Source organism: Cetorhinus maximus, chromosome 17 (genome assembly GCF_964194155.1).
Source record: "Cetorhinus maximus chromosome 17, sCetMax3.hap1.1, whole genome shotgun sequence".
Lineage (NCBI taxonomy): Eukaryota > Metazoa > Chordata > Chondrichthyes > Lamniformes > Cetorhinidae > Cetorhinus > Cetorhinus maximus.
This window is the reverse complement of record NC_135895.1, coordinates 89,013,677-89,302,034: the sequence shown is the minus strand read 5'-3', so window position 1 is coordinate 89,302,034 and position 288,358 is coordinate 89,013,677. Positions and strand designations below refer to the sequence as shown.

At 45.1% G+C, this 288,358-nt stretch overlaps 1 protein-coding gene and 2 long non-coding RNA genes across 4 annotated transcripts; 2 read left to right on the top strand and 1 right to left on the bottom strand.

Annotated features, from left to right (window-relative positions):
* Window positions 1-57,136: 57,136 nt before the first annotated feature.
* Window positions 57,137-175,253, bottom strand: qsox1 (quiescin Q6 sulfhydryl oxidase 1). Its single transcript, XM_078561558.1, has 12 exons — window positions 174,913-175,253; window positions 144,257-144,357; window positions 139,974-140,028; window positions 134,527-134,632; window positions 115,871-115,961; window positions 106,080-106,225; window positions 97,578-97,709; window positions 95,973-96,102; window positions 87,180-87,302; window positions 83,146-83,302; window positions 70,722-70,910; window positions 57,137-59,076 (listed from the first exon to the last, which is right to left on the bottom strand). Exons 1-12 carry the CDS (start codon window positions 175,157-175,159, stop codon window positions 58,262-58,264), a joined length of 2,292 nt encoding a protein of 763 aa, XP_078417684.1. The 5' UTR covers window positions 175,160-175,253; the 3' UTR covers window positions 57,137-58,261.
* On the top strand, window positions 153,741-236,076 carry LOC144692562 (uncharacterized). Of its 2 annotated transcripts, none has more exons than XR_013579348.1 (2): window positions 153,741-153,881; window positions 235,821-236,076. It is a non-coding gene; the product is annotated as an uncharacterized LOC144692562 (long non-coding RNA). The 2 variants fall into 2 exon arrangements; XR_013579347.1 differs by lacking the exon at window positions 153,741-153,881 and adding an exon at window positions 221,363-221,439.
* On the top strand, window positions 173,365-188,780 carry LOC144692561 (uncharacterized). The gene is made up of 3 exons (XR_013579346.1): window positions 173,365-174,831; window positions 182,156-182,252; window positions 188,572-188,780. It is a non-coding gene; the product is annotated as an uncharacterized LOC144692561 (long non-coding RNA).
* Window positions 236,077-288,358: the final 52,282 nt, after the last annotated feature.

The window sequence follows — 288,358 nt, the reverse complement described above, 5'->3', positions numbered from 1 at the left end:
AAATCGCCTTCCGGCCTCAATCACAGGCGGTGGTTGGCTTCCCGACCACCCCCGCCCACCTCCGTCCGACAAGGGTGATATTTTGCCCTGTGAGGTGAATAGCAGACATAGAATAATAATCATGGGAGATTTTAGCTGCAACCTCCATCCTCAAGTAAATTGGAAGGAAGAGATAGTGAGAGGAGAAAAGGGAATTGAGTTTTGACAGCATATTCAAGACTCCTTTCTCACTCAATGCATAAGACATCCAAAAGAAAATAATATCAGCTGGATCTTGAATTGGGCAATGAAACCAAGCAGCTGGGTGAAGTAAAAGCAGGAGAGCATTTCAGTAGTAGTGATCACAACATAGTAAGGTTCAAGATTAGAATCAAGAGTGCAATAAATGGGGCGAAGATTAAAATAATAGATTGGAAAAGAGAAAATTATGTGGAAATGAGGGTATAATGAAAGAAGGTAAACTGGGAGAACATCTTTAAAAATAGACAGTGAAACAGTAGGCTGTCTTTTACAAGGGTAATTAATGACGTTCAAGAGAAATGGATTCCACTAAAAACAAAAATAAGCAAGTTAATGGGGTACTGTGGATGAATAAAGAGCTAAAGAGCAAATTGAATCTAAAGAAAAATACTGAGATACTAAGCACAAAATCTTATGCTCTTTAAGAAAAATCCCAGAGTGGAACCAATTCCAGGACCCACTGGTGCAGTCTTCTGGCGGTGGTCTTCTAATTGCCAACCTCCTCAACTGCCATCCAATTCGGGTTCCTGAGGCTCCAGGCCCCATCAGATGACCTGCTGTCTTTGAAGGATACTCCACCAGCAGAGATGTTGCTGCTGCTGCAGGATGTGGAGGAGTAATAGCTGTGGTCGCTGATCTCCACGCCTCCAGTTGGTGGGGTGGGGGTGTGAGGGCATTGATTGAGGCCTGACCAGCTGCCCAGCCATCTGTTGGCAAGTTGCCTCCAGGCACTTGCCGTTCTTTGGCCTTAGCAGGGGCAGGTTCCTTTTCAGCAGCGCCCCAATCTGCCCACAATTGGGCACTTAATTATTCAAATCAGCCACGCAGTGCCGCTGGAGGTAGCCACTGCCTTTAATGACCTGCCTATGGCAAGACCACCTGAAGACAGGAACGTGTCGGACCACTGACCCAATGCCCTTATATCTAAATTTCTTCCTAGCCCTGTCTTCAACCCCGTTTCCATGGGACTGGGACGATTCCGCCATCTAGGAGACAAGGACAAACATTATGAAGAATTTGGCTGGGGGCTGGTGAGAGGGGAAGGTTAAATCAGACCACCAGGAAGGCAAAGAGAAATTGTGAAATCAAAATTACCGAGGAATATTCAAAAAAATAATAGTGTCTGATAGGCACAGAAATAACAAAAGGAAAATTAAAGTAGGGAATTCGCCAATAAAGGATGAGTAAGTTAAATTCAAAGGTAATGACAGGAAAGTTGCAGAAGCATTGAACAAGAACTTTGCCCTAGTTTTTACTGAACAAGATAGTCAAATTGACACTTTGCTAAAGGATGAGCTTGAAATGAATATTAATGTGATTGTGATAGAATAGGTGAAAATAATTAACAAACTAATAAGGGGGGATTAACCCTAGGTCCAGGTGGTATGCACTCAATTTTACTGAAGGAAACTAGGGAAGCGATAGTAGAGGCACTAGTTTATAAATGCAAAAGTTCCACTGAAGAGGGGATAGTGTCAGAGGACTAGTGGACAACTAATGGTGTTTCTATATACAAAAAGGTGGATAGAATAAATCCAGGGAACTACAGAGCAGTCATCTTAAAATTAGTGATAGAAAAGACACCTGGAATCTATACTAAACAAAATGCTAACAAAGCATTGGGATTTCTGTAAAGGGTTAAAGAATTCAAAAGTAGTGGTTATATTAAGCTTGTATAGGACCTTGGTCAGGTCACACTTAAAGTATTGTACATAGTTCTGGTCTCCATGCTATATAAAGGACACAGAAGCACTGGGGCAAGTACAAAGACTTACTAGGGTGGTATCAGAGCTGAGATATTATGGCTAACGGGTAACTTTGAACAGGTTGGAGATTTTTTTCTTCAAGAAAGAGAAGACTTGCAGAAGACCCGAAGGAGGTCTTTAAAATTATGGATGGGTTGAACAGGGTAGATGCAAAGAGAATGTTTCCACTTGCAGATGAATTCAAAACAAGGCCCAAAAATACAAGATGTTTACTAATGAATCCAGCATTGAAATAAGGAGAAATTTCTTTCCTCAAAGAGTGGTCAGAATGTGTGAATCTTCCTATTATAGGAAGTGACTGAGGCAAATAGTTCAGATGCTTTCAAAAGGAAACTAGACAGTACACGAGGGGAAAAGGAATAGGTATATAATAATAACACACACCAACTTCATTTTTACACGGCGTGAAAGATTAAATACAAATGTAGATCCATGAAACTGTGACAAACAAAATGACTTCCCTAAACTTATAGGATCAAAGAATGGTTACAATTGTTTACCACTGCTCTCCACTTCCTGTTACTCTGCCAATTTTGTATTGATGCCAATACTGTCCCTTTCAGTCCATGGGCCTTAGCTTTCCTGACAGGCTTCTTATGCTTTATCAAACTCCTTTTGAAAGTGCATATACAGTTCATCAACCACATCCCCCTTATCAATCCTTTCTTTTACCTCATCAATAATCTCAGCCAAGTTAGTTAAACACAATTTGCTTTTAATAAATCCATGATTTTGGATTTTGCCTGATCCCGATAGGATTACATGATAGATAATTAGGCAGAGTGACTTTGACAGAGTGACCTCTAACCAGTATGTGTGATCAGAAGCCCATATAGTGTGACCTGTACAGAGAGACATGGAACCAGCTCCCTGTACTGAGAGAATGACTGTTGCTTATAATTGTCACTGCAATCTTCTGAAGTTCTAACATGGTTGGTGAAAAATAACTCTGTCTCTTTGATTGACATCTATCATTCAGGATCCAGGAACATGCACACCTCAGTTATACAATGGACATTAAGTGCCCAAATTGTGATTTGCAGAGTGAGTGGGTGCTGACATTCTGCACCTTTCAGAACAAATACACTCTAGTTGATGGGACCTGCTTAATGGGTATGTCTGTTTCAAGGAAACATTGACACCTCGTTCTCCTATTGTGCTTACTCAATGGGAATGACAGTGTGGTGCAGACTTTCACCTTTTCTATCCTAGCGACCCCTGGTGAGTTGCAGAGAGACATGTGTGGAGTGCTCTTCATCCTTCCAAAGCAAGATGCTGACACAGCCTTGCACTAATGCAAAAGTACAATGTAACTGGCTCATTGGGTTAACTGCATCTCTCAAGGTGACCTGACTCCAGGTAACAGCATTGCTTTTATGTCTATACAGTAAAATCTTTATTATCTGGACTGGGTGGTGCCAGTTAATCAAAAATGCCGGTTAATGGAGAGTTCCATTTACCAATGAATGCAGCACAATACTTGTACCATGAATATGCAAGTACTCAGGGACAATAACAATATTCTTTTTACTTCTAATCTTCAACAGTATATTAAACCGTAAATTAAAGTATAAAATATTACAGTATAAAGGTACGGCTTCTAGAAAACTTTGTAATTGCTTCTGGTTGGTAAATTTATGATTCGTATTGGGGAACATCAGAAATTCTGGTTAGTAGAGAATTCCAGTAGGCAGAGTGCTGGATAACACAAAGTTTACTGGGCTATAATCTACCCATTCAGACAGCTACCTGTTTCCTTAGCAGCTTCTTCCAACAGAAATAGGAGGTGATGTTGGGAGGGGGTGGGGGGGGTGGGGTGGGGGGGAAGGGTGCTGAGATAGGATTTTGCAGGTAAATAAAGAAGCTAGCCATCTTATTGATACCCTGGGTGGTGACTGTCCATCTGAACCTTCCCCTGCTGCACCTTGCACACTTGACGTACACGACCCCACAGCCCTTCCCTCTTCCACATCCACACCTTGTTGAAATTGTCGCATTGACTTCTCACACCCATTCTTTCCCAAGACTTCAAAACAGAGGAGTTCCCCCGCTTCACTGGTCTTAGCTTGGCAGGATTTTAAAACCCAAACATGGCATCGCTGAAACCAGTATGCCTTAACTTACTTCACCTTCTCTCCTATTTCAATCAAACTTAGTGCTGTCCTACATATTCCTCTCGATTTCTCAGTGAGACAAAAAGAACATAGGAAAGGTATCTCTACGAGCTAGATGAAGAGTGAGGTTTGACACAACCTTTAGTATATGTAAAGAAGACAGGTAGCCTACACAAAGTAAAGGATATCCCTTCCAGATAAGCACCTGAACTTTCATGGACAAGGGTAGAGGTAAGAGAAATGCTGTATTTTCAATTCTATTGCTAATTAACGTGCCCATTACCAAGATTATATTGCGGCCCAAAGGGGTGGTGTTTGCTGTCCCACTTGGTAAGGCCAAAGGGTGGAATTTTATGGCTCCGTCACACTGGGGGCGGGGCTGTAAAATGTGGCGAGCCATCCAAAAGTCCATTGACTCTGACGGGAGCTTAAAATCCCGCCGGCATAAAATTCCATCCATAGTGTAGTATTGTGTCCTCTTTCCCATCCAAAGCTCTTGGAAGCTCCACCAAGCTATTGCCCATTCCCATAAATGAAACTTTGCTCCCTGTGAACTGGAGTAATCTTCTAGAAATGCCTAGATATCAGGCATCAATGGGCCCCAGGGGTTAAACAGAAAGCCTGTAAATCATGCAAGTAACTGGGTATAGACATTCTCTTATATGATCCCCTTGTCTTTGGTATAGATATTCTCTCAGACTGTTTTCAACAATAAATTAACAAACAGATATATTGACGAATAGTAGCAAAAAGAGACAGCAGATTTACATGATGTATAGAATTTATGTAATCCACCTCATCATATAGAATATAATGTCTCCTGCACTAAGGCTCAGCATAAAACCAAACCATGATCCTTATTAAAAGCTTAATTGGGGGGGCGGGGGGTGTCTACTATACATCTTCCTCCCTATTGCTCTCAGTCCTGACTTCTCTTCCAATGAGAATTGTCATGAACAAAATATATAATATAAAATCGGAATTGCATATACTAAACTAATAACTGAAACTAGTTCATCCAACTTAAATTGCTTGATTAGCATCCTTTTCATCACCTTAAACATTCACTTCCTCCACCACTGACGCACAGTGGCAGCAGTGTGTACCATCCGCAAGATGCACTGTAGCAACTTGCTAAGACATCTTCAACAGCACCTTCCAAGCTCGTGACCTCTGACACCCAGAAGTATAAGAGCAGCAGTTGCACGGCAACACCGCTACCTTTAAATTCCCCTTCAAACCACACACCGTCCTGACTTGGAACTATATCGCCATTCCTTCAACATCACTGAATCAAAATTCTGGAACTTTCCCTAACAGCACATGAATGCTACACCACACAGACTGCACAAAGAGCAGCCACCCAATGTCTCAGTGCTGTAGTTGCAGCTCGGCATGAAGTCACACAAGGCTAGCTTGCTGCCATCCAAGTTCAGACCTGCTGTCATCATGGCTATAGGTTACACCATGCAAAAGGGCTTACATAGTGTCACAGTAGTCCAGCAACTTGTCCTACAGCAGAGCACTAGGACTGTTGAGGTCCCAACCCACGGGTCTGACTACTAATGGATACATGGAGCATTAACTGACTGTCCTCTTTCAGTGTGACAGCATTTATCCTCCTGCTACTGCCTCTCTGCCAATGCCCTTGCTGTTGTCTGTCAGCCAGCCAGGCAGCCCACACTGCTGCCTCCCACATCAAGATAGTACGGTCTGTAGCCGGGCCTTCTCGGCCAAGAGCTGCTCGAGGTCATCCTCCTAGACCATCTGCAATATCTTCCAGTCACAGTAGTAATGTGTGTGCAGTCAGTGATGACAGTAGAAAGCTTGCAAACCCAGCAAAGCTGTGTGCTCAACCAAGTTGCTTATCTCTAGTAAGAGAGAATTGAAATGTATTTAACTTAATAGTGTGTCAGTGGCCACCCTTACGCAAACAGTGGATGGAAAAACTGCAAATATCTCCAGCTTCAACCTGGAAGGAGCAGGATCCATAAATGATCACCATAGTCACCTTGACAATGCCAGAGTGCTGTCATTGTCCTGCTTTGAGGTTGCAGTTGTGATTGCATGGTTTTGTTTTTGTTAAAGGGGTATTGAGGACATCCTTAATGAAGCAGAAATGTCTGACATATTGTTCCTTGCTGAAGTTCAGGTAGGAGAATTACTTCCTGAGCACACTGAGCCGATATGGAATCCTGCTGAGAGCCCTTCTCCTCCTCTTTCTCCTCCCTCTTTAGCAGCTTTTACTGCTCTGCATACCTTCTGCTCATTCTCCAAGTCCTTCAGTGTCTGTCAAACCACTCCTTGTAGACTTCTGCATCTTGAAACAACTATTGAAAGCACCAGAACTTGTAGGGTCATCGCAACAGCCTAAAGATATCAACTAGCAACTAACCTTTAAGTTGTTGATGATCTCTTTAAATAGCACTGATCATAGTGTGGGGGCCCTACTTGTTGCTGAATGTGAGTTCATGCATGATTATGGGATGATGTTAGTTGGAGCATTGAGCTCCAAAATGGTGGTGCTGATGCCTACTCTGCATACTTCTGACAGGCGTTCACTGTGCATGTGCTAATGCCTTCACCAACATGGGGTCAGGAACAACTCAGTCCAGAAGTGTGTGTGTTCACCTTGGATGCCATTTTTGATCTCAAGTGGCACCCATATCACCCATACAACAGGCATTACCTGTCCAAATTTCATGCTTCTAATGTCTTAGAAATGTACAGATATGCAAACTTGCAGCCTCACATCAGTTTTCTCAATATATCTCAGTTTCTTTGGAAATCAGTGTCAAGTGCAACTGACTCAACAAAGAATCCAGAATCTGCCTTTCACAGCTTATGCATTGAACGGTAGAAATGATTTATAAGACTAATAACCTGACATCAAATATTAATTTGTTTGATTTCAAAAAAGAATCTGCAGTCCAACATCCCTGAGAACTTAATAGAAGTGGTAGGATTTTCCCAGGAACCTGTTTCTGGTCATTCCACTGTAGGGATGGATCATTTGTACATAATACACATTTTATCAGACACTCAGTTCAAACTTTATTGGACTGCTAATGATTCACCACTTAATTTTTAACTGTTTTGAAACGTTTTATGCAGTAAAAGTCAAGTATTTCATTTGCAGCTTCTTATTTGTTTCTGCTTTTTTGTAATTAACCTGATTGTAAATAAATTTTAGGATTATTTTAGCCTGAATGCAATGGTTTGACTATGTGGTAATTTGTAGCTTTCGAAGTAGACAGGAGAACATGTAATCCCCAGTAGTTCAAACTATGACAAAGAAGTGACAACGTGACTCACATTTCCATTCACAATGCACAGAGGTTTGCCAGCTTCAGGTCATATGAGATATAGGAAACCGGCCAATAGGAACTTTAGCTGTGAGCATGGAAGAAGAGTGTTAGGACGAAGCCTGAACAGTAATTTGCAATTTTTCCATTGTAATTTCCTACAAATTTAATCTTGTTATCCATTCCAGCACATTAGGACTGCTGTTGTATCACCTTGATAGAAAGAAGGTTCCATTGACCATCAGTACAAAATGTAACTTGGGAATTATACAATAAATTCTCAGTAAGGCCAAAACTTGTGAAATTTCCGCTTGTGGGTTACCTTATGTCTCTTTAATGTACACTAGGAGCATTATAATTCCTGTCGGGTGTGAATCTACATTATAAGAGCGCTCTTGTGGTCCATTGTACAAGATGAGAACTTCAGAGTCTTGCCTTTGGCTGCTTTCAATGCAGTCAGAGTGGTCACACCTGCTTGTTTTCTATGATTATAAAAGTGAGCTATCCAGAAAGTCTTGTCACTGATTTCAGTGTGAGCTGACTTGGTAATATTGGGCAGATTTTATGACACGCGGGTGGGTGTGCGCCTGACCCAATTGGGCCTAAAATTGCGCGAGAAGATGTCGGGCGAGCGTCCTGACATCATTGCGCTCTCGCGCAATACTTGGCTTGGCTGGCGTGCGCAAGATTCGGAAGCACGCCTGCTGACAATTAAGAGGGCAATTAAGCCCATTAACAGCACAATTGTCTGTAATTCTTCATTGACCGTCCAAACTTACGGTTGGAGGACGGGCGAATTGGCCGGGTGGCCTTTACATTTTTCATCATACCTCATCCAAGGGCGGGGTGAGATTTCCGTTATGAAATAAGATAAAAATAAATACCTGTGGGCAGCATTTTTATCAGCTATGTTTTCAGGTGATTGATATTGGTGCATGAGCATGTTTTTTTCAGCTTTTTAAACCTTTAGTTTAGCCTTTTCAGGCCTGCAGCTCCCTGAGGCAGCTTTCTGCCTTTAGGAAGCTTTCTCGCAGCGCTCACCCCCACCCACGGAAACGCCAACGCCCGCCCTCTTCCCAGCCCCCCCACACCCCGGCAGCGCTGAGCTTTACAGCGCCCGTTTCATGCTGGCTGGCCGTTAATTGGCCAGCCAGTGAGAAATCACGGTCGGGGACCAATCGCACGTGCCCGCCACAGGTAAAATTCAGGCCATTATGTGGGACTGCAGTTAGAACACTATTAGTTTAAACCTTATGAGATACAGTGCTCCTGATGGGGCTTCTCACAGGGATGGCAGAGATTGGATAAGGGTGGGTGTCTTGCTCATGACTTGAAGTTCATGAAACTTCAGTTCAATTCTAGAAAGCATTGACTGAGACAAATGGTATAGGTGCTGCCCTGATGGAGTTTTACAGTTCAGAACCTGAACCTGACAGAGTTGTACAGTATAGAGCCTTACCCTGACAGCGATGTACAGCACAGAGACTCACGCTGACAGAGCTTTACAGTTCAGGCACACCCAGACAGAGCTGTACAGTATAGTCACACCCTGACAGAACTGCACATACAGAGCCTCACCCTGACAGAGCTGTACAGTACAAAGCCTCACCCTGACAGAGCTGTACAGTACAAAGCCTCAGGCTGAGAGAGTTGTACAGTGCAGGGCAATCACCCTGACAGAACCGTATAGTACAGAGTCTCACTCTTGACAGTGCTGTACCGTGTAGGGAATAGATCCTCAGAGTTGCACAGTGCAGGTTCTCACCCTGACAGTCCTGACTGTACCCTGGAACTTATATGTGTGTTTTTTCCCAAATAAAAAGACTGGTGTGCAGGAGAAGTTAATCAGCTTGTGAAACAAACACAGGAGGGTTTTTTTTTTTGCATCTGATTAATGCAGTGGTGCCTGGAAAGTGGATGGTTTGACATCTAATCTAAATGGTCCTTGTGGGATGGATAATGTTTTCCACAGTACAGTACGATAATGTGATTACATTAAACCCTGTAGAAAAGATTATTTAATATGGTCAGATTAAAATGTGATGCAAAAGAGGATTTATATGATAATACAACATTGCTTCTGATTTTATAACTGAGAAGAGTCACATCGTGTTACAGAAGTGTAACACTTCACTGTCTCTTGCCAGTGCTTCACAATATAACAAGGATTGGCAGAAGAGCTACAGACTCTGAACCCCAGGGGTTGTTAATAACTTACTGATGCTTTTAACAAATACCACATCTATAAACAGTATTCCTTAAATAAACATTAGGAGCTTTTTTCTATCTAAAATACTTTATTTAATATTACCTTATCATTTACACAGCACCTTGTCACATTGAAGTGCCTTGTTTATTTCCCACCATGATTTTGTTTTTGTTAAAGGGGTATTGGATTTTCGAGGTGAAAAAAGACCAACATCCATCTAGCTCATGATACAATGACAATGAAGCTGCTGACTAATCATAGCAAACAATCTCCAATAATTGGTATGCAACAGTTATCTAGGCAAATGTGGCAGAAACCCTATAGTCATCGTCATCTACATGTGGATTATCAGGTGTTGCTGGTTGAGAAAGGAATTAAGAGCAGGGCACTAGGGGTTCTGCAAGAAGAGATATTTAATGTCTAAAATACTGATGTTTTGAAGAAGAGTCATACGGACTCGAAACGTTAACTCTGTCTTCCTCTCCAAAGATGCTGTCAGACCTGCTGAGTTTTTCCAGCAGTTTTTGTTTTTGTTTCAGGTTTCCAGTATCCGCAGTATTTTGCTTTTATATTTAATGTCTACCTGGACAGGCAGAATAAGTGGACATGATTTCAGTTTCTTGAGGGGCAACATTGCCAACGGAGCAACACTTGCTCAATACTGCACTGGAGTGTCAGACCAGACTATGAACTCTAACCTCAATGTGGAACTTGAACTGAAGCCCTGACCCAGGGAGAGACTGTCACCCACTGAGCCAAGCTGGCACAAAAAAGGAATAGACCAAGGATGCTGCCATGGATGATTGCTAACTTGTAAAGATGCCAAAAAAATGGAGCATTTCATAATGCTAGACAAGTGCATGAGTTAATTTCAGGGAGAAGGGGACAAATTGCATTTGTGACATTGTTTTCAAAAGGCGGCGTGGCAACGGGTATTTGGTATAGAGCTCTGGAGTAATATCCCAAACAAAAGGTTTGTTAGGTCACTAGAGTATTATTTAGTTTTACCTTCCCTTTTATGAATTTTGTGTGCAGTGGTATGAGGGATGTCACTGCTGAGGGATGGAACATTTTCCATTTTGTATAACCAGCGTCAACATCAAGTATTGTCGCATGAGATGCTGCTCTCTTTACTAATGCCACATCAATGTGTCTCGACCTCAGCCTGGCATAAAACTCAATACAATCTTTCCATTATTCATTCAAGCTGCCTATGGACTTTCTAAGCAAGGTTACCAAATGAATGCTGAATTAGAGGCAGTTGTGCTAACTTGGTGCTGTGTTAAAAACGACTTAACTCATTTCATGTATATTCTTGCAGCCAGTAGATAGACTTTAATCCTAACAGCCTGGACTGAATTTGAACTCTATCCTGGGGGTGATACGCTCTTACAGGACCACTATAAGAAAAGTCAAGTGGGCTGGATCAGACCATTAATTACCAGAGCAAAGCCCAATCTGCGTGTCAGTATAGCCCTGGAATTAGATTATTTTCTTTGTAATTGCCCTATGCTGTTTTTAAATGTGGTATTTATGCGCAGTGTTAAAGAACACTGTGTCTCCTGCCAACACAAGATGACCACAAAGATGGCCACTGATTCACAATTGCCATTCCTTGTGTGTAACAAAAGTATCCACTGTCACATGGGTTTGATGAGATGGACATTGGCATTTTCATGTTTCTTTGAAGACTCAGCAGTCTGCTTCCCTTTGTGAACATCCCAGCAATTCCACACTTGGAGTTTGAGGTTTCTGGAAGTAACATAACTTGGGTTTTTATTACTTCCACATTTAAGAGGAGGGACTTAACCTGATCCTTTACTTGCTTACGAGGCAAGCATTCACTCAAAGACGATGAACTTTTTAGATAATTTTAGAGCTGCCATTCTATCTATTGCATTTCTGCAAAGATGTCAAGACTGAAGTCCTTTTTGAAAGAAATAAATCCTCCTTTCTGTTCGCAAGCATGACCCCGAGTTTCCAATAGCTTGTCATTTTAATTGTCCACCCTGCTTGGCCCCGGAAGACTGACTTTTCTGTCACTCAATCTCTCCTGTCTTCCACCCTATCACAGAGCTTCCTTTTGTCCCTTGCTCAAATCCAATTACATCGCTAACTTTTCCTAATTTTGATGAAAAGTCACAGACCTGAAAGGTTAAGTCTGTTTCTCTCACTACACAGATGTTGCCTAACCTGCTGAGCTTCTCCCCAGTACTTTTTTTAATTTTAGATGTCCAGCATCTGCCGTATTTTGCTTTTCAATTAGTCCTTTTTGATTGGTTTGGTTGAAGGGTATGAAATGATTTCACTGCAATGTTTTATGTTGATTTCTGTAGACATATTATTACTTACGGAAGGTGCATTCACCAATCTTCACTTTACAGCTTTAAATGTGGAATTGAAGACTATCCAGGTTTCTACAATATCAACCAACAGCTCCTTGGAGAGAATGACAACTTGCTCTTCACAATTGCAGAAGAATTTGCCACCATAAATCACACCAAGCAGTTGTCTCATCAAGGGGTTGGATTGTATTTATGAGTATTGGGAGGGCCTTTGTAATATTGTCACTCCTTACCTCACTCCTGTAGTATTTCCGAGGAGCATTTTATTCACCTTAGGATTCACTTATATCCCGCCTCCTCCAGAAGACATTGAACTGACATCCACACCACAAGAGTAATGGATGTGACACAATCGCTGGACAATTATGAAGTGACAATTAACAGTTCAGTGACAAGGAGTAAGCAGTAAAAATGCCAATTCTGGTTAAAAACAGAAAAGCACCCTTCCATTTACAGGTCCCCATAAAGAAGCAACATTTTACATTAAGATTACAACTAAAACAGCCATAAGCAGTTAATTGATACCAAACGACCACTTCAAGGCTTTGGAGGCGCTTTTGAATTTGTCAATTGATGAGCTGTGGCAGATTCTTTGATAAAATTGTTTGTATAAAATCCCTTCTTTACTGAGATTGATCTACAACAGTGACTGAGTGAATAAAGGGGTCAAGGTTCTGCAGCGTTTAATTTGCTAACCCTAAGTGTTGCTCTCATAGCAGTAATTACAATGTGGATCCTTACTTTTCATTTCATTTTATGACTGTCAGTGATGGTCTATCTATTAAAGCCGCTGTAACCTGTCTCCATTTGGGAAACACCTACCTCATTTATAATGAAAAAGCCCCTTTGCTCAGTGTATGCTGTTTAATATAATATAAATGCACAGTTGAAATTAGATCACACTCGGTTAAAGCTTTAGCTGCTTAATAACTCTTCTGTAATTATTGCTGTGACATTTCTAACTGTAGGATTCTACCCTCTTGCACAGGCTGATTGCTCGCCGGCAACATGGAATTCTCTGTTTATTTCTGGGTTGAACCTCATTGACACAAATCGACTTGAAGAGAACAAGGTCACATTTGAGAAAGTCATCATTAAGTATAGAAGCCATGAGACCATGGAATAAATCCTGTAGACAGGATCCAGTGCATGCTCTGAATTATATCTGAGTATATCTATGGGTATACTATGTGCGCTCATGTGTGGCTGTGTATGTGTGTGCTGCCTGTTGTGTGTGCACATGTATATGTGCTGCTTTATAAGTGCCTGTGTTCTCATCTGGGGGTGTGTGTCTGTGTACATTTTTGAGTACATGTGCATGTGTGCTTCTGAGTATGTGTACCTCTAGGAGTATGTATCTGTATGCAAGCAAGTGTATATCCGTGTACATAAGAGGGTGTGCCTGTGTACATGTACAACATTTACGAATGATCTCTTGTATCTGCCTCCTTCAAATATATTTTTTGTTGCAATGAACAATATGGCCCTGATCACACTTGCGTTGAAATTTATGTCGCTCTTTTGCTTATGGCGGAATGCAAAAACTTATGTAAGGAAAAGCGCAAATTCCACTGATGGGGATAATGACAAGTGGGCTGCTGTATTCTTCCATGATGCCTCATTCTGAGTCTCATGCTTCTTGTTTTGCAGAGCAGGGGTATATGACCATGGGGAAGGCCCGTGAGAGCTCCTTAGTCTTCCTGAGTGCGTGAGCTGGGGAGAGGCAGTGAAAGAAATGTGGAAAAAAATAGACACACTAAGGTTGACACTCCTTTTGTTAAGTATAACGCATGTCTTGTAAGGAACATTAAAAAAAATGTAAAGAAAATTGCTATCGAATATGTAAATGACTGACCTAGCACCGGAGTGGTGAAAACAACTGAGGAAATTTGCACGTAGTGATGTCGCTGGCTAAAAATACTGGAAGTGCATGCATTTCCTCAGAAAAATGGAGCAACACCACCCTAATGCCAAAGTTACACCAAAACTTTCCAGGAAATTCCAGTCCACATGTTCAAGTAGTTTGAAGGCTTTGTGTGTTACATATTTATGAGAAGCCCTACATGATGTAATATATTTATGAGCGATTGTATAATAGTTTGTTATACATTTATTAGAAGTTGGATATATCTGGTTATGTAAAAGAAACTATATAGTTTGTTATATAGCGTTGACAGGGTTATAGTACATCTCCTGTCATATTTACTAAAGAGCAATCTATACTTGGTATGTTAGAAATTGAGCTATCTGTATATGGTATCTGTCATGTATGAAAGATCAGTGTACACAGTTGTATAATTATGAGAGATCTGTATACACTGTTATATATTGGATGGACTCAATACAACTGTGTGCTAAATATCTGACGGGTGTTTAGCAGTGTGTTCTGTATTCATAGGAGGTTGTATATTATGTGCTATTTATAGGTCATATAGTGTATATTAAATATTTATGTGGTATCTATATTCATATTGTGTATTATACATTTATGAGAGGCAGTTCTACATTCTAGATCAGAAACTTATAGTATGTTGTATTATCTATTGTAGAAATCTATATATTCAGTGTTGTGTGTTAATATTACAATTAGGAAGTGTGTGCTATGAATTACAAAAATGTACAGTTCTGTGTTATATTAGAGATCTATGTAGTGTGTCAGATATAACATTGCATATCCATTATGTTTATTTTAGAGAAATACATAAGCAGAGGATTATAAGTGTATTTTATGAGTTGTATTTGAATGATCTGGACTGTCTATTTTATATATATTTGAGAGATCTGTATACATCATACATCATTATGTATGAATAGTTTTGAGATGTATAGACTGTCTTGCATGTTATATAATATAGATCTGTATGGTAATATGTTACATACTAAAATTCTACACAAAAATTGATTATATATATATAAAAAACAAATATTGTGGTAATAATATTTGATATACCTAATGAAATTTTCAGCATGCTTCATTTAAAACTTGGACTATAAATATTATTCACTGTTTGCTGCTTTTTTGTAGATTACAGAAACTAGAGGCTACAGTCCAATATGTGAAATCTCAGGTGCCCCATTGAATGTTCTGACCCCACCATCCCTGTATGGACATCTGAAGAGAACAATGTTGTCCTGAAGTATTGGGAATAATGTCTTAGCATCTATTGATAAGGGGAACTCTTACAGCATGTGTTTAGCAAGTGTTCTGTATTATGTATTTATGAGGATTTCATACAGTATTTGTTATACACAGAAAAATCTATATACACTGCTTTGTGATGTATAATTGAGATATCAGCATACATTGTGCTTTTTAAAATACTTTCATGGGATGTGGGTTTCGCTGGTTAGGCCAGCACTTGTTACGAATTCCTAATTGCCATTGAGAAGGTGGTGGTGAGCTGTCTTCTTGAACCACTGTAGTCCATGTGGTGTAAGTACACCGACAGTTCTGTTATGAAGGGTGTTGCAGGAATTTGATCCACTGATTGTGAAGGAATGGCAGTATAGTTCCAAGTCAGAATGGTGTGTGGCTTGGAGGGGAACTTGCAAGTGGTGTTAATATTACAATTAGGAAGTGTGTGCTATGAATTACAAAAATGGACAGTTCTGTGTTATATTAGAGATCTATGTATTGTGTCAGATATAACATTGCATGTTCATTATGTTTATTTTAGAGAAATACATATGCAGAGGGTTATAAGTGTATTTTATGAGTTGTATTTGAATGATCTGGATTGTCTATTTTATATATATTTGAGAGATCTGTATACATCATACATCGTTTTGTATGAATAGTTTTGAGATGTATAGACTGTCTTGCATGTTACATAATATAGATCTATATGGTAATATGTTACATACTAAAATTCAACACAAAAATTGATATATATATATATAAAACAAATATTGTGGTAATAATACTTGATATACCTAATGAAATTTTCAGCATATATATATCAAGCATCTGCAGCCCTTGTCCTTCTGGATGGCAGAGGTTTGTAAGGTGCTGTTGCAGGTGGCTTGTGAGTTGCTGCAGTGAATCTTGGATATGGTCCATACTACTGCCACTGTGCATCGTTGGAGGGAGTGAGTGTTTAAGGTAGTGGATGGGGTATAATCACGTGGTGGCTTTGTCCTAGATGGTGTTGAGCTTACTGAGCGGTGTTGGAGCCACACTCATCCAGGCAAGTGGAGAGTATTCCATCACACCTGACTTGTGATTTGTAGATGGTGGACAGTTTTTGGGAGTCAGGAGGTGAATTACTCACCTCAGAATTCCCAGCCTCTGACCTACTCTTGTAGCCACTGTAATACAGGTCCAGTTCAGTTTCTGGTCAATGGTAACCCACAGGATGTTAATAGTGGATGATTCAGCAATGCTGCCATTGAATGTCAAGGGGAGATGGTTAGATTCTCTTTTGTTGGAGATGGTCATTGCCTGGCACTTGTGTGGTGTGAATGTTATTTGCCGCTCATCAGCCCAAGCCTGAATGTTGTCTAGGTCTTGCTGCATGCAGACATGGACTGCTTCTGTACCTGTGGAGTTGTGAATGGTACTGAATATTATGCAATCAACAGTGAATAGCCCTCCTTCTAACTATGTTATGTTATTGAGAGATCTGCATGCAATATGATTATATTTTTGTGAAATCTGTACACAATGTGTGTTATATTTATTAGAGATCTGTATACAATGTGTGTTATATTTGAGTATACAGCACATGTTATATTTATGAAAGATCTGTATGCAGTGTGCAATGTATTTATGAGAGATCTGTACAAAATGAGTGTTACATTTATGAGAGAGTTGTTTACAATGTGCGTTATATTTGAGAGATCTGTGTATAATGCATGTTTATATGAGAGCTCTGTATATTCTGCATGTTATATTCATCAGAGATCTATACATAATGTGTTATATTTGAGAGATCATTATGTTATATTTATGAGAGATCTGTATACAATGTGTGTTATATTTATGAGATCTGAATACAATGTGTGTTATATTTCTGAGACATCTGTATGTAATGTGTTTTATATTTATGTGAGATCTGTATACATTGCGTGTTATATTTATGAGATGTCTATGTAATGTTATATTTATGAGAGATCTATTTATAACGTGTTACATTTGAGAGATCTGTATATAATGCGTGTTATATTTATGAGGTGTCTGTATACAATGCGTGTTATATTTATGAGAGATCTGTACATAATGTGTGTTTTGTTGATGAGAAATCTGTATACAATGTGTGTTTACTAATAACTGCTCTATGTGTGAAGTTGCTGGCAGTGGTTTCCGTGTTTCTCGATTAAATTAACATTACCTTTTTACTGTTGTCAGTAGTTTCTAGCGCTGCTAAGTCACATATTTCAAACTGGTCCAGCTATGAATGAACCCAAGAAAACAAATCCTGACAAGTAATTTTATTCCCGGTCTACAATATTCACTGGGGTTGTTTTCAAACATTATATCCTTAAACATTGATGCCGAGAAGAAGGGGCGAGATTCCTAACTAACGCCTCAAAGCAAAGAAATAAGATTGCCATCTGTATATACAGATATGAACACAGCAATAAACAGTAAAATGTATAACGATTTTCTTTAACACGCGGTGCAGGGAAGTCAAAGTGAACGAGCTTCATTTAAGAAGGGGGAACACCTTCGGACTGGCGGAAATTGTCGGTATTCTCCGACAGCTCTAATTTCGCTGAAGCTTTCTCCTGCGCCATGTCTCGAAATATATATCTTAACACAAAAATTGATGCAGTTCCATTCAACGCGTTTATTAGTATCAACATCGTGTCTGCAGCTACAAGTTGTAACTATTATATTTATTCTTAGACATCCATTCAGTATTATAGCCTACAGGGCTGGTGCAGCGACTGCTTTGATTACACGACCTATCTAAAATGTAATTCATGGTCTGCCCATCCAAGCCCTCCGTCCATCCAAGTGTAAAACCCGCTGCCTTTCAAAAACACAAAAGCCTCAGCGCCCGTGGATTCGTTTCAAAGGATTTTGTACTACGCTTAAACTCCCACATTCTTCTGAAAAAAAAATCTTCAAAAAAATAGTTCATCCAAAGAAGTGGAGGGAGAATCGGTGCTGTCCTGAACATGTGGCTTCTCTTGGTCTCTGCGAAAGCTGGTGTGCAGTACAGTGATGGTACTGAGGGCTGGATTGAGCCCTCTGAACAGCTGGGACAATGTAAGTAGATTATGAAGGGGAGGGAGAGAACAGGGCGAGGGAGGACACTCACGTCAGTCTGGGCCACACTGTGGATACATGTACATAGTGAGAGACAGGGAGAAAAAGACAGAGAAAATATAGAAAAACAGGGATAGAGAGGCAAAAATCTGTGCAATCTCCTCCAGCCCTGCACAAGCCTCCGAGACCTCTACACTCCTCCGATGCCTGGTCTGTGCATATCCCCGGTTTAATAGCTGCTCCACCGTCGAGCCATCAGCTCCTGCAACCCTAACCTCTGGAATTCCCTCCCTTAATCTTTCAGTCTCTCCACCTCTCTCGCTCCCTTTAAGTCGCTCCTTAAAACCTACCTCTTTGGCCAAGCTTTTGGTCTAAGATCCTCTTATGTGGCTAAGTGTCAACTTGTGTTTTGATAAGGCTACCTCACAGCAACTTGTGACGTTTTATTTGTTTCAGGGCGTTATGCAAGTGGAAACGGTTGAACAAGAGGGACAGCATAGAGATCTATTCTCAACAGTGGACACGCTTAGAAACAGGGGAATTCAGGGGAGGCCTTCAGTGACCCTCTTTGGCTCATCCCAATAAAGATGAATCCTAAAACCAGTCTAACTATTCAGAAGAGCATGCATGGGCGATCACTTTCTCTGTCCGTTATTTAGCATCTGCTTGGTAAATATAAGTAAGGCTTCCTCTGTTCGCCATTTCCAGCCACATCATAAATGTCTGACCCTATAAAGTTAGTTTCTGAGCTTAGAAAACACATCACATATCATACCTAAAACATACCAGAAACAAAAGTGTGATATGTTGCAGAAACCACTGTAATATCACAGGCAAGGGTGATTATCCAAATGGTCAACATAACGTGATTTATCACAGGAAGCAATTCAACTATCTGTAGGAGCCGCAAAGTAACATCCATAAAATATATATTTGCTGAAATTCGTAGAAGCCCCTCCCACCCAATGCACACACGAAATACATTTGCAAAGGTTGCTGAATCCCGAGTTAGGGTGAGAGTGGACCTGGGGCTGACCCAGTGCAAAATGCGTCACGACAAACTATTAGCGCCCGTTAATAGAAAAGCCCCCTCCTCTCTGACCTCCTGCAGCAGTATGCGGGAGGCTGCGGGCCTTGGTGCTGAGGATTTAGTCTTGTGGGGTTTGAACCTCTCACTGAGGTCAGAGCGGGGCAGTAATCAGATACTAAGCAGAATAAAGGCGAGCCCAGTGACTGAGCTGCGACACCGTCAGTTCTCTGTTATCTGCAGGTTACTGACAAAGAGCAGCTCCCACCCTTATTTAGAGTAAATACCAAACAGCTCAGAGCAACTGCTCAGACCGCGAAATATAATAAATGTCACTCGCCGGATCTGTATTCAGTGGAGTGAGTTTACACCTAGGGTCAAGAGCGTTTTCGGTGCAGTCGCGTGTTACTGACAGTTCTGTTTGAACGATTTAAAGGAGACATTTTCATTTATTCTATTATTAGGGTCTGACCTAACAACATGTCTACCGCTGGTACAATTGACCAAATAACTCTACTCTGCCCGTTTAAACTTAAACTTGTACATTGAAAGCATTTCGTCGACACTGTTTTCCTTCTCTGGCTGTTCCTGCGAATAAATTCTGCAGTTTAAAAACCATGGGCTATATTTCCTCCTGATCTACCGGTGGGCCTGTTATCAAATACTCTGCGGTTACGAAGTAGATCGAGTCCTCTGCGCTAACGCACACAAACATATACTAAAATGCTTATCTCAGAACATTCCCCTCAAACGTGTCCTTATTGCCAGTGACCGAGGGGGGCAAACGCTTCAGAACCTACCAGGGTAACTGGATCTCAAAGTCCGAGCCAGACCGGTTGTCCTTTTAGCCAAGAGTCGAGGTCCCGGGCGAACTTTAGGAAGTTACATAAATTCGCGATAATGATGGTAAAAATTCGACTCAGGGAGAAAAAAAAAATAAGATGCCTGTTTTCTGGTGGAACACAACACAAAACCGAACACAGAAAAAGGCAGCTCTCCCCCACCACCCCCCCCACCCCCCCTCCCCGCCAAGCCGGTCCTCAGATGGGAAAGAAAGCTATTGATAAGAGAGAGAAAATTAAATTGCACTTTAGCACAAATGCTATTAGGGAATAGCTGTCTCCTGACAAGTCTGCCTCTGGAATAATTGACTGCATAACTGTGCCCTGCTTGTTTAAACTTGCATATCCACCAAGCAATACAAACGCAGCATGTTGGAATTTATTCGAGGGGAAACAGCCCTTTCGTTTATTTTAAGTGCTGTATAAATTGGATCCGATCAGATCGTGTCTTGGCAATGTGCACAGAGCACACCTAGAAATCAGTGTAACCCACTCACTCACTTCAGGATTCAGCTCACAGCCCAGACAGGGGTTTAAACCCGACGGGGAGTTATTAAGGGTCAAATTAACGAGGACTAGATTCGCTTGATGAAGCCTTGTTTGCATTCTTCGTTTTTATTTTAGGTCGTGAGGAGGGTATTTCTGTATCTTTCCTCCGAGGAAGCCCTATAAATTTACTGAACATTGTCTATATTGAAAACAAACTGGAACTGCAAGTCAGAGAATAATGTGAGCGCTCAGGATCTTGAAAAGGAACATTCATGACAGAACCTCAGTGTAGCGCTGCCTTTTTTACAGTCTCTCTCTCTCTCTCTCTCACCGTTTGGAAGTTGTTGGTTTTGAGCCAGTAGTGTCAGCAGCAGTAGATCTTTGTTCAGGTTCTCTGTCTCCTGTTCCCGTTGATTCTGCTCCCTCCTGTTGTCCATGACTGAGGTCTCTCTGGACACTCGGCGTGGACCTGTCAGGTTCTGTCACTTCAAAGAAAAAAAAAATCACCGCCCCCACCCTTCCCACCACCCCCACACCCCGACCATAAAAAAAAATAACTTATTTTCTCTTTTAAATCTCCTCTTCTGTTATCTTCTTCTGCCCAACAAGTAGCCCCCTGATTCCAGGCCTAACCCCACCGTGAATCCTGCCAATGTGACTCCTGTCGGAACGGGAGGTAACGTGTGCACAGGCCATTCACCGGGCTGTCTGAGCCTCTGAGCGTTCGGCTCTGGGACAGGCATTCACCTGCCCTTGTCTATATATATCTAATATATTCACTTATGTCAGCAGCAGCCCTACGCTGCCAGTTAAACAATTTCACACACACACACACGCAAATATTCTACAGAATGCAGAAAACAAAATACAATCGGCTCAGAAAGCCGGGCAGCATCTGTGGCGGGGGAAACAGGATTGTTTCAGTTCTGCCTGTGACCTTTTGTTGGTCTATTGACCTTGTTCCTCTCTCTCTCGCAGCAGACGCTGCGGGAGTATCTCCAGCATTTTCTGCTCTTACTTTTAACTTTCAGTGCATGAAGTGTTTTGCTTTACCCAGCCATCTATTCAAATCAATCCCTACTTTATGGCCTCATAATAGTGGTAAACTCGATCAAACGGAATGCGAAAGTGGGATTTCGTTCAGCATTTCGATGCCGATACAGGGCTGAGGATAGAGAGCCATCCGTCCTGCCCATGAGCAATAAGCGGTAAATAGACTGCCTGCAAATTATTGACACCTCTGGCAACTGTTTGCTGCTCATAGCGAAATGGCAAACGCTCTCTCAGACATAGGTGATTTGGATTTCGCTGTGAAAAATGGACAGACAGGACCCTTCCTACAAATGGTTAATGGGATTTAAAAACACGTTATTTAAAATAAAGAATATATTCAGTCGTATGATATGCACAGATTGTAACAATGTTAATTTATCTGATCACACTGGAAATCAAACTTGATATAACCTGATCACTGTACAATTTATACAGTCTGAACTCTTCTCAGGTGATGGGCTGGGAAGCAGTCTGTTGGCTGACCAGGATGAATGGCCTGCTGCTTTATAATTTCTTTTATAATCGCTGGGACCTTTGAAATAAAGGTGTTAAGGACAGAGGGGGAAACGCTACAGGGCTCGGCGGCCCCTCGGGCTGGATAACATACGGCGGCGAAGGGAGAAGGACATATTTCATGTATGAAATTCATCATAGTCTCTCTCATTGAGTAATTATCGAACGGAAAGTGGAATCGAGAGGTGTTTTATGAAGGGGTGCGGGACTGAGGCGAACTGTTCATATTAATCTATCTTCTAGTCAACAGGCAGGTTTCACAGGAGGGACAATGCAGAGGGGGATGATTAGAGATTCTACCAGCCAGTCTGCGTTTCAGAGCCGGGGTGGGTGGTGAAGAGGGAGGAATTCCTGTTGCACACACTGAATGTGAGTGAGCTGGCAAGGGTTTTCAGATTTGTACTTTATTGACAGGATGCCTTTAACCTAAATGGTATCTTGGGAAATTAAGCCTAGTGCTAGCTATGCAGCTACTGATGAATTTAAAATCAATGGACAATTTGGCAGAAAAGTGTCCAGCAGGTAGCAGGGTATCTGAGGGGGGGGGGGGGGAAATGTTGACTCCAACTCCACGCCCCACCCCCACCCCCCCATCAGATCCCAATGTTTAGGCTGCCTGAGGAAAGCAATCTTTCATAAAGCAATGTAAATCTATTTGACAATTTTCTAGGTAATACTTATGTAATTTCTCAAACATTAGTCTTGTCCGATTATATTTAATTAAGCTTAATTTGTTTTTGCAATCTTTGCTTTGGGTAAAGTGCAACATTTTGTTATTAATGTGAATGTCTTTATTAAACCTTGTAAAATATAAAACATACAGCATGTTAGCATAAATATATTTAACAAAAGTTACATAATATAAAACAGAAGTACCTCTATAAACATCTCCAGGATACAGATCAGGTTAATTGCTTACATTGATATATTTATTCACCCAGCCTCTCATAGTGTTCATTTTGTATTGTTTTTAATTATGTTCTATAAACACTGATTATTTTTGTAATTCATGCTGATGTTGATATAAATCAATGTGTTTGCCACCAACTGTATTCCTTCTTTTGCTTTAAGATTTTACTGAGGCTACTGTGCTAATCTGGAAAGGTTGGAATATACTCATTGTGTTAACACATCCTTATTCCAATATGCCTGGTCTCAAACTAGATTTCTTATGACATCAGAACTGATGAAGTGTGTTACAAGTTTTTGGAAGATTTTCCAAGTTTTGCTACAGGGCATGCAGTTTTATTTATAAAATATATTATATATATGGATATTTGATGATTATAATCTACATCTGTGACATCTTTCAAGTTTGAAGAATGTGGATGGACTGAAATGTTATTTTTCCATGCAGATTCAATTGTCATGTTCTCCAAGCCTGCCAGGCATGGGTAATAGTGACTGTTCCCTCACAATCCAGCTGATGCCTGAGGCAAGAGGTGAGCAATGGAAGTGGCGAAGAGGCTGGAGGCATTGCACTCCTTCCTGTGTGACCAAGCACCTTATCTTGGTCAGGTCACTGTGTTGAATGGAGGGCAGCAGCTGTCCTGTAAAGATGGACAAGCCAAGGGAAGAGCCTTTCCAGGGATGTTCTATTAGCTGCTCCCAGGGGCTGGTTGAAAGCACTGTTAGTGTAAAACTGGGAGCACTACAAAAGATGCTCATGTGCCCTTTTGGTTGATGCTGAGCCAAGTGAGAGCAAAGGAGATAAATGGAGGGAAAATGGAGGATGTTGAGCTTAAAGCAGCAGCTGTTTAGACAGGGACAGTGGGTGAGAAAATAGCACAGCAAATGTTTGCATCAACGAACTGAGATCATGCATCCATCTCTCGTTTTCTCACCATGAGATAAAAATGAAAATGTTCCTTCCCCAAACTATAAAAAAAAGAGACTCTGTCCTCCAAATGTAGAACGATTCCCATTAAATGATATTTTGAGCAATATTATTTTCAACCTGTGGTGTTTTGTTTCATAGTGAAATTCAGACATCAGGTTTCTGGATAGCTTATTAGGGATATGCAACACCAGAGATGACATTGATCCATACAGACCAACTTTGATTCTCAGCCCATATGCTATTAGCTGGAGTGTCAGTAGTGAAGGGAAGGCAGGGACACAACAATTCCCCTCTGCATTTCTCGGTTAGAATGGAATGGAAAAACATCAGAGTGCTTGTAATTTGTGAGTCCTGCTGTGACATGAATGTATCTAAGTATGCAAGTGTATTTGTTTAGATAGGGTTGAGTTTAGGAATGATACCTGGCATAAATATCCTGCGGCACTCTGTGATTAGGTTCATTCTCGAGGGATGGCCAGTTGGATAATGTGTGAAATAAATGTGCGCTTCTGAAAACCATAGCTCAGCGTGAGTCCGCATCTGGAATTCACAAAGAAAAATGAAACAGGTCCCAGAATTATAACAGTAGCAAACAGTGACTGGCAGTTTATGTCTTTTAAGTGGAAAATCTTCAACAATGGATGAGCACCATCCTTACCCTTGCACATTAACTGGAGGAGTTTGTCCCATCAGCCATAGGGATAGGCTGTGTAGGGTTTTCAAACAGAACTGGACTACAGATAATGCAAAAACACTGGTTAGGCACCTTCGCACAGCCTGGCCAACCTTACATCAGTGTTGTTCACCAAAGTTTTGTTAGAGAACAGTGCCTTTCTCGAAGGCCACTCTCATGGTACAATGGTATTCTACATGGAGTGGTGCAACATTGATCTCTGTACATTGCTTTTAATTTTATCATGGAAAGTTACTGCATGAGGGTCAGATTGCAGTATAAGAGGGGATGACAGAAGTATTAACAGAGTAAACAAGGAGAAATTGTTTCCACTGGTAGGTAGTTTGTTAACCAGAGGACAGAAATATAAGGTTATTGACAAAAGAACTGGAAGGAAGATGAGGATTTAATTTATGCACTGAGTTTTTATGATCCTAAAAAGATAATGGTAACATATTCAATAGTAACTTTCAAATGGGAATTGAGTAAATACTACAAAAGGAAAAGGGTTACAGGAAAGGAGTGGGGAGTGAGACTAATCAGACAACTCTTTCAAAGAGCGGGTATAAGCTCAATGGACCAAATCAACTTCTTCCCAGCTTTTGGATTCTATTGAATAGTTTGTTCCAATGGGGTTCTATTATTTGTTCTGTGGACACAGGTCTAGCCCTTCATTCCTAATGCTTTGCCTAATTGGAAAACAATAAATGAGAGCCACTATGAACCCCAGATCAGGAGCAGGCTCCGAATACCCAACGACACAGAATGCAGTGAGTTGAAACTCTTTATTTACAGTAGTTTTATTCATTTTTTCCCCCCATTTGGCTTTTTCTCCTTTTCCTGAGTGAGAGGGCACAAGCCTATGTTGTGCTGTTGCTCAGTTGGTATCACTCTTGCTTCTGAATCAGAAAGTTGTGGGTTCAAGTTCCATTCCAGTCTTGAGCAGAAAAATCTAGGCTGATAAACCAGTGATTTAGTGAGGGAGTGTTGTGCTGTTGGAGGTGCCGCCTTTTTGATGAGATGTTAATGCAAGGTCCATTCTGCCCTCACAGGTGGACATAAAAATCCCATGGCACTACTGCAAAGAAGAGGAGAGAAGTTATTGCTAGTATCCTGACCAATATTCATCTCTCAAATACATTACAAAAACAGAATATCTGGTCGTTATTACATTGCTGTTTGAGAGAGCTTGCTGTGCGCAAATTGGCTGCTGTGTTTCCAACATTACAGTAGTGACTGCACTTCAAAAGTAACTCATTGACTGTAAAGCACTTTGGAATGTCCTGAACTTGTGAAAGGTGCTATTTAATGAAAGTCTTCCTTTATTATTCCCAGATCAATGCCAATAACACATTCCAGCTGGATGACAGGGGGCAACCAAAGGATGCTTTGTCAGGTTTCCCCCCTTGTCAGAATGAGAACAGCAACAGAGCATCACATAGGCCTGCATTCGGACAACACAGTGTCATGAAAAACTGATTACAGCCACAAATCATTTACGGGCATAATTAACTTTTCAAGGAAGACATGTGTGTTTTTTAAAGAAATATAAGCAAGGACGCTGAGCAAAGGATAGCTGATAATAAAAAGGGTCCACTATCTGGAAAATTCCTCTGTGTATTATATTGGCAGGCCTGCCCTGAGAGAGCATGGAATGACTCATCTGAAAAGCTGCAATGGCCATCTTCAAGCAGAGACACTTGAAAGGGGGATAGGAAAGATGCAAAAGACTGAACTTTAATCTCCTGTGGTTGTAGAGCCAATGGCCAAGATTTTCCCCTCGGTGATTTGGGGGCAGGGCCCACTTGCCGAGGCGAAAATGACGCGGAATGACGTCGGGAGGAACCTCTGACGTCATCCCAGTCCATTTAAATCTTCAGGAAGGCGGGTGGACAGCGGAATCAGCTGCCCGCCTGCCGACCTGTCAATGGCCAATTAAGGCCATTGACAGGCTAATTAACCTTGTTAAAGACCCTGACCGTCCAAGCTTAAGGGTGGCGGGCAGGCCAGGAGCCCCAGCGAGCTCCAGATTATTCATGAAACTTCACCACTGGTGGGATGAAGTTTCATGTCTGTTTTTTAAAAATTTAATAAACTTTATGTGTTCTTTATTAACATGTCCCATCTCATGTGACATTGTCACATGAGGGGCACATGTTAATAATTTTAATATTTTTCTATTTTTTGACTTTTCTTACCTGTCAGTAAACACCCTGAGACAGCACTTTGCCTCAGAGAGCAGTGTGCTCTTTCGTGCGCATGCGCAAAAGAGCGCACTTTGACAGTTTGGGATTCCCTCCCCCCCCACACAGGAAGTGCATAGCACTTCCTGTCAGGCAGGCTGCTGGGCGGGCCTTAATTGGCCTGCCTACTCAAAATGGCAGCAGGCCCTGTTTCGGCGGCGGGGGTCGGCTGCCCGCCCGCCGCCGAGCCGGTGGGGCCCGCTCGCCCACCAAGGGCAAAATTCTGCCCAAAGACTGATTACCATGTCTCAGCAGTCATCTAAAATCAATCTTCTGTTGATTTATATCTCAGAATATGTAAAATGGTCAGAGATTAAAGAAAACAGACCCTGGGTGCAAGACATGTTTCCCCCCCCACCCTTACAGGAATACACAGGTAAAAATGGGTTAAAAATCTACCTGCAGAGCAGTGCAGTGTGTGCTAGTGTGCTGTGGGAGTGACAGCACAAGAAGACCAGGCGAAGTCTCTGTCTCTCTGTGTTGCTGGAGGCAAGGCTCAGCAAAGCCACAATCAAAAAAGAAACAGGATAGCTCCTTCAGTTATCCTGCAGAACCAAGTGTCTCCAAACCAACTGTGAAACTACCCAAAATCAGCTCTACCAGAATCACCCAATTTAACAGCCGCAACATATCGTCATCTACACCTCACGGACAAGCCAAAGACTGATTCGTATATCCTTTTTTTAGCTTTTATTTGGAATCTCCAACTTCTCATTTCTGATCTGTGTGTATGTGTGTTGTGTTTTTATTATTTTTCTCGGGTTTTTAGTAATTAATAAACTTACTCTTTCTTTGACTCAAGAAAGCCTGGTTAAATTGGCTCCTTCTAAAAAAAATAAATACATTTGGACTGGGAAAAGATATGCACAGGGGAAGGGCTCCCTTTTAAATTAACCTTGCTGCGACCAACAGAGGGTAGCAGCTCACTCCTCCTCACTCAGGAGCATAACAAAATCAGGGTCTCGTTCGGGAAGTTAAATTGGGGGAACCTCGCCTGGGGACCTGCTGTAACAACCATGTTTAGATATTTGATGAATCTGGAAAGGCAGATCAGAATTGGTGCTCTACCATTCTATCGCACAATATAAAGCAGCAGCAATACAGTACAACAGCTTCTCAATCAATATTAAATAAGGATGGTTCTCACATTGGCATGTATGACAGTAGTTATGCAACATTTATTATTGTTGTTAATATTTAATTAACCTTTTGTGACTGATCTGATCATCTGTTATGCTAAATGTTTAAATACTGTATTGTGTGAACAACTGGCTTTCACAATTGAAAAGAAAAGGATCACTTAAATGGACAACGTCATTGGATACTAAGTTTGTGTTTTCCCATATTTCAAAGCTGTGATCATTGATTTCCTCTGTCCCCTTTATGTGTGGGTCAGGGTTTCAAGATAAGTCTTGGCTTCAACATAGAATCATTTCTACACTGTATTCCCCTTTCTTCTTTCCTTCTAAGTTTTAATACTTTGCCCCATACCCTCTACATCTCTGAGTCATAAAAAAAGACTTATTACATTGTTTTTAAAAAATTCATTCAGGGGATGTGGGCTTCGCTGGCTGGGCCAACATTAATTGCCCATCCCTAGTTGCCCTTGAGAAGGTGGTGGTGAGCTGCCTTCCTGAGCCACTGCAGTCCATGTGGTGTGGGTACACCCACAGTGCTGTTAGGGAGGGAGTTCCAGGCTAAATCTTTCCCAGAAATTCAAGACTGTGGTACTCATAATCAGTGTCACCTAACCGCTATTTCTTGACTTTATTTAACCTCTCTCCTACTGTTCAGAACCTTGATGCTGTGGCCTTTAATCACACTCTAAGGGCACAATTTTACACAATTGTTGTCAAGCTGGTGACAGACACTCTGTTCAGATGGTTACTGACATTTATTCATTTCCGTATGAACGAGGCCAGCCAGGCTGAGCGAGCCAGAGGCTTTGCAGCGATTGCTGGGTTCCCCCACGTCCAGGGTACCATCGGCTGCACACATGGGGCCATCAAGGCACCAGCAGGTGAGCCGGGTGCCTGCATCAACAGGAATGGATTCCACTCCATGAATGTCCAGACGGTTTGTGTCCACAGGATCCAGATTCTACAATCTGTGCAAGGCACCCTGGCAGCTCCCATGATGTTTATATCCTGAGACACTCCCAGGTGCCGAGGCTCTTCAGTGCTCTGGCTCGACTGGTTGGATGGCTGCTGGGTGACAAGAGCTATCCGTTGAAAAGGTGACTTATGATGCCTCTCTGCCACCCAAGAAGAGACTCAGAGCAGCAATATAATAGGAGTCATGCCTCCACAAGGGCGGTGATAGAGAAGGCCATAGGTCGTCTGAAGATGTGCTTCTGATGCCTGGACTGTTCAGGGGCAGCACTACAATATATCCCAGAGCGGGTGCCACTGATAGTGGTTGCATGCTGCGCTCTCCACAACCTGGCACCGGTAAGGGCTACCCATTGGAGGAAGAGGGTGTTGATGCAGCTCCACAGGCCACAGAGGAAGAATCCAGTAGTGTGTCCCCAGTGACGATAATGCTGAGGGCGTGGAGACAGACCTCTGTATCCTTCAGGGAGGCAGGGACACCAGGGATGCCTTGATCCAATGATCCTTCAGCTAGGCTGCCAAGGATCTGCTTCCACTTCATGTCAAGGCTGCCACCTCCATCCCGGATGTCTGAAATGATCCTTTCCTTTGAACCCAAAGTCCACTCAGTGCCTGTGCAATAAAGTTTAGAGCCACTCGTGTCCAGTATTAGATACTGGCATGCCCTGCACCTACAAAACAAGTGAAGTGTACTCAGGTCATTAAGACAAAAGCAAAAGTTATATCATGTTGACACTCACTAAATGAACAGAACTTTATATGGTGTTAATGGCCACACCATTAACAAAACAAGGCAGAACAGAAGGTAACCCATGGACAGTTCCTCTTGTGCTCATGGTGCCTTGAACTTATGTTTACATGTGCTGTGTCTTGGTGCCCCCCCACCTCCTCCCCCCTCCCCCGTTTACGGGCAGTGGTATTGGAAACAGCCCAACAGGCCTCCACCCCTACCGGCCCTTCCTGACCATTCAGAAGATGCGTCTCACACTGGGTGGACCTTAATTGGCCATCCAGTGTGAAATTGCATTTGCAACATGACCACAGATGGGAGCATATTCCATGTCCGCTTCCACTCCCGCTGACTTGGTGTGTACATCAAGCATGAAATTTAGGCCTAAATTTCTCAATTAGAAAGAAAATCACAACTTGACATATTGCATGCGTTTGAACCAACCAACTTTGCAGTCTGTCACTTATAGAATAGAAATATAGAATAGATAATAGCATGGAAGGAGGCCATTCAGCCCATCAAACTTGTGTCAGCTCACTGCCAGAGCAATTCAGGTAGTCTAACTCCCCCACCCTTTCCCTGTAGCTCTGCATTTCTTTTCCCTGCATGTCCTTTTCCAATTTCATTTTGAAAGCTACAATTGAATCTGCCTCCATCAAAACTTTCAGATAATTCATTCCGGATTGTAACCACTCACTGTGTTAAAAAGTTTTGCTTCACGTAGGATTGCGTCTTTTGCCATCACATTAAATCTGCGTCCTTTGGATCTTGACCCTTTCCCCAATGGGAAAAATTTCTATCTAATCTGTCTAGACCCCTCATGATTTTGAACACCTCCATCAAATCCCCTCTCAACCTTCTTTTCTGTAAGGAGAACAACCCTAACTTCTTCAATCTATCTACATAACCAAAGTTCCTCATCCCTGGAAGCATTCTAATAAATCTCTCTGCACCTTCTATAAGGCTTTCACATCATTGATATCTGATGTCTTGTTCTTGTTCTCCTTTGTGGATTATGGGCTCTTTGTTATGTGTTTTATTAATGCAGAATAATTGAATCAAGAGTGATAGAAACCAAAATACACCTCGGTCCTTTGAGGGCTCAGTTGGGGTAGAAATAAGTGTGTGAATTATGTCATTGAACAAATGCTAATTGCTTTCATATCAAATTTCTCTCTCCACCATTTGAACTTAAGCATGAATCATTGAAAATTAAATAATTGGGAGAGGAATTTGCTGTGAGCATTTTAAGTGATTGTATGATGGCATGGACAACTGCAATTTCTACCACGATGTCTGGCATATGTGGAGAGAAAAACAGAGCTGATGATTCAAGTCCATATACTCTTCCTCAGAGCTACAGAGAAGTAGAAATGTGATGATATTTATACTGCTTAAGGGGATTGGAGCAGGTGAAGCTGGATAGAAGGCCAGTGATAGGTGGGGGTAAAGGAGAGATTGACAAAGATGTCAAGAACAAAAGGACAAAGGGAGTGTTAAGGGCTGAAAAAGGAGCTGTTAGTGGCATAAAGGTAAGAAAGCAGAATGGTAAGGAGTTTGTTGTCAATATTCATCCATTTTCTTCAAATGAGTTATTTTAATTGTCCCCATTGCTTAAGTTTCTAAGTTTTTCTCTTTCCAACTGATTATTTGCGATTTTTGTTTTTCACCAATCATTTTTCCCTAAGCATTTAACCAAAATACAATTCTATTCAGTCACATTCTGAAACAACTATTCTTGGAGATGCCGCTATGACATGCCCTCTCACACCACTTCAAATAAAATGTGCTGTTGGCATTAATCTAATCCACATGTTGGCCACCTAACTGGCCCCAAACAGGTCCACCAGTTATCTTAAATTGCAGATGGGATCAGAAAACTACACAATTTCCTGAAAGCTTTCATTCATAGTCTATATCGCTCAAGGTCCTTTGTTTATCTTATGGCCATACTACACACTCAAAGGTGGTTATTATCCTGGTTATTTTACACTTGTAACAAGCTATGTATAAACCTAGTAACATACTGCACTGATGCCTCAATGCACTGACTGGTGGAATGAAGAAGAAGCTTTAAGTACTTGTAGTAATTATAGTTTTGGGAAATGTAGGACTGTAGCTGAAAGAGTAATCCTGTGTTGCAAGATCACATGATCTGTATAAACCAATGTGTTCACAACACAGGGAACCTCTACAGGAGGGTTCTTCTTTAGTTATGAAGTTTGATGCACACATGTAGTTGCTGCTTCTGTCTTGTAAATAAAGTTAAATGTTTTCACCAAGAAAAGTTGTCTGAAGATCAACTCTATAACAAACTGGCAATAAGGATGGGATCAGATTCGATGCTGTACCTTGCTCAGTGATTGTGAGTATCTAAGTTCGCTAAAAATAAAGGAAGATATACTCATCCAAAATGCCACAGTTTGGCAGAATTGATCTCTTTGAGCCAGCCACAGATGATTTGTCTCAATATATAGAACGTCTTGCATTCTTCTTTCAAGCAAATGAAATCATGGGAGGAGGAAATGAAGAGAGTGATTCTCCAGAATATTTGTGGGAGCAAGGCCTACAGTTTAATTTGAAGCTTGATGGCCCCCTGTGCCCCAGATTTGAAGACTTTCACTGAATTAGTAGACCTCGTTAAGGGACAATTTCAACCTAAGCTGTCAGTCACAATGCAAAGGTTCAATTCACGGAATAGAGCCCCAGGGGAGACAATTGCTACCTACATGGTGAAGTTAAAACAGCTAATGGTATACTGTGATTTCGGTGAAACCCTGAATGACATGCTCTGAGATCATTTAGTATGTGGCGTGCAGGAAGACACTATACAGCGAAGATTGCTGACTGAAGTGAATCTTGATTTTAAGAAAGTGTTAGAAATAGCGCTGGCCATGGGAAGCACTGTAAGGAACTCACAAGCGATTCAAGGGGCACAAAATGGTGCTGTTCTCCTAGTCGGGAGGGAACAATCAGCTGAAAGTGCCACGAAAAGCTGGGACTCCGCGGGAAACAGTTTAGCAACTAAATCAAAAAATAACTTTCATCACCATGGAAACAATCAGTCTTCCAGCAATTGGCAATTTAAAAAATTAGAATGTTATTTTTGTCACAGAAGTGGACACATAATGAGACAGTGCAAAGTGAGATTAAAACAGGCTTTCAAACAGCAAACGAAGTCCAATGAAGTCTATAGTGTAGAAGAGCCAGAAACAACCAATTCTGACATTTAGTCATTATTCAACATGAAAGCTGGGAAGACAGAGCCAATAGTTGTTTTAGTGTAAGTGAATGGTAAACACTTAAAAATGGAAGTAGACACGGGTGCTTCTACCACTGTAATAGGAGAACACACTTTCAGATATTTAAATAAAGGTGATCAACAATTAAATTTGGAACAAACATCTGCCAAGTTGGAAACGTACATGGGTGAATAAATCACCAGAGCAACTGTTCATAATGCACTGGTAGTGATGTATCATGCCAATTGGTTCAGCTACCAGTAATGGTATTAGAAGGTAGAGAATCAAGCCTTCAAGCCTTCATTGGTTGAGGGAAATTAACCTTGATTGGTCAGTGAGATTTCAAAAGGAAGCTGGAAGATTTCCGGCCTTGAGAAAGGATCAAGGCAATGCACTTCAAAAAGAGCCTGGAGAGTCCAAGGACCGCAACAGGATGATAAAGGAGTGTGTAAACATTCAGTAACTTGAAGACATGAAGACTGTCTTAAACAACGTCATGGAAGAACAGCAGAAGAAACCCAAAGAGACTCTGCTGAATGATAGAGTTCAAGATGAAGTGAGCTAGCATCCCAAAAAAAAAGGAAAGCTTGTTGAAAGACCTTCACACACTACAAGGATCCCTCCGGTCAAAGTTTGTGCCTCTAAAAAGTTATGAAGAGAAACAGGAAGAATTTAACACCTCTCTGAACAAGAACCAGTCAGCAGAGAAGACACAGCAATGTTTAAGTTTCCAGGAGGAAGCCAACAGGAGAAAGAAGAGCTCAACCTGTAACCATTACTGAACCTGTGGTTCCTGTTCAAGTTGCTCAACCAAGGGCAGACATGCCCGATGTCCCTGTCGGAGTGGAAGACACTGAACTGCATGTGCCTAATGAGGTACCTGATGTTAATGTGGTTCCAGGGAACGTGTTTCCTACAAAAGAATCTTAAGTTGTGGAGATGTGACATTCCACATGGATCAGGAAACCACCTGAAAGACTGAATTGGTAATTTCATGACCTGTGTAAATATTGTAATGTCATGAGATAAATATCCTTGTAAATACAAAATGTCCAGAAAAGTTAAAGGGGGAGGAATTATAGTTTTGGAAAATGTAGGACTGTAGCTTTAAGAATAATCCTGTGTTGTAAGATCACATGATCTGTGTAAACCAATGTGTTCACAGCACGGGGAACCTCTATAGGAGAGTTCTCCTTTAGTTATGGAGTTTGATGCACATGTGTAGTTGCTGTTGTCTTGTAAGTAAAATTAAATGTTTCCACTAAGAAAAGTTGTCTGAAGATCAGCTCTATAACTGTTCTAGAAATCTAAAATAAACCCAGGGAAAGCCCCTGCAGACCTCTCAACATCTGTAGCGAGTAAAGACAGGTTAATGTTTTTTGCTATAGCCGCTTTGTCAAAACTGAAAGGTAGAGGAGCTCTTCACCTTTTCCCTCGCACAATTCCCAGGGTCGTGATCTTGTTCACTGAGCTTGGCCATGCTACAGGAGAGGGGATGGGAAGGAGGGGATGGTGGTGGTGGGTGGGAGATGAACTCGGACAATGAAAGGAAAGCTGAGAAAGGAGATTGTTACTCCCTCATTGGATAGGAGGGAAGGAGTTGCTATCCTAGTGGACTAATTCAAAAGTAGAGTTGATGCAGGACAAGAAACTTCTGGAGAGAGCTTAATAGAATGATGAGATGGGAGTGGGCTGGATCTTTGACTTAAAACCTAACAGGCTGTGTGCCATCAGCAGCACCAGCTTATGTTCAGCCAACATTCAGCTACCCCTTAGTTGAGCTTCACACATGCTACGTAGTGGCACAAAGGGAGCATTAATGTTTTAAAGTGTTTAATTATTTAGAATGTTTCTCACCTTCCTGCACCAAATGAACAGGTGCACCCTGTTCAAGGCAGGCTTATGTTTCCCAGTAGAATGTGAGGACACTTTCACCTTCTGCAACAGGACACATTTCAACTGCTGACAAGAGCAATTGCTGTTTAAATGTAAACTTTCGGCTCTGTAGCACTTTGATCACATAAACAAATAATAATTTTTCTTTTTCACTGCATTCCACATATGGACTTAAAGAGGCACCCCTACTCAATCTAGGAAACTTAGAGGGAAGACAAATTGGGACAAAACAAGGAGTATGAGAAATGAGAGGGAGGGAAATGGCAGGAATGGAGAGAGGAAAGAGAGACAGAAATAGGGAGAAAATGGAGATAGAAAAAGGAAAGGGAAAAAAAAACAGGGAAAAGGGGGAGTCGGGGTAAGAAAGATGTGAAGAAAAGCAAAGTGCTGGAAAAACTCAACAGGCCAGGTGCATCTGAGGAGGGAGAAACAGAGTTAACGTTTCCAGTCCAATCGGAGTTCAGTGATGGGACCACCTCTAATGTATTCAGGTTTACTGATGGTACAAAGTTAGGTGGGAAAGTATGCGGTGAAGAAGATGGAAAGAGGCTGCAAAATGAGGTAGACAGGTTAAGTGAGTAGGCAAGTGAGGGACAGATATAATATAATGTGAAGTTATCCACGATGGTAGGAAAATAGCAAAGCAGAATATTTTTTAAGTGGTGAGAGACTGGGAAATGTTTGCATTCAGAGGGACCTCATTATCCTTGCGCATGAATCACAGAAAGTTAATATGTAGGTGCAGCAAGCAATTAGCAAAGAAAACAGCATGTTGGCCTTTATTCCAAAGAGGTTAAGTACAAGAGCAAAGAAAGCTTACTGCAATTATATTGGTGAGACCACACCTGGAGTACTCATGATGCCGCCATTTACAGGAATTAGACCTTATAGCTTTATGGGGACAGTCTGGTTAACCAGATTTGTCTTTGCAGCAGAACGTTATGCTCTGCATCACATGCTAAGCAGCCTATCTTTAGAAATCAGCCAAACCCCCACATTACCATGAACATCGCCACAAATCTGCTTTCTCTTAACCAAGTGAATTTTAAACTGTTAAAAGAAATGAATGCACCTATAGCTTTTGGAAATTCAAAGCTTCCTGCTTGTTTCTCGATGAGTAATTCTTATTAAACTATGTAGCTAATACCTAGACAACCTAATTTCAGTTGACTTCGTCTCCTCCGCTGCTTCCTTTGCACTTGAGAAGCAAAGGACATATTGATGAGGTTTGGTCTTGGGTCTTTATCAATGCGTCTGCTATGCTGGACCACTTCCCCATTAATGACTGTAGCCTGACTAGAAAATGCAGTCGTTATTTGACTTCGTATTTAGAGAGCATTTGCAGGCTTTCTTTTTTCTGCCTGAGCATTAGATGTATTAAAAACAGTTGGACACTAATTCAAAATATGTTATTGCTATATTTGGCATGCACAGGGAAATAATTCGAGAAGTTGGGGTCTGTCAGTTTGGCTGGAGCCTTTTGCAAAGCTCATTAAACTAGGGTAATGGGTCTTCCCTTGTTGTATAAGCTGATTCTGTCATGACCTTTTTGCTCAGTTAATTATATAGGAAACACCTGTGATATGGGAGTCTAAAATTTAACCCTTTCAGGACTGCACTACCATTCTTTTAAAAAAATGTTTGCAGTTATATTTCAGCCTTTGTTTCTGTTCTCATAACAGATAAGGTGAAGTTGAAAGAGATTCAGGCTATTAATAGACTCACTGCTTTACATGTCCAACCATGGTGTAGCAGTAACAGAGTAGGTAGACTGCTGACCTATATGGATAAAACAGTAGGAAGCAAGTCAGAAGAAGTCTTGATGATTAATAATATATAATGCTGTGCCCAGTTCTGGTTACTGAGCTGTGGCTCAGTTCATAGCACCCTCGCCTTTGAATCAGAGGGTTGTGGGTTCATGTCCCACTCCTGGAAAACCAAGAACTGTGATTGTACTCGAAAGAAGTTGCAATCTGTGACTGTTGGTAACTCGAAAGAGTTTACTGAGGCACAAGGCAGACATCAGAGTTTTGTGACAAGACTGATTCATAAAGTCAGAGAACTGAAGTACAAGGAAAGACAGGAGAACTGGAAGTTTTGAGTATTAAAAGTAGATGACTGGGGAGTAACCTAACAATGGTATAAAAGATATATAAAGTATAAATAGTAAATGATGTGGCAAAGGTAGATTCACTGGAAAACTGGAAGATTCTGAGCATTACTTCAAACTCACTGTAGAGCAAGGGGACTGTTCATATTAATAAAATATTAATTTAGGATTGGTGACAGGTGGTTATTTTCACAAAGAGTGATACACACATGGCATGAAGTGTCAGGAAGAGTGGGGGAAACTGTAGGATCTTCCTGGATGCAAAGATTAGTCCAACAGTCTTCTCCATCCAAATGTACCTTATGAATTCACTCACCTTCCAACTCTCATACCCGACACCATCTTCTTTTTCCATAAACTACTAAGCTCCATTGCATATTGTACCACCATATGCTTGTATATTATATTCATTACATAATGTATGTTTAAAACTGATGCTTCTTTAAAGTTTACTTCCAATTTTGATTGAAATTTATTTTCTCTAATGTGAAGCAATAGAAGCTTGTTGCATGGTGAAGCATGCCTGAAGGGCCAAATGGCCTACTCCATCTCTTATTTCTTATGTTCTTATGGTAGCAATTGAAATAAAAACCCTGATTCGGGGTGGGGAGGTCACAGGATGAATGCCTCCTTCTGCAAATAAATCACAGTAATATCCTGCTTTCTGTTGAACAGCAACTTTCATCTTTAATTCAAAGAACATCGACAGTGTTAGGTGTCAAGTTGCTTCACAAATGAGCATGAAGAAAATGGACACCAAGACCAGGAGTGAAGTATTAGGATGGGAGACAAAAAGCTTTGTTGAGGAGATGGGTGGCCCACTTTCCCCTAAAAACTGGAAGCAAAAGTGTCTCCTACTTTTATTTTTTGCTTTCATCCCTCTGCTGCAATCTGAGGGAGCGACCCACAAAGAGGATTGTGTCCTAATAAACTTTATTATCGTGTAGTCTTAAATCCTTTTAAATCCCTTTCAGTTCAAAGGGAAGTCTGGATTATCGGGCCACTATAATTCCAATGAATTTGTCAGGATTTAGCTGGCTGAGAGTGACCAGATGGCTGGGTACAGCCTGTCTAAATCTTTGTTAATTACTGACCACGAGCGCAAAGCAGGAGTGGGGGCGGTGGGGGGGGAGGAATTAGATGGGATATCTGATGCAGCATTTAGGTTCGAGGCTTCTAAATCTTTAAGTCCAGTATCATTCATGTTACCACAAGGTTTGTTTGGATTGGATTTGGTTGGTTTGGTTTGTTTGTGTTATTGATCCTGAATTGTTGCTTTCTTTGCAGCTACACTATGGAACTGGGAATGTCTTGGCATCCCAAAGCACATCCCTGTCAATAATGCAATATGCAGGTGCTCTCTGAAACTTTCTTTGAGGGTCATCTTGCTGAAACCTGTCTCTCTCTCTCTCTGTCTCTCTCTATCCCAGATCCTGCAACATTTCAGAGTTGGCAGCCTAAGAGTGGAGGCATGGGGCTACAAGGAGCAGCAGCTTCGTTCAGGATATGGAGATATTTAAGAGTATCAATGGACAAAATGATGATGTCATGAACAGAAAAGGATAACAATGTTGTCATTGATATGTATCTTCCATCCTATGACCATTGTGGAATGGGTGGGGTGAAGGAAGAATCAACAAGAGATGATATTTAATGGCCTGTCCCTCCCTACCTCTGTAATCCACTATTGCTGGTTATGCCTTCAATTGCCAAGGACCTAAACTTTGGATTTCCCTTCCTAAACCTCTCAGCCTCTCTTTCCTCCTTTCCAATACTCCGTAAAACCTACATCTTTGACCGAGCTTTTGATCATAAACCCTAATATCTCCAATATGGCTTAGTGTCAAATTTTGTCTGAATATCCTCCTGTGAAGCACTTGAGACACTTTACTACATTAATGGTGCTTATATAAATACAACCAGTTATTCTTGTTGGTGTTATGACTAAGTGAGGAGGCGTCGAATGACTTCCTTCTTTCCCGCTCCTCGTTTGACCGCAAATATTTTTTTCTTTTTAAACAAAGTTGCACTTGCCAATTCAGCGAGTGCTTAATTGTTTACACACTGTGATCATAGAAGAACCAATTGGACAGGTTTTCTTGAGTTTAACTAGGAAGGAGGTTAGTTTTATTATATTTAAACTGATCTGGGTAAAATAATAAAGTACACTCCAACTTCCGCAAACACACACTCCAAGTCCCCACACACAAATACAGATTACAGAATTGGGGGGTGGGGGTGGGGGGCTATAAATTGGCCAAAGTAGGGTCCATAAAAAAGATAAAATGGTATTCAGTTTGTAGTTTGATGACTTGGCTAGTTTCAGGCTGAATTCGATTTCTTGATGCTTCCAATTTAAAAATGGAGATGACTGAGTTGATTGTTCCTTTGGAAATTTGGCTGTGGAGTTGAGTTCTTTCCATAAAATCTCTGTCAGCTGCACATGGAGAAAGATTCAACAATAACAGGCAGGGTTCAAAGCTTGCAAGTTAGGGTGAGAGAGAGGCCGGAGGGACCCCCTTAGCTTCTCAGCTGCTGGTCCAGTTGTGCTCAGAAACCCATGTACTTAAACTACACAAATGACATAGGCTAGTAGTGTGATCTCTCTCCAGCTGCCAGTAATTCAAACATAATTGTGTATTCCAATTATAACTCGAGTAGCTCATCTGGAGTGCTATCTTAAAAATCGGGGTCTTTTTGTCCAAGCAATTAACATTAGAGTGTTTTGTCTTCAGGTGTTGAATACTGTAGATAGCTTCCATAGATCTTGTTGATAGGGTATGGAGGAAGGTCATTCTCAAACCCTAGCGGGGTGCTATTGCCTGTGATAGTTTTCGTAGACTTGCTGTGTCCTCCCTATGGTGTTGGAATGTGGAATATATAGTAATGTAAATTAATGTCGGCCATATTGCTGTGAGTTAAAGTCTCTGTTTCAACAAAATCTGTCTTTTAAGAGTCAATTTCATGTTTCCAGCCGATGGATCACAATCAATATTTGATTTAAGCACATCTTCATGATATTGGAAACTGATGATATGATGGATGGGAAAACCACAGTATGAAATTAACAATCATACCGTCCATTAGGATTTTGATTGAGGAATAAATGGGGCATTAGCCATTAGATCACTTATATTCTTACTGGCTCCACTTCTATTTACAAAAGATTTAATATTCATTTACCACATTGCAAAGCGGCTCACCAACCTGCAACCAATCCCATTTGAACATGGGCACTTCCTAGATAACTATTTTTTCAGCAACAGTGTGACTAAAGACAATTTAGCCTGAGGCCAAGAGTTCTTTGCCTGTGCATCATTCTTGTGGCACAGCAAGTCAAACTCGCATGGGCAGGTGAAAAGAAGAACTTTCATTTATAATAGTGAATTTCATGTCCTCAGGCGGTCCCACATAGGCAATGAAGTAATTTTGATATGCAGCCAGTGTTATAGTGTAGGAAAATGCAACAGCCAATTCACGCTCATCAAGATCTCACAAACAGCAAGGGGAAGAATAACCTCAAAATCTATTTTTGCTGGTGTTTGTTGATTGTATCATAATGTTTTTGTTATCTATATTCTCTTGTCAACACAATAAAATACAATATATATTGCTCCTGCATGTACATATTCTCTAAACATTCTGTCACATCCATGTTGTATATGAACCCATTTTTGTAATATAAATATTGTGTATGGTTATTCATTCAGCCCTAGCATTCCTCCTTCTCCTATTTCTAATTTTGTTTTGTTCTCATTCCTGATTGAGAGTATTTGTTTTTGGGGAGAAACTGAATTATTTAAAAGTGAGCACAGCAACCATGTGTTAGGAGTGCTTAAGAGTTTCAGGGCTGCTGGTAACTGATGATATTTTAATAATGAACTCAAGTGGCTCTTTGTTCTATCCTATTTGGACCTCACCGCTTCTTTAACAATGCTAAATGTTTTCTGCTCATTCTCTTCATACCTTAACGCCACTACATCCACACAAGTTCAACATTGTCTGTGCTGCAGTATTCTCCATTCTACAATATTGGGACATAAGACCAAGAGTAGGCTTTTCAGCCCTTCAAGCCTGTTCAATTAGAGCATAGCCGAGTATGCTCATTGATATTTTCCAGAGAGCACAATTTATTGTTTACAACAATATTTCTCCACGTAATTCAAGTGCAATTCTAATCAATCTCTCCTACACTCAGAGGTCTTGATATCCTTTCAAAAATGTGGGCCAAGATTTTCCGGTCCCACCACCAGCGGGCATCGTCATGGGTGAGATGGGAAAATTTGGAAAGCCATTGACTTTTAACGGCTCTCCAAATTTTTCCATCCCGTTCAGATGATGCCCGCCAGAGTCGGAGCCAAAAAATCCTGCGGTGTCTAGAATTGAAAACTATACTCCAGCTGGGGCCTAACTATTGCTTTATAAAGAATAATGACTGTCCTTTTGTATCCTTTGCTCCTATTAATAAAACTCAAGGATCCTACACGCCTTTTTTATAACAGCCTTCTCAACTTGTTCTACAACCTTTGCGGATTTTTGTACCTCCAAGTTGCTCTGTTCCTGCACCACCTTTTAAATTGTGCCACTTAGTTTGCATTGCCTCTTCTAATTCTTCCGACCAAAATGTATCATTTCACACTCCCCTGCATTACATTTTTCCATCCATTGTCAGACTATTTCATTAGTCTATGCGTTTCTTAAGTCTGTTACTATCGGCCTCATTGTTTGCTACATTTGAGTTTCGTGTCATTTGCAAACTTTGAGATTATGCTCTGTCTACCCAAGTCCAAGTCAATAACATATATCAAAAGGATTAGTTGCCTTAGATCTAGCCCCTGGAGATTGCCACTAAATGCTTCATTCCAGTTTGAAAAACAAGCGTTCATCGCTAGTCTCTGCTTTCTGATCCTTAGACAATTCATACCCAAGCTGCCACTGTCCCTTTAATCCCATGGGCTTCAATTTTGCTAACAAGCCCATTCTGCAGTACTTTGTCAAACACATTTTGAAGGTCCATACACACATCAACTGTACAAGCCTCATCAACACTCTCCATGGCTTCATTAAAGAACTATATCATTTGTCAAACATGGTTTGCCTTCAACAAAGTTATGCCGAATTTCATAGTTAGCCTATGCTTCCCTGAGCGCCAATTAATTTTGTCTCAGATTATTACCTCTAAAAGTTTCCTCACCACTGATGTTAGGTTGACTGGCATATAGTTACCAGGCTTATCGCTCTCACATCTTTAAAGCAGGGATATGATATTTGCAATTCTCCAGTCCCCTGGTACCACCCTTTATCTAAGGAGAATTGGAGAATTGTGGCCAGAGCCTCCTCCCTTACTTCCCTCAATAACCTATCTGGACCAGGTAACTTTTCTATTTCCAGTACATATTCTATTTTAATCCCTTCTAATATCACTTCTACCTCTTCCTTTATTACTATATTAGTAGAATCCTCTTCTCTAGTGTAGACAGAAGCAAAATATTCATTTAATATCTCGACCATTCCCTCTTCTCCACAAGATAATCTCCTTTTTGGTTTCTAAGAGACCCCACCCTTCCTTCAACTACCATTTTACTCTTCATGCATTTTTGTCAAAGAGTTTTGTGTTCTTTTTATCTGAGTTTCTTATGCTGGCAGCTCTCCAAGTCAGGACTTCCTCCTGAGTGAAGGGTAGAAGTCCCGCCTACTGCCAATCAATGCTCATTTGAGTGAAACATGGCTTTGGGGCAGCAGGAGTCAGCAGGGATGCAATCAGCCACCACCATCCTAAAAATCAGGGCATGGTTTTTCTTTGCTGCTCTTAGCCTTTTTTTCAGATCTTCTCTGTGTTTTCTGTATTCAGCTTGGCTCTACTGTAGCTCCTTTCTACTGAGATTTACATTTATCTGCTTCCTAATTCATTTTAATCTCTATGTCCTTTGTCATTCAGGGAGGTTTGGATGTCCACCTTTTCCCCTCATGGGAATGTGTCTATTTTGTACCTGAACCAGCAACATGTGTCTCCCATTTTGTTCGATGACTGTTTAATTGCCTCCTCAGTTTCAGTTCCACCTTGGCCAGACCTCTTTTTAACTTACTCTTTTCCATTTAAATATTTTTAAATATTAAGAAGCTTGATTGCTTCTCATCCATTTCCATGACTAACTAAACTTGATGTCATGCTTGCTGTTGTCCAAATGCTTCCTCACTGAAATGTGCTCCAATTGTCTGAATCTATTATTCGGAAGTAGATCCAGCACACACAATTTAAGATTGTCAATTGGGCTCGCAATGTGGCACATTTGCATGTGCTGGAAGCTACATATATTAATACGCAGCGCCCTGTTCTTTGCAGAAAGGAAATGTACACACATTGCGCCTATTTCAGCTAAATAAAATGTGACAGCCATTTGCAGACTCATTCCTCAGGGCAATGCCATCACCAATCAGGGTCAAGTTGCCTGGTTTAAATTTCAAACAATGCTTGGCAATTAACTGTCAGTCACCAGCAATGGTGCATTCTCCATGGCAATGCCACTTGCCAATCAAACAGCACTCTCTTCACATACAGTATAAATTGTTGTTTTCCCCATATGTTGGTATTCTTGTGAGGGTCCTGATGAGTGCAAGACAAAAAGCTTAGTCTCTTTTTTTCAGCAACACTCATAATATTCGTTAGTTTTAACGAAATAGATTCTGGCTGGATTTCACAGCTGCAAATTGGGCAGGCCACATGCAAACGTAAAATATAGCATGATGATGTCAGGTTGGCAATGCAACATCATCATGTCAGTCTCTGAAAGTATGGAAGGTGAGTGGGTGCAGAAATCGGAAGCCCGCCCACCATTTTGAAATGATCAATTTACAAGCTATTGAGCTTGTTAAATATTCAATTGTTTGCAACTGGTTTGTTGCCCGTTTCACTTTTCAGGCATTGGATAGGGAAAAGTTTGGGAGTGGTTTACAGCAGCTAAGACCAGGTGGCACAAGGGTGAAGAAAAGGCCTGCCACTGGGACTATGGCTCAATGCACCAACACACTCTGCTGGGGAAAATGGCAGTGTCTGTATGATTTTTGATTTCATTTATTCACCTTTTTGAGTCTTCCATCAGAAATAAAGACAGATTCTGGGGGCAGGGATCCTTTAAATTTGTATCCATGACACGACTTCCTGTTCATGGCATGACCCCACTCTGCTGTATGATGTCTCAGCCTAGACTCCAGATTGAGCATGGAACCCACCCCCCCTTGCACAACTAATTGTCCGCTTTCCCACTGGGTGGCTGCTACTTGGTCATCTGTCACTTAATTGGCCGAGCTGAGACTGTGGGGGGCGGGAGGGAATGGGCCACACACTTTCTGTTCTGCCTCCCTCACCCCGCCGAAAAACATAAAATCCAGCACTTTCTTTGACTCCTTAACTATATCACCACTTTCCAGTGCTGCAATAACGTCTTTGATCAATGCTGCCCATTCTGTCCTTTTATTCCTTCCCTTTCTCTCATGAATACCTGTAGCCAGGAATATTAGGTTTCTGATTCTCCCCTCCTCTGACCCAGGTCTCTGTTATTGCTATTATATCAAAGTCCCCTGTGGCAACTTGTGCCTACAGTTCACCAACTTTACTTACTACTCTACACGCATTTATACACATGCACTTAGAATCCCTCACTTTTGCCTTGTTTGATCACTCCGATATCTGGCATTTATAATGGAAAAAAAGCTAGCTTAAAAGTGTGGTAACTGTGTGAAAACAGGGAACTGTTTTAGAAACAGGAAATCCATGCAGATGTAAGATTTTTTAATCTATAGTAATTTCAATAAATCATCCATTTTACATGTGTACACAGATCCTGTAGACACATATACACAATTACTTGACAACACACATTCAAGGACACTGGATACAAATAGGGAACAATATGTTTTGTACCAAAAATAACTCACTGAAGCCACTTAAATTGGACCCATTAAAGCAATTTTATTTTTTGGATGTGCAAGTGCCAGTACTGAATGACAGCAAGGCTCAGGTAAACACGCAGAAACAATATATAGGCTCCATTCTCAGGAATAATTTGGAGGACATTTCCAAGCTGGTCCCACTGAATTCCACCTGCCACGACTGGTAATCATATGTCTGGATTGGAAATTCTTGAGTACAAACCCATGTTTATCGATTTTAATGGCCTGGTGTTTTGAGGATTGTACAGAGTAACAGAACTCTTCATGAAGGGACATCACCTTTATGAGAAAATGGTTGGGGAGGAACTGGAAGAAATACAATACATTTGACCTCTATCATAAAGGCGCGCTTCCAAGTGATGAAATGGATGTCCCTACTTCAAAGGTCTTCAAAGGGGTTTGCCATACATTTTTATATGAAGGTGGAGTTACTTTAAACTGGCTCATTTATGAAAATCATAGCAATTACTTTGAAGCAGGTGTGCTATATGGGCCTCCATGATTCAGTATGATGGCACATTATGGCTGGGCAGGAGAGCTACAGAACAACACTTGCAACAATATCAGCTTCTCAGGCAGTTTACAAACATTGGACTGCTAAAACTGAATGTTAGCATTAAGCTCCCTGCCAACTACTTATTCTGTATAATATGTTTCACAGGATTTTAAAAGCCTATTTTCTTCTTGCGCCATCCAGAAGATAGGAAGGAAAAATATATATATTTACGTCAGCCTGGCTATGCTATAAAATTATTTTTTTAGATGGACAAAGGCTTTACCCTGACACGACTGACTCATACCAGAGGAATTTCTAGCCTTCAGTCAACAGCAGAGACTCGTTATCTCAAATAAGGCACTAATGCCACCCCCACACCCTGCACCCACCCCCCCCACCCCCGCCAGAACTGCACAAAGACTCTTTACATTTCCCAAGCAGAATTCTGACCACTGGAGATGGGGTGTCTGCAAGGACAAATGGACTCTGAACACCTCTATTAAACATCTCAAGATTCCAGACCTGAAAAATACATTCTTTGTCCAAATCCCAGGGGAAGAACTGGGAGGTGTGACACATGGCCTCCCCCAGCTGCTAGAACCTGTAATATTGTACTGAACCCAGGCAGTCTGCCATCTCCCATCGACAGAGCAGCAACAGAACCAGGGCTCTGTCCAGGTTTTAAATTACCTGGCCCTTGTCTACACTGGTACTACTGGAAAATCTGAACTTCTGTATCTGTGCCTACAAAACTAATTTATCTCTATGTGCCTTTTCCCATTGTGGAAGTCACCGCTTCTGGAAAAGCAGATCACCCTGCAACAGTTTCAGCCTGATAACCACTGGAGGAGTACACCATTGGACTTTTTGATTTGGGACTCATGTGAAATCGTAATTCTTATTTTGTTTGTGGTCTTTGCCCTGAACCCCTTTCTTTCTCTTATCTCTCTTTTATTATATGAATGTGAAACAGGGGCAGACGTTGTGAACCCCCTTCCTGCATTTTGAGTGCGTGTGAAATAAATTAACCCTCTGATTTTTACCATATCTTGAGTTTGCTGTGGTGTTACTGGTAGAGAGTTGGATCACTCCAAAACTGAGAGGTTGGGGAAAATACACCACCACTTACAAAAGGGGAAAGAGTGGAGAAATCAGGGCTGTTTAAATTAAACTCCCTCCTGTCCGTAACATTCTTTTTATGCAGCTGATGTGCTGAATACTGTATATCATATATAGGTATGTGATATGGGCAAGAGAGAGGGAGATGGAATAGATTTTGATGAAACGCATACAACATGTTCTGTCCCTTAACAGAAACAAAGCCAATGCAACAATTGCAGTTCACACCAAGAGATATAATGCCATTTGATTTCACTGAATCCCAGGAACCTGGACTTCAGCTTTCAATCACTTGTCAGGAACAAGAGTGAAGCACTGGCCCAAAATAAACACTAGGTGCTCATGATATGCAGTGGGTTCTCGTTAGTTTATGTGTCTCTGGGTTCACGTGATGTTTAGAAGTTGCTTGAGCTACGCTCTTGATAGTACAATATCTGAAATTGTGTTGATGTGTTTTTGCCTTGTGGGAATCTTTATAGTTAAACTCGCCTTGTTCCTGTAGCTGAGTGGAACAAGGCAATTTCGAAAAATAGCAGAGGGCAAGGAATAAAAATAATTTACTTGTAGTGCCTGCTGCATGACTATTATTCCCAGCATACACCCATATTTAGGATAACAGAATGGGGCCACTGTGCTGCTGCCTGGTGTGGTAGGCTCAGGGGCTGTGTCTCCAATTGCCACATGCTGAATTCCCAGCCCTGTGAAGGTGCTGAGTCAAAGTCAGCCACCTTCTTGAAGTCAGGAGCAATCAGATGGGCAATCCTCCCAAGATCGTTCTAGAACTGGTTTCTGAGTGGTATTTGTGAAAGGCTGGAAACTGGACACCGGCTGTCGAGTTCAAAGCAAATGGATGGAGAGAAAGTAAGTGTTTCAATTGTACAATTAATTAACACACCAAAATGTAATTATCCTCCACAGGTCTGCTCTGCAGACAAGCCAATTAGTAATTCATGGGTGACAGGAACATCTGAAGACAGGTTTATGGGGCAAATGGCCTTGAGCCTTGTTTATTCACCACCCTGATCTCTGAAAGAATTGAAATTCCTGTGATATCTGCTTGCAGGTCAGAGAAGTCCTTTGGTTGTTTGTGGCCATTTTACACCTTCACTGTGTACAGCAAAAGCAAAAACAATCTCTTCACTAACCTGATTGCTGATAGGATTGCAGGAAAAGTAAAACCTCCACTTCAATGCAACTCCCATTACTTCAAATGTCACTGGATACTTGAACTAAAACTGTTTAAAAATAAGGGGTCACTCATTTAAGACAGATTTGAGGGGAGTTTTTTTCTCTCACAGTAGTTCCGAGTCTTTGAACTCTCTTCCTCAAAAAGCAGTGGAAGCAGAGTCTTTGGATATTTTTAAGGTGGCGCTAGATAAATTCTTGAATAACAAGGGGGTGAAAGGTTATTGGGGATAGGCAGGAATGTGAGGTTGAGGTTACAATCAGATCAACCATGATCTTTATTGGATGGTGGAGAGGGCTCGAGGGGCCGAGTGGCCTACTCCTGCTCCTAATTCGTATGTTTAAAACTCTGGAACCTTACAAAGAAAATCAGATCCTCTGAGGAAGAGGATGTGACTTGCTTGATAGTCTGTTACAATCAATACATTCATAATCACAATGTTACACAAAACCTCTGATTGAACCACTCCTTTATCTGGAACTGCAATTAACTTCACCCACTCAGTGAACCCTTGCCACCTAGTTTCTCCATTATATTTTCTTCCTTAATGCCATGTATCTTTCCATCACTGTCCCCCATTATGAGTTGGCGGCAGGGAGTCATTTAATCAGGCGGGAGGAGGGGTGAGGCCCACTTTGGGGCCTCATCCCGTCACTGCTGGTATTAACTCAGTGGTGGGGGGGTGCTCATCATGTGGGGAGCATGACAAGCAAACCCATGTAGGTTGCTTGTGACTCCTGGGGTGGGGTGGGTCTTGTTCAAAGGCACTCAGTGCCTGATTGAGGAAAGTGGCAGGAGGCGGGTGGGGAGGTCCTTGCTGCCGAACCCTGTCTGCCATTACTCACTTGTTGGCCTTGGACCCAGTAATGATACTGGGCTTGGGTGGGTGCCTCCCCGGTGGTGCTGCCATTCAATGGAGCTGCTAGCCTCTGATTGGCCAGTGGCTCTTGGCAGGTGGCATGTCCATTTATGGGGTCCTTGGTCTCGGGGAAGGTCCTGGCTGCTGTTCAGTTAAATGCCTGAGTGGCACTTAACATGGTGGGCCTTCCCTAAAAGAGGCAACATGGGGCTCTCACTCACTCTCCAGCCAGAGGGCGGGTCCCCTATCCCCTCTATTGAATACTGCCCCGTGCATGGAACCTTGTTATTCAAAACCTCTCTAAATGATTGAGCAGGAGAGGTGCAAATCCAAACAGTAATATTGTCAGCTAGAGCTGGGATCTGCTTGTTGGGAGTTGAACACTCTTAAAGTTAGAGTGGAGAAACCCCATCACTGAATCAAATTATGGTGACAGCTTACTGGTGCCTTCCTCTTTAAGCAATGATTTAAAAATCACAGGCAGACTGGGAATCCCCCACCACCAGTTTGCAAAGCTTAGGTGCATGTTTTCATTGCCATCCAGCAATTTTCTCAATTTTTTTTTCTGGAATAATCCTCCCATGATTGGTTAAGTTCACACAGGTTTTGTGAATGGAGTTGCCAACCTTCCAGGATTGTATTGGATTCTCCAGGAATGAAAGACTAATCTCCAGGACACTACCATAATGGATCGAGGAGAAACATCAAAGGGCCCTCAAACAATTGTATTTTTTATTCCATTTTCTTTGAGACACTTGTTTAATAAAAATATTTGAGATGAATTAAAGGCTGTCAGACTGACAGTCAAGAACCATCCAATCAGCTAATGAAGAATCTATTCTTTCCAAGTAATGTGAGAGGGTAATGGACTGAGAAGGTGTATGTGTCAGGAGACCAATGGTGGGATCATGGGAGTGGGACAGTTGCAGGCTGGAATCATCTTATGGAATCTCCAGGAACACGCTGAATCAGAGTTGGCAACTCTATATGACATGCGCTGAAAACAGGTTATGCCAGGAAATGTGAAATGCCCCCATTTGGGGGCAGGCGGTGGGATTTAGTGAAGTGAGCTCCTGACCTTGGGGCTGGGCTTTCTGAGATTAGCAGTATTAGTGAGTATCACAATGCCACCCAGATACTAGAATTGGGATGGCAAGCGGGATAAAATGAATACACTTTGAAAAATCTCAATGACATTTTTGTCCGTCACTCATCACCTACACTGGGTTAAACTGGTCATCACACAACATTGAGATGTGTACACACTCTAACCTCACCCTGGGTTTGAGGTCACAATTATAAATTGAATGTATTTGACTTGGAGGGAATTTTGTTTCTCTAGTCAGAGCCTCACATGTGGCTCCATTTCCCAGAGGCTTGCAGGTTAACAGCCATGTTAAAATAGTTCAGAAAGGGAATTCTACTGCACTGTGTTGAACTGTGAGCTACCAGAGGAAATGAACCTTCTCAGAGCTTCAGGACAATGACCTGAAACAACAGCTTGTAATGTTGCCAGCCACGCACAACATAACTTACTGGCTATAGCAAGCGGCAAACATCAAGCGCAGGAGTTTCACCAATGTATTATATTCTTACATTCTCATTATACTCAAGGCTGAGTTAGACAGATTTTTGATTGACAAGGAAATCGAGGGTTTTGGGGAAGAGGCAGGAAAGTGGAGTTAAGGCCACATTGATCGACCATGATCTTATTGAATGGCGGAGCAGGCTCAAGGGGCCAAATGGCTGATTCCTGTTCCTACTTCTTACGATGTATTGTTAGCCGATCTGCTATCATTCACTTTACTCCTTCGCTGTGAACTGCGTATTGAAATATTAACTCTTTTATTGGGAAATTGTTGGAGGGATAAAGCAAAATATATAGTTTGAAAAATTGGAACATTATTCACTCTCCAAAATGTATATTTTATTAAGCACTTAGTGAAGTTGTTAGGGTTGTCACGCTAGATACTGTGATAATTGAGAGGGGCAGCCTCATTTACGATACCAGGAAGCCACATGAGGAGAATAGAGCATACATTATCCCTCTTTACCTTGGCCACACCAGGGCTACAAGCACTGAGACACCTACCATGCTACATACCCTGTGAGCTTTAAGGCAAGGCATTGTATTAACTGTTGTGTTCTTTAAAGTGATCCCTTAATGAATTCTAGTAGTGGCATCAGGCAGTTCTTGAAGAAGAGCTGAGAGTGTCCTGTTGTATGGCTGTCAAGAGCCCTTAATTAAATTAGTTTGGAGCAGTGTCACTGCAGCTCCCAGAGGAGCAGGCTCCACAGCTAATCATTACCCTTACTGCACAGCACACAGATGACTCCAGCTGTCTTGTTAAAGGAATCCTGCTGTCATGTCTCAGCGTCCTGCAGGACACTTTTGCCATGTTCACCAACTTGCTGCTCAGTAATGAATTGCCAAAATTTCGATGCAGCAGCTAAGACTTGAGGTGTCGATTTTAACTTGGTGAAGAGCTGACGCTAAACAGATCAATCACCCATTACACACCCTGCCTGGTTTCTCATTCCACTAAAATCAATGGAAAGCAACATTGTGGTTGGGGGCGGGGGCAGGGGAGCGGTATGATGGGCAGCTATCATCCACCTTACTCACTTGCTATTATGATCTAACACCGTTATGGTTGTGGAAAATTTGGGATTAAAAAAAACTTACAGTATGAGGTACTGCAGCAATTCACATCTGCTTGGATGAACTCAACTGGATGTGAAAGGTGATTTAAGGTTAGAACAACCAACCACAAATGGAATATCTAGTGTAAATATCCAGGGGTTCCCCGGCTTCCAATCCTATGGGGAATATAGCAACACTTCTCTTCTTCCATCCTTGCATCCTGCACACAGTGTAGGAACGTAGCCTTGATTGTCAGGCTTTAGGGAAACTGCATTCAGAGCACGCAGAAGCAAGTACTGTCAGGACATTGCTAGGCTACGCTCCAAGCGAGTGAGTGGGATGTGGAATGAGGAATAGCACTTTTGTGCCCTGCAAATCATTTTTCATGACAGAATTTGAGCTAATCTTCCACTTACTTTGCTTTCAAAAACTAAATTAAATGGCTACGGCTCAAGTCTCCCTTCCAGGAAGAGCTCAGCAATCTCACATACTTTACACTAGAAAAACACGGTTTGCCTGAACAAGCAATCACTTGTAGGTGGCAGCAGGAGATTTACTGTATACCCTCCTTGTAGTTCCACCTCTTGTTCTGTCATCGGTGGGCAGGAGTCTCTAGGGCTTTTGCCATGTCCAAGTAATCCCAGGGATGATGCTCACAACATGTTCTACCTCCACCACTGCAGGCACCAAAACTCATCTGCACGAAAGATTTCACTGCCTTGCTTCTGGAGGCAAAGAGTTTGCAGTAGGGCTGCCAACCCTCCAGGATTGGCCTGGAGTCTCCAGGAATTAAGATCGATCTTCGGGGCACAGCTGCGCGCAATCTTGGATAAACATCATTGGGACATTGAAAAAGATAGGGTTTTTTTTGTCATTTTCTTTGGACATTTCTCTTTACCAAAATATTGAAAATGGGGGTTAAAAAAGGCTGTTTTGGCAGACAGTCAAAGATCATCCAATTGGGTATTGAGTCTTTTTGCTTTTCAATTGGTGTTGGAAGGCAGTACCTCACAATGATGGATGTGTCGGCCAATTAATGGCTGGGACCTGGGGGCAAGTCATGTGATGAAACCTCCAGGAATACATTGAATCAAAGTTGGCAAACCTAGTTAGCAGCGGCAAAAGACATGATCTAAAATGCACTGCTAAGATTTGGATTGTACTGGCTGAAAGAGTGGCGGGAACAGATCCAATGGTAGCCTTCAAAAGAGAATGAGATTGAAGAGCTTGAAAAGGAAAGAGCAGGGAAATGGGATTAATTGGACAGTCACTTCCACAGAGAACCTTTCAGTCTTCAACCAAATAGTCACTGTAAAGTCTCTAGATGAGCGAATTAAAACTATGAGGCATGGTCTAGGCTTGCCTACTCTGACTGAATGCATTCTTTGTGGTTTTGTCACATGACCTCCCATTACCCTACCTGGTCGAATAGCCTTTTCTACTTTAAAAACAAAAATTGAAATTACGAAAATGGGCGAAGAAAATTTAAGAACTCACTTTCTTTTTAAATGTCGCCTATGATTATGCTTTTGGATTGCTCATGCTCAGCAGATGAAACGTTTAATTCCTGGAGACCCCTGGGGGAGAGGATTTTCCCTTTTGTCGGGCAGGCACAGCGGGTGGGCCTGGGAGCGGCCGCGAAACAGATTGCCACCCACGATCAGGCCCCGACCGCTTAAAGGCTCAGTGCTGCCTGGGTGGGTGGATGGGTGGGTGGGTGGGGGAGGGGGGGAGTGAGTGCGGAAGTCAGCGCATGCATGCGGGTGCATTCACAGAAAGCTCCCTGAAGGCTCAGAGCTGCCTCAGGGAGCTGAAGATATTTTAACCTCACACATAAAAGGTTTTAAAATTAAGGAAAACATGTCCCCTCATGTGACTCTGTCGCGTGAGCAGGGACATGTTCAAAGTGAGTTTTGAAAGTTTTCATTGCTTTTTTAATCAATGGTCGAAGCCTCATTCTGCCCGTGGATGAAGTTTTGCAAAAAATGCAAAGGCCGCTTGTTCTTTTCGCCCGCCCGCCAGCCGTATGGTTGGATGGGCAGCGAAAAATTCAATCCAACGAATTGATTAAGGGCTTTAATAGGCCCCTCAATTGTCGGCGGGTGCGCTGCTGACTCCGGCATGCTGACACCGGGACACCTGCCCGACGGCATCACGCGCCATTTTACTCTCGCTCGGGTTGGGCGCGTGCCCTGTCCCAACGAGGGGAAAATTCTGCCCCTGAAGAATCCAGGAGGGTTGGCATCCTGAGTGGGAATAAGCACACAGGGGGAAGGCTGGCATGTGCAGCTGGCAAGTTTAAAAGAGGGAGGTCCTGTTAGCGTTCTGCCGGAGCTTGGAAGAAGGGTCACGCCTGAAAGATTAACTGACCCACTCCCTTGGTTTGCAGGTCACTTTCGGCATCAAGTGTTTTCCTATTTGAATCTAAATGAATCTGATAAATAGACTGAACAGCTGGACTTTTGATACTTCGGCTAAGAAGTAATGACTCACTCGCAGGCAATGAAATAAAATCACCAAATAGGTGAATGGCACGTATCTGCTGTAGAAATGCAGCATTATCGCTACAGAACACTTATCACTCACCTGGCCTGCAGTCCATGCAGATCAAAAATAAGAGCCATTTATATCATGACCTCAGGGTGTCCCAAAGTGCTTCACAGTCAATTAAGTAACTTTTTGAAGCACAGTCTCTGCTGTAATGTAAGAAACATTAAGTGGGTATGAGGCTACATCATGGTGTTGCATGCATCTTTTGAACCAGTGGGCAGCTTTTTCCACTCTGGAGACTAAGGACGGGATTTTCCGGCCCCACCCTTTGCCAGAATTGTCTGGTTCCCCACCCCCCACCCTCCGAAAGTCAATGGGCTTTTGGCTGGGCTGGCGAATCTCCCACGGTGGTCCCATCACGATGGGGTTGGAAAATCCTGGCCACGTCTGGTGGCGGACGGGAAATTTGGCGTGGGTGGCTGGGGAAGTGAACACATGTGACTTTCTGCTTTTCAGCTCATTAATTATGCATCTGCAAGGAGCTCGGTGAATCTCGTGGCAGGGCGGGCAGGGAGTGGCCCACCCCACCTGGTCCTGGCCTGACAGTTAAGGGACACCTGGAAACACGTTCACTTGCTGCAGGCCAGGAGTTCCACACTACTCCTCCAGAGTCCGTATGGCCACAGCTTGCACTGGAGAAGCCAACAGATGTGAGCAACCACATCTCGGGGCAAACAAGTGCACCTCCGGCATTACCTTTCGTTCATTGCTCGATAAGGGCACCACCGGCGATACACCCATCAGGCCAATGTTTGCCGTTGCAGTGTTCCATGTGTGCCAGCCTCTTGACTTTATGGAGGCCTCATTGGCTGTTGCTGCTCAGGCCCATACTCCTCCTGGCCTTGTGCCAAATGGCAATGGGCCCCTCCTCCTCATCTGGATGAGAGCCATTGCCAAGGCAGGGTTGCCTGCATCCGCAATGCCTCAGTGGATGTGTGAATGAATTGAAGTGATACATTGAGTAAGCATGTCCTTTACAGGTTTCCCTCCATCTCAAAGCCAGCTGGCCAGTGCTAAGCCCTTCATCTTGCCTCTGTCTAGACATGGCTTCCCCACCCCACCACTTCCAGGTAAAGGACATCCCGGAGGACCAGAGATGGGTGTTCCTCCCGTTTGTTCATGAATGAATATGGAGACATTGCTCTTTGACCAGCAGATGAGAGCCATGTGCAAGAAGCCTCACGCGGACACTTTTCCACTTGTTTCCACTATCTTCAAGCCTGCTACAGTGATACCATTGACTTCATTGCATAGAACGACTAACTGCATGAACTCTTAGCAGCCATGACTATTCACCTGGGAGGATGGAGGCTTGGAGTTGCGAGTTGGCTGCCCTCCACCAGCCGTGTCCCTTGGAGGCATCCACCTCCCTCCCTCCCTTCATCCCTGCCTCTGACTGCAGCAGACGGCAAATTACACAGAATGAACAGCAGCTCCACACCTTGCTGGGATCTTGGTGTTATGAGACCCATGAGTCAGGGAGCAAACCTGCTGCAATGCGGCTTCACCACAGAGAGGAGAACACACTGAGCATCTTTAACATCCAGTTGCCTCATGATTATTAGGGTGTCCCTTTAGCCAGCCACCTGTGCTGACCTTAAATTCCACCCACCTGAAAAGAGCCTCCTCCCATCGCGAGGGATCTCACTGTGTGGTCAAGGTCAGTTTGGAAAAATGGTGCGCATCACTTTTCAAACTCACTCCATCACCCTCTACCTTCCCCCTGTCACCCACCAACTTCTCCCTATCAACACAGACCCACCCAATATCACCATTCCTCTCCCCTGCATCACCCTCGACTCTCCTCCCATTATCCGGCGCTCTATCACGATCCACCTCCACATGCCTTCCCTCCCTTCAGAGCCAACGCCCGTTACTATCCCCATGCCTACCCATCAAAATTAAGAGAACAAAATTCCAAGCTAATTTCCTCCTGGTGGGAAACTGACTTTTTCCATCACGCCAAATTCAGTGTCCCCGCCTGCCATGATTCCCGCCACTGGCAGGAGTGAAAAATTCCATCCAGTGTCTTTGTTCAGCAGGGGGGGGGTTAACATCTGGCTGTGAAGCTACTTCTCCAACCACCCCGACAACTTCATGATTGGGGGGGGGTGGTGGAGGTAAAAATAGCAGAAGGAGTCCACAGGGGAAAGACTCAACCATTTTTAATTTTAAATATTAATCCATTAACTTAACCCCCGCCCCCCCACCCCCCCCTGCAACCCACCCATAACTTGTGTTTAATACATAACAGAAACAAAACTTAAAACTGTACATCTCTCAGGCAGGCCAGTGAGAGTGCTCGACATGCTTCCTTGACAGATCAGTGACACCAGGAAATGATAGTGGGGGGCAAAGGTAGATGTGAGGACTGTTTTCAAATTCATTGAACATCATGAAAGAAGTAGTGGTGCAATCAACAAACGATCGCTCGAAGGTCAGCAGGAGCTTCTGGTTGGTGAAACTCTCCCTCCTCATTTTACAGATGCACTGGCAGTTTTGTTCATTCTCAATATCTGCTGAAGCAGCTCCAGTGTTCAAACAGGGATATGCTGAACTCCATTACACAAAGTTAGCTCTTTCACTTGAAGCTGTGATGGGAGGGAAAGAATCTTCGAGCTGTGTCGCCTCAGTCAACTTGTAGGTGGCTCTCAGAACATGTTGTGGGAGGGTGGCGGGGGCAGCAGGCAGGCTATGGGGGGAATCCACAGCTTGGTCTTGTGCCCTGAACTGGACACACTCTGCCCCAAAAAGCATTTGGCAAACTCCTTTTGGGAGCTGGAGACACACTAAGTCCAGTAGTGGTATTTTTGACTGCGCCATTACTTCTGTCAGAACGAAGGACTTACAGTTTTTAGAATACCTTTCACAATCTCAGGGTGTCCCAAAGCGTTTATGGCCAATGAAGTTCTTTTTAAAGTAATGTCTTTGTTTTAATGTAGGAAAGCAGACAGCCAATTTCTGCACTGCAAGATCCCACAAACAGCAATAAGAAAATGACTGAATGAAAATGAGAAGATAATCTGCTTTAGTGATGTCGGTTGAGGAGAACTCCACTGCACTTCCTTGAATATTGCAATGGGATCTGTTGCGTTCACCCGTGAGGGCAAGGTGGGCTGCAATTCGACCTCTCAATTAAAAGACCTCCAACAGCGCAGCACTCCCCGAGTACTGCACTGAAATTTCAGCTTGGATTTAGTGCTCAAGTCTCTGGAATATGAGCACTCAAACTTACAACCTTTTAACTCAAGAGGTGAGAGTGCTACCCACTACCCCATGGCTGACCTCAGTCACACGGACATGAAAAAAGAATGACCTGTTCTCCCTCACCCTCCTATTATACTATTGTCACTGGTGTCAGGGCAGTGTATCTGGTTGGCAAGTTTTTTTATTCATATGAATGAGCTGACAATCTCAGCCAGATTAATACCAAACAATAACACGAGAAAAAATCCTTTTGTACACAGTACCTTATTAAAGGCCCAAAATATTTTCCGTCCTTAGCTTGTTGCCAGTTTCTACTTAATGCTTTTCAGCTCAAACTAGCATTCCCTCCAAAAAGAGAGAAAATTCTCCCACTTCCCCTATAGCCCTGGAAGTCTTGACGTCTACCAGGTATCACAGAGTGCAGGTTGAGTAGTCTGCAGCCGGTGAGTTTGTGTTGGGCTCTTAATTGAGATTCTCTTGTGAAAGTGCTTCCTAAGGCAAGCACGCAGTGATATGAAATCAGGGGCATCAAACATGCTAATGCATGTGGGGATATCTATCCAGTTCACCATGCTGTTGAACAAAGCTATTTCCAAGAAGGGGTCTTGGTTGTATCTTTGGAAATGTTTCAAAAGTAGTCACTTGTAAAGTACAGCTTGCTAGAGTTTTGGAGGTGATGTTCCCTAGTTATCCTGCCACCAATGAGGGGGCCTGACTACCAAAGAGCATATTTACCTGTTTCTGGGAAGAAATTCGGCCAGTTTCCTTCCTTAGCCAGCTTTCCCATCAACCTCCACCTGGGTGATTCAACATGCCCGAGCACAGGAACAGCAAAATCTGGCCTTTTTAAGACAGGTGCAAGAGGTTTATCTAATTTTGATTTTGGTGTATTTATCAAGGTTAAGCATTACATTAGACTTAGTGTACTAAAATGCTTTCTCAAACAGGAATGCCTTCAAACAGCAATGGAACATTATTGGAGAGACGGACCATGTCTTTTTTTAGTTAGGAAAGAGAAGTCAAGCTGCAATGTGCTAAAGCTGGTACATCTTAATTTGAAACCAAACATGACCAGAATTGTATATTTGCAAGTGACCCATAAGAAATAGTGTTTATCTCAACTACAGGTAACTGATGTTCCTAAGTGTTTTTAAGTCGAGGCCTTCTTCATCTATAAAGGGTTAATAAAGGGGCGGGGTGGGTGTGGGGAAATCATTGCACTCCCTGTGGCCTACATAGTCAATGTATTCATTCCATCGTTTCTTTCTATGTTACGCTCCACTCCAAATCAAGCAGATGCAAATCTATTTTTCCATTTCCACCAACGAAACCTCATTTTGAAATAGAGATACATGGAGAGCAGACACAGAAAGGTCAGGAAGTACAGCAGAATGCACAAGCTGATATCTGTGCGTGAGAGGCTCATCCCCAGCAGGCCCAGCCAATTCTGCTTCTTGACCTCAGATATGGCTTCAAGGTACCCTTGCCCAATCTCTCGCTTCTGCAGCCTCGACTGAAGCACAGCATATTCAAGTGACTCGGAGTCATCGATGGACTGCAGGTGCAGTTGTGGCCTGTGGAACCCCTCGTTCATTAGGCTGGCTCTCTTGTATTCAGCCCTGTCCTTCAAAGCTTGGCTTTTGTATTGCTCATTCACAAAAGTGTCTAAGTCCACAATGTCATCTTGCCCTCTGCGCATACGCTTCCCCGTAATGAAAGTCCTCTTTTGACTCCCATCCCTTCTTATACCTGTTATGGCTTTGGAGATCTCCTGTTGCTTATCATTTCTTACTAGTGTTTCCTCACTTCTTCCTTCTTCCTCATCCTCTTCATTTCCTTCATCTGTTTCCTCCTCTTGTTTTGGGCCATCCTTCTCTCGGTCCTGCTGAGCTCCTTCCCTCGCTTTCTGTTTCTTCAGTAGCTCCTGCTCCCCCTCCAGGTAATTGTAGTCAATGTTCGACGGAGAATAATACACTTTGAGAAATTTCAGCACCTCGTCTGTAATCCACTGGTGCTCTCCTTCATCCTCACTGTGACATTCTGCACACATGTCTGGAGGTGGCCATTGAAGCTTTGGGAATATTGGATCCTCACTTAGTGCACCTTAAGGGACAGAATGAGAAAGAAAAGTCAATTGAATATACAATGTAAAAGTCAGAGGCTACACTGTTGCAGGGAAGTACTGTTAAATATATCTGGCACCTTGGTTAGACAACACTGAGTGTTGCTTGCCGTTCTGCTCTCCGTACTGTAAAAAAAAAAAGGATATTTAACGATGTTACCAGGATTGAACGTGTCAGGAAACACTGAACAGCCTGAGACTCTTCCCTCTGAAGTGAGAAGGCTAAGAAAATACCTAGTAGAGGTTTACAAAACTATGATCAGGTTTAATAGAGTGTGTTTTTTTTTAAGACAGAGAGTGGTGAGAACGTGGAGTGGTTAAAGCCAATAGCATGGATGGAATAAGGGGACACTTGTTCCACACACTAAGGAAAACAAACCACAGGGATATAGGGGCAGGCTAGGTCAAAGATAATTAGAGTGGTAACAGGCTGGTGTGTAATACAAACACAGGTATGGTCCAGTTGGGCCAAATGGCCTGCTTCTACGCTGTAGATTTGAGCAATTCTGTCCAAGAGGCTTCCTGATTCCCCGAAGGCTGGCCTCAAATTTAGCCCCAAGGTTGACGGAATGAACAGTTTCCCTCCAATGGCTAACAAGTGCTCTGAGTAAAATGACTTTGATCAATCCCAGTTCGGTGCCAAGTGAGCTTCAGCCTCTCACCACAAGACTGCTGAAATCTGGGTCCAACATGTGCTGCAGTCTCACCCGTCCAAACTGTGGGAAGCTGGGGCAGAGTTTTACGCCAGCGCAATTTTACGGTCCCGCCAAAGTCAATAGTCTTTTGAATGGCTCGTCGCATTTTACGGCCTGGCCCCCGCTGCAATGGGGCTGTAAAATTCCACCCCTGAGGGTTGCTGTCCCACTAGTGGCCTGGTTTTGGGTATTAAAAAAAAACGGTAGTAGAAAATCAACGGGGGGAAATCACCAACTTATAGCTGGAGGTCCCACTGTAATAATTGTTGGGCCGGTGTTGATTTAAGTCACCACAATCCTTGCAGAAACAGCCAGTGGTGAGGACACTAATTAATATCGGTAAATAGGGTTCAAATGACACACTTAAGATCCCGGTACAACTTTTATATTAATTCGCACTTCCAATGATGGCTCTTCACACCACGCTGGTACAGGGCATGAAGTGGCCCCTTAAAAAGATCGTTAGTTGCGGTGAGGGAGAGTAGGAAAAAGATCTGTGACTCATTTTCCCATCTTTTTCAGGGGTTTTGAGCCATAAGGTTTCCTTAACTTCAACTCCTTGTTACTGGGTGCGCTCTTTAAATATCTAAGAAAGTAAATAAGCTGATCTGTTGAATCATCCTCGCCTTCTCCAATCTATCCATCCTTCCCTTTTAATATCCTGCTCAAGGTCCATGATCAACGCCTGTCCTGCCAAATTTCCCACTCTCTGAAAGAGTGACTTGCCCGCAACCAGAGCGATTAGTGTTGGCAGCTGGCTGAATGAAAGGAGAGAGAGTGAACTTGAGTTTATACAGTGCCTTTCACAACCCCAAAACATTCCACAATGTTTTATTGCCAATGAAATACTTCTGAAGTGTAATCACTGTTGTAATGTAGGAAATATAGCAGCTTTTTTGTGCACAGCAAGCTCCCACAAACAGCAGTGTGTTAACGACCAGATAATCTCTTGTTGGCTGAAGGATTAAGAATGGAGGAGCTCCCCTGCTCTTCAAAATATCCAGCCGAGTGGCTGGACGGGGCCCCAGTTTAGGGTCTCATCTGAAATACCTTTAACAGAGCAGCATCTCCTCCGTACTGCACCATAATGTCAGCCGGGTTTTTTGTGCTCATAACTCTGGAGTGGGATTTGAACTCACAACCTTCAGACTCAGGGTAACTGTGCTACCAATTGAGCCAGGCTGACATTTGAATGTGGTTTGACCATGAAAATTGATGGGCTTTCCCATATTGACATCACAGGATGAGGAAAGAAAGAGGGGTGGGTGTGATCTGGGGCTGGTATACCTGCAATTGAGCTGGGAGAACCATTCCTGCCACTTCTGGTCCCAAATTCAGGCAAGTATTTTTTTTTATATACAGTATCACAGGTAGACTTGGCTCTCCTGATTGTTGCCAGCACAGCACAAATTGCGCGAAAATACCTCTCTATAAAAACATGGTGAAATATCAGTCTTATCCCTAAAGTTAACAACCCAGTAATAAAAGTGCAGAAAAAGATGGTTTGAAAGGTATAGTTTCTAAGAAGGTAATGTTATTAGCATGCCCTCAAAGCAGACAAAAATAAGCAATTTTATTAAAAGTGGAATTTCGCACACTTTGCATCAATACAAAGGGTTTCACCAAGGCATGGACATAAAGTATAACTGGAACTGATGTGAAGCAGGATTTAAAGGAGCTAGTGTCACAGCCTGTAGTATAGGTGGAAATAGTGTGAAATGGAATTTAAAAGTTCTCCTGAGTGAACTGTGAACTTTTTTCATTTCCTATTTAAGATCAGAGAGCCAAATATGCCAAGAACTCTTTGCCAACATTGGAATGACCTGGTATTTGGAGGCCGTTGAGTGAAGTTCTGAAACATCTGGGCATTGAGCTCAGATTTGCCCAATGAAATGATGACAAGGGGCTGGTGGTCGATCTCGTGGTGTGCCCACTCTAAGTGGGTACCAGGCTCAAAGCAGTGTGCCCAATATCACGTTGTCTTCCGGGGTTTATGGATTCCTCATTGGAACAGGATATACCACCGTGTCACAATATTGTCTCCCTTACTGCAAAACCTTTTGTAGGAAGCAGGGTTAAGGGCCCTAGTGAATCCTGCCGCCATTCCAAAGTTAAAAATTCTAGGAATTTACCGACCCCCTTTGTCAGTCAATGTATTCTGATTACCATCATATCCGATGATGCAGGCAGAGAGACAAGTAGACAATACAGTGACAGCTGACCCTCACTATAATGTGGCACTTGGGACACCACCAGATAACAAGCTGTAGTGATGGACTCGGGGATAGTGAGTCTGCTGAGATTTTGAAGCTCAACTGCTTTGAGCTCCTTGATGGATGGCTGAACAGTTAAAAGCTCTACTGCTAACAAGGCAGATTGACTGGACACTTCATTAATGGGTTACCAGCCTGGGCAGCAAGACACGAGTTTCCAATCAAACAGGCCTCTTGATTGCTTGTTCGTCTAAAGCCATCTGCTGCTTAAAACTCCACAATACTTTGGGCTTTCAATAAAAGGACTGTGCGACTTCCAACTATTGCATAAAATCTGCCGCAGCTCCCAGCATTTAAAGGAACAATATTTTAGTCAGTAAGACTTCTCAGTGAAAGCTTCTATTGTTTGTGTAGCAAATGCACATCGAGAGAAATAAATAGATGTTATAACAGAGACAGGCTACTCGTTCCAACCACTCTGTGTCGGCATTTACTGTCCAAGTGTGCAAATATTCCTAATCACATTTACTCACACTGTTCCCGTATCTCTATATCATTTTCCACTCTTATTCAATCTAATCTTGAAAATTGGCACGGTTTCTGCCTCAACCCCAAACCTGGCAGTAAATTCCCCTGTCATTTCCCTGGACACCTAGTGCAGTGAGTGTCGGTCGGCTTGGCAGCACCCATGCAGGGAGGGTATCCCTTAGCTGGCACTATTTGAGATTGGGCGCTTGCTTGGATGTCCGTTGTGGCTCGATGGATAACACTCTCACCTGTTAACTGGAAGGCTGTGGGCATAAGTCACACTCCAGAGACTGAAGGACAAAATCCAGGCTGACACTGTAGTGTACGAGTAAGGACTGCCTAAAGTACAGTCTTTTGGACGAGATGTTAAAAATTGCACTATTTCAAAGGAGGTAGGGGAGCCCTCCCTGATGTCTTGGTCAAATGTATATCCCACCACCAACATTACTAAAATAAATCAACTAGTCACTATCACATTGCTGCTATTGGAAGCTTGCTGTGTGAAAATTGGCTGCAGTATTTTCCAAAATTACCACAGGGGCCACACTTTAAAAGTACTTCATTGGCTCTAGAGCACAATGGGGCATGCTGAAGTCAATGGTATATGAATGTAACTTTTCACAACAATTTCTTTGTAAACTTTATTGCATCAATCCACCTCGAGGCCGGTTGGAACTACCTGCAGCAGTTCATCCCCAGTCCCATCAGACAAAAATTAATTCTATCATGTGACGAATTACAGATTGGGGCCCTGAAATTCTGCACGGGTTTCTGTAGGTCTCCTGCCATAACTTCCCCTTTCATGGCCTGTGTCTTAAACATGTAAAAAAAAAGAAAGCTTGTACTGACTACTGAGTTTTATGTGTGTGTATGTGTGCGCATATGTGTATTTTTTGTGTGTGTGTGCGTGCGCACGTGTATGTAAGTGTGTGTGGGTGTTATACAACATGCAACAGGAATAAAGACAAATGGAAAATTTATTGTGGCCCTCTAGAGGTGTAAAGATCCCTCTTAAAACAACGCAATTCCCATGTTATTCAGTCATAACTTCCTCATGAATTTTCCTAATGCTCATGAATAAATCCATTACCCCGTGGGACCCACATTTCCTCTCTCTCTCTCTCTCTCTCTCTCTATAAACAGTCCTATTCCATTTACTAACACACATGATGTCCTATATCCATTCCCTCTCACCCCAGAGTGTTTAATCCAGCCCCCTTTCTCTTACAAAGGGACGAGGGTACAGCTGTTCCCTTCTCTCCAGAGTCTAATACGCCCTTCATGACATTGGAAGTCTTGTATCACTCCCTTGGTCCCTGGCCAAACTAACCCTTTCACGAGCTCGAGTCTTTTGCATTTAGCAGGAATGAATAATAGACACAGCCAACCTGCCCCAACTGGAATTGCTGGAGCAAGGTGCTGTTGCAGCTGGAGTCTGAAAGCCAGGAGACTGCAAGTCCCAGTGATGCATTTGGATAATCAATGCAAATGCGATGGCTTGTGGTTTTTCCCTGACTTACAAGCCACTGCATTTAGCCCATCAGCTGCATTGACAGGTCACCTTCAAAGTAAAGTTCATGATCTCTTTTGGCAATTGCTTCCTTCTCAAGGGCATGACCTCTCTATTCCCCGCAGGACCTTGTAACTAAGTCTCCTTGGGCCTCGTGTCTGCTAGACAGGGCTTGAAGACAAGGGTTGGGACGGGGGGAGTCATTTTAACCTAACCCGCTCATTGGGAAACTGTTAGGAGTACTGATTTTACTCCGTGTTGAGGCACCAGGATTACCAGTTGAAGGTCACTGAAGTTTAGGCTCTAGGTCTCTGTTCAAGTGATCTATGAAACCCCAGATCTGTACAGCATAGGCTACAAATTATTGGAACCCTCTCTTCAGCCTTAATTCACAAAAACCTACAAAAAAACAGCTGGCTTTTGTGCAAGAAAAGCTAGAAACATTTTTTTTCCAGGTTTCTCTTTGATGTCAGGATCAGGTCCACACAGTCCTGAAAATAACATCAGAGATTGTGCAAAGCTCCTTCTAGATTCTTGGAAAGACTGACTTGTGTCTGAAGCTGAGACATCTCTTGCTGTATGCTTTTAGTGCCTGTGGTGCTCAGCTTTTTTTGAAGTCCAGGCCAGGTCCACACAGTTATTCCTGTTGGAAGGTGTGTGTTTGTGTGCGCGTGCGCGTGCATGTGTGTGTGTGAGCGCGCATGTGCGTGTGCATGTATGTGTATGCACTTGCGCGTGTATGTATGTCTGCCCGCACGGGTGACTGTGTATGTGTGTGCATGCACGCGTGCGTGTGTCTGCGTTTGTGTCTGTGACTTTCTGTGTGTGTGTGGGCGGAATTTTACAGCCCTGTATCGCGGGGGCGGGGCTGTAACATGCGGTGAGCCGTTAAAACTCCACTGGCTTCGGCGGCACCGTAACATCCCGCCGGTGTCAAACTCTGCACGTGTGTGTTTTGGGATTTCGTCAGCGCTGAGCTTTGCTGTGAGCATCAAATAGCCAATACCCAAAGCGTAGTCTGACATTATATAGGATTACATTTGGCCATTCAGCCCAACTAGTCTATACTGATAGTTATGCTCCACTAAAGCTTCCTGCCATCTTTTCTTATCTAAATCTACCATTGTAACTGCCTATTCCCTTCTCCCTCATATGCTTGTCTAGATTCCCCTTAAATACATTTGTGGTAGTGAGTTCCACATTCTCACCACTCTGAGAATTCCCTGTTGGATTTCTTGGTGACTATCTTACATGGATATGTTAAGGATGGTCACCTGGTTGAAGTACAGTAGGAAGGGTGAAGGTGATGTTGGATTCTTTGCCTTCAGAAGAGGGGGCGTGTGTGGAAAATTCTCCCATAGGCACAAATAAATAAATAAAATTTGACATGATTTCCTCCTCTGTGAGCAGCTTTGCTCCCTTCAGGCCTTCCTGATGTCCCATCTTCCAGTCATAAGAGAGAGAATGAAATTCATGTCCAGGCCTCTGCCATCACCATCCTGGTGGCCATTGCATGGTGGGGGTGAGAGTGGGGGTCAATAGCAGCTCGATCAGGCTTTTCCTCCCAAGGAATAAAAGCCCCTCCCTGCCACTTCCTCCACCCATAGGAACACAGGAACACTGACCATTCAGCCCCTTGAGTCGGTTCTGTTCTCCAATTATATAACATCTGATCTGTATTGTAACTCCAAGCACCCGCCTTGGTTCTGTATCTTATAATATTCTTGCCTAATAAACAACTATCGACCTTAATTAGGGAATTTTCAATTGACTGCACACTCCCGCACCGCCCCCCCCACAACTCGCCAAGCCTCAACAACCAGATTTGGGGGAAGAGGGTTCCAGATTTTCACCAGCCTTTGCGTGAAGAAGTGCTTCAAGTCATCACCCCTGAATGGCCTAGCTCTCATTTGAAGATGAAGCTCCCCTTGTCCTGGACTCATTTGCTACAGAGGAAATAGTTTTGGCTGAAATCACAGTAGAGAGGGTAGCAAATGTGTGGCACCACCCACCAGTCGATAAAAGCCCAGCACCGGCAACAGCCTCTCATCAAGAGCCTTTATTTTGTTAACATGTTGCAAATGAGATTGGACAAGTTAGTGTCCTCGGTAAATAAGAGTACACCAGGAATATTTAATTAAGCTCTGCTGTACTTGACCTATTCTGTACTTTGACCCTAATTGAACACATCAGTGAAAGCTGTCAGTCACTTTCGATCCCATCTCATGCTGCCTGATGGAGCTGGATAGGAACAAGAACAACATTTTCCATGGATCTTTGACTTATTTAATTTACCAGCTGACGTCTCTGAAGAAGTAAAATGTCTGACAAAGATTTAGCACGATAACATTAGCTTTAGAGATCAGTACGGAAGTGTGGACTCATTACAATGGCAGGCATTAGGAGTCATAGGCCTAGCTGGTGCCTCCCATCCCCTCAACAACACGCCTTTTGACATTTGATGTGTAGCCTCAGGTAAGGATGGCTCATCAGGCAGCAGAAGGAAAGGATGGGCAATGCTATAGCACATGGCCATGGAATAATATTGAGGGGGTTTCAGTTGGTCATTCAGGGCATTGAGTAAGGTATGAAGGGGCAAGGGTATTCATGCTGGCTGGTCTGATTGGAATCAGCTGCCGTTTCTCCTTAGCACTGCAAGTTCATTTGGTCTTTAAATGCACCCCTTCTTACATCTTGTCGCCATTTTTTTCTTATTCTCCTTAACCTCAGGTGTCACGGGGGAGGGGGGTGGAGTGGGGGAGGGGCGCGTGGTGGACAGGTGGCCATAGACTGTATTCGGCCCTGATCTAGAGTTGCAGACTGGAGCGAAAGACCATTGCTGGGGGATGCCTCGTGGAGGGCACACAACATAAATGTGACCAACTTCGTTGAATATCAGAGTGGGGAGCACAGAAGCACGCTAGGTTACACAGCCCCTTGTATTGTCCTTGTATCATTCTCCATTCAATGAGATCAGGGCTGATCTGTGACCCAACTCCACATTTGTGCCTTTGCCCTGTATCCCTTAACACATAGGGTTAACAAAAAACTTTCAATCTCAGGTTTAAAATTTACAATTGATCTTGCATCAATTGTTGTTTGCGGAAGAGAGTTCCAAACACTTACCGCTCTCCCTTGTTGAATTGTTCCCTAATTTCACACATGAAAGGTCTGGTTCCAATTTTTAGACTATGCCCCCTAACCCTCACTTCCCCAAGCAGCAGAAACAGTTTCTCTCTGTCTACTCTATCTTGATACCTTAAAAACTTTAGTCACATAATCCCTTAATCTTCTGAATTCCCAGGAATACGATCGCAGTTTGTGCAATCTCCCCTAGTGATTTAACCCTCGGAGTTCAGTTATCATTCTGGGCTGACTGTCTGTGCCTAGCTGATACAGGAAGAAATAGATGTTCCTTTTCTGGAATGGCGTATGAATGACAAGAGGGAATGCTTTTTCAGATGCACAGGTTCTTTTGGCAAAAGATTTGAATTACAGCTCAGTCAGTCAAGTGGAAGAGTTTTACGCAAACTCTATGTAAATTGTTTCATTCGCCGTGTAATCTGCTGTCTATTTAGTTCCTGAAATGAAAGGATTGAGAACAGCTCCCTCAGGACCTTCTACGGGCCAATAAAACCCTCAAAGATCCCAACTGTCATTAGTGACTCTGAAAAGAGGGGGACAAATTAATTGTACTGACACTTTACAAATGGTAGGATTTCATGCTTCATTGACCCTGAAGGATTGGAGTTAAATGGCACGCTTCAAACACACTCCCCCGGGGAGAGGCTAGCTCCACGTGCCACATTCAGCAGCCACCTCTCCCCTCCTCCGAACACAAGGCTGAAGAAGGCAGCGGGAGATACGCAGCAGCCTGTGCCCCCAGAGCAGCCACGGGCAGCCTCAACAACATTTCAGTAATCCGAGGAAGCTCAAGCCATTCACTTCCAATACTGCTCTTCACAAAGGCAGACAGTCGCATTACACTGTATAGCAGGCTGTAACAGCAAACATTTTATCACATTACTGAGTAAATACTGCATTCGATACAGGGGCAGTAACAGTCCTGGCACCGATTAACCTGACAACACTGTGTACAGGGGCAGTAACTGTCCCGGCACTGCCCTAACCCGACAACACTGTGTACGGGGCAGTAACTGTCCCAGCACTGCCCTAACCCGACAACACTGTGTACAGGGGCAGTGACTGTCCCAGCACTGCCCTAACCCGACAACACTGTGTACGGGGCAGTAACTGTCCCAGCACTGCCCTAACCCGACAACACTGTGTACAGGGGCAGTAACTGTCCCAGCACTGCCCTAACCCGACAACACTGTGTACGGGGCAGTAACTGTCCCAGCACTGCCCTAACCCGACAACACTGTGTACAGGGGCAGTGACTGTCCCAGCACTGCCCTAACCGGACAACACTGTGTACAGGGGCAGTGACTGTCCCAGCACTGCTCTAACCGGACAACACTGTGTACAGGGGCAGTGACTGTCCCGGCACTGCCCCAACCCAACAACACGGTGTACAGGGGCAGTAACAGTCCTGGCACTGACTAACCCAACAACACTGTGTACAGGGGCAGTAACTGTCCCGGCACTGCCCTAACCCGACAACACTGTGTACACGGGCAGTGACTGTCCCAGCACTGCCCTAACCTGACAACACTGTGTACAGGGGCAGTAACTGTCCCAGCACTGCCCTAACCCGACAACACTGTGTACAGGGGCAGTGACTGTCCCAGCACTGCCCTAACCCGACAACACTGTGTACAGGGGCAGTGACTGTCCCAGCACTGCCCTAACCCGACAACACTGTGTACAGGGGCGGTAACTGTCCTGGCACTGCCCTAATCTGACAACACTGTGTACCGGGGCAGTAACTATCCTGGCACTGTCCTAACCCGACAACACTGTGTACAGGGGCAGTAACAGTCCCAGTACTGTCCTAGTCTGACAACACTGTGTACAGGGGCAGTACTGTCCCAGCATTGCCCTAACCCGACAACGCTGTGTACAGGGGCAGTAACAGTCCCGGCACTGCCCTAACCCGACAACACTGTCAACTGGGTCAATAACAGTCTCTGACCACTGCTCTAACCCAACAAAACTGTGAACAGGGGCAGTATTACTGCCAGCGCTGCCCTAACCTGACAACAATATGTACAGGGGCATGAACAGTCCCAGCACTGCCCCAAGCCAACAAAACTGTGAACAGGGATAGTAAGAGTCTCTGAGCACTGCTCTAACCTGACAACACTGTGTAGAGTGGCAGTAACAGTCCCAGCGCTGTCCTAACCTGACGACACTGTGTACAGGGGCATTTACAGTCCAGTACTGCTCCAACCCGACAACACTGTGAACAGTGGCAGTAAAAGTCTCTGAGCATTACCCTAAACCGACAATGTAGCGTGCAGCAGCGGTAACATTCCTGAACATCACCTGAACCGAGCAGCAATGAGCAAATATTTCTGATTAAAATGCTCATGTTTGAAAAGTGAGCGAAGATGCAATTTGCATGGGCTTTGTCCATTTGTAATCTCATTCCCAAATGGTCAGTTTAAGGGTTTGAGAACACTGTGCTTGTTGCTGCTGCCTTTGCCGGGATCTGTGCATGCATGTGGTTTGTGCATGTGCAGATTGGCACATGACATACTCAAGGTGGTGCCTGCCTGATTTTGCCAGGAACTGTTGTGCTCATGCTGGAAGTGCTGTTGAGAAACACCAGGCCATGTTGGTACTGTGACTGACACCAGCCTTTGTCCCATCACCATTATGATTGCTGGTACTTGTTTCCACAGGAGCCTACGTTCCAACACCCAAACAAACTCAACAAAAACTGCCCTTGCCTTAATCTTCTTGAATATACAGACAGAATCCAGCTCCACAGAGACTGTGACCACATTATCATTCTTATCATGGAGTAGACTTGGCTGGAAATTCCCCCCTTCAGTCAACATCTTCCAGCCTATCACTCCTCACAAATGAGTGGAATCAACAACTCCAGGGCATGTTTAATGACAACAATTATTAATATGGCAATTGGATTCAATCTAAAAATAAACAACTGCTTCCTGTCCAAGTACTGTTTCTTCTGCTGTAGCTCAGTTGGTAGCATTCACTCTCTGAACCAGAAGGTTGTGAATTCAAGTCCAGAGGCTTGAGCACAAAATCTAGTCTGGCATCGTATGCAGTGCTCAGATAGTGCTGCACAGTCAGAAGCACCGTTTTTCAGATGCGATGCTAAATGGAGGCCCTATCTGCCCTCTCAGATGAATGTAATAGATCCTATAGCATTATCTTCGAGAAGAGCAGGTGAGTTCCCCACAGTGTCTTGGCCAATATTTATCCCTAAACCAAGGTCACCTAAAAACAAATTGCTGTTGGAGGGACCTTGCTGTGTGGCAATTGGCTGGCATGTTTCTTAAATTATAGCAGTGACTACACTACAAAAGTATTTAATAGTTTTCATGCATTTTAGGACAATCTGAGGTCGAGAAAGTTCCTATATGAAGGCTCTATATAAATGCAGGCCTTTCTTTTGTAATGTTAGCAAACAAACACAAGCACACCCACAGACAGGGAATGTGAGGGTTCAGATAGGTCACGTCTTTAAGGTATAGCAGCAATTTCCTCTATAAGCGTCTGGCCTCCATCCAGCAGTTTGCTCTCACCTGCCAGCCTGTTGTTGACCCGATTGTGCCGAGACCACAGCCACAAGATGGCCCCATCGAAGCTGTTGACATGATCCATGGATTCCTTCGCCATGGCTTCGAAATGGGTGGCGCACTCCCGACAGCCAAAGAAATGTTTGACATATTGCCTCAAGGCGTACAGAACCTCCCGGGGGTCAGTCTGAGCAGCTGAGGGAAAACGGAGGAAGAGAAGAATAGTTTAGAGTAAAGGGCTAGCAATGGTTCCTCTTATCACCCACTGTACTGTGCCAGGCACCGGCATCACCGAGAGGCCAGCGGTCAACGCCCTCCTTTGCTGGGGTTCACCACCCATTTGTTACACAAGAGATTAGACAGGCAGTGCTAGGAGGCTAATCCTGGCTCAAAACCAAACGCACCCTTGCCCTCCCAACATCCACATACACTTCCAGTAGGTGACTGGGTGGCCATTAGGAGACAACCACAGGCCTGAATTTGGATGGCTGGGATTTCCCTTCCCGAAATCTGAAGACTGTTCCCCGCCAGCTCTGAGTGCCCTGCAGCCATTTCGTGCTCCAATGAGCGTCAATTGGTTGCAGGCGAGACTTGTGCCCCTCACTTGGGGGAAAGCTCTGCAGTCCCTTCAGTGACAACAGCTGCAGTGGACTGAAGAGGAACTTCAGGAGGATGCCTAAATCTAAGTCCCAGGATAGGAGGACAAGGTAAGTTTAAGGGTCGCAGGGCGGGAAAGGTGGGGAGAGCCTGGGGGAGGGGGTGCAAATGGGGCGATCGGGGTGTTGGGGGAGAGGCTGGGTTGGGGGAGGAGGTGCAGCAAGGCGATGTGGCAGTGCGGGGAGGCACCTGAAGTCAGAAGGGGGTTTCTGATGGAGGCATTTCCCCCGACCCCTTCCTGCCCGAGGCCTAAGCCCATTCATTTTCTGGCTTCTCCCACACCCGCCAGGTAAAAAAATGAGGCTGGGCGGGAAATATCTTAAGTGGGGTAAGGGCGGGCATCCCGTCTGAGGCCTTGTCCACCCCTGCATAAAGTCGTATGGTCGGCGCAGGCAGGAACCCAGGGGGAATCCCATTCCTTCAATTTCACGCTGCACCCACCCCCAGCCCCCCCTCGCCTGAACACCCACTGGTGGGGGAGCGTGAAATTCAGGACGTGGTAAACTTCCCAACCCTACTAGGGGTGTTGTAACCAACTCTACTGCCCTACTGCTGCCCTGACTGAGAATACCTAGCTTGGTACATCCTGGAGATTGAGTGTGGAAGCCTAATGCTGTTTAATCTTCAGTGTCGACTGGGAAGCAATTTTACTGACTAATGCACTGGGGGAGCTTCAAGGACATACATCCTGTGAAGGACCCCTTCCCTGCCAATTCTACCACTGAGAAGGAATAGTCATGGGTACGTCATCACCTTCAAGTTCCCATGCAAGTTACACACTATTCCGACTGGACACATATCACCGCTCCTTCATTGATACTGGGTCAATTTCCTGAAATTCCTGCCATTGTTACAGCATGATCCATAAGGAATGCAATGGTTCAGTCAGTGGAGCCACTATTGCTTTCTTGGAGCAATGAGGGGTGGTCAATAAACATGATCTTGCCATAACCACCTCTCAAAGCTGCTTTTTTTGGAAATGAAGAACTCATCTGGTGTTGGGTAACTCTACAACTGACAGGTTCACAAAAGCCTCACAAAGGTTACAGAGAGCTGCTGATCTGTCTCAGCTCCTGCAAGCCGGGCGTAACCAGTAGGTGAACTAGGTGGTCGCCTAGGGCAGCAAGATTTAGGGAGGTGACACACCACCACTGGCACCACAGCAAAAGAATGGAGCTATCTGAAACTTTAAAATGATAGGAGCAACTTTTCCCAGGTGCCCAGGGGTGGGGCACTACCTGGTTTCAGTCCAGTCCTTCTGGAATTTTCTGAAGCAGGTAATTCGGCAGTGATCAGCTCTTTCTTGGCTCCGCCCATTCCTCCCCCCCCACCCCCAAGCATGTTCATTAATGACAGCTTCCTGGCTGTTGCGCTGTGTGTGCACGTGCTCACAAGAATAGACCATCCAATTGCTTTCCCTTTCCTTGCGCCCTGCCAGCACGTGCTCACTGATCCTCCAATTGTTTCCCCCATTTCCCGCAATCCCATGACTCGTTCTCTTCTCTGCTATCACCGCTCATGCTGTCGTTGGCGTTTTCGTTGACGGTTTAAGTCAGCTGCTCACGGCTGACCTTCAGCCCATTTTCCACCGCCTTCTTCACTCAGTGATCACCAGCAGCATTCTTTGACCCATTCACAGGCAGCTCAAAGTCAAGTAGAAGCCTCGGGAGAGCTGAGGATTAATACAATGTGGAGCAGGCAGGAAAATGGAAAAGCACAGGGGTTTTCTGACATGCTGGGATAAGGATTGGTAGTGAGGGTATAGAGTGAATTTCCTCAATCTGACCAAATCCAGGGAGCTTTTAAGGTCACGTGGCATCATGGCAGATAGAGATAGAGAAACATTACCTGGGGCGCAATATCATAAACGGAAGGCTGGAAAGGAAGAAAAACAAGCAAAGCAAGAAGGTCCCTTTTCTGGAGTATTTTTGTCCACATCAAGAAAGTGAAGGTAACTGTAGCTCAACAGACCAACCTGAGGCCAAAGCTGGGATGACAGTTTTGCCTAAAGTCTCACAAGTTGGAGCAGAGTTTGAGGAACATCTGAACGTAGAAGACGACGAACCAAATGAAGCCCATCAGGATCAAGGTTTGAAAGGACGTGAGCCTGCCACCAATTTGAACTATGACAACCCTGCTACTTGGCCCAAATATGATGATCATGTGCAACAAATCTTGGTGGAACATGGGCCAGAACAAGTTCAGCAGTTCAATTTTCCAAGTGATCATAATCAAAGAAAATAATGAATAAATCATTACGAAAGGATTCTTGCCATTGGTGAAGAAATGCACCGTCATTATCTACAGTATTCCATGTCAAAGGCCTTTCTGTTTTGCTTCTGTCGCTAGCTGTTTACCAGTAACATGATTGGTGCATCATCTCTTTTTACTTATTTATTGATTTATTCATGGGATGTGGGCTTCGCTGGCTAGGCCAGTATTTATTGCCCAGCCCTAGTTGCCCTTGAGACGGTGGTGGTGAGCTGCCTTTTTGAACAGCTGCAGTCCCTGTGGTGTAGGTACACCCACAGTGCTGTTAGGAAGGGAGTTCCAGGATTTTGACCCAGCGGCAGTGAAGGAACAGCAATATAGTTTATAGTTCCAAGTCAGGATGATGAGTGGCTTGGAGGGGAACTTGCAGGTGGTGGTGTTCCCATGTGTCTGCTGCCCTTGTCCTTCTAGATGGTAGAGGTCATGGGTTTGGAAGGTGCTGTCAAAGGAGCTCTTGAAGTGCATCTTGTAGATGGTACACACTGTTGCCATTGTGCATCAGTGGTGGAGGGAATGAGTGTTTGTGGATGGGGTGCCAATCAAGTGGGCTGCTTTGTTCTGGATGGTGATGAGTTTCTTGAGTGTTGTTGAAGCTGCACTCACCCAGACAAGTGGAGAGTATTCCATCATACTCCTGGTTTGTGCCTTGTAGATGGTGGACAGGCTTTGGGGAGTCAGGAAGTGAGTTACTCGCCATAGGATTCCTAGCCTCTGACCTGCTCTTGTAGCCACAGTATTTATATGGCTAGTCCAGTTCAGTTTCTGGTCAATGGTTACCCCCAGGAGGTTGATAGTGGACGATTCAGCGATTTTACTGCCATTGAATATCAAGAGGAGATGGTTAGAATCTCTCTTGTTGGAGATGATCATTGCCTGGCACTTGTGTGGTGCGAATGTTATTTGCCAATTATCAGCCCAAGCCTGAATGTTGTCCAGGTCATGTTGCACATGGACTGCTTCAATATGTGAGGAGTTACGAATGGTGCTAAACATTGTGGAACCTTTTCTGATAAAGGTTCAAAAGATTGAAAAAACATGTCTACAAATCTAGCAGCACACAAAAGAAGCAGTGGACATTTAGAAAATTTTCAAAAGCAGAAAAACTTGAACTGTGATTGAGAATCAAGAAAACCATTGATGAAGATAATCTGTGCCTCATTAAACAAGAAAAAAGTATTGGCAGCAAATCTTAGAATGACTGAATGCTTCAGTGAGAGTTCTTGGTATGCAAAAATCTGGCCTTTCGGGGAACAAACAAAAAACTGCAAACTTCTGGTAATGGGAACTTAATATTCGTAAAAGATCTAGTTTTGTGTGACCCAATTTTGGATGAGCATCTTCCTAATATAAAAAGTAATGAGAACATGTACATTCCCTTGGGAAAGATACACAGGGTGATTCAGCTTTTACCCAATACCAAAGAAAAAATCCTAACATGTTCTCATGCTGCCAAATACTTGTCAATCATTCTAGATTGCACACCAGACACAGGCCATGTTGAACAACTGATCATTCGTTTTTTGGGCATAGCTTCAGACACTGATAATTGTGATCCTGTATGCATCAAGGAACATTTCTTGGGATTTGGGCCACTAAAGGAGACAAGTGGTGCTGGTATGATAGACACTATCTTTCACCGGTTAGAAGAGATTTCATTGCCTGTTGAAAACTTATGTGGGCAAGTCTATGATAATGGAAGCTTTATGGAGGGGAAAGAACTTTGTGTGCAATGATGAATTCTGGATGTTAATCCAGGCGCCTGGTTTGTTCCTTGCAGTGCATGTTCTTTGAATTTGATTACTAATGATGCTGCCAAGTGTCACTTGGAGGCAACGGCTTTCTTTCACATAGTACAACATATTTGTGTATTTCTCAGCTTCAACATGTTGTTGGGAAGTTCAAATGCATCGTCTGCCTAATCTTGCAGTGAAACCATTGAGTGGAACAAGGTGGGAAAGTCAAATTAATGCCTTGAAACCTCTTCACTATCAGTTAGCTATGAAGCACTAATTGAATTCTCTGATGGCATGACCCTAACAGGATCACCTTGTGATACCTCATGTGTAGATGCACAAGCTCTTTCGAAAGGCATTTCTAGTTTCAAGTCTGGGGTTTCTTTGGCTGTGTGGTCTGACATCCTCTTTGAGATTAATATGACTAGAAAACAACTTCAGGCAAAGGAAGTTAACATAAATGATGCCATTAAGCAACTGAGAGAAACCAAAGTTTCTTGTAGGCTGCAGGAGTGATGAAGGGTTTAAGGAAACACTGGTAGATGCATGTGAACCTGCTGAGGATTTGGAGATACTGGCACACTTTGAACCAGTTCCGGTCTGTATTAGGAGAAAGAGGAAGCAGTTCACATATGAAGCTGATGATTAGCCTCTTCGGAGCCGCATGGAAAAATTCAAAGTGAACCTTTATTTTGCAGTCCTTGAGACAGCAATACAGAAGATTGAAGAAAGACTCACACAGATGCATCAAATCAGTTCTGTGTTTGGATTCCTCTACGATATGACCTTGAAATATATCGCTGTTCCTTCACTGTCGCTGGGTTAAAATCCTGGAACTCCCTCCCTAACAGCACTGTGGTGTACCTACATCTCAGGGGCCGCAGCAGTTCAAGAAGGCAGCTCACCACCACCTTCTCAAGGGCAATTAGGGATGGGCAATAAACACTGACCTAGCCAGTGATGCCCACATCCCGTAAATGAATAAAAAAATAGCACGTCAAAACAGATTATGGAACATTGCTTGAAGCGGCATCAAGCTTTACAACATGGGGACACCAAAGATACTGATGCTTCAGATTTGTGCAGTGAATTGTAAGCCATGTGCATCACCACAAGGTGTACTGAACTTTGCAAAAATCAGTTGTGTGATAGTGTCCCCAATGCATTTCTTGCTCTCCACATCCTCTTGACTCTCCCTGTTTCTGTGGGCGAGCCTTTTCCAAACTAAAGTTTACCAAAATATACATTCGTTCCTCAGTGATGCAAGAAAGGCTTGTTGGATTATCCACCTAGTCAATAGAACATGAAATTGCACAAAAAATTGACCTGACGGAACTTATTTCTACATTTGCTAAACTGAAAGCCACAGAAAGTTAAATATTAAATCTTGATCAACATTATTGCAGGGAAACACATAGAACAGTATCTTGTCATGTGAGCCATATTACACAGCAATGCACATTATACATATAGCATCCTGCGAAAAGTGTAGAATAAAGAGAATGTACAATCAGTATCATTATATTCCCCTTTGTTTTCTTGTAAAATAAATCTTATTTATTCATAAATGTAGAACATTAATTCATACTAATGCAGAACACAGTTAATTTCTATTATCCAGCATGCACGGGGAATGGGTGGTGCTATCGGTTTAAAATGCCGCTTACCTAAGAGTTGTCAAGTCCAATCATATAGCAAGCTCTTGTGTGACCTTGTGATGCAGGTTGAGGTCTTACAAGAGGTGTGTGGTAATCTGAGGTGTAATACACCTTTAAGAAACTGTGAGCAGATTGACCATGTGACTAAGACGCAATAGCTGTGTAGTGCAGGCTACCAGGTTAATGCTAGTTTACAGTAGGGTCTGGCTGGGGAAGCATACATCATATTAATGCTCTGTTGTTTGTGTAAATAAGCAGTATGTGCTTCATTTCATATTGGTCTCTGCATCCGCTGTATATTGTAAGCGATATATTTTCAAGTCACGCACCATCCTGACTTGGAAATATATCGCCGTTTCTTCGCTGTTGCTGGGTCAAAATTCTGGAACTCCCTCCCTAACAGCACTGTGGGTGTACCTACAGCACAGGGGCTGCAGCGATTCAAGAAGGCAGCTCACCACCAACTTCTCAAGGGCAACTAGGGATGGGCAATAAACGCTGGCCCAGCCAGCAAAGCCCACATCCCATAAATGAATTAAAAAAAAAACTCGCCTTGCAACAGGTAAGCGATTAGCAACCAGTTCGCGAGCAAAGTAACCCATAGTTAAAATATAACAACTGGCGACAAGGCAAAATACCGCCAGTCGACAACACCAAGGAAAGCCATGAAAACTCGACTGTACTGAACCGTGCCTGCAGGCCGATTGTAAGTACATTACAGTGTAAAATCTCACCGTAGTAATCACCCTCCAAGAGGCCACAATTTGGCCTCATCGAACTGTTTGATCAGGTCACCGATGACTGGTCACATTATATTGAACGCCTCACGTTTTTCTTTTTGGCCAAAGGCATATAGGGGGAGAAGAGGCGGGTGATCCTCTTGTCAACACGTGGCAGTAAAACGTTTTGCTTAATTCGTAGTCTATCGGCACGCAGCGCCCCAGATTCCAAGAGCTTTGATGTGTTGGTGAATCCAGTGAAAGGCCATTTCCAGCCGAAACCCTCAGTAACAAAGCAGAGTTTTAAATTCAATTCAAGGTGTCGCGCCCCAGGAGAGACAGTCACTTGCTATGTAGCAGCCTTAAAACAATTGACAGAGCACTGTGAGTTCGGCACGTCGATTAATGACATGTTAAGAGACCGAACAGCGTGTGGGATTAATGAAGATGCCATTCAGAAAAGGTTGCCGTCTGAGACAAATTTGGATTTCAGCAAAGCCCTGGAGTTGGCGCTCACAATGGAAAGTGACTCAGAAGAAATCAAGGGAGCGCCAAATGGCGCCGTTCTTCACGGCAGGAGGGAGGCACCGGCTAGAAATGGTGGGGAAGCGCAGGGCTCCATGGAAAGGCGGGAAACAGCCGCCATTTACAGACCAGGAAAAAGCAATGGCTCAACGGATAAAAACCACATCCATAACAGCAGAATTGGCAAGTAACAGACAGCCTACAAACAAACGACAATTTACAAGAACCGAGTGCTTCTACAGCCATCGCGATGGATACATTATGCGATATTGTAATGAAAGATTGAGGCCAAAGTTCAAACAAAAAGGCAGAAGTCATGAAATTTATATAACGGGGGAGCCAGAAGAAACAGAGTCAGATATTTACTTGCTACACAATTTAAAAATGGGTAGAACAGAGCCAATCTATGTGATAGTAGAAGTCAACAGAAAACCCCTTTGAATGGAGGTGGATACAGGCATATCCATGATAGTCATAGCGGAACATACGTTTAAGTATCTGAATGGAGGAGGCCACTCACTAAAGCTGGAAAATTCCGATGCCACACTAAAGACATATACTGGTGAAAACATATGAAGGAAAGGTATATGCAAGGTCCAGTACAATATGGAGGCCAGTCTACTAACCTAGTGTTAGCAGGGGAGGGTCCAACTCTACTTGGTTGGAACTGGCTTAAGGAAATAAAATTGGAGTGGACTGAGATTTTCCAACTCAGAATGAAAGATCTACAATAATTATGCCCCTTATTCAGGGAAGAGCTTGGGAAGATTCAGGGACTGCAAACTAAAATCCACGTGGATCCCGGAGCAATCCCCAGATATTTGAAGGCGGTGCCAGTCCCCTATGCATTATGAGAAAAAGTGGATATTGAATTGGACAGGCTGGAAAGGTTGGGAGTCTTACAACCTGTATAATTTTCCGAATGGGCAGAGCCCATCGCTCCAGCACTAAAGCTTGACCAGAGTGTGCGAATATGCGGAGATTAACAAAGTGGCCAGACTTGACAGGCATCCTATACCGAAAATTGATGAATTGTACTCCAAGCTGGCAGGGGAAACCGCATATATGAAAATTGAAATGAGCCAGGCTTACCAGCAAGTCGAGCTAGAAAAGGCCTCTTGGGATTTTGTGACTATCAACACACATAAGGGTTTATACCAGTATACCCTTTGGAGTCTCATCAGCTAGCGCCATTTTCCAACGGACTATGGAAATTGTGCTCCAAGGTCTACCCCATGTGGTGGTTTATCTTGATGATGTCCTACAAACTGGACTAACTAATGAAGAACATCTGGCTAACTTGGAAGAGGTATTGAAGCGTTTCTCACAAGTATGTTTGAAAAGCGAAAAATGTATCTTCCAAGCAAAAGAAGTGATTGCCTGGGTCATAGGCTTGACTTGCAGGACCCTCACCCAGTGGAAGACAAGGTGAGAGCTATTCGTGAGGCACCAGCCGCGAAAAATGCTACAGAACTCAAGTCCTTCTTGGGAATGGTTAACCACTATGGTCGTTTTCTCCCAAATGTGTCGACAGTACTGGCTCCATTATACAGGTTACTCAAGAAAAACCACAAGTGGACTTCGCAAGCCCCATAACAACAGGCTTTTACGGCAGTAAAGCAGTTACTGCATTCATCAGCCCTGTTGGTACATTTTGACCCCCCGAAAAATTGAGTTTAACATGTGATGCATCCCCTTACAGAGTAGGAGCAGTACTCTCCCATCGGATGACAGATGGCTCTGAGCGGCCCATTGGCCACCTCTCAAGAACACTCAGTGTGGCAAAATGAAGATACTCACAAAAAGAGAAAGAAGGCTTATCCATTGTACTTGGCGTTCCACCAATAAATCCATGGTCACCGCTTCACCATCATATCCGACCACAAGCCACTAGTAGGCTTGTTTGGGGAAGATAAGGCAATAGCCCCATCGCCTCGGCACGCATCCAAAGGTGGGCACTGATTCTAGCTACTTATGAATATACTTTTATCCACCGGCAGGAAGCCAGATTGCCAATGCCGACGCACTGAGCCGATTACCCCTGAAGGACAGCAATGTGAACGTCCCCATTCCTCAAGAACTTGTCTTGTTATTAAACTTTCTGGATACATCACCAAACAGATCAGAGAATGGACCAGCCACGATCCAGTTTTGTCTCACTTCAGGGAACAAGCCTTTCAGGGATGGTCTAACAAGCCAAAGTCAGATGAAATGAAGCCCTATTTTAACAGGAGGTACAAGCCCACCTGCCAAGATGACATCTTACTGTGTGGAGCGAGAGTCATTGTGCCTCCCAGAGGAAGACAACCATTATTGATAGAATTGCATAGTGCTCACTCCGGCATTTCCCGAATGAAAATGTTGGCGCGCAGCTACTTGTGGTGGCCAGGGATGGACACTGAAATCGAAAACATGGTCAAGAGCTGCATACAGTGCCAACAGGTGCAGAAATTGCCTCCTTTTGCTCCACTGCGTTCGTGGGAATGGCCAGAAGGCCATGGGTCTGCCTCCACGTTTACTATGTGGGGTGTTTTTTGGGCACAATGTTCCTCTTACTTATCGATTCCCACTCCAAATGGATGATGTATATGAGGTGCAATCGCCTACATCTGCCGCCACCATAGACAGATTGCGTCAGAGTTTTGCGATACATGGGTTACCAGAGATAGTAATGTCTGATAATAGAACGGCATTCACCAGTGGGGAATTCCAAAGATTTACAACTCTCATTGGCACAATACATGTCAAGACCTCGTCATACCACCCTGAATCCAATGGATTGGCCGATCGAGCCTTCAAGGCCGGAGTGAAAAAACTAGAGGGGGACCCTATAGCAACAAAATTATCTTCCTGCTTCTTGCTCAGCTATAGAACCATGCCACATACAACCACCGGTATTGCCCCATCAGAGTTATTAATGAAGCGATGTCTCAGGACACGGTTAAGCCTCATGAGGCCAAATTTAGGAGGGAGAGTAGAGAGAAGTCAGGAGGCTCAGAAAAATGAATGCGATTACCACAGTTGTGAAAGAAGCTTCACTGTACAGGAAGATGTTTTCGCGAAGAACTTTGGAGATGGGCCCAAATGGCTACCAGGTGAAGTCAGTGCACTGACCGGACCCCTGTCCTACCACATATCAGTTGAAGATCAGATAATCATGAGACATATAGATCACCTCAGGAAACGGGAAACAGATCCACAAGAAAAGTGCGCCAAGCATTCTCGTTGGAGTCTACACCACAGTTAGAAGGAACTCCTCTTGCTTTGGAAGTATCTGTAGAACCCATTGAGCCTGAGAGAGTCGAAGAGGCAAACTTGCAGGTTCCTACTGGGGAGCCTAGTGGACAGATAACTCTTGAGAGGGAGGCCTCAGATAAACCATCGGAAGTCGTACAACTACGATGGTTGACGCATTTGAAAAAGCCTCCTGAGAGACTGAATTTGTGAACAGTTCATTTTTGTAAATAGTTAATATATTGTAAAATGCACTTTCAAGTAAAGGGGGAGAGGGGTGTGGTAATCTGAGGTGTATTACCCTTTAAGAGACTGTGAGCAGATTGACCACGTGACGGTAAGACCCAATAGCTGTGTAGCGCGGGCTACCAGGTTAATGTTAGTCTAGAGTAGGGACTGGCTGGAGAAGCACACATTATGTTAATGCACTGTTGTTTGTGTAAATAAATAGTATGTGCTTCATTTCATATCGGTCTCTGCGTCTGCTGTATATTGTAATCGACTCACCTGCCAACAGATAAGCGTACAACTGGTTCGCAAGCAAAGTGACCCAAAGTTAAAACGTTACAGTGTGGGAGCAGACCCTGCAAATCTGGTGAGTGGCGCTGGGGGAACATGGTTCAGCAGCAGAAGACTGAGACCTCCATTGTTTGTGCCACCTTCATACACAACCAGTCGGGAGCAGAGGAAACAATCTGACATGCTACCTGTGGAAGGGGAGGTGGCTCTTTAAAGCAGTCATATCCCATTGGGTGGAATAGCTGTCAATCATCAAGTCAGGTAAGTGGGTTAAAATGACAGTGGGTGCAGGGGTTAGGGTGAATACGGGTGGATGGGTTTGGGTGACTGACTGTGGGTAGCGGGGTTTAGGTGACTCATGAGGGAGGATAAGGGCAAGTGTGGGTGGAGGAGTTTGGGTGAGTGAGGGCGGAGGGTATGGGTGATTGAAGGTGGAGGGTTTGGTGAGTGATGGCAGAGGATTTGGGTGAGTGAGGGTGGAGGATTTGTGTGATTGAGGGCGGAGGATTTGGGTGAGTGATGTCAGAGGGTTTGGGTGAGTATGGGTGGAGGAGTTTGGGTGAGTGAGGGTGGAGGATTTGTGAGAGTGAGGGCAGAAGGAGTGAGGGTGGAGGGTTTGGTGAGTGAGGGCAGAGGATTTGAGTGAGCATGCGTGGAGGGTTTGGGTGACTAACAACACTGTGCAGGAAGTGGGGATCCCGCTACAGTCTAACCAATGTAAACACTGTGCTCTGGTGGTGAATCTCGCATGTCACACTTTTAAATCTCACAATTGGCATTCCTCAGAATTTTTAAACCGTGAAACCTCTATTACAGCTCCAAACTCCTGGAGCTTTGGTTTCTTCCCCAAAGGATTAGTATTAATATTAATACCTAGTATTAATAGAATGTGTATCCTCAATTCACAAGTTTTACAGGAGTTTTACAGGACTCCTTAGACAAGGCCTATGAATAAAGCCTTTTCCTAAACTAGAACCAAAAATGTATTTTCTTTTATCCAATCTTGAGGATTCCTATGGGTGACCACCTATATCTCAGCCATCCATACAGCCATCCTTCTTCTTTAGGGTAATAGACAAATGACATATAAAAATATTGAAAGATGAAGCCTTACTTTTTCCTTTGTGTGCCATTGATTCATTGTATTTTGCTGCCTGCACGGTCAAGAGATGGAACAGGGTCCAGACAGAGCATGGGTAACCTCGGAAGTGAGGCCTGCTGCCCTGGCAACCCACCCAATTCATTCCTTCGGGTAACAATGCCCCGGTTGTCTAGGGAACAAAGAAGAAAATTAATAATGATGTTACTTTGACAGTTTTAGAACATGTGTGGTGCATTTTCTACATAGAAATATGTTCAGAAGCTGACATTCAGGTATCAATGGGAACATGCATAGGCCTTTCAGCCCCTCAAGCCTACTCCACCGTGCAATTAGCTCATGCCTGATTTGCACCTCAGCTCCATTTACCCACCTTTACTCCACATCACTTAGGGAAAATTTTTCACTCTTACCTATATTACAGATTTGCTAGAATGAACTTAAATATATTACACCAGACAGGAGTAAGTTATTCCTTTTACCAGTTGTGCTCTGTAATAAATTTGACATTAAGATGCACACGTGCAATTGAGCATCAAATAATAGTTGCAGTCTGAAAGTTGGCGTATGCTTTCCTTGCACTGTACTGTCTCACAGGCACAGTACCAGTGGAGGGAATAATTCCCTCCTACTCATTGTACTAGATAAAAACTCAGATTGCAACCTAGCCATACTATACTGCACAGGAGTGTGTTCCATTCACTCAGTCTACAGAATGGAGACACTGAGACACACAAGAGCTGTACAGCACCAGAAGGGAATGAGTTGTTCTCTTTTACCCAGTCTATGCTGTGAATATACAGCCACAAAGTCACATGGAAACTGTAAGTAAATCCCTAGCAATTGATCTTTACAGGGCCGGCCAAACCTTGGCCCGCGGGCCACATCTGGCTTCTGACAGCTTTTCATCCTGCCCTCGAGCTACAATTGCGTCCATAGAGACTTGCCAGATCACACAAGGGGGTCCAGGAGATGTTCTGAGAAGCAGGAATTGGAGGCTTTGAGAGGGGAAGGAACAGATTACCTCCTTTCATCTGTATAGAATGATCTTTAATGAATGACAACAGAAAATGGTCCCAGGTAAAGCCAAGGAATGGTGGCAGGAGGCAGGCATTTTGTGAGGTGAGAACAGTGTGCAGCTGTCATGTAAGGATAGAAGTGCAAATGGAGAAGCACTGAGAGCAGCACAAAGATGTATAATGTAAATAGCCCTCTGATTATCTCCTGGTTTCTGCTAACTTGGTGTTGAACACTGGTTCAGATTTAACTGAAGTGGTTTAAAGTGACAGTGCACATTGTATAGGCAGGTTATAAAAGTTACCAGTACATATCAAGTATTTTCATTGATCAAGCAAACCTTTTTGATGATCTGATTTCAATGATTTATTGATCAATAATTATTTCATCCCCATCCATAATACCAAAACAGCTTTGGGGGAAATCTGTATATCTGTTATCTGTAAGGATATACCAGTTTTCTTAAAATGATTTTTGTTAGTACAGAACATGAGAATTGCTGAAAAAAAGAGACATATTGAAGCGTTTTGTCTTACACTCATATTGATATTCTTGTGTAATTTCCTGATAAGGGCAAGTGCCAACCAAGCAGCAGTCTCTTCTCATACAGTATAAATTGTTGTTTTTCCCTTATATTGGTGTTCTTGTGAAGTGTCCTGATGAGTGCAAGATGAAAAGCTTTGACATGTCTCTTTTTTCAGCAAAATGTTTTTTCTTAAAAGCATTAGTAAAATGCTACATGTTTAAATGCAGCACTTTCATATTACGAGTATTGTATACTAGGGGTACAGTGTCCCACAGCTGCACGACTGTGGACTTGTACTGCCAATATTATGACCTCTTTTTATGTGCCATCCAGATGTTGACAATGAGAGTCAACCACATGGTGTTATTTACAGGGAAGCACGGCAGGTTCCCTTCTCTGAAGGGGATTACTAAGCAAGTTGAAGTTTACAACAATCTAGCAGCTTTGATGGCCATTTTTCTCTGGTAATAGCCCACATATATTATCAGGTGAATTCAAGTAAATTCCACAACTTGGAATTTGAGCTCATGACCCCTGGGCTTGCTAGTCCAATAATGTTCTATGACACTATTTTCATATTGTATCAGATAACAGAGCAGAATGGTCATTCATAAAGAGTTTCCAGACCCCATCATAACATTCAATTGTTTCTTAAATGGTTCCAACGGCTTTGGCTCCACTATGCTCTCCAAGAATCCATTCCAGGTTCACTAATCACTGTTTTAATGAGAAAATCCTGCTGGTATTAGTAATATTTTTTTCTTTTACTAGTCTCCTTGTCCTACATTCACAGTTTAGTTTGATGTAATGATGTAGTGTAAATCTTCTTATTCCATCGCCTTTACTATCTGATGAGCCAGGAGTGTCAATGTGGTTCCGTTGGTAGTGTCTTGTTTTTTGTTTCAATGCTGCACACAGGCTATCGACATTGTAGCTGAACTAACTTTATTGATAACACATTTTCCTAACTTAAACATCTATCTGCAGTAACTGAATTCTATCAAGCCAGGCTCCAACATGTGCTATCTGACCTTCAACTCCCAGGTCAGGTGACCCCCTATCTGGTACAGCGTCCGTATAGTATCTAATACTGGAGTCCACTACTGCAATCAACTATTATCATGACAGGTAGTGCTCTTGCCTCTAATTCAAAAGGTGTGGGTTTAAGCCCTAGTCCAAGATTTGAGTATTTAATCTAGGGTGACACTCCAATTCAGTAGTGAAGGAGGTGTTGGCTTTCAAATGAAACAATGAACCGAGGGTCCATCTGCTTGTTCGTGTGGGTGTAAAAGTCATACTATTTGAAAAACAGCAGGGAGTTTTTTTCCAGTGTCCTGGCCAATATTTCTCCCATAACCATCAATAGATACCTGACCACTCATTCATGTTATCTTTGTGGAACAATGATGAGTAAAAGTTAGCTGTTAGTTGCCTTCATAACAACAATGACTACTATGATTCAGAAATTGTATGGGACTTTCTGAAGGGATGATCAGGTACTTTATTAATTCACGCTTTTTCTTTATAAGGGCACACCTCAGGTGCCTCATTTTGAGGCTGAAAAGACAAGTTTTTGAGATTGTTTTCATAACTCAGTGTCTGTTTCTCAGGCCAAGTCTTGTGCCTTTTCTCTGAATTGGCTCCATTGTTTGAAAAACTGTCTTGTGTCTCAGTGATCACTGTTTTGTTTTTGGCTTTCTAGTTCCGTTTGCATGCGTGCTGGCTGTAGAGTATAGAAAGAGTAAATGTGTAATGTCTGCATGGTTCTTTCTTAACCAACTCTTGAGTTTTGCCATCTCAGTTTCCCACTTGTCCAGAAGGTGTTGACCCATGGTGTATCGATTCTGCCAGTGATGGACATCCTAGAGAGCAAAAAGGGTTTGTAACTTTGGCTGCTTTTAGCACAGTGCTGTGCTGGGGGCGGGGGTGGTGTTTTAACCAATTCTACTACTCCTAGCTGTTTCCCCGGCTAATGCAACAGCTACTCTCCAGGTCTGCACAACTCAGTTCTGCACTCAGGGGTGCATCCAGTAGCTGGGTCACCGGATAGAACCATGACAAAACCAACAGGTTTGAAAACACAAGCAAATTGGTGGTGGCAGGGATTGCTGAGCAGAGAGAAAGGAGCTATATTCTGTACTGTCTGGGATGTGCCTCATGAGAAAGAACTTACAGCATAATAATAGGCCATTTGGTCCAACTGGTCTATTCCAATGTTCATGCTTCATACAAGCCTCCTCCTACCCCTTGGAAACAAACCCTATTTACATGTCCTTCTATTCCTTTCTCTCTCACGTACTTATCTGGTTTCCCCTTAAATGCATCTTATCTATTCACCTGTGGTAATGAGTTCCACATTCTAACCACTCCCTGGGTAAAGAAGTTTCTCCTGTATTCCTTGTTGAATTTATTGGTAACTACCTTATATTTAAGGGTCCAGAAAGAAAGAGCTGCACTATAAAATGGAACATGATCCATGCACTCAATGCATCAGTAGGCAGCTTACCCCCTTCTTGTTGCTTAGCACATCCATATAAGCATTGTTGGAGATTGGTGCCATGGTAGCATCTGCCAGCCAGGAGTTAGTGATCTGAAGCAAATTCACGACAAAGGGTCGCCCAGGAAAGAACTAGAGGAAGAAAGAAAGATACTTTAACAACTATTCAGAGGAAAAAAAAAGCTTACTTGTTTGGTCACATATACAAAGGGCGGGATTTTCTAGCCCTGCCTGTCACCAGGATCGATTGGTCCTGCTGAAAAAGCCAATGGACATGTGGCATTTGGCTGGGCTGCCGAGTCTCCCAGAGTGGGTCCTGTCACGATGGGGCTGGAAAATCCCGATCTAAGTCTACTCACAATTTTGATGCATTTCACAAGGTAAATACTGATGACTAAGCCCAGTTAGCCCATCTGTCTAAAAGGAGAAGCCAACAATGCCCTCATCATGGTATCCAACCTACTTGTGAATGACATAAAGACATCCAGTGTAGGAATCAAGCAGTCCCATATCAGACTCAATGTATAACCTTCTCCGAACCCAGTGTCCCTTCACCACAGGACATGAACGTGGCATTTCCAATTCCCATACCAGTCTTCCTAAGGCCCTCTGAACTCAACTGAATTCACTGCCAATTGTGAACTGAATGATGGGTCAGTTCTGTTGTGGACTCATGCCCACTAGAAAATTGGGTTAATTCCATATTGAAACCTTTACACTGTCAGGAAATAGCTGAAAACTGATTGTGAACAATGGAAGCTGACAGTCTGTTAGAATGTGTAGTTTGTTAAATCATTCACACAAATACACCTCAGCTCATCAGGGCAAATTACATTTTTGAAGTTTATCCAAAAGAGTCCACATGATATGAATGTAAAGTATGGATGCTACATAACGCATCAAGAAACCACACACGGGGCAGTGTGTCAAACCAGGCCCATGGTAGGTATTAAAAGATAGAGAAAAGTGTCTTTCACCAACTCTGTGTCACAGGGCACTAGCTCAACAGTAGATGGCTCGAGATTCACTCTCAGGCATGCCCAACATGGTGTACAGTGAATGCAGATGGACTGGTGCCTGGGATTCCCCATTTGGGGAATGCCTGTTTTCAAATGTTTGATTTAGAGATTACCAAATGGAGATTGGGAATGTCCCTGCAGTGGGGAGATAAGTAAAAAAAAATGATAGACTGATAGTCCCATTTAAACTACAGGTCCAATAATTTAAACAGAATTCCCTTGATTGGCTGTATGGCTATGAGGATAGTTAAACCTCCTATTGACATTCCTTTGCTTTCTCTCACTGGGTGTTTTCTTGCCTTGTCAGCCAGCTTTTGGGCACACAGACGCCCAGGCCAATTACAAGAGTTTCCAAATTGTGTTAAAGGACCAATTAAGATAAAGTTTCCATTCGACAGTCATCGATTGTACACTCCCTGCCCCCAGTTGGGCCACACCCCAATTACCCAAGTCCAGAGAGCCTCATGTGTGCGCAAGATACTTTGCTACTGATACCCACTTTAGAGATGAGTAAGACGGCAGCACAGAGTTACACTACCGCCTCTGCACCGCCTTGGGCTAAGAGGAACTCTGTTCACATCCGAGGGCAGAGTTTCTGTTCCGTTGCACCGGTACTTCCAGAGTAACTTGCGAAATTTATTGGGCCAGGCTGGTGTAAAAGATTGTAGAATTTCGAGTGTAAGTTATGGCCAGTGTAAATCGTGTTTCCGTGATCTTTTACACTGTTTGAAAAGACAGTGCAGTGGAAGCCAGCCTGCCTAAAGCTCCCAGGTTAAATTAATCGCATGGTGAGTTCTGCTAACTGTGCCCATTTCAGACCTTCAGAACTGTTTTTATATTAGCTGCAAGAGCAGTAATAGGCACATTTAAAAAACTATTCAATTTACTAAGAACCTGGCTATTGTCCAGCAGCAAACTAGTAAATGGTTCTTTTTTTAAAACTTTTTTTAAAGTCATTTTCAGCTATTTTGAATCGGGCTACTCACAGGCGGTGGACTAGGCAAGCTTACTAAAAACGCTCTTTCTTCTGTATTAATAAAACTGCACCAAGTTATCACTCTTAAATATACCAAGGAATATTTTTTATTTGCAAAATAAAAAGTTGCATTCTGAAAACTCTGCCCAGTTGCACCAGTTCATGGCACATTTTAGATCTTTGGGAATGACTGAAGCAGAAACTAGAACCATAAAGCCGATTCAGAAAACAAGTGCTAGTTTGAGCGCAATTTGTATCCGGATTGGCAAAAGGGACCCAAAATGCAAACTTTACCCCCTGATTCTTAATCCTTGGCGCTGACTACATGGATTGGCTGAGTTCACACAACTAATGACAAGGCCATTGATCCTGGCAACAACAGCACATGTCGTGAGAAAATGTTACACAGAGTGGAAACCCAGATGATTTGGCAGAGGAAGGGGCCATTCAGCCTCGGGTGGCTACTTCACACGGATGACAACATGACACTGTCCGCTTGAAACCACACAAGATGACAAAAATAAAAGGCATCTCACGTAAGGCCCAGCAGTACATGAGGGAGCCTCAGCATCCCTCCCACCAGCAGCTTGCAAAGTATGGACAGGGGAAGGCCTCGTCTTTCTTCACTGACAGTACGCCAGCTTTTGACACTTCAGTGTGCTGCACCTTTTATCAAGAGAAGCGAGAGAGAACCACTTGGGGCAAAGGGAGATGCAAATTTTCTTTTAAATGTTTAACTGCCTACATTTTTTAAAATAAGGAACATTTTGTTTTTTATTTAACGGCTCCTGGATCTCTCCCCCCACCCCAAGGAAGTTCTCGTTATTCCCTATTTGTATTCTGCTGGTGACCACGCTAAACACTCAGCTCTGGGCTGAGATAAAATCACGTCTGCTTCAATCCAACAACCACGGCCTCCAAGGACCCAGAAAATCTACTTCTGTTCAATAACTGCAACTAAAATTCAATTAGTATCAGCACAGAGACAAACACCACGGGATCTGAGAACACTCACCACAAGAGGGTAAAAACAAGATTACCACGGCTTACTGAGCATCCTCTCTCCCCTCCAGCGGCCTACACCTAAGCCTGTGACAGAACCAGTGGTCTCAGTCTGAGCTGCTTGAGTAATAGGATTTGCAAACCTCTCACAGGGCAACTTGTACTCCATCTGTTTTCTTGCTGGTAAACCCTGCATATGCATACACATAGGCACACACTTGCGCACGTTCTCTCTCCCTCTCTCTCACACACACACATACACACACACCTGATATTTATATAGCATCTTTAGTGTAATAAAATGACAGGGGCAAAGTATAAAATTAAGTATTACACTGAGCCACATATATTAGGTCAGATAACCAAAAGTTTAGTCAAAGAGGGAGATTTCGAGAAGTGCCTTAAAGAAGGAAAGGGAAGACAGAGAGGTGTCTACGGTAAGGGTGGAGTTGGGCCCAGGTGACTGAAGGTTTGGCCACCAACTGTGCGGTGACTAAAATTGTGAGTGTACAAGAGGCCAGAATTAGAGGAATCCAGATATCTGGGAGAGCTGTTGAGCTGGAGGAGATTACAGAGATAGGGACGGCAAGGTCATGGAGGGATTTGAAAACAATTATGAGAATTTTAAAATCAAGACGTTTCTTGAGCGGGAGCCAATGTAGGTCAGTGAGTACAGGCGTGATAGGGCAATGGGACTTGTTGCAGGCAGCAGAGTTTTGGATGGCCTCAAAGTTATGGAGGGTAGAATGTGGGAGACCAGCCAAGAGCACATTTCAATGATAAAATGAATGTGTGTGAAATTATGAGAATGTGCCAATGTTTCTTGAAGGAAAGTCAAAATGCCACCATTTTGTCTCTGCTTCCTTCCAGGTTTTCCTCAGAGATGTCAGCAAGCAGGATCAGCTGCCTTGTCCTGGAACTCTTCTGCTCTGTCCAAAGCTGATCAAAACCTCAGCCAGTTCTACAAGCTGAATCCAAGCTACTCAGTCCCATTTGGTTTCCTCTTCCTGGGCTTTCTGCCTCCTGCAGTCACTTTCCCAACTTACCTCAGCCAGCACCCTGAAAACAATACACTTTCCTCATTAACATAATTTTGTTTGCTGTTCCTCACTGATGTCTGAAAATTCACTCTCACTAACCACCCCTCCCTACTTTCCCTTCCTTTCATTTCTTCTCCCATCTGCCTCCCCTCCCTCCCTTGAAGGCATTGCCTTTTAATAGTTTGCAGTGCCAGAGAGGCCAAATGCACCTCCTCAAGTGAATCTTCATGTCGACTGGCTATTTTTTTTTTCTTAAAGCGGAGTGGAGGGGGTGGGGGCACCACAGGAAGCCCAAAGTTGTCTACAGCCTTCACCTACAGACGCACCTCCCATGGGAGGCTACCAAATAATGCAATGTGGATCAGCATCTCTGGCCATTTTACCCCCAACCCTTAGCAAAAGGGTGTGGAGGCCAACGCCACTACTGTTGTCCTGGCCAAGATCATAACATTAAAACAGTGACTTCAACATCTGTGCAGTTCAATATCCACAGTGGGCAGTGTGTGCCAATGAGGACTATGTTTTCAAAAGTGGCAGATTAGGAAGTCCCTAATGTGTATTCCAGTATCAGCTATTAGCTGTGCGACTCTGTAATAGCACCAGTTGCTTGTACCGTTGGACCAACAACTGCCATTTATACAGTTCCTTTAATGAAAATAAGCATCCCAAGGTGCTTCATAAAGGAGAAGCCAACAGTAGGAGATTTAGAAGATAGAAAAGGAAGCATTTGAGGCGCCAAGTCAAGAGGTGATGAAAGCACGGATGAAGGGTTGGGCAGCAGTGATGTTTGGGCACAGCCAAACAAGGAAATTGGTCTTGAAGCTCAGGTCAAGATCAAACAAGAATCTGCTGGGGACAGCAGAAAGACACTTCAAACAGCTACTGAACTACTGAAGTATCCTGAGTTTGCACAGTCACGACTGAGTAAATGCCATCTACCTAATCCCTTCGGCGTGAACACGATTGTTGAACTGGCTTGTTGAGGCAATATCTACGGCTATATCACTTCACTGCCCCCTTCAACTTCACTGGCTGGACACACACTAAGGCCAGTCAGTGAAACTGAAGAGGCTTGGATGGGGTGGTGGGAGTGGGGCAATAAACTTGGAAGGAAGTAAAGAGGTAGTTCTTGTGAATGCAATGGCAAATTTTGAGAGGAGGCAGGGCTTGCGTTTGCTCCATTTCACCATATGCTGCAAACGAATCAGCTTTCTGTACGTCTTCACCCTCCATTGGTGGCTGTGCCCTCAGCTGTCTTGGCGCTAAGCCCTGGAATTCCCTCCCTAAACCTCTCTCTCTCTCCTCCTTTAAAACACTACTTGAAATCCTGCCTCTGACTAAACTTTAGATCAATAGTGCTAATATCTCCCTATGTCTTTCAGTATCAAATTTGGTTTGACCACACTTCGGTGAAGCACATTTTACTATGTTAAAGATGCTATACAAATGCAAGTTGTTGTTGTTGATGAAATAGAGGAAACCTAGCCAGCACACAGGGACAAAGTGCAAGAGGCTAGAATTAAGAGAGGTGGTGCCTGCAAGGTATTCACATTTGAGTGACATGTTGGCTTTTAAATGGGATGTTAGCAATCTTGCCCTTTGTAGTTTCTGTATATTTTTCCTCTTATACAAACACATTTTTTTCTGACAAGACAAACCAAAATATTAGCTTTGAAAGTGTGAAATGAAAACTGCGTCACATCCTTTTCTATTTGTTGACATATCAAAAAGCTTTCCCCTCTAGACTTGAAGGGCTTGTTACCGAGATCAGACTGACCTCCCTGAAGAGCTGGATTCCTCTTCTCTTTTCCTTCTGAATCTTTTTCCTTGTTCACTTTTCCAGCAGACAAAACCCATTGCTATCGGCTAATGTCCTTTGTATGTGACTAACGACCCTGCAGACAGCGGCTGAAAAGGTCAAGGCGTCAATTCTGTGACCACTTACCGGTCGTCAAGTCTTGATAAATGGCTTGACTCGACAGGTCAGCTGGAGGAGTTGGTGGAGGATGGGCACCTTGGGGGTCATTAGCAGCGCTGCTGGTGTCCCAATAGCCTCCTGCCAGGACACAGAGCTGCCTGGCTGCAAAGGTCATGTGTGAGTGGATAAGTGACAAAAGCTGATCACTGTCACACAGAGGTGGAAGAACCAGTTACCCCGGGTATTCCTGCCACTGAACTTCATCCACAAAACGAGGATAGGACGGGCCAGTGTCAGCAACTGGAAGCTCTGGTATCCCTTACCCTAACTCAAAGGCTGGGGTTCCAGACACCATGATGGAACTGCATTTGCTCCTGGACAAACATCATCGACTCAGAACCCAGCCTGTCCCTTTGACTCCGGAGTTATACTACCGAACCGAGCAATATTGAGGCAATTCCATAACCACTTGGCAGTGAGACTGACTGCGCACGTTGTGGCTGGACTACTGAAGCCTGTGTGAAATTGGGCAAAAGATCATTTGCATTAACTCTCGATTCCAAGTCATGATAGGCTGAATGGCCTTCTTCTGCATTGCAATATACTATGGCAGGAGAAGATAGGTTGGGCTGGAATGGTTATGTGGTAGAAAACTAAATTAGTGGCACAGATGCTGTTTTGCTGGTCATCAACTTCCTTCTCAGTCCCCAAGACTCATTACTGTCACTTGGATACTTTCTTGTATGTTATGGGGCGCCTTGTATTCATTACTGAAGCTTTATCACTAATGCTGCTGGTACAGAATAGTTGCGGCATAGTAAGTTATCTTGAATGTTGGCCTGCAGCAGAGTTCACCACCCTTGTGGCAAAGAAAGTGAATACAAAAAGTGGGGTTGCAGGTTAGCCTCTGAAAAGATCAGCTATCTCGCGGTCTCGCACTCCCGGGGAGAGAGGTGGTGGTGGAGCCCTCTGAGATCCAGCTGTGCCACACCTGGCAGTGTGATCACGTGATGTACCAAAATCATTAGCTTCTTCAGATCATGGAATATAACATACAATAGTTCAAAGGCAGTTGGAATCATTTCACAGCCCAGCGATGATCTTAACAAGAAAATCCTGTCTTAATCACTGCAACACAGCCTCCAGTGGCACTGCCCATTAGAAAGGGGAAGCTATTCAGGTAAATAAGAAAGTGGATTGTGTGTTGAGTGAAAATATTCGATAGAATTCTGGAAAATGATTGATTGCCGCTTTTAACCACTGCAGGTTTGCCTCGATAACAACAATGAGTTCACCTCAAAGCAGTGCACTGGCTGCAAAGTGCTTTGGACTATCCTGAGAATGCAAAAGCTGCTTTCTAAATGCAAATTCCATCTTCCATGCAGGTTTATAAAGAACAATAATTGTTTCCCAGTTCTCATTAAAAAAAAATATACAGGTCCTTCCTCTGGAACGACCCCTGACTGCTTCAACAAACATAAAACCAGATGAACAAAAATTCCCTCACAAAAATGGAAAAGTTTACTCCGTTTTCATACTTCTGTACAAAAAATAGTCTTCAAACCTAAAAATGGTTTCTCATCTTTATTCCGTCAGAAATTTTCAATGATTTGGGGCTGCAACAAAAAGAAAGGCAAGCTCTCGATGGTCAGTTTTATTTTCATTAAAAATGTTTCTCAAATCTTCCTCAACCGATATCCAAAAATGCGTGTTTTAGATTTCTTTGAATCTATGGCTCAAATCTCGTTTTCAAATCATTTGAAGTAAAACAAGGGCGGAGAGGCCATTTCCTGGCCGCAGCAAAGACAAATTTAAACTTGCACTGGCCAAAGTGTGAAGGCTATCAGAGATACAAAGGATCATATTCAAGGCACTTTAATTAGGCTACCATGAGAGTTGGAACTTTGTTGATGTTTTCATTCTGTTTGAAACCTTATTTGGAGTTGGTCGTCAGCAGACGGCAAGGAAAGGCGTGGAAATTATGAACAGTTTTTTTTCTGTCTGTTCAAAGGTGTTTTGAGCAGTTTCATTTTTGCTTCATTTCTAGATTTGGGTTACTCCTCGTGTTTGATTTGTTGCCGATTTGCTTACATTTGACTTGCACATCTGCTAGCTTCTAATTATTGCTTTTATTGGTGCTTTGGGAAAATGAAACTTAAATGAAGTGCATGCGACACAAGAAGGTATGATGTGAAAAACAAGAAGTAATGGTATTTTATCAATTTGTCATATAGATTCAACATAAATAGTATGAAAAGTGTCATGGTTATTTGGACAAAAAAAAATTGGGGAAAGATTCATTCGCATTCAACTCTACTATTGAACTGAAAGTCTCAGGGTAGGGCTCTGTCAGTCTTACACTGCAATATTTGCTCTCCCTTTCTGTGAAAATCATTACTGTTACACAGTCAGTAGTCCAAACAGAATTAATGTAAACTCTACACTTATACAGTAACCCTTACCCTGCTGAACAATTGGGAACCTCATACAGGAACGCAGTGAGCAACAAACAGAAACACCACACATTCCCTGCTGAAAGCAATTCCTTTGCAAAGTGCTCCGGCACTATGAAATCCTATTGTGATGAAAACAGCAGTCAAATTCATCTGTGAGTAACTTCTCATTCCAAGAATTAAAAGAATATAATGGATCCACCATAATAGTACTCTCAAAAGTGGCAACCAGAGAGAAGGAAGCAATGTGAAGTATTTTCAAGTGATTAGATTAACATCTCCCATCCCAGCCCACAGTTTGTGTGACCTTTTTACTGCTTTATTCAGAAGCACTGTTGAATTTGACATAATTCATATCCCGGTGACTCATGCCCAAACTCACTGTCTAACTAACCTTTGTGAGCAGACCAATGAAATGATTCAGAGCAGTGAGGGCCTTTCCCGACAGCTCCTGATGTGATCCCACCTCCACTTTGAGAGCGTAGTAAAGTGCCGATTCCAGGTCAGCCATGTATATTTTGGAACTGCAAACAGAAACACAGGCAAAAGATTAATGGTAGTTACAACACCTTGACACAGAGAGGTAGATGCAGTCACACCTTGACACAGCTAGAGGGAGGCAGTTACACCTCCATACAGCGAGATGGATGCAGTTATACCTCACCACAGAGAGAGAGGTACAGTTACACCACCACACAGTGAAAGGGATGCAGTTACACCTCAAAAGTTGAAGATTGAGCTCTTTGCTGTAAAGTGTCATTGATCACAGTCAAGTAAAAAGCTTAGCATTTATATTTAATTAAGAGATCGTTTTTCCAGTAATTCATGCCAGTTTTAGGCCCAATCTCAAAAAATAAAAATAGCTTGTGGGTGTTATACTCTTTTCCTGAAGCAACCACAGAGAGGTTTGCCGATGCTGTAGCAGCTGTGTCGCACTACGCAGTCCAGAAGGATCAGAGTTATACCGCTTTCATGTTCTAACACTGGGGGTTCTATGGAAAAGATGGGCAGGCTGGCTGCAGGCTTCTGGGATCACTTGTAATTCAGGAATAAGCCTGGCATGGGAGCCCATGTCCTCAGCTTTGGCATCATTGGAACCCAACCTGTGCATCCATCCACGAAGACAGATTATGCAGAGTATCTGGGCAAGGCTAATATATGGACAATGAATCTAGCTTTGCCAAGCTGAATGATGCAAGGGTTCTGTACACTAGTACAACCCCCTCTAGGACCAGAGTTTCAATCAAGCCTAAGTTGAGACTGTTTCCCCATCCAACTCTGTTTTGGATCTGTTGGGTCTTCTGGACATTTGAAAAAGGAAATGCTAATCAAAAGCCTGATTTGTAAAACAGAAGTGCACATTTAATTTCTTTTGCTGTTGTATGAGCTGAAGCTATCGCTCATTGGCGAGGTTCTTGATGCATTTTAACTAGCAGTAAAGTAAGCATTAGATCAGCCCACTGTCCAGTTCTGGGTTTGGCAAATAGGTGTCAGCCCCACCAGAAACTGATGGCCTGACAGCTTTCCCTCTCTGTGAGCTGACCACATTGAGACATCGCTCGGGGTCCCTTCACCATGGGGGCTAGATTTTACTGGGCTTTCCATTAGCCAAGTGCTGACTCTGCACAGCAGCCAGTGGGAGAACCTGGCCACAACTACTTGATTGGTGTGTGTGTGTGTGTGTGTGTGTGTGTGTGGGGTGGGGGTGCTGGTCAGCTCCCTGTAATGCCAGCAAGGGGTAGTGCAGCATAGCCATTGCAACTCAGTTTCCACCAGCAAGCTCAAATTTTCACCCTGCTGTAACCCTGCCCCCCCCGCCCCCCCCGCCCCCCCCCACCCCCCCGCCCCCCAACCACCTCCCTCACCCTTTAAAAGACATCAGCAACTCAACTTCAAGTGGGAATTCAACAGGACGCTGGTTAGAGGGGAGGCAGGGGAAGGGCTGAGAGGTCTATTGCTGCGCCACGTCACATCCCTCCAATCATACAAAACATCGTACCTGTCAAAGTCTCTCCATGGTGGAACTGTGGTCATATGTGTCGAGTTCAGTTCAGCCAGCTTGTAAGCGCCACGCGTCACCCCTGGTAACCGGCGCAAGTGATACGTGTAGAAAGTACGTGTTGGCATTTTCCTGTGGATGGGAAAGCAACCAGTTTCAGCACAGAGCACGCTCATTGTTTCACCTCAACCCTCACCCTTTAGCAATAGAAACATTTCACTTCAGGTTCCGCAGGATCACTCATGCTCGGCAAACACCATTCCCCGGGTTGCCACTCAGCGCCCATCACTGGCAAAGTCAGCCTGCTAATGGACGGCAACACATGTTAAGAGACAAAGGGAGGGCCCTTCACCAGATCTGAGCTGAAAGTCTGGAAGAAGGGACGGTCTGGGGTTTGAAAAAGAAATTTTCTGCTCAGCCTGACTTTCTTCCAGAGAGGGAAAAAAAAGAGTTCCAGGACCCGTGTTAGATGCTCCCTCCCATCCTACACATTGCAGTTGGACACTGGGAGACTGACAGTAATGCATTAGTAAACTCACTGCATATGACCCATGAGGGAATGTAAGGCAAGATCTGGGAGAGAGAGAAGGGATGTAAGGCAAGATCTGGGAGAGAGAGAAAACTGGAGAGATGGATAGGTTTAGGAAGGAAATTTCAGAGTTGAGGGGTCTTGGCAGCTGAAGACAAGGCCACCAATGGTGAAGCAATAACAATCAATGATTTTGTCCACTCTATCTCTCTAAGCACCTCTAGCTCGACAATACCCCACCACAGGCACCCTCCCAGTCCTGTTTTCAAAGTCTCTATTCCTCAGTGACCAGCCTCTAGTATCCCTCCTGTTTGTCCCACTACTGGTGACCAAGCCTTCAGCTGCCCAGCTCAGAATCTACAGAATTCGCTTCCTAAACACGTCAGACTCTCCATCTCCCTCTGTAAAACCTATCTATCTGACAAAGCTTTTGATCGCCATTGCAAATGTCTTTGGTTCTATGTCAGTTCATTTCTGATCATCTCTCTGTGATGTACCTTCGATGATATAGGCACTATATAAATCCAAGTTGCTGTTGCTTGCCCCATTCCATTTGCTCCACTTAATTACCAGCCACCACCAATACCTGTGTGTCACACTGCCTTTCCTGATAGTTACAGTAATGTATTGATTGTGCTACTAGAATAATATTCTAGATAAATACAAACTCAAATCCCACCATGGCAGTTTGAGAATTTAAATTCAGTTTTCAAAAAAATCTGAAGATAAAATAAAGTTGCCAACAGTAAAATTGACCTTGTAGCTTTCAGAGTGCCATTAAAAACCCAACTAATTCATTTGTATCCTTTAGAGAAGGAAACTTGCCGCCCTTACCTGGTCTGGTCTATATGTTACTCTAGACCTGCAGCAACATAGTTGACTCTAAACTACACTCTAAGGTGGTCTAGAAAGTCGTGCAATTATAGTGTCAGCCATGGCTCAGCTGGTAGCACTTTCACCTCTAAGTCAGAAGGCTGTAGGTTCAAGTCCCACACCAGAACCTGTGCACAGAAATCAAGGCTGACACTCCAGTGCAGTACTGAGGGAGTGTTGCGCTACTGGAGCTGCCACCTTTTGGCTGAGATGTTGCACTGATGCCTCTTCTGCCCTCTCACATCCCATGGCACCACTTTGAAGAAGGGCAGGGGAATTAGCGTCAGTGGCCAATATTTATCCCTCAATCAACATCATGAAAACAGATCACGGAACTGTCTTTGGGAGCTTGCTGTGCGCAAATTGGCTGCCATATTTCCTACGTTTATAGCGTTTCAAAAGTGCTTCAGTGGTGTAACACACTTTGGAATGTCCTGTGGCCATGAAAGGAACTGTATAAATGCAAGCCTGTTTTTCAAACTCACTACAAAGTATATACTCTGCTGTAGGTTTAAAAGGCAACCTAAGCCCACCTTTTCTGGGCAATAAGGGATGGTCAATAAATGCTGGCCTTACCAGTAAAGCCCACGCCTGGAAAATGTTATCGAAAGTTTTACACCAATGTGTTTGATGCTTAACTGCCCTCTGAAGTGGTTCAACAAGTCACTCAGTGTATCAAGCCTTTCCAGGACAAATATGTATGGGCATTAAATCCTACCTTGCCAGTAATGCCCACATGCACCCCAAAAGACCCTGAAGGACACATAGGGTAATAACACTGTTGATGGGTGGCAGTGTAAAATGGGACAGCCACCTGAGATACATCTTTTCCAATGTTTAATGGAAACATGAAGAGGGACAGATGCACAAAGTGTGGCTGATGCGATTATTGTCTGCTTTTACACTATTGGTCAAAGTTAAAATTACCTCCACAGGTGTTGGGGAAAGAGAAGGAGACAAACATGCTCAAATAAATATCTGTTTGAAAAGAGTTACTGGCCGTTGGAAAGTCCAACACTGGTGACAGTAAACAGAAGGAACGAGAAACAGAAGGAAAGGAGGCAGAAAGAGGAAAAGTGAGGTGAAGCAAGGAAAGAAAGGAAAAGCCGAGACAGGCAGACTAGAGAGAGAGAAAGCGATGTAAAAATGAGAAAAGAAAGGTACAGAGAAAAACAGAACAGTACGAAAGAGAAAAAGATGCAGAAAAAAAAACGAAAAAAGGGAGGGCAAAGAGGCAAGAAGCAATGGGAGGTAGAGTAAAGTAACTGGGTGGTCTTCGAAGTTTGAAAGGGGCAGTGCCCAACTTGCCCCTGCCATTAATTCTCCATGACCTTGCTGCCTGATATTTACTGTTCTGTTTAGCCCCTCTTAAAGACACACGCAGGGCTGTAGATCTGTTTAACCATGAGCAGATGGAGGCCTCATACTTGATCACAAATAATTTTCCCCTCCACTAGCTCTGAAGAAAGCCTGGCACTTTGATAATGTCATCAGCACCATCCAATTATCCCCGGCGTCTGTCACAGGAGACAGTGGAAAGGGATGCTGTGGCCAGGGACAGGCTTACACTTGACTTTAGCTTCTTCCCACATCTGTCCCTCAGGCTCTGATGAAATTCTCCCTGGCAAGTCCCATTTACCAAAACGTGGCGTGCTGCCCCATTGCTCCTCGCACTGTGCCACCACTCAGCTCCACAGCATTAATCATCCATTCACAGAGAGAACGTCCCATCTGCTTGTCACTTAACTCGCCGATCGCTCCAGTTGCCTCTGTTCAGTCACCCGGAAAAACCCTATTGTTTTCATGCAACAGTTTGGAACATCTTCCTATTGTGCAAAAGTCGTACAGTCTCCTGTGCATATTCCATGCAGTGAGATATTAACTGTTTCGGACTCAGAAACCAAAACCACCAGGAAACAAGCTGGATAGGGAAAGCCAGATTCTCACTTTAGCTGTGGCCCTTCATCACGCAGCTGTGGAAAGAATTCTTTGTTTAAAAAGAGTGAGAAATGCCTGTGTTTGTACAATTCTCACTCATTGCCCCATCCCCTCAGCCCAAAAAGTTTGACATGTTCTAGTTGCTGGTTTACCTTTTTAAAAAAAAATAAATTCAGCCACCTGATTAAAGGTTTATAGGAACATAGGAACAGGAGTAGGCCATTCAGCCTCTTGATCCTGGTCCTGCCATTCAGTGAGGTCATGACAGAGCTGCTCTCTAATTCCACACACCTGCCTTTCTCCCATATTCCTTACACACCTTTGGTTAACGAAAATCTATCAATATCAGATTTATAAATAAACAATTGATCTCATGGAGAAATGTTTCTGAATCTCAATGCTGAAAGGCCTGGCTCTAATTTTTAGACTATGCCTCCTAGTCCTAGACTCCCCTACCAGTGAAAACATATTCTCCCAATCTACCCTAGCTGCTCCCTTACATATCTTGAAAGCTTCGATTAAATCGCCCTCTTACCTTCTAAATTCAACCAGAGTCTGTGTAATCTCTACTTGGAATATAATCCTTGCAGTCTAGGGCTCATTCTGGCAAATCTACACTTAATCCCCTTTAAGGCCAATATATCCTTCACGCCCCAAACTGCTCACGGTACTCTAGGTGAGGTACCTCTCCCCAACCCCAAAACCCCCTCTTAAATATTCTTTTTAAGCCATGGTTTAGTGGGCAGCCCTCTCGGCCCTGAGTCACAACCAACATACATTAAAGGTTATCTAGTCCCTTCCATGTTGCTGTTTGTGGGAGCTTCCCCGTGTGCAATCTTGGCTGCCTCAGTTCCTACATTACAGCACTGATTATTTTGAAGGGGAGCAGGGGAGATCTCCCGCCTCAACCCACATTACTAAAGATAATCGGGCCATTATCACACCGCCATTTGTGAGAGAGCTTGCTCTACACAAAGTGTCCCCCATGTTTCCGACACTACAACAGTGACTCTTCGGAAGTATTTAATTGGCTGCTAAGCCTGTTGGGACATCCTGAGACTGTGAAAGGCACTATATAAATGCCAAGTTCTTTCCTCATTATTTCAGCAAGGTCTTATTTGACAGGCATTTTGCTGTAAACATGGTGACTACACGCTCCACCTCTCACAGATCAATTCCAACACAAGGTTGACAATGCAGTGACCCTTGTCCTCTCCCCTCATCTTTCTCTTCCTCAATGTAATGTGGAGTAAATCAAAATGAAATGGCTGCTTTTCTTTACTGCAATTGGCTATAAAGCAGAGGGGTATGGAGGAGAGCCGGGGCGGAGGGGGTAGGGTGTGGCAGACGAAGTGGGTGGTGAATATCAGTTAAGTTTCCTGCTCCTGATCAGCACCCCCACCCCACCCCCTCTGAAATGTGTCCACATTGAGGGTTTCAGGTTGCTCAGGCTGTGCTGCCCTACATGGTAACACTCAGTACCAAGGTGTCCTGATGCTTCTGTGAGGGCCCATGGGTTTGCTTATGTGGCATCTTTCACTGTCTCGGGATGTCCCAAAGTGCTCTCCAGCCAATAATTAATTTTCCAAGTGTGGTTAACTGTCATAATGCAGGAAACATGGCAGCCAGTTTATGCACAGCAAGCTCCCACAAGTAGTAATTTGATAATGACCAGGTAATCTGTTTGAAGGATGATGATGATTGAGGGATAGGCATTGGGTCAGGGCACACAGGGGATGACTCCTGTGCTCTTCTTTGAGTAGTGCCATGGGGTCTTTTACATCTGCCAGTGAGAGAGCAGAGAGGGCCTCAGTTCGATCTCTCAACCAAAAGATGGCACCTGCAGAGCAAATGTCCACCTAAACTTTGTTGTCAAGTCTCTGGAGTGGATCTTGGACTCATGGCCTCAAAGGTGAAGTGTTGTTACCCACTGAGTCATCGCTGACACCAGGGGGAAAACATTAATTAGCACGCCAAGTGCCGATCTCAGTCACCTAATGGGGAGAATAGATAAAGTGACTAATTTATTACTACTGGGTCTAATTCAGAGGCTACTTTTTCCTGCCTGTCTTACTCACACTGGTTGACAGATGGCGCTGAAGGCCCTGGTAGCTGGCTGAATACCAGCAACCCTGCTTTGCATCACCATCAATTCACAGAATAGTTTAATCATTGAAGTTTATTTTACAAAACGTCAGGGTGGCAGCTACACAGCAACAATTTGTTACATTATGGAGCAATAATCTTGCCCATGATCCTTTCAAGAGGAGGTATGCTCACCCTGTTGTCAAGAGTTTCCTGGCATCTAGCTTCACAGCAGCATTAGAAAGGGATCAGGTGTAGTTTTTGTGGCTCTCTCTGTCTGTTTCAATGGTGCATTGCTGAAAACAATTGGGAAAAGAGAAGAGAAAAACACATATACGCATGTTCACATGCATGCATACACAAAGATCCAGGTTTTCGTCCCCGGGTCAGGTGGTCATGAGTCGGAAGACTTCCCAGTGTGGGCTGAAATAGAAGTCGGGGCGAGGAGCCCCAGACGAATGTCGAAGCTGCCAGGAGCAGGGGTGTACAGATCTGGTACAAGGCCTGTCTCTGCGATCTGACACTGCGTGTTTAAATAAATAAAAAGAGAACAAAAAAAAAAGCACGTCTCCAGCCCTCACACCCACACACTCCATATACCTCCATCCATCTGAACCTATGCCAACACATGTCCCTGTACCCACCCCCTCCATGGTCCCTCATACTTCCAATGCCAACTTAGTGCCAACTCATGGCAAACCATACCCACCCCCACCCCAGACATCACCCTTTGCCTTTAGCCCCTCCATGCACACCCACCTCGTATTCATGGACCTTCCTAGGTAGCTTTGAGAGCTTGACAATTCCTTAGCAGCTGTACATCTCCTTGACAATTCCTCGATAGATTGACAGTTCCTCAACAGCTGGACAGTTCCAATGAGTTTTTGCATAAAATGCGCATAAGCATATTTAATTCTAACAATCCAAAGGGTGCCTTACCTCTCCCAAAAGTGACCCCGAACCTTATCCAAAGGGGTACATTATCTCTCCAAAGGGGCACCCTGGCTATCCAAAGAATTCACTGTGATGAAGCCAAAAATACTTACCTAAATCAGCAGTCACATTCTGGGAACTACGGACCCCAGTGGGCCTCGGGCCTTTCACACATGTGCTGGCCAGGGGTGCTGCACACGCGCAGTTGGTGCTTTTTCTTTCTTCAGGCCAGGAACCAGCCGTGTGTGCTGACTCAGAAGAGAAGGAGGAAAAAAGTGAAATGGCGTGAAAAGCAGGTCAGGTGACCTGAACTGGAGTGCCATTTGAGAGGTGTCCTTGGGAGCAGGACACAGAGAGGGGGACAGAGAGAAGGTCCCAAACCAAGAAGGTGGTACCAAACTAGGGAGTGGGACATAAAGCGGCCCCAGAATCTCCCAGGGAAGGGACAGGTTCACAAACTAATCAGGATAAGTAAAGTTAAAAGAAAGAGGCAGAGAAATAGGCTCTGAATTAAAGACGGAGCTGCAAGGAGCACAATGGGCTCGAGAGAAGCCCTTTAGATCCAAGGAGGCAGCCGTAGGCTGGTGACTCCTTATTGAGGACCTCTTAGAGCAGTGATGTTCTGCTTGGCATGACCGAAGATCTGAAATTGCGCTTGGAAGATGAGGCTTGAATGTACTTGGCGATCCAGGGGAAAGGAAGCTCGGAAGGGGAGATTGAAACCCTGGAGATGGGCCCTTGTTGAAGCCATCCGAGCGGGAGCAACATTAGGAGAACATTCCCAGGCAAGTCTTTCAAACGTGGAGATTGGAAACCCTCGTGAGAAAGACAGAGTTTCAGTGAGACCTGTTGGCACACGGTGTGACAAGCATCTAGGTGGGTTGTTGAGAAATCATAGAATCTGCTTTGGTCGCATCCGTCATTTACTTTGGAGTGTGGTGTGTCTGACCACAGTTTGCCAGTTGGTTCACGTGTTCCACATACTTACCCTGAATATTAGAGTATAAGATAGCTCTGGTAAATTGCTTTATCTTTCCAAATTTGTATGTGTCTGTAAAAATATAGCTGGGGTGAAGAAATCGTGAATATTTGAATCATTTTCTTGTGTTTATATTGAGATTTTTCCCAACCTTTCTGTCTAGAGTAACATGGTTCATTTTTCCTGTTGAATAAATGTTTTATTCTTTGTGCTAAAAGTTCATCAGCAGACTCCTGTGAATTTGTTCAGTAACCTGCCTCCACGGGTTTCAAAAATAGAGTTAGGATCTATCAAGAAAGGTACCCCTCTGGGATCTGACTTGTCCAATAGTAAGATCAGCTCAGATCACAACACCACCAAGTTCAAACATCCTGGGCAGAATTTTGCCCTTGATGGGCCCCACTGGCTCGGCGGCGGGCGGGCAGCTGAACTCCGCCGCTGAAACGGGCCCCGCTGCCATTTTGAGTGGGCGGGCCAATTAAGGCCTGCCCTATCTGTCCCGCTTAATAACTTGAAAACTTCAATCAAGTCATCCCTTAATCTTCTAGATTCCAAGCAATACAACCCCCATTTGCATCATCACTCCTGTTAAATTAATCCTGGGGATGGACAGCGGGTTTCCCCAACTCATTCATTGGGCTTTCTGAAAGAAAATTTCACTGTTGTTTGCTTCTCTGTAACTAAAGTTGCTAATGTTCAAAATAAAGGTTTGAAAAACATATTTTTTCTTAGCAAATACACACTTTACAGTAACATGATCATAACATTGCACATCAGCTGTGGCCAAGTTGGTAGCTCTCGCGTCTCTGAATCAGAAGGTGTGTGGCATACGGCAGAAAAGTGTTATGTAAGTAAAAAGCCGGCATCTTCAAGATGCAACTGTTGCAGCATGATTCAAGCCACCTGAACTGGTTACCTGGTTGGGACAGAAGGTTATGAAAATGTTGCCCGAACTGAACATAATGTGCGATATTGAGAGACATGAAGTTTCAGAAAAAGTTCAGAGCAATTAAACAGCCATCAATGTTCAGTTCAACGCGAATGATGTTTACAACATGTCCCGTATTAATAGCTATAACGGTCTCGTACTTGTGGCAATAGCTGACAACAAGACCTGTGGCACACAAAGCATGCAACGCACTTGTAACTGGAGAAATGTACATACACTGTGACCTTCCTGTGGGTGCTGTTAGAGAAGTATAGGTAACAAGATGGGATCTCCTGAACACCAAGTTTCACTGTGAGATTCTCTTCACTGCTCAGAACTCTGCGTACAGCGATGTTCTCGTACTGCAGCATATCCAGGATCACCTGTGAGTACAACAGGCACCAATCAGAAGCTTCCTTCAAACCAACCAAAAGACCGTGCGAAACAACACCACATGAAAAACAAACTGCATGGGTGATGTGCGTTCTGGTGATCATTTTAGTCCCACTTTTGGGATTCCCATTTCATATTCACAACATTTTGTTCTCCCCCCCCTATAATGAACAACAGGATGAGTTTGCCTGCTTTGAATCTTACCATAGGAGGGTCTAACCAAGTAACTTACTGGAAAAGTGAGACAGTTGGTTCTAACAGTGACAGGAATGGTTCCTGAAGAGCAATAATAGAGGGTGCACCTATACGTGACATTGATGTAACATGCTGATTAGAAGCTTTATACTTGAGTACTCCAGTGCAACCTGCAAATTCTGAGCTCCCCATTGGAATACCAATAGACAGCCACTCCTGTTTATACTGCAGGAAACTAAGAGCATTCAAATGAAGGAAAAAACATTTCAAGGTAGATTGTTCTGCTGTCTTTTGGATGAGATGTTAATCTGAGGCCCTATCCTATCTGTTCGGGAGGATGTAAAAGATCTCATGACACCGTTTTGAAGAAGAGCAGGGAAGTTATCCCTGGTGTCCTGGCCAATATTTATCCCTCAAATCAACATCACAAGAACAGATTATCTAGACATTATCACATTGCTGGTTGTGGGATCTTCTTGTGCGCAAGCAAGTGGCCATGCTTCCCATATTACAACAGTGACTACAGAAGTACTCCATTGGTTGTAAAGTGCTTTGAGACATCTGGTGGTGGTGAAAAGTGCTATATAAATGCAAGTCTTTCTTTCTAATTCATTTTTTTTTGGGTTTTGCTATATAGCGTCATATGTCTAGCTTGAAGACACTGCCTCGACCAATGTTGCAGTGATACCCATTGCTAAGAGGAATGTCACTAAAAGTGAGCAAAATGGTAATGACTTATGTCTTCAGGTAGAAAGATCCATCTCCTGATGCCTAGAAATTCTGGTAAACTGAAAGTCATAAATACAAAAGCAGTTTGTCTGGCCCCTTAGCTTGAAGGCCTCTCATCTGAGACAGATGGAGCTGCTTGTGTAGCAGAGAATAGTTATGAACATACAATCACAGGAATCAGGAGCAGGAGCAGGCCACTTGGCCCCTTGAGGTTGCTTCGTCGTTCAATAAGATCATGGCTGATCTAATTTTAACCTCAGCTTCACATTCCTTTCTACCCCTGATAACCTTCCACCCCCTTGCTTATCAAGAATCTATTTACCTTTGCCTTAAAGATACTCAAGGATTCTGCCTCAATTACCTTTTGAGGGAGAGAATTCCAAAGTCTCACAGCCCTCCGAAAGACATTTTTTTCCCTCATCTCCGCTTATTTTGAAACAGTGACCCTGAGTTCTAGATTCTCCCACAAGAGGGAACATCTTCTCCACATCCACCCTGTCAAGGTCCCCCAAGGGTCTTAAAGGTTTCAATCAAGTCACCTCTTACTCTTCTAAACTCCAGCATATGCAAGCCTAGCCTGTTCAACCTTTCCTCATAAAACAACCTGCCCATTCCAGGTATTAATCTAGTAAACCTTCTTTGAACTGCTTCTAAAGCATTTACATCTTTCCTTAAATAAGGAGATCAATACTGTATACAGCACTCCAGATGTGGTCTCACCAATGCCCTGTAGAAATGAAGCATAACCTCCCTACCCTTTTATTCATTTCCCCTCATAATAAATTATAACATTTTATTAGCTTTGCTAATTATTTCCTGCATACTAACCTTTTGTGATTCATGCACTAGGACACCCAGATCCCTCTGCATCTCAGAGCTCTGCAATCCATTACCGTTTAGATAATATGTCTCTTTTTTATTCATCCTGCCAACATGGACAACCTCACATTTTCCCACATTATAGTCCATTTGCCAGATCTTTGCCCACTCACCTAACCTATCAATATCCTTTTGTAGCCTCCTTATTCCTCTTCACAAATTACTTTCCTACCTATCTTTGTGTCATCAGCAAAGTTAGCAACCATACCATCTGTACCTTCATCCAAATCATTTATATAAATTGCAAAAAGTTAAGGCCCCAGTACTGATCCCTGTGGCACACCACTCAACACACCCTGCTAACCAGAAAATGAGTCATTTATGCCTACTCTCTGTTTCCTGTTAGCTAGCCAATCTTCTATCTAGGCCAATATGTTACCCCTACACCATGAGCTTTCACTTTCCGCAATAGCTTTTGATGTGGCACCTTATCAAATGCCTTCTGAAAATCTAAGTACAGTACATCCACCAGTTCCTATTTATCCATAACACTTGTTACTTCTTCAATAATTTGGTTAAATATGATTTACCTTTCACAAAACCATGTTGACTCTACCTGATTACCTTGAATTTATTTCAGTGCCCTGTTATAACGTCCTTAATAATAGCTTGTAACATTTTCCCTATGACAGATGTTAAGCTAATTGGCCTATAGTTTCCTGCTTTTTGTCTCCCCCACTATTTGAATAAAAGAGTTACATTAGCTGTTTTCCAATCTAATGGAATCTTCCCGAATCTAATGAATTTTGGAAAATTAGAACCAACGCATCAACTATCTCATTAAAACCCTAGGATGAAATTCATCCTGACCCAGGGACTTGGCAACTCACAATTCCAACAATTTGCTAAGTACCACTCCCTGGTGATTGTAATTTTATTGAGTTCCTCCCTCCCTTCCAATTCCTGATATTCAGCTATTTCTGCGATGTTACTTTTATTCATTCTTTGCTGTTTTTTATATTCTATCCAATCTTCAGACCTACCACCCATCTTTGTGCAATTATATGCTTTTTCTTTAAGTTTTATACTATCTTCAACTTTCTTAGTTAATCATGGATAGTGGGTCCTCCTGTTGGAATTTTTCTTTCTCGTTGGAGAGTGTCTATTCTGTGTATTCGGAAATATCCCCTTAAATATCTGTCACTGAGTCTCTATTGACCCATCCCTCAATTGCCAGTTCACTTTCTCTAGCTCTGTTTTCATGCCCTCATAACTGCCCTTATTTAAGTTTAAAATACTAGTCTTAGACCAACTCTTCTCTCCCTCAAACTGAATGTAAAATTCAATCATAGTATGATCACTGCTATCTAGGAGTACCTTCACTATGAGGTCATTAACTAATCCTATTTTATTGCACAATGCCAGGTCTAGTAAAGCTGACTCCCTGCTTGGCCCCAGAATGCATTGATATAACAAATTAAACCAAAAGCTTCTATGAATTCATCATCTATGCTATCTTTGCCCATCTAGTCTATATGTAGATTAAAGTCCCCCATGATAATCGCCATGCTTTTCTGGCAAGCTCCAGCTATTTCTTCTTTGATACCCCATTCTTTTTTTTATTCATTCACGGGATGAGGACTTCGCTGGCTGGGCCAGCATTTATTGCCCATCCCTAGTTGCCCTTGAGAAAGTGGTGGTGAGCTGCCTTCTTGAACTGCTGCAGTCCCTGTGGTGTAGGTACACCCACAGTGCTGTTAGGGAGGGAGTTCCAGGGTTTTGAGCCAGCGACAGTGAAGGAACGGTGATATATTTCCAAGTCAGGATGGGAGTGATTTCGAGGGGAACTTCCAGGTGGTAGTGTTCCCATCTATCTGCTGCCCTTGTCCTTCTAGATGGTAGTGGTTATGGGTTTGGAAGGTGCTGTTCGAAGGAGCCTTGGTGAATTCATGCAATTACTGGCAGGGGGCCTGTACACCACTCCCACAAGTGACTTCTTGCCTTTATCATTCCTCATCTCTATCCAAACTGCTTCTATATCCTGGTTTCCTGAACTTAGGTCATCCCTCTCTATTGTGCTAATGTCGTTTTTAATTAACAGAGCCACCCCTCCACCTTTCCCTGACTTCCTATCCTTCCTAAAAGTCACATACCCTTCAATATTCAGGTCCCAATCTATGCCATCCTGCAGCCATGTCTCTGTAATGGCTAATGGGTTGTATTTATTTATCTCTATTTGCACTATCAGTTCATCTTTTGTTTTGAATGCTATGTACATTCAGGTACAGAGCCTTAAATTTTCTCCTTTTATTATTTTTGTAACCTCTAGCCTTATCAGTTGGTTTACTTTTAAACTTGTACTCGCTGTTCCTTCCTGTCAAGGTCTGTTTATTATTTTCCATATGAATACCTTCCTCTCTTACGTTGTCTCTACTCTTTGATTAGACCACATCTTCCCACATTTGTTCCCTGCAGTTTCTGCAGTTTAAAAAATCGTAAGTGAAGAGGGCTGAAAGTGGCCAGAAAATAAGGTTGCTAACTGACTATCCAAGCACTGCCGTGACTGACCATGCAGGCTCTGGCCTTGGTTAGGCAACTAGGTGGGAAATTCAACTGAGATCAGTAGGACCTCAGTTCATCACAAAATGCCTAATGTTGTCCCCTACTTTATGATGGGATGGTATTCTTGGATTCTTTAGAGAATGGCCTCCTACTTTCCCAGAACATAAATTGTTCCTTCAAGCCCTGAAAACTCAGTTTGACTCTCCACTGCACAGAATGTTACAGCACAGAAACAGGCCATTTGGTTGAACATGTTGATGCTGGTATTTATGCTTCATACAAGCATCCTCTCACCTTACTTATCTTACTCCTTCAATATATCCTTTTGTTCCTTTCTCCCCCATATGCCTATCTAGCATCGCCTTAAATGCATTCACACACTAATGCCTGTTGACAAATTGCATCCTCCAAGAGGAAGGCAGTTTTTTACCCATTTTAGATCTATGGGTTTTGATCAACTTCATTCTGAAGGAGAATTACAGGAAATCAATGCCACAAGACAGTACCCAGAGGCTGACTTGATAGGTACAATGTCAGAGTCAAGTGCAGCCAGATTTCAAAGCCTGGAAAATATCAGTATACAATGAATCAAAGAGTTCTCCTCAGATCTGCATCTAGTATGGCTGTTTCTAGCACACACTGTGAGATAATGCATATTATGGGTTCACCAGAGCTCTCTGTAGACAATGCCAGCAGGTCCGGAATTTACTGAGGAAATTATGCTAACTCATTAACAAAATCAAGTCCCATTTCCAGTTGTGCAAGAGCAATCTTTCATAGGGAGCTAATTTAAGACAACTCTGACAGGCCTTCAGTACCACAAAACTGATATTGGTTCAAATTGCACTCAAATCTCCAATTCCCAATCAAGAGGCAGAGCCATCGCTCAGTGTTACATCTGGATCTGAGGTAGTTTGTGAGGTTTGGGTACCAGATGTAAAAAAAATCTTTATGACACTGTTGCAATTAAACCTTTGGTAGCATCCAACATCAAATACCTGGGTCCAGAGCCAGCACCCCTAAGATGTCATGTGCTTTAGCTGTATGACAGGTTAGAAAAACACTTAACCAATACCTCTGTCATTTATGTGGATGTCTTAGTGAAAACCAGGTTCTACTTTTGTAGAACTAAAACTCATCATTGCAAAACACAAATCCAGTCCTCAGCAAAGAAGATACAAACTAAACCAGTGTTTCCATTGAGTTAAATCACCTTGGATATCATCGAGCAAATGTCGTCTTTGTTAATGCCTCAAATTACCCGCCACAAACCACCACCAGTAACCGGGGAGTAACCACCAGTACATCAGCCCAGCTCAATTGCCTTCTTCAGACAGGCTCCAAGTTTGGATTGGCAAAATCCCCAAGGTGAAGTCTTTGATGGGTAAGGTTCATGCACAAATGCTTATTGTACTCATACTGCATTCCCGAGAGCTCTACTTTTACACAGACATTAATCCATTGACGCTGGCCTTTGGATCAGAAACTGTACCCAACATAACCTAATTTTTTCTGCTGAGCATTTTCCACAGCTCAGACGGAGTGGTACAAAAATCCACACCCTACCGTTACATCAAAATTGTTTGCTTCCCTACATTGCAGCAATGGCTATACTTCAGAAAGTAGCTAATTGGCTATAAAAAGCTTTGTGACGTCCTAAGGTCATGAAAGGTGCTACATAAATGTAATTGAGATTACAGTGAGAACACTGCTTGCATTATTATACCAAATAAGCTGCTTGGCCAACCTTCTGACATTGGAAATCTACAGGATGTTTTGGAGTAAGGCATTTGGCCAGCTTGTTAAATCCTCTAATCATTGTTTCCCAGCAGAAGTGTCTGTTTTGCAGCGTTGTGCAATTGCCTCTCTTGTGTGTTCCAAGAAAGATTGCTTGGAAATGGGCCCCTGCTGTGTGGTGTCATCATTCAACTACAAGGACATAATTCCGACAAAAAGGAATGAATGTCGCATTTAGTAACGCATTAATTCCCCAAAGCCGACAGATTTTATTTGAAGAGGCGCATTAATCTCCCCTCCACTTCACTGAATTCCTGATCATATCCAAACCCAATGGAAGATTGACTCTTGATATCTTCACACGTAAATGGTGTCAGTCCCTTCTCACCCTTTCGAATGTTAACACTCAATCACGACAGATATTTGAAAGAATGGGAAGGAACTAATAGTGATATATCAGGGGAGCTAGGAAAGCAGTGGGGAAGACTTAGCATTTCAAAACCTTCCAAGTCAGGGCAGTGAGGATTCAGAGCAAAGTTTTCTAGACTATATTTCATATCCTCAGCCCTACAGACGGACAACCTCAATTACACTTCACCAGCCAGCCTGTGAGTGCAAATGGGAATTTAGTCCCGAGCTATGGAGAGCTTTAAGTTATGGAACTGGGTTGGAAGCATCTAAATGCATCCATTTAGAACTTAAATACCCAGCAGGCTGTCAATGTCTTATCAATTACATTGTTAAGGTTAAGAGAAACAGACGATGGGTATTAATTGTTTTTGAGCACATATAAATAGGGGAGGCCTGGCCAAAGTGGCCATTAACAGGTCCAGGCAGTGGGCAGTCGAGAGGGTCGTCTGACCTGACTCTCTGCCCTTCTACCGCGGCTGAGTGGCCCTGAAGAGGGAGCACGCGGTGTCCACCGATACGCTAGAGGCCTTCCGCAATTGGTGGACACTGCGGGGACTGGGGTGCATCATCAAAACCGGAATTGGCATTTTGATTTTGTTTTGTAAGTTTCCTGTCATGCTTCTGTTTTAGTTTACAGTGCCCCATCGGGGGCCGTCACCCCCTTATTAATTTTTAGTTTAAGTTATTGATTTTGTTTATAAAAAGAGTCTAGACATAGGGGGTAGCTGGGACACAAGGTTGTGTGGGAGGAGAGCTGTGAGACTGGGCTAGTCAATCAACTCTCTGAACAAAGAAAAGCTCTGTGTCTAGGTTACGTCTTCACCAGCCGGCTTGGCTCCTGTTGACACAAGCTAAGATGATATTCCTCCCAACGATCTCTGCAGGAATTGAGAAAGAATCACCAATAAATCCAATAAGGAATTCAGAAGAAACATTTTTACTCAGGGAGTGGTTATAGGTGAAATAGAGTGGTAGGAAACTCAAATGGAGTCCAAACACTAGCACAGATTAGTTGGGCCAAATATTTCTGTGCTCTACCTTCCATGCCTAATCCTGTCAGCCTTTTTACAGCAAGTTAATTTGGTGCCAAATGCGCACACGTGTGTTTGGACTGATTACTGAATTTGATGACAATCCACAATCGAGAAAGAAGCTGCCACCCCTGCAATTCTATTGAGTTTCTTGCTGACTGGGGTCACCAGGATGGCTCCCCACACAGAGAATGAAACATTAACATTCCAGCCCAGCAAAGTAGTGAGGGCTATGCTACACGGAAAGGTCTCCCTAACCCCACCCTCACTCAGCTGGGTCAAAATCCTGGAACTCCCTCCCCGACAGCACTGTGGGTATACCTACGCCACATGGACAGCAGCGGTTCAAGAAAGCAGCTCACCACCACCTTCTCAAGGGCACCTAGAGATAGGCAATAAATGTTGGCCCAGCCAGTGAAACCTACATCCCGTGAATGAACTAAAAACAGGAACACATATCCCCTTGTCTAGAGTAAGCCAGTTAAAAATCCGATTCTCTAGCTGTGCCCCTCAGTATCGGTCCTCCCTCCCTGAACATAAGGAAAAGAGGCTGGAATAGGCCAACTGGCCCTTTGAACCTGCTCTGGAATTCAGCAAGATCATGGCTGATCTTTTACCTCAACTCTACCTTCCCACATTATTGCCACATTCCTTAATTCCCATAATCCCCAAAAATCTATCTAGGGGCAGCCACCCCTAGTTGGATACAGTCCCACGAGGCCCAGGCTGGGCCAGCCTCTCTGTTAAGTGACCATTGTTCACCTGTGAGCCCAGTCAATGGGCATTGGCAGGCCCTTCCAATGTGGGGCTTTACAGTCAAGTCAGACTGTCCTTGGCCACATGCCCATGCTTCTCAACAGCAGTGTCAAGATGGTTTACTTTCCGATCCTCAAATGACAAATCTTGCTGCCTGAAAAATAAAATTGGCATAGCAACCATCTCCTCAGGAGCAGAAAACTCAGCTGATGGATTTTCTTTTCTTCTCCTCAGTATCCCAGGGCACTGAGGCCAGCTGGAGCATTCCTACAATGGCCTGCCCTTTCATCTGCAAACTAAGCATTTCCTGGTCTGTATGGCTCAGCTTCAGATCTGTGCTGTTACTCAGTCAGCCTCAATCCCAGCCTGTTTTTGGGAACAGGAGTGGACCATTGTGCCCATTAAGCTTATTCCACCATTTTGTTAGCCATGGTAATTGATGCAATCCCAATTTGCTGCTCCCCTCTCCAGATTCCTTACCCCGACTGTAGGTACCACTTTCCAGATTCCATCCCCTGAGTAAATACCCCTTTTCAGATTCCATACCCTTTCCAAATTCCATAACCCCAAGTAAGTATCTAACTGTGCTGTAAACAGCCCAACTATTCTTTATCTATGACCTTCTAAAACAGCACAGTCCATATTCCGGCCATCCTTTGTGTGAGAAATCACTTTTAGTCAGATTAGTTAAAATTATAATCATGTCCCCTTTTTGTAGGGAGAAGTGTTGTCCCCTATCTCCCCTCCCAGTAACTGTTGAAACTTTAAAGGTGAGCTCAGTTCACACAGTCTCTTATCAGGAGTTGGTCTCACCAACACGGCTATTAACCTGTCAAATAGCGTGCAAGGCTAGAATCGCTTTACTGAATTACTGAAATTGGGTATGCAGACACCCCACATGTACCCATACACACACATCCAAGCAAGTTGGTGTGGCTTGGAGGGGATCTTTTAGCTGTTGGTGTTCCCATGACATTGCTGTCCTTATCCTTATTGAAAGGGAGATGTGGTTAAAATAACCTTGTTCAATAGCTGCATTGTATCCTGTTGATTGCATATAGTTTCTTTTTGAAAAAAGGAAAATGATTCAATTTTTCTCAGTCTGATATCCTCACTTTGATGAGAAGTCAAAGTCACTAGTCACCACCATCCATGATCTGGGAAATGGGTACTGAAGAGTGTGTTTTTAGTTGTGGTGTTGCACAACACTTGGAGGCTTGTTATTGAGCTGCATTATAAGAGGCCTTTGGGCTTCTAGCTACCCTTTTCAATCGGTGATGGGCAGACACCCAAGGGAAGATTAACAGGCATCCCCACCAAACTGGATTAGATTAGTGCTACATCTGACGAAATGAAACATCGGGAACAATTGAAGTCTAAGAACACAGAGCTTACCTCTCGGCCGAGGTAGGAGTTCCCTTCTTCGACAATCAGTGCCAAGTACTGAACATTGTTGTCAACAAAGAAGTTCTGTACCTCTGCCATGCTATAATTAAAGAAAGGAAAATTATATATACAATTTTCACACGTATATCCAATTCCTTGGATACCTGTATATTTACAGGAGTCTCCCAGCCTTCCCATATTAACAGAATTTTAAGTCTGAAAACTGCTGGTCAGGGGTAGATCCATTGTTGTGGCAAACAAATGGAGACAATGAGGTTTGTGCACCAATCCTCATTCAGATCACTCAATAGCAGACTCTATACCAGTTGACCAGTTGCTGAGATATGGCTGGTCAAAGCATGGAACATAGCAACAATCCTGAGATGCATTGGTAAAGTACAGGTGGCACCTGTATCATGTCAATTTGGCAAGATTTAACTAGCTCTCTTAATGGTAACAAAGATCATGGATTTCCACCTCCGTGACATTGCCCATTTCTGCTCTTGCTCTTCACATCTGCTGCTGAAACTCTCATCCATGCATTTATTACTTCAAGACCCAACTATTCCAATGCTCACCTGGCCAGCCTCCTACCTTGCACCCTCCGTAAACCTGAGCTCATTTAAAACTGTGCTGCCCGTTTCCTATCTCATACCATTCACCCATCATTCCTGTGCTTGCTGACCTACATTGACCCCCAGTCAGGCAAACTCTCAATTTTAAAATTCTTGTCCTTTTTTTCAAATCTCTCTGTGCCCTTGTCCCTCCCTATCTCTGTAACCTTCTCTAGCCCCATAACTCTCTGAGATATCTGTGCTCACCTAATTCTGGCATCGAGAACATCCCTGATTTTAACCACTCCACCGTTGCTGGCCAAGCCTTTGGTTGCCTAGGCTCTAGATTTCCCTCCCCAATCCTCTTTGCTTCTCTACCTCTCTCCTCTTCCTTCTAAGATGCTCCTTTGACCAAGCTTTTGGTTGCCTTTCCTAAGAGGTAACCTTATGTGGCTTGGTGTCAAATCTTGTTAGATGAAGCTCCTGTGAAGCACTTTGGGACATTTTATTATGTTAAAGATGCTAATACAAATACACATTGCTGTTGTTCAATTCTACAGTTGCTGAGAATTGGAGCACTTTCCTAATTCTGGTGTCCAGTGTCAACACTCTCGGACCAGGCACAGGATAGGTTAAATGTAGTGTACTATGCTTTAATCCAAACATAGATCACCCTCATACTTCACAAATATGGCATTACTATTCCCGTTTCCCACACCAACCATCTTTGTGACTTCTCCGAGTGGGAACTCTAAACTTATGGAGGCAGGTTACTGCTCCGGCTCCACACCTGCTCAGAATAGGGTGAAACTCTGCCCAAACTCATTCAGTGTAGGATCTTCAGAGCTAGCCGACAGTCAACTGTCTGGCCTGGATTCAAACTCAGCTCGCTGAAGTAAAAGGCCCATGCGTATTCCCAGTTGTTCAAACATGATAATCGCAGTCCCCTTCACAGCCACCAACTTGCTTGTGAATTCTCTCTTTGGCAAAGGGATGAAGGACAGATGGTGAAACAGCAACCTCTGCGCCACCGAATTTCCACACGTATTCTACACAACTGTCAAACTTTGCCTAAGCAAGAAGACACATTCCCCGTCTGACACTTCCATGGCCTTTGGCCCTCGTGGGGCGACCCCCATTTATTAAAACATCAACCTCTGCTTCCGCCTCCAGCAATCCCATTTAACACCTTGAAAGCCCAGGCAAATGTAAGCCCTTTCAGAATTTCACAGCTGACCTTTGCCCTTTAAGCCAATACATCAGCAGGACAATTACAGATTGAAATCATTTCTCCCGTGACTTTTATAAATTCTTACTTTTTTAAAACAATTTTGTGCAGAAGATCCATCCCCACTCCCAGCTACTCATATTTTCCCAGTTGAGAGGGCAGGGGGTAAGTCTCTGAATAACTATTTGTTCTGTAGAAGCAGATACTGAAGGACACTGCTGTTTAATCTTAACCCCTCCAAAGGTTCAGATGGTCTGTGCTGATTTGTTTAAACACTATTACATTTACATCTTTGATGGCAATGTCCTTAATAGACCCTTAATTGCTTCCCTTTCTGGTCACTTTCTTCGGTCTGCACCATCCCCGCCCTCCCCTTCACTTCATCAAGTGGGAGAGAGTCAGGCATTTGAGTGTATCTGGCACATTGCTGGCCAAACCATCAGTTACCAGACTTGCCCCACACTCTTCAAGGCCTCACTTTCCTCCACCAAAAACCGGCCGGCACACCAGGATCATCCTGAAATGCAAAGATAAAGCCCTGGCTTCTGCTCGACATGATCAACCATCTCCTTAAACCTCTCTCCTCTCCACAATCACCAATAACAGTATGTGTGAGGAGTCATGGAATTCTGTCATCAAGATAGAGACTGCTCCACCGCTCCAGTCCCCTTTCTCATCAAGCTCAGCACACCCCCAGCCTCCCCCACGCCCCATACCTATCCGATCATACCCAAGCCACCCCCACACCCCACCGATCATACCCAGCGGCTCCCCCACACCCCACCGATCATACCCAGCGCCTCCCCCACATCCAACCGATCATACCCAGCGCCTCCCCCACATCCAACCGATCATACCCAGCGCCTCCCCCACACCCCACCGATCATACCCAGCGCCTCCCCCACACCCCACCGATCATACCCAGCGCCTCCCCCACATCCAACCGATCATACCCAGCGCCTCCCCCACACCCCACCGATCATACCCAGCGCCTCCCCCACATCCAACCGATCATACCCAGCGCCTCCCCCACACCCCACCGATCATACCCAGCGCCTCCCCCACATCCCACCGATCATACCTGGCGCCTCCGCCATGCCCCACCGCTCATACCCAGGACCTCCCCCACACCCGATACCTCTCCGATCATACCCAGCGTCTCCCCCACACCCCATACCTATCCGACCATACCCAGCGCCTCCCCCACACTCCATACCTCTCCGACCATACCCAGCGCCTCCCCCACACCCCATACTTCTCCGATCATACCAAGCACCTCCCCCACACCCAACGATCATACCCAGCGCCTCCTCCACGCCCCATAACTCTCCGACCATACCCTAGCCTCCCCCACACCCCATATCTCTCAGATCCTAACCTGCACCTCCCCCACACCCCATACCTCTCCGACCATACCCAGTGCCTCCCCCACACTCCGTACCTCTCCGACCATACCCCAGCCTCCCCCACACCCCATACCTCTCCGACCATACCCAGTGCCTCCCCCACACCCCATACCTCTCCGATCATACACAGCGCCTCCCCCACACTCCATACCTCTCCGACCATACCCAGTGCCTCCCCCACACCCCATACCTCTCCGATCATCCCCAGCGCCTCCCCCACACCCCTTACCTCTCCGATCATACCCAGCGCCTCCCCCACACCCGACCGATCATAACCAGCGCCTCCACCACACCCCACTGATCATACCCAGAGCCTCCCCCACACCCCATACCTCTCCGATCATACCCAGCGCCTCCCCCACACCCCATACCTCTCTGATCATACCCAGCACCTACCCCACACCCCATACCTCTCCGACCATACCCAGCGCCTCCCCCACACCTCATACCTCTCCGATCATACCCAGCGCCTCCCCCACACCCCAGCGATCATACCCAGCGCCTCACCCGCACCCCATACCTCTCCGACCATACCCAGCGCCTCCCCCACACCCCATACCTCTCCGATCATACCCAACGCCTCCCCCACACCCCATACCTATCCGATCATACCCAGCGCCTTCCCCACACTCCATACCTCTCCGATCATACCGAGGGCCTTCCCCACATTCCATATCTCTCCGATCATACACAGCGCCTCCACCACACCCCAAACCTCTCCGACCATACCCAGCGCCTCCCCCACACCCCAGCGATCATACCCAGCGCCTCACCCACACCCCATACCTCTCCGACCATACCCAGCGCCTCACCCACACCCCATACCTCTCCGATCATACCCAGCGCCTCCCCCACACCCCAGCGATCATACCCAGCGCCTCACCCACACCCCATACCTCTCCGACCATACCCAGCGCCTCCCCCACACCCCATACCTCTCCGATCATACCCAGCGCCTCCCCCACATCCCAGCGATCATACCCAGCGCCTCCCCCACACCTTATACCTCTCCGACCATACCCAGCACCTCCCCCACACCCCTTACCTCTCCGATCATACCCAGCACGTCCCCCACACCCCATACCTCTCCGACCATACCCAGTGCCTCCCCCACACCCCATACCTATCCGATCATACCCAGCACCTCCCCCACACCCCATACCTCTCCGATCATACCCAGCTCCTCCCCCACACCCCATACCTCTCCCATCATACCCAGCGCCTCCCCCACACTCCATACCTATCCGACCATACCCAGCGCCTCCCCCACACTCCATACCTCTCCGACCATACCCAGCGCCTCCCCCACACCCCATACTTCTCCGATCATACCAAGCACCTCCCCCACACCCAACGATCATACCCAGCGCCTCCTCCACGCCCCATAACTCTCCGACCATACCCTAGCCTCCCCCACACTCCATATCTCTCAGATCCTAACCTGCACCTCCCCCACACCCCATACCTCTCCGACCATACCCAGTGACTCCCCCACACTCCGTACCTCTCCGACCATACCGCAGCCTCCCCCACACCCCATACCTCTCCGACCATACCCAGTGCCTCCCCCACACCCCATACCTCTCCGATCATACACAGCGCCTCCCCCACACTCCATACCTCTCCGACCATACCCAGTGCCTCCCCCACACCCCATACCTCTCCGATCATACCCAGCGCCTCCCCCACACCCCTTACCTCTCCGATCATACCCAGCGCCTCCCCCACACCCGACCGATCATAACCAGCGCCTCCACCACACCCCACTGATCATACCCAGAGCCTCCCCCACACCCCATACCTCTCCGATCATACCCAGCGCCTCCCCCACACCCCATACCTCTCTGATCATACCCAGCACCTACCCCACACCCCATACCTCTCCGACCATACCCAGCGCCTCCCCCACACCTCATACCTCTCCGATCATACCCAGCGCCTCCCCCACACCCCAGCGATCATACCCAGCGCCTCACCCGCACCCCATACCTCTCCGACCATACCCAGCGCCTCCCCCACACCCCATACCTCTCCGATCATACCCAACGCCTCCCCCACACCCCATACCTATCCGATCATACCCAGCGCCTTCCCCACACTCCATACCTCTCCGATCATACCGAGGGCCTTCCCCACATTCCATATCTCTCCGATCATACACAGCGCCTCCACCACACCCCATACCTCTCCGACCATACCCAGCGCCTCCCCCACACCCCAGCGATCATACCCAGCGCCTCACCCACACCCCATACCTCTCCGACCATACCCAGCGCCTCCCCCACACCCCATACCTCTCCGATCATACCCAGCGCCTCCCCCACACCCCAGCGATCATACCCAGCGCCTCACCCACACCCCATACCTCTCCGACCATACCCAGCGCCTCCCCCACACCCCATACCTCTCCGATCATACCCAGCGCCTCCCCCACATCCCAGCGATCATACCCAGCGCCTCCCCCACACCTTATACCTCTCCGACCATACCCAGCACCTCCCCCACACCCCTTACCTCTCCGATCATACCCAGCACGTCCCCCACACCCCATACCTCTCCGACCATACCCAGTGCCTCCCCCACACCCCATACCTATCCGATCATACCCAGCGCCTCCCCCACACCCCATACCTCTCCGATCATACCCAGCTCCTCCCCCACACCCCATACCTCTCCCATCATACCCAGCGCCTCCCCCACACTCCATACCTATCCGACCATACCCAGCGCCTCCCCCACACTCCATACCTCTCCGACCATACCCAGCGCCTCCCCCACACCCCATACTTCTCCGATCATACCAAGCACCTCCCCCACACCCAACGATCATACCCAGCGCCTCCTCCACGCCCCATAACTCTCCGACCATACCCTAGCCTCCCCCACACTCCATATCTCTCAGATCCTAACCTGCACCTCCCCCACACCCCATACCTCTCCGACCATACCCAGTGACTCCCCCACACTCCGTACCTCTCCGACCATACCGCAGCCTCCCCCACACCCCATACCTCTCCGACCATACCCAGTGCCTCCCCCACACCCCATACCTCTCCGATCATACACAGCGCCTCCCCCACACTCCATACCTCTCCGACCATACCCAGTGCCTCCCCCACACCCCATACCTCTCCGATCATACCCAGCGCCTCCCCGACACCCCTTACCTCTCCGATCATACCCAGCGCCTCCCCCACACCCGACCGATCATAACCAGCGCCTCCACCACACCCCACTGATCATACCCAGAGCCTCCCCCACACCCCATACCTCTCCGATCATACCCAGCGCCTCCCCCACATCCCATACCTCTCTGATCATACCCAGCACCTACCCCACACCCCATACCTCTCCGACCATACCCAGCGCCTCCCCCACACCTCATACCTCTCCGATCATACCCAGCGCCTCCCCCATACCCCAGCGATCATACCAGCGCCTCACCCGCACCCCATACCTCTCCGACCATACCCAGCGCCTCCCCCACACCCCATACCTCTCCGATCATACCCAACGCCTCCCTCACACCCCATACCTATCCGATCATACCCAGCGCCTTCCCCACACTCCATACCTCTCCGATCATACCGAGGGCCTTCCCCACATTCCATATCTCTCCGATCATACACAGCGCCTCCACCACACCCCATACCTCTCCGACCATACCCAGCGCCTCCCCCACACCTCATACCTCTCCGATTATACCCAGCACCTCCCCCACACCCCATACCTCTCTGATCATACCCAGCACCTCCCCCACACCCCATACCTCTCCGATCATACCCAGCACCTCCCCCACACCCCACACCTCTCCGATTATACCCAGCACCTCCCCCACACCCCATACCTCTCCGATCATACCCAGCGCCTCCCCCACACTCCATACCTCTCTGATCATACCCAGCACCTCCCCCACACCCCATACCTCTCCGATCATACCCAGCACCTCCCCCACACCCCATACCTATCCGATCATACCCAGCACCTCCCCCACACCCCATAACTCTCCGATTATACCCAGCACCTCCCCCACACCCCATACCTCTCCGATCATACCCAGCGCCTCCCGCACACCCCACTGATCATACCCAGCGCCTCCCCCACACCCATACCTATCTGACCATACCCAGCGCCTCCCCCACACCCATACCTATCTGACCATACCCAGCGCCTCCCCCACACCCCATACCTCTCCGATCATACACAGCGCCTCCCGCACACCCCATACCTCTCCGATCATACCCAGCGCCTCCCCCACACCCCATACCTCTCCGATTATACCCAGCACCTCCCCCACACCCCATACCTCTCCGATCATACCCAGCTGCTCCCCCACACCCCATACCTCTCCGATCATACCCAGCGCCTCCCCCACACCCCATACCTATCCGACCATACCCAGCGCCTCCCCCACACCCCATACCTATCCGATCATACCCAGCGCCTCCTCCACACCTCATACCTCTCCGACCATACCCAGCGCCTCCCCCACACCCCATACCTATCCGACCATACCCAGCGCCTCCCCCACACCCCATACCTATCCGATCATACCCAGCGCCTCCTCCACACCTCATACCTCTCCGATCATACCCAGCTCCTCCCCCACACCCCATACCTCTCCGATCATACCCAGCGCCTCCCGCACACCCCACCACACCCAGCGCCTCCCCCACACCCCATACCTATCCGACCATACCCAGCGCCTCCCCCACACCCCATACCTCTCCGATCATACCCAGCGCCTCCCGCACACCCCACCGACCATACCCAGCGCCTCCCCCACACCCCATACCTATCCGACCATACACAGCGCCTCCCCTACACCCCACCGATCATACCCAGCGCCTCACCCACACTCCATACCTATCCGATCATACCCAGCGCCTCCCCCACACCCCACCGATTATACCCAGCGCCTTCCCCACACTCCATACCTCTCCGATCATACCGAGCGCCTCCCCCACACTCCATACCTCTCCGATCATCCCCAGCGCCTCCCCGACACCCCATACCTCTCCGATCATACCCAGCGTCTCCCCCACACCCCATACCTCTCCGATCATACCCAGCGTCTCCCCCACAGCCCACCGATCATACCCAGCGCCTCACCCACACCCCATACCTCTCCGATCATACCCAGCGCCTCCCCCACTCCCCATACCTCTCCGATCATACCCAGCACCTCCCCCACACCCCATACATATCCGATCATACCCAGCGCCTCCCCCACTCCCCATACCTATCCGATCATACCCAGCGCCTTCCCCACACCCCATACCTATCCGATCATACCCAGCGCCTCCCCCACACCCCATACCTATCCGACCATACCCAGCACCTCCCCCACACCCCATACCTCTCCGATTATACCCAGCACTTCCCCCACATCCCATACTTCTCCGATCATACCCAGCACCTCCCCCATACCTCTCCGATCATACCCAGCGCCTCCCTAACACCCCATACCTCTCCGACCATACCCAGCGCCTCCCCCACACCCCATACCTATCCGATCATACCCAGCGCCTCCTCCACACCTCATACCTCTCCGATCATACCCAGCTCCTCCCCCACACCCCATACCTCTCCGATCATACCCAGCGCCTCCCGCACACCCCACCACACCCAGCGCCTCCCCCACACCCCATACCTATCCGACCATACCCAGCGCCTCCCCCACACCCCATACCTCTCCGATCATACCCAGCGCCTCCCGCACACCCCACCGACCATACCCAGCGCCTCCCCCACACCCCATACCTATCCGACCATACACAGCGCCTCCCCTACACCCCACCGATCATACCCAGCGCCTCACCCACACTCCATACCTATCCGATCATACCCAGCGCCTCCCCCACACCCCACCGATTATACCCAGCGCCTTCCCCACACTCCATACCTCTCCGATCATACCGAGCGCCTCCCCCACACTCCATACCTCTCCGATCATCCCCAGCGCCTCCCCGACACCCCATACCTCTCCGATCATACCCAGCGTCTCCCCCACACCCCATACCTCTCCGATCATACCCAGCGTCTCCCCCACAGCCCACCGATCATACCCAGCGCCTCACCCACACCCCATACCTCTCCGATCATACCCAGCGCCTCCCCCACTCCCCATACCTCTCCGATCATACCCAGCACCTCCCCCACACCCCATACATATCCGATCATACCCAGCGCCTCCCCCACTCCCCATACCTATCCGATCATACCCAGCGCCTTCCCCACACCCCATACCTCTCCGATCATACCCAGCGCCTCCCGCACACCCCACCACACCCAGCGCCTCCCCCACACCCCATACCTATCCGACCATACCCAGCGCCTCCCCCACACCCCATACCTCTCCGATCATACCCAGCGCCTCCCGCACACCCCACCGACCATACCCAGCGCCTCCCCCACACCCCATACCTATCCGACCATACACAGCGCCTCCCCTACACCCCACCGATCATACCCAGCGCCTCACCCACACTCCATACCTATCCGATCATACCCAGCGCCTCCCCCACACCCCACCGATTATACCCAGCGCCTTCCCCACACTCCATACCTCTCCGATCATACCGAGCGCCTCCCCCACACTCCATACCTCTCCGATCATCCCCAGCGCCTCCCCGACACCCCATACCTCTCCGATCATACCCAGCGTCTCCCCCACACCCCATACCTCTCCGATCATACCCAGCGTCTCCCCCACAGCCCACCGATCATACCCAGCGCCTCACCCACACCCCATACCTCTCCGATCATACCCAGCGCCTCCCCCACTCCCCATACCTCTCCGATCATACCCAGCACCTCCCCCACACCCCATACATATCCGATCATACCCAGCGCCTCCCCCACTCCCCATACCTATCCGATCATACCCAGCGCCTTCCCCACACCCCATACCTATCCGATCATACCCAGCGCCTCCCCCACACCCCATACCTATCCGACCATACCCAGCACCTCCCCCACACCCCATACCTCTCCGATTATACCCAGCACTTCCCCCACATCCCATACTTCTCCGATCATACCCAGCACCTCCCCCATACCTCTCCGATCATACCCAGCGCCTCCCTAACACCCCATACCTCTCCGACCATACCCAGCGCCTCCCCCACTCCCCATACATCTCCGATCATACCCAGCGCCTCCCGCACACCCCACCGATCATACCCAGCGCCTCCCCCACACCCCAGCGATCATACCCAGCGCCTCACCCACACCCCATACCTCTCCGACCATACCCAGCGCCTCCCCCACACCCCATACCTCTCCGATCATACCCAGCACCTCCCCCACACCCCATACCTCTCCGATCATACCCAGCGCCTCCCCCACACCCCATACCTCTCCGACCATACCCAGCACCTCCCCCACACCCCATACTTCTCCGATCATACCCAGCGCCTCCCCCACACCCCATACCTATCCGACCATACCCAGCGCCTCCCCCACACCCCATACCTCTCCGACCATACCCAGCGCCTCCCCCACAACCCATACCTCTCCGATCATACCCAGCACCTCCCCCACACCGCATACCTCTCCGATCAGACCCAGCGCCTCCCCCACACTCCATACCTATCCGATCATACCCAGATCCTCCCCCACACCCCATACATCTCCGATCATACCCAGCGCCTCCCCCACACCCCATACCTATCCGATCATACCCAGCTCCTCCCCCACACCCCATACCTCTCCGATCATACCCAGAACCTCCCCCACACCCCATACCTCTCCGATCATACCCAGCGCCTCCCGCACACTCCACCGATCATACCCAGCGCCTCCCCCACACCCCATACCTCTCCGATCATACCCAGAACCTCCCCCACACCCCATACCTCTCCGATCATACCCAGAACCTCCCCCACTCCCCATACCTCTCCGATCATACCCAGCGCCTCACCCACACCCCATACCTCTCCGATCATACCCAGCACCTCCCCCACACCCCACCGATCATACCCAGCGCCTCCCCCACACCCCATACCAATCCGACCATACCCAGCGCCTCCGCCACACCCCATACCTCTCCGATCATACCCAGCGCCTCCCCCACACCCCATACCTCTCCGATTATACCCAGCTCCTCCCCCACACCCCATACCTCTCCGATCATACCCAGCGCCTCCCGCACACCCCACCGATCATACCCAGCGCCTCCCCCATACCCCATACTTCTCCGATCATACCCAGCGCCTCCCTAACACCCCATACCTCTCCGATCATACCCAGCTCCTCCCCCACACCCCATACCTCTCCGATCATACCCAGCGCCTCCCGCACACCCCACCGATCATACCCAGCGCCTCCCCCACACCCCATACCTATCCGACCATACCCAGCGCCTCCCCCACACCCCATACCTATCCGATCATACCCAGCGCCTCCCCCACACCTCATACCTCTCCGACCATACCCAGCGCCTCCCCCACTCCCCATACCTCTCCGATTATACCCAGCACCTCCCCCACACCCCATACCTCTCCAATCATACCCAGCGCCTCCCCCACACTCCATACCTCTCCGACCATACCCAGCGCCTCCCCCACTCCCCATACCTCTCCGATCATACCCAGCTCCTCCCCCACACCCCATACCTATCCGACCATACCCAGCGCCTCCCCCACACCCCATACGTATCCGATCATATCCAGTGCCTCCCCCACACTCCATACCTATCCGATCATACCCAGCGCCTCCCCCACACCCTATACCTATCCGATCATACCCAGCGCCTCCCCCACACCCCATACCTATCTGATCATAGCCTGAATATTCCAAGTAATGGCTCTTCTTTCAGCCCTAGTATGATCATCTTCAGAACATGGTGAAAGCCTGCCCAAACTCATTCAATGTAGGGTCTTCATGGCAAAAATCTTTTTGTGGCCTTCTTTCTTTGTCTCGCTACCCTTCAAGAGATTAACTGCAGACAAAGGCTCAGATTCCACATGTAAGCTTAACCTTTCTTGACCTCTCAACTGCCGTTGTGCTGTCAAACTGTTTGACTAACATCCAGTCTTGAATAAGTCGTGGTTTCCTCCAGTTAAACACTGAAGTCATTGTCTTTGGCCCCCACCCCAAACTCCGTATCCTTGCCAACAACTCCATCTCCCTCTCCAGCCACCATCTCAAAATAACCCAGACTGTGCATCCTTAAGTGTCAAATTTGACCCCAAGCTGAGTTTCTGACCCCATATCCTTGCCATGATAAAGCTCCACAATAACATTGTCCGAATCTATCCCTGCCTCAGTACATCCGCCAAACATGGCATGCGTTGCCCAAAGGGGCAGTGGAAACAGATCCAATAGGAACTTTCAATAGGAAATTGTATCTCCATTTAAAAAGATAAAACGTGCATGATTCTGTAGAAAGAGCAGAGACTTGGGATTATGGTAATTGGCACAATTTTAGAGATCCAGCATTGACATGACGGGCCTCCTTGCATGCTGTATGATTCTGTGATTCTACAAAGACTTCTTGCTACCCACAGCTGTCCCCTATCCGAAGGGTGGAGTGCAGATGACATCGCTAAAGAATCCACCACAGTTTCCAGCTTCAAGTGCTCTGTTCTGACCTTCTGTTGGAAGTACATTTACAGGTAGACAGTACAAAGTATGACTGCAGCACTCTGGACTCACAACCCAGACTTACACCATGAGTTATGGACATGTAGGCAAGGGAGTGAAGGACTTAGGAGAGGAGAAAATTACATAACCTCAGATCTGAATATATCAACATGGGGGTTTCTGAATTTACTACCAGGGTCAACTTACGAGGGTGTGAAGGGACTTGTTCTTTTTTCATGTTGAGCATGAGAAACTCACCCAATGCTGGCTACCAGAAGGAATTAACCATACAGTTGTTCAGAACAGAACAGAAAGAGGCCATTTTCACCATGCCTGTTTGAAAGAACTATCAAATTTATCCCTCAAAACGCGCTCTTCTGCATCCTCTCTGTGGTATGTCTGAGATGGTAGGAAGTGGTGTGGTGGGGGCAGGAGGGCACCTGCGGGTGTAACCCCATAATCTCATCATTTGACAATGCTTTACCAATGTCCCAACAGCCTGCCTCCCTGTGATACCTGCACTGCTGAACTCATTTGGGAAAAAGAAAAGATATGTTAGGGAGAAGACAATGAAAAATGCTTGCTCTTAACAAATTGCAGGTCATAAGCCTACTCTGATCTACAGGACCTTTACTTAAAGCCTTCACTTACTCCCATTGTGGTGACAGATGACTTAACCCTTGCAGCACTGAAGCATAACAGAACTACTATCATATCAAAGGTGATAGAAATAACCTAAAACGACAGTACAAGATAATATGAACTGGGTTATCACCAAACGATAAGAACAACTACTTTGCAATGTGAGAATGGAGTATCTTACAAAACAAGTACTTTACCATTTTTCTAAATACCTGACAGACCTTACATAAGAAATAGCCCTGAATGAGAAGTTTCTACTCTGCATACCCACATCCCAATGCTTACCCCTTTAATGCTTGCTTTATCCTCCAGTCATAAACCTGCCTCACAGCCCAAGAATGATTAAGTTCAACTGATGTTATTTGCACTGTGTTTGCTCCTGATCTTGTATGTATTGTGGTGTCGATGTGACACATGCGCAAGAGCAAAGTTTAAGGAAACAGAAAGCAAAAAATGCTGAGGAAGTTGAAATAAAAACAAAACAAAAAAAAATTCAGTATATACTCAGGTCCATAACTTTAATCAAACCAGTTTATAGATGCTGCCTGATGGCTGAGTGTTTCCAGCATATTCTATTTTCATTGGAAAGTTTGGGGACTCTGAATTATCTGTCACTGTCCACCAGGGGTCGCCCTGCACTATGGAGATTGTTGGAGGTGGTATTATACTTAAAACAGTTGTATCAAGTCTTTCAATTTGTATTTATATAGCACCTTTAACATGGTATAATGTCCCAAGGAGCCTCATAGGAGGGTTATCAAATAAAGGATGACACCGAGCCACATAAGCAGATAGTAGGGAAGATTTCCAAAAGCTTGGTTAAAGAGGCAAGTTTTAAGGAGCATTTTAAAGGATAAAAGAGAGGGCGAGAGTTGGAGAGGTGTGGGTGGGGAGACTAAAATCAAGGTTGCTCAAGAGTCCAGAACTGGAAGAGTGCAGATATCTTGGAGGGGTGTGGGGTTGCAGGAGATTACAGAGACAGGGAGGGGCAAGGCCATAGAGGGATTTACAAACAAGTTTCAGGATTTTAAAACCAAAATTAACTGGGAGCCAGGGTAGGTCAGCAAGCACAGGAACGATGACTGAATGGGATTTGGTGCACGTTAGGACATGGACAGCAGAGGTTTGATGACATCAACCTGACAGAGGATAGAAGACACGAGGCCAAGTCTAGAGATTGTAAAGAGATGAATGAAGCAGCAGATGAGCTGAGGCAGGGGCGATGTTGGACAATGTTACAGGGGCTAGAACATGGAAATAGGCAGAGTTAGTGATGGAGTGGGTATATGGGCAGAAGATCATCCCTGAGGCAAATGTAACACTAGAGTTGTGAACTGTCTGGTTCAGCCTTAGACAGTTGCCAGGTAGAGGGATAGAGTCGGTAGCTGGGGAACAGAGTTTGCTGCAGGGATCACAAACAATCATTTTGGTCTTCCTAATATTTAACTGGGGGAAATTTCTACTCATTCTGTATTGGATGTCAGACAAGCAAAGTGACAATTTAGAGACAGTGGTGAGGTCAAGAGAGGTGGTGGTGAGGTAGAACTGTGTATTGTCAATGCAAATGTGAAAACTGACATGGATAACATCACTGAGGGGTAACACGTAGGTCAGAAATAGGAGGGTACCAAGGATAGATCCTTAGGAGACACCAGAGGTAACAATGTGGGAGAGGGAAGAGAAGCCATTGCAGGTGATTCAACAACAACTTGCATTTATATAGTGCCTTTAATATAGTAAAGCATCCCAAGGAGTGCTTCATCAGAGTGCAATCTAACGAAAATGGACATTGAACCAAAGGAGGAAATATTAATGCACGTAATCAAAGCATTGGTTAAAAGAGGCTGGAGGATCGTAAATAAGAGAAAGATGGAAGGGCAGAGAGGTTTATGGAAGGAATTCCAGAGTACAGGGCTTGAACGGCTGAAAGCATGTTCACAAATGGTGTGGGTTAGTGAAGCAGGGGCGGAGTTGAAGAAACAGAGTTCTTGGAGAATTGTAAGGCTGGAGGTGTTTGTAGAGATTGGGAGGGGGTGAGGCCATGTACATCAGATTTCTGTTCTAGCTGACAGAACCTAGGCATGTGTGTGTCTTTCCGTTCCATTAATATAACTTAGCTTTCCCTAATGTTCAAATCCAGCCACCATTCCTACAGGAGCTTACTCTCTCTACTATAATAAAAAACCCGGTGTACAGTGTAGAAGCAGATCCTTGGAGACAGTTAAAGACTAGGGCTGGATTTTCAACTTGCTGCTTGGCTATAAATTTGGCATTCTGGATCGACCTGTTCTAAGATATTTCCTGATTTTCATTCCCATTGATTTCAAGTTGATAATCTACATTTGGGAAAATCTCTCTTCTAATTCGGATGTAAATTGCTATGCAGGATGCTGAGAGAGAGGACCTACACAGAACTGGCAAACCTGTGGTGTGATGTTGAGGTTAATGAGATGAACTTTAGGAGTATGGATAATTAGACAAGTGCACTTCGATCAGGAACTCTGTGCAATTGGGACTGTCTGGGATGAAGACCTGGTACAATGGAAATAGCTGCTTGGATCAGAGGGCACCATGTGGAATGACATACAAGTCCGTTTGCCGGTCTCTCACGAGCTGAGATTTCCAGCTTCCTTCCATCTTCTCTGCGATACCTCATTGGGATGCAGGTGCCACAGCTGAGGTCATCCCTTCAACACCTGGCTACACTGCATCCAAGTTTCCTGCTAAGCATCAGTTGCTGAAACCAAAGCTTTATTCCAAAGCCAGGCACCCTCCAGAGATAGCTCAACCTTGATAATCACAACACACTAATGGAATGTTTCAAAATGAAGACCTGCTCAATATTATTCCATCTCAACTATTCAAACGAATTTTAAAAAAAAATTTGTACGAGGGACATGGGTGATGGTGGCAGAGCCGCATTTATTTACCATCCCTACTTGCCTTGAGAAGGTGCTCGGGGGGCAGTCATGAACTGCTCTTGTGGTGAAGCTCCCACCATGGTGTTAAGTATCAAATTCCAGGATTTTGATCCAGCAGCGATTAAAGGAATATTGGTGCATATCCAAGTCAGGATGGTGTGTGATGGAGCAACATTTGCAGGTGATAGTGTTTCCACGTGTTGTTATTCTCATCTCTCTTGCTGGTAGAGATCACAGAGCTAAGAAAGCCTGCCAAAGTAATCTTGGTAAATCATAGCAGGACACCCTGTAGACAACATATACTACAGGTATAGTGTGCCTGTCCTAGAGAAGGTGGATACTCAGTCCTATGGCAGAGGCACTGATCAAGTGAACTGCTCTGTCCTGATGGTAGTTAAGCACCTGGAGTGTCATTGCAACCACACTCATTTGTGTTAGCATTCCATCACACTCCTGACTTGAGCCTTGCAGATGTTAATGAGGCATTGAGGGAGTCAGGAGGTGAGCCACTTATCGAAGAGTGCCCAGCTTCTTGTAGCTGCAGTATTGCTATGGCTGGTCTAGTTAAGCCTATCATCAATGCCGATTCCCAAGATGTAAGGTAGGGTACTCAGTGATGGTGGTGTTTTTTGAGGTAAGTATGGTGAAGTCTAGAAAAATGTCCATGGCATTATAACAAAAAGAACTATCAGTAATATGAAAGGTGAGTTGGTTAGGGAGAGTGTAGAGGACTAGTATATTGTCCTTCCTGAATACAGACCATGAATCATGATGGGATGAAAGGTGTCTCCATCTCTCCCAGCCATTAGGTTCCAACATATAACAAACTGAGGGTCGGTTTCAGGTCTTTTTGTGATGGATAGGTCTCCACAGTTCAAAGCTATCCATAATTGAGCACCAACAGCCAGTCTCACTCATTGGAGTTGGTGGGCTAGCACACAAGGATAGCTGGCTTGAGAATTGGCGTGCTGGTGTTCTACTGATGCAGAGATTAGGGTGGGTAGTTAGGACAAATTGGAGGGAGTTTTATCCTGCAGCGGACTGAATGTTCAATCCCACATTGTAAGTGGGTCGTGTTCCCATTACCTTCATCCAGCTCATTTTTTTAATGTACAGGTGATGTTCAGTCATTCTACTGTATGAATTGTCTTGCAAGAAAATACACAAGCACAATATGAGAATTTTGCTGTGGAAATGGCTGTATTCTGAAGAAATGCAAGTGAGATTGTAGTTTCATAAAAAGAGATTTTCGTTACAAAAAAAGCAAAATACTGTAGATGCTGTACATCTGGGATAAAAACAGACAATGCTGGATGTACTGAGCAGATATGTGGAGAGAGAAACAGCATTAATTGACTGGAGACGAGACTTCCATTGGGAGGAAGTCCCAGCTAACTCAGAGAGCTGCCGGCCAATCTGACTGGCCACTAGCTCTGTAGTCCCAGCAGTGGCAGAGGGGCTGCAGTGGACAGGACTGGAAGTGCAAGCAGTTCCAAGTCCTGGAAGTCCAGAACCAGGTAAGTGTGGGAGTCTCAAGGTGTAGAGGGGAGGTGAGACGCTGGGCAGGGGGGGTCGGGGTGTTGGTGAAGAAGCAAGTTGGGGAGGGGGGGGCGGCGCTGGTGTGAACAGCTGCAAGCACCAGACCTTTTGGGGGAACACTCAATGTTAAAAGGAGGCCACTGGTGGAGGCACCCCACCCACCCCCTACCCCCACCCACCCCTAAACCCCCCCTGTGTAGGGTTACTTTTCGCGCTTCCCTTCTGCCAGCCTGAATATTGAGGATGGGCAGGAAACGGCCCTTACGTGGTGAATAGTTGGTCAGTTACAGGGCTTAACTGAGGTGAGGGTGGGCAGGCTGGCCTAGGCCCTCACCTGTAAAATTGTGGAGAGGTCGGGGCGGGCGGGAGCCTGGTGGCAAGGCCATCAGGGAAATGTAAAATTCCACCCGACCTTTCAGGTCAATGACCTTTCAGTTCAGATTTTTGTTAGGCAAAGGCATTGAGCACTATGGAACCAAGGCGGGTAGATGGAACTAAGCTGAAGACCAACCATGCTTGAAATCAATGGCAGAAAATGCTCGAGGGACTGAATGACCCGCTGCTGTTCCTATGTTCTATCATTAGGACAGAGTGAGGAAAGGCCACTTCACCCAACAAGTTCCCTCTATGTTATTCTGAATACTCCATAATCAAATTGCTTCATCTACACAACCTCTTTGGAAGGTTTTATCCCTTGAAGATAAAATCCCAAGTCAGAAATTATCTTACCTAAAAAAGACACAGAAGAGCAATTATACAGCTTATGCAGGAATGTATGTGGGCTTACCTGGCTGGTTCCAATGGGGGACAGGCTGGGGGCCACACATCCTCTCCATGTTGCTCCAGGTGATCAATGATAGCATGGCGTAGAGATGACACGGTGGACTTAGAATCTGTACCAAGTTAAACACAGGCTGGATTCAGCTAAGTGCTGGCAATGTGGGCTGGACACTAACATCAGCAATTGAAGAGAAACTTGGATTTCGGGGGTTATATAGGTAGCAGGAATCCCAGTGGGGTAGATGTAAAGGCATAAACCAATAGGGTCCTCTCACAGTGCATATACTTTACACCAGTACCACAGAGACATGCTTGGCTTTGTTTTCCAGTCCACTGGCGCTGATATGAGGCTGTGCATGCACTACAAGGGGACACCCAGCCTGTGTCAGGCAGTGAGTCCACAACACAAACTTGGCTGAAGGAATTTTCTGGATTTGTATTGTGCTCAGTTATTCTATGGATTTTTGCCCCTTTGACAGTCCCAGATAACATGGAATAATATTGAGGACCTAGAGTAATAAATTAGTCTGCAAAAATACAGACCCAGAGTATTAAATTACGGACCCTGGATATAAATTACAGACTCCTGGTGCACAATTACAGACTGCAGGTAATTGGTGACAGGCCCCGGATATATAATTACAGACCCTGAGTATACAAATACAGGCCATGTAAATGTAGTGACAGACCCTGGGTTTACAATTACAGGTCACGTAAATGCAGTGACTGACCCTAGGCTTACAATTACGGACCCTAGGAATGTAGCAACAGACACCCACACCCCCACCCTAAGTTTAGTGATTTTTTTTGGCTCCTTTGTTAAAGGTCCTTTGCCACTACTGCAACTGCTTAAAGGTTCCAAATACCATTTGAACTCCAGTGGGTCTAGTTTGTGACTGTTCTCTGAAATCTCCATTCCCCATGCTCAGGCACTTCCCAGCAGAGCACATTTTCCTCCCTTCCTAGCCTAGGGAGACCAATTAACCCACCTGAGATCAAATAAGTGAACACAGGTCAGATATTGAATTGAGGACCGCTCAGGTGTGTATGGCTCAGTTAGGAACATTTACCCCATTGCCACTAGGGCATATTTCCATCAATATTCAATGCTTTCCTCAATTCATCCTTGAATTGGGCAGTTCAGCACAGTAGGCAATGAGAGCCTCCGATAAAGGCCAAAAGCTGTAAAGTGTACTGGTACAAGCACACCCATGGGCTCCAACTCAGGCTCCTGATTCTTCTTTCAGGCCAGATGGTGAGTTCCAGGTCCAAACCAAGTCGTCTCCTCCTTGATTTCCATGACAATTCCTTCAAGATTCATAGCAGACCTTTCCAAATGCAGAGAGCAGCCCTTGTTATTTATGTCACCAGGTGACGGTTGCTAACCCTCCAGCATTGTCTTCAGCAATTGAAGATTAATCTCCAGGTCACTGATGCTAGCATATCCAAGGAAAAGATCACAGGGGCCTTAAAAAGACTTTTATTTTCTTCATCCTTTGAATATACTTAAAAGTTATAAAAAGATGGGCCGCAGGGGCAGAGAAAAAATGTTATTGCACCAACATTCAAGGTTAACCCAGTGGGTCAAAGAGTCTGTTCCCTCTATAATTGGCGTGTGCAGGCAACAACTGGATGTTGGACCAATGGCAGGAATATAAGAGCATGGAGGGGCTTGCAACTTATTGGTTAAAATTGACAAAATGGCAAAGCCCTGTGCAAATATGGGTTCCCTGCAGAACAGCTTTTAACAGTGTAAACTCTCCCTCCTTCAAATTCTCCCAAAGAGGGATATGAAATGTTCTATAAACTGGAATATGTAGTGTTCCTGTGTGCACTGTGCTCTCTGACAACCTCTAGTGGCTGCCCTCAGACAGTGGAAAGTATCTGCTTTCAGACCGATCTCTCTTTCACAGACAATGTAATGATGAAAAAGATTTTAAGAAAATGATGCCAGCAATTGTCACAAGAGAAGCTCCCTCTGTGTTAAAGCAGAGCTCATCTGCACACTCCCGTTAGTATTTAAACAGGAGCTTCCTTTATTCTTTGCCCCTAAGTTGGATGTGGTTGATCAAGGCAAAACGCGATGACGAGTGAGAGTTCTTCACTAAAGCTGCAGCTGTAACAGGATGGAGTGGTACCAGCACGGCTGTGTGTGCGTGTGTGGCTGTGTGTGTGCAATTCTAGGGCATAAAACCTTCTGGCAGATCCCTAGCTGCTTTGTGCGTCAATCTACAGAGCCCTGGTGGAGTGAGGCCTCCACTTTGTCTGGCACAGCAGGATTAGTTCTGGCTTCACATTGAACTTAAGCCAGTATTCTGTTGATGCAAATGACTTGCGTCTCTACAATAAACCCCACAGGTTTTTAAAAAATGAATCTGATCCTTTGTCTGTGCGTATATACTTCTTGAAACTTGCAAATCACTCACTCTACATTAGATTCAAGGGACAAAGAATTCAGAATTTGGACTAATTATTTACACATGATCAGATAAAAGGATTCTGACTTCTAACACAATGCAAACTGTCAACTTTAAACCTCTTACTCACAAAACAGGCAAATTCCTGAGCACACTTTTGAGTGTCATACTGTGTGAAACTTGCTTTCAACTCAGGTCCTCCAGTATCCCTGGGTTAGAAAGGAGTGAGGAAAGGAAGAAATTAATTCCTGATCTAGTGACCTCTGCTATAAAGGATCAGTGGGTGTGAGCAAGAGAAGTTCAAGATCCTCCCCAGGTCAAGTGCCCTGGCAACCTTATCGCACATGGAGATCTGGCACTTCACAAGCTCTCCTGGAAATGGGCGGGGCACCTGGGCTCATGAAAGAGGATAACTGTCTTCACCCTCTCTTTTATGCATTTCCTGAATCCCCTCCTCGGGAGGCTGCTGGTATACAGTTCAGTAGGTACAAACTCTAACCCTCTTCCTGGACCTCACCCCATGTGGCAGGCTCTTTGACCGTGCGAAGCATCATAATTGTCCTCAGTCCTACCTTCTTCACTCAACATCCAAACACATGCATCCACCTCCAGTAGAGATCACTGCATAGAAAGCAGGAGCAAGAAGCTTGGCCACACCAATCAGTAAAGGTTCATAGTACTACACTGTCAGCTAACTTAGCAAAGAGCCAGATGCTCTGTACAGCTGAGCTGCTCACTGGGTAAACTATTGGCAATTTGGATCACCGGCATTATAAAATATTTTACTATTTTCCCCAAATTAAGAACTCTTCCAATGGTTGCACCAATGATAGCATGAGTCAATACCCCATCCTACAGATAACACATCTTTCTAAATCTAATCTAACCAAAAGCTCCACCTCCTTTTAATGGTTCCACCCTTGATCCCTCTTCCTTAGTACTTGTAGCAGCACTTGACTGTTTGGTAGATGCAGGGTCAGTGAAAACTTTAACACTACCCCAATTATCTGGCGAAGCTTCCAGCCATTCTATCACTCTTGACAGATCGCGGGACAAAACTGGTCAAATGGTGGTTGATCCCTATCTCATCTCTATCCCCCAAACATGCCGTCACAGCCCCTTTAGCTTTCTCTATTAAATTGTCAGGATGTTGGTTATTATGGTTTTGAAGTTTCCTCTCAAGCTCCTACTAAGCTCCTCACATGCTGCATTCGTCATTCTTCTCCTTCCCCATCCTACTTATTCTAAGACTCGTCACAGATTCCCCCTTTAACTTCTTCCTCAAATTTCAACACTATGGAGTTTCCTTTCATTTTCCCTTTTCTACAATCTTAAGACTTTCAGAAGCTAAGCTTGCCATCATTAGTCACTCCTCCTAGAAAGAACAAATCAATTTGCATTCATACAACACTTCTCATAACCTTGGGACACCTCAAAGTATTTAACAGCTAATGAAGTACTTTTCTGAAATGTAGTCATTGTTGTAATGTAGGGAATGTGGCAACTAATTAGAACAAAGCAAGATGCCAGGTTAGTGGTTCGCTTATCTGGTTCAGGTTGATATTGTTTGAGGGCTGGATGTTGGCCAGGATACCTGGAGAATGCCCTTGCTCTTCTTGAAATTGTGCCCTGGAATTTTTGATGTTTACTGAGAGCACAGCTCCCCCTCAGTACTTCACTAAAGTGTCAGCCTAGATTTTGTGCTCAAATCTCTACAGTGGAATTTGAACACACGACCTTCCAACTCAAGGAGGAGAGAATGCTGTAAAACCTCCTTCCTACAATTTTCACGCTTTCAAAGGCTAAACTTGCAATCACCACTTCCTGATTTACCTCATCTCTTTTACACCTTTCAACCCAAGAGCAACTCAGGGATGGGCAATAAATGTTGGTCTAGTCAGCGACTCTCACATCTAGTGAACACATTTTTTAAAAAGTCATGATATCTCAAATCTGTCCAGGTTTTTGCCATTTCAACCGTTGATCTGCCAATGATGCAGTGGCTGGTTGGGAAAATCTACTCCCTCCTTCTGCCCACACCACAGAAATGCCATCTCATAATCCATAGAGCTTCATTTTCCTGATTTTTGATTGGCTGTGGTTAAAAACTCTCCAAAACATCTAGGTTAGGGGTGGGGGGGGTGGTCAAAAGGCATCTAGCTTCCCCTTTTCCTTCTCCCCTTACACTTGGTGAGATTGGATAACTTGAGTGAGGGGTGTGTAGGTGGGATGATGGTCACTCAGGCTGCATCATGTCTGGATGGAGCCAACTGAATGAACCAGATAGGTTTTTGCAGTCCTTATTTTGTCTGTTCTAGTGTCTGTTGCTCTCTTGTCCTTTCCCAGTCCTTGTTGTTCTGCTTGCTGTTTAACTAGATCTCCAAATGGAGTCAATTTATTAGTTTCACCTAACACGTGCTCTACTTCCTCTCTCTTTTCGGGCTCAAAATGTAATGGCCCCATTCCCCCAGCATGACTGCAGTGGACTAAAACTCTGAGGTACCTGCATCGAAGGATGTTGGCACCATCACAAATGGTGGGGATGGGATCATTCGCATGTGAGTTTCCCATGCCTGTCATGGTGGCTCAGAATTTCCACCCTGATTCATCTGTTGGCAACTAACCAATCCTCCAGGTTGCCCCCGAGGCCCTAACCTGGCCTTATAGAAAGCTTCAGGAAAGGACTTTCAGCTCCAACTCTGGCGTTATGAGGTAATGGATGAGCTCTGTGAATGACTCGTATTTCTGGGACCCTATTAGGATGCAAGCTCTCACATGTCAAGAGTTTCACTGAAGCCTTTAAGAGCTGTAGAGTGCATGATTTCCCCAACAGCCTTGAAACTCCTCCTGATTCCCCTCCACTGCCTCAAGGCGGTGTAAGGAGTGTGGTGCAAAAGCTCAATTGTAAAGTGGCTAGAATAAGGGAAATGCCACTGTACAGCCCAATTCCCAAGCGCAAATGGCAAAGCATGAATGGCTGATGAGCAAAATGGTGGTGCTGAAGGATGGAGAAAAGCTATGTCAGAAATGTACTAACCCTTATCATCAAAAGGCTCTCCCTTGAAGAATGGTTTTGAAAACGCTTTGAAGAACTGAGGGAAAGACAAAAATAAAATTGTTATTAAGGCAGCCAGTGGTATATTCCAAAAGTCACAGTGACATCTTCTATTCTAAAGTTGCACCGCAGGATCATGAGGAATGTTTCCCAGAGCCTTACCATAAACACAAGAGAATGTTTGGAAATTCAAGCCAATTTCAAAGCTATTATGACATTCCAAATGAAACATTGGCTCCACTTGCCTTTCATTGCTGGAAGTTGAGTTATATTGCCTGGAATTAGGAGATTTAAGAGTGACTTGATTGTACTTTTAAAAATATTAAGGGCAACGGTTAGTTCCTCTCTAACTACCTTATTTCCGCTGGCTGCGGAATCTCAATCTAAGAGGCCTAGTCGAAAAGCTTGAGACAGACCTTACAGGAGGGAAATTAGGAAACACTTCTACACATAAAGGGGCTCTGTAATCTTCCAAAATTTCCTCGATTCTGGAAAGTGCAGATTGGCAGACCACAAACGTAATGCCCCATTCAAGAAAGGAGGAGGACAGAAAGCAGGAAATTACAGGCAAGGTCACCTAATATCTGTCATTGGGAAAATGCTGGAAACTATTATTAAGGGAGTGGTAGGAGGACATTTAGAAAATCATAATACAATCAAGCAGAGTCAGCATGGTCTTAGGAAAGGGAAGTTGTGTTTGCTAAATTTATCTGCTAAACATTTCTTTGAGGATGTAACAAGCAAGGTGGATGAAGGAGCTTGAGTAGATGTAGTGTACTCTAATTTGATTTTCTAAAATTTGATAAGGTGGCACAAGAGCTCATTTTGGTGGGAGGTGGGGTGGAGGTTTTGGGTAATATGTAAGCATGGATTGAGGATGGGCTAACCAGCAGAAAATACCGTCAGAACAAATGGGTTCTTTTTAGATTACCAAACTGTAATAGTCAGGTGCCTCAGGATCAGTAATATCACCTCAACTGTTTACAATCTACAATAATGACCTGGATGAAAAGACCAAGTCTATTGTAGTCAAATTTTACAAAAATATGTGGGAAAGCAAGTTCTGAGCAGGATACAAAGTCTCAAGGGGATACAGTTAGGTTAAGTGAGTGAGCAAAAATTTGGCAGATGGCCTTTAAGGTGGGAAATTCGAGGTTATCCACTGGCAGGAAGAATAGAATAGCAAACTATCATTTAAATGAAAAGAGGCTACAGAATGCTGTGGTACAGAGGGATCTAGGTGTCCTCATACGTAAAACACAGGAAGTTAGCCAGCAAGTCTTGACACAACTGTAAAGAGCATTGGTGACACCACACCTAATGTATTGTGTACAGTTTTGGCCTCCTTATTTAAGAAGGGATATATCTGCTTTGGAGGCGGTTCAGAGAAGGTTCACAGGCTGATTCTTGGGATGAAGGGAGTGTCTTATGAAGAATGAGTAGGTTAGGCATGTACTCATTGGAGTTTAGATCAGTGAAAGGTGATCTTATTGAAAGTTAACATTTTGAGTGGGCTTGCCAGGGTAGATGCTTGAGAGGGTGTTTCCCCTTGTGGAGGAATCTAGAACTAGGGGCACAGTTTCAGAATAAGGGGTCACCCTCTTAGGATAGAGATGAGGAGGAATTTCTTCTCTCTTAGGGTTGTGAATCTTTGGAATTCAGAGGGCTGCAGAGGCTGAATCATTGAATATATTCAAGCCCGAGATAAACCGATTCTTGAGCTATCAGGGAGTCAAATGTTATGGGGGCAGGCAGGAAAGTGGAGTTGAGGCCATGATCAGATCAGCCATGATCTTATTGACTGGTGGAGCATGGCCTACTCCTGCTCCTGCTCCTACTTTTTACACTGTTATGTTCAAATGTGGTAGAAATGTGAAATTCTCTTCTTCCAAATGAGCCTCGATCAATCTTTAATTTTAAATCTGACTTTGGTTATTGTTAATCTCAGACAGCGTGTAGCACCCGTTGTCTATGCCAATTGAGTTAGGCTTCTCACTCATAACTGCTGTCTCCCATGTTGTGTTATTGCTCTGCAGTGAAACTGGAGCATCCTCTCCAGGGCACAAGCCTGGGCAAATTTCACAGAATCACATATTACAGAAGAGGCCCTTCGGCCCATCAAGTCTGCACCGACACGTGCGAGACACCTGACCTACCTACCTAATCCCATTTACCAGCAGTTGGCCCATAGCCTTGAATGTTATGACGTGCCAAGTGCTCATCCAGGTACTTTTTAAAGGATGTGAGGCAACCTGCCTCCACCACCCTCCCAGGCAGTGCATTCCAGACCGTCACCACCCTCTGGGTAAAAATGTTTTTCCTCACATCCCCCCTAATTTATGGAGACCCTGAGCTGGCCAAACATCAGGGCTGTCCTGCGATCTCACCAGTTGAGTCCAAAGGAATGCAAAGCACTATGTTTGACACTGGCTCGGTTGCAGGAGTTGCCAAATCTTTGATGATGTATTTACTCCAAATTTCTTGCCAGGGTTTACCCCCTTAGCTTTCAACTCTCCCAAGGTATCCACAAGGCTGTGGAGCTATTTGTCCATGGCTGGGAGTTTGGTTCATGAGTGCCAGGGCATGTCCACAGGCTGCTGGGCCTACACTCTGATGCCTGGAGGCTAAACCTCCTCCTAGTTCCTGTGAAGCTTTAGTCTGGGACTGTAAGGGACCCAGTTTCCGTGTGTTGCCATGAGGAGTCACAGCTGAGGAGTTGCTGATGAAGAGGCTGTGTACTGACAGGGAGAGACTTATGCCATTTGGCTCCTTTTTCACACTGTTGCTAGTCAGCAATGTAGGCTGAAAATGAGAAACAAACTAGCACACAAAAAGTAGAAAGCACACTAACTTTCTTCACCACACACTAGATGCATTAACCTGTTGAATACACAGCCAGTTACATAGCAGCCAATGGGGGATTGACAAACTAAGCTAATCAATTGATGAGGCGTGAAATAACGAGATGATACATTAGAATCAGAATGGGAGCATGTGAATGGTGTGTATTTTTATTAAATTATCGTATAAAACCCAGCCAGTAGGTATTTTAAATGGTAAACATCAGCTTATGCCTAACTGCACAGTTGAGAGATTCTCAAGGGCAACTACAAGTGGGCAACAAATGGTGACCCAGCCAGCGAAGTCCACATCCCGTGATTGAATTTTAAAAAAATTAAATGAGAGTTTGCACCAGCAATCTGAGGTGCACCTGTTTTCACTCCTGCTCTTTCACTGCTAAGTTAATACTGGGTTAAATATTGGCAGTGCTCTTGTTTTTCCCAACACTAACCTGTACTGCCAATTTCCAAATCTGCAATTACGCATTTCGCCAACAGTATAGGAGCTGAGAGGCTCAGTGAGACTCCTGAGCTGCAGCCAACTTCTCATTCCAGCTCAACGGGGCATTTTGCAGAAGCTGTCAGAGCAGTTGTTCATTGCTCAGCTGGATTTAAGTAACATTGCAAAGCAGTCAGTATCCTGATTAGTCTGAACCCAAAGCCAAGATACCAATGGGGGAAGCACAGAAGAGCAACCAAGCACCCTTTAACAGAGTTAATCTCGGGCTTTATTTTCACATCCACAATCCAGCTTGTGCTGAGCAATGATGGTCTGGCACAGTTCTAACAGCCTCTGTAAAATGTCACTTATTGGACTGGTATGAAGTGTTTGTCCACAGTTGATGAGCTACATTGAGCCTCTGGCATGCTACCTGAACCATATGTTTGGATGTTTTGAAAACTCTTTCACTGTCACTTCAGGAGAGAGGGTTGGGTATGTGAATTCACCCCAAGTACAGTCTTGATTCTCAAAGCAGTTGCAAATCTGCTTTTGTTTGGATGACACTCTCCTCCATGTACATTACCTTCCCATTTGAATGAATGCTGATGTCGAGGAGCAAGTGCATAACCCTCATACATACTGGCTGCATCCATCATAAGCAGCATTTCAGTGCCAACAGCCAAACAAGTTCAGGCCATTATTTATGCCTTGCAGCCTTCACGAAACAGAAAGCACTGGGCCACTGCACAGAGATGAGGAGAGCCTCACAGTATCAATCCAAACTGTGACTGAACTTGTGGTTCAACCAACACTAGACAGGCTGAGGGAGCATCAATTTAGTTCTTGCTTAATACAAGGGTTACAGGTGAATTTGATAAATTTCATTTCAAATCCAAGCTGAGCACTTTCATTTCTGGAACTGGACTAAGCATATCCCTTATTCACTTTCAGTGTTCTCAGGAACCAATGCACCAACACTGTACCTTCATTGTTGGATAGGCGTTCACTTCAAAACTTCGACACATTTTTGCATTCTTCAAGTTTGCACAGTTGATGACAGCCAGGCTCACTGCAGGCTTCCACTCTGGAAAAGGTGATGTGAATTAGTTAATTTCCACTGCAAAACACAAGTTGTGATTCCTTCTAGTTATGGCATTACTGAAGAGTTAAACTCTTGACCATTATTCCACTGTCAGCTCCGGCCCAATGGAAAATGCAACTTTATGGCAGCCAGTTTACTTCCGTGGGCCAGTGAATACAAGAGTCTCTCTCTCTCTCACTCACAGGGTGAAGGCACATATGACACATCAAGGGTCTAACCCTCACACGTACTGGTTGAACCAATTGTATGCAGCATTTCAGTGCCAACATGACTCCAGAAAATCTTTTTCTCTTTTCTTATACCATCTGGACCATCAGGGACCGATAAGTATAAAATTCATTCAGATAAAAGTCACACTATCCAATGGCTACAAGTAGCTGTAAGGGCCATCATAAATTATTACTAAAAGTTCTGGTCCACCACTGGACCAAGGGCTGCTTTGCACTTGTGGAGCTCAGCACAAGTAGGCACGAGTCCAGCTGCACCTGTCTTGCGTACCCTACCACTCACTGTTATAGCCCAGTGAAAAATATTTCTATAGTGGGAAGAACCACAAGATGGTGCTCTTCTCCTTTACTGCTGTCTTCAATATTTACTTTCCTAGAGTGAGGAGCAGAGAGTACAGTTAGTTGTCTGTGGGCAATTCATTCAGCCCAAATCCACAGTATCGATGTGCTGTAGGTTCCAGAAAATAAGACTACCACTGTAGTCAAATAGCCTACCATCATTCAATGCCTTGTGCTAATGGAAGCATATGCCAGCATGGAGTCAAGGCATTCAGGAGGGGCGGAGTGAAAAACAATGCAGAAAATTGAAAGGAAAAGACTGTATTCATTTTTCTTTTCGGTCAGTGTATAGGAATGGTTGTTAATTAAAATTTTACATAACCAATAACAGAAAGTCTGAACAGGACCTGAGATGGAGACTTAGAGGCCACCAGTTTGAAATGAGAAATGCCGAGAGGGGGAAGGTGCAACAGAATCATTCTGTTACTTGTCAGGACAAGAACCATAACACAGTGGTGGGGAGGTTGGTGTAAGGGGAGAGGGGTGTGGTGAGGGGGTCAGGTAGGTGGGCAGATCAAATCATGTTACCCCACAGCACATCTCTTTGGTAAAAAGGTCAGCATCTAAGTACGTGTGTAAGTCTGTAATTCAACTTCCAGTTGCTACGGCAGCAGCAGACATTTTGGTAGTGTGGATATGGGGTGTGAGGGAAGAAGTTTCTTGAACTCCATAGACAGCAGCCCTTCCAAGATACCAGACACCTTCCTAAAACTGACTCGGTCTCTGCTGGTAAAACCTTGCATGCATGCTTGTAAGCATGTCAACACTTGTGGCACTGGGTTTGTCACCATAAGGGTCGGCGAGAAAGCTTTTATATTGTCAGGTAAAATAAAGAAGAGCCCATTAACTCCCAAAGTGTCACTGATTCTCTCACTCGCTCTGTTTTCCCACTTTTTTCTTTACTAAAAGTGTCAATTTATCTTTCAGTTCTACTGTAAAGAGCACACATCCAAGATACATCATCGTCCTGCTCTGACTTTCTAGGGTGTCCTGTTTATCCTCTGTTTTTTTCTGTCCTATCATGGGATAAAATGCTAGGCCAGCATTTGTCACCCATCCCTATTTGCCCTTGAGAGGGTGGTGATGAGCTGCCTTCTTGAACTGCTGGAGTCCCTTTGGCGTAGGTACACCCACAGTGCTGTTAGGGAGGGAATTTCAGGATTTTGACTCAGCGACAGTGAAGGAATGAAGATATAATTCCAAGTCAGGATGGTGTGTGGTTTGGAGGGAAACTTACAAGTGGTGTTCCTTATGCGTCTACTGCCCTCATCCTTCTAGCTGGTAGAAGTTGCATATTTGGAAGGTGCTTTCAAAGGAGGCTTGACGAATTACAGCAGTGCATCTTGTAGATGGTACACACTGTTGCCACTATGTGTCAGTGGTGGAGGGAGTAAATATTTGTGGATGTGGTGCCAATCAAGTGGGCTGCTTTGTCCTGGATGGTGTTAAGCTTCTCGAGTGTTGTTGTAGCTGCACTCATCCAGGCAAGCGGAGAGTATTCCACCATACTCCTGACTTATGCCTTGTAGATGGTGGACAGGCTTTGGGAAGGCAGGAGGTGAGTTGCTCGCTGCAGAATTCCCAGCCTCTTGTAGCCACAGTGTTTATATGGCTGGTCCAGTTAAGTCTCTGGTCAATGGTAATGCCTAGGATTTTGATGGCGAGGGATTAAGCTACAATAATGCCATTGAATGTCAAGGGGAGATGGTTGGATTCTCTCTTGTTGGAGATGGTCATTGCCTGGCACTTGTGTTGGGTAAATGTTACTTGCCAGTTGTCAACCCAAGCCTGGATATTGTCCAAGGGGGGAATTTTATGGACTCTCCCAGTGGTGGAATCTTCTAGTCCCACCAAAGTCAATGGACTTTTGAATGGCCGCATTTTCCGGCCCTGCCCCCGTCAAGATGAGGCTGTAAAATTCCACCCCAAGTCTTGCTGCATGTGGGATGCTATGTGATATTTGATTTTGCAGAACTCACCCATTGTTGCCCTTGTTACACGGAAGCACCACATTGGTTGCTTGCTACAAGGAGCTAAATCCAAATATTTAAATGAGTGGGCTCTTGAACGAAAAGTGCTAAGGTTGGAAGAAAGGAAATGTTCTTCTTTGACCTTGATAGATCACAGCAGAATGATAAAGGGAGAACACAAACTTGTATAGAAACATATGGATGCACAATTAAGCATTGGGAGTTCACTCACTGTGTCTCCTCAGCAGTTGTCACCTTTTGCTCTCTGTTAAATGTTTTACATAGGATTCTATAGAATTTACAGCACAGAAAAAGGCCCCTTTAGCTCAATTCACCAGTACCTGTGTTTATGTTCCATGAGCCTCCTCTTATGGTACTTTACCTAACCCAATCAACATATCCTTTTATTCCTTTCTCCCTCTTGTACTTACCTAGCTTCCCTGAAATGTGTACATGCTACTCCCCTCAATTCTGCAAATTCCACAAATTCCACATTCTCATAACTCTCTGGCTAAATAAGTTTCTCCTGAATTCTTTATTGAATGTATTAGTGACTATCTCACATTGGTGACTCCTTAATTTTAAACTGCCCCAAAAGTGGGAACACACTTTCTATGTCTTCCCTATCAAACCCCTTCATACTTTTAAAGACCCCTTATCATTTCTAGAGAAAGGAGCCCAGCCCGTTCAGTCATTTTTGTGAGCTATAACCTCCCAGCCCTGGTATCGTCATTGTAAATCTATTATAACACTTCACCAGTGCCTTGATATACGTTTTGCAAAATGGGTTATCAGGTATCAGTTGTCATTAATATTAATAATTATTACATAATAAGTTATCAGTCTCCTTTTGTTCTCTAAGGGTTACACATGCATTCCTAAAGGGTTCTGCGTCATTTTTAGGTCATTTGAAAATTGCACCAAATACAGAAGATTTTTTTCAAACTCTGCGCAAAAAACTAAAATGAAATAATAACGATATGCTAGCAATCTACAATCTATAACAGTACATTACAAAAATGTGATATTTAACGGTATAGCTTAATTTTGCATTGTTTTAATTTAAGCAAAAAAGTTAATGAATTCTAATACATGCCAAAGTCATATATATGTACGTGCCACTTGGCCACATTGCCTCTGATCTCAGACACGCAGTTATGACCTATTGCGTCAGCTTATTTAGTCTTACAACTAAACTCATGACCTTCAGTTCATTGCAAGCCTGTCAATAAAGAAACAGCTTTTTGTGGGCAGTGTAAAGTGATTTTAATATTATAACAAATTTATTTTGTGAAATTGATTTAAAAATATGGATAAATTTCTTAAGGAAGGCCGATTGGACAATTCTACTGAGGAAGGGACAAGTAGTGGCAATAATATTACAAGTTTTGGAAGTTAACCAGATGAAGCAAACAAAGTGCAAGCATCTCAGCAGTATGACACTCATCCAAGCAAGTGGTCACACTCCTCCTGACTTGTGTCTTGTAGACAGTGGACAGGAGTTGAATTATTCGCTGCAGAATTGCCAGCCTCGGAGCTACTTTTATAGCCACAGTATTTATATGGGTGGCCTAGTTAATTTTCTGGTCAATGCTAACTCCCTGGATGACGATGGTGGGGGAGATTCAGTGATGGTAATGCCATTCATTCAAATTTGCTTACATCAAGGTTCCATAAACACACATGAAATAAATGTTAGTTGAGGGATAAAATTTGGCGAGGACACAGATTTAGCTCCTCTCCTCTTCAAATAGTGCCATGGCGCTCCTTATGTCCAGCTGAGACAGCAGATAGAGACTCTGCTAATATGTCATCTAAAAGGCAGGACCTCTGACAGTGCTCCCTCAATGCTGCCATGGAACGGGAGCTGAGATTTTGTGCTTATGTTTCTGAAATGGGACTTGCCTCCACAACCTACTGACCCATGAGCCACAGCTAACACTTTACAACCAAACAGACCCCAAAAAACATTAACACTTTGCCTTTGTTAGAGGTAGCTCCAACATAGCCAATCACAACTTACATTTATGGCATTCCTGCAGATCCCATCATTCATCCTTCAAGCAGGGAAACTGGCAGAGGAAGGAGACTAACTTTGTACTTTTGGACTGTTTTATCTAATATACAAGATGTAAAAGGAGATTTACAAGGATGTCTGAGAGATTAGAACTATCAGGAAAGACTGAATAGGTTGGGGCTCTTTTCTCACAAGAAGAGGAAGATTAAGGGGTGGCCTGAGAAAGTTCTTTAAATTTTAGAAGGGGATTGATAGGGTAGATGTGGAGATGTTTCAACTTTTTCTGGAGTCCAAAGCTAGGGGCCACATATATAAGCTAGCCACCAATAAATCCAATTAGGAATTCACAAGAAACTTCTATAACCAGAGGTAGTGAGAATGTACAATTTGCAACTGCATGGAGTAGTTGAGGCGAATTAAGGGTAAGCTGGATAAGCACAAGGGAGATAAGGATTGAAGGTTTTGCTGATAAAGTAGGTGGGTGGAAGCTGACATCGAGCATAGTCATTGGTATAGACCCAGTCGATTAAATGGCCCGTTTTTTTCTTGTGTACTCAGTTTAATCGCTGTGTCAACAAATTTCATAGACTCGCTGTTGCCAGATGTTTAGTAACTCAGGCTCTGGTGAAAGTTCACGTTTACTGTCCATTTGTATCTCAACTCTAATTTAGACTCCAGCTATCCGATTAAATGCAAGTGGTGTTTCCTGAAGACCAATCTGGTAACAGCTATGACCTGCTCAGGTATCAGTTTGGCACAAACCGTTCTTGAAGCAGTCCTTGTGTTTTGAAATTATGTCCAACTGTGGTTTAAAACAGAAAGTGCTGGCAAAAGTGCTCTCAGTTCCAAAGAAAAGTCATACGGGCTCGAACATTATCTCTGCTTCTCTCTCCACAGATGTAGCCAGACCTGCTGAGCTTTTCCAGCATTTTTTTGTTTTTGTGTCAGGTCTCCAGATCCGCAGTATTTCGCTTTTATCCAGCTACGGTTTGACCTGCCGCTTATTGGCACCAATACAAGAAACAGACCAAGTGACTCAACTGGACCTTACTTCCTCCTGGACATCCATGGGACTTAAGCCAATTCCAAGTTGTCTTCATTAAACAAAGGAGCAATAGTAAAGTTGTTCAAACTGTGTTCAATCATAATTCAAATATTACTGATAAAACTATGAATGCCAATCCAAGCTCGATCTCAAAGTCCAGAACAAAGCTTCAATCCTCCCTTTCTACTCACAACCATCCTTAATCAAGGATACTTAGTGCGGTGAATAATAATTCAGATCTGGATGTTCTGTGGAGCAGCAATCATTGTTGGATTACCACTCCGCTCAAACTTTTCCCTGCCTCAAGGCTGCTCCACATTTGTTGCCAGGTCTTTTGAGCCTGGCTTTCCCAGAAAAGCAGAACGCAGTATCCATTGGGATAGTCTGGCACAGCACTGCAGAGTCAGGTTGTGGGGGGAGAGATGTGACACGCCCTTTTTTATGGCACTAGCTGCCGTATGGTAGGTTTATATGTCCAGTGTGAATGTTAGTGGATGAGTGGATGAATGAGTGAATGGGTAAGGTGGTAGGGCGGGTAGGTAGGTAGGTGAGGTGGCAGGCGGGTTGTGGGGTTAGTCAAATCAGGGGTTTAGTCAGGGGGTCATCGGGGGTGGTAGTTTGGTCATCGAGGGGGGCTGCTGGGAGTAGTCAGGGGTCAGTTGTGTAGTTACCCAAGGAGTTAGAGTAGGTATTTTCTATTTAACATTTCCCGGGTAAGCATCCAGGTTATTACATCGGCACCGTCTGAAGTCTCACTTTTGCAGAGGGTCCCGGGGTGCAGGGGAATTGCCCATCGGAAGTTCAAACTTCCCGGGAAATTTCCATGGAAGCAGTGCGTCAGAACGTCTGAGGAGTCCCAACGCATATCTTGGGTCATATGTTCGGCTCTGGTGATCCAACGACCAAAGGATTGGGGTCTAGATAATTATATGTGAAACCGGATGGCAGTTAACAATGACCGGTGTCCTATATACTCAAAATATCAAGGTAAGCTTTGTGATGTGGCGCACTCATTAGGAACTGATGATCTAACAGAAAGATTCAAACAGGATGACATGTTTGCAAATGTGAAAGGTCAGTCAGTACCAGGGAGGTGACCGTGACCAAGAATCTATCCCAAGTTCACTGAGTTGTCCACATCAAGTGTAGCACTTTGACCCCAGTCCCAACTGCAACAACCAGTGGCTGCACCAGTGCATCAGGAAATCCCAAACCTTCCATGAAATAAGAAATCTTGAGGTGGAATTTCATTTTTACATTGCAGGGCATATTCCATCAGGTAACAGCTCACGTCGTGACAATTAGGTCGAGTATCATTCAAACCAAAGGGCAGTTATATAATCCACACCCAGTTAAACGTCATTTTTCTCCTACTACACCAAGGCTGCTCTTCTGCCAAGAAATCATGCAAAAAGAAAAGGACATTCAGCCCTTCAGATCACACCTCCAATGGCCCCTATACACCTCTTATTTGGCTATCTCTTGACTTTTCTTCAAGCATTCTGTTTCTGAATATATAGATTGCTCCATCATTTTAATGGAAGTGTTTTCAGCAAAGAGACCAGCTCTTCACTAACTGGATTGGTGTCGTCTCATATGCGGTGTTAATTCAAATCTTGATTTGTAGATCTGATTGCATATATTACAAATGAAGACATTGTTAAAGGGGTAGGGAAGGCACTGGCTTTACAGTTTGCTTGCTTGTCCTGCAGAGAGTTGACTCTGTTCTTCTCAAATGTTGAGATTTCTCCATTTGGAGTTGTTGAAGGTTGGTTTTGCCAATAGTAGTCCAATTTATAGGCTCTATGATTGGCTTTCAGAATGTCCTTGTATCTGAGTTTGGGATGTACTATGGTGTGGGTTCCTGTGCTCAGATGGCTGTAGAATACTGTCTTTGGTTTGCATGAATGCTCCATGCAAACCACATGGCTGACCTTACAAAGCTGAATTCTGATAACTATGCCCTCAATGACAGGTATGCGATCCTTTACAAGAACTTTGCTGTTAGGGATTTTGTTCTGCCACTTAATGTTGCAGATGGATGTTGTAGATAGCAGCCAAGGTGGAATGCATCCAGTTACTTTATGTGATGCCGTCAAACTTCACAGCTATAAAGAAGTGATGTGGGAGCCCCTGCCTCTTGGACTTTGATCTTTGGAGACAAACTCCAACCTCTTTCCAAAGCCCGTGGGTGAGCCTCTCAAATGCTGAGCTTGCTTTTGCAAGGCAATGGGTGATGTCGTCATCCAACATGGTGTTGTTGGAGAGGATACTCCCAAGATAGCAGAACTTCTAAACTGAGTTGAGGGCTGTATAATTGATTTGACGATGGGGTCTTGGAGTTTGTGGCCAGGGACAAGCTGGTACAAAATCACTGTCTTTTTCAGACTTATTGTAAGGCCGAAGTATTCTGAGCCTTGAAAAAAGTGAACAAGTAACTGGATGTCCTCCAGAGCCTGCACTGAGAGCATAGTTGTTGGGAAGTAGGAGTTCACTTAGTAGTTATTCTGTGATCTTTATGCGAGACTTGAAGCTTTACAGATTGAAGAGGTTTCCATCTGTCCCGAACTGAATGTGTGCTCCTATGTCGAGCTCTTTGAGTGCATACGAGAGCAAGACTGAAAAGTAGATGGTAAACAAAACCGCACCTATTAAGCAGCCTTACTTTGTGCCATTGGTGACAGGAAAGGCATCTGATGAGGCACCTTTCTGTATTAAACTAGCCATCATGCCATCATGAAATAAGCAGATGACTCTGATCATCTTTTCAGATCAGCCATATTTGTACAGCACTTTCATTGTTCACTGTGTCAAAGGCCTTTGTCAGGTCAATAAACACCCTGTAGAAGTCTTTGTGCAGTTAGCAGGAATTTTCTTGAATTTAATGAATATACATACATACATGGATACATACGAACAAGGAGCAGGAGTAGGCTATTCCGCCCCTCGAGACTTCTCCACCATTTAATAAGATCATGGCTGATCTGATAGTAACCTCCAATCTGCATCCCACCTACTCCTGATAACCTATCACTCCCTTGCTTACCACAACTATCTACACCTGCCTTAAAGATATTTAAAGACTCTGCCTTTTCATGGAGAGAGTTCCAAAGACTCTCAAACTTCTGGAGTGATAAGATTTCACCTCATCTGTTTAAATGGGTGACCCCTTATTTTTAAACAGTGACCCCTAGTTCTAGGTTTTTCATTTGTTGACTGTTCCTCATCCAGCACAAAGGTCACAAAGTGATCCTGAGTACACCGAGTTTATAAGATGAGTGACAACTGTTGAGAATAACCCTTTCAAGAATTTTTCATGCTGTGGAGAGAAATGAAATATCACGATGATCATCACGGATGGACTTGCTTCTGTTCCGTTTGTACAGGTGAAGAACAGAAGTATCCTTGTAACCTTGGGGCGCACAATGCCCAGGTACCAGATTAAGATGATGAGGTTTGTGAGTTTCCTAACAATGTGAGTTCCTCCATACTTGAATACTTCAAGTGGAATGTCATCGGCACCCAGAGACTTACCTACAGACAGTTGCTTTACGGCCTTGGTGATTTCAGCTTGAGATAGATCAAGGACAAGCTGGTCAAGAACACACAGCTGTGGAAGTGATTCAATAGCGTCATACATACTGTGGATTCTTGGTTCAGGAGATTGTTAAAGTGCTCTGCCCAACTAGAAAATGTCTCATGCCTGTTTGTTCTCCGAATGAAATTCTAGGTGGAATTAGCCATGGCAGTGCAAACAATTGGGGGATTTAAAACACGTGAGTTACATCTAAAACCATTTGCGATTGGGGCTTATGCATCTTTTATGTTTGTTCAAAGTTCAACTCGTCACAAGACTGGCCATGTCCTCAGATTGAAATTGCAAGATTCTGCCAATTGCTCTGGTTCAGGTAGGCTTTTCAAATTGTCTTCATTCTCTTAGGCACACAGGCCTCAGTAGGCACATTTTAAAAGCTTTATTTCTTATCAAAAATATTTAATCAACTAAGAAACTAGCAAGTGTACACCAACTAAACTATTAAATACTTTAGTCAGTGATGTTAAACCAGGTTACTCACATGTAGAGGCCTTGAACCTTTAACCTAACCAGCACAATTTCAAACACATTTTGTCTGCAATTTCCTGATTGCACTCAAAGTGGAAATTCTACCCCACTACTTTTACCTTTAGTTGGTAACTGAATGTCGGTCTCTGGTGCTTCAATAAAGAGTTCAGTGTATCTGTTGTTGGGTGAACTCAGAGGGAAGTGTTCCCATCAACTCAAACTTCAGGGGGAAATAAAACAAGAAAAAGCATGAAGGAGGTTGAATAACTGGGAAAGAAAATAAACATATGGATTACCGGTACCTGCCTGAAAATGAAAACACTGCCCGTGTATACGGACAATATCTTACAACCTAGAGATTTTGTGACGTCTATCCAGATGCCTGGTACATTTATCTTCTCTCTTCTCCTACCCTTTTTGACTTGCATGGTGCCCTAGGCTGTTGGCTTTGGCTCTTCCATAAGTTTTCTTAATAAACAGGATGTGACGGAAGTGTTGCTGATAACATCCAGGCCTCTCATAACCTTCATGTTATCACTGCATATAACACTATCACATAAATAGCAGGAGAAAGTAATAAAATGTCATCTGACAGTTTTAAAAATAGAACTGTCAAAAATTCAAGCCCAGATTACATAAATAGAAGGGCAATAGCCTCTCTTAATGAATTACATTGCAAGTTGTTTTATCCATGGACATTCTGTACCATAGCACGGGACACAAGACAAGAGCCTTCATCCATTCACAATGCAAAAAGTTGTCTGAATGTGCGGCATTTATGAGAGTAACCATCACCAGCTCCTAATATTAAATGTGCTCAGTTCCTCCAACATTAAGAGGTTAAAACCTCAATCCCTAAAACGCAGTACAAACAATGCTTTCAGGAAATAAACTATAAAACTTGAAGGGCTGAATGGCCTACTCCCGCTCCTAATTCTTGTGTCCTTGTGTATCAGTCAATAAGGTCCATTTGTCCAGATTGAGAGATGATCATTGACTTTGTTGACCAGCATTCCATTCTGACAGGAAATGTCATCTCTTGCTGGTGAAAGAACAGTAAAATTCTTTCACCAAAAACAGAAAGTAGACCAGGCCTTCTTCATAATGCAGGGTCATCTCCAACATCAGCACAGAGAGAATGTGATTTTTAAGGCCGAATGAAAGGCCCATTTAGCCGATTAAACACATCCTTCTAGCACAAAGGTTCTCCCGTTATATCATCCAACCTACCTAGAACATCCCTGATATTGTGTCTTTCCTATCCTTCCTGGCAGATGATTCCCAATATTTATCCTTCTAAGTTAAGATGTTCTTCAATGTTTATTAGACATTACGTTCCTGGAACAGCCTCTCAGTCCAAACTATATTGGCCTGTATCCACCTACCATCATTGTAATGGCATTAATGTGGTGGGGACTGTATGGACTTTCACCCTTCCCTCACACCTATAATGGAGGTTGTGTAAATAGGCAGTTTCCTCTGCCATGGCTTCTATCAGATGGAAATGAAAGGAGGCCAAGTGAAGTTCCTTTGAGAGTCTTGCCCACAAACCTTTCCACAACATTAATTGTAGGGCAATTTCACTGATGCAAGAAGGGTGACTTGCTAAGTCAGTGCGAGTAGAGGTGCTCTTTGATAACAGGTGTTAGTTTGGCATTGTGAGTTGACTATCTGACCTGCATTCAGCCCATGCAATAGCTGACTTGCTACCTATGGATACAGAACAGAATTCAAGTCTTACTGTGAGGGAGAAGCAGAGCTACTGTGCAAAATCAACTATTAAATTGTTTGCCATATTTGTGCCTCTGAAGTCCTCAAGAAGAGCACCAGTTAAACCACTCTACTCTCCTTGAGGACTTCAAGCCTTTCCACACAGTCTCACTGAGAGCATCGGTTAAACCACACTACTGAAGTGGGTGGACTTGGTGATCCAGCAAAATGCTGGATCTCCACACAGTCCTCATTGACAGCACTGGGTAAACCACCCCTCTGATGAACTCTGCAATTGTGCTTACATAGCGGATAGATGGGAGGAATGGGAAGGAGGCTGCTTCATTTATAATTTTGCCCAAATCCCTCAAATGTGTAGTCTTTAAGAATAAAGAACTGTTTTACACAGGGTATGATTATATAAATGTGCACAGAAACAGTCTCTATGCAATGCACACCGTACCATACTCAGGCATATTGCAGCCTTAAGAAGGAATTTGCACCATGTCATATTTTATCATGTCTTCAGGACATCCCAAAGAGCTTGGCACCCAATGAATTATATTTGAACTGCAGTGGACAAATGTTTGCGCACAGAAAGATTACACGACTGAGAAATGAGATGGCTGTCTGTTGATGAGTTTTTGCTCCAGTCGAGATTGAGGCAGTGACAGAAACCAAGAAGCCAGGAAAACTCGGCAAGGAAATCCGACACAAACTGGAACCTAGAGGTACCTTGGTTGCGATCACATGGTCCATAAGACCATAAGACCATAAGACATAGGAGCAGAAGTTAGGCCATTCAGCCCATCGAGTCTGCTCCGCCATTCAATCATGGCTGATAAGTTTCTCAACCCCATTCTCCCGCCTTCTCCCCATAACCTTTGATCCCCTTACCAATCAAGAACCTATCTATCTCGGTCTTAAATACACTCAATGACCTGGCCTCCACAGCCTTCTGTGGCAATGAATTCCATAGATTCACCACTCTCTGGCTAAAGAAGTTTCTCCTTATCTCTGTTCTAAAAGGTCTTCCCTTTATTCTGAGGCTGTGCCCTCGGGTCCTAGTCTCTCCTATTAATGGAAACATCTTCCCCACGTCCACTCTATCTAGGCCTTTCAGTATTCTGTAAGTTTCAATCAGATCCCCCCTCATCCTTCTAAACTCCATCAAGTATAGACCCAGAGTCCTCAAACGTTCCTCATATGTTAAGCCTTTCATTCCTGGGATCGTACTCATGAACCTCCTCTGGACCCTCTCCAGGGCCAGCACATCTTTCCTTAGATACGGGGCCCAAAATTGCTCACAATATTCTAAATGTGGTCTGACCAGAGCCTTAGAAAGCCTCGGCAGCACATCCCTGCTTTTAAATTCTAGTCCTCTCAAAATAAATGCCAACATTGCATTTGCCTTCCTAACTACCGACTCAACCTGCAAGTTAACCTTAAGGGAATCCTGGACTAGGACTCCCAAGTCTCTTTGCACTCCAGATTTCTGAATTCTCTCCCCATTTAGAAAATAGTCTATGCCTCTATTCTTCCTACCAAAGTGCATGACCTCACACTGCCCCACGTTGTATTCCATCTGCCACTTCTTTGCCCATTCTCTTAACCTGTCCGAATTCTTATGCAGCCTCCCCGCCTTCTCAATACTACCTGTCCCTCCACCTATCTTTGTATCATCTGCAAACTTAGCCAGAATGCCCTCAGTTCCTCCATCTAGATCGTTAATGTATAAAGTGAAAAGTCCAACCGCACCTCAGTCTCGATCACACAACTCAGTCGCAGCCATCAGTCACTATGCATCACATCCACCAACAACAAAGAGAGAAAGCTGCATAGAGAGAGACCACAAGTCTTGGCTTTTATACAGAGTCTCCACTCACTGCTCTTGCTGGAGAAATAATCCTGTTTCTATTGGAAGACTTTGATCTGTGAGTTTTGATTATTGCCGTTCGTAGAGGTAGACTCTTTGACACATGTGGAGCCCAGAAACAGCAGCAGCCTTGTATGGAACAATACTTGGGCTACACTTTTAGAATGTGACACAGATCAAGCTTGAGAGGACCATTACTGGGGTGAAAATACTGGTAACTAGGGCATGCTAAATGTACCCTAATCCATACAGATAATCAGCGGTACAGATCTGAATGCCCCTCAGTAATCCTTCCCCTTTCTGTTACTTGATCCTTTAATCATCCGGTAATCTTGTTTTCTCATCTCTTCTTGTCACATGATACAGATCCCGTAACAAATGAATGTTAGGTTTGTCTTGTAAGAATAAAGAACAGTTATTGTACCCTATTAATTCACAGGTTATGATTATATAAATGTACACAGAAAGAGTCTCTCTCTGTATTACATACCACACCTTACACAGGGGTATTGCAGCCTTAAGAGAGAGTTTGCACCATGTCGTATTTTATCATGTTTTCAGGATATCCCAAAGCATCTGACAACCGATGAATTATTTTGGAACTGCAGTGGGAAAATGTGCCACGTATGGGGGAGCAGGATGTGTGCAACGACGTGGAATCGATCGTGGTAGGCAGCAGCCTGCCGCCCACCCTCCGGCTCATGCCAATGCTAATATTGGAAGAAGGCTTTTGGTCCAAAATCCAGGACCTCTTGAGTTCAGGCCTCTCATTCACCCTCGGGTACAAGCAATCCAACTCAGCCCACGATTCAGAATCATTAAGAGAAAACTGTACAGCACCACTGATGTCTTCACTGAAGAATGTTGAGATGGACACTGACATAGCTTTAAGCAGGTAGTTAAAATACGAACACATCTTTAACTCTCCATCCTGATGACCCACCACACAGTCCTTGTGGAGACGAAGTCCCGTCTTCACATCGAGGAGATCGTCCATCGTGTTGTGTGGCACTGCCACCGTGCTGATTGGGATAGTTTTCGAACAGATTTAACAACTCAAGGTTGGGCAACCATGAGGCGCTGTGGCCATCAGCAGAATTGTACTCAACCACAATCTGTAGCCTCATGGCCCAGCATATCCCGCACCCTACCATCACCACCAAGCCAGGGATCAACACTGGTTCAACGAAGAGAGCAGGAGGGCATGCCAGGAGCAGCACCAGGCATACCTAAAAATGAGGTGCCAACCTGGTGAAGCTACAACACAGGACTACTTGCGTGCCAAACAGCAAAAGCAGCAAGTGATAGACAGAACTAAATGATTCCAAAACCAACAGATCAGATATAAGCTCTGCAGTCCTGCCACATCCAGTCGTGAATGGTGGAGGACAATTAAACAACTCACTGGAGGAAGAGGAGGCTCCACAAATATCCTCATTTTCAATGATGGGGGAGCCCAGCACATCAATGCAAATGATAAGGCTAAAGCATTTGATGCAATCTTCAGCCAGAAGTGCCAAATGGATGTTCCATTTTGGCTCTTCCCCAAAGGTTCCCAGCATCACAGATGCCAGTCTTCAGTCAATTCGATTCACTCCATGAGATATCAAGAAACGGCTGTAGGCACTGGATACTGCAAAGCCTATAGGCCCGGTCAACATTCTGGCAATAGTACTGAAGACTTGTGCTCCAGAACTTGCTGTGCCCCTAGCCAAGCTGTTCCAGTATAGCTACAACACTGGCATCTACCTGGCTATCTGGAAAGTTGCCTAGGTATGTCCTGTCCACAAAAAACAGGACAAATCCAAGCCGGCCAATTACCACCACATCAGTCTACTCTCCATCATTAGTAACATGATGGAAGGGGTCATCAACAGTGGTATCAAGCGGCACTTGCTTAACAATAACCAGCTCACAGACGCTCAGTTTTGGGTTCTGCCAGGGTCACTCAGCTCCTGACCTCATTACAACCTTGGTTCAAATATGGATAAAACACTTCAGAGATGAAGTGAGAGTGGCTGTCCTTGAGATCAAGGCAGCATTTGACTAAGTGTGGCATCAAGGAGCCCTAGCAAGCCTGGAGTCAATGGGAATCAGGGGGAAAACTCTCTGCTGGTTGGAGTCATACCTAGCACAAAGAAAGATGGTTGTAGTACTTGGAGGTCAATCACCACAGTTCCAGGGCGACTCAGGAGCTTGCAGCTGGTAGTGCTCCCAAGGGCCTGCTGCCCTTGTCCTTCCAGATATTAGAGGCTGCCAGGGTTTGGAAAGTGCTTTTGAAGGAACCTTATCGAGTTACTGCAGTGAATCTTGTAGATGGCGCACACTGCTGTCACTGAACACTGACAGTGGAGAGAGTTAATATTTAAGGTAGTGGATGGGGTGTCAATCAAGCAGGTTGCTTTGTCCAGGAAAGTGTTGAGTTTCTTGTGCATTGTTAGTGCTGCACTCATTCAGGCAAGTGGAGAGTATCCCATCACACCGTGTCTTATGTCTTGTAGATGGTGGACAGACTTTGGGGAATCAGAAGGTGAGTTACTTACCATGGAATTCCCAGCCTCTGACCTGGTATTGTAGCCACAGTGTTTATATAGCTAGTCCAGTTACATTTCTGGTTAATGGTGATCCTCAAGATTTTGATGTTGGGGTTTTCTGCAATTATGTCATTGAATGTCACTGAATGATTAAATTCTCTCTTGTTGGAGATGGTCATTACCTGACACTTGTGTGGCGCAAATGTTACTTGCCACTTATTAGCCCAAGTGTGAATGTTCTCCAGGTCTTGCTGTATACTGGTACAGGCTGCTTCAGTATCTGAGGAGTTCCAAATGGCACTGAAAATGGTGCAATCATCAATGAACAATTCTGACCTTATGATGGAGGGAAGGTCATTGATGAAGCAGCTGAAGATGGTTGGGCCTAGGACACTACCCTGAGGAACGCCTGCAGTGATGTCCTGGAGCTGAAATGATTGGCCTCCAACATCCATTTCATTTATGCTAGGTATGGTTCTTCCTCATTCCTATTGACTTCAGTTTTGACTTCATCTTGAAAAAAAGCAGGTCTTTTAATCTTTGGATTACTTCCAGTGCCATGCATTGGTGGTAATGGAAATTGGAGGATATGGCAGGTATGGCTAGAGATTCAGTGCATGATAGAGGCCTTCAGGTGCCTGGGATATTGGAGACCAGGTCTTCGGCAGAATAAACTTGTTCAAAATGGAGGGGTTGCACCTGAACAGAACTGGGACCAATAACCTTGGGGGGAGGTTATTGACTGCTGTGGCGAAGGGTTTAAACTAGTTTGGCGGCCATGAAGATATAGTATCAAAAAGTAGAAACAAGGTGCACAGAGGACTGGGAGAGACAGAGTTAGAATTAGTCGGATCATAGAAGATATTTTTTTAAAAGTCCATGATAGGTTTGGAATGTATTTGTGTAAGTACACAAAGGCCAGGATTTTTAGGATGGCAGGGGTTCCCTTCCCGCCATCCAGAGAGTCGGCTGAGAAGACATCCCTGCTGATACTGCCTGCCCTGCAATGATTTCACGCTCCAACAACCGTTAATTGACTGGAAACGGGACTTCCGCCCCTCACTCGGGGAGGAAGTCCTGCCTCAGAGACCTGCCAGCCAATCTGATTGGCTGATGGCTCTCTAGTCCCTGCAGTGAGCAGGACTGGGACTGCATGCAATCCTCAGAGAACTAAGTCCCAGGAGTCCAGGACCAGGGAAGCGTGGGGTTCTCAGGGCAGGGGAGGGAGCTGAGGCCCAGGGGAGCAGGCAGAGAGGGCAGAGGGTGTTGGTAGAGAGGCCGTGGGTGGGGGTAGAGAGGCCTTTTGAGGGGGCGCCCATGGTTAAAAAGGGGCTGCTGATGGAGGCAAACACCTCCCTCCACCTCCCCCCACCATTAACCCCCCCCCACATGGTTCATTTTCGGGCTTCCCCGCCCCACCCCACCCCCACCGCCACCGAACACCTTCCTGAAAATTGAGGCTGGGCGGGAAACAGCTCTTAAGCGGCCAATAATTGTCCACTTAATTGATGTAGGGGCGGGCGGATCTAGGGCTTGCTCATCCAAGCTTGCCAGAGAGTTGCATTGGGGTTGCAGAGAGATCGAGGTGGGTGGGAACCCGGTGGGAAGGCCATCCAAGAAATTTTATGGTCACCACTGCCCCCCACCTGCCTCAACCCTGTAACCCACAAACCTGCCAGCTGTTTTGGGGGGACGGGGGTGGTATGTGAAATTCTGCCCAAGGTGCGGTTAATAACTTTGGGAACATAGAAATATGATGCAATGTGAGACCTGGGTCAAATAAAGTCAAGGGTTAGATGCTTCATATTCCTGGCCACAAGGTATTCAGGAAAGATAGGGAAGAAAGAAAAAAGGATAGACATTTTGATTAAGTAAAATATTACAGAGCTGGAAAGAACGAACGCCCTTGAGGGATCAGAGACATAATCCATTTGGAAACAACAAAGGACCTACATGGTGTATTTTAGAGGCCCCAGATAATGGGAAGCAGATAGCTTCGTAGACTTGCAGGGAAATTATTGAGGAGTACATGACCTATAGAGTAATCGTAATGGAAGACTTTAACAACCCCAATGTTCAACAGGGCATTGATTATGTGAAGGATAGGAGAACTTTCATGATTCTATGTTTTTTGCCCAATGAGGAAGGAGGCATTGATGGACCCAGTCCTAGGAAACAAAATGGGTCAAGTGTAGAATGTCACAATGGTGGAGCATCTCGGAAAAGAGTGATCATCATATCATAAAGTTTAGATTAGTTATGGAGAAGGACAAGGAGCAATATGGAATTAAAATTCTTAACTGCAGGAAGGTAGTTTCAGCAAATTGATGAAGGATCTGGCCTGGGTAAACTGAAGTCAAAAGCTGACAGGTAGAAATACAATCAAACAATGGGTGGCTTTAAAGTGGAGATGGTTCAGGTGCAATCTAAGTTCATTTACATAAGAAAGGAAGGGAGGGTAATCAAAGTCAGAACTCCCTAGACGACGAAAGAGTTAGATAAAGCAGAAAAAGGGACATATGACTGATGTCTGCTTGATAATACATAAGTAGAACAGAGAAATAAGGAAGGGAATATGAGGAACAAAGATACAGTGCCTGAATTAAAGGGAAACAAAAGGTCATCTGTAAGCATTTTGACAGTAAGAGGGTTGTCAGAGGAGCAGTGGGATCAATTAGGAACCTACATGGAGATCTATTGTCAGGCAGAAGGTGTGGTTGAAGAACTTAATGAGCACTTTACATTGGCATGTACCAAGGAAGAGGAATTTTTTTTTATTCATTCATGGGATATGGGCATCGCTGGCTAGGCCAGCATTTATTGCCCATCCCTAATTGCTCTTGAGAAGGTGGTGGTGAGCTGCCTTCTTGAACCGCTGCAGTCCATGTGGTGGAGATACACCCACAGTGCTGTTAGGAAGGGAGTTCCAGGATTTTGACCCAATGACATTGAAGGAACGGTGATATATCTCCAGGTCAGGATGGTGTGTTGATATATTGTCCCTTGTGTGTTGATATGTTGGCACTGCCCATGTCTAGGACTGTGTGAGGAACTGCTGTTTATATTTTCAAGCCATCACACAGAGCATCAAAGTTTACCCTGTGTAAATATAGTTATACTGTGGCTTTCAGCATTAGCCAACCTTACCATCTGAAGTTGTCACTGTCAAATCCTTTTCTGAATTTTAAAAGGGTTATCCTGTCAGCCTTACAAATTCCCTCTGCTGAAAAAGCTGGCTTCTGTTAGTTGCTGGCTTCAGGCCCTCGGCTTCTCACACATCTTTTCCCACACAAGAGCCGAGGCCACAATTGCTGGCTGGGAGTTGGCCACGAGAGCAAAGCCACACGTGGTTCCCATCCTCACCCAACATCTCCAAAAGCAACTTCCAGCAGGGGTCACTGGATGCTCATCAGCAGGGGGAAGCCGGGCTCATTTTGCACCACTTTAGCCATCAGGCACTCAGTCCCAGTCTATTTCTCAATCCACTTTGTCTGAGGCACAGAACAGACTGACAAAACACTGAGGCTTTCCTGGACTTTATGAGTCAGCACGAAAAAGCTCGAGGCAACTGGGACAATGGTGAAGGTGATACTTTGGAGGCAATTTCAACCTAACTCTTCGGGCGAGAAATTTACAGCATTAGTTAGAACATGCTGTCAGATATGACTCTCCATTAGCTTCAGATGGGTGAAAAGCCAGCATCGCTTCTGATCTTGTCACTTTCCTGATGAGTGGGTTAAATTAAAATGTCTGTCTCCCTGCCCTTGACAGTTCCTAGGCCGAATGGGTAAGCACAAGATCTGAGTCGTAGTATAACTTGGTCTCAGCTGACAACCTCAGCACAAAAGTGTCAGTGCTCTCTCCTCCTATGTACTTTGGCTGTTTGATGTCTTGCAGCTAGTTTCTGAGTCTGCTTCACAGACTAGCTGAGCTGATGGTCTCTGCGGGATCTGATCTGCAAACTGATCTTAGCTGATTTTTTAAAACAGACAAAGCAAACATGACTGTCTCACCATGTGACTTTTTACAAGCTCAAGGCCTTTTCCAAATAAGGTATGGTGTTCCTGCTGATTCCACATCCTGTGTTATTCGTTATCACTTCTGAAGCCCGCCAAATCTAGTTTGGAAGGGGGAGGTCATCATGATACAATGGGAGGTTGATAATGGCTATTCACTTCCATCTGCCACAAATTGAGTTTTGATCTTTCCTTTTGTTCATGGAGACAGGCAGTCTGGAAACTCCACTATATTGGTCCATTCTTAAACAGAGGTATGTGAATTCCACAGATAAAGGTACCTCACAGTCATCCATGTTCATATTTAACTAGGTATTCACCAAATACTTGATACTGCCTGTAGCCCACAGGCTAAAGGCCACATGAATTGTGGCAGCCATTTCAACAGCTTGTTTGTATCTGATTTTTCAAAGTATTGCCTGAAAGTTCATAATGTGACATTCTGGTACTGGGAATGACAGTACCACAGTACCCCAGTAACCAATCTAATCTGTGCTGATTTGGGGGAGCACCAAGCAGAAAGAAAGAACTTGTATTTATAAAGTGCATTTCATAACTGCAGGACACTCCAAAACACCTTACAGTCAATTAAGTATTTCACAGTTATTGTTGTAATTTTGGAAACATGGCAGCCAATTTGAGCACTGTGAGGTCCCATAAAAAAACAATGTGATATAGACCAGATAATCTGCCTATAGTGATATTGGTTTGAGGAAAAAATATTGGCCAGGACACCAGGGAGAACTCCCCTGCTCGTCTTCAGAATAGTGCTATGGGATCTTTTACATCGACATGAGAGGGCAGGTGAGGCCTCAGTTTAACGTCTCATCTGACAGTACAGTTCTCTCAGCACTGCACTGCACAAACTAGATGACGTGCTCACATCTCTGCAGTAGGACCATGAGTGCCTCTTGCTTTCAAGTGTTTGCCAGCAGCTGCACAAGATTCACAGAGCGTGGGAACAAGCCATTTGTCCTCTCTGCTGAGGGTGGTTGGAGAGTGTCCTCAACTTACTATCCCAACTCTTTAAAATGCACTTGAATCCCCCAAAACTTATTCCCTATAATCAAAACCAGTGAAAAAAGAAATTTAGAGTCTTTAGTTGAAGCATCTGGAGACAGATACCGGGGGGAGTGCATCTTTATATATAGGATTAAACACTGTAGTTTGAGCATACAGTTCCATAAACTTCACCTCCTCTGAGAGTTAACTGGACGTCCAGGCCTGGTGTCCATATTGCTCCTTTGAGCTGCCAGTCTGTGGCAGTGAGCTAGTGGCAAATGGTTGCTCCACAGTTACTCAACTTTCATGTTGTAACCCCCAGATGTGACGTTAATCCCAGTGCCTGCCTCTTATCTATTTACTTGATGGATGACTTCTGGTTACCAACTCTCCAGAACTGACCTGGAGTCTTCAGGAATTAGCGAACAATCACCAGAACACTGCAGAAAGCAACCTTGAAGAAAAATCTAAAGTTACCTGTGTATTTTTTCATTTTCTTTGAAGACTTTCATTTATCAAGCATAGAGATTTTGGACATGGAAAAATAATGGTTCAGTTGGAGGCAAGAAATATTGTGATGAAACCTGCAAATTAGCCCTCAGGGTTAGCAAACTTACTTCCGCCTTTTCTGTTTGAGCTAACAAATCACAGCATTCACTGCAGGGAGCTGTTGTCAAGGGCTTGCCAGGAATGTTTAATCAGGATAAATTGCTCACTAGTGGCACCTGTAATTATGCACTTGCTGCACAGTGAGTGGTCAAATTGCTCCTTAACTTTTTTCAATGCAATGTTCCACCTCTTTTTTTCCCATGGATCTGTTTTCACTTCATTGCTTTAATTGCATGTTTGCTTATTAATAGACTAAGTGTATTGCTGAAGTGGGTTAAGTGGTGCTTGTTTGGGATGGGTGTTACACCAGAGGCTCATTAGATTACATTAGAGTTGGCTCTTCATATTTCCCTTTCCTATTTTGTACTTCAGTCTGGTGTGTTGATTAGTACAAAAATTGCAGAGCCAAATCGTGAGAGGTTCTATCCAGTAGTGGCTTGGACTTCAGACTTGGATCAAACATAACAAGGCAATGATCCTGCATAAGGTTTAACACATGCAACTCTCATCATTAGGAACATGCCATCAGCAGAGAGGGATGAAAGAAGATAAAATGAAGCCTTTAGTACAAGTCATTAGAACTGGAGTAGATGTTGTGCTCTTGTTTGTATCAATGAAACCGAACGGACCACCCGGCATTGACCTAGGCACCGGAAACGACAACAGCAATCTCAGCTCTGTCAACCCTGCAAAGTCCTTCTTACTAACACCTGGGGGCTAGTGCCAAAATTGGGAGAGCTGTCACACAGACTAGTCAAACAACAGCCTGACAAAGTCATCCTCGCGGAATCATATCTTACAGATAATGTCCCAGACACCACCATCATCATCCCTGGGTATGGGTCAGGACAAACCCAGCAGAGGTGGCGGCACAGTGGTATACAGTCAGGAGGGAGTTGTCCTGGGAGTCCTCAACATCGACTCCAGAACCCATGAAGTCTCATGGCATCAGGTCAAATGTGGGTAAGGAAACTTCCTGATTATTACATACCACCCTCCCTCAGCTGATGAATCAGTGGTCCTCCATGTTGAACATCACATGGAGGAAGCACTGAGGGTAGCAAGGGCGCAGGATGTACTCTGGGTGGGGGACTTCAAGGTCCATCACCAAAAGTGGCTGGGTAGCACCACTACTGATTGAGTTGGCTGACTCCTAAATAACATAGCTGCTAGACTGGGTCTGCGGCAGGTGGTGAGGGACCTAACAAGAAGGAAAAACATACTTGACCTCATCCACACCAACCTGCCTGCCGCAGATGCATCTGTCCATGAAGGTATTGGTAGGAGTGACCACTGTACAGTCACTGCGGAGACAAAGTCCTGCCGTCACATTGAGGATACCCTCCATCGTGTTGTGTGGCACTACCACCATGCTAAATGGGATAGCTTTCGAACAGATCTAGCAACTTAAGACTGGGCATCCTTGAGGTGCTGTGGCACATCAGCAGCAGCAGACTTGTACATGAACACAATCTGTAACCTTATGGCCTGGCATATCCCCCACTCTACCATTACCATCAAGCCAGGGGATCAACCCTGGTTCAATGAAGAGTGCAGGAGGGTGTGCCAGGAGCAGCTCCAGGCATACCTAAAAATGAGGTGTCAACCTGGTGAAGCTATAACACAGGACTACTTGCGTGCCAAACAGCATAAGCAGCAAATGATAGACAGAGCTAAGCGATCCCACAACCAACAGATCAGATCTAAGCTCTGCAGTCCTGCCACATCCAGTCGTGAATGGTGGTGAACAATTAAACAACTCACTGGAGGAGGAGGTTCCATCCTCAATGATGGAGGGGCCCAGCACAGCAGTGCATAGGATAAGTCTGAAGCATTCGCAACAATCTTCAGCCAGAATTGCTGAGTGGCTGATCCACCTCAGCCTCCTCCAAAGTCCCCAGCATCACAGATGCCGGTCTTCAGCCAATTCAATTCACTACATGTAATATCAAGAAACCGAAAGCACTGGATACTGCAAAGGCTATGGGCCCTGACAATATTCTGACAATAGTACTGAAGACTTGTGCTCCAGATCTTGCCGCGCCCCTGGCCAAGCTGTTCCAGTACAGCTACAAAACTGGGATCTATCCGGCTATGTGAAAAATTGCCCAGGTATGTCCCGTGCACAAAAAGGAGGACCGATCCAACCTGGCCAATTACCGCTCCATCAGTCTACTCTCGACCATCAGTGAAATAATGGAGGGGGTTATCGACAGTACTATCAAGCGACACTTGCCTAGCAATAACTTGCTCACTGATGCCCAGTTTGGGTTCTGCCAGCGCCACTCAGCTCCTGACCTCATTACAGCCTTGTTCAAACACGGACAAAAGAGCTGAACTCCCGAGGTGAGGTGAGAGTGACTGCCCTTGATATTAAGGCAGCATTTGACTGAGTATGGCATCAAGGGCCCTAGCAAAACTGGAGTCAATGGGAATCAGGGGGAAAACTCTTCGCTGATTGGAGTCATACCTAGCACAAAAGAAGATGGTTGTGGCTGTTGGAGGTCAGTCATCTCAGCTCCAGGACATCACTGCAGGAGTTCCTCAGGGTAGTGTCTTAGGCCCAATCATCTTCAGCTGCTTCATTAATGACCTTCCTTCTATCATAAGGTCGGAAGTGGGGATGTTTGCTGATGATTGCACAATGTTTAGCACCATTCATGACTCCTCAGATACTGAAGCAGTCCTTGTCCAAATGCAGCAAGACCTGGACAATATCCAGGCTTGGGCTGACAAGTGGCAAATTACATTGATGCCACGTAAGTGCCAGGCAATCTCCAACAAGAGAGAATCCAACAATCACCCCTTGATGTTCAATGGCATTACCATCACTGAATCCATCACTGTCAACATCCTGGGGGTTACCATTGACCAGAAACAGAACTGGATTAGCCATATAAATACTGTGGCTACAAGAGCAGGTCAGAGGCTAGGAATCCTGCAACAGGTAACTCACCTCCTGACTCCCCAAAGCCTGTCCACCATCTACAAGGCACAAGTCAGGAATGTGATGGAATACTCCCCACTTGCCTGGATGAGTGCAGCTCACACAACACTCAAGAAGCTTGACACCATCCAGGACAAAGTAGCCCACTTGATTGGCACCACATCCACAAACATTCACTCCCTCCACCACTGACGCACAGTAGCAGCAGTGTGTACCATCTACAAGATGCACTGCAGGAATTCACCAAGGCTTCTTAGACAGCACCTTCCAAACCCACGGCCATTACCACCTAGAAGGACAAGGGCAGCAGATAGATGGGAACACTACCACCTGAAGGATCCCCTCCAAGTAACTCAACAACCTGACTTGGAAATATATCGCTGTTCCTTCACTGTCGCTGGGTCAAAATCCTGGAACTCCCTCCCTAACAGCACTGTGGGTGTACCTACACCACATGGACTGTAGCGGTTCAAGAAGGCAGCTCACCACCACCTTCTCAAGGGCAAGTAGGGATGGGCAATAAAAATGCTGGCCCAGCCAGTGAAGCCCACATCCCGTGAATGAAAAAAAAACATGTCCACATCCCCTAATCTCATTATTAACAGGTCTCCTCCCTGCACTAATTTAAATCGCAACCAACCTGAATCAAGCATGTACACATTCCAATGTTCAAGTGGTCCTGCCAACAGTCAAATCAACAAAATGGTGAATCATAATTCGATGCCAAGCAATAACTGAACCTGACAGGGTAGAAGGAACCAAAATTGCAAGGATAAAACCAAACCTAATTGCTATTTCTAACATTGCAATACAGAACCCAAGAAAGCTAGAGCATTCAAATACAGTCCGTACAGAACAGCCATTTCAAAAAGACCTTTGCTCCAGGAGAGTATTGAGGTGCCCATTGAATCTCACCCCAAAAAAAAAGCATGTGAAGCAGAATCTTATGGTTGAGTCATAAACTAAACTAATTGGAGTCCGCCTGCAGGTCTCATACAGACTCAGAAAAGTATTAGCCTTTGTAGGTCGCACAAACTAGGCAATAGCGTGGACTGGAAGAGGTTAAGAAGGCTGCTGACCAGGCGTGCAAATGAGCTGTTGAAAAGAGGTCCAATCTAGTTAGCTGACACAAAGCCAAGACTGTTAATGCTGCATCCAGCCTCCTAAACTGGAGTCTGAATCAGTGACAGATCAGGCACTGCAGATTATTAAACTGTCAGAGATTCAGCAAGCTGAGATCACTCAGTGGGTTCCATTAACAAATGACTCAAATAGGTATCTTTGTTTCCAATGTCACGTGATCAAGGCGGTTATGACCCCAAAATCCACAGGTAGGTATAAGGGCTTCTGACAGCGGGTATCCCACTGGTCAAAATCTCTGATGAATTGTTACTCCAAACCTTCAGCCAAGGGTTTGACATTATATTTGAACAATTTACTTACAAATTTAGTCCTTGCTTATGATACCTCAGAATTCAGAACACTAGTAATTCAGATTAATGTGGTAAACTCAATTAAATCTCAATTGCAGGAAATTATATGCTGCTGTTTATTGCTATTACCTAAGGTTTGGTGTTTTTGATGGCAACATTTTATTTTGCCTTCCAACAGTCCTTTTGTGAACCCTTCAAGGATTTAAACCAATGAGTGTCAATTGGACCAGTGAGCACAGACTGATGGCCTGATTTGTGGGTGGGGATGGGGGTGGTGGAGATGGGGATGGGGGTGGTGGGGATGGGGATGGGGGTGGTGGGGGTGGGGGTGGTGGATCCCATCCCATTGTCCCACCTGGAGAAATATCCCTTAATTATGTACGTCAAAATAATTCCTTATTTTGTACTTGTCACCTGAATGCCAAGGGAGCAATGCTGGATCTCTGGATTCAGGTCAAGGTTGGATAAAACCTGAGGTGAGTTACATACAAACATAAAAAATGAACAAGCAAGGAACAAGCCAGTTGCTCCATGAAACCTGTGTCAAACCAGAGCATCAGAGCAAGATACTTCCACCCTTCCCCCCTAAGATCATTATAAGAGCAGGAGTAGGCCATTCAGCCCATTGAGTCTGCTGTGCCATTCAATAAGATCATGGCTGATCTGAGTGTGGCCTAACTCCACTTTTCTGTCTGCATCCCCCCAATAACCTTTGACTCCCTTGTAGACTAAAAATATCTCTAACTCAGCCTTAAATATATCCAGTGACCCAGCTTCCACTGCTCTCTCTGCAAGAGAATTCCAAAGACTAACAACCCTCAGAGAAGAAATCCTCCTCATCTCCATCTTCAGTTCCTTATTTTTAAATCGTGCCCCCTAGTTCTAGATTCCTCCATGAGGGAATATCCTCTCAGTATCTACCCTGTCAAGTCCACACATGATCTTATATGTTTCAATAAGATCACCACTCATTCTTCTGAACTCCAAGAAGAGTTTAGACCCAACCTGTTCAACCTTTCCTGATAAGACAATCCCTTCAACCCAGGAATCGGCCAAGTGAACCTTCTCTGAACTGCTTCGAATGCATGTATATCCATCTTTAAGTAAGGAGACCAAAACCGTATGTACACTGTACTCTAGGTACAGTCTCACCAATACCCTATCCATATCCCTCAATACCCTTGACCAGCAAAAATCTATTAATCTCAGATTTAAAATTATTAATTGAGCTGGCATATAGTGCTTTTTATGGGAGAAAGTTCCTAGAAACTAAGCTTTGCATGAAGAAAGGTTTCCTAGCTTTTCTCCTAATTTTAAGGTTATGTTCCCTAGATCTAGACACTCCCACCAGGAGGAAAATATTTCTTTCTATTTACCTTATTAAATCCATTCAAAATCCCTAAAAGCCTCAATCAAATTATCTGTTAATGTTTAAGCTTCAGGGAATATTGGCCTACCCCTGCGCTTATAACGACCTCTACTCATAATCTAAACCTTGGAGTCCGAGTAACATTCTGCTGAATCTGCGCTGCACTCCTTCCAAGGTTAATCTATCCTGCCAAAACAATCAAGCTGGTTATGTTAAACTGCAAAATCTTCCACTGAAACATGTAATGCTTCTTCGTTGCCTTTCATCTGACCAACTCCAAGCAGCCGTGTGCACTGTAACATGTCCTTCTATTCCAAAACACTTAGAAAGGTATGGGATCCTTCTCTCCTTTTTACTCTTAGCTGCTTCAATTGGGACTGACAAAGGAAGCCTAGTCCACCACTAGTGCTGTAACCGTGCCCTTATTTCTAACTCACTGTTTGGTTCCGTTGGTAAAGTACAGTAGTTGATGTTTCTGGAGCTGGCACAATCCCTGATTTTGGATTGCGAAATAAATTTTTTACAAGAAACAAAACAACGTTTGCAGACGTTAAAGCACCTTCAGGAATGGATTCTGACAGTTTTCGGTGGTTAACGGCTGACAGCAGCCTCCAGACTTTCAGCTCTACTGACTGTTACCAGCTGAAGGAGCGGAGCTGACGTCAAACTGGGATTAATGAGGCTGTCAACATGTAGCAACATTACTATCAAATACCATACAGTGATGGCAAATAGCTTTTCTCCAAATAATCTCAGCTCTTGGTAACTTAAATTCTCACAGCTGTTTAAAGGACTCTCAACAACATTCTAAGTTTTAAAAAAATCTTTGTAAAATTGTGCTACATGTGATATTTGTGAGTATGCTTAAGATTCAAGAGTAGCATTATATATGCATTATAACACCACCAGCTCAATCTTTTCTCTCTGTGGAAAGCAGCACATTGAATGGTTCACACAACCATGACTGCGCTCCTATTGTTTACCCTAACCCTAACCCTTCATGTGCTTGCTACTGCATCATTATGCACCACAGTATGTGCTCACCCTTTAATAACATGCACTCTTTAAAAGGGGATACTGATGGTGAGACATCCTCTGTAAACATGGCAAGGTTGAGAACTGACACCTCCTCCTCTTTCAATGAGAGAAGTCAAACATGGAAGCATACAAAATAACTGGCATTACCCAAGGCAGTACTCACAATGGAACTATTTTAATTGTCAGTAAAAGGTGGTAGTTAATGTGGAAAGTTATAATTTAAAGACGGATGAAGCGTTGAATGGAGGAAAGCAGCTGAGGTCTAACTTGTGTGTGTTTTCACATCTGCAGCACCAAGTGAGTGCTCCAATGTCAGACATGTGATCCTTTGGTTGAGAAGTTAAACTGAGGTTCTGTCTGCCTTTTGAGATGAACAGGATCCCATGGAAGAATAAGAAGTTCTCCTGTGTCATGGCCAACAGTTTTCCGTCAGCCATTACCAATAGAGCTGATTAACTGGCTATTAGTCCAATGACCATTTGTGGATTCTTTCATTGCACAAATAGGTTGCTTTATCTGCCAATGAACTATCGTGACTACACTTCAAAAGTGCTTTATATGAAGCGTTAAGTTGTTTCTCAGGCACCAACTGAGAATCTTTTTTCTGGTCTTTGTACAACTGTTTCATTATCTTTCTCGTGAATCATTCAGTATAACTATTTTCGGTGGACACTTTTTTATACCTCTCTGACATCCCCTTCCCACTGCAGCCTTCTCACTTTCTGCTACTCCCTACTCTCCCACCCAAGTTGCAGATTCTCTCATTCCCACCTATTTCCATTATTTTTAAATGTATTTCCATCTTTTGTTTTATCTCTACCTTTTAGCCTATTTCGATCCCTTCCCCCCCACCCCACCCAATCTCCACCCATCACTGGCCCTCTAACCAGCTCTACCTGTCCCACCCCTCCTTAAACCAGTTTAAATTTCATCTCTTTTCTATTTTTCCTTAGTTCTGATGAAGATTCATTTGGACTCGAAACATTAACTGTGTTCCTCTCTGCAGATGCTGTCAGACCTGCTGAGTTTTTCCAGATATTTTTGTTTTTGTTTTGGATTTCCAGCATCCACAGTTTTTTGCTTTTATTTTTGCTTTTCTCTCATTTTTCCCTCCTTGATTCCTCAGCCCCTCAATCATACCCATTGCCCCAGCTCTTCCCATTTACCTCTCTCACACTCACCCCACTGCCCTATTTCACACGGTCTGTCTATATGACTGTGTGATTGCCTCCTCCAGACTGATCAGTTGTGTATGTCTGCTTTGACTATCTGACACTATACTCTGTTTGGCAGCCCAGTCCAGCAGGCTGGGAAGCAGGACATTTATTTTGGCGGCGGGGGGTGGGGGTAGCTGGTGAAAAGGAGGAATTATTTGGCGTAGAGCAGCTTTTGCTGTGTTTAGACCGTGGCAGACATCAGATATTACTCCAGGAACTGTCAGTAAGACACATCAATCTGTGTCAGGCTGTACCATCCCAATAAACAAGTGGTCTTACACATTCAGGACAGTTGGCCATGATGTGTGAAGCCTTGTTAATCAGATTTATGACTTCAAGGGACCATCGTATACTTGTAAAAAGAATCAACACAGAAAGCTCTGTGTTCGCTGCAAAGGACCACATATGAAACCTTGGTTTCCAGCAATTTTCAGACACATGACAAAGCTCTTGTTTGATTTAGGTTGGTTTGTTAAGTTTTACACATACATAGTTTCTAGTGGGGCTCTGCTAATAAGTAGCCAGAGGGCAGTCAAAAATGTTGAAAATTTCCCAACATTCTAATATGACTATAACCGCGGGGGTGGGGGGGGTGGGAGTTGACACAATCACTTCCTGGGGGTCTTGGAGACAGGGTCTTGCAGCTGGGGGCTGGGAGATTGGGAAGCAGGGGGCTGGGAGATTGGGAAGCAGGGGGCTGGGAGATTGGGAAGCAGGGGGCTGGGAGATTGGGAAGCAGGGGGCTGGGAGATTGGGAAGCAGGGGGCTGGGAGATTGGGAAGCAGAGGGCTGGGAGATTGGGAAGCAGGGGGCTGGGACTGGTATCACTGGGACCATCTCATCCACCTCCCCACTACCACTCTCCCCCCCACCCCCCCCCCCCCCACCCCCACAGTACTGGGAGAAACTTAATGGACAGCAGTATCTGAAAGCACGATGACTGAGGCTGGAGAGGGAGAGTATTCAGTAACCCCACCTGGTTACAATGCAGGAAAACAGGAGGCTGCAGTTCACAGTCCGTTGCAGGGGCAGCTCCCACAGCTGGTAGGGTTGAAGGTGCTGCCCGCCCGCCCCCAACACACACACACACACACACTGCAGACGAATACAAGTCACAGCCCAAACCTTTGATATCGCTCGCCAGCGCTCTCCACACGGGAACGAAGTTGATGCAGTGTCCGCACCAGGAGGCGTAGAACTCCACCAGCCAGGCATTGCTGGAGTTGTACAGAATCCCGTCGAAGTTGTCCGTGTCCAGGAGGGTGACCTGGTCGTTTGGAGAGTAAAGCCCGGCTCCGGTCACTGCGACCGGCGTTCCCAACAGGGAAATCGCCGCTAAAGACACGAACACCGCATCCCAGCGCTGCGCCATGTCTGAGGAATCCAGCAACAGACCGACCTCTAACCCTCACCAAACAACATTGTCTACGTGCGGGAAGTCAGAGGGAGGAGCAGGGTTTGTTTTTAACTTATTAAAAAATCCCCCAGGTCAGATCTTGTGCACAGTGGAAATAATCTTATCAACACATTTGCATCTCATGTAATTATTCCCATATATTTACATCTGACCCTGTACAGACTGTAGAAAGATCACCTCCGCTTATCGTGTGCAGTCCATTAAAGTGTATTACATATTTACAATTATAATTCCAGAGACCCCATACAATCTTTACACATTCACACACACACACAAGCCCTCCATAAAAGTTTATTCGTTGCTTCATGGATTTTAAAGCTCTCGGATTTCATTGATAATATGACATTTCAGGACAAACTTCACCCCCTCCCCAAAGAGTGATTAGGACGAGGAACTCACTACCACGAGGAGTTGAGATGCTCTGGGGAAGTCGGATAAACTCACATGGGAGAAAGCAATAGAAGGTTATCCAGTTAGGGTTAGATGAAGTTGAGTGGGAAGAGGCTCGTGTGGAGCATAAAGACCGGCTGTAGACCATTTGAGACGAATGGTGATGTACTTTCCATATAAGTCTATGTCACTTGCTACCCACCTTCACTGACCAACTCAGATCACCCAGAAGGCAAGGCAGTCTAGTCAGAGTAGGTGAAAAAGTGACAAGCCTATTGTGTGTGTGTGGGAGATATAGGATGGGAGCTAAGCAGCAATTTAACATCACCCAGGCTGACAGAATTATGTGCTTTGATGGTATTTGAGATGATTAAGGGATTTAAGTAGACAGAGAGAATCTACTCCCTCAGGTGATGGAACCAGGACAGGGGCAAAAGCCATAAAATTAGAATGAGGAGTGAAATCAGGAAGCAATTTTTCACATAAAGAGTATTGGGAACCTGAAACTCTATTCTCCAAAAGGTTTGGACATTTGAGCCAATTGAAATGTTCAAGACTGATGGGGAAGGATATAATGGAATATGGACAGCTGACTTACAGATCAGCCATGATCTAGTTGAATGGTGAAGTAGGTGTGAGGGGAACCATGGTCTAGTCCTATCCCTACCCCGTGATTTGCTTTCTGCATTTCTTCACAATAAAAGTGGGATTTGATAAACACATATTTTTATGCTGTGCGTCAGTATTCGGAGCCTATTCCACCACGGAGGGAACTGCAGCCCAGGACAATCTGCCCTCACTTGAAACCCACATAAATGGAATTTCCAGCAGGGTACACAGGATAGTGCTGCGGAGGCTGGGTTCAGGCTGCCAGCCCAATGGGATAGTGGGGTGGGGTCATTAAATGAATCCTTTTTTTGGTTTTCATTGAATACCTTTATGTATTAGTTACAAAATTAATTGGAGATGTGCCACAATGATGGATGTGTGAGCCAGCCAATGGAGGTGGGACTGTCAGAGGTGGGAAGCTTTGTGACGAAATCTCCAAGAGTACGTGCAACCAGAATTAGCAACCCTCAACTTGGCCGAAACATATCACTTGGACAGCAGTTATAACATCTGAGCATCCAATGACAGAAAACTGGTGGCACAATGACTGATTCCACACCATATTCGTTTTGTTTGAATTTGTTCTGCTGAATGCATGCATTTTATTCCCATTAACAAGAGCTAATAACAACATTTCTATGTTTCTATAGATGTAGCTCTTGTGGTGAAAGGGATCAAAGGATGTGGGGAGAAAGCGGGAGCAGGCTATTGAGTTGGATGATCAGCCATGATCATAATGAATGGTGGAGCAGGCTTGTAGGGCCAAATGGCCTACTCCTGCTCCTAGTTTCTATGTTTCTAATAACAGGATTAAAAAATAAATATTAACTTAACAAGACAGACATTTTACTCATAATTCTTTTCAACATACATTTCTTTAAGGACAACTTAATAAATGAACTGCAATCAATGAATTAGGTTGCTAGCTCCTCCATGGGACTTTGTACTAATTTTATTTCAGCAATGAGACAGTTGTGACCTTGGCCATAATATATTCACTTCTTGTCATGGATGCCATTTTGTAGATCACAGGCATTTTTATTTACTGAGATTTTACAGATTTAGTTGATGTGTTGTTATGACCAGGTGAGAAGGGGTGAACTGGCTCCCTCTCTATTCAATCTCCTCGGTTAGTCACAATAAAGGTTTAAGTTCCTTTTTCATGAGGAAAAGCCTTTTCCGAATCCAAAATGTACTTAACTATTTAAGCTGTGAGTCATGAGGAGCCAATAAAACAAGGTTTTCTGGTGTTAAAGACAGAGCAGATTTATCAACCATTAAACTTGAGAAAAAAATAATAAAAACGTGATGTCAAGCATTCGGCCCTCACAGTCATTTGTGCCCACACACAAACATACACACGTAGACACAGACACGGGTATTAGAGATAAGGGAAGTTAGAGTCTAAAAAAAGGTTAAAAGAATATATGGTGAAGTGTCCTTTGATTGACCTTGAGGTGTAGATTGTTAAATGTTGTGACCAATTTGGATTAGCTGGTTTTGTGGATGCGGTCAGATGTTATGAGATCTTGGTTCGCTAGTAGATTTCTAGTAAAGTTGGCTTCCAAACCGGGTAACGCTCTTGTTCCGAGAGAGAGAGAGAGAGAGAGAACCCCTTTCAGACTGTCTCTTCTGCTGAAAACTTTCTGGCAATCTCTCTCTGCTGTGGCTAGCAGTCTTGACCTGAAATACTTCACCTATTGTGTATTTCCATGGGGTTTTGGATGGGTCTTCCTGCAGAAACCATTGTTTCAATATCCAGCACTTTGCATTTTATTGTCTCTTCCTTAGACAGTGATGAGTTTCAATGGGTCTCTGAATTATAGGAAAAGTCTCTCTCTTTGCACTCCCCTGAGAGTGATTTGCTTGAATGTCACCTTCACCTTGGAAGGTGGCCTTGCATTTTTAAGTGTTTGTTCTGTCCCATTTGAAATTGCAAAATTTCCAGCCAGTTGAAAGTTGAAAAATCATATTTCATAAATAAAAAGGGATAGCCTCGTGACACCTCTACAACACAAAATAAAATGAAATGAGATTCACTCTCATTTGATTACAAGGTATGAAAAGAATATAAAACAAATAAAAAACACATTCACTCCTATTCATTCTCTTAGCTTTGGCCTGGATTATCCGAACAGTTCTAACTAGGTCTCTTTACGTTTTGGGCAGGGTGTACACAATTACATTCAATTCCCTGCAATGTGGGTGATTCTTACCTGATATGGTTGGAGAAACAAACTCTAATGAAATAACCTTGCATTCTGAAATTTGAATTTCTCGACAAAGGTTAAAGGGCTGTGATCAGTATAGGCTGTGGTCTCTCCATATCTAGTTTGGACATATATCTCACCATGTTTGAGAGCCACTAATTAACCTAGGGCTTTTTTTCTACCGTCGAATACCATTTCTGATGTTTGTTTGGTTTTTTGGAGAAGTACTTGATTGGTCTCTTTATTTCTGATTCATCCTCCTGGAGGAAGACAGCTCCTACCCTGAGGTCACTAGCATCAATGGCTACTTTAAATGCTTGCCTAAAATCTGGAGCTGCTAGCACTGGTTTGTTTATTAAATGGCTTTCAGCTTCTCAAAAGTTGACATTTCTCGGTCCATACTACTTTTGCTTTTTTCTGTAGTAGGCCTGTCAGTAGGGCAGCTACACTGCTGAAGTTTGGGACGAGTTTATGGTAGAACCCATGCATCCCTAAAATTCTCGTGATTTCCCTTTTTGTTATGGGAATTGGAAACTGCACTACTGCTTGTACCTTTGCAGCTCTGGGCAGTAAAAAGTACTTGTCCTTGACCCACCATATGTCTTGGGTAGGTCACCTGAGCCTGACTGAGCTTGTACTTTATGAGATCGCTCACTGTGACTACAGCTAACTAATTTCTGGAAGAGGGCTTCCATTTGCTCTAAGTGAGTTTCCCAGGTGCCACTGTACACTAGGGGGGTCTCCTAGGAGCACAATACAATTGGATAAGCCTGCCACTACCTAGTTCATCAGTCTTTGGAAGGTGGCTGGGGCATTTCGGAGTCCAAGTGGCATGGCTTGACACCGGTACAACCCATCCAGAATCACAAAGGTGGAGATCTCCTTCACGTGGACAGTCAAGGGAACCTGCCAGCATCCCTTGAGTAAATCTGTCTTTGTAATGTAGGCTGCATTACTGACCCTATCTTTGCAGTCTTCCGGGTAGCAGGTAGGAGTCAGCTCTGGCCACTGCATTATCCTTTCGGTAGTCAATGCAGAACCTCGTGGAGCCATCCGGCTTGGGCACGAGCACAGCTGGGGAGCTCCAGCTCCTGCTGCAAGGCTCTATTATTTGGTGCTCCAGCATGTAATTAATCTCCTCCTGAACCTAGGCCAGCTTTTCTGGGCCTAGATGACAGGGATGTTGCCTTATGGGAGGGGCCTCTCCCACAGCCACAGCTAAAGTGGTGCATTCTGGGTTGTCTCTACAGGTGCAGTAAGCAGCCTTGTCAGCTTTCTTCGCCTTTCTGCATTTAAGTGGGTGAATATGGTCCAAATTGACTAGAATTTCTGTGTTTGCTAGTTGGACAGTAGGGTGTTCAATGTGGGCTTCACACACGTCTCCCTCCAGTTCATCCTCACTGTTCCTCTCCTTCTCCAGACCTGTTGTTATTGGACAGTCTGTTACATGCTTGTCCCCTTCTTGGCTGTGATATTATCTTATCATGTTGACATGGCACAGCCTTTGCTTTTTGCTGCAGTCTGGGATGTCCATTAGATAGTTTACTTCCTCAAGCTTCTTTGCTACTCTGTACAGGTCACTGAACCGGGCTTTCAAGTGTTCACCCAGCATTGGTAGGAGCACTAACACAGTCTCCTGGCTGAAAGGTTCGGGCCCTGACACGTTTGTCTGCCTGTTTTTTCATAGCTGTCTGGGGGACTTTGAAATGTTGTCAGGCCACATCACAGGCTCTCGTGAGTTGCTCAGAGAATGCTGTTACGTAGTCTAACATGGACACTTCCTCCTTTTGTTCTAAAAATCTCTCCTTGAGCAGCTTCAGAGGACCTTGGCAGCTGTAAACTAATTCAAACGGAGTAAAACTGGTGGACTCATTGGGCGAGTCCCTGGTAGTGAACAGAAGAAAGCCTAGCCCTTTATGCCAGTCATGGGGGCACTCGTGGCAGCATGCCCTGATCATTGATTTGAGGGTCTGGGGGTCTGATAGGCTGAGGACTTCAGCTGGGTCACGCCCAGGTTACCCATGACTTCCTGGAAGATTCAGGACATGAGATTTGAGCCCTGATCCAGCTGGATCTCAGTGGGCAGACCATACCTGGTAAAGAATTGTGTTAATTCCCCCACCACTGTTTTGGCAGCTATGGTTCTCAGGTGAACGGCTTCTGGGAAATGGGTAGCTACATCCATGATAGTAAGAGTATACTGGTAGCCTCCTTTTGTTTGGGCAGGGGCCCTACACAGCCCACTAGCACCTTGCTGAATGGTTCCCCAAAAGCTGACATGGGAATCATAGGTGCAGGTTTTATTGCAGGCTGGGGTTCCCCCACAACCTGGCAGGTGTGGCAGGTTCTATAAAACCTTACTACATCCCTGTGGATGTGTGGCCAGTAAAAATGCTGGCTGATGTGGGCTTGGGTCTTTCATATACCAGCATGCCCAGCCATCAGGATTTTATGTACTAATCATAACATTTCCCCGCAGTACCTCAGCGGCACCATACCTGGTGGACCACTGTCCACTCCTCGTGTGCAGGTCTGTGAGGGGGTCTCCACTTCCTCATCAGCACCTCATTTTTAATGTAGTAGCATGCAGGAATTGCCTCTTACTTAGCTTCAGTTTGGGCTAACTTTTTTAACAATGGGTTGACTTACTGAGTTGCAACCAAGGAAGATCTACTTATTAACTCCTCAGGGTCCTCTAGACTCCCAGAAAAGGTCTCAGATACCCAGACAGTAAGGTCACCTGTCTACAGTGCCAATTAAGCCTGCTCTGACGGTATTTGTCTGGCCATAGACTGGATACCACACAGTCAGGGAAAATGCCAGTCACTTTCGCCTGCAGCTGTTTTGCCTCCCTGACCTCAGTCATCTTCTCTGAGATTACTGGGGAGGTTATCACTTTTGATCATTGCTGAGGAGAAGATCGAATCAATCCACGGGCAAACTGGGGACGACTCCCACAGTCACCGGTCCTGACACAAGTTTGCACTCCAGGTGCACCTGGTATAAGGGGATGGAACATGTGCCCGCCTTCAATACCCTTTGATGGATAACCTATCGGATTCTCTTTTATCAGGTCTAATAGCCGAATCAGTTCCTCATTAGCTGCCCTTTCTGCCCTGGTGATGGCACCAGCAGTGGCAGGCCCCTCTCGAGGGGTGACATGCAGGCTGCACATATTTTCCTGTCCATCTGTAAGATTATTGCTTTCACGGGATGTAACATCCTGCCTGTAGTAACTTTGGGTATAGCCTCTCCTGCTGTCTGTCAGGGGTCACATGATGTTCCAGGAGGCTCCGACCAATGAGCCTTGAGCGCGGGCAATCCGGGGGGTGGGGCTTCCTGACGAGAGTCCTGATCGAGCATGTAGCACCTGAAAAGCTCTCTGTTATAAAGTGTATCTGTTTCTTGTGGAAACCTGTCCGCTCCATCAAGTCATTACAACATCACAGCACAGTTGCTCTAACTTTGAGTAATCATCTGGGGAAGAAATGAATGGGCCTTTCGTCGCTGCACCCACTCTAGCAAACAGCGGTACTGAGAGCTCGGCAAAGTTCGGTTTAAAAGACCTAGCAAAGTTAAGAAGTCCTAATCTCGCCTGCAGACTTTTCAGAGTTCTAGGGTGTTGTATTGAGGCTACTTTTTCTTCATAGGAATGAGTTAACCCCCTACCATTCCCGGTTATACACAGGCTGAGAAAATCTACTTCCTCCCTGATGAACTGACTCTTATTTATGTTGATCAGATATCAAGCAGCAGTGAGCTGGGATAAAGCCAGGTCAACAGCATTCAAGTGGTCATGGAGATCATTGCGTGAAACATAGATGTTGTCTAAATTAGAGGTAACATTAGGCAAGTCTTTTAAAATATCCATAACATGAGTAGAGAAAAGAACAGAGCTATTTTGATATCCCTGGGGCAATCTAGTCCAGCAATACTGAGCCATCAGATGCAGCCATTGCTGTTTTCTGCCAGTTTCTTTAAGTGGGTGTGACCAAAAGCAATTTGCGAAGTCAATGCAGAATTTATGTCCTTTTCTTTTTATACTGGAGAGAAGGGCATTAGAATTCTGTTGTTGAGCAATGTGTGACCCTGGAACTTTATTTAGGGCTGTTTAATCAACCACTAATCTCCACCTGCCATCAGCTTTAGGGACGCTAAACAATGGTGAATTATTCTAGAAGGCATTTTGATTAGGACATCTTGTTCTTGTAAATGTCTAACAGTATTGAGAAGATCCAATTTCCCTTTGATATCTTGAATAGGTCACTGTTTCCTGGGCATGTGTCAGCCTGTATCAAGAGAGCGAGGCTGTATATTTATCTTGCCATGTTGATTTGGATGACATTGTAAATAAGGGTAGAAACAAAACACTGCGGATGCTGGAAATCCAGAACAAAAATAAAAGTAAAAATACCTGGAAAACTCAGCAGGTCTGGCAGCATCTGCGGAAAGGAACACAGTTAATGTTTCGATTCCGTATGACTCTTCAACAGAACTAAGTAAAAATAGAAGAGAGGTGAAATATAAGCTGATTTAAGGGGGGGGAGGTGGGACAAGTAGAGCTGGTGCCAGTGATAGGTGGAGATAACCAAAAGATGTCATAGACAAAAGGACAAAGAGGCATTGAAGGTGGTGATATTATCTAAGGAATGTGCTAATTAAGGGTAGAAAGCAGGACAAGCAAGGTACAGATAGCCCTAGTGGGGGTGGGGTGAAGGAATCGAAATAAAACAATGGATGGAAATACATTCAAAAATAATGCAAATAGGTGGGAAATAATGGATAGATTGGACGGCCCACTTCTACCTCCCACCCAAAATCCACAAACAGGACTGTCCCGGCAGACCGATCGTGTCAGCCTGTTCCTGCCCCACGGAACTCATTTCTTGCTATCTTGACTCCCTTCTCTCTCCCCTTGTCCAGTCCCTTCCCACCTACATCTGTGATTCCTCTGACACCCTACATCATATCAACAATTTCCAGTTCCCTGGCCCCAACCACCTCCTCTTCACCATGGACGTCCAATCCCTCTATACCTCCATCCCCCAACGGGATGGTCTGAGGGCTCTCGACTTCTTCCTCAAACAGAGGCCCGAACAATCCCCATACACCACTATTCTCCTCCGTCTGGCTGAACTTGTTCTCACACTGAACAATTTCTCCTTTAACTCCTCTCACTTCCTCCAAATAAAAGGTGTGGCTATGGGTACCCACATGGGTCCCAGCTATGCCTGTCTCTTTATGGGATATGTGGAACATTCCTTGTTCCAGTCCTACTCCGGCCCCCTCCCACAACTCTTTCTCCGACACATCGATGATTACTTCGGTGCTGCTTCATGCTCTCGTCGGGACCTGGAAAAATTTATTAATTTTGCTTCCAATTTCCACCCCATTATCATTTTCACATGGTCCATCTCTGACACTTCCCTTCCCTTCCTTGACCTCTCTGTCTCAATTTCTGGTGATAGAGTGTCCACCAATATCCATTACAAGCCTACCGACTCCCACAGCTACCTTGACTACAGCTCCTCACACCCCGCTTCCTGTAAGGACTCCATCCCATTCTCTCAGTTCCTTCGCCTCCGTCGCATCTGTTCTGATGATGCCACTTTCAAAAACAGTTCCTCTGACATGTCTTCCTTCTTCCTTAACACGGTGGTTGACAGGGCCCTCAACCGTGTCTGGCCCATCTCCTGCGCATCCGCCCTCACACCTTCTTCTCCTTCCCAGAAACATGATAGGGTCCCCCTTGTCCTCACTTATCACCCCACCAGCCTCCGCATTCAAAGGATCATCCTCCGCCATTTCCGCCAACTCCAGCATGATGCCACCACCAAACACATCTTCCCTTTACCCCCCCTGGCGGTATTCCGCAGGGATCGTTCCCTCCGGGACATCCTGGTCCACTCCTCCATCATCCCCTACACCTCACCCCCCTCCCACGGCACCTTAACATTGCAACCGCAGAAGGTGCAACACCTGCCCCTTTACTTCCCCTCTCCTCACCGTCCAAGGGCCCAAACACTCCTTTCAAGTGAAGCAACATTTCACTTGCACTTCCCTCAATTTAGTCTCCTGCATTCGTTGCTCCCAATGCGGTTTCCTCTACATTGGAGAGACCAAATGCAGACTGGGTGACCGCTTTGCAGAACACCTTCGGTCTGTCCGCAAGCATGACCCAGACCTCCCTGTCGCTTGCCATTTCAACACTCCACCCTGCTCTCATGCCCACATGTCTGTCCTTGGCCTGCTGCATTGCTCCAGTGAAGCTCAACGCAAACTGGAGGAACAGCACCTCATCTTCCGACTAGGCACTTTACAGCCTTCCAGACTGAATATTGAGTTCAACGATTTTAGATCATGAACTCTCTCCTCCATCCCCACCCCCTTTCCGATCCGCCCCTTTGTTTTCCCAATAATTTATATAGATTTTTCTTTTCCCACCTATTTCCATTATTTTTAAATGTATTTCCATCCATAGTTTTATCTGTACCTTTTAGCCTATTTCGATTCCTTTACCCCATCCCCACTAGGGCTATCTGTACCTTGCTTGTCCTGCTTTCTACCCTTAATTAGCACATTCCTGGATAATATCACCACCTTCAACACCTCTTTGTATTTTGTCTATGACGTCTTTTGGCTATCTCCATCTATCACTGGCCCTCTATCCAGCTCTACTTGTCCCACCCCACCTTAAACCAGCTTATATTTCACCTCTCTTCTATTTTCACTTAGTTCTGTTGAAGAGTCATACAGACTCGATTTTTATTTTCATTTTTGTTTTGTAAATAGGGGTAGTATTTACTAATAAGCTGCTCTAGGAGACCTTTACCTCCCCCTCTAGACATTGAGCAAATCCCCCTAATGATAGTTGATAAATTGGGCTCACCAAATCTGCCCACTTAGTATGTATACGCGCAGGATCCATTCTGGTAATATCGGCTCCTGTTTGAAACAGAGTTTTTACTTGCTCATCATTGGGTCGGGTTGCAGGGCAAAGAGAATTCAAAAAACCCTGGCCAGGATCCAGCGCTTCAACCCTGAGAATTGTATTCCGGAGAATCCTGGCTGTCAGCTTTTTCCTCAGTTCTGATCACTTTACTCAAAGGCCGTGCCCCCTTTTTAGGAGTTTCATTCTTCTCTGACCCTTGAGGTGGTTTAACAAGAGGCTTACAGTCACAATGATCAGCCCCTCGGGGTGGTCGCCAGCCCTGTCGGGAGCCTTTTTGATCCCTGGCGCAATCTGCCTTGAGCCCCCTCATAGCCCTTGTGATAGTCACGGCCAGTGTAAAAGTCACCCCCATAAAGATGTCAGTGGTCTCTGCTGTCCCTGCGAGGTGTGCTCCCATACCTACCCAATCTCATAGGGGAGGGGTGCTGCATGCATTCCTGGTGAGTTGGGGGCACAGACCGACCAGGACGCCCATCTAGAGGTGCAAAAGCACGTGCCTATGATTGACCGGAATGAGTAGGAACCCAGGGCTGATGCTGGCCTGGTCACTGGGCAACAGACATCGTCTGCAGTGTTTTTATCTTTAGGGGGTAGTTTCACTATGGGCTTCGTTTGGAACAGGTCTAACAGTTCATGATTTAAGTGGATAATGCATTCAATATTATCCCATCTCTGTTGGTCATTGGGATGAGCACTCAGAGCACCCTCACAGGCCTGTCTAAGGGCTGCATTCTCATACTGGTTGGCCAGACAGCCGTAACCATTATCCCAATTGTCCTGTGTAAGAATGTTGCCTATTCGGTAGGCAGCTACTAAGCCATTTGGCCTGACTGTACTTTGAAGGACTTCCTAAATTGACCCCATAACATGCCCTCCCCGAGTTGCCGTAAGGACATGAGCATAACTTTGAATCCAGTTGTTGCACCGGATAAATAGGGGAACTAAATGGGAGCTCAACAGGTTTCAAGTTTTTAAAAATTCATTCATGGGATGTGGGCGTCACTGGTTGGGCCAGCACTTATTGCCCATCCCTAATTGCCCTTGAGAACTGAGGCTTGCTAGGCCATTTCAGCAGGTATTAAAGAGTCAACCAATTTGCTTGTGGGCCTGAAGTCAAATGTAGGACTGACCAGGTTTCCTTCCCCAAAGGACATTAGTGAACCAGATGGGTTTTTACAACAATCAACAATGGTTTTGTGGTCATCATTCGACTTTTAATTCCAGATTTTTTATTGAATTCAAACTACCATTGGCAGATGGTAGGATTCGAACCCAGGTCCCCAGAGCATTACCCTGAACACCTGGAGTACTAGTCCAGCGACACTAGCACTGCGCCACCACCTCCCGCGTTTATCAATTATCAATTTGCTTTGCCCTGGTTGGTGTTCCTGGATTTACCACACATGGCATAGAGTTAAGATTTACATTGCCTAACGGTGTAATCTATGGCTGCAGGGGCTGGCACACAGCTGCAGCAGGTCCTGCTGCTGCAGCATTCGCATAAGACTGAGCAAGTGACTATCTGCATTGAATATAATGGATCATTAGCTGTCTATAATTCTCCTGCAGATTTTGATCACTAACCTCAATTATAAGGGAGCCACCTCATTTGAAACCCATGGCTGCCACAAATATAGGGACATCCTGGATCTACGATCCTACCATGAATACCCCCACCCTGTCGTGCACCAGCCATCAGGTCACCCACTTGTGCAGGCATGCACTTTATCATTCAAAAATTTTGTGGGTCTGGGAATCAGTCTGATTACCCCACCAGATCCATTTGATTCCCTCACCCTGGGGATGAACCACAATAGTACCATGGGCTCTGATGGCACCATCTGCATCCAAACCTTCTATTGCAAAGACAATCACCTGATCCTGAGGTGGTATATTGGAATAACATTATTTGTTCTGCTGAAACAAGTTGTGGGATCAACTGAAAGACTAAGCCAACCCCCTCACCGTTTGCCATTATGTCAGGACCTAATCTCAGCTAGGATTTAAAGAGAAATTTAAAAGAAATTTCCAAACCCCAATATTAATTCGAGGGGGTCCTGATTTAAATTCTACAAACCGTAATCAGGCGTTTGCCATCTCTAGATACTTAAACCTGCATCTTATTACCACTGGCAGTAAAGCAGTCCTTCTACACTTAAAAATATAAATTACACAAACATTATTGTAGGAGTCTGGAACAACTGAGAACACTTTGAGCACCATCCTGAACCCCTTATGTGGTCATTCTAGATCAGGACCACTTCCCTGATAATTACCTCCACTTAAGGTTAGTCCTCACAAACACTTGTTTGGCTCTGAAGAGATGATCTATTTCTCCCTCAAGGTTCCTGGATATTATAATGATCTGGGAGTCTCTCTTCAATAATGTACCTCCCACTTAGAGGGATTCTATGGAGTTGCCTACAGAATACAAGATGGGACTTCATATTTTACTAGTTTATTTAAAAATTTGTTAAAGAACTGAATATGCAATACACTTTAAGTGGCTAAGTACATCACAACATTAAAGATTATAAAAAGACGGAAAAAATAGGGCAGGATTTTTCGGCTGCGGCGGCTGTGGTGAGCCAGCCGAAAGTCCATTGACTCCGGTGGGACCTGCCAACAGCCGGGGCTGGAAAATTCTACATACAATCTTAGTTCTAAAACAGAATCTCAAAGTTAAACCTTTATAATGCTACAGTCAAAATATCTTGGAATATCGATCAAAATCTAAAGTAAGGTGTTACCTTAAATTCCCCAAGTAGCAAGTGGTCTGTTTGGCAAGACACCTCTCCTTAATTGAGGGTAGAAGTATTTAACTATGCGTTAGGCCCTATTCCAGTGAGGAGCATTGAATTGAGGATTTCAACACTGCTGAGTTTTCAATCCTATCTTTATATTGTTCCTAATTTGATTAGATCATCTTTTGCAAATGTGGGTGTTACCTCTTTGTGCAGGTTCATTGCTTTTTTGTTATCTTTATAAGGCTATATCAGTCTCTATTATTGATAAATTATTTAATTGTTGGAAAGTCTCTCATTATGAATTTGTGAGCTTTTATCTGGTCAAAAATGTTTGTAATGTTTTAGAGTAACAATCCTGATAATTAGTTTACTTGTTTCATAACCTGTATCTTATAAAAAGACTTTTAATTTTTTTTCAAAGAATGGTTAAATAAGTTCCTTGATCTTTTTCTCCTATAGGTCATCCAAAGGCTAAAACATTTCCATATGTTTCAACTAGGATCTATTACATATGTCCTCTTGTAAGGATGATACGTGATGTTCCATTTCTGTTATTGATAATCTTAAATTGATTGATAATAGTTTACAAGATATTGGTCATATCTAGTACTAGGTTCAAATGAATTCTTTTTTCAAATGTTAAAATATTGATGTTGCCAAATTACAGATAAAACTGATATTAATGAATATCGATACCATTTGCACATTCCTTTTGCTAAAATCTATATCATTCCGATTATGAAATAAACAGAACCCACATATTCTGTTTTTCTCGTAATATTGTTTTTTTTTCTTTATTCTTTCATGGAATGTGGGCATCGCTGGCAAGGCCAGCATTTGTTGCCCTTTAACTGAGTGGCTTGCTAGATCATTTCAGAGGGCAGTTAAGAGTCAACCACATTGCTGTGAGTCTGGAGTCACATGTAGACCAGACCAGGTAAGGATGGTAGATTCCCTTCCCTAAAGGACATTAGTGAACCAGATGGGTTTTTACGACAATCGATGATAGTTTCATGGTCCCCTTCACTGGAAGCTAGCTTTATATCATAGATTTATTAACTGAATTCAAGTTCCACCAGCTGCCATGGTGCGATTTGAACCCATGTCCCCAGATTATTAGCTTGGGTCTCTGGATTACTAATCCAGCAAAAATACCACTATACCACTGTCTCCCTCCGTGTGTGCCGCGTTATTCTATGTTCAAAAGCTCTTAAAGAAATACCAACAAATTCTAAGAACATTAGGTAATGCCCATATTTTTTAAGGCAAGGATCAGAGATGTCCCTGTGGGGGTGAAATTTTCAACCCTTTTCTGCTTAAATTCATTTGTATTCAGAGAATCTTTATTCCTAATGTGTAATGTCCTAATTATATCTGAATTCGACCTAATTGTCTATCTTCCACCTAATTATATCAACATTTGATAGCAAAACTGGAGTCAATGGGAATTAGGGGGAAAACTCTCCACTGGTTGGAGTCATATCTAGCACAAAGGAAGATGGTTGTGGTTGTTAGAGATCAGTCATCTCAGCTCCAGGGCATCACTGCAGGTATTCCTCAGGGTAGTGTCCTTGGCCCAGTCATCTTCAGCTGCTTCATCAATGACCTTCCTTCCATCATGAGGTTAGAAGTGGGGATATTCACTGATGATTGAACAATGTTCAGCACCATTCACAACTCCTCAGATACTAAAGCAGTACATGTCCAAATGCAGCAAGATCTGGGAAATATCCAGGCTTGGGCTGACAAGTGGCAAGTAACATTCGCGCCACACAAGTGTCAGGCAATGACCATCTCCAACAAGAGAGAATCCAACCATTGCCCCTGGAGGTTCAATGGCATTACCATCACTGAATCCCCTACTATCAACGTCCTGGAGGTTACCATTGACCAGAAATTGAACTGGACTAGCCATATAAATACTGTGGCTACAAGAGCAGGTCAGAGGCTAGGAATTGTGTGACGAATAACTCATGAGTAACTCACCTCTTGACTCCCCAAAGCCTGCCCACCATCATACAAGGCACAAGTTAGGACCGTGATGGAATACTCCCCACTTGCCTGGATGAGTGCAGTTCCTACAACACTCAAGAAGCTTGATTGGCACCACATCCACAAACATTCACTCCCTCCACCACCGACGCACAGTAGTAGCAGTGTGTACCATCTACAAGATGCACTGCAGGAATTCACCAAGGCTCATTAGACAGCATCTTCCAAACTCATGACCACTACCACCTAGAAGGACAAGGGCAGCAAATAGACGGGAACACCACCATCTAGAAGTTCCCCTTCAAGTCACTCACCAGCCTGACTTGGAAATATATTGCCGTTCCTTCACTGTTGCTGGGTCAAAATCCTGGAACTCCCTCTTTAACAGCACTGTGGGTGTACCTACACCACATGGATTGCAGCGGTTCAAGAAGGCAGCTCACCATTACCTACTGAAGGGCAATTAGGGATGGGCAATAAATGCTGGCCCAGTCAGCGAAGCCCACATCCCATGATTGAATAATAAAAAAAATTTCACCTAACTGCTTCTATATTCCTTAACAAGCCCTTTAGTCTGAAGTAACTCACTTCTTCAATGGATACAGTGGGATCCTCCCTTCTCAATTTGAGTTGTTTTAATTTAAACTCCTTCCCTTTTCCCTTTCTTGGAATCCTCTCTCCTCCTTCCATTCTTGTTTTTCTCCCTCTCTCTTTTTCCCTTTCCTGAAATCCCAGTTCCAATTTCCACTGATCCAACCTTAATTTTTCTGCCTCTAACTTATCTGTTTCAATGTCCTCAATTCCCACCTCTCGCCACCCATTTTAAAATTTCAGTTTTTTTGGCTTTCGGGTGGAACTCCACCTCTCAGTGCTTAACTACACCTATTGGTTCTTCCAAGGACAACACCCTTAACTTCTTGCCACTTAGCTCACCCTGTTAATGAAAGCATTGACATCGAATGTGGACATTTTAGCACTTTAGTATTGCAGACCCAAGAAAACTTTTTGCCGTTTTAAAATTATTTTTGAAGGAACAATTTATTTTCCCACTCCAATTCTTTCAGCTCCCTGTGGAAGCAATTCCCAGACGAACCCCCAATTTTGCTATGACCAGGTGAGAAGGGGTGAACCTTCTATTCAACCTCCCCGGTTGGTCAAAACAAAGGTTTAATTTTATTTTTCACGAGGATATGCCTTTTCCGAATCCAAAATGTGTTTAACAATTTAAGCTGTGAGCAATAAGGAGCCAATCAAACAAAGGTTTTCTTGAGTTGAACAAAGAGGAAAGTTATTAAGCACTAAACCTGAGAAAATAATAAAAACACATCAAGCATTCAGCCCTTATGCAGTCATTCAGGCCAAGACACACACACACAAACACACACGCACACAAAAACACACACACACACACACACACAGATATGGGGAGGTTAGAGTCTAATAAAAGAAAGTTAAAAGAATATACGGTTAAGTGTCCTTTGATTGTCCTTGAGGTATAGATTGTTAAATATTGTGGCCAATTTGGATTAGCTGGTTTGGTGGATGCAGTCAGATGTAGATGGTGTTGCAATCATGTGATCTCAGTTTGCTGGTAGATTTCTAGTGAAATTGGCTTCCGAACCAGGTAATACACTTGTTCCAAAAGAGACAGAGAGAAAGAGAGAGACCCTTTCAGCCTCTCTCATCTGCTGAAAACTTTCTTGTAATCTCTCTGTCTGGCTGGCAATCCTGCTCTGAAATACTTCTAGCATTGAGCATGTCCAAAGTGTTTTGGGTGTGTCTGTCTGTGACAGCCATTGTTTCAATACCCAGCACTTTGCATTTTAATGTCTCTTCCTAATAAAGTGATGAGTTCCATTGGGACTCTGAATTATAGGAAATGGCTCTCTCTTTGCAATCCTCTGAGGGTAATTTGTTTGTTTTTCACCTCCACATTGAAAGGTGGCCTTGCACTTGTAAGCAGTTTGCTCTGTCTCATTTGAAATTGCAAAATTTCCAGTCAGTTGAAAGTTGAAAAATCATATTTTCAAAAACAAAGGGGCATAGCCTCATGACAATACGGTAGAAACTGAGAAAAAAAAAGGAAACTCATGATTTGGTGTGTAGACATAAGATTCAAATATTTTCCAAAATGATCTTCTTGGTAAAATGGGACTCAACAAGGAATATTTATCACGAATGTTCCCTTCAAAATAGCATAATGGTAAATAGTTCACTCTGAGGGTCAGCAAGAAAAGCGGGGGCTAAGAACGCAGAGAGCGGGATTCACTCCCAGAGCCAAAGAGAACAGTGGGAGCTAAGAGTGCAGAGAGTGGGATTCACTCCGAGAGTCGGCAGGGTCTATCCTGGAACAAGTTTCCAGTCAGAACCTGTGTTCTAAAAGAAAACTCAATGTGTGACATTACAGGGAAGCAAGTAGGTGATTGGCTGATGCGTATCCATTGATTTTGCTCGTTTATCTTGCAAAACTGGCAATTTATTTATAATTGCAAGGTTTTATTAGTATAAGTAGGGTTTATATATAGTAGTAAGGTTATCATGAGTAGTATAATTTAGTAATTATAAAGTAATTAATAAAATTAATTAATTAACACATAATAAATATGGCAGGGCAGGTGATGTGTGGTGGCTGTGGAATGTGGCAACTCATGGATACCGGTCTGATCCAAAACAAACACATCTTCAGTAAGGCTTGAGGATCTTCTGCTCTGAGTCACTGAGCTGGAGACTATGATGCACCAGGGAGGCAGAAAGTTGCCTGGACATTTTATTCCAGGTGGCACTCACACCCCTTAGGATCTTCTGATTTGGTCAGTGGTCAGGGACAGGAGGGTGTGACTGCCGGTGAGGCTGGTAAGGGGATTAAGAAGGTAGAAGTGGAGGAGCCCCAGCCCTTGCAATTGTCCAACAGCTTGTATGGATGAAAGTGGGGGTGGGGGATCAAGTTTGGGGAGATGTGATAAATGAAATAGGGAAGAGAAGCCAAGAGAGCAAGGTAGGAATAAGGGAAATGATGATCAGAGCGTGGCAGGAAGGACCAGAATGAACAAACTTAAATGTGCACCAGCAGATAAGGCGAGGGGTTACAAAAATATTAAAATGACAGAACTAAGGCACTGTGTCTAAATGCATGTAGCATTTGTAACAAATCAGGTGAAATGATTGCACAAATTAAAATAAATATCTATGATCTGATAGCCATTTCAGAGACAGAGCTGCAAGATGACAAAGACTGGGACCTGAGTATTTAAGGGTACATGACATCTGGAAAGACAGGAAGCTAGTATGTTCTTTGGTACAATCAAGAGGGATGACCTTAGTTCTAGAGATCAAGACGTAGAATTGGTTTGGGTAGAGAAATAATAAAGGTAAGAAGTGGGAGTGGTTTGCAGGCCCCCGATCAGTAATCATACTGTAGGCCGGGGTATACAGGAAGAAAGAATGGGAGCTTGTGAGAAAAGTATGGTGAATATCATTGGTGATTTCAATCTACATATTGATTGTAAGAACCAGACTGGCAAAGATGGCCTGGATGATGAGTTCATAGAGTTTTTTTGGGATTGTTCCTTAGAGCAACATGTCCTAGAGCCAATCAGAGAGAAGGCTGTTCTAGACATGGTAACATGCAGTGAGACAGGATTAATTAATGACCTCATAGTGAAGGCACCCCTAGGTAGTGGTGATCAAAATACGATTGAATTCCACATTCAGTTTGAGGCAGAGAAGAAAGGGTCTAAAACTAGTGTTTTAAACTTAAATAAGGGTAATTATGAGGGCATGAAGTCAGAGTTGATTAATGTGAACTGTGAAATTAAGTTAGAGGGTAGAACAGTAGAAATTCAGTTGCAGACATTTAAAAAGATATTTCATAACTCTCAGCAATTATGAGAAGTATGCACCATCCGTGGCTAGCTAAGGAAGTTAAGGATTGTATCAAATTGAAAGAAAAAACATACAATTCTGTGAAGATTAGTGGTAGAGCAGAAGATTGGACAGAATTTAAAAGCCAGCAAAGAATGACTAAAAATGAGGAGGGAGAAATTGAAGTATGAGAGAAAGCTAGCTAGAAATATAAAAAACAGATAATAAGAGTTTATACAAGTATTTAAAAAAGAAAAGAGTAATAAAAGTGAACGTTGGTCCAATAGAGAGTGAGTCTGGGGAATTCATAATGGGAAATAAGGAAATGGCAGAAGGATTGATGATACCTTGTGTCTGTCTTCATTGTAGAAGACACAAATAATATCCCAAAAATACTTATAAATAAAGCGGTGAAATTGCCAAGGAAAAGGTACTGAGTAACCTATTAGAACTAAAAGCTGCCAAATCACCAGGACCTGATGGCCTACGTCCTAGGGTCTTACAAGTAGTGGCTGTTGAGATAATAGATGCATTGGTTGCAATTTTCCAAAATTCCCAAAATTCTGGGAAGATCCGATCAGACTAGAAAATAGTAAATTTAACTCATCTATTCAGGAAAGGAGGGAGACAGAAAGCAGAAAATTACAGCCAAACATCGGTCATAGGAAACATGCCAGAATCTATTACTGAGCAGATTAGAGCAGAAGAGCACATAGAAAATCTTAATGCAATCAGGTGGAATCGACATGGTTTTGTGAAAGGGAAATTGCATTTGACTAATTTATTGGAGTTCTTTGAGAAAGTAACAGGCAACATGGATAAATGGGAACCTATTGATGTGGTTCCAAAAGGTATTTGATAAAGTGCCACATCAAAAGTTGCTACAAAAAAATGTAAGTTCATGGTGTAGGGGATAACATATGTGCATGGATAGAAGATTGATTAGCTAACCAGAAGCAGAGAGTATGGAGAGTAGGGCATTTTCGGATTAGCAAGCTGTAATGAGTGGAGTGCACAGGGATCAGTGCTGGGGCCTCAACTATTTACAATCTCAATCAATTACTTAGACGAAGGGACCCAATTTGCTAAATTTGTTGATGAAAAAGATAGATAGGAGAATAAGTGAAGTGGGCATAACAAGTCTGCAAAGGGATCCAGATAGGTTAAATGAGTGGGCAAAAAATTGGCAGAAAGAGTATAATATGGGAAAATGTGTACTTGTCTACTTTGGCAGGAGGAATAGAAAAGCAAAATATTATCTAACTAGGGAGAGACTGCAGAATGCTATGGTACAGAGGGTTCTGGGTGTCCTGGTATATGAATCACGAAAAATTAGTATGCAGGTACAGCAAGTGATTAGGAAGGCAAATGGAATGTTGTTTACTGCAAGGGGAGTGGAATATAAATGTTGCGAAGTTTTGCTACAATTGTGCAGGGTGTTGGTGAGAACACAATTGAAGTACTGTGTACAGTTTTGGTCTCCTTACTTAAGAAAGGACATCATTGCATTAGAAATAGTTCAGAGTAGGTTCACTAGACTGATTCCTAGGATGAAAGGATTATCTTATGAGGAAAGTTTGGACAGTTTGGGCCTGTAGTCATTTGAGAATAGAAGAATGAGAGGTGATCTTATTGAAACATATTAGATCCTAAGGGGATTTGACAGGGAGAATGCTGAGAGGATGTTTTCCCTCTATGGGAGAAACTAGAACTAGGGGACACAGTTTAAAAATAAGGGATCTCCCATTTAAAATGGAGATAAGGAGGAATTTCTTCTCTCAGAGAGTTGTTATTCTGTGGAATTCTCTTCCCCAGATGGCAGTGGAGGCTGAGCCATTGAACTTGTTTTAGTCTGAGTTAGACTGACTCCCTTATCAATCAAGAATCTAAGGTTACAGGTGGTAGACAGGACAGTAGAGTTGAGTTCACAATCACATCAGCTATGATCTTCTCAAATGGTGGAGCAAGCTCAAGGGGCCAAATGGCCGACTCCTGCCACTGACTCATATGTTCATATGTACAAATGTATGTAACAGCAACATCTGCAAAGTTTGCATATAAATTTTTGAAAGCGGCAAGACCGTTTAATAAAGTACTTAATAAAGCATATGCAATGGGCTTTATAGATATAGTCATTTGGCAAGAAATTGGGGGTCATTTGTGTATGTTTTTTGGACGCTATGAATTCCAAAATGGTTTCTCTGAGCACTTTGGGGGCAAATTAGTTGAATGCTGTATTGACAAGGGTGTTAACATGCATAATGAGTGACTATCGGAAGCATGCAGAACAGGCAGATTGTGTAATCTGTCAATGTGTCATGCAGATATGACAACAAGTGGTACCATTTTAGAGCTTAACGTTCTAGCGAACATCTTCTCTCAACCTTATATGGCCGAGCATATGTTCAACGGCAGGAAGGGTTCCCCTCATCAGCATTTTTAAAGAAATCATCAACTGCTTCAGGTTAGTTACCGATTGATTTTTTTCTGGCAGTTGCTTTAATTCTACGGGTGTTTGTTGCTTTTTATAGTTGTTTAAAGTTGCAGACGTCTACAGAGCGCAGTGTGGTTGGTACTGAAGGAGTTTTTGTTAACTTTAGAAATTCTGCACAAACCAGTTACTCCCAGACATGTGTGAACTAATAGACATTCCCCTTAGAATACAGCCTACTTTGGAGAATGAGCAGAGGGCACACAGATTAGGACAAACTGTTGAAAGAGGGAGGGGCAGAAGGGGGAACAGAGCTCACAGTCGAAGGCCATATCTGCCCAGGTTGTCCAGGGAGTAATTATCTTAACTTAATCTCAGTGAGGGACAATATGTGAGAATGTGAGATGCCTGGGCTGTAGTAAGGACACCCCCATTGAAATCTGCCACCAACTGCAGCCACAACTACAACCTCAGAGCAGGACCAGGGCTACATTACCAGTGGTTGTGAAGGTGACCATAATGATGAATCTTTAAGCATCAGGCTCCTTCAGGCTAGAGCGGGCAATATTTACAACATCTAACAGTTGACCATCTATTGTTGTGATATAGGAAGTCACTGAAGTTCTGCATTCAAAGAGAGCTAGCTACATCTCATTCTCTTTTGCCAGAGAGCAGCAGCGGAGTGATCATATGGCTTTGCTGTGATTGCAGGTTTCCCCATGGTACAGGGTGCCATTGACGGCACACGTGTGTACAGGGGCAGCAAAATGGATTCCACACCCTCAATGTTCAACTGGTGCATAACCATAGGTAGCAAATCATGCGGGTCAATGCCCAGTATCCTGGCAGCAGTCATAATGCCTTCATTCTGCAACAGTCCATTGTGCCACCTACATATGTATTACTGTAGCAAACCAATGCATGGCTGTTAGACGACTAGAGCAATTCACTGATGACATAGATCATGACTCTGGTGCACATCCCATGCACTTGTGTGTTGCATACACATAATGAAAGCCATGCTGTCAAAATAAATTTGATAGAGTTGACCTTTCATGTGTTGGAGCAATGTTTCCAATGCCTAGATCACACTGGAGGAGGTCTGCAGTACTTGGCGAAGCAGGTATCAAGCTTCATAGTGGTCTGCTACATTCTGCACAACCTCACCTTCATGGGGGAGTGGCCCTTGCCACCAGCTATGTGGTGAGCAGCTGAGAAGCGGGAGAAGGAGGAAGCTGAGTATGTGAGGAAACAACTTGTACAAATCATTTCTGGCTGGGCTATTTGAGAATAACTCTGCTGAGTGCAACACAGTGACCACAGCTCCAAGCTCATATTCACCCATTGTTCCACACTTCATCTTCTCCCTGTCACTGGGAGCCTTCACTTGTCCAAAATGCAAAAGTAGAAGCTGGAAAGGTTGGGCTTCAAGTTTTCAGCAGTTGGTGCTGAATTCCTCCGTGCTCCTTCACATTGACCTCAGGCTGACTTAGCACACTTCCTAATGCATCAAGCATTTTATTGTGCACACCATCAGCATTCGTCTGGAGGCTTCGCCTTTGAAGCTTTCATTTGAGTCCTCTGCAGTCGAACTCCTGGCCACCTCACTGTCCTGTGAGCTGGCACTGCTGCTATCCTTGCCCTTTTCCCTTTTCCCTTTGCCCTTTCTGTAATCTTCGCTTGCTCGGTGTCTCACCACTTGCAGAACCCAGCTCTACGCAATCCTCTAGATTGCATGCAGAGTTGCTGGCTGCAAGTGTGAAACTAGTGATGATGAGTCATTATCACTGTCTTCTTGCTGTTCCTCCACTGCCTGTCCAGGTTGTCTTCTTGTATATCTGAAATGAAAAGGTGCAAGGATAAGAATGGCAAGAGAGAAAGTAAGAGCTTACGCAGTGTGCTATGAGGTCGGGTGGGGGGTTGGGTGGGGGGGGGGGGGGGGGGGGTGGTGGTGGTGTGGGGGGTTGGGTGGGGCGGGGGGGTGGTGGTGGTGTGGGGGGTTGGGTGGGGCGGGGGGGTGGTGGTGGTGTGGGGGGAGTTGGGGGTGGTGGGGGGTTGGTGGAGGGAGTGGGATGTGAGAGGGAGGATTAGGTATGAGGACACCATCATTTTTGATGGTTTCAGCCCCACAGATGGGACTCAGCAATAGCCACTCCAATATTGGCCAGCACTACCTCCTCCATGGGGCTTCAAACATGCAGGTGCACCTGTATTCCCCCAGTTAGCTCTGGTTTCCTTGAGTTCTACACTTGCCATGCATGAGAGAGAGAAATGTGTCAGTGGCTGTGATACAACCTGTTTGGCTGATGTTGTCATGGTTGAATAGTTGTCAGTGTGTACAAACTGTGAGATTTTGATGTGAGACTTGAGTAACTGAGGGTGCAGTGGAACATATGAATACCACATATGTGTCTTGATGGATAAGGTTTGATGGCAGATGAGTGATGGGGGTGTGGTGAATTCAGCAGTGTCAGATTGTGGTTGTGCAGTTGGTGGGGTATGACATTTGAAGTTGAATTCGGCCAACTTGGCCACATGTGAGGCCATTGAAATTTTTGTGGTGCTGCATGCAAGCCCTCAGGGCTTGACTCCTGAAATTGGACCCCATGGCTACCAACTGCCACTGTCTTCTGAACATGTGTCCGGAGGTCCTGCTGGTCACCTGTGGATGCAGGACATCTCCTGTCCTTTCCACCTGCTACAACAAGGCCCCTGTGCAGCATCCAAAGCCCTTAGAGCCCATTCTCTCCACCTCACTTTCTATATGACAGCCAGGACCTACCCCAGTCACAACACACCTCCCCTTTAAGAGAGGTATGTCAGCTTTAATTGGTGCTGGTATTGGTTCCCTGGTGATGAGTTCAGCCAATCAATGGCATTGTTACCACTGGCTGGATGCTAAAAGCATAAAGTTGGTGTGCTGCCTGCATGATAATCAACAGGCATGGACTATTTGTGCATCATGATCCCCCCACCTGGTTTTAGGTGCTATTGAATTTAACCCACGTTGAATACAAAACACAGGAAGCATGTGAATATGTATGAAGGATGAGTTTGGCCCCAGCTGAAATACGGTGTCCAATTCTGGCCACACTTTAGGAAGGATGCGAAGGCTTTGGAGAGGGTACAGAAAGGCCCTGTGGACGAGGGATAGACTGGAGAAGCTGGTGTTGTTCTCCTTAGAGCAAAGACAAAGAGGAGATTTGATAGAGCCGTTTAAAATCATGAAGGCATTAGATAAAGATAAATAAAGATAAATTGTTTCCAATAGATGAACCATAGCACACAGATTTAAGGCAACTGATAAAACTTCTTTACGCAATGCGTGGTTAGGATTTGGAATGCAATAACTGAGACTGTGGTGTGTACAGATTCAATAATAGCCTTGAACAGGGAATTAAAGTGCAGGGATATAGAGAAAGGGGAGGAATGGGACTAACTAGATTGCTCTATGAGAGAGATGCAACAGACATGATGGGCCAAATGGCCTCTTTCTGTGCTGTACTATTTTGTGATCTATGGAGAGCAGAACACCCACACACAACACAAGAACACACTCTGTGATATACATCAAGTCACATTCTATCCCTGTGATTTTTAAATGCAGCTTCCAGGACCTCAGCCTTCAAAGATGCCTGCAAGCATTGGCTCTTTATTGACTAGAGCATGTCTGTTAGCAAGAGATGGGAAGATAAATGCACACAGTTTGCTAAGTAGAACATACCATGGGAAAATGATCTCTAGCTTTGTTACTTATGAGGTTTCACTGATTACAGGGAACATGCTTAATTATTTTAAAAGTGTGCAGAAGTGGAAGTAGGAATTGAAAACAAAATATGCTTTAAGTCCTTCGTTTTTCTAAGAAAAGCACGGCAGGGATTTAACTAGGATTTTTGAAGTGAGTGATGTTCAGCTTGTCACTGAATGTATGATTTTAATGAGAGGGATTTCTGGATCTGTCTGCTTTTTGACACACAAACATTGGGTATATGCACAAGTTGAGTATAGTCCTGAGAGAAATGAGCTGGTGTTCTTTGCTCAAGAACAGGTACATGGATATACATACGAGTCAAGCCTGGCAAAAACTTCCCATACCTACTGCGCCTTTGCACAATGAAAAGTATCCGGTATAGACTATGCTTGATGCCAGTCCTGTATTTTGAGGTGCAGGAGCTCTAAAAAAATGTGTTGCCGATATAATTTCTAAATCTACTGTTGCGCCGTTTTCCTATGTATTAATCATATATGTCCCCAAACATCAGTAAACTATGTTATTTAAGAGAAAAATATTAATGCTGGTGGGCAGTAGGTATTTTATTTTGAGCTGTGTGGTATTTTGAATCATCAGCCTTTAGCGTAGTTAGAATTTCATTATGCAACATTTTACAGGTCAAGTATCTGTTATCCAAATTCCTCGGGGCCAATCACATTTCGGGTTTCGGATAATTCTGGTTTTTGGATACGGCATTTGGACTAGGCCTACTTACATTGCAATAGCCTAAGCATAGGCTGGCTATAGTCTACAGTCAATAAAATGGCTAGAAAAGTAAGCTGTATCACTGAATAATAAATGCAGGATACCTGTAATAAGTTCCCACTCTGGCACCATCTGCGATCCTGCTTGTAGGAGAGGTCTCAGAGTGTCGATGTACTCTGCTGGGAGGAATTCTTGAATAATTCTTCCAGCTTCATCTGTCTCATCAACATTGGTTTTTGTTTCATAAGTTTGTCTTTTATTTTATAGATCGACATTATTTCTTGCTCACTTATAAATCTACATTGCTCGATTGCATCTATCAACCCATCACACATTTTAATAATATTGTCTATGGACAGTTTCTCTGCCGGATTCACTATGTCATCCTCGTCATCACTGTTTTTATCATTTACATTTCATGATTCAAAAATTGCCTTGGCCCATCGGCTGAATTAATGATGTTACGTTGGTGGCGGGTGGTGTGGGGGTGGGGTAGTAAAGAGCGAAAACATTGTTCTTTGAGCGTTTGGCAGGGGGATGTGCTCAACAATTGTCCAGGAGCAACATTGATTTTACATGGTTTTCTTCAAGTCCAGCTACCCGACAGTGCACATGTGCCTGGTTACCTAGGCCCTCTTATTGGCATAATAGTGAACAGGTAATGTCCGAATACCCTTGTAGCTCCTGGGGTCTTTGCCCTTCCCACTTTTCTTCTTCCTTTGCAGCTCTTTCTTTAACTTGGAGCTTTCCTTAACTTTAACTTTACTTCTGGAAGTTCTGGGACCTTTCTCCTGGCCCCTTTGCTGTGTCCTGCTCTGTGGGCCACCTCCTTTGTAATGATGTGCCTGCCCAGGTCATCTGTCCTGTAGTTTCGCACGGCTTGGCTGGGGAGTTGTGGGGCTGTTTGGGGGGCAGTCGTGGGGCTGTTCGAGGGGTGAGCTGTGGGGCTGTTAGAGGACAGCCATGGGGCTGTTTTGGGTGGGAGGAGCCGGGGCTGCTCGAGGGGAGTCATGATGTGTCCAAGGGGAGTCATGGAGCTGTTCGGTGGGGAGTCGGGGCTGTTTGGGGGGGAGTCATGGGGCTGTTCGGTAGGGAGTCATGGGGCTGTTTGGGGGGGAGTCATGGGGCTGTTCGGTAGGGAGTCATGGGGCTGTTTGGGGGGGAGTCATGGAGCTGTTCGGCGGGGAGCCATGGGGCTGTTTGAGGGGTGTCATGGACTGTCTAGGGGAGTTGTGGGGCTTCTTTGGTGGGGAGTCACGGGGCTGTTCGGGGGGGGAGTCATGGGGCTGTTTGGGGAGGAGTTGTGGAGCTGTTCGTGGGAGAGTCATGAGGCTGTTCATGGGGAGTCGTGGGGCTGTTCGAGGGTAGTCGTGGAGCTGTTTTGGGGGATAGTGGTGGGGCTGTTTGGGGGGTAGTGGCGGGGCTGTTTGAGGGGAGTCGTGGGGCTGCTTGGGGGGAAGCTGTTGGGCTGTTTGGGGGGCAGTTGTGGGGCTGTTCTGGGGGAGTCATTGGGCTGTTTGGGGGGAATGATGGGGCTGTTTGGGGGTAGTGGTAGGGCTGTTCAAGGGGAGTTGCGGGGCTGTTCAAGGGGAGTGGTGGGGCTGTTCAAGGGGAGTCATTGGGCTGTTCATGGGAGAGTCATTGGGCTGTTCGGGGGGAATGGTGGGGCTGTTCGGAGGTTAGTGGTGGGGCTGTTCGGAGGTTAGTGGTGGGGCTGTTCAAGGGGAGTCGTAGGGCTGTTCGGGGGGAAGTCGTGGGGCTGTTCTGGGGGAGTCATTGGGCTGTTCAAGGGGAGTCGTGGGGCTGTTCGGGGGGAAGTCGTGGGGCTGTTCTGGGGGAGTCGTGGGGCTGTTCGGGGGGAAGTCGTGGGGCTGTTCTGGGGGAGTCATTGGGCTGTTCATGGAGAGTCATGGGGCTGTTCATGGAGAGTCGTGGGGCTGTTCATGGAGAGTCGTGGGGCTGTTCATGGAGAGTCGTGGGGCTGTTCATGGAGAGTCGTGGGGCTGTTCATGGAGAGTCGTGGGGCTGTTCATGGAGAGTCGTGGGTCTGTTCATGGAGAGTCTTGGGGTTGTTCGAGGGAAGCCATGGGGCTGTTGCTGGTTAGAGGAGGTGCCAGACCAGGTGCTCTCCGGCAGCATTACGCCACTGTTTGATGTGGAATGAAGCTGCAGATAGTTTGTCAGATCAAAGGGATTGTGATTTATGGTGGTTGGAGAAGAGCAGGGAAGCTGCAAGGCAGTAGGGGAGTTTTTTAGTGGTCATGTTTGAAGGTAATGGAGCGACTTCATGTTTCCCTCTTCCTTGCAGAGTGGTTCCGAAAATTCTGCTCCAGTGCAAACTGCAGATCAAAGCAGTGATGGAACAAAGAGCTTTCCTATTTTATAAATGGATGCATTACGGCATCTTATTGTGACTTTAGTCCAATCAGAGGCAAACCCTCACATTAGTAGGGCAAGGAAGCCGGTCTGAAATCCACACCAACGGGAAGGGGGATCGAACCCTATGCTGCTGGTACCAATCTGATCCATACGGGTGGTGTACCCCCACACCTCCTCCCCATTGCTGTGGCAACATACACTTTTACATGTATGTTGTAGCCTGGAGCTATGGATAGCGATGGTAGAAGCTCCAATTTCTTTCCATCGCATGGCTGAGCAGGAATCTTTCCCGCTCTTACCACCTGCCATTGGGGTATGTTGGGAGGATTTACAAGTTGATAATCTGTTTGGCCGCATTATGAACCCACCTTCCTTGGCCATCATGTTCAGGACTGGGACTTGAACCTGAAGCTTCTGGCCCAGAGGAAGGGGCGTTACTCACTGTGCCACAAAACCTCCTTTAACACATGCTGCCTCCATAAAAAGCATACAGCCGGGGTCACTCTGCAGATTTTATTTAAAAAATTTAGATATTAGACATTCTCTTACACAAGAAAAATGATTTTGCACCTATGTGTTTATTACCCAGAGTTCTACAATATAAATCAATGGTCAAATACATTGTTAACTGAGTTGAAATGCACACCTTAATTGTTCAGTTCTATCTATTTTCCCACTCAATCGATTATTTGCTTGACCTCCGCAGCTTTTTTCCGAAGATATTCCTCTTGAGCATTCTTCACCTTTTCTACAAAAACGCTTAATGGTTCATCAGAGGAGAGAATTAAGTCTGGTTGCCATTTTTCTTGTTCAAATATCTGATGCATTTCATTCTGGTTTTGACTGTCAGCTCTGTCCAACTCTCCACCTTGGTCTTGGAGAAGGCTTTGGAGCTGGGTCAGTTGCACTGACAAAGCTCGGATTTCCTGCAGGGTTGGAGAACGATCCAGGTGCGCCAGGAATTTCTCTCCAAAACGAATTGGGAAAATGGGCTGTTGGAGTTCTGACCGTGAATCCGGGGCATTTTCACTTGATGTGTAACTCTCAATGGCTCGACAGTCAATGCAGGGGGGAGGGGAATGCAATCAGAAAGAAAGCAGCGTAAAGCAACATGGGGATCTTCATGGCAGGTTGCTGGGAATCTGAAAGACAAAATGATATTACAGTTGCACTAAATTCTTACCATCTATATCATTTATGCAGCTATTAAGAGTAAGTAAGAGAACACTTAGTTTGAATAGTTCTTATAGTGATTTGGCAACCAATTGTTGAGGGGCGCAAATACCATGTGATGTCGGTACAGGAAAGGTAGGTCAGAGGCTGGAATTTTCCAGCCCTGTTGGCAGCGGGCATCATGGCGGGTGTGAAAGGGCAATATGGCGAGAAGGCCAAAAATTGGTTTTGTGCCATTGTGAAACCAGTTTGCAATCGTCCACCCCACCCGTAAATTGTGGGCCGCCTTTCCCGCCACTGGACGTCAGGAATGTCGTTCTAATAGATCTGTATCTAATCATAAGCCTTCCTTACCGGAAGCATCCCCCCCCTCCATGCTGGATCATCTGGGCACCTCGGCGTGATTGCATGCCGATGTGTTTCACAACTGCACCGAAAAGATGTGCACCTAGCAAGCTGAACATCGAGGGGAACTTGGAGGTGAGTGCACACTAATGTTGCGCAGTGCACGTGAGGGTCGCCTGTTCGACTTCAAGGAAGAGGCGCTGAGCATTCAGGCGAGGGCACAGGAAAGTCGCTTCTTCCTGGCTGGCTGACAGTGCAGTGCCAGGGTAAGAGTTGCACTGCGGTGAGGCAATGTGGAGGCGGGAGTGGGGGTGTGAGTGCAAGGCAGCATGGTCTAATGGTAGTGCACGAGCACATGTAGGATGGGATGGGGAGGGAAGTGGCCACGCATTAGCGAAACCTTGTATAAAGCGACCATTCTTCCGCCGCAGCTGAGACAGTTCAGGCGCAGCCACGTTGACATGTTTGGATGAAAGCAAAAAACTGCGGATGCTGGAAATCCAAAACAAACAAAAGTACTTGGAAAAACTCAGCAGGTCTGGCAGCATTTGCGGAGAGGAACACAGTTAATGTTTCGAGTCCGTATGACTCTTCAACAGAACTAAGAAAAAATAGAAAAGAGGTGAAATATAAGCTGGTTTAAGGGGGAGTGGGACGGGTAGAACTGGATAGAGGGCTATTGATAGGTGGAGATAACCAAAAGATGTCATAGGCAAAAGGACAAAGAGGTGTTGATGGTGGTGATATTATCTAAGGAATGTGCTAATGGTGACATTAAGGGTAGAAAGCAGGACAAGCAAGGTACAGATAGTCCTAGTGGGGGTGGGGTGGGGGAAAGGGATCGAAATAGGCTAAAAGGTAGAGATAAAACAATGGATGAAAATACATTTAAAAATAATGGAAATAGGTGCGAAAAGAAAAATCTATATAAATTATTGGAAAAAAAGGGGGGGGAACGGAAAGGGGGTGGGGATGGAGGAGAGAGTTCATGATCTAAAATTGTTGAACTCAATATTCAGTCTGGAAGGCTGTAAAGTGCCTAGTCGGAAGATAAGGTGCTGTTCCTCCAGTTTGCGTTGAGCTTCACTGGAACAATGCAGTAGGCCAAGGACGGACATGTGGGCATGAGAGCAGGGTGGAGTGTGGAAATGGAAAGCGACAGGGAGGTCTGGGTCATGCTTGCGGACAGACCGAAGGTGTTCCGCAAAGCAGTGACCCAGTCTGCGTTTGGTCTCTCCAATGTAGAGGAAACTGCATTGGGAGCAGCGAATGTGGTAGACTAAATTGAGGGAAATGCAAGTGAAATGCTACTTCACTTGAAAGGAGTGTTTGGGCCCTTGGACGGTGAGGAGAGGGGAAGTAAAGGGGCAGGTGTTGCATCTTCTGCGGTTGCATGGGAAGGTTCCGTGGGAGGGGATTGAGGTGTAGGGGGTGATGGAGGAGTGGACCAGGGTGTCCCGGAGGGAATGATCCCTGCGGAATGCCGCCAGGTGGGTAAAGGGAAGATGTGTTTGGTGGTGGCATCATGCTGGAGCTGGCAGAAATGGCGGAGGATGATCCTTTGAACGCGGAGGCTGGTGGGGAGATAAGTGAGGACAAGGGGGACCCTATCATGGTTCTGGGAGGGAGAGGAAGGTGTGAGGACGGATGCGCGGGAGATGGGCCGGACACGGTTGAGCGCCCTGTCAACCACAGTGGGTGGAAAACCTCGGTTAAGGAAGAAGGAAGACATGTCAGAGGAACTGTTTTTGAAAGTGGCATCATCAGAATAGATGCGACGGAAGCGAAGGAACTGAGAGAATGGGATGGAGTCCTTACAGGAAGTGGGGTGTGAGGAGCTGTGGGAACGGTAGGCTTGTAATGAATATCACCAGAAATTAAGACAGAGAGGTCAAGGAAGGGAAGGGAAGTGTCAGAGATGGACCATGTGAAAATGATGGAGGGGTGGAAATTGAAAGCAAAATTAATAAATTTTTCCAGGTCCAGATGAGAGCATGAAGCAGACCAAAGCAATCATCGATGTACCGGAGAAAGAGTTGTGGGAGGGGGCCGGAGTAGGACTGGAACAAGGAATGTTCCACATATCCCATAAAAAGACAGGTATAACTGGGACCCATGCGGGTACCCAGAGCCACACCTTTTATTTGGAGGAAGTGAGAGGAGTTTAAGGAGAAATTGTTCAGTGTGAGAACAAGTTCAGCCAGACGGAGGAGAGTAGTGGTGTATGGGGATGTTCGGGCCTCTGTTCGAGGAAGAAGCTAAGGGCCATCAGACCATCCCGGTGGGGGATGGAGGTGTAGAGGGATTGGACGTCCATGGTGAAGAGGAGGCGGTTGGGGCCAGGGAACTGGAAATTGTTGATATGATGTAGGGTGTCAGAGGAATCACGGATGTAGGTGGGAAGGGACTGGAAAAGGGGAGAGAGAATGGAGTCAAGATAGCAAGAAATGAGTTCCGTGGGGCAGGAACAGGCTGACACGATCGGTCTGCCGGGACAGTCCTGTTTGTGGATTTTGGGTAGGAGGTAGAAGCGGGCCGTCTGAGGTTGGGAGACTATGAGGTTGGGAGCTGTGGAAGGAAGATCTCCTCCTTCCACAGCTTCCAACCTCAGTCTCCCAACAGGCCTGGAGCCTGCAGCACCTGAGGCCTGAAGCCTTGGAGGAGAGAAAAAGAAAGAGAGAGAGAGAGAGAGTGGAGGTGCTGTGGATAGGAAAGCCAGGTGGCAAGGAATTTTTTTTGTTGAAATAACATTAGAGGTGGGTGTGGGAACTTTTGTTTGGTGGGGGCTGAAAGCGACCGCGTGTTTTTTGAGGGGAGGAGTGAAGATCATTGCAGAGGCTTGGGGAGAAGGGGTGTGTGTGATGCCACCCCCTCCTCACTCCACCCGTGTCTGTGAGCCCAGGTAGCTGGTGCTGCCCGGTGAGGAAGGACAGTGACTCATGTGTGCCAGGCAATACCAGCTGCCTGGTGAAGACATTGCCCTCCGCCTACGGGAAGAACAGCGAGGCCCCCACCCACGCTCCACTCCACCGAGTGACACCCACCCAGCCTGCACCCTTTACCCTTACCCTCCTGTGTCTCCCTGTCCTTTTCCCTCTCTCTTTCCTCCCCTCTCTACCTCTACTTGCTGTGGAGGTGGCACTATCAGCAAGAAGACCTGTGCGGGTGTGACTGCTTCCATGGCCTCCGCTGCTCCCGCGGCCCCGTCACCGTTCTGCCCCCTGGCCAGGGCCATGGGGGTAAAGAGCTACATTCACCTCGAGATGAGCATAGGAGCGAGCGTGAAGGCTTTGGCCGGGGTTGTAGGCCCCTCGGCCATCGTCGCGGCCTCACGCATGTACGGGAAGGCGATGTTCTTCCTGAGATCGGAGCGGGCGGTTCACCTGGCCCTGGCCAGGGGGCCCAACATGGGTGGGACCTACCTAGTGGCTGACCCTTTAGAGGTCACCGCAGAGAGGCTCACATTCCCAGTGAGCTCCTCCTCCCCCACCTTCACCTACTCGGGGAGGTCAGGGGCGGGGCGGTGCCGATGCCACTCGGCCTCAGGGAGCCCAGTCTCCGCCACGTGTTCTCCTTCCGGGTGCCAGGTCTTCGTTCGCCTGGCCTGGGGGAAGTGCACAGAGGGGCGGATTGACGCCATTTTTGAGGAGGCCGCCTACCGGGTATTTTGGATGGCGGACAGCATGCGGTGCCACACCTGCGAGGAGGTGGGGCATGTTGGGAAGAACTGCCCCGCCTCCAAGGCCTCCAGCACCGCCCAGCCGGCCGTGGCTGGCACTGCCGCACCTCCCCCACCCCCGCCGCCGCCACTCCATCTGCTCCCCTACAAGGGGGAGTGGCGCTAGCGGCCAACGCCACCTCGGGCTGTCTGCGAGGTGGGGGGGAGAGAATCCACGCCGGAAGAAGGCGCGGAGAAAGACCCACCACCCGGAGGCGGCCCCCTGAAACCACCCACCCCGAACACCCCAAAAACGCCCCAATCCCAAGACCCCTGAAGACACCGACCCGGGGGAGAAAAACACTATCTGGCCCCGGCGTGGTGGCAGCGTGTACTCCCGGGCCCGTGGGCGCCTCAGCGCCAAGTGCTGGGCCCGGCATTGTCCCCGCACGGGTTCCCGGGTCCAGCAGCGACAGGGTGCACGACCCCGAGCCGGTAGTCTTTCTAAAGAGGGTGGACCTGCCCAAACCCCAGAGGGCAGAGCGTCTGGAGTGGGCTGAGGAGGCGGCGGAGGCCTTGCAGATGGAGGTCTCCCCAGCCCCCAGCGAGGGTGCCACCCCTCGGAGGGGGAGGACCTCGCCACTTGTGAGGTCGGATGCGTCCCCTCCCCCGAGGAAAAGGTGGTGGTGTCTCCGCCCCATATGTCCTTGCTCTGCCCTCTGCCCGCCTTGACCCCTGGCTGCAGTTCCCTGAGCAGGGCCCCTCGGGGGTTGGTGAGGTTATCGCCCTTGCAGTGGTGCCCTACTCCGACCCACCTTGTACCCCCGAGATGCCATCTGGCCCGCCAGGGGACAGCAGCAGCCCCCTCATGGTTCCTTTACATGGAGGTACATCTCTGCCCTGCTGAGGAATCCTGGCCGGTGAACTGGCAGGAGCTGGAGGCCAAAATTACCACTCACTTGTGGCGCTGGACAGGACTGCTCCGTGTGCTGTCTTACCAGGGTCGAGTGCTGGTCATAAACCAGCTGATTGCTGCCATGTTGTGGTGCCGGCTGGTCACTTTTACCCCTCCCCTGGATTCTGTCACAAAAATCCAGAGAATGCTTGTCGACTTCTTCTGGGACAAGAGGCCGCACTGGATCACTGCTGAGGTTCGGAATCTCCTGCTAAGAGAGGTTGGTTAGGCGCCCTGCAGCGATACTTTTACCTCGAGCCCCCTCCGAGATGGCGTGCCCTGACAACGTATTTCTTTCGCCAGCTGCAAGGCCTGAATTATGAGGTGCAGCTCCTGTTTATAGATCTGAGGGGCCTTCGTGGCTCCTTGCAGGCGTTACTCGTCTTTTACCAGGACCTGATCAAAGTCTGGAACATGGTCGCCTCGCGACGCAGCTCTCCCCTGTCAGGAGTAGTGGCTATCGGCAGAGAGACAGTGCTCAGAAATCCGTATGTCCACCCTTTTCAGTGGCTGGCGGAGAGGAGGGCTGTGGCTGTCGGGGTGACCAGGATTGGGGACGTGCTGGGTGGCGGAGGAGTGGGCTGGATGATTCCTCAGGAATTGGCGCTACGCACGTCGGTGGACGTCCGGCTCGCGGCTAATGCCATTCATGACCTTAGGACGATTGTGCTCGGCCACGATGTCATTCTGGATCTCGAGGTGGTGCAGGTGCGCGGTGGTCTTCCACCTGAGCGTACCCCTGTTTGGACAGAATTCCACATTGGCCCCAAGCTCTGAACCCTCCCTCTGGAGCTGGCGCCCCACAACCTTAGTCGCTTCGTGTCCTTTAGCATGATGCGGAGGGGTTTCCTGTGTGGGTTGCTGCTGCACACTCTTCACTTCCTTGCCCTCGCCCGCCACGTGGACACGCCTTGGCGTGCCTTGTTGTCGTCCGGTGGTGGAGGTCCCCAGTGGGGGGGGTCCTCTACGGAGGTGTCCTCCCCTTTCCATTGGGAACCTGATGTGGATGGTATTGCTTGCAGCAGTCCCCTATAATCGTAGGATGTGTCGGCTCACGGACTTGCAAGATGCCTGCGTCTTTTGTGGCCTTGTGGAGTCCGTGGACCACGAGTATGTTGGTTGTTGTAGGCTGTACCCCCATTTTAGTTTCTTGAGAAACCTTTTACTTTTGTTTTGTTTGCACTTCAGCCCCACGCTCCTGATTTACGGACAACCGGTGCGGAGGGGGGGCCGGGAGGGAGGAGGACCTCCTCGTGAACCTGCTCCTGGGCCTGGCCAAGTTAGCCATTAACAGGTCCAGGCAGCGGGCGATCAAGGGGGTCATCCCACCCGACTGTCTGCCCCTCTTCCATGGCTACGTTTGTGGCCGGGTGTCCCTGGAGGGGCTGGCACCGTCCAGGCCTTCCGTGTTCAGTGGGCATCACGGGGGACTGGCGTGTTTTATCAACCATTTTGATTTAATGTTGGTAAGTTTCCTTTGCATTTTGTCTTTTATTTTTGCAGTTTCCCTATAAGGGGCTGCCTTTTACTTTGATTTGTTAATTAAGTTTATTTGTTTTGCAACAAAAGTGTCACATCTTCTTAACCTTCCTAACCCTGCCGTTACATCTTGGTGCTCCCCCAACATCCACAGGCGAGGTGGAGGCAGCCTGCTGACTGCTATGCCCTGTCTGCAATGACCTTGATGAGCATCCTCTGGAGGGCCAAAACCTGGAGGGGCCCCGGCCTGCTTTTGGGGTCCTGCTGTGTGGCAGTGGCACCCTCCACAGCCTGAACTGGAGCTGGAGCTGCTGGGGTCACAGGAAGAGGGATTGAATGGATGGTCCTGGGGTTCGCGCCTGCTGATTTTCCTCCCTATGGGTGCCCGAGAGCCCCTGGATGACTTCTTGAGAAGAAGGGGAAGTTGGAGTGTAATCGAGCTGCCCAGAACCCCTCTTGCGTACTATTGGAGGCCAATATGGCATCAGTGATAGAGTTCAACCCGAGCAGCATTGCAGGACTGACGTTCTGGACCAAGGTCTCTATGGCAGCTGCCATCCTACCAATGTTGACCTCGGTGCATTGGCAAGCCGGCGCTATCACCTCAGACTGAAGGCGGACGGACTCCTCCATCGTGCCTTGCAACCTGAGGAGTGCGGCAGACATCCCTTCCTGATGTTCCCGAGCTTGTCTTTGCAGTTCCAGTAACTGAGGTATGACCGAGTCCAGAGGCTCGTCACCTGACTCGGACTCAGCAAATTTCTGGCATCCAGCAGTCCCCTGAGTGGTGGAAACCTGGGAAGACCCTGACGCTTGCTGTGGATCAGAAAGTGCAATATGCTCACCAGATTGTGATCCTGAGGCTACCCTAGAACTAGGTCCCAGCAAATGTGTGTCTCTGCGCTGATGGAGGGTGTGTGTGAGCGCTGTGATGGGTCTTCAGTGAGAGTGTCGTCAGATTCTTCTTCCGAGGTGTCTACCGGATAAGCCTACGAAAGCAAGGAGAGATAATTAATGATGATAGGGGACTGGGGAACAGGGGAACTGACATGGTTGTCTGATGGATGTTGCACTGCTGGATCCTCACTTGGCAGAGCACCGCTGACCTCATCATCAGCACAGGAACGGTCCAGATCCTCGCCGGCCAGCTGCGTGGCTGTTTTCAAACTCTGTGAGGACCTTGATTTCAGGCATTCCTCCACTGGTCTGTGGCCTCTCCCTTTCGTTGTGTGCCAACTTGTCCTGCATAAATACAGAAGGAGAGTGTGTAAGCAGTGCACATGCCAGGCTAGATGATAAGGATGCCTGGCATGTGTGGGTGGTGAGTGGTGCCATGGACGTGATGAGGACAATCCGCAGGGCAGATGAAGGTGTGTGAGAGAGTGAATGGTGGTGTCTCTTGAACTGACAGTGAGTGAGATCCCTGTTGATGTGTGATGGGTTTGTGAGAGTGATGAGAAGAGTGACTTACCCGGCGGAACAGAGGAGATCATTCATCCTCTTTCAGCACTGGGTGGCTGTCCTGTTTTGCAGAGCGTTGCCTCAGACCACAGCTGCCACCGCCTCCCATGCTGGATTGGTGAGCTTGTTTGTTGGTCTTCGCCCAGAGCGGGGGTAGCAGACTTCACAGAGGGCCTCCACTGTGTCCAGTAGGTCCCCGAGGGAGGCATCGCTAAATTTGGGGGCAGCATGTTTTCTCACTTTGGCAGCCATCAATTCCCTGCAGCCTCCAAACCCTTGCAGAGTGCCAGATCTGTGCTGGGATGGCCTTTAAATATGGCGCCCGGTTTACTGAAGGCCTGAGGTGATGGTGGGGCAGACGAATGAGAGGTCACCCTGCCAGCGATCCGGTGTGTTTCCTGGGAATGCATAATTAATGAGGCCACCCCTGACACCGGAGGACAACCGGGTGTCATTTTCACCTGTGTCACACCCACTCTCTGAAGCAGGCACCTCCGCCGATACGAGCACCTCAGCAGGCATTATAGCAGCGGCTAGTTTCTCATTGCACATTAGTGAAGGCACTTCACACTCACTTGAGGCGCAGGCAGAGGCAGGAAGTGCCCAGGGCGACGGCAGTCAGAGGGACCAGGACGTTGCTGAGTCAAAGGCAGATGATGAGCCTCTGGAGTCGTCCATTAGGTGGCAGATGCTGGATGTCCAGTGGGATGTGTAAAATGATCTAGTGGAGATCCATGAGGGTCTGTGTGCCATGGTCTCCTTGATGGAGGAGTCCATGCAGTGCCTGTGCACTGTTAACCCTCATGGCTGAGCGCACTGCCTCCTCCATTGAGAGCATGGCAACTCTCCTGGAGAAGCAATTCCAGGGATAGAATGAGGGGTTTCTGGGGTTGCGCTCAGACCTGCAAGCCCTCACACAGGTACTGATCTCAGGTGGTCAGTATCAGTGCGGGAGATGGATGAGGTACCCAGTATCCCACCTAGGTGCCCATCCATCAATGGTGAGCAGGGAGGTACACAGCGACCTCACATTGGCACATGAGCTGCCTGTCATCTCTGCGGGTTCCACTCAGGGTGCTCTGGATGACAGCAGCAACTCCTCTGTCCCTCTGTCAGTGATCACGTCAACTGACGAGGCTGCGGTGAATGGGGAAATGCCAGCCGTGGCACTGGTCACTCCATTCCAGGTGGGGCCAGCACAGGCTCCACTGGCCAGATGCCGACTGCCAAGGTCATCAAGGCCAACAGGACAGCAGAGTCAGCAGGCTGCCTCCAATGCCAGTGCCAGTGAGGGGGGAGCACCTGGACATAGCAATTGTAAACGTAAGTTAAAGGCACCAAGGGCACAATAGGGACAGGTCATGGGTGATTTTATGTTCACTTATGTTTACTTTATCTATACGGTCTGGGAATGAAGACCAGAGAAGTTTATGTAAATAGTTTGGAATTGTCAAAATGAGATAAATTTTGTTTTGTAGTCAGGGCCTGAGTATGCTTCACCTTTTTATTTTATTAGTGCAGGGTACGCCAGTATGTAATGCTGGAGGTAGGTGGCTCTGAGCGTTTTTTGCACAGGCACTGAGTGTTCTTTGTGTTCAAATGAAAAGGCCCTTTCAGACATCCGGGTTAAAGGAGGCAGCCCTGGTATGCATTTGAAGTTGATCTTTGCCAGCCTAGCTGAAGTAGTGTTGGATCAAGGCATCTCTGGTGTCCCTGCCTCCCTGGAGGTTACCGGGGTCTGGCTCTGCGCCCTCAGCATTCTCCTCACTGTGTTCATCTTTGGACTCACCACTGGATTCATCCACTGTGGCCTGTGCAGCTACCTCAAGATCCCCTTCCTCCAGTGGGCCTCCCCTTGCCAGTGCCAGATTGTGGAGAGCGCAGCATGTAAACACGATCAGTGACATCCCCTCTGGGGGGTATTGTAGTGTTCTCCCTGAATGGTCCAGGCATCGGAAACGCATCTTGAGAAGACCTATGGTCCTCTCTACCACTGCCCTTGTGGAGGCATGGCTCCTATTGTAATGCTGCTCTACCTCTGCGCTTGGGTAGTGGAAAGGTGTCATGAGCCACCTCTTCAACAGATAACCCTTGTCACCTAGCAGCCATCCATCCAGTAAAGCTGGAGCACTGAAGAGCGTCAGGACCTGGGAGTGTCTCAGGATGTATCATGGGAGCTGCCAGGGTACCTGGCACAGATTTGCGGAATCTGCATCCTGTGATCACAAACTATCTGGATGTTCATGGAGTGGAATCCCTTCCTGTTGACGAAGGCACCCGGCTGATCCACTGGCACCTTGATGGCCATATGTGTACAGTCTATTGCACCCTGGACGCAGGGGAACCAGCAATCGCTGCAAAGCCTCTGGTTTGCTCAGCCTGGCTGGCCTCATCCGTATGATAAAGAATAAAGGTCAGTACCCGCCTGAACAGAGCTTCTGTCACCAGCTTGACACAACTGTGGACAACTGATTAGGAGATTCCACACAGATCCCCCACTGACCGCTGGAAAGAGCTGGAGGCCTAGAAGTTGAGGGCCACTGTGACCTTCAGAGCCACTGGCATGGGGTGTCCACCCACACAGTTGGAGCTGATCTCAGGGCCAATCATCTGACAAATGGGGGTCATGGTCTTCCTTGAGAGGTGGGGAGCCTCCTTCGGCACTGCACCTCAGACATATTGAGGTAGCTGCATCACCGCCTGTAAGCCCTGGCAGCAGGATAGTGGCATCTTCTGCAGCCCCTTCCACCTTGGACTACCTGCTGGCCCTGCACCCCTTGTGCCTGCGCCTCTCCTCCCACAGGTCCCTCCCCTGGAAGCTGCATTGGTACACCCGGCCTCCTCTCCCTTCTGCCCCTCTCTTCCTCAGAGTAGGAGGCACCACCAGTGGCGACCACAATCCCCATTACCACTGTCTGGCACCTGGAAGGGTCCACACGGTCTGAATCCTCCGGGGGCCTGGCAGACAGCAATGGGTCCTGAAATGAAGCCTGGAAATGCTAAGAATGAAGCCCCGAGTGGAGATTAAGCTGCCAAGTACCAATAAGCAACCAACTGCAAACTATCTCCAAAACTACTCAGTATGCACACTGGCAATGCTGCTGACCCTTTTTATCCCACCCTTGGATGAGGTTTGTGAAAATGTCAGCCTGCTCCCTCCCCGTTTTGTCCGTGTGACGAGCAGAAAATCGCACGGGCAAGGAAAAGTCACAGGCAGTTTAACTGTTAAGGGTCTTATATGGCTTGTTAATTAATGGCGGGCGCCGCTCCGGCACCTGCGCTTGCCCGCTGAGCGAAATATCGTGCGAGTGCGCGATGACGTTGGGATGCCTACCTGACACTGTTTTACTTCCTTTTGGGTCAGGCGCAAACCCGCAGGACTAAAAATTCTTTCCCATCATATCAGGAGATGAAACTGTTGATATCAAATTCAAAGGGATTAATTCCCAGTGACGACTCATCTCCATTTAATGTTATATGCATGGAAACTTAAAGACCACATGAAGTGGGCATCACACACACACTCCCCTCTTACCGCACCCCACCCCCCACCCTCCACACACACACACACACACACATCACTTTACATCAAAAGTTCCTTCTTAAGAAATTATCTGGAGCAGTTGCATCTGGAGTTGTAAAGTATATTCTGTATTTTTCATATTCAGAACCACAATCACTTCTGTAATCCAAGGTATATTGTTAGAAATTGCAACAGGCTTCTTCAATCTTGGCGACACAATGTAAATTGTATTCAGAGAAAGCTAAATACTCAGAATACTGGTAATGATAATAACAGAAAATCCTGGAAATACGCTGTTTCTATTAGAATACGTCCTTCAAATTATTTCAACAGATTTCCTCCACAAAACACCCATTTTTTCAGGGTAGTAATCTCAGAATTGTTGCAGTGCAGAAAGAGGCCATTTGGTCCATCGTTTCTGCACTGGCTTGAGCAACTCACTTAGTGCCATTTCCCCACCTTTGCCCAGTAAAAGGCACATTCTTCCCTTTTCAGATAACAATCGAATTCCCTTTTGAATGCTTCAATTGAACCTGCCTCCACCACATTCGCAGGCAGTGTGTTCTAGACTTTAACTACTTGCTGTGTGAAAAAGCTTTTTCTCATGCTGACTTTGCTTCTTTCGCCAACTACTTAAAATCTGTCCCCACCCATCTCAATCCTTTCACGAGTGGGGGCTGTTTCTCCCTATCAACTCTCCCCTGACTTCACATGATTTTGAATAGGAATAAAGGAATGTAGGGGTAGGCCATTCAGCCTGTCGAGCCTGCCCAGTCATTCAACTAGATCATGGCTGATTGTCCATCTCAACGCCATTTTGCTGCACTTCCCTATATCCCTTGATATCATTGTTATCTAGAAATCTATCAATCTCTGTCTTGAACATATTCAATGATTGAGCTTCTACAGCCCTCTTGGGTAAATAATTCCAAAGATTCACCGCCCTCTGAGTGAAGGAATCCCTCCTCATCTCAGTCATAGCCCCTTATTCTGAGACTGTGTCCCCTTTGTTTTAGATCCTCTCCCAGGGGAAACATCCTTTCTGTATCTACCCTGTCTAGCCCTTTAAGAATTTTGTAAGCTTCAATGAGATTGCCTTTCATTCTTCGAAATTCTACCGTCCAACTTCTCCAATCTGTCTTCCTAAATGAAGTTCCTCATCCCTGGAACCATTCTGGTGAATCCTTTCTCCAATGCTTTCACATCTTTCCTAAAGTGTGGCTTGTAGTGAATATCAGTAGACAGCCTATTCACAGAAATGGAGACAGAGAAGTCAAGGAAAGGAAGGGGAGTGTCAGAAATGGGCCATATGAAGGTGGGAATAGGGTCGAAATTGGAAGTTGATTTTTTTCAAATTCTGGGCAAGAGCAGGAAGTGGCGTTGATACAGTCGTCAGTGTATTGAAAAAAGCACTGTTGGAGGCGCCTACATAATAAGGAATGTTCCACATCCAAAGACAGGTATTACTAGAGCCTGTGTGGGTAGCCCATTGAAATTAGCTTTCTGCAGTAAATTATTCTCACTCTGGATTATTCTTTGTCCCTTTCCACCACCTAAACCTAATGGCACAATGATCACTGTAATCAACTCTGTTCTGTAACATTAAGGCAGGATAAGATTAAACTTCAAATTGCATTTAAAAAGGACTGCTTGTCAGCTGCTACCCAAGGGAAGAGGGAGTGGGTAAGAAATACATACCTCAACCTTAATGACGCCTGGTGGTTCTGGTCAGTCCTGCAGCCTTGTTCTCTCCAGATGAGATTGCAAAGTGGTTGGGAATGATTTGGGGTACGAACTGGCTGCACTTTTATACTTCCTTCTGAGCTTTAGGTGCATGCCTGCATCCTGGTTAGTGATGCAGAACATTGGAGCATGGGGTCTGTGCACTTATGGGTGAAGAGTAAGCGAGAGGAGGCCACAGAACGCACCACCCCCCCACATAACAGAAACAAAGCCATCACACTACAACGGCAAGCAACGGGTGACTCAGCTCCCCAACAATCAGTGGCGAGAAGCCGAACGCTGCTTCTTTACACCCAATGGCCGCAGTCACACTCGTAAGGCGGGTGGAACCAGCTTCTTCCTGGGCTTCTCCGCAAAGACGTATCTCAAAGTGGCAGAACTGCTGGAAGTTAAAATTCATGTTTATCATTTCGACAGTGAGCGGTTAAAGTGAACAGGAAATGTGCTGCATAGACTATCTTCCATTAAAAAAACGTTTGGGATTTGTCTTAAGGAATATTACTGAGACCAGTGAAATCGGAACCGGAGGGGAAAGGGGGTTGTAATGGGATTGGAGTTTGAGGGGAGTTAGGGCGGGGGTGGGATTGGATTTTTACTGTGTTCACAACTGGCGTGTTGTAGGGGTTGTATTCGTTCGGGATAGTTTGGGATAGGAACAGTTTGAGACTGGGGTAGAATGGAATTAAGCATAAGAGCTATCCGAGGTGCTGAAAAATATAGACCGGCCACATCTCCCTGGCGAAAATTGATTCTGAAGTTAGCCTCGGGTCGTTCTTTTTTATTCATTTCGGATTTTTTTTTTTTCATTTCGATTGACCCCTCAGCCACTTGTGATTCCGTTTATTTTCGCCTTTTGAGGAAATATTTGCAAGGTGACAATTGCCTCTCGCGAACTAGAGCGAAGGGTTTTGTGCAGAAGGGAATGTATATTCTGAATGAAATGTACACCCCACCCCCCGGGAGTTTAATGCCAGCTGTGGTGCCTGACTATGCTGCTGGATGGGCTTGTGTATTGGTCAGTGACAGTGGCACCAAGTGCCGATTTTCCCAGGCAGTTCGAAATGACAGTGGCTTGAGCTGGTTTGGCGGTGATATTTTGGAAGATTCCCCCAAATGTTTACTCTGGCCGACTGACACAGTAGCATCAGGCTATTGCACGTTTTGAATTGTGCTGTTTGGCCCTTTTTAGCGCCGAGCAAATGCCAGCACATTCTTCCCTTTTTTGATCAGCTGGACTGTGAATCGGGGTCACATGTAGTCCCGAGGGCTTTTTGTTTTGTTTTGAGGTGTGAATCTACCCGGACATTCACTGTGGAGGAGTCGAGTGCTGCAATGTAAACTTTTAGAGTTGAGTTGTAGAGACAAGAATTGCCTCTGCAAAATTGCGTTTCCATAACATTGAAGCACCCGGGTTTATAGCATGTGAAAAAGTGCTGAGTTTTTTTTTCAATAGCTTTTTCCTGTTTGTGGTTTTATTATTTCCAATGCATAGTTTTCCATAGAATATTTTGCATCTTTCTCAGTCATGAGTGCTTGGTTGTGGCCGAATCTTCCGCGTTGCATAGATCCTCTGATGCACTTTCTAATGGCCTCCAGAGGAGTGTTTCTCTCACTGAGTGGGGTGCTGCTGAGTGGGGTGCTGCTGCTCACAACTGGGAAGGGCACGGGGGTCGTACCCCGGATTTCTGGTATGAGGCACGCCAGGTGCAACAGAGTTCGATTGAAGCTGTAAAGATTCAGGGTATTGAAAATTAACATAGAATGGTTACAGCACAGAAGAAGGCCATTCATCCGTCATGTCCCTACCAGCTCTCGGTAAGAGCAACTCAGTTAGGCCCGGTCCCCAGCACTTTCTCCTGCAGCCTGCAATTTTTTTCTTCCAATCCTCGTTTGATAGCCAGGATTGAATCCGCTACCAGCACACTCTCAGGCAGTGCATTCCAGATCCTAACCACTGACTGCATATATTAAAAAAAAAGTTTCTCCTCATGTCTTCTCTGCTTCTTCTGCCAGCCACCTTAAATCAGCGTCTCCTGGTTCTCAGCTCTTAGGCTAATGGAACAGTTTGCACTCGAGAGGGTGCAGAGAAGATTCACCAGGATGTTGCCTGGGCTGGAACATTTCATCTGTGAAGAGAGACTGGATGGCCTAGGGTTGTTTTCCTTAGAGCAGAGAAGGCTGAGGGGGAGGGGGTGGGGGTAGGTGGGGACCTGATAGAGGTATACAAAATTATGAGGGGCATATAAATGGTAGATAGGAAGAAACTTTTCCCTTAGCGGAGGTGTCAATAACCAGGTGGCATAGATTTAAGGTAAGGGGCAGGTGATTTAGAGGGGATTTGAGGAAAAATTTTCATCCAGAGGGTGGTTGGAATCTGGAACACCCTGCCTGAGGGGGTGGTAGAGGCAGGAACCCTCAAAACATTTAAGAAGCATTTAGGTGAGCACTTGAAACGCCATAGCACACAGGGCTACGGGCCAAGTGCTGGAAAATGGGATTAGAATGGATGGGTGCTTGATGGCCAGCATGGACACGATGAACCAAAGGGCCTGTTTCTGTGCTGTATAATTCTACGACTCTATGACTCTGACTAGACTCCTCATGACCTTAAGCACCTTTATTACATTTCCTCTCAATTTTTTCTTCTCTGAGGAGAACAATCGCAGCTTCTCCAATCTATCCATGTAACTAACTCTCATCCCCAGAACAATTCTTGTAAATCTGTTCTGCAGCCTCTCCAATGCCTTCACACCCTGCCTAAATTGTGGCTCCCAGCACTGGACACACAACTCCAGTTGTGGCAGAACCAGTGTTTTATAAAGGCTTACCATAACTTTTTACTTTTGTACTCTATGGCCAGAATTTTAGGGCCCCATCACAGCAGGGATGGGGCCGGAAAATGCAGCGAGCTATTCCAAACTCCATTAACTTTGGCTGGTGTAAAATTCCGCCTTATGTCTTTATTTATAAATCCCAGGATCCCATTTGCCTTATTAGTGACTTCCTCAACCTGCCTTACCATTTTCAACAATTTGTACACAGTTACCGCACCCCCCAGCAATACTCATTTTTTATACTTAGTGTAATAATCAATGTAATGGTAGACAGCAAATCAGTGTAACCCTACTTACTTGGCATTGATGAACAAATACATATTTGAGTTCAGTAACACCGTTGGTGTTATGTTGTGACAAGCAACAGAACTGAAGAGAAAATCCTGAAAGTGAATCAGTTTAACAGCTGAAACGAATCGCTTGATATATTGTGGAAAAGCGGCTCTCCAGTTTGCAGAGCAGGGCAACAAGCTAAATTGGGAATCAAACTTTATAAATCATGGTGCGGTTCTGAGACGTACAGACTGTGAAGGAGATAGACGATGTAAGTATGTGACGTGCTGCTGCACTAATGTTGGAGCTACAACTCTACGGTGACAAAAAGGACTTCACTAGTCTTTACTGAGCTCCCTTCCATAGACTCTGTCTTTAGAGTTAATAATACAAAAGAGAAACAACCAAATGTAGAGAATATAGAGAGAAAGCAGAAAAGGTTAGAAAGGCTAAGAAGAGAATGGATAAGATTAACAGGTAACACAAGAAGAAACAGCAAGTACCACAAAAATACAAGAATACCTGTAGTTAAAGAAAGGGAAGGGCTGACTTGGGTTGAAAAGGGAAATCCTACACAAGATGAAGAAATAGCAGAGACACTGAAGGCAGACAGTAAAGTTATTATGGCACAGAAGGAGGCCATTCAAATGAATAATCAGCTTTATTTTTCACAAAAAAGAGTGGTCGCGGTAATGAAAGAGCGCAAGAGGCGATGGTGAGGCAGCCAGATAGGATAAATGTAGGTAAGAAAGTGCTAGTGGAAAAATGAGTGGAGCCAAAAGTGGAAAAGGCCCTGGGCCCTGGTGGCTTGCATTGGAGAACATTCAGGGACGTCAGAGGAAAAAAAGCCAAGGCTCTGTCCCAACCTTTCAAACATTCTCAGCATAGAAGCTGTCTTGGAAGTCTGGAGGCTTGCCAATTTAACACCTGTGCACAACAAAGCCAAAACAGGGTGAATTATAGACCAGTTAGTTTAATATCAGTCATGGCTACGCTTCTGGAGACCATAAAGTGACATAAAATTAATGCTTATCCAGAGGGATGACATCCAAGGCATGTGTGCTGTGCAGAAGATGGATGAGGATTCCTTGCCATCCCACCCCAGAATTTGGGCTGTAATTTCAATAGCAAAACTTGTATATGTATAGTGTTCATAACAAACCCAAGATGTCCCAAAGCACGTTACAATTACTGGAGTACCGTTGAAGTGTAATCACTGTTGTAATATAGGAAACACAGCATTTACCTGGTGGATCCTGATACTGACCTATTCCTGATCCCTAGCGGGTGATCCACTTACCTTATGCCCTCACAGGCACTAAATTGTTAGTCCCTTTTATACTAGGTCAATATCCACAAAAGTAATTCTTGATAAATTGCCAATTACCATAATATCACTTCCCTGTGATGGTGCAATATTCTATAATATGCAGATGAGCAATGGATTCATTCTACTTTTGAGATGTTCATTTTATGGTGCTGTTGTTAAGATGTTATGATGGAAGTCTGCTTTCTGTGACTGAGTGACATGATTTAAATCACAGCAATATTTGTTTCACTGCACTGTACATTCCAGTAAGTCACAGGTTCCTTATAAGACGTAAATCAATTGACTTCTAATGTCCTACGGTTTAATGTGAAACTTATTAAATGGAACTTTAGGCATAAAGAACTTTTTGGCACAGAGTGTCAGAGCCTGGTTAATGAGCATTAGACTAAAGGCCCCATAAGGATGGCAAGATGAATATTTTCACAGGCATAGAACCCTAGAGATGGCAGCTAAATGTCGTTAAGTTTAGATGGAGCAGACAGAATCAGTCGGTCCTTAAGTTAGTCAAGATATTTGGATCTGTCAGATTGACTTGATTTTCAGTCTTTCCAACTAAAAAGTGCAACAACAAACAATAGCAGAGTGATAAATGAATGATATTTTAAACTTGTTATATGGAGCTTGTATTTGTGTAACTTTCCAAGATCTGCATTTTACAGCTAATGAAATACTTCTGCATTGTAATCAGTTTGTAATGTGAGAAAATATGGCTGCCAATTTATGCAAGGTCCCACAGAGAGCATCGAGATAAGGGATCAGATAATCTGTTTTACTGAAGTCAGCTGTCCTCGGGATTGTTGGTGTTCCTTTTTTGTAGCATGCGGGAAGAACTGGTAAGGCCCGTTCCTGAGAAAAGGATGTTGGGGTCTCTCCTCAAATGCTGAAGCTGGGTAGCTGCTCTTGTAATGGGCTTTTTGAGGGATTGCAAGGATTTTGACCCACCAGCCATGAAGGAATGGTGATCTCGTTGCAGCTGACTGCCCTTGCCTGGTTTCATTTCTATCTATTCTGCTCCCACATTGTTCCTCTGGAGTTCCCCAAGGATCTCTCCTAAGCTTTCTCCTATTTCTCATCAGCGTACTGCCCCTTGCAGCACACAATGTCAGATTCCATGTGCAACCTGATGACATCCCGTTATACCTCATCACCGCCTCTCTCAACCCCTCCACTGCCTTCTGTTTGTCACATGCTTATTGAGCAACCAGTATTCGGTGGGCAGAAATTTTCTCCCATTATATATTGCAAAGATTAAAGCAATTGTCTTCAGTCACCACGCACCCCCCCCCGCCCCTCCCCCTCCTCCCCACCCCACCATCTCTGTTCCCTAGCCACTGACACTCCCTTTCTCTCTGGCCAATATCTCAGGCTGAACCGTTCACATACTTGGTACTCATTTGACCCTGAGATGAGTCTCTGACCTCAAATCATCTCTATCACCAGGACTGCTGCTTACATCTTCATAACATGGCCCCTCTCTGCTCCACCTCAGCTCATTTGATGCTGAAATCCTCGCCCACACCTTTGTTATCTCTAGAGTCAACTATTCCAATGCTCTCATGACTAAGCTCCCACCTTGAACCCAGCTCAAATTTGAGCTCATGCAAAACTCTTTTGCTTATGCAATGATTTACACCAAGTTCCATTCACCCATCACCCCTGTGCTCATTGGCCCACATTCCAGTCCAGCAACACCTCAATTTTAATGCCATGTTTATTGTTTTCAAATCCCTCATGGCTTGGCTCCTATCATCCCTGAAACCCCCTCCAATTCTACAAATTTCCGAGACTCCGAGAATTGGCTTCTCCAATTCTTGTTCCTTGCTGACCCCTGATTTTCACTTCTCCACTATTGACAGCCATGCCTTCAGCTGCCTAGGCCCTAAGCTCTGGAATCTTCTTCCTAAGCCTTTCTGGCACTCGACCTCACTCCCCTTTTATTGATCTGACCCAATGTCTCCTTATGTAACTCAGCATTGAATTTTCTGTTGTGGTTTGAAACAACTGAGCTCTTGCTAGGCCATTTCAAAGGGCTGTTAAGAGCCAAGTCTATTGCTGTGGGTTTGGAGTCACATGTAGGCCAGACTGCTTAAGGTTGGCAGATTCCCTTCTCTAAAGGGCATGAATGAATCAGATGGGTTTTCACACGAATCCAGTGGTATCATGGTCACCATTTTACTATGATTAGCTTTTTAATTCCAGATTAATTAATTAAATTTAAACTCTACCATCTGGCCTGATGGGATTTGAACATGCATGGAGCATTAGTTCAGGTCTCGGGATTACTAACCCAGTAACATTGCCCCGGCCTCACTGTTCCACTTTCCCAAGGGCAATTAGGGATGAGGGACAAATTCTGGCGATGCCAGTGATGATCATGTCTCATGGAAAAGAAAAAAACATAAATTGCATTTGATAACGCTGCTGAGATGTCTTACTTAAAGGTGCCACATAAATTCAAAATGTTGCATGTCTCTGAGTCAGGGCGGTGTATGGCTGGATGAAGAATTTGGAGATGACGGTACTCTCAAGTTTCTAATGCTCTTGTCCAAAGTCATATTGTGTATGGGGCTGGTGAACAAACAGTACATCCTGTATTCTGCACTACATGCAGTACATGTGGAGCCACAATTTAGTCACAGTTTTACAGCTACACTTTGCCAGTGCTGGAGTGATGGATATTGAAATCATTTACAGGGAGTGCACTGTAGCAGAAACTTCTGTGCTAGATGGTGTTGAGTTTATTGAATGTTCTTGCAGTTGCACCCATTCAGTCAAGTGGTGGGTATTTGATTGCACTCCTACCGTGAGCTTTGTGAGGTATGTAGGTGAACCACTTTTCACAAAGTTCTCAGCCTTGGTCCTGCTAATAGAGTCATGATGTCAATATATTTAGCCTAATTTATTTGCGAAAGGTGACCTCCAAAAATATTGATGCTGAGGGCAGTGCCTGGCACTTTATTGGTGCAAATGTGGCCTACCATTTGTTAACCTAAGACAGCACCTTCCAAACCCATAACCATTACCATCTAGATGGGCAAGGGCAGCAGACACATGGGAACACCACCATCGGGAAGTTCCCCTCCAAGTCACTCAACATCCTAACTTGGAAATGTATCGCCATTCCTTCACTGTCTCTGGGTCAAAATCCTGGAACTCCTTCCCTAACAGCACTGTGGGTGTACCTACATCACATGGACTGCAGCGGTTCAAGAAGGCAGCTCACCACCACCTTCTCAAGGGCAGTTAGGGATGGGCAATAAATGCTGGCCCAGCCAACGAAGCCCACATCTCATAAATGAATTGAAAAAAAATCCTGAGCCCAGATGTTGCCCAGGTCTTTCTGTGGGCTGCTTCATTCTTGGTGGGTTATAATCTTTAAAATTATCGACCTAAATGGAGTTGGTGTATTTGGTGACCACTTTCATGCCTTCGGAGATGGCGTGTTTTGCCAGTTCCCCTGGCAGCATGAGTTGGACGGCGTTCTGGATCTCCCTGACCAAGATGGTGTGGCGCTTGCTGTAGTGAATGAGGCACGAAGCCTCGGAGACGATGCACACAAAAATGTCGACAATGAAGGAATTCATAACAGTCATGGCCTTGGATGAGATCCTGGTGGAAAGGTGGACCTGGGTCAGCACCCTGTACACGTAAATAGATTAGCTCTGCTTGTGAGATTTCCTCCACTTCCTGGGTGGCTTCTTGGTTTACAGATGGAGCTGAACAGCTTGCAATTGTCAGCAAACAGCGCTACTTCTGATGTCATAATGAAGTGAAGGTTATCGATGAAGCTGTAAATGGTTGGGATGATGGTACTGCCATGGCAACCAAGAGCAATGACATCCTAGAGCTGCAATGATTGGCCTGCAATCACCATGAGCCATTCCCTGAGTCATAAAAACAGAAAATTCTGGAAATACTCAGCAGGTCCGGTGACCCTTCATCAGAATTGGGAGTGCTTAGTGAGGTAACAGTTTTTAAGCCAGGAAAGTAAATGGAAGGAAGGAAAAAGGGAAGATCTATGATGGGGTGGAAGGCAGGAGAGATTAAATGACAAGAGGGATGATAGTGAAAGACAAAAAGAGATAACAATGGGATGTAGAGACAAAAATGTGTTCAGAGGAGTTTTAAATTGGAAGGCAGAATCACCACCAACAGCTGCTGTCCAAAAAAATGGGGCAAAGGCTTTGATCTGAAATTGTTGAGCTCAATGTTTAGTGCAGAGGGCTATGCAAAGTCTAAATGAAAGATGGGCACTGTTCCTTGGGACTACACTGAGCTTTACTGGAAAAGTGCAGGAGGCAGAGGACAGAAAGATCAGAGTGGGAATGGGGCGGAGAATTAAAAGGTCAGGAGACCAGAAGCTTAGGGCAATGCTAGCTTGTATATTAGATATGAACATGATCAGAACCAGTTCTGTTGAAGGGTCATGAGGACTCGAAATGTCAACTCTTTTCTTCTCTGCCGATGCTGCCAGACCTGCTGAGTTTTTCCAGGTAATTCTGTTTTTGTTTTAGATCTATCTATAGTTGTTCTCTGTATCAAATGCTTTACCACTTAACTTCTATTTGAGATGGTTCCTGGGCAGTCGGTTCCCTCTGTTCTTGGCCATCAACAGCCATTCTTTGCCTTTTCTGCCCTCAGTCCCTCTCTTCTGTTTATGTTCTTCTGACTCTAATAATGGGTGAATTTTAGCCTTATTTTGTTAACTACGGTCTATTCCCTCATCATACCTGCCCTCTGCCTTCTTTAGTGAGCTCTGGATTTTTTTTTGAATTTGACTTCAAATTCTTGGACTTCTCTATGCACTTCTTCGAGCACCAAGACTACGTTTTTGGACTGGTTCACACTGGTTTACACCATAAACTATTGCCTGCCCTACCGGAACTACTGCTTTATCAACTTCAGCTACAGTCTCGTTCCTGGCCAGAGTCCTTCTCTCCTGAAGTGCAATGTATTTCTCCACCACATCACGATATTATTGTTACCTCCAATTTGGCCATCATCTTTCTGCCCTGAAACCAATTCCTCACACCTCTTGGATCTTCAATCCAATGGAACTACATCCAACAATGTGTTCTCCAATAATCTACCTTTCAAATAGCTTCTGGACTTCACTTGCCTGTTACACCAGTCTCCGAACTTCAACAACAGTTTGTCAATGCTCCATGCTCACTCCACCCTACATATGTCAGCTATATCCCTCCATGGGATTTCTGATTTTAACTCTGGATTCTCTCCTATTGTTCTTTCTCTATTCCCCATTCATGACTGGGACATATGTATCCTAATAATTGCTATGTATCCAGGTCTCTGTAGCTCCAGTTTTCCCCATGTCCATTCGCGTGCACATCTTGTTTGTCATTCCAAACACTTCACTTCCATTTCAGCTTCTTTTTTTCCACAGTTTTTACTCTTTTTCTCTTTACCCCTCCTTGATCCCTCTCTCCTATCATCATTTCTCCTTTCATTTCTCCTGTCCTCCAAATGGCTACCCCCAACCCTTCAGCACTCCTTGACCTTCCTACTCTCCTTCTGTCATCTCAGGCTTGACGCCCTCTTAGATAAGCCTGCAGCTTCCCTCTGTACTTTTTTTGGCATCCTCTGAAGGGCCCAGTGAGGTACTCGTCGCTGCCTCCCTACAAGCCATGACCCCCAGCTGCCCCATCCCAATCTATCGCCAACCTTCCCGCCCAGTGCACTGATGGGAGCTAATCTTGCTAATCTTCTCCCTCGCCAACTCACCCCTCCCAGTTTTGACCCTATGGACTCTGCCAGTGGCTCAGCTCTTACTGCCCCTTGCTGCATCTCCCTTCAGAATTCCCGTTCATTTACGAACAAGGCTCTTGAAATCTACAAGCTTATTGTGGTTGATCACATAACATCATGACCTTGAAGGAAACTTGGCTGAGGGGAGATGACATCTTTCTCCTAACTGAAGTCTCTCCGCTTGGCAATATCTTTCAACACATGCCCTACCCAGCCTACCTTGGTAGCGGTGTGGCTCTTATCGCCAAATGATACCTTGGTTTGTCTGCTTACTCCTCTGTTATTTTCTCCTCCTTTGTGCATCTCACCATGTTCCATCCCTGCCACGTTTCATTTAAATTCCTTATTCCCTATTGTGCATCCAAAAAAACCAGGCCAGTTTTCTCACTGAGTTATCTTCAATGCTTTCCTCCCCCAGCTTCTGCTTTGAGTGACTTCTCATATTTGGTGATTTCATCATATTTTCTCTGCTTAGAATTTACTACCCTCTTATGCTTTCTTAATCTTTCCATTCATATAAATTCCCTAACCCATATTCAAGGCCAGCCCCTTCACCTTGCCATTTCATATGGTGTCTCTACTCGCATAGTATCAATCATAGACATGGCCATCTCTGATCATTTCCTTGTATTGCTCTTCATCTTCATCCCATTTCCTGCTCTAAACCTTCATTCATTCTCTGCCCACACCTGGAAAAAGCTCTTTACCAAATCACTTTGTTACACGGATCATCTTCCATTAAGCCATCACCTCTGTGCTCGTTGATCTACTCTGGCTTCAAATGAGCCACATCTCGATTTTAAAATTCTCAACCTTGTTTCCAAATCTCTCTATGGTCTCATCTCTCCCTATCTCTGTAATATCCTCCAACCCCACAACCCTCTAAGATAACTGTACTCAGCCAATTCTGGTCTCTTGGGCATCTCAGATTTTAATCCCTCCAGCATGGGCAGCCATGCCTTCAGCTGCCAAGGCCCTACACCCTGGAATTCCCTTCCTGAAGCTCTCCACCTCGCTGTCTCTCTTTTCTCCATTAAAATATTCTTTACAATCTATCTCTTTGATCAAGCTTTTGGTCATCTGCCTTATTATCTCCTTACGTGACTCAGTATCATATTTTGTTTTAGAATTCCCTTGTGCAGCACCTTTACTTTATTGTGCTAAAGGAGCTATAAATACAAATTGTTGCTGCTGTTGTTAAGAGGGCCCTGAGAGCCAACCAAACATTGTAGGTGGTAAGGAAACCTATGGGATTTTATCACAATCTGGCAGGTTTGGTATTCAATTTGCCAGGTACTAACTCATCAATTGCCAGACTCACTGCATTTCATCATTTAGCATGCAGGGATTTAAACTGTTGATGCCTTGAGCTGCTGGCCTAATAGGATAACACTGCTGTGCCCTTTGGGAAGAAATATCCTGACTTGCAGGTCTCAGGAGCCTGTTCCGCGGTGAGTGCATTTCATTGTCAGCCAGACAGGATTGGTATGAATTCCAAAATATTGGGGGTGAAATTAGAATTGTGTGGTTTTGTAAAAGGCCAATTGTAAGCCTGCAACTTAACTTAAACATGCCTGATTTTCTCTTCCATTGACTTATGGAAAAGGGATAAAAGCAAAAATACTGTGGAATCTGGAAATCCGAAATAAAAACAGAAAATGTTGGAAAAACTCAGCAGGTCTGACAGCATCTGTGGAGAGAGAAACAGAGTTAATGTTTCAAGTCCTTACGGGATTATACAGACTCGCCACGTTAACTCTGTTTCTCTCTCCACAGATGCTGTCAGACCTGCTGAGTTTTTCCAGCATTTTCTGTTTTTATTATGAAAAAGTGAGCTGGGAAAGGTGTAGAAGAGACAGGGAATTCAATATCGCTTGATTTGGCTACGACCTCAGCACCTTAACTTGCCACCGACTGCTTTTACCTTCTGCTGTTTGAGAAGGCAAGGTGACAAGAGAACAGGCTGCTCACTCTGGCATTGATGCTTAAATCGTGCATCCGGTGTCCATGTAGATCAGTTATGATCTTACTAATACTGGTTTTGACTGTCTTTCAGTGTGCAAGCATGAGGCATTGGCATTATGGCATCACCAACACCTGACATCACGACTAAAGTGTCCAGGGACTCCCTTCTGCAGCCAAGGCATTGTCTCATTGTGATGAGGGAGTCACACTGATTTGGATAAGTGTTTCAAATGAAGACCCATAGACAGACACCAGTCAGATAAGCTGGGGAAACAATAGTTCAGCCCCCTGTTGGCATTCTGTAGGTACTGTTCCCTCTGTGACACCCTGGTCCACTCCTCCATCACCCCCAACTCCTCATCCCCTTCCCACGGCACCTTCCCATGCAATCGCAGAAGGTGCAACACCTGCCACTTTACCCCCTCACCATCCCAGACCCCAAACACTCCTTTCAGTGCTTCACTTGCACCCCCTTCAATTTGGTCTACTGTATTCGCTGCTCCCAATACGGTCTCCTCTACACTGAGGAGACTAAACGCAGGCTGAGTGATCACTTTGCAGGACACCTTCGGTCTGTCCGCAAGCATGACCCAGGCCTCCCTGTTGCTTGCCATTTCAACACACCACCCTACTCTCATGCCCACATGCCCGTCCTTGGCCTGCTGCAATGTTCCAGTGAAGCTCAACGCAAGCTGGAGGAACAGCACCTCATCTTCTGACTAGGCACTTTACAGCCTTCCAGACTTGACATTGACTTCAACAACTTCAGACCATGAACTCCCTCCTCCATCTTTACCCCTTTTAATTCAATTTTTAAAATCTATTTTTATTTTTATTTCTTGTCTATTATTTATTTATTTATTCATTTTTAAAATCCTTTTTCCCCAACCACCCCCCCACCCCCTTACCGAGCCATCTGTCACTTGTTCCATATTGTGCTTTCACAGAATGCTTGCACTTGTTCTGCTATTAACGTATTCTGCTATATTACTTTACGTCACTATTAGCACCTTGTTCAGTCTTTACCACTACTGTTAACACTCCGTTTGTCTTGTGCCCATGACATCTCCTTAGCTCCTACCCATCCCTGGCCTTCTATCTTGCTCCACCAGCTCCACCCCTTCTCAAACAGTATAAAACCCATCACATTTCTACTTCTCTTTAACTCTGAAGAACAGTCACATGCACTCAAAACATTAACTCTGTTTCCCTCTCCACAGTTGCTGCCAGACCTGCCGACTTTTCCCAGCATCTTCTGTTTTTAGTTCAATAATTTTGTTCTGAAGTGGCTGTTCACTATATGAACCCCATGTGTCAGTCGCCAACAGCATTGGGGATGATTTCAAGCAGCTTAGACTTCTAATAGGATCATGCTGAGGGACCTCATCAAATGTTAAGCTTTCTTTCCTCTTTGAAATGCTGACTGAACCCACCTGGGGGTCTGCAGAGCTTACTACTTCACAGTTGTCATGTTTTACACAGCTCTTACCAGTCAGCTCAATACAAAACCGATCCTCCCTAAATTATCCAGAGATGTTGCCGTAGGCACATCCTGGGATCAATTTGTGACAAAGCCCTTGCCGAGAAAAATTTATCAGTTAAAATGAATCGCTGAAGCAACAAGAGAGTTGGAGAAGTTAGGACTGTTTTCCTCGGAGAAAGGAAGGCTGAGAGGAGATTTGATAGAGGTGTTAAAAATCCATGGGGAATCCAGAGAAAGGGAAAAATTGTTCTCACATGCGAAAGGAACAAGAACGAGAGGTCACAGCTTTAAAGTAATGGGCAAAAGAAGCAAAAGTGACTTGAGGAAAAGCTTTTTCATGCGTCGATTGGTTAAGGTCTGGAATGCATTGCCTTAGAGTGTGGTGGAGGCAAATTCAGTTGAAGCATTCAAAAGGGAATTAGACTGTTATCTGAAGAGGAAGAATGTGTAAGGTTACAGGGAGAAGGCAGGGGAATGGCACTAAGTGAATTGGTCATTTGGAGAGCAGGTGCAGGCACAGTGGGTTGAATGGCCTCCTTCTGCATTGTAACAATTCTGTGATTCAGTCACCCTAGTGAAGACTAAGCAGAAGGGGACAGTTTATCAGTTTTGTTGTTCTCTAGAATGGCTGTAAATCCTCCACTCATCCATTAGGATAAGTAATGCTGTCGAGGTTGGGGAGACGAGCAGGAAGTGATTTTTAGCATTCCCATTTTTTAGTACCACTCAAAATTAATTGTTCACTTGGTGTCCCATGAATATATTTGAGCCAATCAAGTGTAAATGAGGTATATACTTTACAAGTGTGACACTTGCAAGTGTGAAGAACACACCACGTATAAAGGTTAATATAACGAGATATAAAAATTAGATTGCACCATTTATCGGAGGAGGAGGTTACGATTGGCAGCCTCTCTGCGCCAGTCCTGTTGAAGGTGGCTAGCATGCAAATTTGGTGCTGTCACCTCTAGGAGCATTGAGCTGAGTGGCTCCTGTATTGCTGGCTGCCTCTGCACTCGGATGGGAGCCAAGCAGCATTGTACTAATAACACATGCTGCAACCAGCCTTCTGTTCTTAAAAGCGGCCTGTCCCTCTTAAGGAGAAACTGTACTGAATGACAAGAGGCTGCTGCTGAATTCTATTGTTACAGTCCTAAATAAGGAAAATAGAATAGCAGGGCTGAGAGGGGATTCCAAGTCTTGGAGGCATAAATAGTGGAGGTGAACAGAAGAGAGAAATTATGGCCTGTAACTTTCATGGAGTGGCAATCACAGTTGGATAGGCCTAGTTACTTATCCTGAAATGCAGCTGCACCTTTCTTGCCTGACCTTCAAACTTGGGCCAGGTGAGAATAATGCAGAACAGCGAGTTCCCAACGCCTTGTGTCGAGGGCAGCTGAGTCAAAGATAAGGAAGACACACCCCTTTTTATGGCACTAGCTGACGTAAAGCAAGTAAGTTTGAAGGTCTGGGCACTTTGAAAAGCCAAGAAGAAGGTAACTTTGTAAGATAAGTGGGTAGGATTGGGGTGAGGGGGCTGTGGTGGCCAGGGGTGGTCAGGGCAGTACATGAGGGTCAGGGGGCATAGTCATTGAGGTTTTGGTCAGTGGGTGGTGAGTGGTCAAGTGATGAGTGGGGGGGTGACAGGTGGCTTGTCAGGGGGTGGTCAGTGTGGGTAGTTGTGGGTTGGGGGGAGTAGTTGGTGGGTGGGTAGGATAATTGGGTGGTCATTGGAGATGGTGGTCAGTGGGGGGATGATTGGGTGGGCAGTGGGGGGAATGGTCAATGGGGGCTGCAGGAGACAAGGCTGCTTCCACCTCCTCCATGCATCATTCTCCCAGCCTACGATAGAGCCTGTGGCATCTGGTGCTATTGAGATCATTGAGGATTACAGTCTATTCCTGCTTTTAGACTCTTCTCCTCTCCCAGCTCACCCTTACCCTGCTATCTGGCATGATGAGCAAAATGCAGATGGCATCACCATGGACCTCTTGTTTCCCACCCTATCCCCCCACCGCCTTTCCCTCACTCCAATGTTCCTCTCCTGATTTTCTGCTTTCAGAGACCTAGGGAGCACAAACTGCCCTGCCACAGTAGACTCAGGAAGGAGGGAGAGAAAGCAACACTGATGAAGAGGCTTTGTCACTTGATCTGATTCTTGAAGCCAACAGCTCAGATACTAGCATAACATGTACCTTAGATGCTAGTATAAAGCTGGGATCAGCACGTGGTCAGTCACTGGGCATGAGTGGTCTGCAGCCAGGCTTGGGGGGTAAAGGATGGTTCATGTGCCAGCTCATCGGAAGACAAGGTGGTATGAAGCACTGCTGCTGAGAGTTCAGATGAGGAGCACAGTGGAATGGCATATAGGAGAGAGCGGAATGGCATACGCACTGAGATTCTGGGTGCATTGGCTGGCCAATCAAACAGTCTCCTGTCACCGTGTCTGAATGCATGTAGCATTTGTAACAAAATGGGTTAGCACAAATAGAAATAAGTATGTAGGATCCGATAGCCAATACAGAAATATGGTTACAAGATGACTAGGGCTGGGACCTGAATATTGAAGGGCATTTGACATTTCAAAGAGACAAGAAACAAGGAAAATGTGGTTGGGTAGCTCTGTTATTTAAGGATGTCATTAGTACAGCAGTGAAAGATGACCTTAGCTCAAAAAAGCATGATGTAGAATCAGTTTGGGTGGGGATAAGAAATAGAAATAAGAAATAACTCAAGCCTTTGTCCATCTTCTAGAGAGTGAGTCAGGGGAATTGATAATGGAAAACAAGGAAATGCCAGAGGTGTTGAACAGGTATTTTGTGTATGTCGTCACTGTAGAAGGCTTAGAAAACCTCCCAAAAATACTTGATAATCAAGAGGTGAATAGGACAGAGGAACTTAAAACAATCACCATCACCAGGGGAAAGATGTTGCGAAAAGTATTAGACCTAAAGGCTGACAAGCCCCTGAAAACAGATGGCCTGCATTCTAGCATCTTAAAATAAGTGGCTGCAGAGATAGTAGAGGCATTGGTTATAATCTTCCAAAATTCCTTAGATTCTGGGAGGGTCCCAGCAGATTAGAAAATAGCAAATGTTGCGCCTTTACTCAAGAAAGGAAGGAGATAAAAAGCAAGAAACTATAGGCCAGTTAACCTAACATTTTTCATAGGAAAATTGCTAGAATCCATTATTAAGGTGGTTATATTAGGATAGTTAATGCTTAGAAAATCATAACAGGACAAGGCAGCACCAACATGGTTTTGTGAAAAAGAAATCGTGTTCAACTAATTTATTAGAGTCCTTTGAGGAAGTAACAAGCAAGGTGGATAAAGGGGAACCTGTGAATATAAGGTATTTGGATTTCAAAAAGGCATTTGATAAGGTGCCACATCAGAGGTTCTACATTAGATACAAGCTCATGGTGTGGTGATGGTGTGGGGAGAAGGGCAATGGTGGTGGTGGGGTAACAGATTAGCACGGGTAAAGGATTGGCTAGCTAACAGGAAGCAGAGTGTAGAGAGTAATGGGTCTTTTTTGGGTTGGTAAGCTGTAACTAATGGAGTGCCACAGGGATAAAAGTGCTGCGACTTCAACTATTTACAATCTATATCAATGGCTTGGATGAAGGGACTGAATGTATGGTAGCTAAATTTGCCGATGACACTAAGATAAAGCTGTCAAGAGCAGGTAAAGAGTCTGAAAAAGGATGTAGATAGGTTAAACCAGTGGGCAAAAACTTGGCAGATGGACTATAGTGTGGGAAAATATGAACATGTCCACTTTGACAGGAAGAATAGAAAAGCAGTATACTATTTATATGGGAGAAAGATTGCAGAAGTTGGTGGTGCAGAGGGATCTGGGTGTCCTGGTAGATGAATCACAAAAAATAAGATGCAGGTACAACAAGTGATTAGGAAGGGATATGGAATATCGGCATTTATTGCAAGCGGAATAGAATATAAAAGTAGGGAAGTTTTACTGCAGTGTGCAGGACCTTGGTGAGTTCGCAGCTGGAGTAGTTAGCAGTTTTGGTCTCCTTATTTGAAAAATGATACAATTGTATTAGAAGCAGTTCAGAGAAGGTTCACTCGACTCATTCCTGGGATGAAGGGCTTGCCTTATGAAGAAAGGTGGAACAGGTTGGACCTATACTCATTGGAGTTTAGAAGAATGAGAGGTGATTTAATTGAAATATTTAAGATCCTGAGGGGACTTGATAGGGTGGATACCAGAAGGATATTTCCTCCTGTGGGGGAGACTAGAACTAGGGGACATAGTTTAAGAATAAGAGGTCTCCCTTTTAAGATTCTGATAAGGAAATATTTGTCTCTCAGAATGTCATTAGCCTGTGGAATTCTCTTCCCCGGAAAGCAGTGGAGGCTGGGTCATTGAATTTATTCAAGACTGAGTTAGATTTTTGATAGACAAGAGAGACAAGGGTTATAGACGGCAGGCAGGAATGTGAAGTTGAGACCACAACCAGATCAATCATGATGTTATCCAATTGAGGAGCAGGCTCAAAGGGCTGAATGGCCAACTCCTGCTCATAATTTCTATGTTCCTATGTTCTCTCCACAGCCTCTGCTCTATCATCCTATTGTACTGCAGATCCAGAGGCATTGCCACTGCACACGACTTTGTGTGGACAGATCAATGACTTCCTCAGCTCTTTCAGTGAGGACCCTGCAACATTCTCCGCCAAATCCAGCGACTCACCACAACCCCTCCAAAAGCACGCCACAATATTTTCAACTAACAATTTCAGGAGCTCTTCCAAATGACCTTATCTCCAATGTGGGTGCCTGGCCCTTTAAATAAAACTAGTGCGATGCTCCTCTTGCAGCTGAACATTGATCTTTTGTAAGTGACAAGCAAATTCCTCCAATGGGCCTTCCTGAACCCAATTTGGTAAACAGACATCGCTTTAACTGGCTGAGCTACATGACGCCATGATCTCATGTGCATTCGGTGCTCTCAGGGCAGACCTGCGCAAATGCCCTTTTCAATGTGTTGTGCTGCACATGCCTTGCCAGAAGTGGGTGGCCCCAGGAGTGATAGCCCCTTCAGTTGTCTCAGTAACCTTGCTGATCCAAATTGCACACCCATAATTCCTTCATTTACAGGCATTACCTGAGATTTTGGTGAAGATAACTGCTCTGATTTGTCTGTTCCTTCTGCAACACGTGTTATTTAATTTGCTTGTGATATATTTCTTGAAGCAGATGATGTTTATTTTTCTCAAGTACTGGGATAGAATTTGTTCAGGCTGTCAGGCAGGGATGGGTTGAAGTTAATTTCCTGTTAAACCTGGAAAAACAGAATTAGGCCAGGGGTTTGGCAGACCTTCCTCCCTGCAGAAATTCTAACACCCATTATCTCCGTTCTCTGCCATGCCAGTTTGTCAATCCCATTTCTTATAGGGTGAAAACATTTAGTTGGGGTCTTGTTGCTGCTTTGTGTGCAAGTGTCATGTTTTCTGCAATATTTAGTAATATGTGGTGCACTTTATTAACCTGTGGGTGCTAATTACCTCTGCCACTGAAGATCAAGGAAGAACTGAGTAGCTTTTGGTGAAGATGTGGATCCAAATCCGGATCCTGGAATCTTTTAAAAGATCCGTTAACGTTGGGAGATAGGGTGAATTGGCTTTGTTTTTGAATGTTATGGGTTGTTTCATTTAGAATGTTGTTGATTGTTTTAGAATGTTGTAGGTTGTCTTAACTGCTGTGGTGAAATTTGTCAAAGCTGTCAAAATGTGATCAGAGTTTTTGGAGCAGGTTGTTGGATGTGGAATAGATTGAAGCCTCCCCTGTAAGATGGAAGCTTTTAATAAAAAATATTTCCTTTTTCAGATTTGTCATTACAGCACATCAACTAGGCAGGGAAAAGCCTCAAGGAAGAGCAGTGTAATTGCAATAATGTTGAGTTAACACAGCATGTTAGAATTATGCACTCTACTGAGTGTCCTCTTCACATGTATTGCTAATGTTTTCATAAATGAGGTGTTTTTAAAAAAGAAAGACTTGCATTCATATAGAACCTGTCATGACCACCAGATGTCTCAGAGCTCCTTATGTCCAATGAAGTTCTTTGGAACTATTGTCACTGTAGGAAACATGGCAGCCAATTTGCACGCAGCAAGCTTCTACAATGTGATAATGGCCAGATAATTTGGTTTTTTTTGTGATGTTGACTGAAGAACCCCAAATATAACTCCCTTGGCTCTTTGAAATAGTCCCTTGGGATCTTTTAGGTCCACCTGAGAGAGCAGAGGGGGACTTGGTTTAACATCTCACCTGAAAGACGGCATCTCTGGCAGTACAGCACTCGCTCAGTCTTGCACTGGAGCGTCAGCCTAGTGTTTTTTTTTAATCAAATCCTGGTATTAGATGTAAACCCAAAATCTTCTGACTCAGAGGCAATAGTGCTACCAATTGAGCCATAGCCGACACGAAAACCTATACAAATTTGAAGAAAATTTACTTCTACCACTTGCATTCATAACCAATGTGCCCATTATATATAATGCACTAATATGGTATGAATCAAAGTAGGTTTGTTACAAATAATATAATACACATGAATATGGGTACAACTCATGTGCATTCATACTTAAATCCTTGACATACATCACTCTGGTATACATCCTCAACTGATACATTGTCAGAGAGATTAATAATAAATAACTTCAATCAGATTGTCTTCAGTCTACTGGAATGGGCTAAGACTGTGTTCAAGCATTACTTATAAAGAGACACAGCAGGCGTAGTTTGACAATTAATGGACCTGCCACCAATTGCTGGTTGGAGGCGGTAGATTTGGTTAGCATCACCTTGCCCAACCCAATGCTTGAGGAGTGTTGCCCCTCAAGCTATATATAACCAACTGTCTCTCTTTGGTGGAGAGATGCCTATGATCCTTTGTGGACTATGACTAATTACCTCACCTAATTACCTAGCCATACTGCAAATCCTTTTTTTCTACAGTCATGGAGTTGAGGTTAACTCACAGGCAGCTAGAAATTAGTCTGGGCCCATTTTAATAGATGCGAAAAAAATCAATTTCTCAGGACTGATGATCTTGACATATAGAACATAAAACCCACCGTCGAATTTGTATCTTTTTTTAAAAAAAATTATTAAAGTACCTCCATTTTGTTGTCAGTCAGGCAATTTGTCAATCACCGCTGCACAGAACATGCAGTAAGTTGCCCTGAACTGAGCACACCGAAAAGTAACATTTGGTGAACAAATGGCTCACAATGTTCTTTTTTGTTCAAATTGTTTCTTTTTTTGCCCCCCCCACCCCCCCACTCTTGAAGGTGCTGATTCCTGTTGGAGCCCAGCACCATGGGGAGTGTCAGACAGCCCTCTAGTGCCCTGCTTAAATAGCCATTCCTTCTGTGAACCTTGACATTCTGAGCTGGATTTTCCCACAGGTGCTGCAGGGTCCTGATATTAGGAGCAAGTGGGGGGATCCTGTTTAGATAGGTAGGAAAGCAAGTTGTGAGGAGGATGCAAAGGCCTGAACTTTCACTCGCAGCTTGGGAGCATAGAGTCAGGGACAACTCCCAGCTCCGCAAACCCAACTCTGGAAAAAGTGCCCGGGAAGTTTGGATTTTCGGTCTGGGGCGGGAGCAGCAGGTGGGGTGGTTGGGGTGGGAGGGGAATGGGGGCATGTGTGGCTAAAAATGGGAATCGTGGCGCCTAATCCCGAAAAGAGTTCGGAGGTGGGCTGGGTGAAAGGCTGGCTCCATCATTTTGTCGAAGATATGAACAAATGAATAGAACAAAAACAGCCCTCAAGCACCCCCCCCCCTCACATCCTCTCACCCTCTGTTCACAATACCCATGTCCTATCTATGCCAAATTATGCCATCTCACACTCCCCACCCAACCCCCCATCGCCGTTCATACCATCCATGCCCTCACGTACCCCTCAAGGCTCTTTATAGCTCCTCTGCCAACCTATCACCATACCCACCTTCCCATGACTCTTTATAGCTCCTCTGCCAACGTTGTGTCAACTCATGCAAACCCATGGTCGTCCACCCACCATCTTTTGCCCTTACACCTACCATGCCAACTCAACCAGTGTCCACCAGACATCAGGAACCATGCTGAGATTAAATAAAGTTCTTCAGTGCCTATTGATGAATTTATTCTTTCATAATATTTTTGGCCAGTCTCTCTCTCTCTCCCTCTCTCTCTCTCTCACTTTGTAATATTCCGTTCTGCAATAGAACATTTCAGGTGGCCAAATTTGGAGTATGGGATTTGTATAAACATTGATCTCAGGTAATTTGGCAAGTGCAAATAGGTGTATAATTGTATGCTTAGTCATTGCGTGACCATTTAACTCGATGCTGCTTATTATTGAGTACTAGATGTGTAGAAGCTGGGTTCACAGTCGCACAATTCTCTACAGGACTTGTGAATAAAATCTGAGTTTTTGCTGTGGCACTGCATGTTGGTTCTCAGAAAAGACTCTTCATTAATTCAGCATGTTGTGCAGGAGCGACTCTTGAATGTTGCTTCACATCAACATCATTTGCTGAAGTGTATTTATGTTGCAACTAAGAAATTTAACTAAGATGGTTGTAGTTGCAGGAGTTCCTCCAAGTAATGTTCTAGGTCCAACCATCTTCATCCCTGATCTTTTCTCCAGCAAAGGATCAAAAGTGGAGATGTTCGTTGATGATTGGGTAATGGTTAGTTCTATTCAGAATACCCTCAGGTAATGAAGTAGATCATGCCTATGTGCAGCAAGACGTGGACAACATTCAGACTTGGGGCTGAGGAGTGGCAAGTAATATTCACATCACACAAGCATTAGATAATAACCATCTCACTAGGACAAGAGAGAATCTAAGCATCTCCCCTTGACATTCAGCAGTGTTACCATCACTGAATTCCTCACCATCACCACCTGGGAGTCACTAATAGCCAGAATTTTAATTAGACAAGCTACATAAATACTGTGGCTACAAAAGCAGGTCAGGGGTTGATTATTCATCAATGAGTAACTCACCTCCTGACTCCCCAGAGCCTGTCTACCATCTACATGACACAAGTCAGGAATGTGGTGGAACACCCTCTGCTTTCCTGGATGAGTGTGACTCTAACAACACACAAGAAGCTCAACACCATCCAGCCACAAAGCAGGTCTTTGATTGGCTCCCATCCACCACCTTAAACATTCACTTCCTTCACCGTCGATGCACAATGGCAGCAGCAAGAAGCACTGTGGTAACTGACCAAGCTTTCTTCGACAGCACCTTTCAAATCCACAACTTCTACCATTTAGTTGAACAAGGACAGCAGACTCATGGGAGCACCACCACTTGCAAATTCCCCTCCAAGTCACAATCATCCTGACTTGGAATGATATCGATGTTCCTTCATTGTCACTGGATCAAAATGCTGGGATACCCCTACCTAACCGATCTGTGGGTGTACCTACACCAGATGAACTTCAGCGGTTCAAAAAGGTAGCTCACTGACACCTTCACAAGGGCCATCAGAAATGGACAATAATTGTTGGCCTTGTCAGTGACACTCACATCTCCATACTGCAGACTAATGATCTAGGTATTGCTTGGCCACCTGTTATAATAGATGAATTTTGCATATAGTGAACAGCGAATAGCCTTTGACAGGTCAAATGACCTTGACTGATTATATCTATAGGTTTAGGAGCAATCTCTTTACAATAGATCTTTACAATAATCTCTTCCTTGGATAGCTCCAGAGAAAAAATGTTTGGGATTTTGTAAAGACCCAGATATTCTGATACTTTAGTCTAATATAGAAGAGATAGTCATCATTTAGCTGATGGGACTTGAGAGAGAGGGGACAAATGGGAAGTGGGATAAGTAAAGGGGACTACAATGATATCTTTATATAATTGAGAAATACTTATGAAGTTCAATATGGGATGTCCCACCATTGAATTAGATCATGGTTGATCTGTAGCTCAACTTATTTACCTGACTTTGATCATATCCCTTGATACACTCACTGAATAAAAATCTGTCTATCTCAAACTTGATCATTTCAGTTGTCTCAGCATCCACAGACCGTTGGACAAGAGAGTTCCAGATTTACACAGCCATTTGTGTGAAACATTCCTTCCTGATTTCACTCTTAAATGGCTTCACTCTAATCCTAAGATTATGTTCTCTTGTTCTGGATTCCCACCACAGGAAACTGCTTTTCTATTACCCTATGAATTCCCTTTATCACTTTAAACATCTAGGCACAGGTTATTGTCCCCTGGTCAGGTTCACTGGCTCGACAAAGCCAATCTTTAAAAATGGCTGCCCACAGGTGGGATTTTCGGTCGGTGGGGAGTGGGGTTGGTGGTAATGGGCTGAAACAGGAGTCAGTGCAGACAACCCTGGAATGAATCCACAGGCTGCTGGGCACAGAGCTGGGCTGGGCACAAGGCCTGCCTCTGTGCTCCGGCACTGTGTTTAAATAAATAATAGTAATAAACAAAAAAATCCCTCCAGCCCTCACCCTCACCTCCTCACCATCCCCCCCATACATTCCCTATGCCTCATCCATACCAACCTATGCCAACCCATGACCCCCACTCACATGGTCGCCACGCCTCATGCCAACTTACTGCTCCTCTACCCACCCCCCCCAAGGCCCGTCACACCTCCATGACAACATAATGCCCCTCTGCCTACCCCATTTCCCCATACCCCCTTTGCTAACTTCGTATCAACTCATACCAACCCATAGCTCCCACCACCCTTTGCCCTTACCCCTTCCATGCCAAATCACCAAGTATCCTTGGACAGTTCCTTGACAGCTTTGATACTTCCTAGATAGCTTTGACAGACTTGACAATTTTGACAATTCTTGAATAGCTTTGACAGACTTGACAGGTTTGACACTCCCTGGATAGCTTTGACAGATTTGAAAGCTGAACAGAACCTTAACATTTCCTGGACAGCTGGACAGTTCCTGGATTTCTGGACATCATCTTGTTCAGCTGGACAGTTCCTGGGCAGCTGAACATCTCCTTGGTGGATGGATATCTCCTGGATAGCTTGACAGTTCCAGGCCAGCTGGACAGTTCCAGGCCAGCTGGACATCTCCTTGCCAGCTGGACAGCTCCTGGAAAGCTGAACATCTCCTTGACAGCTGGGCATCTCCTGGACAGCTGGAAAATCTCCTTGACAGCTGGACATTTCCTGGACAGCTGGAAAATCTCCTTGACAGCTGGACATTTCCTGGACAGCTGGACAGTTCCAGGACAGCTGGACAGTTCCAGGACAGCTGGGAATTTCCTGGATAGCTGGATATCTCCTCGACAGCTGGACAACTCTTGGACAGTTGGAAAATCTCCTTGACAGCTGGACATTTCCTGGACAGCTGGGCAGTTCCAGGACAGCTGGACATCTCCTGGACAGATGGACAGTTCCTGGACAGCTGGATATCTCCTGGATAGCTGGACAGTTCCTGGACAGCTGAACACCTTGACAGTTCCAATGAGTTTGTGTGTAAAAATGGCATAATCATGTTCACTTTTGACAACTCAAAGGGTGCCTTAACTCTCCCAAAGGATACCCTGGCTATCCATAAGAATCGACCAAGTTCAGACCTTCTCTCCCCTGTTCTAATCTGCACAGCGTGGATTCCACACTCCTGTTATTCCAAGGTCCCACTGCAGTGGGGGCAGCTGGTGATTTAAATGGCCAGCTGCCTCTGCGAATTGCGCGGGTGTGAACCGTGGCCCAACTCCAGTCCCACCCCCGCTGAGATGGGAAATGCTGGGTTCACGGGTGGGACTTAGAAAATTTGTCCATTTCCGGGATTTTTGATGACAGAGAGGCCCTCTGCTGTGGCATAAACCTGGGCCCTAGAATAGGTCACCCCGTAAACTGGAGGGAATTTAAGCCATTGTTAAGCCACCTGTCCTCAGAATTTAACCATTTGAGTTGCTCATTGAGAGAGCTGGTGCAGACATGATGGGCCAATTGGCCGTCTTTTGTGCTGAAACAAACCTGTGACTCTGTGAATCTTTGAGCCATGGTATCATTCTGATGAATTTGCACTGTACCCCCTCCAGGGCTTATATATGTACCCTGAGGTGTAGTGCTCAAAACTGAATACAATGCTCCAAATTGGATCTAAATTTCCTTTGCCTTTTATGTTCCAAAGCTCCCAGAACATAAATCAACCTCCCATTTCATTTTTGCAGCACGTGTCATCGCTTGCTGTGTCACTTTATCTTGCAGCTGCATCAAGCTCATCTTCAAAGATCTGGTGGATCAGTAGGTCAATATGATCTTTGGCTTGATGCAGAGTCATAAAGACTAGGAAGATGGAAGCTACAACTCGTCGCTTGTGCCTCGTCAGCTGATATCAGCATGTGCCCAAGTTGGGGTTCTGCCGTTGGCTTCAGCGTCCAAGGTGAGGAAAACTCAGGCAGCGTGCCCGTTCCCCGTTGCTGTTTAGGTGTTCTTTCTGGTAGTTAAGTTCACTGTGTGGATGCCGGCTGAGGACAGGATGTTCAGAATGGTTTAATAACTTGCCAATGTTGCCGCCTGGACTCACACATGAAGAGCGGCCTGCTGGAGGGCAACCGACTACTGCAAGTGTCTGCGAAACTGTAATCTAATATGTCTCTGTGGCAGCTGGGGAGGAGTGGAGAGAATGCAGGAAGGGAAGAGAATTCGTAGATTCATAGATTCGTACAGGAGGAGGCTATTCATGCCTGTGCTGGGTCTCTGAAAAAGCTACCCAACTTCTTACGCTACTCACTCTTTTTGCACAGCATAATAATGTTAAAAGCAGAACACATCTAGATGCTCATTCCTATTATCAGTATTTTAATACCAGCACCTGTCATCATGCAGTAACTTTGAGGTATTCGGTAAACTTGTGGCTATCTGTTGGTAGTACTTCTACAAGTTGCCTCTTAATTTACTCAAGTTCAGAATCTTGGTGCATTATGGGCCTTTGAAGCCAACTTAGTACATTCAAGACCAATGTAGAATACAGTATATGGTGATTTTAACCTTACCCTCCCAGTGAGAGACAGGCAAGTGAGCAGTAAAAATCCACAAGGTGACTTACCCATCAATAACCCGCTCCCATCAATGTTAACCACCTCTTCTGAGCAGGTGGCAAAGACACCTGATGAAGACAGCAGAGTCGAGGGTCGTGCAGATCAGGGTTTGATGCTGTAATTCTGTATGGCTGCTGTTTGAACTGTGACCTGAGTGGAAAGGCCAATATTGTTTCGTCACCAATGAAAATGGATTTGACGCCAGAGGTGGCCATCTAAGATTTTTATTACTACCTTGTGGGACAAAAAGGAGGAGGTGTTCTTGTCCTGGGCTATTACCCTTGTTTCCCTCCTATGAGCCTCCCAACATCCCTACCCCTACCTGCCCCTTCCCACAACTTAATTTGCTGGCATGTCTTCCTTTAGGAATGGACTTGGGCCTCCTGTTGTCTGAACATCTGCTCCCACACCCACTGGCCAGCTACCACTCCCCACCCAGTGATGTGGACAATTAACCGGTGGTGGGCAGGTCAGGTGCAGAGTTTCTCCCATTGGGATCGTCCATTGTGAATTCAGGAGTTCAAGCTCCTTATTCTTTATTCTCTACCCACAAGTCACCCTCACTGGGAAGGTGATCACCTGGCAGGGCCATGTGACAGCCTGAGCTACAAGACATCATAATAAAACTCATGGCTGTATTAAAAGAGGGAATAATGCCAAGATAGAAGAGAAAATCCTATACAGAAAGCATGTCATAATCATACCATTCACCCAAAACTGTCAGCATGCACCCAGATCAAAATTGTGACTCAACTGCATGAGCCCAGAGAGCTGTAGCTGCTAATGGAGCTTGATGGCCAATTGTTAATTAGTCCATGAAGGACCATAGACATCACCCTTCATTAGAAAGAGAATTGGTAATATTATAGATATTTCACTTCAAATATGGCATGGGGTAAAGCAAGCTTCCATGAACTATCATAGCTGGTAGAGGTATTGAACCTGTGGTGTTGGCATCATTCACACATCACACTCCTGTCATCTAACCAACTGAGCTAACCAACCCTCACTAGCTAATGACTGGATGACCAGTTAAGGTATTAGGAACTTAGTCCTATCCGTTACCCAGATGAATCACAGTATTCTTGTAGAGCCAGGTGGAGCATTCCGCCCAGCTCTCCAGAAGTTAAACTATAAAAATCTTTCCATTCCTTTTCATGGGCAGGTGCAAGAGGTCCCTTTAAGGACTGTAGGTTAGAATGCTTATGATCCTGAACTTGGCTCCAGTTGAGCAATTTTGCATCATTGTCCGTAAACCAGCTTTAGGACCCTAATTTGCATTTATGAGGCACCTAAAACCTGTCTCAGGCAGGGGTCCTGCACATTTAGGGCTGTATTTTGACAGGCCGATGTGGCCCCGATGACAGGCCAGAAAGCCGGGGGCAACCATTGCCGCTGGAGGGCGCCCTCTGTGGGCCACAGAGTGCCAGGTTAGGAAGACTCCACCATGTGAGCCTGCAGGGAAGTCATCAGGGTTCACCAGATGGTCTCCCCATGCAGTAAAGGTCCCATTCAAGGCCCTGTTATCAGGGTGGGGGGGATGTTGTCCACCTTCCCCGTTGCTGGGGGCACTCCATCCCCCACCCTCCTGATTCTTTTGGCTGATGCCCCACCCCACCTGCCTCCTAATCCGCTTCTGCAGGATCCTTAAAACTCCACCTTTAGAAACTGCCAGGCCTGATTTGGCAGAAGGTGGACTTATTTGGGGAGGCCAGGTAGGAGAGATTGCAGCAGAAAACTGGTCTTTTCAACGTTCACTTTGACCACAATACAGTAAAGTCCTGTCATTCATGAGGGTTACTGTTATAGAGTTGATTTACCAGGCAGCTTTTCTTGGTGGACACATATAACTTTATTTACAAGGCAGCAGCAGCAACTATACATGTGCATCAAACTCTATAGCTAAAGAATAACTCTCTACTAGAGGTTCCCTATGCTATTAACTCATTGGTTTACTCAGATCATGTGCTCTTACAACACAGGATTATTCTTAAAGCTATAGTCCTATGTTTATCAAAACTATAATTACTACATTCCTCTCCCTTTAACTTTTTTGTACATTTTGTATTTACAAGAATATTTATCTCATGACATTACAATATTTACACAGGTCATGAAATTACAAGTTCAGTCTTTCAGGTGTTTTCCTGATCCGTATGGAACTTCGCAGTTCCATGACTTCCGATTCTTTGGCAGGAACCACATTCTCTGGAACCGCATTAACATCAGGTACCTCATTAGGCACAAGCAGTTCAGTGTCTTCCATTTCAACAGAGACATCGGGCATGCCTGTCCTTGGTTGAGCAGCTTCAACAGGAACCACAGGTGGAACATCATTTTGTTGGAGTATCTCCCTACTTCTTCAATGATCCACATGCTTATAGGTGATCCAGCCCTTCATGGCAATGATTTGGTCACAGAGATTACTTTACCAGGTAACCACTTTGGTCCTCCACCGAATTTCTTTACTGCTTTTCCAACAGTAAATTATTGCTCATGACTATCCAAATCATGAATTGCTTTTTGGCTCCCTTGACTTTTCTCCACCTTCCCCTCCAAACTGGGAAGTATCAGGCTTAGCCTTGTTTGAAGATGCCGCCTCATCAGTAACTCTGCAGGTGTTGCTCCTGTCATAGTGTGGGGGGTTGTTCTGTTGTGAAATAGGAAATAAGCAAGTCTAGTTTCCAACAATTCACCTGTTAACTTTTTCATCCCCGCCTTAAAAGTTTGTACTGCCCTTTCCACCAGTCTGTTAGATGGCGGATGGTACGCTGCAGCCTTCATGTGGTTGATACTATTGAGGCTGACAAATCACTGAAACTCAACGCTTGTAAATGCAGTGCCATTATCTGAGATGATTAACCCTGGCAATCCATGGATGGCGAAGCTCTGGCCTAGTTTTTCTATAGTAGTGCCTGACGTCGGTGACTTTACATCATAAACGTCTAACCACTTGGAATGAGCATCTATAATCAGTAGCAACATGATTACCGATGTAATCAATGTGCAATCGCACCCAGGATCTACCAAGCCACTCCCATGGGCGTAATGGGGCTGCCACTGGCAACTTTTGTAGTGGTTGACATTGCACTGAATGTTTTACCACATTTTCAATATCGCCGTGCATCCCCGGCCACCAAAGATAACTTCACACTATCATCTTCATTCGTGAGATTACTGGATGGGCATCATCCGCTTCCTGCCACATTAATTATGCATGCATGGGAAACACATGGGATCGTGGACGGGCCGCTCTGACTTGCCCGGCCTGCCGTAAGCTCACTGCTTCCTCAATCTGGGTGCCATGTTTAAATGGCATCCACGCGTTGCTTTTTTAATGTCTGCAGCCCAGGACTGCTCCACGGAAGACATGGCTCCCAAAGGGAAGAAGTGTGCTGCTCCGAAATTTAGTGACGCCTCACTGGAATGCCTGCTGGATGCAGTCGGGGCACACCGCAAAGTTATCCAACCCTGTGATGGCCAAAGAAGGTCCACCAACCTCACCACTCTAGCTTGGCAGGCAGTGGCAGTGGTGGTCAGCGCCAACGCAGCACAGAAGATGTCAGCCACCCAGTGCAGAAAGAGCATGGCTAGGGAATGCCGCTAGGGTAAGTCAACCATCTCATCACTCTCAGCTCGCACACTCACCAGCCCATCACACATCCACTGGCATCTCACACATCTCACATTGCCAGCTCAAGGAACGTCATCACTCACTCTCTCACACACACCTTCACATATCCACCTGGGCTCATCTCCTCTGGAGCTTGCGTCCTCATCCCATCCATGGCTCCACACACCACCCACACCTGCCAGGCATCCTTATTATCTACCCTGGCATGCATCCTGCTCACACTCTCCATCTGTCTTTATGCAGGACAAGCTTGCACACAATTACAGGGAGACGTCCCAGACCGGTGATGGAATGCCGGAACTCAAGGTCCCCACTGCCTTTGAGAACAGGGCCTTAGGGCTGGCCAAAGAGGATGTGGACCCTGTCTGTGGTTATGGTGAGGTCAGCAGCAAACACCCATGTGAGGATCGTGCACCAGCTCATCCCTCAGACAACAATACTGTGAGTACATTGTCCTGTTTTACAGTTGCCTGATACGCACTAATTATCTCCACTTTCTTTCAAAGGCATCTCTAAGAAGCGCCCGAGGCCCTCAACCAGCCAGGCCCTCAGCTCAAGCCCCGACGGCATGTCAGATGAGGAACCAGGCGACAACACCATTGAAGACCCATCACAGCGCTCACTCACACTCTCTAGCAGCATTGGGCCTAGAGTTCTAGAGCAGCCTCAGGGTCACAACCTGGTGAGCACAGCACACAACCTGGTCCATGTAGGCGGAGGCAGGAATACCCGAAGTTGCCAGCACTCAGAGCACTGTTGTCGGCCAGGAATCTGCTGATTCTGAGTCAGATGATGTGCTTCCAGACTTGGTCCTAAATCAGTTGCTGGAGCGGCAGTGGCAATCATGGGAACATCAGGGAAGGATGTCACTTGCCCTCCTCACATTACAACGAATGATGGAGGAGGCCATCTGCCTTCAGCCTGACGGCATGTCAATGCACTGAGGTCAACCCTCTTAGGATGGCGGCTGACATGAAGACCTTGGGCTAGGACATTGGTCCTGCACTGCTGTAGGAGCAGCACTCCATCACTGTAGCCATTGGTGGCCATCAGTAGCTATGTGAGAGGGGGCCAGAGCACCTAGATCTCACTCCAGCTGCCCCTTCTCCTCAAGGGGTCAGCCAGGAGCCCTCAGGCACACATAGAGAGGAGGCCCAGCAGTTGGAGACCTCGGGGCCATCCACCCAGGTGACTCTGGGACTGTCCAGCCCATCCCAATCCCCTCTTCCTGTGACCCCATCAGCTCCAGCTCCACAGGCCGAGGAGGGTGCACCTGCCCCACAGCAGGACACCCAAAGCAGGCTGGGGCCCTGCAGGTCTCGACCCTCCAGAGGACAACTGCCAAAGTCATCAGAAAAAGCAGAGCATAGAAGTCAGCAGGCTGCCTCCACCTCTACTGTGGGTGTCGGAGAAGCATCCAGATGTAGTGGTAGAGTTAGGAAAGTTAAAAAGAATTTAGGAGCACAACGGTGGTATGGATGTTCACAGCATGTATATAATCTTCACAAATGTAAATAGAATCATACCGATTTCACATCTCCTCTTGTGTATGCCTCCTTTTTATGATGAGCTGTGTTGTTGACAATAGGTGTGATACCATCGTCTCTCCCCCCACTTATCACAGAGGTCGCTATCATGGGCCTCTCGCCTATGTAGTGTGCTTCTATATCACCACCGTGTGTGCTCCTTGTTCAGATCATTCTTGACATCAATGCAGGATCAGGTCATGTTTATTCTTGGCTGTGTAAGATTGAGGCAGAGGTGTTCTCCTATCTCGTCTGTATTCTTGAAAGGTGAAGGTGTAGTGAACAAGGAGAGGTGTGTTTACACATGGAAGGGTCATATATCGTACAACTCCATGTGCTGTCTGTCATCTAGCAGGGTTTCCATGCTATGAGCCCGTACTCAGAGCTCGTGTACGCTCCTGTCTGCCAACCGTGTTTCTGACTTTCCGAGTGTACATCTGCTGAACTCACCAATAAGTGGCAGCACCGTGCCACCTTAAGGTGCCAAAGCTCTGCCCCTCTCAGCCACGTTATTGCCCTGGCACTTGAATCTACAACCTTGACTGTTTATCAACCTGTAATTGTTTGGACTGTGGCTACAAAGCTCTTGTCACAATGTAAGGAAGCAGCGCTGTGCGTCCCCTCACCTAAACACTCGCTGAGATGTGTGATGCTAATTGTAAATGGTGATTTTTGGTGGTCAGCAGATCCTTTGAGCATGCTCTGGAAGCACACATCGTAGCTTTAGACAATGTTGAGGGGAGCAATGGGATAGAAGCGAGAATGGACTGAAGCTGAAATCTGTTCTTTATTAGTAATAACTCGTCACCTTGAGGGCTTCATGGTGTCTGAGCATTTTGGAGTTTGCAAGGGCCAGGGATGGCCTTGAGGGCACAACGTGTGTCTTAAAGAGGAGGCATTTTAATGTCTGTCACACAAGTGGTTGAACAGCATCATCTTCAGGTGGTCCACACGCAGAGTAAGGTGAGGATAAAAGAAGACCAGCAATCCCTAACTGAGAGTGCCGGATGTGAATGTGATAGAGAAAAAGGTGACATGGAGGATGGAGTCATCTCTGATTAGAGCACACCTACAGAATGTCCTCGGCTGCCTTGGCCCAAGTGTCAGCTATCAGTTTCACCATCGACGTTACACAGAATGTGTTGTCCCATTGCTGGAGGTGGATCTCCTTGAGGAGCTTTCTCACACTGAAGGCATACAGCTAAAAGCCCACTGAGGATAGTGGAACAGCTCTTAACTCTTGTAGGCTGTTGTTGAGTCTGGGATGTTGGAGAGAGACAGAACCTTCTGACGCCTGATGCCAGGACTTGCTCCTCCAGTTAGTTCCTCATCTCAGCAAGGATACATGCTCCCTAGGCTTCATCATCCTTCAAAGAATCAGGACAATGTGAGCCTGATGTGTCACTATTCACTCTCATATTGAAGTGCATGGGCGAAATGAGAGGAATAGCAATGCTGGAGTTCATGCTGGCCCATGATGGAGGACACTTGTCCAAGAGGGTGCTCACTGCAACTTGTCATTCTCCTTGTGGAATCTGGTGACTATGAGGGCCTTGTGCACATCTGCCTTGTTTGGCCCGTGCTAAGGCCTCTTCCCCTATAGCAACAGCTTCCTCAAACTCAACGCCCTCATCACCTTCAACGTCCTTCTCATCGGAGGAGATGTGCTGGTCCTCCATGTCGGCATCTGGTAAGACTATCCCGCTTTGCAGCGCCAGGTTGTGCAGTGCGCAGCAAGCCACAATGATCCGTGTGACCCTCTGGGGAGTGTACTGGAGTGCTCCACCAGATCTGTCCAGACATCGGAATTGCATCTTTAAGAAGCCTATGTTGTGCTCCCAATGTTCAGATGGCGGCATGAGCTTCTTTGTACCTTCTCTCTGCAGGATTCTGTAGTCGCTGCATAGGCCACATCCTTTGCAGGTACCCATTTATCACCGAGGATCCAGCCCTGGATTCTGTGTGGTTGAAGATATCTGCAATGTGCGATCTACTCAAGATGTTTGAGTTGTCGACGTTCCCTGGGTATCTGGCATAAACCTGCATGATCAGTTTCTTATAGTCACAGACCAGCTGTACACTGAGTGAGTGGTAGCCTCTCCTGTTTAAGTATTGGAGTCCGTGTTGCCAGGGAGCTTTTGTAGCCACATGAGTGTAGTCAATGACACCCTGCACCTCTGGGAATCCGGAAATGTCTGCCAAGCCCAGTGCTCTGGTGTCCTGGCTTGTTTAATCTCTGTCAAAGTTGATGTAATTGTGGGCCTTGGCAAAAAAGGCGTCTGTGACCTCATGTATGTATTTATGCGTGGACGCCTGAGAGATCCCACAGAGGTCCCCAGTGGAGCCCTGGAAGGAGCCACTGGTGTAGAAGTTGAGTGCAGACGTAACTTCCAGAGCCACTGGCAATGGATTCCCTCCCAATGCCCGTGGCACCAGGCACCAATTCCTGGAGAATGTGACAAATGTGAGTCACCAGATCCCTGGACATGTGGAGGTGTCAGTGACACTGTCTCTCGCTCATCTGCAGATAAGACATGCGAGTTCTGTACACCCACAGTCTTGCGTCTCTGTGAGCCTCATACTCTGCATCCAGAGGGGGCCCTGCTGCCCCTTGGTCTTGAGGGTTTTGCTCCTCACTTTGGTGAGCTGGGAGCCTCCTTCCTCTCTCCTGCCTGTATGTGATAATGCAGCAGCAACAAATCCAGGCTCCATCTTCCTGATGGTCTCCTCTTTGCAGCAAGAGTCAGCAGTAATCTCTAGACGTCCTCTTTCTGTCAATGACTCATCAGTGAATGTGGGTTCAAGGGCTTTTTTCCAGTGTCGGCAACTATTAGCCCCTGAAATGCTGACCAGCGCAGAATGCATTTCAAGGTGTTTCCCCCACCAGTCCCACGCCCCTGCCCCCACCCTTTACTGCTATGCCATTGCTTTGGCCAGGCACTTGGATGGTGCTACTTTCTGCCCAGGCATGGGGATCCTCATTCACTGCACCCTAATACTACACTCTTTGGAATAAACATGAGGATAAATATTAGTCAGGAAATTAATTTATTTGAGGGGGGCCTGAGGCTTCTCTTCTGTGAACCTGCCAGCAATACAATTCTAACACGCATCTGAAGCTTGCCCAGTCGTCCAATGGCTCTGGAGTTCGCTATCGCTCTGGGGATTTTCTATGCTGCGAACAAGGGGTTAATACAAGGAGGTTCTGAAGAAGAGTCATACGGACTCGAAACGTTAACTCTGTCTTCCTCTCCACAGAGGCTGTCAGACCTGCTGAGTTTTTCCGGCAATTTGTGTTTTTGTTTCAGATTTCCAGCATCCGCAGTATTTTGTTTTTATGTTAATACAAGGAGGTTGATTAGAGCCACTTTGCGGGATTAGTCTCACATGAATGCGAGTGGTTGAAATGAGAGGAATATTGAGGGGCAGATGACACATGCTTACCCTATTCCGGCTTCACAAATTGTGTTGATGGTGGTTTTAGCATCATGTGGAAGTCACACTGACAGATAGCCACATCTTCAATTAAATACTTACCAAGTCGCTCAAAGTTACTTTGTTCAGTTCTCAAGCATGACCCCAAGCTTGCAGTCACCTGTCAGTTTTATTCTCCACCTTGCTCTCACGCTGACCTCCCAGTCCTTGGTCTCCTGCTGTGCTCCAATCAAGCTCAGCGTAGGTCTGAGCAATAGCACCTCATCTTTCCATTAATCACTCCACAGCCTTCTGGGCCCAACATTGAGTTCAACAATTTCAGATCATAAGCTCTGTCTCTATTTTATTTCCTTTTTCTTTGCAGGTTTCAACTTTAATGTTTTTTTCTCTTGTTTTTGTTTATGACAGCAGCTGTCCATCATCCTGCCATTTGCTCCTCCTCTAGGCACATCTTTTGTTTCCTCACTTGTCCCATTACCGCTCTCTTCGAACTCAAGTCAATTATTTTAAGAGCTTAACAGTTCACTCTTGTTATCTGTGCCCTTCACGAAATGAAATGTAGCACTGACTACACCAAGTTACACAGCTCCCTTCCAATACACCTTGGCTCCGGTCTGCTGTCTAGAGATTTCTGAAGAATTCCAAAAGTTAAGAAAACCTTAGCCTGCCTCAAAAACTCGATAACAACGATGTTTGCAATTTACTCCGGGAAGGCATTAACTGTCCTGGCACAAGAAAAAGACAACAGTACAAATATAAAAGAACAGAGAGGCTGGCATCTGATCAAGAATCCAGAAATGAAGTAGGAATGGGCTATGCTTCTGCCAAACCTATGAATCTTGGACGCTGTCCCTCATATGATCAGCATTGTTGAACACTCCTGTCCTTGTTTATAAGAGAATCACTATAGCTGTCAGGAAAAGAGTCATACGGACTCGAAACATTAACTCTGTTTCTCTCTCCACAGGTGCTGCCAGACCTGCTGAGTTTTTCCAGCATTTTCTGTTTTTATTTAAGGTTTTCAGCATCCACGATATCTTGCTTTCATCCCTATAGCTGTCTTCTTTGGAGAACTTGCAATTATTCAGTGACATCAGGCGCTCTTATGGGAGCTTCTGTGCTTGATTGGTGCTTCTGTTGATGTTCTATAGTTCAATTTGCTGTTTTGCAACACTGCAGAAATTGAACTTTGTCAATTGTATTACACTGTAAAAGACTTTTCAGTTCTAGTTAATATGTTAACACTTTGTCTGCACTGGAGTGCTGTTTTTGGCTGCAGTGGAGAGCTTCAGTTGCAGATTGGTGACTGAGGGATTTTTACAGTTTAAAACAGTGAGAGGAGAGCCAGGAGTTTTACAGTTTAAAACAGTGTGAAGAGAACCATGATTTTCACAGTTTAAAACAGCGAGAGGAGAGCCGGGAGCTTCACAGTTTAAAACAGCGAGAGGAGAGCCGGGAGCACACGGAGAGCAGACCTGCATGAGAAGGGCAGCGGTGGTGGTAGATAAAAAGCAACAGCAGAGAGCCCCTTCAACCTGCTTCTACCTGTCAGAGCCAGTGTGTGACATCACGGGAAAACACATAGGTGGTCGGTGGGTATCTCTTCCGTGTCTCTTTTGATTGGCCAAGTGGTTTAAATTAGGAGACATTAATACAGCTGAAGAGTACAGTCAAGAAATTCACTTTTAAAATATCTAACATACAAATTAATTAATTAAATAGAATGGAGATGGCTGGGCAGGTGGTGTGTTGCAGCTGTAGTATGTGGAATCTGGTGGACATTGGTGTGATCCACGGTAACACATCTGCAGCAAGTGTTGGCTGCTTGAGGAACTTCAGCTCAGAGTTGATGAGCTGGAGTCTGAGCTGTGGACACTGCGACACATCAGGGAGAGGGAGAGTTTCTGGACATTGTGTTTCAGGAGGGAGGCAATCACACCCCTTAGATTAATTACATCAAATTTGGTCCATGGTCAGGGAAAGGAGGGTGCGGCTGTGAGTGAGGCAGGTATGTGGATCCAGAATTTAGCTTTGCAGGAACCTCAGCCAGTGCCCTTGTCCAATAGGCACAAGGTTCTTGCTCCAGGTGTGGTCAAGGGCACAGACTGCAGGGAGGATGAGCAAACTGACCACAGCACCATGGTACAGAGCGTCATTCAAGTGGGGAGAGAAAGGAGAAATGTAGTAGTAATAGGAGATAGCATAGTTAGGGGAATAGATACTGTTCTCTGCAGCAAAGACAGAGAGTTCTAAAGGCTGTGTTGCCTACCTGGTGCCAAGGTTAAGGACATCTCCTCTGGGCTGGAGAGGAACTTGGGAGTGGGAGGGGAAGGATCCAGTTGTCGTGGTCCACATAGGTACCAACGACATAGATAGGACTAGGAAAGAGGTTCTGCCGAGGGGCTACGAGCAGCTTGGGGCTAAATTAAAAAGCAGAACCACAAAGGTAATACTCACCGGATTACTACTTGAGCCACGTGCAAATTGGCATAGGGTAAATAAAATTAAAGAGGTAACTAAGTGGCTCAAAGATTGGTGTGGGAGAAATGGGTTCTGATTCATGGGGCACTGCCACCAGTACTGGGGAAGGAGAGAGCTGTTCCATTGGGATGGGCTTCACTTGAACCATGCTGGGACTAGTGTCCTGGCGAATCATATAACTAGGGTTGTAGACAGGGTTTTAAACTAATTAGTTGGGGGAAGGGTTCAATTGAAGGGAAGTTTAGAAAGAAAAAATAAACGAGAGAACAGAGGTGCAGGGTAGTGAAGAGGCAAACGATAATCACAGTGTGACAGGAAGAGGCAGAAAATATAAGCAGAAAAGTGAAGCAGAAATTAGAACCAGAATGAGTAATAATGGTAAAAAGTCAAAGCTTAAGGCCCTTTATCTGAATGCATGCAGTATTTGTAACAAGATAGAAGAGGTGACGGCACAAGTAGAAATAAATGAATATGACTTGATAGATACTACAGAGACATGGTTGCAGGGTGACTAAGACTGGGAACACAATATTCAAGGGTATTCGATGTTCCGGAAAAATAAGCAAAAAGGAAAAAGAGGTGGGGTAGCTTTGTTAATAAAGAAAGGTATCAGTGCGATGGTGAGTAGTGATATAGATGTAATAGATTGTGATGTGGAATTAGTTTGGGGGGAGATAAGGAATAGCAAGGGGAAGAAGTCACGGGGGTGGGAGTCGTCTATAGGCCCCCGAAGAGTTGCCTCACTGTAGGACAAAGTATAAATCGGGAGATAATGGAGGGATGTAAGAAGAGCACTACAATTGTCATGGGTGATTTTAATCTGCATATTGACTGGGCAAATCAGATTGGCAGGGGTAATATGGAAGAAAAATTTGTAGATTGCTTCTTAGAGCAATACATTGCAGAACCTACCCAGAAACAGGCTACTTTAGATCTAGTAATGTGTAATGAGGTAGGATTAATAAGAGATCTTATAGTTAAACATGGTAGAATTTGAAATTAAGTTTGAGTGCGAGCAGCTTGGATCTCAAACCAGTGTCCTCAGCTTAAATACGGGCAATTACAGAGGTATGAAGAAAGAATTGCCTAAAGAGAGCTGAGAAAATAGACTAAGGGGAATGTCAGTGGATGAGCAGTGGCAGACATTTAAGCAGATATGTCATAACGCTCAGCAAAATTGATCCCGGTCAAAAAAAAGGACTCGATGAGAATGATGAACAACCCGTGGTTAACAATGGTGGTCAAGGAGAGTATCCAATCAAAAACTAAGGCATACAAAGTAGGCCAGAGGATTGGGATTTTTTTTAGAAACCAGCAGTGGATGACTAACAAGCTAATAAAGAGGGAGAAAATTGATTATGAAAGCAAATTGGCAAGAAATATAAGAACAAACAGCATGAGCTTCTATTGGAATGTAAAAAGAGAGTAGCTAAAGTGAGCGTGGGACCCATGGAGGATGTGACTGGAGAACTGATAATGGGGAACAGGGAAATGACAGATAATTTAAACCAATATTTTGCATCGGTCTTCACGGTGGAGCACACTATAAACATTCTAAAGATATCAGATAAGCAAGGAGCTAATGGGAGGAAAGATCTTGTAACAGTTGCTAGGACCTGATGGCCTGCATCCAAGGGTTTTAAAGGAAGTGGCTGCAGATATAGTGGAGGCATTGGTTGAAATATTCCAGAACTCACTGGATTCCGGGAGGGTCCCAGAGGATTGGAAAACCATTAATGTGACACCTCTGTTCAAGAAGGGAGGGAGACAAAAAGCAGGAAACTATAGGCCAGTAAACCTAGTATCTATCATTGGGAAAATGCTAGAGTCCGTTATTAAGGAAGAACTAGCAGGGCATTTAGAAAAGCTTAACACATTCAAACAGAGTCAACATGGTTTTGTGAAACGGAAACCATGTTTGACAAATTTGCGAGAGTTCTTTGAGGATATAACAAGCAGAGTTGATGAAGGGGAACCGGTAGATGCGGTGTATTTGGATTTCTAGAAGGCATTCGATGAGGTGCCACATAAAAGGTTATTGCACAAGATAAGAGCTCACCATATTGGGGGTAATGTATTAGCATGGATTGAGGATTGGTTAACGCACAGAAGACAGAGAGTCTGGATTAATGGGTCTTTTTCAGGTTGGAAAGACATAACTAGTGGAGTGCCACAAGGATCAGTCCTAGGACCTCAATTATTTACTATCTATATTAATGACTTGGAGGAGGGGGCAGAGTGTAATGTATACAAATTTGCTGACGATACAAAAATAGTTGGGAGGGCATGTTGTGATGAGGACATAAGGAATCTGCAAGGGGATATAGATAGATTGAGTGAGTGGGCAAAAAACTTGGCAGATGGAGTTTAATGTAGGAAATTGCAAGGTCATGCACTTTGGAAGGAAAAATCAAAAGGCAGACTATTATTTAAATGGATCGAGACTCCAAAAAAGTGCAGTACAGAGGGATCTGGACGTTCTTGTGTATGAAACACGAAAGGTTAGCATGCACGTACAGCTAGCAATTAAGAAGGCAAATGGAATTTTGGCCTGTATTGCTCGGGGGTTGGAGCTTCAAAATAGGGAAGTCTTGTTACAACTGTACCGAGTGCTGGTGAGGCCGCACCTGGAGTACTGTGTATAGTTTGGGTCCCCGTATTTAAGAAACGATATACTTGCATTGGAGGCAGTTCAAAAGAGATTCACTAGGCTGATTCCTGGGATGAAGGGGTTGACTTATCAAGAACGGCTAAACAGGTTAGGCTTTTATTCATTAGAGTTTAGAAGAATGAGGGGTGATCTTATTGAAATGTACAAGATTCTGAGGGGGCTTGACAGGGTAGATGTTGAGAAGATGTTTCCACTAGTGGGGGAATCTCGAACTATGGGACATAATTACAGAATAAGGGGATGCTCATTTAAAACTGAGAAGTGGAGGAATTTCTCCTCTCAGAGGGTAGTGAATGTCTGGAATTCTCTAACCCAGAGAGTTGTGGAGGCTAGATCACTGAAAGTATTTAAAGAGGAGGTAGATAGATTTTTGAAATATCGGGGAGTTAAGGGCTATGAGGAGCTGGCACGAAAGAGGCCTAGGGCAGATCAGCCACAATCTTATTGAATGGCGGGGCAGGTTTGAGGGGCCGAATGGTCTACTCCTGCTTCTGCTCCTATTTCTTATGTTCTTATGTTCTAACATCTGCAACCTGTGACAATATCACTTATTGGGCTTGGTTTGCCTTTAAATTAAAGAAACATTCAATTTACAATTAAATTGTAATTTCCTTTTAGCAAATCTCGATTTTCTGTGTCCAGTTGTCTACAGAAAGAGCCTTTGAATGGAGCTTTGTACAGAAGCAGAGGGGAATCCTCTGTCTACCTTCAATAGGAACCTGATGGCTTTCAGGTCTCCAGATGGGCTCAATAGTTAGCAAATTGACACTTAAATGCAAATTTAGGAAAACTGGAGGAGGAAGTTCTCAGGTGACAAGTCCAGTAGTCAATCAACTCAGCCGACTGAATCCAGTTCCTGATCCATCACAACACAGCTCACAGGTTAGCTGGATATAGCAATACAATCTGAACAATATCAACAACTTGCAACAAAAGGGAAAAACACACTTGACCTCATCGTCACCAACCTGCCTGCTGCAGATGCATCTGTCCATGACAGTATTGGTAGGAGTGACCACCACACAATCCTTGTGGTGACAAAGTCCCATCTTCACATTGAGGATACCGTCCACTGTGTTGTGTGGCACTACTGTTGTGCCAAATGGGATAGATTTTGAAAGGCTCTCGCAACTCAAGACTGGGCATCCATAAGGCGCTGTGAGCCATCAGCTGCAGCAGAATTGTACTCAACCACAATCTGTAACTCATGGCCCACATATCCCCCACTCTTCCGTTAACATCAAGCCAGGGGATCAACTCTGGTTCAATGAAGAGTGCAGGAGGGCATGCCAGGAGCAGCACTAGGCATACCTAAAAATGATGTGTCAATTTAGTGAAGGCTCAACACAGGACTACTTGTGTGCCAACCAGCATAAGCAGCAAGTGATAGACAAAGCTAAGTGATTCTACAACCAACGGGTCAGATATAAGCTCTGCAGTCCTGCCACAACCAGTCGTGAATGGTGTGGACAATTTAACAACTCACTGGACAAGGATGCTCCACAAATATCCCCATCCTCAGTGATGGAGGAGCCCAGCACATCAGTGCAAAAGATAAAGCTGAAGTATTTGCAACAATCTTCAGCCAGATATGCCGAGTGCATGATCCATCTTGGCTTCCAGCGGAGGTCCCCAACATCACAGATGCCAGTCTTCAGCCTTCTTCAGAGTGAATTCAATTCACTCCATGTGATATCATGAAATGGCTAAAGGCGCTGGATACTGCAAAGGCTATGGGTCCTGACAATATCCCAGCAATAGTACTGAAAACGTGTGCTCTAAAACTTGCTGCGTGCCTAGCCAAGCTGTTCCAGTACAGCTACAACACTGGCATCTACCCGGCCATGTGGAAAATTGGCCAGGTATGTCCTGTACACAAAAAGCAGGACAAATCCAACCCGGCCAATTACCGCCCCATCAGTCTACTCTCGCTCATCAGTACGTAATGGTAGGGGTCATCAACAGTGCTATCAAGTGGCAGTTGCTTAACAATAACCTGTTCACTGACACTCAGTTTGGGTTCCGCCAGGGCCACTCATCTCCTGACCTTATTACAGCCTTGTTTTAAACATGGACAAAAGAGTTGAACTCCAGAGGTGAGGGGAGAGTGACTGTGCTTGACATCAAGGCAGTATTTGACCAAGTGTGGCATCAAGGAGCTCTAGCACAACTGGAGTCAAGGGGGAATCAGGGGGAAAACTCTCCACTGGTTGGAGTCATACTTAGCACAAAGAAAGATGGTTGTGGTTTTTGGAGGTCAATCATCACAGTTCCAAGACATCACTGCAGGAGTTCTTCAGAGTAGTGTCCTAGGCCCAGCCACCTTCAGCTGCTTCATCAATGACCTTCCTTCCATCATAAGGAAAGAAGTAGGGGTGTTTGCTGATGAATGCACAATGATCAGCACCATTTGCAACTCCTCAAATGCTGAAGCAGTCCATGTCCAAATGCAGCAAGACCTACACAATAGCTAGGCTTGGGCTGACAAGTGGCAAGTAACATTCACGCCACACAAGGGTCAGGCAATGACCATCTCCAACAAGAGAGAATCTAACCATCACCCCTTGACATTCAATGGCACTACCATTGCTGAATCCCCCACTATCAACATCCTGGGGTGGTCACCGTTGACCAGAAACTGAACTGGACTAGCCATGTAGATACTGTGGCTATAAGAGCAGGTCAGAGGCTAGGAATCATGTGGTGAGTAACTCACCCCCTGTCTCCCCAAATCCTGTCCACCATCTAAAAGGCACAAGTCAGGAGTGTGATGGAATACCCTCCACTTGCAAGGGTGAGTGCAGCTCCCACGACGCTCAAGAAGCTTGACACCATCCAAGACAAAACAGCCCGCTTGATTGGCACCCCTTCCACAAACATTCACTCCCTCCAATATAGACACAGAGTGGCAGCAGTGTGTACCATCAACAAGATGCACTGCAGAAACTCACCAGCTCCTTAGGCAACACCTTCCAAGCCCACAACTGCTACCATCTAGAAGGACAAGGGCAGAGCGTCATGGGAGCACCACCACTTGGAAGTTCCCCTCCAAGCCATTCACCATCCTGAGTTGGAAATATATCGCCATTCCTCCACTGTTGCTGGGTCAAAATCCTGGAGCTCCCTCCCTAACAGCACTGTGGGTGTACCTACACCACATGGACTGCAGCGGTTCAAGAAGGCAGCTCACCACCACCTTCTCAAGGACAATTAGGGATGGGCAATAAATACTGGGCTAGCCAGTGATGCCAACATCCCATAAATTAATGAATAAAAGAAAATATATAGCTTCTTTAATGTAATAAAATATCCCAAGACAGGACCATATCAAACAAAATTTGACACTAAGCCACATAAGAAATTATTAAAACATGTGACAAAAAGTCTTTTCATTTGTCCTTAAGATATGAGTATCACTGCCCAGCCCGATATTTATTGCCTTTTCCGATTGGTCTTGAGAAGGTGGTGGTGAGCTGCTGCAGTCCATGTGCTGTATATACACCCACAGTGCTGCGGGGAAGTGTATTCCAGGATTTTGACCAAACAACAGCGAAGGAAAGGCGATATAGTTCCAGGTCAGGATGATGTGTTGCTTGGAGAAACTTTTTAGGTGGTGGTGATCCCATGCTACTGCTGTTTTAGTGCTTCCAGTTGGTAGTGGTCTTGTATTTGAAAGATGCTGTCAAAGGGGCCTTGACGAGTTGCTGCAGTGAATATTGTAAATGGTACGCACTGCTGTTTCTGTGATTTAATGGTGGAGGGGGCAACTGTTTAAGGAGGTAGATGGAATGCTGATCAAGTGGTTGCTTTGCCTTGGATAGTGTTAAGCTTATTACGTGTTGTTGGAGCTGCACCCATTCAGGCAAGTGGCGAGTATTCTATCACACTCCTGACTTGCGCCTTGCAGATGGTGGACAGGCTTTGGGGAGCCACGAGGTGAGTTACTCACTGCAGAATTCCCAACCTCTGACCTGGTCTTGTAGCCATAGCATTAACAAAAATAAAAATACCTGGAAAAACTCAGCAGGTCTGACAGCATCAGCGGAGAGGAATACAATTAACGTTTCGAGTCCGAATGACTCTTCATCAGAACTGTTCTGTTGAAGAGTCAAATGGATTCGAAACATTATCTGTGTTCCTCTCCGCAGATGCTGTCAGACCTGCTGAGTTTTTCCAGGTATTTTTATTTTTGTTTTGGATTTCCAGCATCCACAGTTTTTTGCTATTAGCCATAGCATTAATATTGGTCCAGTTAAGTTTCTTGCCAATAGCATCCTCCATGGCATTGATGTAGGGGGATTCCGTGATGGTAATGCCATTGAATGTCAAGGGAAATGGCTAGATTCTCTCTTGTTGGAGATGGTCATTGCTTGGCACCTTAATTACTTTCCACTTATTAGTCCAAGCCTGAATGTTATCCAGGTTTTAATTGCTGCAGGTGGACACAGGCTTCTTCAGCATCTAAGGAGGCATGAAAAGTACTGAAAAACATACAATCATCAGTGAGCATCCCCACTTTAGACCTTACAGGGAAAGGTTATTGTTAAAGCAGTTGAAAATGGTTGGGTTTAGAACACCACCCTGAGGAACTCTTGCAGTGATGTCCTGGGGTTGAGATGATCTGCCTCCAATAATCGCAACACCGTCCTTTGTAAGAGGTATGACTCCAATTAGTGGAGAACTTTCTCCCTGATTCCCATAGACTTCAATTTTGCTAGCTTTCTTGATGCCACACTCTGTCAAAATGTCAAGGGCAGTTACTCTCACCTTGCCTCTTGAATTAAGCTTTTTCATCCATGTTTGGACCAACGCTGTAAAAGATGTAAGAGGCTGAATAGCCCTGGCAGAATCCAAGCTGAGCTTCGGTGAGTAGATTGTTGCTTAGTAAGTGCCATTCAAAAGCACTGTAGAAAACATTACTTCCATTACTTTGCTGATGATTGAGAGCAGACTGATGGGGCACTAAGTGGCTAGGTTGGATTTATCCTGCGTTTTTAGACAGGACATGTCTGGGCAAGTTTCCACATTGTTGGGTACACGCCAGTCTTGTCGCTGTACTGGGACAGCTTTATTAAGGGTGAAGCTAGTTCTGGAACATAAATCTTCAATACTACCTCTGGGATGTTGTCAGTGCCTTTAGCTTGTGCTGTATCCAGTGCCATCAGCCATTTCTTAATATCATGGGGAATGAATCGACTCATCTGAAGATTATCTGTAATGCTAGTGATCTCAAGAGGAACCGAGATGGATCATCCATTCGGCTTTTCTGGCTGAAGATAATTACTACTGCCTCCCATGAAAGAATAAAGAAACAAAAAACTCAATTTATCTGTCCTGTGGATCTACACCCAGTAAGATTGAAAACACCCAGCATCATTTCCTTTGCCACATAACGATAACTTTCAACTATCTAACAAAGATTCAATCTCAGGCCCCAGAGGTGCAAGGACTTTGTTTCAATCATGCAGTGGACATCCATTCAAAAGCTGGATATTCATATGAAAACCTCAGGGGGAGAGCTTTCCCCTGCACTGTGCACTCCCTGTGTGGGCTGGGGGGGGCGGGTGGTGAGTAGGCTGAGTTGGGGCCTGTGCTCTTTTGTACATGCGCATGAAAGAGTGCAGAAATCATTATTTTGAATGTCAAAGATTTTAATAAAGAAAAAAAATTTAAAGACATGTCCCCTCATGTGACAGGGTCACATGAGCTGGGACATGTCAATGAACTTTAATAAAAAGTTTTATTCAATTTATAAACACTTTGTGAAACCTCATCCCGCCTGTGGATGCGGTTTCATGATAAGTGCAAAAGCCGCCTGGGCTCTTCGCCTGCCCACCAACCTTAAGATTGGACGGGCAGCTCCGGTAAGTATTTTAATGATATTTAAATGCCCTTAATAGGCCTTTGACAGTTTGGCAGGCATGCAGCCAACTCCGGTGCGTGCCTGCCGAACTGAAAATTGGAATGACGTGTGGTGAACTCAGGACATGCGCCCGAAATCACCGTGCGTCATTTTATGCATTGGTGAGCGAGGCCTGCCCTGGCACACCGACCTGAAGATTCTGACCCAGGTGATACCAGTGAGCTAGCTCATTAAGTCACCATGTGAAAGATTCAAGGTCTCCAATGATTACATGGCAATTAAACTATAGAAGAACAACCTGTAACAAAAAAACCCCACAATTCTTGCTATTCATTAATGTAGGAAATCTTTACCTAAATCAGGGAGATGGTTTCTAATTCCTATTTGTAAAATTCTCCCCAGAATGCCTGGACACTTTACCAAATTTCAAACTGAATTGGTAAGATCCACAACTGGCTGCATCTAAAGTCACTGCCAATTCATCATTTTTCTTGAAGAAATTAATAAAAAGCATTTCAATGCATTCTTCACAGGAATTCACTGATGAGGTTAAAACAAAATGCTAAAATTGAACTTCTACAGATACCATCTCATCTATGAGATGGAACAGGACACAAGAACATCAGATATTGCCTTTGTCGTACATCTATCTTTCCTGCTGTAATCTCAAGTATCAGGGATGAGGTGAAACTACCTCTCACTTGTTTGACTATTTTTGGCTTTTGAAGAAGAGTTAAAACTTATATTGGGGTGGGGGGGTGGGTGGTCGGATGGTGGGATTGGGCCTGTGTGGTTCAGGAAATTGTGCATTTTCATAGTTTAAAAAAGGTTTCTGTTAATTAAACCTCAGACTTGCAGGAAATGTTCGCAGCTGGTAAATTTAAACCAAGACTTGTCAACAATTACCAATGCTGTATTCAAGCAGGCAAGCTTCATTTAAAGACAGCGTATCTCTTAAAACCAATGCCAGACACAAACCCATTTAGCATCTGAATGCAAACTCCCTCCATCTAACTGGATAATTTCCAATGTAAGGTCAACAACTATCAGGAGATGCCTCTGCCGCTTTACCACACAATAATAGTTGATCTCATTGTAGCCATTTTGTCTTTAGGAACACTTAAATGGGTAGTATGGAATGCGCAGGTTCCAGACTGGACTATTTCCTTATGTGAACCTGAAGCCCTTCCAAGACCCTTTATTATTTAGGTGCTCAATGATTGAGGAGCAATACTGCAAAATCCTGTGGGAATTCACTGAGGGACTCTCTATCTCCTCAGGTGCCATGTTGTAAGAGGCTGTTGGCAACCATGGACTTCTATTTTTGTTTTATGTTGGTTCATGATTATGGTTGGCAAAGTACTGCAGTGGTTTGCCATTGCCTTCTGCACTCTGGCTGACCAGGAGACTCTCCTGCTCTTACCACCTGCCATCAATTGTATTGGAAGGCTCTACAGGCTGATAATCACCTGTTTGTCCACATTATAAACACACTTTCCATGGCTATTAGGCCCTGGAGTGGGGCTTCTAGTTCAGAGGAAGAGATGCTACCCACTGCAGCATATGACACCCAGGTTGTGGGACTAATCATCATTTTTTTATGGGTCTAATGAGGAGGGCACGCTCAAATAGTGCAGCCTTGAGAATGCTTTACAATACTCCCATGGAATCAGCAATTGAGCATGACTTTCTCAGCCCTACCTTCCTAATGAATATTCCCATTAAGCAAATGTTATTGTCTATCTCTCAATCGGTTTCTAAAGTTTACTCTGAATTCCAAAATTTTTGAGTAAAATTAGTAGATTTTCATGTGGAAAGTCACCAAAAGGGAGAAAAAAATGCATTAAAGCATTGGGCTTACTTGTCCTCCGGCTGAAGAGATTGGTCAGGGAGGATCTTCCCTTCTGAAACTATTATGGTGATATTAACAAGGTTACTGTTGTACAGGTGATCCTCAAATTTACTCCTGAGAATCAGTTCCATCATTTTACATGGAATGGAAGTGAGGCATTACATAAGATGAGAAAAATAACACATTGTTGTTTGCCTCCTCAGTAATGACCCCATGTCTGGAATTGACAGGATGTGGGTTAATGTGCTTTAAAGATGACAACATAGTCAAAAGTGTACAAAGTAGTGAAAGAGATTTGTTCTCCTCTGTGCCTCAAGCAATGTTACAGCACAGGCCTAACCCCGTCAGATCATTAATCCTTCGTGTCATAACTGCCAAATCAGTACAAGTGATTTCCTGACAATGCCCCTGTGGTTATGCAGCATCAAAATGCTGCAAATGAAAGAGGCGGCTGTGTAACAGTAAAGATATGTGTCAGCCATGGCATTATGGTGAATCACAAGATTGAGGTTTAAATCCCAGTTGAGATTGCTGACTACAAAATCAAGGCTCACACACCCTCCAGTGCAATTCCAAGGGATTGCTGCACTGTCAGAGACACTGTCAGAGATGGGACGTTAAACTGAGGCTCCGTCTACCCTCACAGGTGAAGGTAAAATGCCCTGTGACACTATTCAGAAAGGTACCCCCTGGTATACTGATCAAAATTTGCCCCTCAACCAACATTACTAACATCAGATTATCTCATTGCTGTTTGTTGGACTTTGCTGTGTGCAAATTGGCTGCTATGTCTCCTACAGAACATTGGCAACGTCACTTCAAAAATATATATAAACATATGAATTAGGAGCAGGAGTAGGCCACTCGGCCCCTCAAGGTTGCACTGCCATTCAATGTGATCATGGCTGATCTGCCCCAGGCATCAACTCCCCTTTCGTGCCAGCTCCTCATAGCCCTCAACCCCCTGGTATTTTTAAAATCTATCTACCTCCTCTTTAAATACTTTCAGTGATCTAACCTCCACAACTCTCTGAGGTAGAGAATTCCAGACACTCACTATCCTCTGAGAGAAGAAATTCCTTCACGTCTCAGTTTTAAATGAGAGTCCCCTTATTCTGTATTCTCACAACCCTCTGAGAGATAAACAATTTCCTCATCTCGGTCATAAATGGGCGACCCATTATTTTGAAACAGTGACCCCAAATTCTAGATTCCCCCACAAGAGTAAAAACCCTTTCCACATCCACCTATATGTTTCAACCAAGTTGTCCCTCAGTCTTCTAAACTCCAGTGGATACAAGCCTAGCCTGTCCAACCTTTCCTGATAAAATAACCCACCCATTCCAGCTATTAATCTGGCAAACCTTCTCTGAACTGCTTCTAATGCGCCTTTATCTCATTGGCTAAAACACTTTAGGATTTCCTGTGGCCATGAATGGCACGACATAAATATAAGCATTCCTTATCTTTTTCTTTAAAGAGATCTGCACAAGCAGGTACAACCGTGGGCCTCCCCAAAGCAAGGCAAAATATTTCACTTAGGAGTGGGTGTGATCCTCAAATAAACTCAGTTATGATAGCTTCATCACAGCTGCAAGATGTCGCCTGTTATACCATGTGCTGTGCTGTCTCTATTTTGATATATACTTGCTTGTTACATGTTGTTGACATTTTAGGCATTGCTGTGGTGTCCCTACATTAAATTCCAGTCTTTTTAAAGCCTTTTGTTCGCCACAGTTTCACTTCATATGAAATAAAAAATAGGAGCAGGACTAGGCTATTCGGCCCCTCAAGCCTGCTCCACCATTCAATAAGATCATGGCTGATCTGATGTGGCCTTAACTCCACTTCCCTGCCTGCCCCCCATAACCCTTGACTCCCTTATGGATCAAAAATTGAACTCAGCTGTAAATATATTCAATGGCCAAGCCTCCACTCTCTCTCTGGAATAGAATTCCAAAGACTAACGACCCGCTGAGCAATGACGTTCCTCCTCATCGCCATCCTAAACGGGAGAGCCCTTATAGAATGTGCCCCCTAGTTCTAGATTTCCCCATGAGAGGAAACATTCTCTCAGCATCTACCCCATCAAGCCCTCTCAGAATGTTACATGTTTCAAAAAGATCACCTCTCACTCTTCTAAACTCCAATAAGTATAGGCCCAACTTGCTCAACCTCATAAGGCAAGTTCTTTATCCCAGGAATCAGCCTAGTGAACCTCTTGTGAACTTTTTCCAATGCAATTATATCCCTTCAAGTACACAGTACAACTGTACACAGCACTCCAAGTGTGGTCACAGCAATGCCCTGCACAAGCTGTAGCAAGTCTTCTCTACTTTGATACTCCATCCCCTTGCACTAAAAGCCAAAATTCCACTTGCCTTCCTCATTACTTGCTGTAACTGTATGCTGATGTTTTGTGATTTATGTACAAAGGCAATCAGATCCCTCTATACTGCAGCATTCTGTAGTTTCTCTCCATTTAAATAGTATTCCACATTTCTATTCTTCCTGCCAAAGCAGACAACCTCACGCTTTTGCCACATTATACTCCATCTGCCAAATTATTGCCCATTCACTGAACCTACCTATGTCCCTTTGCAGATTCTTTGAACCTCCTCACAACTTGCCTTCCTACCTATCTTTGTATCATCGCAAATTTGGCTACAATACGGTCTGTCCCTTCAACATAGTCATTAATATAGATCATAAATAGTTGAGGCCCCAGCGCTGATCCCAGTGCCACTCCACTAGTTACAGTGTGCCAATCTGAAAATTATCCATTTGTCCCGACTCCCTGGGCAGGATTTTCCGCACCCGCCCGCGATCTTCCGGTCCCGCTGCAAGTCAGTGGACATCTTGCTGGGGCGTCGCCTCGCCTGCGGTGGGTCCCACCCACGATGGGGCTGGAAAATCTCGGCCACTGTGTCCTGTTAGTTAGTCTGTTAGTCCATGCTAATATATCACCCCTTACACCATGAGCTTTTATCTTGTGCAGTAACCTTTAAAGTGGCACCTTATCAAATGCCTTTTGGAGATCCAAACACACTACATCCACTGGTTTCCATCATGCATCCTGCTTATTCTCAAAGAACTCTAATAAATCTTTCAAGCATGATTCCCCTTTCACAAAACCATGTTGACTCTTCCTGATTTTCTAAATGTCCTGCTACTACCTCCTTAATAATTGATTCAAACTTCTTCCCAATGACAGATGTTAGACTAACTTGCTTGTAGTTTCCAGCTTTCTATCTCCTTCCTTCTTGAATAATGGTGTTACATTTGCAGTTTTCGAAACCCTCTGGGACATTTCCATAATCCTGAGAATTTTGAAAAATTACAATGGATGCATCCTCTATCTCTGCATCCACTTCCTGTAAGACCCTAGGATGTAGGCCACCAGGTCCAGGACACTTGTCAGCCTTTAGTCCCATTAGTTTTCCCAATATGTTTTCTCCAGTGATTGTGATTGTTTTAAGTTCCTCTCTCCCTTTTGCCTCTTGATTTTCTACTATTCTTGGGATACTTTTTGTGTCTTCTACTGTGAAGACAAGAGACAAAATACTTGTTCAAAGTGTCTTCCACCCTCTAACGGACCAGCACTTATTTTAGCTACTCATTTTTTATATACTTGTAGAAGATTTTATTGCCTGTTTTTAGTTTTCTCTCACACTCCAATTGTTCCCTCATTATGATTTTTTTCAGTCATCATTTGCTGGTTTCTAAAATTTTCCCAATCTTCTGGGCTACCACTAATCTTTGCAGCATTATATATCCTTTCTTTCAATTTAATACCATCCTTAATTTTTTTAGTTAACCAGGATGGTGCATCCTTCTTGTAGCATCTTTCTTTCTCAATGGAATATATTTGTTTTGAAAGTTATGAAACATCTCCTTGGCCTGAATTTTACCTTTGGTGGGCACACACGATTGGCAGGCCTGGGAGTGGTCGGGAAACAGGCCCCCGACCACAATTGACACTCAACCGCGATTTCACACTGGCTGGCCAATTAACGGGCAGCCAGCGTGAAATGCACGCTAAAATGCTCAGCGCTGCTGGGTTGGGGGGTGGGATGGGGGAAGGCAGCTGCCTCAGGGAGCTGTAGACCTGAAAATGCTAAACTAAAGGTTTAAGAGCTGTAAAAAAAAATGTCCATGCATCACAATCAATCACCTGAAAACATAGCTGATACAAATGCTGTCCACAGACATTTTTATTTTATTTCATAACAGAAATTTCACCCTGCCCTTGGATGAGGTTTATGGAAAATGCAAAGGCTGACTGGCTGATTTGCCTGTCCGCCAACTGTAAGGTTGGACGGATGAAAAATCTGAGACAATTGCGCTGTTAATAGGCTTAATTGCTCTCCTAATTGTCGGCGGGCGTGCTTCTGACTTTTGTGCGTGTCCGCCAAGCGAAATATTGCGTAACTATGTGGTGACGTCTTCTTGCACAATTTTACACCTGATCAGGATGGGCGTGTGCCCGCCTGCGGGAAGTAAAATTCAGCCCCTTATTTGAATGCCATCTTATCTATCTTATCTTTTCTTATCTGTCTTAGCTTTTAACCTATTTTCCCATTCCATTTTAGCTAAATTGTCTTCATACCCTGGCAATTGCCTTTACTAAAGTTTAAGTCACTAGATTGGAACCCAGACTTTTCACCCTCAAACTGAATCTGAAATTATATCATGTTATGATCACCCTTGCCTAGAGGAACCTTTACTATGAGGTCATTAATTAATTCTGTCTCATTACACATTACCAGATTTAAAATAGCCTGTTCCCTGGTTGGGTCCAGAACGTTTAGTTCTAACAAACTGACCTGGATACATTCTGTGAACTTATCCTCCAGGCTACTTTTGCCAATTTGATTTGTCCAATCCATACGTAAATTAAAATCACCCTGATTATTGCAGTACCTTTCTTATAAGTCCCCATTATTTCTTCCTGTATACTCAGTCCTACTGTGTGGCTACTGTCAGGGGTCCTATAAGCTACTCCCAAGAAGTGACTTCTTTCTTTTGCTATTTCTTATCTCTACCCAAACTGATTCTACATTTTAATGCTCTAAACCAAGATGATTTATCACTTTGGTACTGATCTCATCCTTTATTAATAGAGTTTTCCTACCTCTTTTTCTTTCAAAATGCTAATTTGTTATTATTCATTGATGGCATGGGCATCACTGGTTGACCAGCATTTATTGCCCACCCTTAATTGCCCTTGTTCAGGGGGTATTTAAGAGTCAACCACATTGCTGTGGCTTTGTAGTCACATATAGGCTAGACCAGCAGATTTTCTTTCCTAAAGGACATTAGTGAACCAGATGGGTTTTTACAACAATGGTTTCATAGTCATCATTAGAATTCTAATTCCAGATTTTTATTGAATACAAATTCCACCAATTGCTGTGGCAGGATGTGAACCCAGGTCTCTAGAGCTTTTAACTCTGGATTATCAGTCCAGCAACAATACCACTAGACCATCACCTCCCATGATTGGAGTAGCCATCACTGAGGCTGTGACCAGCAGTGTTGCTGAAGACATTGTCATGAAGCTATTAATGTATATAATATTTTGGAAAATATTTCTATTTTAAATCAGAGGTTTGGTCTGTGGATATGTCTTAATTGGATTAAAACCAGATGGTCTGGGTGCTTTGATGGGTACTAGTTTTGATATGGAAGTGAGATAGCGTGCATTTGCATTTTTTTGAATAGATCATTTAAGAAGTGGGGTGAAAACTTGATGCCTTTCTAACAGCTACCAAGCAATATGTTTATATTACTAATAAAATTGGTACTATGAAATGGGTTTCATTGTCAAAAGGTGAAGTTCAAAGAGGTTGTTGATACAATGAGAATTAACCTTCAATGGGGCTGGTGGGCATAACTTTAGTAGTTTTCGGGTGTACAGAGCAGAGGCAATGTAAGATCAAAAGGCAGCTGCAAGCCTCCAACTGGCTCCACAGTGAAAGGAACCTCATTTTGAATTCATAAGGCGAAAATACTTTGCCTGGTGTTTGGTTAAGTCTATGGGTTGCTGTTGCCTTAATGGAGATTAGTTTGGGAATTTGTTAAAAGTTATGACCGTAATAATTTGTAGCCATGTGTATATATTTTAACCTATGTAAATTAATAAAATGTTTCAATTAGTTTAATGTAAAGCCTCAAGAACTGAAGGTCTGAATCCTGAATTTGAGGTCGCATCTCAAACATCGCACTTAAAATTATAGGTTATGAAAGTTGTTTAAAGTTTCCCTCTGGGGCTTTTAAGTAACTCTGCTTCACTAACTGCATCAATCATAGCAACATCTAGGCTGACATTCTGTTCCTGCCTAATGCACCATTTCAAATCACACTTTAATCCTCAGTCTGCAATTTGATATGATGTACAAGCTGCAGATGGTGTAACCATACCATGGATATCTTATTTTTACCCATACCATGGACTGTTGCTTTGTGTCCACTCCATCTTCCCACACTTTAACCCTCCCTTGTGCATTTATACTTTCAGAGACCCAAGGACTTTCATCTGGCTGGCCGGTGGTGCCTGAGGTCGAAGGCTCAGGTGAAGAGCAGACCTCCGAGGAAGAAGCACCATCGCTTAATCTGACAGCCACAGCCACCAGCTCAGATGCTGCCACTAGGCATAACTTTAAGGGCAGTATAGAGTTAGGATCTGCACATTGTGAGATACCAGGCATAAATGTGTTCAACCAGGCCATGGGGAAAGGATAACATGTGTGTCTGCTCCCTGGAGGATGAGATCACAGATGAGTCTTGTTGCAGAAGACTCAGATGAGGAATTTGACGGGGTGACATACCGGAGAATGCTGATGGGAATACACACCGAGATGGCTGGTTGTCAGGGCTGCCAGAAAGACTGCTGCCACTATCAAGGACCCTGGGTGGGGAGGGGGGGGTGGGGGGGCGGGGTGGCGGAGTCAGCTCCAACTTGGTACAGGGCTTCACGCAGAGCTTGGAGCCCATCCTTTCCAACGTGGCAGTGATGCCAACTCCATGAGAACACTTAAGAATTGGACCACGCTGTGATGTTTGAGGGCTGGTGTCTCTGTCTCCACTGCAGCGCTGCCAGAAACCACACAACAGCTCATGGCTTCAGTGGAAGCTCAGAGTGAGGGCAGGAAATCCATGCCTGTTGCTGTGCAAACCCAGCTTGGTGCCATCTATGCTTAGACTGCTGATATCATGGCTCTGAATGTCAGTGCTCAAATGGGGCTTGCAGGCTCTTATGGCAGCGCCGCAATCTGAACTCTAATGGATTACTAGTGTTGTTGAGGTACACCCCGAGTGAGTGGCAGTGACTCCATGGAGCACCAACCTGCTGCCCTCTCTCAGGATGACAGCACTCATGCCCTCTGCCCCTGCCCTTGCTGTTGCCAATCAGCCAGCCAGCTCAGACTATTGTAGCCCATGCTGAGATGGTGCAGTCCGAGGTTGAGTCCTCAAGGATCAGATCTTGTCGAGGTCATCCTCAAGGCCATCTACTCCTTGCGACAGTGAGTTCCTCATTCTAGCCACTCTCTGGTTAAAGAAGTTTCTCCTGATTTTCCTGTTGGATTGTCTTATATTTTTGGCGTCGACTGAGTTCTGGTCTCCCATATAAGTAAAAACATGGTGTCTACATCCACATTTACCAAACAACCCTTTTCACAATCTTAACACTTGCCAAGAGATCACTCCTCAGTCTTCATTTTGATTTGTTAGTTTTTGCTGTGAGGTGTAGTAGAAAATAGGTGTATCTCACTTGAAAATTAACTTTGTTTATTCATGTATCCTGTGTAAAATAAACTGCTTTGTTGGTTTTTTGTCAGTCTTCCAGAAGGACAGAGACACATGAGACACTGTGTTCAAGATTGTTGTACCCAGTATATGTAATGAAGGGATCTATGCAGGGCCCGGGAGAGGGGGATACACACAGTGCCAAACCTCAGGGCCCAAGGTCTGTGGGAGCCCAGGCTCAGTGTTTCAAACTGCTTTTCGTCATCAATCCTGAGCAGTCAGAGCTGCACCTGTAAGGCCGCCTTCAAAAAAAGCCAGATCTGTCAGTCTGCGAGTTCTGATATTTTTTAAGCTGGTCTATCAGTGTCAGGTCAACTGCGTTAGTTGTTGCTGCTGCTTCCGGCCTTTGGGCAGCTTTGTGATTCCGATTTTTTTTAAAAACCCGGCAGGAAGCCATGAACCTGTCTGAAAGTGAGAAGCAACAGCAGCGACTGAGAATGTTCCTATTGAAAAATGGTCAGTCAAATTGCTGTAATTTTAAAACCAATTGGATACTGTGTGGGGGTGGGGAGACGTAGGGAGGTGGGTGTGGTAATTGGAGAGAAGGTTGGAGGGAGGCATTTAAGGAAGGTGTTGGGGAAGGTTGTTGGAGATTTGGTGGGAAGTTTGGAGGTGCGGTTGGGGAAGGTTGGAGGGGATTTCAGGGAAGGTTGAATGGAGGTAGGGGAAGGTTGGAGGGGGATTTGGGGGAAGGTTGAATGGAGGTGGGGGAAGGTTGGAGGGGGATTTGGGGGAAGATTGGAGGGGATTTTGGGGAATTGTGGGGTGTTAGGGAGAACTTTGGAGGAGGAGTTGGGGGAAGGTTGGAGGAAGGTTGCAGTGGGATTGGGGCAAGTTTGGAGGGTGCGCTGAGGGGAAGTTTGGAGGGATGTTGGGGAGGGTTAGATGGAAGGTTGGGGGATGTTTGGAGGGGATTTGGGGGGAAGGTTGGAGGGGGTTGGTTGGAAGGTTGGGGGGGTAGGGGAACGTCAAAGGGTGTCGGGGAGAAGGTTGGGAGAGTTGGGGGAAGGTTGGGGGAGTTTGGGGGAAGGCTGGAGGGGGTTGACTGGAAGGTTGGAGGGGGGTTGGGGAAGGTTGGAGGGGATTATGGGGGGAAGGATGGAGGGTGGTGGGGGAAGTTTGGAGGGGGATTGGGGGCAAGGTTGGAAGGGGTTCTGGGGAGATGTTTCGAGGGGGGTGTGGGGAACTTTGGAGGAGGGGTTGGGAGAAGGTTGGAGGGAGGTGGGGAAGATTGCAGCAGAGTTGGGGCAAGCTTGGAGGGTACGTTGAGGGGAAGTTTGGAGGGGTGGGGCGAACGTTGGGGGAAGTTTGCAGTGGGGTTGGGGCAAGCTTGGAATGCATAGTGAGGGGAAGGTTAGAGTGGGGCTGGGGAAGTTGGAGGAAGCTTGGGGGAAGTTTGGGGGGTATTGGGGGGAGGTTGGAGTGGGGTTGGGGGAAAGATTTGAGGGGGGGTTGATGGAAGGTTGGAGGGGGTTTGAGGGAAGATTGGCAGGAGAGTTGGGGGGAAGGTTGCAGGGGGGATGGGCTAGGTTGGAGGTGGGTTGGGAGGGATGTTGGAGGGGGGTGGAGGAAGATTGGGGGTGTTGGGGAAGGTTGGAGGGGGAGTTGTGGGGAAGGTTGGCGGGGGTGTTGGAGAGTTAGAGGGAAGGTTAAAGGGGGGCATCGAATGGAGGTTAGCAACAGAGTTGAACTGTTTCATAAATTTAGTGATTTTTTTATAGCCACTTTGCTAACATCAGTGATTAATTACCCTTAGAGAATCAGCATTGGGCCTCCAATTTCACCATTATTACAGTCACTCTGTCAACTGCATGCTGGTGTAATAAAAGAAAGACAAATACTACATTTATACAGCACCATTCATGATATCCCAAATTGCTTTACAGCATGTTAAGTACTTTCGATTTGTAGTCACTGGTACAATGTAGGCAATGTTGTCAAATGGCGAAGCAGGCTCGAGGAGTCGAATGGCTTACTCCTGTTCCTAATATGTATGTTTGTATGTCATTCTGGGATGCATGTGATGAACTAGGCTAGATGACATAGAGGATGGAATCATGGCTGGAGTTCTGTTTAGTTTGTTCTAATGAGAGTTTACTGTGAGCGGACTTTGTGGGGACAGGAGTGCTTAATGGGCCATAGTGAATCAGTAACCTGTTTTATACTGCACATGATTCTCAAGAGTCTTTTCCATTGACTTCAATCTTGTCCTTTTGTCCACTTACCTATTATCCCACTCTGCCTTGGTACTTTTTATGAATTTTTTGAGGTATTGAAATCTTGTGATCAAGTTGTGGTGCATAGCAGATGTTGAAAACGCAGGGCAGAATTTTCAGGTTGGCGGGCGGGCGTGATCGGTGGGCCCAGGGTTGGTTGGGAAATGGGCCGCTGTCCACGATCGGCCCAGGGCCCCAATTTCATGCTGGCGGGCCAAATAAGGCCTGCCCAGCGTGAAATGCGGCTCCTCAATAGTCGGGAAGGGGTGAGTGGGGGAAGGTGCCTGTTGACCCGGTGGCTGATTTAAAAACGGCACAGGCAGCCTCTTGAAGGCTTCCACAGAAGAACGTCTCCTCTGCATTTTCAATATTCAGGTTATGGAGTCGAGTGTGGCTGGACATGACAGGCGGGAGGGCAGTTCAGGTGGGCACTCGGCTACCCGCTTTTTGGATGAGTGCCTCGCCATCCTCCTGGAAGAGGTGGCTGCCGGGAGGGACACCCTTGTCCCCAGAGATGGGAGGAGGCAGCCATGGCACCTCACAAAGAGGGCATGGGAGGAGGATGCAGCGCTGGTTAGCAGCCATGAAGTGGTGCAATGCACCTGGGTGCAGTGCGGGGAGCGCTTCAATGACTAGCTGTGCTCAGGAATGGTGAGTACGCTGTTGGTATGGTCAGTGTGCAGAAGTGTTAAGGTGTGGCCATCCCCCCCATGGGCCTCAGGGGCACTAGAGTCTGAGTGCCAACTATCACTGATGCTGGAGCTGGCCAAGGGGGTGAGCCCTGGCTGCTTAAACTGAGTGCTTTTAGCTCAAGGGCCACAACTCGGATGTGCCCTGCGAGGTGTTCCTCAGGCGGAGTTGGCCAGGCTGCAATGGCGCTGCGGGTAGAGAGTGACTAATCAATGCTCCTCTGTCCTTTCCGAGGACGAGCCATAATTAATCATAGAGGTCATGTGCAGGTAGAGGCCCACCCAACCTGCTGCTGCTCACCAGAGTCGAGCGGGACGCCCTAGAGCTAGAGAGCTGGCCCGCATCATGTGCAACCAGGCGTAGAGAGGTTGGGGTGCCAGACGAAGGTAAGAGCGCAGTGCACAGAGGTGAGAGTTTTGGATTGTGCACCTATTCTAGTGTAGTCTTATCATTGATGGGAGCCTCAAACCTGGAGTCCCCATTGACCATTGAAAGACAATGGCACCGTGATGCAGATCTCCATTGTCTCACCGGGGTGCCTGGCATTCACAGTGATTGTGTGATTACTTTAATTAATGACATGCCCTTGTTTCCCCTTAGATTGGCCAGCGAGCACTCGCTCTCTGGACCCTGAAGGGCCACCCCTGACGGGGGAGGACAACCGGGATTCATTTGTACATGCATCGTACCCGCTCTCTGAACCAGGCACTAGCGCAGATACCAGCACCTTGGTGGGCATTCGATCAACAGCCAGGAATTCGGTGCACATTGGTGAGGGCACTTCACACTTGCTTAAGGTGCAGGCAGAGGCAGTGAGTGCTCAGGGAGCCGGCAGTCGGAGGGCTGCTGGGGGCCAGGACGTTGCTCAGTCAAAGGCAGATAATGGCCTCGGGAGTCATCCAGTGGGTGGCAGCTGCTGGGGGCCAGGACGTTGCTCAGTCAAAGGCAGATAATGGCCTCGGGAGTCATCCAGTGGGTGGCAGATGCTGGATGTCCAGCGGTATGTGCAGGAGGATCTGGCAGAGATCCATGAGCATCTGCATGCCAAGGTCTCCATGGTGGAGGAGTCCATGCGGAGCATGAGCACTGCATTGACCCTCATGGCTGAGTTCACTGCCTCCTCCATTGAGAGAATGACGACTCTCCTGGAGAGGCAGTTCCAGGGGCAGAATCAGGGGTTCCTGGCATTGTGCTCGGACCTGCAAGCCCTCACACAGGCAATGCCTTCAAGTGGTCAGTGCCAGTGTGGGAGGTGAATGAGGTGCCCAGTATCCCAGCTTGGTGCCTGTCCATCAATGGTGAGCAGGGAGTTCCACAGCGACCTCACGTTGGCGCATGAGTTGTTTGTCGTCTCTGCGGGCTCCTCTCAGGGCGCTCTGGATGATGGCAGCAGCTCCTCCGCCTCTCTGCCAATGACCTTGGCATCTGATGAGGCTGTGATGACTGAGGAGATGTCAGATGTGGCACTGGCCACTCCCTCCCAGGCGTTGCCAGCTCAGGCTCCACTGGCCAGAGCACGACTGTCAAGACCATCAAGGCCAACAAGACAGCAGAGTCAGCAGGCTGCCTCCAATGTGGGGGGGTGGGCATCAGGAGCTAACATTCGCAAATGTAAATTAAATGCACCATGAGCATAAGAGTGGTGGTTCACGGGTGATTTTCTGTTCATTTATGTTTGGCTCATATGTCTGCTGGTTTGGACATCAGCACTAGTAATTGTAATGTCATTATGCTTTCAAGGTGACAATAACATTAAATTTGCTTTGACTATGACTGCCTGAGTATGACTCAACCTTTTTCTTTCTGGTGCATGGTACACCAGTATGTAATGCTGGATGTGGGTGACTTGATACTTTATTGCAAAGGCATTGGGTGGACTTTGGGTGCAATTGAAAAGGTCATTTCAGACATCTGGTATGGGGGCGGCAGCCCTGGCATGAGGTGGAAGCAGACCTTTGGCAGCCTAGTTGAATGAGCGTAGGATATAGGTATCCCTGGTGTCCCTGCCTCCCTGGAGGTTACTGAGGTCTGCCTCCACACCCTCAGCATTCTCCTCACCGTACTTGTCCTCGGACTCAGTACTGGACTCATCATCTGTGGTCTGTGCAGCTGTGTCAAGATCTTCTTCCTCCACTGGGCCCCCCACCTTGCCAATGCCAGATTGTGGAGAGTGCAGCTTGCAACTATTATCAGTGACATCTGCTCTGGGGGGTATTGTAGTGCTCCCCTGAACAGTCCACGCATCCGAAGCGCATCTTGAGAAGACCTATGTCCTCTTTACCACCGCCCTTGTGGAGGAATGACTCCTATTGTAGCTCTGCTCTGCCTCTGTTCCTGGGTTTTGGAGAAGCATCATAAGCCGCCTTTTCAATGGATAACCCTTGTCACCCAGCAGCCGTCCATCCAGTCGGGCTGGAGCACTGAAGAGCCTCGGCACCCGGCTGACCCGCTGGCGCCTTGATGGCCCCATGTGTGCAGCCGATGGCACCCTGGATGTGAGGGAACCCAGCAATCGCAGCAAAACCTCTGGCTCGCTCAGCCTGGCTGACCTCATCCGTACAGTAAAGAATAAATGTCATTACCCGCCTGAACAGAGCTTCTGTCACCAGCTTGAAGCAACTGTGGACAGCTAGTTGGGACACTCCACACACATCCCCCACTGAGCCCTGGAAAGTTAAGGTCCACTGTGACCTTCAGAACCACTGGCATGGGGTGTCCGCCCACACAGTCAGAGCTGATCTCAGGCCCGATCGTCTGACAAATGGAAATCACGGTCTCCCTTGAGAGGCAGTGCATCCTTCGGCATTGCAACTCAGACATATTGAATCGACAAAATGTGATATATTTACTTCCCCTTGCTAATGTTAGCAAAAATGTCAATTTGTGGACAAATAAGCCTTTCTGCTTTACATTAACAAAGGGAGGATTATATAGTGAAAAATGTGCATTATAACTAGCGCCCTCTGCTTGGATTCAACTTAACTGATGGGATTGTGAGGAATGAATCCACCACAGGGCTTCAATCTGACTGCAGTCCGAAGCAAATGATGTAATACTCGTCTATACATGTATTAATGTTCATAAAGACTACTGCTCCTGTTGGCTATTTTTGTCTTCATGTGACAAAATTCTATTTATAACACGTGCCCTGGTTTCCCAACTCAAAAAGTGCAGAATTCTTTGGAACGCAGGGATTCACCAAGGCTTCTTCGACAGCACCTTCCAAACCCACAAACACTACCACCTAGAAGGACAAGGGCAGCAGATAGATGCACGTTCCCCTCCAAGTCACTCGCCATCCTGACTTGGAAATATATCGCCGTTCCTTCACTGTCGCTGGGCCAAAATCCTGGAACTCCCCCACTAACAGCACTGTGGGTGTACCTACACCACATGGACTGCAGCGGTTCAACAAGGCAGCCCACCACCAAGGGCAGCTAGGGATGGGCAATAAACGCTGGCCCAGCCAGCGAAGCCCACATCCCGAGAATGAATTTTTAAAAAGTATAGTACTTGAAACTAGTGAGTAATGTCACTTAATGTGTGGAATGTAGCATCTAGAAATATGGAGGCAAAATTATACCTGGAAATCATTTTTGTGCTGACTTATTGTCAATAAAGTAACAGCTGGCAGGTCACAACTTGCCTAATCATAATTTCCATCAAGTTTTGTAGAGCACTGTTTGATATTTTCCATGCTTAAACTCTATGTTTAATACCATTTTTCTCAGTCTTTTTTTTGTTAGGTTAGACCTTGTGATAACTTAAGTGTCTCACAAAGGGTGATGGGCTAGTTTGTGTTAGTTAGTCAGTCATGCAGTAATGCAAATAAACGTGCTGATAGGAGAAGGAACATCCTTTAGCAAACCAGATAGCTAGAGTGAGGTAAACAGAAGTGAATGTAGATGAAACAGTTTATGGTCAATCACAATGTGGGCTTATTCAGGAATGAACAATAGAAAAGCATACAAAAAATTGAATATCTCGCAGTTTTATCGTACCTTCTGTAACCTCAAGATGACCCAAAGAACTTTACAGCCAATGAAGTACCTTCGGAAGTGTAATCGCTGTTGTAATATAGGAAACCGATGCAGGCAGCCAATTTGCACACAGCAAGATCCCACCAACAGCAATGTGATAATGACCAAATAATCTATTTTATTGGTGTCAGTTGAGGGATAAATATTGTGTAGAACACTGGGGAGAACTATACTGTTCTTCTTCAAAATAGTGCCCTGGGATCCTTTCACATTCACCTGAGAGGCCATGTGGGGCCTCAGTTTAACAGCTCATCTGAAAGTGGGCACCTTCGACAGTGCGGCACTCACTTTGTGCCACACTGGAATGTCAGCCTTGATTAGATTTTGTTTATAATATAATGGGGTATGTTTTTAATAGTATGTGAACTAGTCTACTTAACAGGCAGTAAGTTAGTTTAGGGATAATGAAAATTACTATGAAAGAATATATGAGCAGCTGAACACGTAGGGAATAAAATTTAACAACCATGGGGATGGATAAAGTCAGGGCTGGTGTAATTTATCAGAATGATTGGAAAGTCATGGTGACATTGGAAGGTTTTGTTTATTTAAGGTTATAAATATGGTGAATTGTGTGTTGACACTTTGGGCGTGTGGGTCATTCCATCTTGGTTGCCTGACCCAGCTGTGTTGTCCCGGATCCTGATTACTATTTTACTCCTTGTGATTTGTTATGTGCAGATTGTTTTTCTTTAATATCCAGCTGTACATATGATACTCTCCGGTAACTTTTATGAACTTTGGACTTAACGCATTCCGATGACTATTATGTGCTGGGGTTCCATGAACACATGTACGCAGGGTGTGTCATGCAATGCCAAAGAATAGATAAAACAACAGATAAGAGGAGTAACACAACAAATTCTGAATGGCTATACTAATAGAGGTATCTCGAACCAAGGTGAAGAGTCAGTGTAATGAATTTTGATATTTATTAGCGTGCAGAACTTGTCAGGGAAGAAATGTGATGAAGCACATAGATGAACCCTTTCTATCAGTCAGTTGTTGTACAATCTGGGCAGAACAGATCTGATGGGCTGAATAGCCTACTCCTGCTCCTAATGCTCTTGATGTGTGTTGTGTATTATGAATCAAAAGATGCTACAGCCTATGGGTAGGATTTTCCTGTCGGTGAGTGGGGGGCGGGGCCCGCTTGCTGATGCGTAAAATGACACGTGGTGACAATGGGCGGAACTCCCGACGACACCGCGCCCCATTTAAATTTTCTCGTAGGTGGGGGCTCAGCAGAATCAGCTGAGCGCCCGCCGACCTGTCAATGGCCAATGGAAGCCATTGACAGAGTCATTAAACTAATTAAAGGTCCTGCCCGTCCAACCTTAATGTTGGCGGCCAGGCCAGGAGCCCTGGCGGGATTAAAAAAAGCATGAAACCTCATCCACAGGCGGGATGAGGTTTCATGTAGGTTTTAAAACATTTAGTTAAAGTTTTTTAAAAAATGATGTACATGTCCCAACTCATGTGACAGTGTCACATGAGGGGACATAGCAGGGAATTTTTTTTCTCTAATTTTAATATTTTTGCGTGCGCGAAAGAGTGCACTCTTGGGTTTAGGGATTCCCCCTCTGCCTGCACAGGGTGTGTTCAGCGCTTCCGTGTGGACGTCACGCTGGGCGAGCCTTAATTGGCCCACTCATGTAAAATGGCTCCGCGCCCCCGATTGGGGGCGCCAATCGGAGACACGCCTGTTCGCGCCCACACTTTAACTTCGCCCCTGATGGGGGGAAAATTCTGCCCTATATGCTGCACATGTTTCTTTATTTGTTCATGGGGTGTGCGAGTCATTGGCTAGGCCACCATTAATTGCCCATCCCTAATTGCCCTTGAGAAGATGGTGGTGAGCCGCATTCTTGAATCGTTGCAGTGCATATGGTGTAAGTACACCCACAGTGTTGTTAGGAAGGGAGTTCCAGGATTTTGACCCAGCAACAGTGAAGTCAGGATGGTGTGTGTCTTGGAGGGGAACTTCCAGGTGTGGTGTTCCCATGCATCTGCTGCTCCTGTCCTGTCCTTCTCGGTGATAGAGATCGCGAGTTTGGAAGGTACTGTCGAAGGAGCCTTGGTTAGTTGTTGCAGTGCATCCTGTAGCTGGTGCACACCGATGCCTCTGTGCATCAGTAATGGTAGGAGTGAATGTACATGGGTGGAGTGCCAATAAAACGGGCTACTTTGTCTTGGCTGGTGTTGAGCTTCTTGAGTGTTGTTGGAGCTGCAAGTGGAGAGTATTCCACCACACTCCTGACTTGTGCCTTGTAGATGATGGACAGGCTTTGGGGAGTCAAGAAGTGAGTTACTCTCTGCAAAATTCCCAGATTCTGACCTGCTCTTGTAGCCACATTATTTATATGGCTGGTCCAGTTCAGTTTCTGTTCAATGGTAATACGCAGGGTGTGGATAGTGGGGGATTCAGCGATGGTAATGCCATTGCATGTCAAGGGGTGATGGTTAGATTCCCTCTTGTTGGAGATGGCCATTGCCTGGCACTTGTGTGCTGCAAGTGTGACTTTCCACTTATCGGCCCAAGCTGAATATTGTTCAGGTCTTGCTGCATATGGGCATGGACTGCTTCAGAATCTGAGGAGTTATGAATGGTGCTGAACATTGCGCAATTATCAACTAACATACCCATTTTTGATTTTATGATAGTGGGATGGTCATTGATGAAGCAGCTGAAGTTGGTTGGACCTAGGACACTACCCTGAGGAACTTCTGCAGCGATGTCCTGGGACTGAGATGATTAACTTCAACAACCACAACCATTTTGCTTAGTGATAGGCATGACTCCAACCAGTGGAGAGTTTTCCCCCTGATTCCCATTGACTCCAGTTTTGCTGGGGCTCCTTGATGCCACATTTGGTCAAGTTCTGCCTTGATGCCAGTCACTCTCATCTCACCTCAGGAGTTCAGCTATTTTGTCCATGTTTGGATCGAGGCTGTAATGAGGTCAGGAGTTCAGTGGACCCAGTGGATACCAAACAGATAGGTTATTGGTGAGTCAGTGCTGCTTGTTAGCACTGTTGATGACTCCTTCAATCACTTTACTGATGATGGAGAGTAGACTGATGGGGATGTAATTGGCCAGATTGTGTTTGACCTGTTTTTTGTGGACAGGACATACCTAGGCAATTTTCCATATTGCCAGGTGTTGTAGCTGTGCTGGAATAGCTTGGCCAGGGGTGCAGCTTGGGGCACAAGTCTTCACTATTATTGCCGGAATATTGTCAGGGCCCATAGCCTTTGCAGTATCCAGTGCCTTCAGCCACTTCTTGATATCACGTGGAGTGAATCGAATTGGCTGAAGATTGGTATCTGTAATGAAGGGGCTTCCAGAGGATCATCCACTCAGCACTTCTCACTGAAGATGGTTGCAAATGCTTCATTTTTTTGCAAATGCAAATGCCTTGTCTTTTGCACTGGTATGCTGGGCTGCCCCATCATCGAGGATTGGGATATTTGTGGATCCTCCTCCTCCAGTTAGTTGCTTGATTGTCCACCACCATTCACGACTGGATGTAGCAGGACTGTAGAGCTTAGATCTGATCCATTGATTGTAGGATCACTGAAGCTCTGCCTGTTTGGCATGCAAGCACTCCTGTGTTGTAATTTCACCAGGTTGACACCTCATTTTTAGGTATGCCTGGTGCTTCTCCTGGCATGCCCTCCTGCACTCTTCATTGAACCAGGGTTGATTCCCCAGCTTGATGGTAATGGTGGAGTGGGGGATATGGCAGACCCTGAACTTACAGATTCTGTTTGAGTACAGTTCTGCTGCTGCTGATGGCCCACAGTGCCTAATGGATGTCCACTTTTGAGTTGCTAGATCTGTTTGAAATCCATCCCACTTAGTAAGGTGGTAGTGCCGCACAACATGGAGGAGAGTACCCTCAATGTGAAGACAGAACATTGTCTCCAAGAGGACAGTACAGTGGGTATTCCTACCAACACTACCATGGGCAGATGCATCTGTGACAGGTAGATTGGTCAGGACTAGATCAATAGGTTTTTCCCTCTTGTTGGTTCCCTCACCGCCTGCCACTTGCCCAGTCTAGCAGCTATGTCCTTTTGAACACAGCCAGCTCAGTCAGTAGTGCTGTTACCGAGCCACTCGGTGATGGACATTGAATCCCCCACCCAGAGTATACTCTGTGCCCTTACCACCCTCAGTTCTTCTTCCAAGTGGTGTTCTGCATGCAGGAGTACTGGTTCATCAGCTGAGGTTTGCGGGGAGAGCGCTAAGTGGTAATCAGAAGGAGGTTTCCTTCCCCATGTTTGGTCTGATGCCATGTGGTGGCTGTACTCCACTCCTGCCTCTCAACTCACATCAAACTCATTTCCACCTGCTGCTCATTCAGTTATTCTTGACCACAGCACCCTTGGTGATTGCATACATCGCACACATCGTCAACAAGTAACACTTTCATATTATGCTATGGACCCCACTGGAAAATCTCCACATACCCCAGGGTTCCAGGGATCCCAGTTTGAGAACCACAGAGCTAGAGAAAACACATTCCAAGTACCCTGCATGAGCCATTAGTTGCCTGAATGTGGAAACACCTAGGATGACGAGGTCTGAGTGTAATAAGGCACTCAGTACATGATCAAGGGGCCCCGAGTTGGTAAAGAGAGGGCCTGCTGAGAGCCACCTCCCTGACTTTACAGCTGACCCCCCTATCCCCCTCTCCTGTAAACCCTCTCCTGCCATCACACAACTCTAGCCTAGGATCCGCTGATGATTCTAGGTGTCATAACAGAAGCAGCTATCGCCTACCCAGTGGCACTACCATTCATTACAGCTCCGGGCCTCTGATTGGCCGGCAGCTCCTCGTAGGCAGGACTTCTGCCGCGAGGGTCCTTGATCCTGGGGGAAGTCTACCGCTGGCCTGTCAAATGCTTGTGTGAAAGAAGAAGATGCAAAAAGAGGTGGTGCTGGACTCTTTCCGGCTCTTCAACCGATGGCTGATGACCCCAATCACCTCCACAAGATTCCACCCATGGCCTAAAGCGATCTTGCATGGAATCTGAATATTCAAGGATATTTGACATTTCAGAAGGACAGGAAAAATGAAATGGAGCTTTGGCTCTGTTAACAAAGGATGAGATCAGTACAGTGGTGATAAATGATTCGGAGGATCAAAATGTAGATTCAGTTTGGGTGGAGAGAAGAAACAGCAAAGGAAGGAAGTATCTAGTGAGGATGGTTTATAGCCCCCTTTGTCAGTAGCTACACTATAGGACAGAGTTTAAATCAAGGAGTAATGGAGGTTTCTAAGAAAGGTACTGCAAGGTTTGATGAATATAGAACCAGAAAGGTTGGATGAATCAAACTGACAGAAGCAGCTGGGAGCATGAGTTTATACAGTGCATTTGGGACACTTTCTTAGAACAATACATCCTGGAACCAACTCAGGAGTGGCTTATTGGCACTGACAGAGGCTACACTGTAGGACCGAATATACAGGAAGAAATAAGAGGGAGCTTCTAAGAAAGTTACTGCAATAATCAGAGGAGATTTTAAGTTTCATATAGATTGAACAAATCAAGTTGGCAAAAATAGCCTAGAGGATAAGTTCATAGAATGTACCCAGGACAGTTTGTTAGAACAAAACTTTCTGGACCCAAGCCGGGAACAGGTTATTTTACACCTGGTAATGTGTAATGAAACCGGATTAATTTATGACTTCATAGTAAAGGATCCTCTAAGTAAGAGTGATTAAAACACAATAGAATTTCACATTCAGTTTGAGGAAGAGAAGTTTGGGTTTGAATCTAGTGTCTTAAACTTAAATAATGGCAAGTACAAGGGTGTAAAGACAGTGTTGGCTAAAATGGAAGGGGAAAATAGGTTAAAAGATAAGACAGCAGAGAAGCAGTGACAGACATATAAGGAGATATTTCATAATTTCCAACAAAGGTATATCCTATTGAGAAAGAAAAATGTTACGAGAAGGATGCACCATCCGTGACTAACTCAGGAAGTTAAGGATGGTATCAAATTGAAAGAAAAGATGTACAATGCTGCAAAGGTTAGTGGTTGACCAGAAGGTAGGGAAAACTTTAGAAAGCAGCAAAGGATGACTAAAAAAATAGAGAGAGAGGAAATGGCGTATGAGAGAAAACTGGCAAGAAATATAAAAACAGACAGTAAAAACTTCTACAAGTATACAAAAAGGAAATGAGTAGCTAAAGTAAGCATAGGTCCCTTTGAGGGTGAGACTAGGGAATTAGTAATGGGAAACAAGGAAATGGCAGACACCTTGAGCAAATATTTTGTATCTAACTTCACAGCAGAAGACACTAAAAGCATCCCAAGGATAGTAGAAAATCAAGAGGCAAAAGGGAGAGAGGAGCTTAAAACAATCACAATCACTAGAGAAAAAGTATTCACAAAATTAATGGAGCTTAAAGCTGACAAGTCCCCTGGACCTGATAGCCCGCACCTTCGAGTTTTAAAGGAAGAGGCAGCAGAGATAGTAGATGCTGTGGTTGTAACCTTCCAAAATACCCTCGATTCTGGAAAAGTCTTAGCGAATTCAAAATCTGCAAATGTAATACCAATAATCAAGAAAGGAAAGAGACAGAAAGCTGGAAGCTCAAGGTCAGTGAGTCTAACGCCTGTAATTGAGAAAATGCTCAGGTGCATTGTAAGGAGGTAGTAGCAGGACATTTAGAAAATCACAATACAATGATGTAGGGTTGACATGGTCTTGTGAAAGGGAAACCAAGTTTGACAAATTTTTCAGAGTTCTTTGCAACAAACAGGGAACCAGCAGATGTAGAACAATTAAGGACTGGGGCAACCTCCCACAAAGATTAACCTCCGTGCTCTCTAAGGATTCATTTAATAAAAATTTGTTGAACCTTTTTAATGAATGCGACCTTCAACTGAGCTCATTGTGCATCATCTGTGAAAATTTCCTAGTGGAAGACCAAGGAGGGAAACCTTTCAAGTACATGAGTGTTTTGATTTCCAAAAGGTATTCAATAAGGTGCCACATAAAATGTTCTTGCTCAAGATAAGAGCTCATGGTGTTGGGGGTGATACATTAGCATGGATAGAGGATTGGCTAACTAACAAAAAAGAGAGTTGGGATAAATGGGGCATTTTCAAACTATAACTAGTGGGGTGCAGTAGGCATATGTCCTGGGATCTCAACTATTTATGATCTATATTAATGAGGGACAGACTGTATTGTAGCCAAACTTATTGATGATACAAAGATAGGTAGGGAAGCAAGTTGGAAGGAGGACACAAAGAGCCTGCGAAGGGATATAGGTAGTTTAAGTGTGTGGGCAAAAATTTGGCAGATGGAGTATAATGTGAGAAAATGTGAGGTTGACAGCTTTAGCAAGGAGAATAGAAAAGCAGAATATTATTTAAGTGGAGAGAGATGCAAGATACTGTAGTACAGAGGGGTCTTAGTGTCCTTGTACATGTCCTGAGCATCACAGATGCCAGTCTTCACCAATTCGATTAATTCCATGCGAAACAGCTGAGGGCACTGGATACTGCAAAGGCTATGGGCCCCAACAACATTCCAGCAATCGTACTTAATGCTTGTGATCCAGAACTAGCCACGCCCCTAGCCAAGCTATTCCAGTACAGCTACAACACTGGCACTGACCAGACAATATGGAAAGTTGCTCAGGCATATCCTGTACACAAAAAGCAGGACAAATCCAAACCAGCCAATTACCACACGTCAATCTGCTCTCGATCATCAACAAAGTGATGGAAAAGGATGTCAAAATGTCCTATCAAGCAGCACTTATGCAGAAGTCATAAAGAAATCAT

Bases quoted from the DNA above. Each gene is read 5' to 3' on its own strand.
- qsox1 (XM_078561558.1), bottom strand. From the start codon at position 175,159: ATGGCGCAGCGCTGGGATGCGGTGTTCGTGTCTTTAGCGGCGATTTCC. The intron at 97,710-106,079 runs GTATGTACATTT...TCCCATCCACAG, and splicing joins ACCCACAGGAAGGTCACAGT to GAAAATGCCAACACGTACTT. The intron at 59,077-70,721 runs GTGAGAGCAAAC...CTGTCCCTTAAG, and splicing joins GGTCAACAACAGGCTGGCAG to GTGCACTAAGTGAGGATCCA.